The following is a 216,747-nucleotide window of genomic DNA, read 5'->3' on the forward strand; positions in this document are numbered from 1 at the left end:
ATACATACATACATACATACATACATACATGCTTCCACTTTCACAGCAAGCCATAATTTGTTGCTTTGGCCAAATCAAAATGGGTTCATCTTCTCAGCTAGGATTACAAATTATGATTTAATCAAAACAACAGACTATAGCATGCACCAAAACTAGAAGGAACTAGAAGGAGGCAGTGGTTGGGAGAGTACACATATATTTTCATAACAAACTGGGGTGACAGGTGAAATATCCCAGATTTCCTTTGACAAAATGGTAAACTGAAATAATTCGAAATTCTGTTTTACTGGTTACCTGAATGGCCAGGAGGCTAGGGTAGCCAGGAATAGCAGAGACAACCCTTCCTGATGAAGTATGACTGTTACATGTCTGACAAGAATATTTTAGCTCCCATCACATGGAGATTGCCTGAAATTCAAAAAACTAACTCTGAATCAGAAAACCATGCCCATGTGAAGCAACCATGCAACTATGTTAAACAAGTCACTTTAGAAGAGAAGGCAGACCCATACTTGCGTTACACTGGAATCTATTGGAGTGGGACAGATATCTTCTTTTCAACCTTCTCTGGAATTCTTGTTCATAGTTTGGAAAGGCCTTTCAATTTTCAGTACAAATCACTTCCTAACCTGACCTGACTGTTCTAACAGTATTTCATTGTAACTCCCCAAAGTGAATTCTTTGAGGGTGAACTTCAGTGCACACTTAGTAGTGTGGCTTTTGATCACCACTGGTAGAGGTGACATTGGAACACAGTAGATGGCACAATGATTTGGACAAACATAGTAGACAGTGCAATTCTGTGCAGAGTTACTCCAGTCTAAAACTATTCGGTTTAGTAAACTGGTTTATTCTCCTTATTCCTCACAGCTTTTAGCCTTTTTGATTCTACTTCCTCTGGATGATTCTGTAGGGGAAAAGCCACGATCCAAACAAGTGTTTGATTATGTATGTAGAAAGGAGTATGTTCATTGCCTGATCCTCTACTTTTTTCCAAAACAGTTTCTCCAAAAGACAGACATATTCCTACAGTCTTTCTTTTGTACAGTCTTCACATCTTCCAGCACAGGAAATTGCTGAAGAAATAGGAAAAGAGACACAACAGTCCACACACCACAAGGCAAACATAATCAATATGACTTTTACAAGTACACAGAATCCTATCACATCTTAAATCTTTAAATATGAACAGTGCTTTAAAATATTTGTTGGTTTTTGGTTAGTCACGGGATTATAAGATCTTGTTTGTTTGCAACAGCCTAAAATGGATTCCTCTTTGCAATTTGTCTGCAAGGTTTTCTAGTTGTAAAAATTAATTTTCATATCAATTGGTTATCTGGTGCTGATTCACAAATTAGGAGGACAAACCAATATCAGAATTAAGGTCTCGAAGATGAGGAGATTAAACTGAAGGAAAGTAACTGACTGAAACAAAATCTTGGGTTTCCAAGGAGGATGCACTAAAACCATACTACCTAAAAGCACAATGGTATAAAGAGTGAACTTAGTAGCTTTGGGGAAATGAATTTAACAGTGCAGAAGAAAACCCAATAGAGAAGCAAACCAAACAGCAAGGATACAGTGGAGAGATCAAAGTGAAAACTTACTTAGTGATAGATGGATATTTTGCTGAGCGTCTGAATGATTTCCTCATGTCAGAACACACAAAAGGAAAGGAGATAAGAGGCCGGGTAACTATGGTTTGTTTTCCTAAGCTTTGGGGAGTAAATTATTGAAAGCCTTTCCCTTCATGCTACTGCAGATAAGGAGGCAATTAGAACTACTGAAAGCCAGCAAAGTACTAGGAACCAAAAGATTTGAATCACCAAACCATGAGAGCAGGCAAGCAACATGGTGCATCTTGCAACAAATATTTGTGACAATTTATTCATAAAATTTGAGAAAGAGACCAATAGCACTTTGATTTTTACTAATCACAAAATGACAGAGGCATTGAATACATTTCAGGAATAGATAAAATATCAAAATTCATTAGAGTAGACCAGAAATAAGCTGTCAATCAACATGAAAAATGGGGGTGGGTCCTTCTGGGGCATACATAGTAGAACTTTCTGAAAGAGAAAATCATGGAAATGTCAGCCTTATTTTGAGATAACATAAGAACATAAGAACATAAGAACAAGCCAGCTGGATCAGACCAAAGTCCATCTAGTCCAGCTCTCTGCTACTCGCAGTGGCCCACCAGGTGCCTTTAGGAGCTCACATGTAGGATGTGAACGCAATGGCCTTCTGCGGCTGTTGCTCCCGATCACCTGGTCTGTTAAGGCATTTGCAATCTCAGATCAAGGAGGATCAAGATTGGTAGCCATAAATCGACTTCTCCTCCATAAATCTGTCCAAGCCCCTTTTAAAGCTATCCAGGTTAGTGGCCATCACCACCTCCTGTGGCAGCATATTCCAAACACCAACAAGGAGTTCCAGTGTACTTTAGGTATCTCTGTAGAACTGTATTGATCTAAGACTGGCTTCTTCAACCCAGTTGCTATTTAATCACTCATAGAAGTATTAATAATCTCTACTTCTTGTTGCAGAATAATATGTGTTGTAAACCATTGTTCCTTCGGCAGCTTACAAGGACTTGGTCTGTTTGTTTTCTTTAAACAAGGTTTTAATCTTTGATAACTAAACTCCAATGCATTCCCTGCAGGGTTTCACAGAAGAAAGTTAGGAATATTTCTGGCACAATCTTTCTGGCATGTCAGGAGACAGGCCTGACACTATCCAGACTGCAGATATTCATAAATGGAAAGCAGAATAAAATGCATACAGAGATGATTACTTAAGGGCAAGAGCCAAGCCACAGACTATAGGCCAATTTACATATACTTACAGTATAATGTTAAGGGATTAAGCAAGTAAAAAACACTCTAGAAAATATCCTATTGTATTGTTGAGGAACATTGTGAAATGAGTTATAACAGGACGGACTATAGCTCAGGGCTTTGAATGCAGATGGTTTGCGGACAGATGGTTTGTGGTTCAGTCTGTAACATCTCCTGTTAAATAGTTCACAGGGAGCAGCACTCTCTACCTTTCACAAACGTAAGGAGTTTCTTTGTCTTTGTAACACTTGTTTATGCTTCATATCTCACCTTGACTGTTACAGCAATATTGTCAGCAGTATTAGAGAGCCAGCTTAATGGTTAAGGGTGGTGGACATGAACTAGAGAACTGGTTTTAATTTCCCACTTCCCCACATGAGTGGCAGACTCCTACCTGGTGAACTGGATTTGTTTCCCTGACCCTACACATGAAGCCTGGTGGGTGACCTTGGGCTAGTGAGTCACAGTTCTTTGGAACTCTTTTGGCCCCACCTACCTCACAAGGGGGCTTTCCCAACTACAGAGTTGTACTGGTTTCTACCTAGGTTTGCCTCAGTGAATCCCCACTGCCACCGAGCTCAACATTGTTTTGTCTCAGCCCCCCCCCCCCCTCAGAACTGCGACATCCTTGTTGCAGTTATGAACTACACTTTTCTGCCGGAACAAGGTCGATACCGCTTCGAAGTGGGGAAGCATCGAAAAGACAGCTCATCCGTTCAACCAATCACAAGCCGCTTTTGTGGCATGCACAGAATGGGAGAGTCGTGGCGGGCAGAAAAGCGAGAGACAACTGTAAACTGTAAAAACTGTAAAAAAAAAAGAACGCTCCCGTTTCCTGCCGTAACACAAGCGCCAATCACGATTGAGAAGCAAAACAGGCACCAAGATGATCCCGCCCACTTAGCTCGGTTCCAGGGGGCCAACTCAGTTGCTGTGGGGACAGCCTGGAATCGCCCTCCACTGAAGGGAACCGAGTCGACCTTAGCTCCCTTCTGTAGTGGGGAAAGCCCCAAGGTTTCCATTATGGGGAGAGAAAGGGAAAGGAGTTTGTAAGCCACTTTGAGACTCCTTACAGGTGAGAAAGATGGGGTATAAATCCAATCACTTCTTCTTCTATAAAAACCTTTAGAAGCCAAAAATCTTTTTCACTGGACACCCAAATGCCAGCAGCAAAGGATCCTTACCTAAGGAGTCTGAAATCATAGGTGTTTCTATTGAGAAAGCCAACATAGTCTTATATGTTTGAGTATCTTTTTAAAATACACAGTTGTCTTTCTGCACCATTTAGATATACTCATTTAAAAAGTAATATAAAATCTTTTGAACTTAAATTTAGATTTTGAATAAGAACTGATGTTTTAAAAGAGTGAGAACAAGATCAAGCTCTCTTCAACAGAGTTAACAACCTCAAGATGGTGACTCTTTTGGGTTTTCCAGGCTATGTAGCTGTGGTCTTAATGTTTCGCCCGCATCTATGGCTGGCATCTTCAGAGGCATGTCACAGTAAGATATGTTTCTCTCCGTGACACAGAGAGAAACACAACTTACAGAGAGAAACATTTCTCAGCCAAAGATGTTGGCGAAATATAAGGATCAAAAACTACCAGACCACAACCACACAGCCTGGAAAACCCAAAACAGCCAGTTGATTTTGGCCGTGAAAGCCTTGACCGTACGGTCTTAAAGTAGGTCCAGTGGTTCTCATGGAATTACAACTGATCTGCAGGCTACAGATACAGAGGCGTAGCTAGGGAAAATGGAGCTCGGTGCAAAATCTGAATTTTGCTGCCCCCACCCCATGTTCATTTGTGTTTTTTGTATTTTTAGTGTTTTTTCAGTTTTAAGCCTGCAGAGGGTGCAGTTTTTAGGCTAGCAGCATCAAAATTTCAGGGTATCTTTAGAAGACTCTCCTGATGATACCATTCAGGTTTGGTGAAATTTGGTTCAGGGGCCCAAAGTTATGGGCTCTCAAAGGTGTAGCCCCCATCTCCTATTAGCTCCCATTGGAAACAATGGGGGATGGGGGCACCCTCTTTGGGAGTCCATAACTTTGGACCCCCTGAACGAAACTTCACCTAACTTGGGTGGTATCATCAGGAGAGTCCTCTGAAAACTCCCTGAAATTTTGGTGCTGCTAGCCTAAAAACTGTGCCCCCTGCAGGCCAAAAAATAAAAAACACTAAAATACAAAAAACAAACCTGAAATTTTTGCTGCCCCCCCCCCAGGCAGCCCATTGCAACACGCACCCCCTTTCCCCTTGTAGTTATGCCTCTGTACATATATCAATTTCCCTGGAAGAAAGGGAAGCTTTGGAGGGTAGTTTCTGTGGTATCACTAAACACACTCTTTCCGCAAACTGCCCCAAGTCTCCAGGAATTTCCCAAGCTAGAGTAGGCAACCCTACAATTAACCTTTGTTCATTTAATACATATTGCTTTAAGTTGTTATTAACTACTGGTTTTCCCCTTCTGCTTCTCTTGTAGCTTATATATTTTAAGTTCCAGTATTTTTAGTTTTAATTTTGCAAGCTGCGTTAAGCATTTTTTCTGGAGAGATCACCAATAAAATTGCAAATAAATGAAAGCACATATTTTGATCCCTTAGCCCCAGGATACAAAACAAAAGGGATACAAAGGACCACAAAGCATCATCTAAGTGTAAGCAGCATCTCTGCATACCTATTGAGACCTGGGTCATAGATATTCATTTAGATCTTGTCTTTAAATTCATGTTGCTGGTACTCTTGTTTTGATCAGTTCTCCTTCTCTGTTTTCTGACTTCTCACATTCTCTGAGGTCAGGCCAAGTCATCTAGGGGTCATCTAAGCCCAGGGGCAGAAGTGAAGGAGAGACAGGGCTTCCAAACAGCTGCAAGGGGGGAGGGGGAGGTGCAATAGAGTCACAGGTGCAAACTCTCCAGTACCTGATGCCACGTAAAGGCCTATAATCAACTTTTTGCTTGGGGCTTCAAAAGCAGAAAGGCTAGCTCTGCATACTATAAATCAATTGCTGTTGATTTGTCTAAAAGAACAAGAAAAAGAATTGATTCATGTTACTGTTCAAAAGAGAATTTCAGACTTCTCATTCTGTACATCTGCACAGATATAAATAACGTTGCCAAACTCCAGACAGGGCCTTGAGATCTCTCAGAATTATCACTGATCTCCAGATGACAGGTATAAATTCCCCTGTAGAAAATAGCTGCTTTGGAGGTTGGACTTCATGGTATTATATCCTGCTGAGATCCTTCCCCTTCCTTTCCCAAGTCCCACCCTCTCCAGATCTCCAGGAACTTCCCAATCCAGAGATGGCAACCCTAAAGGAAATGGGAAATAAGACTTGGCATACTCAATTGTCAGAGAAGGCCATTTTTCTTCATAGTAGCTGCATTGGTAGCTGTAGCTCATTACATAGTGTAGTGTCTGTGTACAAATATTCTTCTTGGAACAAAAATTATTCCACCCTCTATATGTAGTTGAACACAGAGTAAGCAGGGAAGTTTCGGTTTTGAAATTGCTGCATTGGTTAAGATCAGTTGGTTTTGAAAGCTTTTCTAGTTTTCTTTAGTAAATAAGTCATCCTTTCACTCAGACGAACGGTTAGAACTTACTTTAGTTATTTTGTAAACACAAAGTAACTGTTACATTTTACAAAGTACAGGGAGAACAATATAGGTTGTCTGAATTGAACAGAAATATACACACACACACTCAGTTAACAGACTCAGCTGACAGACATCGAATTTTTATCCATTTACAATTTTGCTAGCATGCACTGTTTGTATGCTAGGATGAAAAAAAAGTATTTTTATATTCAGTTCAGTCTTTATTGTTGTGTATTTACTACTTGTTGTTTTACAGACCTGGTCTTTGGAAAAGGGGGAAATCACCAAAAAGGAATTCAATCAAATAGCCAGCTTTTGTAGGAAGAAAGTACTGAGCTCAGGCTTGCTAGAGAAGTTAAAAATAATAAAAAGGGCTTTTTTGTTATTCATAGAAAGAAAGAAAAAGGAAATGGTAGGATCGATGTGTGGAGATTATGGCAAAATAATAACCAGGGACAGAGAAAAGCAGAACTACTCAACACCTTGTTTGTCTTGGTCTTCTCCCGAAAAGAAAACAGTGCTCAACCAGGGGAAAATGGAGCAGATGATACAGAAAGTGAAATCCAGCACAGAATACCAGTACATAGTAGCGTATAAGTCGACCCAAATATAAGTTGAGGCACCTAATTTTACCACAAAAAAACTGGGAAAACTTATTGACTCGAGTATAAGTCTAGGGTGGGAAATGCAGCAGCTACTGGTAAATTTCAAAAATAAAAATAGATACCAACTCAGAGTGGCCGCCTGCTGGCAGATTTGCCCCACCATCATGATAACTGCCCCAAGGAGGGAAAATCCATTGGTGCAACCTTGCATCACCTCCAGGAGTCACTTCAGCCTCCCCCTCCCCGGATTGGGCTGTTAGACAGTTTGATACATATGTGTCAATATTACTAAGCTAAACATTTCAGGTGTGAAAAAGTGGTGTTCATTAGGTAATATAGTATTACTATGGAATGGTGAGAGAATTTTTGAAAATGTATTAACTGAGAAGAATCCTTTTTCACAGAGTTTACTAGAGATTGCACAACAACCCACTCTTTCTTTTAAAACAGGAGTCCAGTGGCATCTTAAAAACTTACTCTTTTTTTCCAGCAAAAACTCCCTTGGATCAAAAATTCCTATTTCATCACAGAAGCTTATGCTGCAATAAATGTTGTTGGTTTTTAAGGTGCCATAGTGTTACCGCGCTGCTCAGGATAACACTTTCCTTACTCAGAGGTATCCCGCTCTCGGCAGCGCCCAGGAACCCAAGCAAGACCCGACAAGGCTCAGATAAATAAAAGAGATTTATTGAGATGCTGACCTAGGTGTCAGCACCTCCCTTCCGCACAACAGCTCTGCCCCCTAGCAGCTTTGCAACCCCTTAAGTACACTTTCTCCCGTCGGGGGACCGGGAGAACCAAAGACAGCCCACCACCATTCATTAACAAAATTCAAAACAACCAATCATACATTGCAATATGCAGGAACCAATCAGTGTCCGATAGGCATCCCCTTCTCAAGTTTCGCGCCAGAGCAGGGCGAGGCGATGACGTGTTCACTGACGGGGGAAACACAAAGGTTTTCTCCAGGTGTCCAGGGTCAGGAAGCAGAGAGCGATGACATGTGTCCCCTTATCTGCCTGCTGATGAGATTAGGCAGGGCAGGGCACCTCGGCGGAGGCTTCCCTTTGTCCGCGTGCATCAGGAAACTTTACACGTGAATGGGATGGGTCCAGGTGAGGCAGAGATGGCTCTCTGCCTTGGGCCAAGGAGGTTCCATACAATCACAAATGCAGGGAAACTTACAAATCCTACTTCTATCTAATACAAACCAGTTTCTACCTAATAAATACAAAACACAATAACTTTTTTCAATCGGTTTAGTACAGACACAGTCCAGGAGCGGGATTCTCCTGGCTCCGCTATCATTTCCCCCCTTTCTGGGCTTTCACGCCATTGGCATCATGGCGTGAATGCCCAGACAATTTCGCAACCTGTGAGTACCGGAAAAAGGGGCCCTGGCTGCACTGGGTAGTCCAGGGATGCGAGGAGCACGACAGGCTCTTGGCAGACAGCGGGGAGCATTGGGACCTTTAAGAACATATCATACATATACAAACAGAACATCAAAGTACACCCATAAATCAGGAGATCACCCAAGTAAACCCAATCAAAGAAGGAACAACAGAGGTAGTCCAGGCACTTTCTGAAACGTTCCCAAATTAGCAGGCGGGGACGCATGGAGGTATTCCCGGCAACCGGAGAGACCCAAAGGGCTGAGTTGAGACAACACGGAAGGCAGAAACGTTGGGCCTGTGATGGACGTCTTGATGTGAGGACCAGTAACGAGGGCCGTTTGAGCACAGCCGGGTCTCGCGCAAGAGACAGTTGGTGATCAGCAGTTCGGGCATTGAAACCCAAACGCACACACACACGCTCCAGTCCAGGGGAATCCGCTTGCGCTCTGCATAATCCTTGGCATCTCCGAGGCCGCTCGGGGTGCAGGATCACCCCCCTTTGATACTTCTGACGCCGGGGTGGCTGTCAACTGGCATGGCACCGCTCTTCACATCTTGGCAACGAAGTAGGTCAGTGGCATCTTCCGCCAGGCTCCTGCGTCACCAGAGGCGAAGCGGCATCGATCCCAGGTCAGCGATCTCCTTCGAAGACATCCCAGCGCAGCGCGGGCATGAACGCGAACTCGGCTTGTCCAGATCTATTGCCTAGACCGGGTCCCAGTGCACGCCGGGCCACCAAAAGTCCATAATTTTATGAAAAGTGCCTGGACACCTCCCATGTAACTTGCTAAACAACCGTTGCATAGGAAAAACACTTAAGCATTCGGTGAGAAACTTATACGGTATAGGGGTAAGCCGGCAAGTAAGCCGAGAAGGAGGGTGTCAAGAACGGAGGCTGAAACCCTTAGGGCAAGAGAGCAAGCCTAGCGTGAAGCTGAAAGTAGCCGTCAATGATCGTAAGCGTAAACGGAAGCTCCATGGTGTCTGGACCCGCCTACCAAATCCGCCACAAAGGGAGGCTGGAGCTGCCATAGGAATCATGGGTATGCATAGCTAATTACAGGCCTAAAGATGAATTCACAACAGGGTTTCCCGGATCCCAGACCGTTTCCACGCCGAGAGAGGGTGGCATGGGCCGTGAGGTGTCAAGTGGCGATGTAAGTGAACCGGGTTTCCAATTGTGGTTTTTAATGGGTGTCCACTGTGTGGTTCTGTGAATATGCCATCGCAGGAGGGGGGCAAAGGCTCGGAGTTCCCAAGCTAGACATATGCAGTCTTCTTAGGAACCCGTCCTCATTGTCCTGCATGCTGCCCTCAGCGCAGCATATTGCACAGTAGGACTGGTTCTTTTAACTGTAAATATGCTTCGATATGTAAATAGGGCCACCTGTAACATAGTTCTAGAGTGACCCCGCTTACAGAGTCCCTCCCCGCCTTTGGTGAAGTAAAAAGAAGGCAAGACGAAACCACAGAGAGGAAAGGAGTCCCAGTTTATGGCGAGTGGTCTGGAACCACAACGGTCCAACCCAACCTCGGCCAGTGTGGTCCCAGCTTCAGCTTCTTTGTGGATGGTTGCCGTCCATGTGGTGGAAAAGGGCCAATCTGGACAGAGCTTGTAGAACTGGAGGCCAAAACAGAGTGAGCCAGAAGAACAGAGTGGAAGGAGAAACTGGGCGCCCATGTGGCAAATATGCGTCTCCAGTGCTGGTACAGTTTTCCTCAACCACTTAGCCCAGAACAGGAAAATGCACCTAAGCAAAAGAAACAGCATAAATCGTGAACTCCTCCCCCCTTTCACCCTAGTGATACCCTGAAACCAGTCCCTCCTTCCCCTAGACCGACTTTTTTTGGCAGTGGTTTGGGGCCATATTCCTAGTGTAAGCTGCTTGGGGACGAAGCAGAGCTTTGTTGGACTCTGGTGTGAGGCCCAACTGCGCATGGCAAAAGAGGCTCCATTTTCTGGCTAAAACTGAGGAGGGTGTCGGGGTTTGACAAGTCCGAGCACGTGTCAGCCTGAAATAATCGCCTCCCAGCCGGGGACTCCACAGCCACTAATCCCTTGTCTACAGAGATTGGCTGGAGACCTCAGGACTGAAATTCTGGCGTGTGCTCTGAGACTGCGAAAGCGCGTTTCTAAAGGGCCGAAAGAAGAAAAAAAAAGCTGAGAAGCTGGTTGGAAAGCCGGCTGGTTGGATCTGAGACATTGCATCCATTTTAAAAGCGTGGTCTGGATTCTCTCTGACTCTTTGGAGGCAATGTCTCCAGAAACAACACCAAAACCCAGACCCACGCAAATCCAAGACGTTACAAAAAATCCCAAAAGCCAGGGGATCCCAACAAAATTAGGGAGGCCGAAGGGGCCAACGAAGGAGGCACAAAGGAAGAACGAAAAAACCAGGCCACTACCAGCCACCGCATTAACGCCTGTGACCGAGGAGGGCGTAAATCGACCCAAACCATGAGGGCGAAAAAGGAAAACTGCTGCCGGGTCAGAGCAGAGGGACAGGGCTCGAGTGTCATGTCCAGAATATGAGGGACAGCGGGGGTCAGAGGCAACAGGGGCCACGATGTCCCGCTCTAAAAATTCCCCCCATAGCTGCCTGCAGCTCACACGAAGATCGGGGCCCGGGAGCACCGGGCAGAGCAGCAGGAAGGCATGGCGTCCCAGGTGTGGAGTCAGAGAGGGACCAAAAGCAATTGCTTAACAAGCTTGAGGACCGGGCCAGCCCAAGGCAGCGAGAGGGACAGAGTTGTGGTCAAAACGGTGCGGGGGAGATCCCACTATCTATCACACAGCCATGCATCGTTCTACATGCTGCTTAAGCACCAGCAGCCGGAAGCAGCTTATCGCCTTGCAGTAGGATCGAAACGGGGCGCAAGAAGGCGAGGGATACAAACATCATTCCCGAACTCAAAGGGCTTTGAGCCGGAGGAGTCAGGCCGCGAAACTCCCAGCCAAGCTTACCACGTTTGGAGTCGAGGAACGCCATGATCCGTGCAGCGCTAGAAGTAGGCACTTGGACAAACGCGAAAGCAGGGGCACATCGGGCTGGGAGCCGGGTCTGCAGTCCGAGGACTGTGATTCAGTGAATAAGGGGAGCCATCAGGCGGGGGGGGGCGAGCGAGGGCCGAATTCCCCTCAATTCAGGTCCCAAAGTCAACTTGAGCAGTCAAATTAGTGGGAAAATGAAAGGAGTATGCGTTCAATTTCGGTGAGTAGGTCGCGGCCCAAAAGTGGGAGACCGGGCAAATCCTCCCATGTTGAGGAAGGAATGTTCTCACGACCGCCACCCAGGGCCGACGGAGGCGGGGGTCGGAGCGAAGCGGGGAACAAGCTACAGCTTCGCCACACTAGCAACCCATGACACGCACCTCACTCCCCCGTGGAAGTAGGAGCGGAGACTGGTAGAATTCAGAACAGAGCAGGAGGCCCCAGTATCAACCAACATGGGAATAGAGAGGCCCCCCACCAAAACAGGAGGAAAATCGGGTCCCAGGAGGGGATAGGGGGAACGAGGCCATCCAGGGGCGCCACAAGGCTAATGCAGCCCTCCGGCCGAGAAGAGGCCGCAAAGGGGTCTAGCATCAACTCCCGATACAGGCATCGAAGTCTGCGGCCCAGGTCTACCGGGGCGGATGAATCCTCCGCATGGACAAAGGGGAGAAACAGGCTCAGGAAGAATATCTTGCACATGTTCAGAGGCATTGGGAGGAGGGCCAGGCAGCTTATGAGGGGCGCCAAACATCGCAGGGGCTAATTCCATGGACGGCAATGAGGGAACACCCCTCGGGTGGGAGAGAGGTCGCGTTGGAAACCGGGCTGGCCTCCGAGGATTTTGGTGAGGGCTGAAGATGATCCCAACGACCACCTCAGTGGCTCCAGGAGCCGGAACAGGAGGACTTCAGGGACGGGCTGGCGATCACCCCCAGCGCCAGGCCGGGTAAAGATTTTATGCGTGAGGCGGCAAGACTTCTGCTTGAGCCGCCCGCTGCTGATCTTTCGTAGAGGGGAGCGGCTTCGAGGCGTCGCAAGGGAGCGCTTCGTCAACCCGAAAAGGGGGAGAGCCCGGGCAGTTCGATTCGAGCCCAAAGATCCCAGAGCCTGCCTGTTGCTTCCGCCGTCTTCCAGGTTGGGGCACCCACTCCAAAAGCGGTGGGGTTCCCGTTGCCTGACGAAAAAAGGTGCTGACCCGGGCTGTCCTTAGCCCGAGGAGGAGGTTTGGGGGAGCTTGCATCGAGGGTTCGGAATGCAAGGAGATCGAGGCCTGAAAACCGGAGCTGAGGGTTGCCGGTAACTGTTGCCACGCGTGGCTGGGGTTGGCGACCCTCCCGGGATGCCAACTTGCAGCTAGCACACTCTACCGGCGCCATGTTGGCGTATGCAATAATCTGCAACTGATCTCTATCCACAGAGGGCATTGCGTGGAGCCGACTGGCGGGCTTTCACGGGAGGAAGCCCTTGACTAACCCGGAAGCTCCCACACCAAAATCCCGGTTCCCCACCCAGCGGCGTGCCCGTGAAGGCTCCCACTCACCTCCTGCAATGTGAATTCTGAATCTGCTCTAAAGGCCGGGGTTGTTTGGGGCATGTGGGGGAGTCCTGAGGAACATTCCCATAGGATGGCTCGGGAAACCAGGGTCTCGGCCAGTGCTCACAGCTGCTTGTAAAGGCTCCTACTAGCTGGCGGTGGCCGGTTCTCCTTCGCCTTCTCAGCCTTAGCATGATCCTGTACCCATCTCCCTCCCTTCAGCTCAAAATATACGAAGTATTGTGGCCGCTTTTAGGAGATCAGCCCGGATCCTTAAAAGGTGTTATCCGGGATCCGATTCAACTTCTTCCTAATATCCGGGGCACTCCCACCGATAGAACCGCACGCTATTGATTAGGGAAGGCCCGGTAGAGCTGGAGTGCGGTGGGATCCACCCGTGTCCATTTATGGCGACACTTTCGGAACGTAATGCGTTCCATAAAGGCGGGCGGGTGACTCATCGCCTTGTTCTGAGCTAGCTGGTGAAGTTTGGACGAAAGATCATGGCGTGGAGCGCCATTTCCGGAGACCCGAAATCATAGCAAGCGCCGATAATTCCCCAATTTATCCCCGGGTCTGCCTCCTTGTTCACATCCCACCTGGGTCTAACTTCGGGAACACCTCAGCCAATGTGGTGGGAGTGCGCTCCTTCCTGATGGTCGATCTTACATATTGGGTGAAAGCTTTTCGATTCTAGCAGCCTGCATGACCAAAACCCTCTCCTCCCCGGGGTCCAAAGGAGTACGTAACAGCTGTTGAATATCCGCGAAGAAGTGGGCAAAAGTAGGGTCGCGAAATGGATTCTACCAGTTGGGTCAGGGCCAAGGGATCAGCGGTGGTATGGCAGGAGCGACCTCTCGCTTCCAGTTATGGCAAGTCCGAGGAGCAGTAAAGGGAACATGGACATACAAGAGAACGGGGGCTTCGCCGGTCGGGGTCATTCCCCATCTGAGTACGGATGGGAAACATGCCCGGCCGATGCCGGGCCGCACTCTTTGACTCCAACCCCCACTTGAGTAAGGCGGTCGGGAGGGGCGTGCGTCCGAGCCGGGTAGCGGCTGCCATTCTCTGAGCTCGTAGACGGTGTGGACGGGAAAGACGGGGTCCCAACCATCTCGGTGGAGGCGCGGTACCCGACCGGGTGGGGAAGACCCCAGGTTGGAGCCAAACCAGCGGGGATCTCCTGAGGGCAGACTGCATGCTATGAACTTGGGAGGCCACGTTTTCCAGCATCTGAGCTAGGTGTGGCCCGCTGGGGGTCCCGTGGGAGGAGGTCCCGGAAGAGCCTGGATCCCGAATTGGGGATGGGGGGCCAGACTCTCTCCGGGGGGAAGCGGCTGAGCTCACGTGAGCTGTGGGAGCCAGAAGAGGAGGGGCCATCCCCATCTGAGGAGGGGCGGAGGGCACCACTCTCGGAGGCCTCGCTTTATCCAAGCCGCGAGATGTGGGGAAACGACATTGGTCTGCTGTTCAAATGCTGGAGGACTTCCGTTTAAGCCACACCTCGGTGGGCTGGCTGAGGCCATGCTTGCGCTACCGGGAAATCTTAATAGATCATCTGGGGAAGTGGCAGGATATCCATGGAGTGCGGCCCCTAAAACTCACTGGACTCTACGGTGGATGCCTGGTCAAACCACCACTAACATAATCTTGGTTCCCTGCACACAGGCACTTAACTCTTTTGGGAGTTTCTTTGTAAACCCTCCCATAAAGGAGTCCTCTCCAGTGTCTTTTAGCCTGCTTCTTTAACCCAGTACTCCTTAGGACCTGATACACAAGCTTCTGGAGGACTGGCCAGCTCGCTACCCTGACCGTCGCCTACCAAGAGCCGGCGGACAAGCTGTAATTGGTCCATTCACTCCTGCACCATGATTCCAACTTTTTCTTAGACACCGAGGGCTTGCGACTGAAGGCTTATCCCAGTTGTACAGGGCCACGCAAGCCAGCGGGGTGGATTCTGGGAGGAGACTTTAGTTACCATCCTTAGACCCACGATGGCTCCGCATCTTCTAACCAACTCTGCTTGCTGATCTCTGACTTGGGCTTCTGTTCCCCGTGCTTCCCGGACCTAGACACCCGTTCGCCAAATTCCTGAGCTCTAAGGACACGTTGGGTTTTAAACCTGGCCTGGGTTTCTTTCTTCGTCCTTCCCTCGGGATTCAATTCCCTTAACGCCGAGGCCCTCCGTTCCTTCTTTGTGGCTATCCCGGAATTCTCTCCCTCTCTCTCTCTCTCTCTCTCTTTGGGATCTCCCGTCCCTTTTTTTTTTCCTTCACAGGTCCGTCTCACCTGTCCTGCAGAGGGCGTCCACAACCTCCGACCAAACAGGTTCTCCGACCTCCGAACCGCTGCAACCAGCGCCGTTCTCCGGAACTGCACTCCATCAGTCGGGTCGGGTTCCTCGAGAGCAATACCGGTTCTCCCGTAGGGTTCAGGGTAAAATCCCGGACGAAAGCTCCCCAACTGTTACCGCTGCTCAGGATAACACTTTCCTTACTCAGAGGTATCCCGCTCTCGGCAGCGCCCAGGGAACCTGGGCAGAGACCCGACAAGGCTCAGATAAATAAAGAGATTTATTGAGATGCTGACCTAGGTGTCAGCACCTCCCCTTCCGCACAACAGCTCTGCCCCCCTAGCAGCTTTGCAACCCTTAAGTACACTTTCTCCCGTCGGGGGACCGGGAGAACCAAAGACAGCCCACCACCATTCATTAACAAAATTCAAAACAACCAATCATACATTGCAACATGCAGGAACCAATCAGTGTCCGATAGGCATCCCCTTCTCAAGTTTCGCGCCAGAGCAGGGCTTAGGCGATGACGTGTTCACTGACGGGGGAAACACAAAGGTTTTCTCCAGGTGTCCAGGGTCAGGAAGCAGAGAGCGATGACGATGGTGTCCCCTTTATCTGCCTTGCTGATGAGATTAGGCAGGAGCAGGGGCGCCTCGGGGAGGCTTCCCTTTGTCCGCGATGCATCGGTAACTTTACACGTGAATGGGATGGGTCCGGGTGAGGCAGAGATGGCTCTCTGCCTTGGGCCAAGGAGGTTCCATACAATCACAAATGCAGGGGAACTTACAAATCCTACTTCTATCTAATACAAACCAGTTTCTACCTAATAAATACAAAACACAATAACTTTTTCAATCGTTTTAGTACAGACACAGTCCAGGAGCGGGATTCTCTCCTGGCTCCGCTATCAATAGCACACCTGTTCTGTTTTGCTGCTGCATAATTAAATACTTTATTTTGTTGGCTGTTGTAGGTTTTCCAGACTGTTTGGTTGTGGTCTTGCAGTTTTAATAAAAACTGCAAGACCAAGGCCACACAGTCCAGAAAATCCAAAACAGCCATTTGATTCTGGTCATGAAAGCTTTCAATAATACCTTTCTTTATATTTGTGAGAATCAGTTAAAAATTCTATGGGGACAGGGTACTGAATGCACAGTACAGTATATCATAAAATAACAAAGGAAAAGTCCATGCTATCCTAATCAGTGTTGAAAACTGTAATGATTTAAAATGTTGTGTGTGTATGTGTTTAAATGAGAGGTACATTGTAGAAGAAAGAGGGTGAAAGGGGGATGGGAGAGTGAGGTGATTTGTTGGCACTTGGAAGAGCCAGGGGAAAGGGGGGGGGGTTAATGAGAGAGAGAGAGTCAGTCTATTGTAAACTGAGAGTGAGAAGGGACTGAAAAACAGATCTTAACAGCCTAGATAGCAAATTTCTGCCTAGAATCCTTCCTAGGGTTATATAAAGTACAAAACTGCTCAAAGAAATAGGATGAATACACATAAAAGACACTAGGAGACCAGAAATGGAGTCAAATCCTAATATGGTCACAAAGATTTAGAGAGTGAGAGAGTAGATTTATGTGAAGTGAAAGTCACCTCAGCCAGAAGTTATTGCCTCAAATTGTTTTACTCATTGTGGAAATAAGATAAATTACTTCTTGTAACCATTAGGCTAAAGAAATATATAAATAAAAATTTAATCTGTTCAAATTAACCTGGAATCCTACACCAGTAATTTATGAGGGTTTCTTCCTCAGGACTACATAGACCTCCAAAACTGCTTTAGAGTTCGGACACAATACTTCAAAAGAAATTAAAAAGACGGTTGGAATTAAGTTGCTGGTGGCAACAATATACACCTTGGAAAGAAAAGAATAAGTAAACAGCATTTTGCACATATGGTTATTCACAAAACAAGAAGGAAGTGGTCAGCACAAAAATATTTTAAAGTTCTATTTCATGCTTATTAAAAGAGGGATGTAACACACACACACACACATGCAAAAAAGAAACTATAAAATAATTAAATTGTGGGGTTTGGACAGGTGCTCTCTTTTCATAATTAAGATTAAAACCAGTGGCTCATTCCAGCTATGAATAAGGTAAGGGTTTCAGGTAAGCAGAATATAATTTAAGTAAATTAACCAAAAGGAAAAAAAATTATCTAAAATTATCTAATGATGTCTGAATACGTTCAAGGCATGGATTGTTGATAGCAAGGATGGGATTTAGATGAAGAGAGGACCTAGGCTATTACACTTGTGAGGTCCTCCACCCAATCCCCCACCTTCACAACTGGAGGAAAATGGAAGAGGATTTGGGCGTCTTAGTTGATAGTTTCATGGGAATGTCAACTCAATGCATGGCAGCTGTGAAAAAGGCAAACTCTATGCTGGGGATAATTAGGAAAGAAATTGAGAATAAAACTGCAAAGACTGTCATGCCCTTATATAAAGCAGTGGTGCGACCGCACTTGGAGTACTGTGTTCAGTTCTGGTCGCCACATCTCAAAAAGGATATTGAAGAGATAGAAAAAGTGCAGAGAAGGGCAACAAGGATGATTGAGGGACTGGAGCACCTTCCTTATGAGGAGAGGCTGCAGCGTTTGGGACTCTTTAGTTTGGAGAGGAGACGTCTGAGGGGGGATATGATAGAAGTCTATAAAATTATGCATTGAGTAGAAAATGTTGACAGAGAGAAATTTTTCTCTCTTTCTCACAATACTAGAACCAGGGGGCATCCATTGAAAATGCTGGGGGGAAGAATTAGGACTAATAAAAGGAAACACTTCTTCACGCAACGTGTGATTGGTGTTTGGAATATGCTACCACAGGAGGTGGTGATGGCCACTAACCTGGATAGCTTTAAAAGGGGCTTGGACAGATTTATGGAGGAGAAGTCAATTTATGGCTTCCAATCTTGATCCTCTTTGATCTGAGATTGCAAATGCCTTAACAGTCCAGGTGCTTGGGAGCAGCAGCAGCAGCAGGCCATTGCTTTCACATCCTGCAGGTGAGCTCCCAAAGGCACCTGGTGGGCCACTGCGAGTAGCAGAGAGCTGGACTAGATGGACTCTGGTCTGATCCAGCTGGCATGTTCTTATGTTCTTAAGAGTGTTTTAAAGCTGAGTAAAGCTGAGGATAATGATGGATGTTTAAAATTATGCAATTTACAATTCCTCCTCTAAAGGATGGACATAAGATGTCATTGCTAAATACTGTAGTGATTGAAAAAAATGCGTAAAAGTTAAAATTAACACTGAAAAACTTTTGCCATAACTGAACTTTGTAAACGTTTGTGGAATAAGCAGCGATTTTTAGGGAAATGAAGTTTACTGTTATATCTTTAAAAACAAACCAACAAACCTTGAGCTTAAAATTTTATTGCCTGGGAAGTGTTAAAAAGATTATCATGACTAGCTGACGATGACAGTAAGACTTTGACAGTTCCTACTTTATTTTGTAATTGAAGTCAGTTTTAAAATACATATTAAGAAAGAAACTACAAATACACTAAGATGAAAAAGTTTTTTTCTAGCCTTCTTCACAGCAAAATTATTCAAAAATGCATCAAAATTTGACTAAGTTGGTCACTTTCAGTGTACAGAATGCTCGGTGCAGACAATCTCTCTTGAGACATTGTGGCCCTTAATTCATTTTCAGTTCTGAGTTTTGAGTTTTGAAAAAGATCTCTCTCCTGAGCAGTTAGTGACCATTAAGCTAAGAAATAGCTGCAATATTGCTTCCACGTTAGGAAAAACCATTTGATTTTTTTTCCTTGTATATCATTTGTTAAAGGTCTCTATGAGACAGAGAGTGCTCTTCTGTAGGCCTATGGATTTGTCTCACATACAAGTGAAAGTGCAAACGTTTATCAGTAAGCTTCATGTCAACATCTTCTAGGTATGTGTCCATCAACATTCAACATCTTGCTGAATTTTTTGCTTCATTGCTGTCAGATTAGCAAGAAAGGGAAACATATGCACAGTATCACTACATCTAGTAGCTCTTTTTAAACTGACTTCAATTTCATCTAGTATAAGAATAAAGGATTTAATTCTAAACATATCTATTAAAGAAAGTTTGTCTAAACCATCAATACCAGGTGCAATTCCATCATTTCCTTGCCTTTTCCTTCCTCTTTGTCTGCTTGGGACAGTTCTGTAGTTAACATTTGACAAGATGATTTTTGCTTGTTGCTCAAGCTCATCAAAATCTTCTCTAATTTTGTTTAAAAATCCTGAAGTGAACCGTACAAACTTGCACAAGTACTCAATAACAGTTCTGATTTCTGAATGGCTTTGCTGACCCTGTGACAATGACCTAGTGCACTTGACCAAAAATGCAGCATAAACACAAATTCAAGCTCTTCCATTTTCTGCAAAAGATTGCGATCTTGAAGCCTGGTATCACCCTTCCCATTAACATCAGAGTACAAATGATTGAGGGTATCAATGATGGCATTGCAACTTTACAAAACAGCTTCTGTGGCTTTTGTATGTCTCTCCCACCTAATGTCTGACAAATATTCAGGCACTTTTGACTGAGGTTACAAAAATGATTTTAGAACTGCCCATCTCTTCGTTGAGGATTAAAAGAAGGTCTCAGCTATGTACTCCATGACATATTTGGTCTTGCTGTAACTTGTTCAAACTAATACATTTACTGCTCACTGGCCATAATTAGTAAGTTTAGATGCATGGCCATGGACATACCCTGAGGTCTTGGTTCCACAGGTGATTAATGCATATGAAATAAATGTGCGCTAGTCTGTGATTGGCTGTCAAAAATAGCCTCACTGCTTTTTAAAAAACATGAGTTACTAAAGGGAAGGATTAAGAAACAGCCTTCTGGGCAAGACAGCTCAAACTTCTAGGAGCAATCCATCAGGGGTGTGGTGAGACCATGGGGCCCAGGGAAGCTACCCAGTTTTCCATTGGCTAAAACCACCCCTGGCAAACCTGAGAAAGCACCCTTCCATTTGTTCTTAAAGAGGATCTCAAATTACAAGTGAAATCCTTGGAACATTTCAAAAAAGGTTTGTTTTTATTGTATTCTCAAAATTATTCACACTGTGTTGCAAATAATTTGTACATGCACATTTTCACACTACTTTCCCAGAGCTATACCTGGTTCTGCCTGTTCACCCAACCCCATGTAGGATCTGTTCCACCCACCCAACAGAATCAAGGGATAGAAAGTACTTCCCTTCTCTTCTAAGTTCCTTTAATGAAATTAACATGCAGCAAAAAAGGTGTGTGTGTGTGTGGGAGGGGTGTCCATAGAGTGCAGATTGCAAGTGGGTTGCCTTTTACCTTTCCTTTCCCCACTGCAAAAATGGAAGTGAGAGAGACAAAAGGGAGGGAGGGAGGGAGGGAGGGAGGGACTAGCTGAATTGGAATAGGACTCCTTGGGAGCTTAGGCTGCTTACCCTATCTTCTCCTGTCTCCACTGGTAACGGCAGGCCAAGTGCCAGGGGATGAGTGAGTGCATGTCAATAAGTGTTATTTGCAAAACAGTGAAAAGGAAAGATAGAAAGAAATTGTATTGTGCATCTTGGCTCAGCCAAAAGTGTGCAATTTCCAAAGCCATTCATAGCATTCCAACCAGGCATGTATTTTGCCCTGTGTGGTGCAGCAAAAGAGGGACATTTTTTTAGAAGAGTGAGATGGGTGGGCTGGCGTGCTGTGCATGGCCTGGACTCCACACGCTGTGCATAGCCTGCTTTCAACTACAGTGGAAAGACCCTAGAGTGCAAAGACAAAAACAGCAAAGTAGGAATACCTGACAAATTGACAGGTACACGTGAAAGGCATTCTCCCAAGAAGATGCTCACAATTGTAAGCATGGTGTTTGATTTGCTCTTAATTTTTCCATAGTGTAGCACATATCGACTCTTACAAAGGTAAATGTGTCATCATCCTTTAATGTCAGGCTTATGGGAGCAGGATAATTCCTCATCCATAGAGTAAATTATATAGCTGCCATACAGTAAAATCATGTTTTTATGGTTTCATAATTGGCTTTTAATGTTGATAACTGACCAGAATTTTAATTGTGTTATTATGGTTGTAAAGCCCTGAGCCTGAAAGGAGAAAGGCAATCTAGAAGTCCAATACATACAAACATACAAACATACAAACATACATACATACATACCATTTCATGTCTACTTCCAGTTGAGGACATGGACCTAGGCAGGAAAGAAGAATAGTGGAGGTGAATAACTGGCTTTGCAGGTGGTGCTACCAGGAACATGTTGGCTTCTTGGACCATGGCCTGCAGTTTCATGAGGAGGGACTCCTGGCAAAGGATGGGTTACACCTCACAGCTGTAGGGAAGAGCATTTTTGCTAGGAGATTGACAAACCTTATCAGGAGTACTAGAGTACTAGGCTGAAGGCTGAGAGAGAACTGAGCTAATAGTTCAAAAACCCAGCAGCGAGGGGGATAAAACCTTAAGCATCCATGGGTCATGAACCAAAGCCTTTGTTGTCTCTACACTAATGCACAAAGCATGGGTAATAAACAGGATTAACTGGAACTCTTAACACGGCATAATAAATATGATATGAGATGCATCACTGAAACCTGGTGAGATGAGTTTCATCACTGGAATGTAATAATTTGGGGTATAACTTATTCAAGAGCAATAGATCAACTAGGAAAGGCAGGGGAGTAGCACTATATGTCAGGGATGACTACACACGTGAGCAGGTCTATGAAATCCTGGAAACCAGGTTGAGAGCATCTGGGTAAAAATTGAGGATAAAAACAACAGTCATTTCAATGTGGGGATCTATTACAGACCCCCAAGCTAGACTGATGAATTGGATGATGCCTTCCTGGAACAGATGACCAAACTTTCACAAAGAAGAGAAATCGTAGTAATGGGAGATTTTATCCAGATATTTGCTGGGAGTCCAACTCTGCCAAGACTACCAGGTCCAACAATTTCCGCACTTGCCTTGCAGACAATTTCATGGTCCAGAAGGTGGACGAGGCAACAAGGGGATCAGCTATTTTAGATCTGCTCCTAACCAACAATGATCACCTGATTAATGGGGTGGAAGTGGTAGGGTCCTTAGATGGCTGGACCATGTTATCCTGGAGTTCATTATACAACGGAAAGGGGATGCCAAGTCTAGTCGGACACGCACTCTAGACTTTAAGAAAGCTGATTTCAGTAAACTTAAGAAACTACTGGGTATGATCCCACGGTTAAGAATACTAAAAGCTGAAGTTAAATCCTACGAAGACAGATGTGCTGTGGCTGGGTTGCAGGGAGCGACCTGTGGACTTTTGTATGCCTACACTGAATGGCAAGGCATTGCACTTGGCCTCTGACAAAAGGCTGAGAGTCTTTCTGGACCTGGCTTTATTGCTCAAGGCCCAGGTTGCTCAAATGGCCTGGGTTGCATTCCATCATCTGCAGCAGGCATGGCAACTGGCCCCGGACCTCTCTCATACAGATTTAGCCACAGTTATCCATGCAACAGTCACCTCCAGGCTGGACTACTGTAACCTCCAGACTGGACTATTGTAACTCGCTATATGCTGGCCTGCCTTTGACCATGATTAAATTCGTTCAACATGTGGCAGCCAGACTCCTTACGGGGACGTCCAGTTGGGACCAGATTACTCTGGTCCTGTACCATCTTCATTGTCTGCCCATTGAGTTTCGGGTCATGTTCAAGGTGCTGGTTTTGACCTTTAAGGCTATAAATGTAAGATTCTGCACTTAGGAAGAAAAAAATGAAATGCACAGATATAGGATGGGTGACACCTGGCTTGACAACAGTACATGTGAAAGGGATCTGGGAGTCTTAGTAGACCACAAACTGAACATGAGTCAGCAGTGTGATATGGCAGCCAAGAAAGCCAATGCAATTCTGGGATGCATCAATAATATAGTATTGTAGTTCCTGAACATCTGGAGAGCCGCAGGTTCCCTACCCCTGAGCTATACATTTCAGTGAATGAACACACAGCAAAATACAAGTATTTCAAACAGTTGCATGTGAATGCTCTGTGTACTCAGTCTCCTTTCTTAAATGATTCTTAAAGCACCTCAAAGCATAATGATTGTCACCTATTACAGTCATAGCTTTTGCATACCATAGCATTTTCATACCAGTCCTTATGATAGAAAATTTAAAGCAAGCCAAACCTCACGGTGAACACTTTGATCTTGTTAGAGTTCTTTTTATTTTGCTGCCTTCCCAGGCAGTCTGGAGAAAAAGTAAAACTCTGGCATTTGTAAGCAGTTATTACCTGCTGTTTCAAGACACTGCCTTCCTTTCTCCTATTGTTCATTTGAGGTTTTCTTTCTTTCAGATAGATTTCCCTGTCAACTTTCATTTAGCTCTGAAGGGCAAGATTTCTGAAAGGAAGTTAGTTTTCTGCCAACATAACTGTTGGTTGCATAGTATATTCTAAAAATAAACTAAACCTCCAAACAAACAACAATCTGAAAATCTTGGGTTAAAAAAAAATCCTGAACTGCTATTGCTTTTGTTTCAGTGGGTGATAACACATCTTGAAACGGGATTTTTATAATTTGTTAAGTTTTGCTTTTATCCTCACAATCCTAAACCATAATGGCTCTCAGCTAAGAAAACACAGAAGCCAACTAGGAGGATAGAGGAAAGATAAAGAAATAATTGGAAACAGAGGAGCAGATTTCATCTTGCACCTTCTAAACATCCCAATACTGAGCTAGTTTGCCAAACAGATTCTTACAGGGTAATCCTAAACAGAGTTTCATCTTTCTTGATCCACTGAACTCACTGAGTTTCAGAGGGTGTAACTCAGTATAGGATTGCACTGTTAGAGTCTGTACTCTTTAGAGTCAATTGAATTTTCAACATTTTCTAATGAAGCTTAGCTTAATTTTCTGCACAGATATTTTTCTTGGGAGGATGCCACTGAAGATGTGCTGCCTTTCTACTGAGGGGCACATTTGAAAAGGACTTAAATGCCAGATGCATTTAGGGATTAAAGTCTAGGAGTTAAAGTACATCAATGCTTATTTGGTGGAGGGAAAGACAGGTGGTGTATGCGTAGGTTCCCAACCTCACTTAGAGTTGCCAAGGTTGTAAAATTCCTGGAGATTTGAGAGCAGTATCTGGAGAGGGTGAAATCTGGAGATGGGAAGGAGTACATGGGGGGGGGGGGAGGAATTGATGCTGTACAAACTGCCCACAAAAGCTGTAATTTCATCCAGAGCAACTGAACTCTGTAGTGTTCAGTTCTAATTCCAGGAGAATTTCAGTCCCCACCTGGAGGTTGATAACTCAGAATGCAAACATGTAGCTCTTTTTAAAAAAGTCATAATCCCCAGGGAAGGTGAATTTGAAAAGAGGTTGCTTTATCAATTACAAGGTGCAGAAGAGACAAACTAGATATGCTGGAACATATTTATTCAAGTTCCTTTAGTTCATGTGTAAAAATAAGGAAGTGCCTTGCCCTGCAAAGCCCAGGCTAGCGGGATCTCATCAGATCTCAGAAGCTAAACAGGATTGGCCTTGGTCAGTATTTGGATGGGTGACCACCAAAAATACCAGGGTTGTGATGCAGCCGCGGGCAATGGCCAACCACCTCTGAATGTCTCCTGCCACAGCAGTGCATGCCCTGGTTACATGATATAGCTTAGATTACTGCAATGCAGGAAGTGTGAGGCTGCATAGAATGCTGCAGCCAGGAAGTTGACTGGAGTCATGGAGCCATATGACTCCAGTCTTGGCGCATATACATTGGCTACCAATTTGTTTCCAGGTCCAGTTCAAGGTCCTGGTGTTGACCTTAGAGCCTTGGGGCAAGTTGAGACCTGCTTGTCCTGTTGTTTAATTTACTGTTCTAATTTTTTAAAATATAATTTAGTTTTGGTTTTACTTGTTTTTATGCTGTGTTTTTACAATGCTTTGTTTTAACTATCATCTGCATTGGTGGCCCTGACTGGGCAGAAAAGAAGGATAAAGATCTTGCAAATAAAACAAACAAGCAAAACTGACATTGATTTAAAAATTTTGAATTGTGCCCTGGGTAATACAGACAAACTAAGAAAATTGTGTCCCTGATAGGATGTTGGCTCTCAAAGACAGAAAAACAGATTGCGCAGTAGGATAGGATGATACAATCGCATCCCCCAAAGTCCTAAATTAGCAACCCTATAACCAGGGAAGAACGACTTTTTCATGTCAAAACTGGCTTCTAAATAATCCTAGAAACCAGTCAACCTGTGACTGGTCTGAAGGCATGAGACATGATCAAGAAGAAATAGGACTGGAAAACTCCATCTTAATTCTGACGAGCCATGAAGCAATGGCTTTTCAGTGCCATATCTTTCTTTACTTACAGGCATCCTTTATTCAACAGGCTTGGCAGTAATATGTACATGACACATAAGCGTTCATTGACAATGTCAGGCTTGTGAAATTGTGCTGAAGTTACAAAGTTTGTAATGTCTCCACCCTAGACACACTGTTCTATGGTCTTATAAATCACAGCTTGGAGTAGATGGTGGTCAACTTTATAGGAACTATTCAGATTTCATTAAATTCTTGGCCGCAATCTTTAAAACATCCCAAAGGTGCTAGTAAAGAATGAACTTTCTACAATTTAGCTTAAGAAAACCCTCCTTGAGAATTTCTGTAACTTACTGGAGGACCTTACTCTCACTGTGTATCTAAAGAATTTCCAAATTTTACTGTACACAAAATGGTTCACAATACCCTCAAAGAGAAGTCTTGGGCATATTTGTGTGTTTTGGTTAATATTGTTATGTGCATATAAGGAATTGTTAAACTAATTGCGTCTTTGCCAATTTGGCCATAACATGTCACCTATCACTGACCAACTACAGACAAAAATTAAACAAACATTTTGCTGCTGTTAAACTGATTCTCCTACCATTTTTAAGCTTCTGAAGCCAAGAGGTCACTTGGATCATGTATACAAAATTGGTAATTGCATTCCTGACTCTGTTAAATGCCACGATGCTTGCTATTTTCCAAAATAGCTTTGTAAACAATGACAATAGCTGTCCAGACATTTTCAAACACAGCAGGGTACTGGCTGAGGGAATGATGGAAACCCTGAAAAAAATATAAATATTTTGAAATACACTGTAAATCAAATTTGTGCACTGGAATAGGAGTGGATTATCTGGTTAGCCAAAGATGCTTTAACTGAGGGATATTTTCAGTACTTATTTACTAATCAAAGTAGAAGCTTTTTCTATTGTACAGGAAATAACATGATAGTAAATATTCTTTAAATGCTGTAAAATTTATACTGGCTATTAAAGAAAAGAAATAAATGTGTTCCAGATTTGCTATTGAAGGGGAGTTAAAAACAATTTTGAAGAAGAATGTCAGGCATCTCATTTGTCTTTCTAACTTGGCTTTTCCTTGAGAGGTTTTTGTTTGCTTAAACCAAACTTGTACTATTCAAAGCATACTGTCAATCAGCAGCTTACATTTGGCTTCCAACACATTTTTATGCACTTGTTCAACAATATTGTAATAAAAAGACTGGATCCTAAACAACCAAGTTGGTCCAACCAATTGAGAAACCTTGAGCAAACAAGAGAATGCATTCATTTAGACCAACTATTTTTTCCTAGATTTTCAGACAACCCTTTCTGCAAGGAATGTAAGGTAGGCTACATGGTCTCCCCCTACCCCCCAGGTGGTATGTTAGAAAGAGAGAGCATGCCTTGCCTGAGGTGGTTGGGTTATTTTCATGGCAGCAAAGATTTGAAGACCAGCTTCTGTAGTTGTAGTCTAACATGCTAACTGTTATGCTTTATCAGTTTCCTAAACTATCATTTGTGCATGTTTGTTCATCTAGCCATCCATGCGCACATATAGTAAGAATAAGGCTACACTCCTGTACACATTTATGTGGGAATCATGTTTGCCAACCTGCCACTGGAGCCTAGAATTCTTCCAGAATTGAAACTGATCTCCACTGTTACACCTCTGAACAGTCAAAAGGCTTTGAATTCTTTGCCTTCCTGAAAGTCTAGGACTAGATATTTCTATAACAAGACCCCCTCCCTCCATACTTGGTTTCAGGTCTTGGGGTGTTGCCCTTGGTTTTAGCTCAATTGATGCTCTCAATCCTGCTCCATGTGCTTTCTTCTCAGGACTTCTCCTTGGATTATTGTATGGATCCAACCCCCCCACCCCTGCCAAGGAAATGGCACATTTAGAAAGCAGATCTATGTCTTCACATTCTGAACTCCCTCCCATCCCTAAACTCCACCTTTTCCAATTATCGACCCTAAATCTAATTCAGAGCCAGCAACCATACAGAGTAAGCCTAACTGAATGTAATGTTAAAATGGTCTCAGTAAACATACAAATGCCCACACAGTTGTGTAACATGAAACTCAAAAAACAGAGGTTTGGGGAAGGAGGACAGAAAGAGAAAGATGACAGTAACGAGAGTGAAGAAAGGAATTACTGATCTACTTTGTGTGGACTTGCACAAAAGCAGAGGTTTGGATTTGCAGGAAAGGGGCAACTCCAGACAATAATCCAAGGAGAAGTCCTGAGAAGAAAGCACATGGAGCAGGATTGGGAGTAGCAATTGAGCTAAAACCAAGGACAACATCTGAAACCAAGTATGGAGGGAGGGGGTCTTGTTATAGGATCAGAGAAATATCTAGTCCTAGACTTCCAGGAAGGCAAATAATTCAAAGCCTTTCGACTGTTTAGAGGTATGACAGTGATGACGTGTGCCTTTAAGTGTTTGAATTGATGGGCGGAGACCAGTGGCGGGATTCAGCAGGTTTGCACCACTTCGGCAGAACTGGTTGTTAAAATGGTGCTTGTAAACAACCAGTTGTTAAATTATTTGAATCCCACCACCGGAACCGGTTGTTAAATTATTTGAATCCTACCACTGGTGGAGACCCAGGAAAAGCGGTAAACGCAGAGTCTTAGAGAAGTCCAGACTGAGAGCTTCTGTGTAGCTGTTTATAGTTCTTACTAGTTTTATTGTTAGCTGTAAATAAACATGTGTTAAACCCACAAAGACCAACCTGTCGTCCTTCACAACAGTGACCAAGGGAGGTTTCTGACTTGATAGCTGTTCAAATAAGGAAAGGCAGAAAAGAGATAACAACTGGGAAATGACTCCTCACTTGCTGTGGGGCAGTGACATCAAATTAAAAGTGGACCTGGGCCTGCTTTGTTTGGAAGGGATATGGCAAAACAGTGGAGTTTGTATGTGTAAGAGTACCTTGACTGAACCAGTTTCAGAAGATAGATGTGTTGGTTTGCGGTTGAACATCTAGATTCAGCTCCAGCATCTGATGAAGACAGCTTTAACTCTTGAAAGCTTATGATCTGAAAATCTTGTAGGTTTCTACCCTGTTTCCCCGAAAATAAGACCAACCCGGAAATAAGCCCTAGGATGATTTTTGGAGGATGCTTGAAATATAAGCCCCACTCCAAAAATAAGCCCAGTTACAGATCCCCCGACGCAGCTGATCTGGTCTCATGGGATGCACAAAATCATGGAAAAAATAAGACATCCCCTGAAAATAAGCCCTAATGCATCTTCTGGAGCAAAAATTAATATAAGACACTGTCTTATTTTCGGGGAAACACGGTAAGGTGCTACTGGATTCAAAATCTTGATTGAACCAGCATGAGTTAACCAATAGTTTAACAGGTTTTAGAGATGCTACAATTTTTAGTGAAAATGTTTGACATGCCTTGCCTGAAAATCCACAATTCCTGTAATCTAAAGACATCATATGTTCTTCTATCTGTTAATCACCAAGAACGTTGTTGAGCAGCTTTGCATCTGGATCAGTGGAATTTTGTTTCCTTGCAGTGGTGGGGGTTAATTTCTTTGCTTTGCATCTATATAGTAGGCGAGATTGACTTTACCCAGGGTCATGGATGGTCAATTAGATCATTAAATGACATGAGGGGAATATATCTTCCATAAGCCTGAGCAAAAAGGCACATGCTTGAAACAAGATTGATCATACAGATGTACATGAACACCAAATGATTAGCGTTTTTAAAAGTGTTACTTATAATCGCTGGCTGGCCAACTGTTTTTCTCTTTTGTTTCTTCATATTATTGTTTGCCAAGTGATATGCAGTGACAACAGGTCTGTGTAGGGGAGGGGGAAAGGAATGTAGGACTGCCACACTGAGCTCTGTGAGAATGTGCCCGCATGAAACACTGCTGAGTGTACAGTTTGAACTCCTGAAAACTAACCTGACAAACAAGCTCAAACAGCTCACAAACAGAGAACTGTCGATAGACAATTGGCACCTTGTTCACAACTGAAGAACAGATGGTGAACCAAACTCACAGGTGTCTGAACTTTCCTAACAGCCTTCCCTCTGGTTTTTCCATTACATCAGGTGTCATTTTTTCTAGGTTTCTCCCACACCTCACAGGTTCACTGTTGCAATGCTGCACCTTTGATTTAATTGAGTTGGGCAGCCCATTCCTACCTATTTTCCATCAAGTCTCCTATTAATTTGTAAATATAGTTAGAATTTTGGCTTAGACATTCTCAGAATGCATTTGGAGTGGAAGCTTGCAAAATCTTGAGTTTGGCAAAAGAACTGGTTGGTCATTGGCCACATGCGAACAAAATAAAGGCATAAGGATCATAGTAGCACTTGGATCTTATGGTGTATATCTTCTGGTTTGTAACTTTTTTATTATAATGAGAAATGGACAAGACATTTAGTCTGGGACCTGTTGTGTTCACGATTTCTTTTTTCACTAATTGTAAATTGGGAGATCTTTTAGTTGTTTATTTGTGCTTAAAATAAAGTACTATATCATGTTCATCAGATGTTTGTTTTTCTCTAAGAAGTATTTTATTGATCAACTGATTTGACCAAATTATGCCCTGCATTTTTACCATCATAAGGGATGCTAAGTAGCCACTGTATATGCCTCGGTAATAAGTGGCACCTCTTAAACGCATTTCTTGTACTTTAAACTAGGGGTGCTACTTAATCTATGCCTGTAGGCATATTTCTCTTCCAATGGAATACAATATTTTTAGCCAACTTTTGACCTGCTGTAATATTTGCGTGAGAGGCGCAATCTGGACACAATTATTCATGCTTACCTCCAGGTTTGATGATGGATATGAACTCACTGAGCAGTTTTTGAAGACTCTTTAGAAATATCAGTTTGCTTAGAATTTAGCAGTGAAAATATTACTTACCTTTATCAAACTAGGGTCTCTGTTTTAATTCTTATATAGACTATGCCACTGACTTTCTTTACTTTGATTCCAGTAAACCTTTTGACAGAGTCCCACAGGATATTCTGATAAGTAAGCTGGAGCACTACAGATCAGACTTTAGGATAATTAGTTGGGAAGGAAACTGGTTGGAGAACTGCACCCAAAGAGTAGCTGTCAATGGCATTGTATCTGATTGTACAGATGTCCAGTGAGGGTCACATCTATTACCTATAATCTTATGATCATGAGGGGGAAATCTGACTTCCTGCAGATTTCCACATTTGTTATTCAAGCTCCTTCCCTGCCACCTTCTACATCTGCTTCATCTCTGGCTATCTTTCTCTCCCATCTCTGATTTTATCTCTTCTCTGCTGCACTTATCGCTACTTCTTTAGCGATAACTTTGCTGGCACAAATTTTGAAATGGAATTAACTGAATTAAACCTGTACATGTTGAATTTTAACCATTATGCTATTTTAGCAGATATGTCTTGTTTTTATCTATGTAAAATTGAATGAATGCCATTAAAGGTAATTTGAATTTGAGCAAACAACTGGTTTCCCTCAGAAGGGGGGCTCACTATCTGCAAGTGCTGTTAATGGCAAAAAAAAATTCCTTGGTACTTGAATAGGAGCTTCACTGACCCAAATGAATGTTGTACAGTATTAGCATTTGGTGGCTCATGCTGCATGGACTTCCTACAATATGCCCAAATACAGTTATAGCCAGGGATAAGAGCGCGAGACAACAGAGACGCATTACTTGATGTGTTATCTTTACTAAAAAGTAATTACACTTTCCGAAGAGCTTTCAGTGAAGTAAATATTTGTGCTAGCAAAATTCTTGAACAGGGATGTCAGTGAACAGATCGTTACCAGAAGGCTCAATCTTTAAAGCTGCAATTTTATTTTACTAAATTATTTATGTTAAAACAAATCTGTGCCTGGTGTGGAATTGTACTGCATCAAGTGTTACAAGCAGCAAAATGGATGACATGTAAGACAAGTGTTAGGAAACATGGAAATAAATTAGCATATAATTTACAAAAGCAAATAAAATAACAATGTAAAATGGTTCCACATTAATACTGTGTATAAAATAATAAGCAACTAATTACAATAATACAAAGGTTTTTTTCCCCATTCCATATTGTTTAGGTAACCTTTAGTATATCTATATCATTAATAAAGATTTCCCTAAAATGGACTGTTTCTAGGTGTGTAACTTTGGACAGGTGGAGCTGTAGGCATTAATTTGTTTCAGAACTGTAGCCTGACAGTTGAAGGCATTGCTCAATGGAATTACCAGCACCATGTTGTTAGCGTAATACTCTACTGCTGAATTCCTAAGCTTCCCAACTTTATGTAGCCTATACAAATGGTCCTGTTATCATTATTTAGGAATATAATACTTTTCTATTTTAGCTTAGATTGTATAGATGGCTATAGTGTAGCAGCAACAATATCCTGTGCTGTGAAAACCAATGATTTGTCTCTTTTATTCAGAGTTTTATATTTCAGATCTCAAGCAACATGGGGGTCCATTTCTAATCCCAATACATTCTGCATTTTTCATTCATTCCCTTTAGCAATGCAAGTCAACACTGCTCCGGGGAGTTTCTTCAATTCCAAACTCAGTGCTCTTCTGTTCTGAAGAGTAAACATTGGATTCCTTGGTCTTCTAGCACCAATGAAAGAGCAAAATGTGTCTGTGGAAACACTATTTGCAATGTCAACATCCTAAGTGAGGTAAAAGGAGTTTTGTTTGAATAAATCATATCCTTTGTTAGTTGAAAAGACACATTAACTAATAAATATATTCACGTCTCAGAGCAAACCAGAGTCTGATAGATTGTAGTGCCTTGCCTACAAAATGCCCTTGTAATATCTATCCCTTTTATCATATTTATACTTAGTCAAGGTATGCTAGCACCAAGGTAATTCTTTTATTGATTGATGCATAAAGGTTTTTAACTTATTGGCTACACTGCCCATCATACCTACATGTTAACTCCCAAATGTGTATATATTTATTTTAAACCCTTTCATTTCGATGAGAGCTGTATACATCGCAGCTGAGAGCAATTAACGGCTCCAAGTAAACAAATTAGCCAGAAATGAAATGCCACTTCTCACAGGTGTACAGAAGTGAAACATGCTGTCAAGAGGTAGAACATGACAGGAGTTTGATGGTCATGAATAAATGGGCTACGGGAAACCCCACTGATGGATTGTCAAGGTTTTTTCCTGCCTAGTACTACACTCTCTGTTTTTCCTGTTAATTCACATTAGTAAATATTGTTCAACACATTTGGTTTACTGCAATTTGTTAAATATACTGACACATTAGATATCATATACATGTTATAAAAACTGGTCTCATTCTGAGCATTCTTTTTATAAAAAGTGCCATTTGACTTCTAATGTTAATACAAGGTGGTGGTGTTCACATCATCTCAATTGCACTACAACAAAGGAGGCAAGTTGGACACAAAAGCACATTCATCAAGTACCTGCTACAAATTGCAAGTGTTCAAGTAGATTATAATAATATAAACAAGTACCCACTTTCCTTATCTCTTTGTTGTGTCACTGACAGAGCAGGGAATGAGGGAGAAGTATGGCCATAAGAATGAGCTCTCACTGGATTCTGGAATCTATTTTACCCAAGGAGCTCGGCTTCACATTTCAACACTATTGAGAATATTGATACATAAGGTCAATATGAAAAACCATGATGCTTTCACTTGTAAGTTCTCATAACGTAGGTATTCTTTGGTTGCTTATTCTGTAAGAATCTCCAAAGTGGGTATGTTCAGATTCTTCTCTGCCACTGATTTTCAAGTCAATGATCTCCTATCACCGTGGTGGCGAACCTTTGGCACTCCAGATGTTATGGACTACAATTCCCATCAGCCCCTTCCAGCATGGCCAATTGGGCTGATGGGAAGGGGCTGATGGGAATTGTGGTCCATAACATCTGGAGTGCCAAAGGTTTGCCACCACTGCCCTATCATATCAATAAAAGAAAAACTGAAAACCAATGACCATTGTCAGCAGAAGCCTCTGCTCATCAGTTTATTGCTGATAACAGAGCAGCAAAAACTCTTAGATGTTTGCAGAATGAATGCCACTTTGTAACTGAAGTGAAAAAGGGGGAATTAGCCATAAGTATTCAAAATGTTCTGCATGACTAGCGCATGACTCCCTCATTGTATGGATATATTCCCTTTTAGCGGAAATCCTGGTTCAGCTGTAAAATGGCTATAAACTAGTCGTAAACATTTCTTATTGTTGGGTGTGCCCAGGAAACAACGGCTTAATCTCCAATGGTTTCTCGTGGTTCCGTTTAGTTTCGCTTTAGATATGGCTCACAGCAGTATTATTCCTTAGAAAATTAGAGGAAACAAAGAAAATGCATTTCTTTGACTTCTGATTTGTAATTGTTTCTAAAATAATATTCCCAAGCCCACTTCTTTTACTTAAGTTGTGGCACTATGAAGTAAGATAAAATAGTTATTATCAGCTATGACAAACTTTTTAAAAATTTCTTCTTTACTTCTGTAGTTGACCGAACCATAACAGCTACACTTTAAACAAAATTAAATACAAATGGATTCAGTGTCATTGCTAAGTCCATAATAAAAATTATCTTAATGGTCCAAGGAGGTAAAAAGACTATTGGAATTAGTCAAAAGTACACATGTTCCACCATAGGTTACTCTGTATGTACTGTGTGTATTTTTCCAATTTGGCATGCCCTCCTTATTCTGTGTCCAGCACTTTGGATGAACAAATCCCACTTCACAGAAGTTAAAATAATATTGAAATTCTGTCAGCTGTGGCTGACCAGTGGTTACATTTTCCACAGGACATCTGTCTGGTTCCACTGTGCAGCAATCTTTGACGGACACATTTCCACAATGAAATCGCAAGGCACTTTCCATTCTGTGGGTCAATGTCCTTGGCAGGTCTTGCAGCACATCTGTCTGAAGTACGCTCGGCTGCAGAACTTGAACTTCAGCACCAGTGGGCAATACGCCACTTTGTTCACATCTTTGCATTCTATTGGAAGCATACAAAGGCAACATAATTATCTAAATTTAAATATCACTGAGGAAAACAAATATAATTATAAGTTGTGTTCGTAGCTGTCTATCAACATCTCATTCTGCTATTGCTTACTAAATAAGCTATTTTTTCAGCACACTTCCTCAGCTCTTGAGGGAGGCGAAATCTCTCTGAAATTGCTAAGAGAAAGCTCGACTCATACTTATAGTTTCATTGGTTGCTCAACAAAATCTTACTGAAGTGTTACTGTTCAGTATGATGTTTGGAAATTTCTACTAAAGCCTGTATTGTAACTGTGAGTGACTCTGAAAATGATTAGTAAGGCAGGCAAGGCAGGCAGGCAGGCAGGCATTACTACATATTTATATGGTGCAAGTCTACATACATCACATATACATACATACATACATACATACATACACTCATTTGGATGGCCTAGCTCTTCTGTGTAGGTTTCTCATATATATATATATATATATATATATATATATATATATATATATATATATATATATATATATATATATATATATATCTATGTTTTATGCAGAAAGAAAAGATACTTTCATTGCAATGAGTAAGATATGGCATAAATTTAATTCTAAACTGGAACCTATGTTATCCCCCATTGTCCACTGTTCAGTCCTGCATGCAGAATTGCAGCTCTCTTGCTTCCCAATATCTGTGAGCCCTGTGAAGCAAGGTGGGGGAAGAAAATAGCTCAATGCTCAGTCACGCATGCAGGATAACCCCTCCCCCCCACACACCCCTTCCTTCCCAAGGTCTGCAGATCTTGGAAAGCAAGGGGGGGAGGGAGACTGCCTGATCCTACATGATCATCCTCAATTCCTCATGCCAGATTGCTCCCAGCCACCTTGCTTCCCAAGGAGGGGGAAGCAAGGAGGGAGAAGTAGACTAATTAATGATTAGTGCCACTAAAATTATGTATTATGATTATTTATTATCATGAATGCAAAATGTAAAATAAATTATGTATTAAACAGTAACAAAAAATTTAAAAAGAAGAACAGAGAAGAAGAGTTTGGATTAATATCCCACCTTTTTCTCCTGTAAGGAGACTCAAGGTGGCCTACAAGCTCCTTTCTCTTCCTTTCCCCACAACAGGCACCTTGTGAGGTAAGTGGGGCTGAGAGAGCTCAGAGAGAATTGTGACTAGCCCAAGGTCACCCAGCAGGAATGTAGGAGTGCGGAAACACATCTGGTTTAGCAGATAAGCATCTGCCACTCAGGTGGAGGAGTGAGAAATCAAACCCAGTTCTCCAGATTAGAATCCCCCTGCTCTTAACCATGCTTGGGGTATGTGCTGAAGGGCAAAAACACTGCCCTGTTTAGTGCGCACATGGTATTCTTACTTCAACTATTCTGAAATAGTTACCTCCACAGGAAGGTTCATCTGCAGAAAACTACTTCAGAATAGACATAACACTGTCTACCCAGTAACCTGCACAATGCTGTCTCTTCCCACCCCATTCTTCAAGTGCAAATTCTCACCCCAAACTTTAACAATGTCTTCTACAGATGAAAAACATGTCTATCCATAGGAAACATTATTAAAGGAATGTCTGTTCCTATTCCATTTCCACTGCTCAGAATCTGGTCAAAGTATACTAACGAAATTAAACACTCCACAGAAGCGAGGCATTAAAAATAGCACTCTGTTCTCAGCTATCTCAGAAGACAAAGCACATAAAGTATAAAGGAAACTGAACCCTGTATAAAAACAAATGAGACTGCCCTAAGGATATGGTTTCAAGTGACCTTGCAAAACCTGGATTCAGCTGCCATCTGTACTTAAAAAAATAATTCTGTGTTGTCGTATTAAATGCATACTTCTCGGTATCTCACTATGAATAACAAATGTAATGTTACCATTATCGATGGCAACTTGCCAAAAACTGTTCTACAGTGCTTTAATTCTCCACTTATGTCTGTTATAACAAAGAACTAAAGCAGATGTTAAATGTGAGAAGATGTTCTCTCACTTTATTTCATTCACCTTATTTCTGCTCATTAATGAACTAACAGTTATAGATTACCAAAATCAGAATTGGGACTTATTTTATTGGAATGATGCAATAATGCTAGCAGCTGGAAAAATACAGTGTATTCCACTCTTGCTGTGGATGCTTTCAATAAACAGGGAAAAACGGGCTTCATTTGTGTTAACTGTTGTTTTTAAATTAATATCTGTACATTCACAAAGATGAACTTTGCATCTGTGAAGAGCTCCATTCTGGAAACTTCTACAACTAACTTTTAGGGATATTAACTTCTGCCCTCAGAGGCAAAGTCCAGGTTAGTGTAGTGATTAAGAGCAGCAGACTCTAATCCGGACAACTTGGTTTGATTCCCCATTCCTCTGTGACTTGGGCCTGACACAACGCTCTCAGAACTCGCTCAGCCCCACCTACCTCACAAAGTGTCTGCTGAGAGGAGAGGAAGGGAAAGTGATTTGAGCATTTAAGGTACAGAAAAGTGGGGTATAAACCCTCAAACTACTACTACTTTCTTCCAAAACGTTCTTTTTTTAAAAAAAGAACACCTGTTGAGAGAAGTTGGGCAGGTCATGTGTAGATACAGATAACCCCTTGAAGAATAACAGTTACAGGCAAGCAACCTGTTTCTATTTCTTAGTGGACCACTTTCTTAGTGGTCTGATGGGTGAAGGCTACCAATGTGACCTAGCTTGATGGGGTATAGGTGTATCTAGGAGAAGGGAAGGGTGAGCATTACCCTGCTGAAGGATGTGTTTGCTCTGGCTCTAGGGCATGTTTCATAAAGGTAGAAGCCTGGCCTCAGAAGGTGCTTTAAATAAATATAGAAGAAGTATTCCTCTGTTGAATCCCAAAAATGTGACAACAGCTCTCTAAATGTCCTGGGAGGAGGTTTGTAAGCAAGTTCATGGCAGAGCTTGATGGTGGACAACAACCAGTGGCTGAATTTCTGGGAAGAAACTTTTAGTCTTTCTTTAGTAACTGAGTAATACTGAAATATGAAACATCTTCCTTAAAAGGGACTTTTCTTCCATACATAAAAATTTGTTCCGCTCTATGGACATCCAGCAAATGAAGGGTGCTTTCTGAATCTGACACCTGGTTTAGGGAAGTAGGAAAAGAAGACCAGGCCTTGGTTAAGATGAATCCCCAAGGCTTCTGTAGAGATTGCCTTGTTCCTATGGATCTGGACACAAGGAAGAATTGAACACACAGTTCACTTGCCAGCAGACTGCAGGCAAAAAGGCTACTTTCAAGGCAAAGAGTCTCAGGCCCTTTCCGCACGGGCGCTGAGGGGGGGTGCGTTGGCATAGCTTATGCCGGCACACCTCCGCGGGACCGTTCGCATGGACAGTCCCGCTGGAAGCGGCGCCAGCAATGCAGCCTTCACACAGGCTGAACCACTCCCAAATGCTGCTTACTTCTAGTCGCCTTCTGTCACATGGTGGAGGCCATGGGGACACGCCCCTCCTAGCCAGAGCGACAACCCTGGAGAATGAGGCCAGGGGGGCTTGTCTCCTGGCCTGCACAACGCGACAGAAGGCGACCGGAGGTAAGCAGCATTTGAGAGGGCCGGGGGAGAAACGCCGGCCTCCACCCGGTGCTGTTTGCATGGCACCGAATAAAAGCCAGTGTTTGCAAAAACACCGTTTGGGTGTGAACCGAGCTCCGCTGCAACGATTTGGCAGTAGCGGCTGTGCGAACAGTCCCCGCCAAAATGGTGTGTTACTGGCCCGATGCCGCCGCTTTTGGCCCATACAGAAAGGGCCTCAGATCAAAGGTGGCTGAGCATTCCAGTGGTTTTCCAAGGAGCTGTGTGAAGATCAGCTGAAAGTCCTGAACTGATGTTGATGGGACACTGGAAGATGGGGCCAATGATGGCCTTGAGAAATTCTTCATATAGTTAGGTGAAGAGTGAGAATTCCTGGATACTTGAAAACCTGAAATAGCAGTTAGCTATACCTTGAGAGTTGACTGTGCCAAGCCTAGGGAACACAGATGGCTCAGGAAGTACAGGGGGAAGCCCTGTTGTGAACCAAGGTTGTCTTGGCTGGTAGAAATCCACTGCTGTTTTTCCCCCACTCCCTGCTAGACAGCCACATGGCAACTGCTGAGATGACCTTAGAGATGTAGCTCATCAGGCAAGCACAACCCTTCTGGGATACAGAGGCTGCAACGTCAACGAAGTACTTTGCAGAGACCTATGAGTTGCAGACCACCAATACACTGAGCTACTGGGTCATGAAAGAGACAGTCCGACAGGATCTCGCTGCCCAAGCTGTATAGACTTTAAAGGTCAATAGGGTGGGTACGCATAAAAAAAAAAGTTGTTTTCAGGTTTGGATATTTTGGAACCAAAAAATACCAGCATTCTCAATATTCCCAAATTCTAATACCAGTATGGTATTCAGATTCTGGCTTTATTCAGAAATCTGAATATGTTCAACTTCATTATAGCCCATTTGTTTTCTAGAAGAAAGTTCATGGACTGGAATCAGACCTGTTGCAGCAATTCTATTGCAGTGGCTGTTTGGGAACAACAGCCAACAATGTGGTTTGCTTTGTAATACCTTCAGTTGCCAAACTGTTTCGCCCTTAAAAATATGAATCTGATTTAACGTCTTAACAAGCAGTAATTCCCTATTATTATTTCTGTAAGATAGTGGCATCAGCTTACAAAGTAGCCCACTTCAGTGAGATGAAGATGGCACCAATGAACAAATAAGCTGTGACTTGATGGCCAAAAAAACAAACGAACTAGAGACTGCTAGATCAGTGATGGCGAACTCGGAGCCCTCTCTGTGGGCACGCGCACACAGAGTTCATCATTTGGGGGGCGGAAAATCACCCCCACACACACATACACACATCTAGGCTGGCCTGGGCCTCTGAGCACAACATGCGCGCACAGCGGTGAACAGGGAGGACTCGGCTGGTGGGCCTGGTGCCTGTGCTCTGGGTGGCTGTTGCCTGAGGGGGGAGCGGACGCAGAGGAGGCTGGCCCCTGCTCGAGCGGGTGGGGCGGAGGAAGAGGGAGCCAACTGGTTTTTCTAAACTAAAACTTCAGCATTCAGGTTAAATTGCCGTGTTGGCACTTTGCAATAAATAAGTGGGATTTGGGTTGCAATTTGGGCACTCTGTCTCATAAAGGTTTGCCATCACTGTTCTAGATGATAGCCCCAGATTTCCTAGCTGCTGCTTTGCAAGTTTCAACATTGTCTGGAATTTCTCTTTTAAAAACAAGTACAAAATTCTAGGCTCTACATTGATAAAATGAAAAATGTTTTTTTTTGGGGGGGGGGGGGATAAATGTCAATTCGAATCTTTATAGAACCTGAACTTAATTTATTTTTGCTCCATGACATAGCTAAGTGCAATTGGGATTTAAAAAGACGTAAGTGTTTAAATATTGAGGTTTTCTAGTTCTTCGGAATAGTGACATTAGTTTTTTTTTTTAATAGGTTAATAAAATCAAACTGACCTTCTGTGTTGGAAACAGGAGTACTGTCACATTTGCTTTCACACTGTTGCATTGAAGGAGGGCGGACAGTATCTGCACAGTCACTGGATGGTTGCCCAGTATATGAAAGACACTGAACAGTTCTCATCTGCTGTCCAAGCCCACACTGTGCTGAACACTATATCAAAAAAGAGCAAGAAGGAATACACAGTGAGATACACAGTGAGATATGTAAAATTCTCAGCAATAAAAAGAACATCATCATGGAGGAGACAATTGATTCACATACTAGAAAATCCTAGGCTACTTAGAGCAGCTGTGAGGGGGGGAAAACCAGGTTATTTATATATGTGTTTTTCCTTGTGTGATCAAACTATACAGAGTTTCTCTGTTGCAGGGAAAGTAGGCAGGCTGAGTGAATGCACAGGTTCACAGCTGCAGTCCTGACAACATGAAAAGAACAAGCCTTCCTAATGTATGGGGAGGAGTGAAGGGCTTACTTAGGCACAAATTCCTCTGGCAAGGGTGGATTGTATTGTTCATCATGGCAATAGAAGGAGTCTGCCCTATGAATGCATCATGATTTGCTAAAATGGTGCAGAAATCACATTTGTAAGTATATGTTTACTGAGTATAACAATAAGATGGTGGATGCCATGAGATTCAGGTGCCTCGGGATATTAATCACCAATTTTTGAGGCTAGTAGATGAAAGTTCAAACCTTGCCTATGAGACCAGTGCCTGTCCAGTAAAAGGTAAACCCTGCCAGGAAGTGAATCCAGTACAGCTCCAATAAACTGGAAGATGCTGGCAGAATCAGAATGAGACTGTTGTCACAAAGGCCCCAAAAGGGTAGGATGTGCAGAGTTGTGGATAGGCCAAAAAGTAAGACAGTAAATTTGTATGGCAAGGAACCCCACTTGAACCTCAAGTATTTCCTGTAGTCCAGGTGAATGGCAACATGAAACTTTGAATCACATAAACCAATGACTGCAAACCAAGCCCCTGATCTTAGAAGGGGAATAATGTCTGTTAGGGACAACTTCTGAAATGTTTGTACTTTCAAGTGCTTATTGAGTCATCTCAGATCCGTAATGGGCCTCTTTCCTCCTGACTTTCTGTCTCTGAGGAAATACCTGGAAAAAAGACCCACTAGAAACTGAAATAGACATTGTAATTCTATTCTTAATTGCATTTGTTGCTTGCCCAAATCTTAATTCCCTATCTGCTTTAAATGGCATCTGTTGCCAGTCTTATCTTAGCTCTGATCTGAAATTAGCTTTTACTCGCTTTTAATTTAAATGTATTTTAATTGGATCAGATTGGATTTTAATAATTATAACTGTTTAACTGTTTGGACCATTTTAATTGTTTTAATTGTGTACTCATTTATCTAACAGATTTTATGTGTTGTTTATTGCTGTGAGCCCTTGTAGAGAGAGCGGTGTAAAATCGAACTAAATAAATAATCATCTGGAGAAGGCTCAGTGGCAAGATCAGGGTCCTCCTCCAAACAATGTTCCATATCTCGTGAATGTGGAGAATGGCGCTCTTCATCAAGTAGTGAAGCAGATGCCACACAGCCATGCCCTAAAAGATCTCGGAGGGCTCACCTCCTTTCTGTGTCTATCCTGATGATTCCTGTCAGTCACTTCATCCCAAGAGGAAGACCTGAACTGAGAAGCATAACCAACCAGAAAATGACCCATAGCCCACATATTGAGGTAAGGAGGAGAAGTAGGCCAAGGGCCATATCGGGTCCCAGTCAGGATAGCCATCATGAGCCATACAGAACATCACCATGTTACCTGGAGATCCAATGAGACCTCTCTTCTGATGATGCAGAGCACTGAGCAATTCTTTTACTGGAGAGAGGGATCTCTTTTCTGGGACCTTGATTGCCTCAGATGAGGCCCCTGCAGATTTAGCTAGCCCGTTGCCTCATGTCTCCTTAGTTGTGGCAGAGACTACTGATAACTTTCCCGCTCCTGTCCTCTCCACTCCTATGGGACCATTTGGGTGGGAATCTGCCGCCCTTGACTCTGGGAGGGAGGGAGAATGGCTCGGGAGAGTGAAAAATCCTCTCAAAAGCGTGACATTCCTCTCCGTGAACCATAGAAACTAACAATGTTAATGCTGATGTTTGATGGAGATACGAAAATATGCACTCCTGAGGTCAACTGAGATAGGATGGGATCTAGGGTCACCATCCAGAACTTCTTGATCTTGATGTATAAGCTTATGCTCCTGGTATTGAAGATGGAGTGGAATATGGCTAATTAGTTGATGCCATATACCGTAGGTGAACTGAACTGAGTGGTATGTAAAAGTGGCTAGAAACAACTGCTACACGCATTCGATTTCCCTACTACTGATCTGAGAACTTTGACAGAGCAAAACCCCAGGAGTACAGTGTATGATCCATCCCCACCTTTTCTCCATCCCCCGACTCATGTCTGCAGATGGGGGAAAAAACCTCCTAATCCTGACATTTGGAAAGGGAACGGATGAAAATTGCAATGAGATGAAAATTATGTAGATTATCCAGATCCATATTTCCCCATTGTGGGGAGCTCCAGACTATTCGGCAATCCTCACTTCCCAGATCCTATGAGCACTCATTGTAAATTCTGCTGCTTTCAGTGTTCATTTATTATAGGCTTTTCTACTGCAAAGTGAAGTGAAACATTTTCTTTATATGTGACACCGACCATTCTTTCTGCAAGGTCCCCTAAAATGCTTCCAATCCAAGAACCTGTCACATTAGAAAACAATTCTATGTTATCAATAACAAAATCTCATTTGTCTAGTTACACAGCAACCTTTCCTACCTGCCCCCAGTCTCCAGTAACCCAACTTGGAGGAGGACACCTGCCCAAGCTACAGCGCATACGGACTGGTGGTTTATTTTCTTCCTGGCAATGTGCAACTGAAAATGTTTTCAAAAGATCACTGCTTTTGCAGAGAACAATACGATGCTTGAAACCAGGACCACATTTTGGAGTGCACTGAAAAGAAGAGAAATACAAGGTTTGCATAATAAATAGGAAAGGCTAAAACACAAAAAGTTAAACATCGTTTTTCTAGAAAAACATATCAACTGCATCTATTTAAAAGAACTAAAATCTAAGAATTAGATTAAGCCCTTAATCTAAGCCCATTAGGATGATACTGTAGTTACGTTCACAAAAAGATTACGGTTTCAACAAACCAGGTTTTTGCATGTCTAAACAAAGCTTCTGTCTAATTTAGGTTATAATGGTTTCTTTCTGCAGACAACCCCCCTCCCTTGGTTTATTAACACACACACCCCGCCCCACAAAGCTTTCACTGTCATGGCAAACCTTAGATACACAGTATCCACATTTCTAGATGTAATAGTATCTCTCTACCTGACTGTAACTCTAACACTGCCCTCAAACACCATACTTTATTTAGGGAGTATAATTTGAAGAAAAATAAATCAGCAAAATGGTCCTACATAAGAGGTAGTGAAGGAGCAGCATTTTGGGGGTCATTTGGGACTGCAGCAAGAAGAGGAGGCAAAAAAGTTGTGCTGCATGGATGGAAACCCCTTTCATCCATGGAAATGTCCAGTGATGCAAGTCAAAATTTATTTATTTATTTATTTATTGTATTGTTTGGTTTTCTATACCGCCCTATCCCCGAAGGCCTCTGGGCGGTGCACAACAGAAATTAAATCACAATACAACCAGACAACAAAATAGAAGCTCCAGGATAGGGGCAGCCCTGAAGGGGATAGAATCACGGATGAACATCGCCACCCCCGCCCCCCGGCCCTGTGTTCGTGACTGGTGGAGACAAGCGAAACCTGATGACACGACCTCACCCAAGGCGACCTCGCCCTCACGCACCCAGGTTTCGGTGACACAAGCCAGGTCCATCTGCTGGGCCCCAAGAAAATCCCGAAGAATACTGGTCTTATTATTGATGGACCTGGCATTAATCAACACCAGCGACGAAGCAAGGTATTCCTGAACCCTACCACCTCCGTTCCTCGGGATAGGTCAGAGGTCAGAAGGAGTGCGAGCATATCCATATCTCGTCCGCCTTCCATCATATGGCCGCCGCCTACCGCTATATTTACCCCGTCCCATCAACACTGGGATCCCCAGCCCCCCAAACGGTGCCCCAATAGCCCCACTAATTCTCCACAATAAGTGATCCCAAACCTGCCACTAAACTACCACTAACCGACAGAATAAATACTAATTTACATCTACATCTACATACTAATCTAACCTATCTACATCAGGCAGGCTGGGCAAGATCTAATTACACCTAATATCTAGGTGTAATAACTAAGGTGTAATAACTATTGATGTAATAACTAAGTTAACTACCCAATAACCTTAACTCAACAATATTCTATAACATCTAGTAACTGCACTAACACCTAAATTATAAACAAACCAATCGAAGCAGTCAATGCTTCAATAGCAGTCCTCAATGCTCTTCCCAACAAGCTACAGTTGACATGACTGATGTAAAACCAAGGAATATCCAATGTCTGGGAAATGATATAATTAATGGGACCAGAAAGACCAGAAAGGGGGCACCAGTTTGTAATGAGAGGGACTGCTGCCACCAGATCCTCACACCCCTTGATGGAAAATAGCAGCGGTGGAAAATAGCAGCGGATGTATTGTCGAAGGCTTTCACAGCCGGAATCACTTAAAAGGGTGTACTGTGGGTGGTTTCCGGGCCAGTATGGTCCGCAGTTCTAGCAGTATTCTTCTCCTGACGCTTACTGCAACTATTGACCTGGTTGCCTTCTTTGTTACTCACAGACAATGTTTCTCCACCCACCCTGGACACTCCAACAGATATATATACTCCACTTGCTTTCCCAACATCAGATCCTCTGAAGATGCCAGCCACAGATGCAGGCGAAACGTCAGGAGAGAATGCTGCTAGAACACGGCCATACAGCCCGGAAACCACACAGCACCCAATAGCAGCGGAGTTTCCACACAAGCCTTCAATGAGTGCAGTAGTGTGATTTCCATGTAGGTGGCAGATGTGGGGCTCACACCACCCCAGCCAGCCACTCGCGTACAGACCACCAAAACTAGGAGCAACCTCATAGGGCCAGCGACATATGAGCGGACGAACAGGGCAATAGCCAGGGGGCCCCTGCCACCGGTCACGCTGACCAAATCTTGAATACAATGCCTAGAATCCAAGAGTTGCTCCCTGAGATGCGGCCCGCCCGGCCCTCTCACCACCAGCCTGTTAAGTCCAGGGAGAACAAAAATGTCAACAGGCACCTGGGGTCCATCAGCTCCTTGCTGCACAGCTGGTCCTGTAGACGGTTCCTGCTGCCTGCTCCACTGCAAACATCCAACCCTCCAGTCTACTTCCAACGCCCTCCGCAGCTTACATATCGCTGGCACGGCCGCTGTAAACACAGCCGCTGCAGCACCAAGATGGATTCCAGGACTTGCGAGGCTGCAACTTCCCGTGGCAGGGCACCTCGCCACTACCGCGTCCGGCTCGTCCTGGCTACGGAATTCCCAAGTGGGCCGCAGCACGCCCGGAGAGGTCCTAGTCAAAGCTGTTGTCGTCACCACTGGACCGCTCTGGACTCAGGCACTGGCTCACCAGTCTGAGAGGAGCCAGTACGATCAAAGGAGCCAAAACCGAAACCGCCACAGCAAGGGAGGCGAGGAAGGCGAGTAGCAGAAGGTACAGAGAAAGCCAGGCAGCACATACCATCGTCTTGTCTCGTCCTGCTATTGCTAATTTCGTCTGAGAGAATGAACAGCCACCAGAGAAGTGGGTAAAAAGGCTAAGCTAAGAGGAGGTTTAAAATAATAGAAATTTAAAACTAATGTAGCGGAGCCCCGCTGTCAAGCTCCGTCACGGGCGCCATTTAAAAAGAGAACTGCTGCCAATGTTCCAAAGAAAATGCTGCCAATGTTCAGGTATTTCAAAATGCATCACAAACGAGGAGAACTATTTCGATCTGCTGAGCCAGACTGCTGTACAGTTCAAGTTATGGAAATCTACCTTGGTTCTATCATCCAAATCTTTTTACAACAAAATGCTAAGTATAGTAACAAGTGAAGAACTTGGCTTGACCAATTAATGAAAAAATGGTTTTGAAATGTGGTATTGTGCGTGTACTCACTTCTGACCAATCCAAAGCAACCCACTGTGGGGGACAAGATTGGTTGTTACAAGATTCTTTTTCAATAGGTCGATGTGTTAGGCAATGAGTGTTGTCCAGGGTCTCTTCTTCAGAAGGTCCAATTTTCCTGATACATAAGACTGTTCGCATTCTCATTCCACCATCACAGGTCTTGCTGCATTCTGACCAATCTCCTATGAACCATCTGAGGAAGAGGAATAAAAACACGATTTAACAAATTCAATTCATACCGTTAATGAACAAAAACAACTGACAACATAATAAACAAAATCCAAAAGTTCTAAAAGCAGTGGGTCTTAATAAAGATCACTTTCATTTGGCTTCTATTCTATAGCCATCCCCTACGATGTTAGGGACTATGTTTTTTACTGCTCCTGAGTTACAATACTGCTCGCCAACTGACGGTTGGTTTTAGGCTTATGCGGTTGTTGTGGTTTTAAAGATTTTATGACGTTTTTAATTGTTGTATTATATTGTACACCACCCAGCACCCTTCGGGGATGGGCGGTTTAGCAAATCTAAACGACAGACAGATAGCTAGACACCAGACAGGCAGACAGACAAGCTGGATCTGACTTCTCTCTCTCTGCATTTATACCTAGGAACTGGCTATATTTTGCCATGACAGCAACAAACAAACTACCTCCTGTATGAAATACTTACTCGGGTGGGCAAGGCTCAGAGTTGCAGGCTCTTTGATTATCTGGTGACTTACTGTCAGGATCACAGTAGTTGTTCTGTACTACAGAATTGTCGTCCAGTCTTTTGCATACTACTTCTTGTTTTTGGGTACCTTGAAAAGACAGTGGCACAGAATCATTAACAGATCTTCCATTTTTACAATAAATAAACTCCCCATATTTCAAACCTACACAATATGTGAACAATCAAGGGGAATGCAGCCTACCAGCCCTATGTATCAATTCACTCAAGGTTGATAAACCTTTATTGGCTACTTGGACATGCAAAATTATAAGGATGGTACTGAATCATGGTAATTCTACACACACAAATACATATAAACTCTATCCTCAACACCTGCGTGAAATCTTTCATAATTCTACAATATTAATTAAAATGCTGCAACATTTCATTTAGTATCTCTTTCTCATGATTACACCTAGTTGATATACCTGCTTGATAAACAAAAAAATTAACAGAGGTCAAATCTGCATGGCCAAAATATCCTGGGATAAGCAAGAAAAATATCCCTGTGCAGCCAGGAATTCTGCATGGCCTGCCCCACTATACTTACTTTAGCCTGGGATTTTCAAAAATCGCCATTGGAGGTTCTTTTTAAAAATCCTGGAGTGACCCTGCTACTGTGCAAAAACCAATCTGGAGCAGGAATGGTTTATTTTCCTGCCCAGTCACCAGATTTTCCTGCCTGATGTCCATTCAAGCTGCCACTCAAAAGCAACAGCCAATCAGAACAATCACTTGGTCTAATTTCCTTTTAAATCAATTAGCAGGTCTATTTTCTAGTTTGCTCCCTCTGACAGTAAATTTTTATTTTAAACCATTAAAAACACAGATCAATTTCTTCCATTCCCACAGCGCATACACAAAAACACCAACTGGGAGCAGACCAAGTTTATTTTTCCTGCCCAGCAGCCTGATCTCCTTGCCTGACGTCAATTCAAGCTGCCACTCAACATCAACAGTCAATCAGAATGCTGGACACCAGGCATGCTCAGAGGTGCTTTCAGCTGCCACTCAAAAACAACAGCCAATCAGAATGTGGGACACCGGGCATGCTCAGACATGCTTCTGAAGTAAATACAGAAGTCCAGCTCGTGCAGAGAAAACTGGAGCATTTCCTTCCAGTCCTAACTCTGCTCCTGGGAAGAAGCAGGGAGCCATGTGGAAGAAGGAACAGGGTTAAATTAGAGGTGGTATGTAAGACCCGGTTCAAACCCGGTAGAATTGTGCCATGTGAAAACAGCCCAAGTTCACAGGGAAACAAGGGCAATAATCACCAGAACATTCTTAACATAAAACAGATGTTCACAAAGGTTCTCCCTTGTGTTAAAAAAATCCAGAAATGATACAATTTTGATAGCATAATAACTGCAAAACAGAATGAAGGCTGACCTCACTCTCCTGCTCTAGTAAATGTCAGCAGAAGTCATAATAAAATATAAAAGCATAATAAATGCTTTTTCCATCTCCGTCAGGCCCGACGGCTGGTCCCCTTCCTCTCCCAAGCAGACCTGGCCACAGTGATCCATGCAACGGTCACCTCCAGGTTAGACTATTGTAACTCGCTCTATGCGGGCCTCCCCTTGCGTTTGCTTCGGAAATTGAAACTGGTCCAGCACGCAGCGGCACACTTGCTCACAGGGGGCGCCTTTTGCGATCACATTCAGCCTGTGTTGCGCCAGCTGCACTGGCTTCTGGTGGAATTCCGAATCGCCATATTCAAGGTCACAGGTTTTGGACTCTTTAAAGACCTTACGCGACCTGGGACCCTCGTAACTTCGGGACCGACGTACCCCATATGTCCCCAATTTCGCCTCTCCTCGCGTTCAGCAGAGGTGAATTTACTGGTAGTCCCCGGCCCCTCCGAGATCGCTGCTGGCACTCCACGCTGGCTAGGGCCTGCCCTGGCCTCTGCCTTGGTGGGAACACTCTTTCACTCCAGTTGTCCGGACCCTGCGGGATCTCGGTAGGGAGTTCCTCAGGAGGCCTGTCAAGACCGTGAAGTTGTTTCCGCCGGGCCTTTGGAGCAAAACCAGCCGCTGGAGTATAAGCACCTCTGTTCGATAACTATCAAAGGAATTATCCTCCTCATGGAGGAGTCCGACATTACTCTCCCAGGGGAGGTTTTAAAAGGAAAAGATTCCCGAGGTGCCTTTATTATCCAATAATTACCGGGCTATGTTTTAATGAAATTCAGTATGTTTTTATGTCGGAGTTTTATGGGCTGTTGTTGTTTTATTTGTATGGTTGCCCTAATTTATCTGTATTAATTGTTGTACACCGCCCGGAGCCCCTCAGGGACAGGGCGGTATAAAAATTGAAATAATAAATAAATAAATAATATAATATAATATAATATAATAATATAATAAAGTATAAAAGGAACAGCACAAGTTATTGATATGTTGGGGTGTTGTGGGGTTTCCAGGCTGTATGGTTCTCCTGATGTAGCATTTTCTCCTGAAGATACCAGCCACAGATGCAGGTGAAACGTCAGGACAAAATGCTACTGGAACACGGTGAAACAGCCCCAAACCCCCACAACACCCCAGTGATTCCGGCTGTGAAAGCCTTCGACAATATATTGATATGTTCATTTTCATGTTAGGATATTCTGCAACATTTCTAATAAGGAAATGAATAATCATGGCAAATAAAGTCAAATTTCATTGGATTGCTCAGGCCTGTTCAACTCATCCCTAATATCTTTTATTTACTGTTAACAGCTAAAGACATCAGGGTTTGATGAACAGACACAAGAAAAATAACTCATTTGAAATGTTAGCATTGCACAGTCAAGCCACTGAATCATCAAAATAGGTTCTTCTGGATCACTTGGATCATCTCCTATGCTTCCTACCTGTTTATTCTTGGACACATGTCAAAAGATATTCTACATTTTCTAATCCAAAGCAAGCACTAAAGCCATAATTTTCTTTATTCATACACTTTCCAAAAGCCTTCCAGTAGACGGTGTACCTCTCCTCCCTCTGGTGCTTTTCCACCAAAATAATCACGCAACCAGAAGAAGGGGAACTACTCCTTGGCTTGCACACATGCAGTCCCAGTGTGGGAGTATACAGAAGCAATGGCAATGAAAAATTAGATACTTCTATTACTGGCTACTTTTCCATTCCCATCCCATTCAAATTGGGGCAACATGTGAAGCTATGGGTGTCTACAAAGCAGAAAGAAGTTCAAGAAATACTTTCTCCATTCTGTCTTCAAACATCTTAATTTAATGATAAAGTACCCAGTGCTTACATATGTCCTTTTTCCTAAGGAAGAACATTTTAGAAGATGAAAAGTAGTTTATTCCCCAGTGCTGGTAACCTATTTGAAATATATATTATAGTTTTATGAAATGAGTTACTTGAACAATGGAAGGGACCACAGAACCACAGGTGGATTCTGTATGTGAAAGGAGACAATTGTGGGCTCAGCTCTTACACTTAAGCACCCTGTTTAGGGCTGTACTCAGAGACAAACTGCTCCTGAATCCTACATGTGTGAAGAAGCAGGAAATTAAAGGTGCTCAGTGGTGAGAGAAAAGAACTTAGAAGAGCAACTTTTCATTTTGTATTTCAGGATTCAACTCTGATTTCAGACTCCTGAGCCCTAGGAAGGTTTTGGCACGAAGTAAACTGAGAAGAGGGATGGCAGAATAAGCAAGAAAAAATTGCTGATATCAAGAAATGGATGAGAGGAAAAATGGACTTGTTTTTATCATGGTTTCTTGTGGAACAAACCAAAAATCAGAAGCTGGTCATGGAAGTGGGATCTGTAATTACAGAAATTCAGAAGCTTTAACCTTCCCAGGAAAAAGACCATCACTCTAGATTACCTGCACCTTTCTTTTAATTATGCTGGCAGGTAGGGAGGAGTACAGATGGTCAACAGTGAAAGAATGAACTCTGCATATAGTCAGAAGAACCTTATAACTATTTGTTATATCTGCTTAAGAATACCGCACTATTGGTAATCATGTTGCACTGGTCGTTTACATAGTCCTTTTGCTACCCCATCTTTTCCAAGAGAAAAACATTTGCTCAAACATTTTTAAAAGCAGTATTGTATTTTTGGACTGACAAGCTGCACTTGGTTTAATTTAAAAGAGTTATATGCTGGAAAAAAAACTTCAAAATAGAATAGGATAAAAATATTTAAATTTTTCAGTATAACACCAGAGGTGATTTAGTTGCAAATCCATATGTTTTTGAAACTAATTTTTAATGTTTATTAGATAATGCTGTTCTCCATCTCGTATCTAATGGATAACTTTTAGCACTGAATTTCCAGTTACTAACTTGCTGAAAAGAGACAACTACTATCTAATGGATAACTTTTAGCACTGAATTTCCAGTTACTAACTTGCTGAAAAGAGACAACTACCAGAAATAGTTAGTTTCAACTGACCGCTTCTATTTAGCTCAAAATAGGATATATTTAATAAAGCCAGTGAGACGGTTGGCTCTGTTGGAAGAATCTAGAAGCCAAACAAGACAGACAACCCATATGTCATCTGGCTAGCCAAAACATATGTTGATCCAGTTAAAAAATGAACTATTTTATAAAGCCTTGTATTATTGCATTCACTTTATGGTATAATGATGGCAGTTGCTTAAATATATTTCAGACCACTACTGCCTCACTGAAATATTATTGTAAAGTTTCCATTAAATAAAAATGGTAAAATAAATAACAAAATAATACTACAGACAGTGCTTTTAAGCAACTGCTAGTGACCCCCAAACCAGACATATATGTGCACAGCAAAAGTTTGTATACAAACTTCGGAACTTGTAGAATCCTCACAGCTTAAGAGTGTGGTTTTCTTCCCTCAAGTAACTTACAACTCCTGACACCCACAGCAATCTTTTAGGTGTGAACAAATTTATTCTTGAAAACCTATTTTTCTATGGTAACTGGCTTCTCTAGATTGGAGCAATTATATAGAAAAGTCTCTGCATTCTAATCTCCTTTTAACAGCAGCTGAAAAAGCCAACTCTAAAGTGCCAAATTTAAAAAGCTGGGGGGACTTCTCAGGATTCACAATAGGCTTTAATGGAGGCATTTTTTAAAAAAAGGTAGAAGCACCAGTTTTTTAAAGGTAACATTTTAAGCATAGTTACTGGTGACTCCTTACGAAACCCACAAGTTTGGTTAAGATTGGATCAGGGGACCAATTTTATAGGCCTCCATTTTTTCCTCTTTTGGGGACCTATAAAAATGAACCCCTGGCCCAATCTTTATCAAATTCTGGGGATCTTGTAAGGAGAGTCACCAGCAGACAAGGTACAAATTTGGTGCCTCTTAAAAAACTGCAAAAATTCCCCAGACAGTATGAGGGTGCCGAAATTTTTCAGACATCTGAAAAAGCACCCCCCCAACCCTATATCAGCATGGTATTTGACTTTTTTTTAGAAACACCAAAAATTTTGTGTCTAATGTATCCAAATTCAAACAAACTGAATGTGGTTTGGGGTACCCCCCCCCCCTATTTTGAGATGTCAAAAAACATCCATATACATTTGAATTACAGGAATCTAATATTTATCTCAGGGAGGAAAGATGGCATGGTATAGCCCAATCTCATCAGCTAAGTAGAGTCAGTACTTGAAAGGGAAATCTCCAAGGTACATTTTGCAGAGAAAAGCACTGACAAACCACCTCTGCTTCTCACCTGCCTTGAAAGCCCCTTGCTAGCATTATCATGAGTTAAGAACATAAGAAAGAGCCTGCTGGATCGAGGACCCAGAGTCCATTTGTTCAGGGTTTTCCAGATGTTCAGAATTCTATCAAGTTTCGTCACAATTGGCCATGCTGGTAGGGGCTGATGGGAATTGTAGTTCCTGAACATCTGGAGAGCCGCAGGTTCCCTACCCCTGATCTAGTCCATCACTCTTCTATTCTTAGTGGCCCTCCAGGTGCCTTTGGGAGCTCACATGCAGGATGTGAAAGTAATGGCCTTCTGCTGCTGCTTCCGAGCACCTGGTCTACTAAGGCATTTTTCAATCTCAGATCAATGAGGATCAAGATTGGTAGCCATAGATCGACTTCTCCTCCATAAATCTGTCCAAGCCCCTTTTAAAGCTATCCAGGTTAGTGGCCATCACCACCTCCTGTGGCAGCATATTCCAAACATCAATCATGTGTTGCATGAAGAAATGTTTCCTTTTATTAGTCCTAATTCTTCCCCCCAGCATTTTCAATGTATGCCCCCTGGTTCTAGTATTGTGAGAAAGAGAGAAAAATTTCTCTGTCAACATTTTCTACCCCATGAATAATTTTATAGACTTCAATCATATCCTCCCTCAGACATCTCCTCTCCAAACTGAAGTGTCCTAAACACTGCAGCCTCTCCTCATGAGGAAGGTGCTCCAGTCCCTCAATCGTCCTCATTGCCCTTCTCTGCACTTTTTCTATCTGTTCGATATCCTTTTTGAGATGTGGTGACCAGAACTGAACACAGTACTCCAAGTGCAGTCACACCACTGCTTTATACAAGGGCATGACAATCTTTGCAGTTTTATTATCAATTCCTTTCCTAATTATCCCCAGCATAGAGTTGACAGATGATACTTTACACACACACAATATTTTCCTCATGAATCTTACCAGAAACATTTTCCAAGTAAGCTCCTGCAACCACAATACCAAAATGCAGTGTATGATATTTAATAACCTTAATTACATCATAATATTGAAGGGATGGGAGCTAATGAGTACACAGAAAGTCCAAGAATACTTAAAAGGGTTTTTTTAAGTTATATGTAATTCCAGTTAAAATATGTTTCTCATCATCTTAATCTGTCACCATTTTGGGGAACTGTATTACCTCCAGCACAAGTAGCAGAACATTCTGACCAAGGTAGGTGATTCCATGCAAAACCAACTTCATTGTCACCACTGCCAGTGCGAGATATTGGAACATTGAATTTATACCTTATCCCCAGGTTCTGCTCCTGTAGTAAAATCTGCAGTTGAAAATAACTGGTTATACCATTAAAACATTCGGAAACAGCGTAATCAGCTTCAATGAATGGCTGTGTGTGTACTTAAACTTTGCTTCTACAGAACAGTTTTTCTAATGTTACATTGACCGAAATCTTTTACATCTTGCAACTGAAGAAATCTTCTTGCCTAATCACAAATATTTTCATAAAGTTTCCCTGGTGAATTTTTTTTTGGAAGCTGGGTTTGATTTATGGTTTGCACAGGCCCACCTTGCTGTTAATATAAAGCTTTTATATATCTTGCTTTGGTCTATGGACCCCAATAATAAATCTAAGTATTGATGAATTGCTATACAATAGGCGTACCCTAGAGCAGAACTGGGGCCCTTAGCCAAGAAACCTTGAGTTTGATGCCCCCCCCCCATGGGCGACCACCCTCCCCACCATGACCAAACAATGATTTTTTTCCACCAGGTCATTTCAAAGTCACCATCACATTATAGAACATGCCCCAAGTCACAAATCTGAACACAGCAATGGGCCATGCCACACAGCAGAAATATTTTTAAAACGTTTTCAAAATGCTTTCAAAATGTTTTATTACTGCTATGAAAACATTTTATGCTGTTGTATCCAGTCCCAATGTCTCCGGGTGCACCCATGTCTCCGGGTGCACACCTTTCGGTCACGTCCGGGGTGCCTGTCGCTTCCCCATAACAAAATGGCATATGCCCCAGCTGCATGCCACTGATCCTGCCCCCCTGCTGGGAGGTGGAGGCTGGGCTCGGCGGGGGGTGGCCGTGGCACCCACCTGAGCTACCCAATGCAGGTGAGCCCCGCCCACTAGCCTTCATGCAGGCTGGCTTTTGCCCTCTCCAGATCCTGGGAATGGCAGGAGCTAGCCTGCAGAGAGGCAGGGGCGGGGCTTGGTCCAAGCCCCACCCCCACAGCCAAGCCCCGCAGAGGGGGGTGCGAGGGCACCCAGAGGAGGCACCATTTCCCCTCGATACGCTTCTGGAAACTCCAAAGCCTGATTGGTGCACTGATCTATTACAAAGGACATTTTTTGTTTTTTTTAATCTCACTCAGAACAGAGTCTGAACAGCTTGGAAGAGGAGTCAAAGCAAGAGCAAAATCATACTGCACAAAGGATAACACATATGCTTAACAGAAACCAAACTCACAATAACACTCACAACGGACTGACATTTCTAAGTTGTCTCCTCCCCCAATTTTCAACAGTAGCTTGCTAGACAAGAATTCACATTTTTTTTGAAAAGAACAGTTAAATTACTTTACCATGACTATCAGGTTTTCTGATATGGGACCTAAAGCTTCCAAAGTTTCTGGTTCATCTGCTGGCCTCTTGTAATGAAAAGCTGTTCCAGCAACATCAAATTTTCTAGGCCAGTCAATAGTCCAGGCACCATTAATATAATAGTCATCCTCTTCTGATTTTAAAGCTTTAAAAGAGTACAAAATGCTTACATGTGTGAAGCAGCAAATATATACAAGAAGTCAATGAGTCCCTAGTTGATAGCAGCATGTATTCCAGCTTTTACAATAAATTTTTGCGATCTGCAAAGATTATAGATTTCAGAGAGTTTGACCCAACCCTCTATAACGCAAACAAAAGGCATTTCATACAGGAAGGAGGTGATTTCTGACAATTTCACTTTCTTATTGCAGCTCCCTGTTCGATGCCCTATATCACAGGTGTCAAAATCACGGCTCTCCAGATTTTATGGACTACAGTTCCCATCATCCCCTGACAGCATGATGCTGTGGCGAGGGAGTGATAAGAGGCAATCCTATAGTCCTATCTGGAGAAGACGTGGGATTGACACCTGTGCTGCTCATCGGTTCCCAAGAGCCCCTCAACACTGAGGGTGGGGGAAGGCTGAATATGAAAGTGGGATGTAGCAAAGGTCTATTTCCTGAGCAGAACTTTATCTGCAGTTCACTGGATTTAATGCAGTGTGTACAATGGATATAAGTTCATATCAGAACAAAATATAATCCCTCAGGACTTTCCTTATCTGTAGCTCAAAGATGATCAAAAACACTAAAGTGGTTTACTGCAGAGTAGCGGAGGGAATTAGTTTGCTACTGTTCAAAGGTTATGGTCACTATCAAAAGATCAGAGATTAAACAAACTTGAAAATATCTGAATATCAGAGAAGCTCCAATTTAAGCAACCAAAATTTAAATTGAAAAAAATGTTAACATGAAATTGTAACTCAAAAACTGAGTGCCTCAAAATTGTTTGCATTTCTCAATGGCTTTGAATTTGGTAGCCATCAAATGTGAAATTTCAAACTGTCTACCATCGAACACTATGTGCCATTTCATGTTTTTTTAATGTCATTGCATGTCAGATATCAAATACATAAAAAAGTAATACTAGTAATATATCAACAATCAAACACTGTCTAAAAATATGAATACTAATGCATGCCAAACTATCAAATGATAAACAGTATTAAAAAACCATCTCCCTGAAATGTAAAATATCAAATACTGAAATTTTATATCACTAGATTTAACTACTGATATAAAATGTTCAGGGTTTACGCGGCAAATTTTTAACTGTTCAGGGAATGTTCAAAACACAAATCACAAGATTGTAGGAGTTATCAAATACATCAAAAGTTACATCATATACAAATACATCACCTATCAAATACATCAAACTATTCAGAGAACGTTCAAATCTCAAATCCCAAGATTGTAGTAGAGGTTTTGGGTTTTTTTTTTATTTCCGCTTTACTTTCTAACATGGTGACAATTTAAAAAATGAGTGGAAAAGTACTAACTTCATCTTTAAGTGAATGTGCCCACTCAGGCCCATATCTTTGCTGACTGGGAAGTAGATTCCCATCTTCCACAATATGAGCTACTATTAACTTTTAAAAACAATTTTACTTTCCATTGTGCAGGTTTCTAAATTTTGTCCACATTTCTAACTACTACTACTACAAAACCCTAAACCCTGTATAACCTCTTCGCAATTGTTATTATATTTTATTAAACTTTAGCGACAAAATAGTTTGTATGCATAATAAAATACAGAGATAAGCTGCTTGTCAATCCACTTTCACAACAAAAAGCTAACTCACAACACTAGCTTGACTTCTCTCTTATTTCTTACATTTCCTCTTCACCAGCGGATTGCGCTGCCTGTGTTTGATCTCTTTTTTATCTGAAGAGCTACAATTCCCACCAAGGAGTTGCATGGATACATTTACTTCAACTTGCACATCTTTAATTTTGAGCAATCAATAAGAAGAGTTGATATTGTTGTTGCTATTTTGCAACCCTAGTTATTTTTTTTATATTTAACAAAAATAGGGTATTCTCTTACCAATGTAGTTCTTTGACACTGCCACTTCTTTGATATCAATGTGAACGGACCCTTTTGGAATTTGAACTACTTCAATGTAGCCTACAAGTGAAAGGTGAAGCTTATTTTATTATAAATATGCTTATGCTTGTTAATGTTCTAGGAGTGACATACAGAATAGAAAATATCTGAATGATCTGAACAGTGTTTCCCAGTACAAAGAGTTTACATATTGATGATTCTACCATGTTAAATCACAGAATTGAAATGAAGTAAAACCACACCAAATCCAAACTCCCAGTTTAATTTCTGGATCTTGTTCACTGTTTAAGCCATACTTCAGGATCTAACCCCACAATTTTTAAACATTAAACAATAATATTAAGTATAGTAGTAATTCAATCTGTTTTTTCTTTTCTCTATATGTTGACTATACATTGTGGGAAATGATCCCAGGAAGTAGAGAAGACAAACAGTTGAGTGAAAAACAGGCCCTAACTTCATGAAAACTAACTAGCATCGGGAATAGTTTGGACAGGCACTAGTAGAAAAATCCATAATATTCAGCCCAACTGCTGGGTAAAACGTTAGGGCAGAAAATTACATCAGGTAGAAATCACTGCTGCCTTTACATACCCAGACTACATCTCACATGAACAAGATACAGCCTGCAATTTATATTTTAAATTACTTTATAATATATTATGGAAATGTGAGCCATCTTGAGCCTGTTGGGGAAGGGCAGCATACAAGACCAATAAATCAATAAATTTCACACTCACCTCCTCTTGGCAATGTATCATTGAAAAAGCCTTCAACAGATTCACATGTACTCCCATCTCCTCCACACACTCGACACCTGTCTTCTTTAGCATCAGATCCCAAAATGTTATCACATCCAACATGCTAAAAAGTTTTTAAAAAAGGGGGGGTGTTATTCTGTTTCTGTAAAGAACTCTAACAGCAGGTTGAAGGAATGAATTCCAATGATAATTGTAATTTAATCTTAGTTGCTTTCCATGTATTTTCAATTTTATTGTACTAATGAAGAAATAAGCAACATGAATTGATAAAATTGAAACAATTCTCCTCTTGCACAGTATCTTACACCTGAACCTTCCCATGACATATCACTGCATGGCTAATGACAATACACAGCACCCCAGTACAATGTTCTGCTTTGGAACATTGCAGTGACTTAAGATGGAGCAAAATAAAAGCTGTGTCGCTGATGCAGCAAATTTTAAGATCAATTTGTTATTTTTTATTAGGAAAAACCAAACTCCCAACCAAAAAGTGGTTTTATCTCTTTGGCCTCTTCCGCACATGCAAAATAATGCGTTTTCAAACCACTTTCACAACTGTTTACAAGTGGATTTTGCCATTCCGCACAGCTTCAAAGAGCACTGAAAGCAGTTTGAAAGTGCATTATTCTGCATGTGTGGAATGAGCCTATGTGTCCTTATATAACACTAATCTTCATTAAAAGACACACACACAGAGAGAGAATGGATATATTTAGAACACAATTCAGAACCATGTGTACAGAGCGTTGCAAAGACATTATGACTGTCCAATATCTATTAACTCTACTGCAAGTTTTTGTTAAAATAATTCAGGAGGAGTGGCACAAGAAGCTCTAATATGTAAGGATGAATACCACTGACACCTCTTGTGCCAGAGAAAACTGTTGCACAGAAATATTTAATTTACTTTGTTGTAATGCTAAACAATTCATAGATGTATAAAGATATACCTTGCATTCTCCATTGATACAAATATCCAACGAATCTGCGTTGCACTGTGTTCCGTCAATGACTGCAGGAGCACGTTCAGTGTAAAAATTGTAACCTTCTGCTAAGCAGTTTAGAGCACATGGCTTAACTCCACCTAGACACATAAAACATTTTTTAAAAATACAGAGTCAATCCTATTTCAAAACACTCACACACTCATATACTTCACAGCCCAAAGATAATTGTCCCATGACAATATTGCACTCTTCTCTTGGTCCTTTGACCTCTTCACACTTGCTATAGCTTTAGCACCTAACCTCTTTGCTTCGCCCACCTCTCTTGAGGCCATTACGCTTGAATTCTGGTTAATTTGAGCTCTTGTTAATTTGAACAAACTAGGTATTGCTAATGTCCCATGGATCTTTGATTGGAACCAGGTCTCTGCATAGCAATTCTGGCATCGTTCAATGAATTTATATGGACAGACTTACTGCTTATAAAAAAGATACTTTGATTAATTTTTTCTAGGTATATTTGTATTTCATTTATTGTGCTCTAAAATACAACAAAGATTAGCAGTGTAATCTGACCACAGTTTTTTTTTGAGAGGGGTGTTGGCCATCAAGCCATAGGCTGTTTCCACACAGCCTAATAACGAAGTAGCCCCAGGAGCCGGTAAAACACTGTCCCTGGAAACTGTTGCTAACAACGAAGCGCTGCTGCATTGCAGTAGTAGCTGTGCTCATCACCGACCATAGCCGATGCAAAACACTGCTTCCCAGACCCTGCGGCTCAATGAAAGCGGGGTTTCAAAAGCGGTGTCTTCCACCCGCTACCATGTGAACGGCAGCAGGTAGAAGGTGGTGTTTTCCTCCCACCTTCCCCAAACGGCTCTTACCTTCTCCTGGCTTCCATCGCGTTGTGGAGCCCAGGGGGCACGCCTCCTCACCTCCGACTCCAGAGCCATCTCTCTGGCCATGGGGGCGTGTTCCCTGACCTCCACAACATGATGGAATCCAGGAGAAGTAAGAGCCATTTGGGGACAGTGCAGCCTGTGCAAACGCTGTGCCATTGGCTGTGCACTCAGCAGGACCGTCCATGCGAAAGGTCCCGGGGGGGTGCATCAGCATAAACTATGCCGATGTACCCCTGCTCAGCTGGCTGTGCGGAAATGGCCATAGATGACTTTTTTCGATCCTATAGGATTTTCAAGGCAAGAGTCATTTGGAAGTGGTTTGCCATTGCCTGCCTCTGCATTACAACCCTGGTAGTCCTTGGAGATCTTCCATCCAAATTCTAGCCAGAGTCAAAGCTTTGTTGTAATGCTAAATAATTCATACATGTATAAAGATATACCTTGCAGCAAGCTTCCATGGCATGAGTAGGGATTTGAAGCTGGGCTTCCCCTTTCCTAGTTTGACACCTTAACCACTATAATATGCTGGCTCTCTGAGCACAGTTATATCCTTCTAAACTCACTGAAATCAATGCTTTACAAGGGTAAAATTCTGCTTAGGATTGCATTGCAAAGCTCCTTAAGTGAACAAGAGAAAAGCTAACCCTTTAGACCTGATGTGGAATGTCTAAAAAAATACCCACAGCTCACAGTAGTTTTTTCTAGGTCTAAGATCTTTAGCCATATTTGCTCTAAAGTACTACATACATTTCAATCTTCCTTTCCCCAAGCAGAGCACCTTCTATTTTAAGGTTTGTCATTACTCCAACATTTAGTCCAAAAGAACAAGCAAGCAGCATTGTAAAATCTCAATTTTCTGAACAGAAATGTTCCATCAAAAAATAAAAGTTATCAAATTCATAACAATATCATAAATTATGGATTACCTCCTGTATAAGGCTTCCAGTTGTAATATTTTCCTCGGAAAGGCATATTGTCAAAGTCTGCACATTGCTTCTCTCGAAAATCACGGACCCCCAAAGGACATGGCTGATATAAAATAAAATATAATCCTATTACTGAATATTAAGAGGTATTATTTATTTACTATTTACTTGGGCTATATCCTGCCTTTCTCCCCAATGAGATTATATCACCGTCCTCCTTTTGATGAAAGTGCATTATGTAGTTGTTCTATGTTTTTCTGTCTTTTTTCTGTTATTTACAAAAATGAAATCTTTTAAAATCTTTTTAAAAATGTATTGAAAAACTTGGATCAACATATATCTACTAGGAGTTGTGTGTGTTGATTCCAGAATGATGTAAGGTTCAAAAGAAAAGCAAAGAAAATAAATTCACTGTTGAAGCAAAAGGGCATCTAAATGAGATTTTCGTTTATGAAGTGCAAGAACTTTAGGGAGTAATTCTTGTTAAATTACAAAAAGAATAGTGAATGCTGACACAGGAGAAAACCCTACAGAAATCAGTTGGTGTAAGCAACACATTTTTCATGTAAATAATGACAAGCACACAAAACCTGTGGTCTTAAATGGATGTATTAATCAAATTTCCCTCCCTTCAAAGTGTGATAAGTAATAAAAAATAACAATTACTGAAAATGATTGTCTCAGCAACTTCGTGCTCCATGAAACATGAATTAATTATTTTAGAACTAATGGCTACAATTTTTAATCACCTTTAGAAGTGCAACACAATTTAAAATGTTGGATGTCAGAATACTTATATGTTTTCTTCATGATGAATTAATTTTTTTAAAGTGTACATATTTCAAATGAAGTGCAGACTAAGTACTGTTAAGAAGATGAGTATTAAAAGACAAAAAAATTACAGCCCTATCCAAAGGGGAGAGCGAATCCACCTATGGAGATAGCATGGGGCCATGGCAGTGAATTTGCTCTCCCTGGGGCACTTACCCCAGCAGAGGGTCAAATCTGCCAGCAGGAAGCTGTTACGGCCCTACACAGCAGCCAGACGTGGTGCAGAGTGCTTCATCAACACCCCTGTGCCTCTGTTGTCTATGCAATGGGGGCGTTCCAGAGGTGTGGCCAGTCTTTGCCTGCCAGAATGCTGGCACCCAAGTATTGGACTCACACCACCCTTTTGGGTGGCATAAGTCCATTGAGCCCAAGAGATCTTTTCAGCAGAAGGGCTTTGCCTCCCTGGACTGATGAAAAGTCCACTACCCAGACTCTGGATTAAGCTTTTAAAACATTTTAAATAGGGGAAAATAATAACTGACAATATAAGGAAGGGACTTTCCTTAAAAGAGATGGCTTTTGGTTGCCCTCGAGTTTTCTCAAAAATCCATCACAGCCTGCACAGCTTTTCCATGTGAGAAACTCCCTACAAATAGCACACATTTCAATCTTGCAGCATTGGAACTAAATTTCCAGCTTCATATTTGGAAGGTTTCAAATATGTCAGTGGTTCCCTTTACATTTCTGTTAGTACGTAACTAAAACAACAGTATTTGAAAAAGGACATAAACAGCATAAAAACAGCTATAAGATGTTTCAGAAGTTAAAAACAATAGTCTTAAAAGAGCAATATACAGGCCACTGAACAATTTAATTCTAAATACTCACATCAGTATTACAGGATCGGTATCTTTTCCTTTCTCCAAGGCAATATTTTCCTCCACCTGAAGGTCTGGAAAAATGTGTATGAATATTTATATAAGAAAGAAGTAGCAAATAAAAATTCATACAATCATCTGCATTTTAACAACTTGGTTCCAGTACAGACTAATGTGCCATGATTTTAAAATGTTGGGCTTAAGTAAATTTACTAACTAATTGGACAAATACAGGTTTTAACACTAACAAATTATATGATTAGAATCAAATAAAATGAAGATAAAACATTACTTCTACTTACGATTTCATATCTACTAACATTAAACTAAATACAGTGAATCAGAACAATGTAGAAATTATTAAATGAATTTTCATATTCTAAACATTTGTTCAGTATGAAATCTTGCAAAATCACACATTACATTTTATGATGTTACACTTCGCTTCTGCAGTGAGATTCATCATCAGGGTAAGATAAATTAAATATGGAGAACTGAGGTTTAAGAATAACCTGATATTCTCTGATAAGTGAATGTCTGCTTCTAAATTCAATCATAAACAATGAGCAAGTGGGGGTTAGTGCAACATATATGAAAACAGAGAAAGTACACTGAACACAGCTAGCAACAGTACCTGTGTAAGTTAGGAATATTTACGAGGTGAAAAACTTTTAAAAAAATATTTAGGGCAGTGGTTCTCAACCTTCCTAATGCCGCAACCCTTTAATACAGTTCCTCATGTTGTGGTGACCCCAACCCTAACATTTATCCATTTTACAGATGGAGAACACTGATGCACTTAGGCGACCCCTGTGAAAGGGTTGTTCAACCCCCAAAGGAGCCCCGACCCCCAGGTTGAGAACCACTGATTTAGAGCAAGACTCAAAAATTATTTGGTGTCATATAATCTATTTACAAACATATGTACAAAATCTGAAAAGTGCACCAACAGTGCTGCATGATAATCAAATTCTTCCAAGCAACCAGTTCAAGGAACTCAATACACTGAAAAACTCTAGGAACACATCAGTGATTGGATCTTATCCAGACACCCGCTAGGTTTAGTGGGTGCTCTTATTGGTAAAGAGAAAACAATCCTTAATTAGGAATTTTCACTGATACATTCTTAAGAGTTTCTCAGTGTACTGAGTTCCTTGAACAGATTGCTTGAAATAATTTGGTTATTGTTAATAACACTGTTGAGTCACCCTTTTGAGCTTTTATGCAACCTGGCTCGTTAAATGGATTATATGAAGCCCCCCTGAAACAGGTCTTGATCGCTGAAACTTTTTAAAAGGTTTTTCTCCTCGTAAATATTCCTAACTTACACAGCTATTGCTGCTGGCCGTGTTCAGTGCACTTTCTCAATTTTCATCTAAATTCAATCAGACAACTTCAAGTCTGACAAAATAAATCATTTTGCTTGTGGGAATTTCTACTGCAGTTGAGCTAAGGCAGACTCAGAAGACTGTCATTCTGAAGCATACTATGAATCCATTCAGTGGAACAATATACATGTCTACTCTAATAGAAACAACTGAGCCTAACCGAATGTAGTTGATTTGCTTCATTTTATTTTATAATGCATGGAATGGTGATAAAAAGCTAGAAAACTGATTCTGTTACTATGTAATATTTTGTGAAATCTTCATTTAATGAATACACTCTGATAGGCAGTATTGGCCACATACAAAAACATTCTCACATAGTTTAACAAGAGCTTTGAATATTTCTCTTTAGCAGCAAAGACACTCCCTGGCCAGTCATTTTTTTAAACTGAGGGAAATTCAGAAATAGTTTGAGATATTGCAAGGGGCGGGGGGGCTTCCATTCCCAAAATTCACTGGGCTACTACTAATCCTTTGGTACGTCTAAACATTTTACTATGCCACTTGAATAATTCAGAGGACTTCAACTTTATGTTGGAAAAACAAATTATATATTTTACTTTATTATTAAACTTCTACTAAATTATCATTTTATTTTTTATTAAATTATTATTAGGTATTTATTATTAAGCAACCTTGGGAAATACATTTACTTTTAACAAACAACCAACATAGTAGATTTCACAAATGTGTATGGTTAAATTAAATAATCTAAATAAACATTTTACTATGAGGAAAAATCAGACAAGTACATTATACAGCATGATATAAAATCACTGCCTGAATTTCTTGACTGTGTAGATACTTCATACATGCTACTACAGTATAGTTATAATTATTCAAAAACACAGATCTATTAATAGTTTAAAATGCAACTACAGATTAAACCAACATTAATTAGGAGGAGGAGGAGGGAAAGAGCTGGTTTTTATACCCTGCTTTTCTTATACCCTTTTACATCCACTGTTACGACAGGTGCAAGTCTGCATAGGACTGAAACGCAAGTCTGTTAATTTCAATTAAAAGAAAGCATATACCAATCATTTCCTCACTAAAACGAATTACACTTAAAAGTACTTAATTGGGGCTAGATAGTACATATCCACTAATTACCCACTGCTGGCGTTCAGTGACGTAGCGCCAAGGGGGTCGGGCGTCACGTGCGATATACCGGGCACGTGTCCCGGTGGGGGCATGGTGAGGGCGTGGAGGGGCAGATGGGGGCATGGCAGGAGAGCAAGGCATACGCGTGCCCTGGGCACAATTCCCCCTTGCTCCAACCCTGCTGGAATTTTCTGTCCTCGCCCTGCTCTGGTGCAAAAAATTGCACCAGAAGTACTCTCACTTTCCCCAGGGAAAGCAGGAAGCACGCATGGAGCAGGAGGAAGCGCATAGGGACAAGATATCTTGCCCAATATACCTCCTCCGTTGGTGCACTGCAAACAGGAAGCAAGTCAGAACAAGATTTCTTGCCCCAACGCACTTCCTGTCCCACCTCACACCGCAGCACTGGTGGGTAATTGGCTATCCTTTACAGTTAAATGAAAACTGGATTAAAGCCAAAGGGTTTTCTTCTATAAAAGTTAACAGTTTCACAAATTATGTGGATACATTCATGCACATGTTGGTTTTCTTCTTCAGAATAATATATTTGGAATTTGTACTAGAAGCTTCTCTAGATTCAGAAATAGTCCTCTTGTTGAATTAAAGCCTTTTTACAAAAAAATCAGTGTGCATATGTTTAAATGTATACACTGTTATGTATATGATTAAGGCATGGCTTAACAAACATTTTACAGTTCCCTATGGCTGTTAGCACTAGCACTGAGAGGAGGAATGCCCTGACCTGGTAGCTCTAGGCTAGCCTGATTTCACCAAATCTTAGAAGCTAAGCAGGGACAACTGTGGTTAGTATTTGGATGGGAAACCTCCAAGGAATACCAGGGTTGTGACACATAGGCAAGCAATAGCAAACAATCTTTGAATGTTTCTTGCTTTGAATACCCTATGGAATTGCCATAAGTCAGCTGTGACTTGATGGCACAAAATATAAAGCTGGGAATGTTAAAAGATAGGGGGATTGAACTTGGTTATTTATTATCATTATAATCAAAGCCATCGTGGTAAGTAGCATATTGGGCAACAAGTGCTCTCCAGCATTTCTGGTCTTGGGCGAGTCTTTCAGCTTCTTCCCATAAAATAGTCAATGCCTTCAGGTCTTGCTTGAATGTTCTCCTCCAGGTATTTTGGGGGCACCCTCACTGTCGTTTGGCATCAGGAGGTACCCACCTCATTGCCATCTTTGGGATATGACTGTTCTCCATGTGAAGGACGTGGCCAGCCAGTCAAAGTCTTCTGTGTGCAACAATGATATGGAGTTTTGCACATGCTGCTCCTTCAGAGGACCTCTTCGTTAGTGATGTGATCATAATATCAGATTTTCAGGATTTGGCGTAGGCACTTCTGTTGGAAGACGTCATGCCTGTTGTTGATACTTGTTGATGCCTTCCAGATCTTGCTAGCGTAAATGGCTTTAGGGATCACAATGGAGGTGAATAGGTGGAGCTTGGTCTTTAGGGCAATGACTGGTGAGCACCAGATCGTGTTCATTCTCCAAAAAACGGTTACAGTCTTCCCAGTGCAGCACCTGACATCTGCTTCTGCATCTCCAATCTGGGAGAGCACTTTGCCCAAGTAGGTGAACCTCTCCGCTTTCTCTAGTGAACTTGGTTATTAGTAGACATTAAAAGGCGAAAGTGATGGATGAATATAAATACCACAGCACAGACTTTCAACTAGGGAGTGAAGAAACTGAATGCAACACAAAATCAACCTATTGTGCTAGTTCATAAGAAGCATGATTAATTGCCACATGATACTGTTTTTTTTCAAATGGCTCAACATTTTGATTTTATTCTATTACTAAAATGAAAAAAACCACCTTTGATCTGAAAAAGAATAGCTTCGGGAATACTATGGAAATTATTTTTGGTATTGCTAAGAACTATAATCATGGATGATATTTATTGGACATGTCCAATTTGCTTTGCCCTTCAGTTCTACCTGTATGTGGGCAATGAAGGGAGAGGTACTATAAAACAAAGAAATAAGCAGGATGTTGAGGAAGATAGAGGTTTGGATATGGAAGAGTAATAAGCTATCAAGAAGTAGATCTGGAAGACTTACAGGGCACTTAAGAAGTCTGATGGAAAATTATCAGAGCTATTATCGAGTAAGGTCCAAGGTCTACAGGACTCCCTAAGGATTACCATTTGTTCTAACTAAGCTCAAATAATTTGCTAATTCATAATGTAACATTTGAGTCCTCCATTCCACCCAAAAGCACAGATGTATTTTCCACATTGGCTTCCATCCAGATACTGATCAGAGATATAATTCAACCATGCTTTGCTTAATCAAGGAGAGAATGTGCCATTAATCGATCAGTGAGGCTAAAGGGCACATGAGAGTAGCCAAGATCCCACTCAAGTCCCTGCTTTTGTTCATTGTGATCCTTGGTGGTTGGTACCAGAACTTTTTGATTCTCTTCTTCCAAGCATATGAAACACTTGAATCCCTTGGAGATCTGGGCTGTGCTGTACTTTCTATTGCAACTATCCAAAGGAGGAGGAGGGATTATAAGGTACAGTGTGGGGATGCTGAGCTAGGATCAAACTGCATAAGTAAAAACTGACCATGCAAGCAATATGTAAATAAGTCAAGGCTCAGTTTGTAATGATCAACTGTTCACTAGCATATGGCCAAGAAAAACTGTGAAAGAGCTGTAGAAAATACATGTTACTGTTACAGGGGAAAGCCTACTTAGACAAAGTTCAGGGACGTAGGTATAGATTTTTATGGGGGGTCAGGGGTCGGGGCCACACCCCCACCCATCCCTGGGGGTGTGCCCACGCCTCCCCAAGCCCTGCCCAGGATTCAATGCTTATAAAAGCAGCTCTCTGAGGCCAGGAATGGCAGACTCCCCTGCCCCCACCCCGCCCTGCCCCATCCACCCCCACTGGCTGGGCTCCCAGCTGGCAATTGGCAGTCCTTTCTGCCCTCTCCTCCGGGCAGAGGCGTAGCTAAGGAAAATTGAGCCTGGTGCAAAATCTGAGTTTTGCGCCGCCCCCCCCCCCCCATGGGCAGCCGCTGTGATGATGGAATCCACCCCCAAACAGCATCATTTTCAATAATGTTTAAACTAGGGAGCCCAGATTCTCCTTTTAAATCCACCAGTTAAAACAACATTGAAAGTGATGCTGTTTGGGGGTAGATTCTCCCCCACACTGAAACAGCATCACTTTCGATGTTTAAACTGGGGACCTCACATTCTCCCTTTAAATTCATGCCAAAGGGGATGGATTTAAAGGGAGAATCTGGGGAAATTTGGGGGTGCCTGCTATCAGGGGTGCAATTGTTAAGCTAGCAGCAGCAAACTTTCAGGGTATCTTTAGGAGACTCTCCTGATGATACCACCCAAGTTTGATGAAGTTTGGTTCAGGGGGTCCAAAGTTAGGGACCCTCAAATGTGTAACCCCCATCTCGTATTAGCTCTTATTGGAATCAATGGGGGATGGGGCACCCCCTTTGGGAGTCCATAACTTTGGACCCCCTGTACCAAACCTCACCAAACATGGGTGGTATCATCAGGAGACTCCCCTGAAAAATCCCTGAAATTCTGGTGCTGCTAGCCTAAAATCTACGCCCTCTGCAGGCCAAAAACTGAAAAAAAACACTTTAAAAATACAAAAAAACGGGAGGCGGAGCTTCGGACATGTAATGGGGGGTTTAAACCCGGGAACCCCCCCCTTACCTACATCCTTGACACAGTTCTTTGATTACTCTTTAAGATTATTCTGTTTTAATAGGGATTCCATCAAGAATCTACCATTCTTTTTCTTTGACTACCGTAGATCTCAATTCCAAAAATTCCTGTTTCCAAATCCAACTGATTCTTTCTGACTTGGTGCTCCTTCTCCCAATTTTCTTTTTTGTTAGGCTCTGCCTCTTCTTCACCTAGATCAAATGGTTATTACTGCTATTATGGCTTGAGCTTCAACAATATTCACATATGGGCATATGGAAACACATCCTGTGTCAATTACTATGTTATGGATATTCCACAGGTTACAGCAGCATTATTTCCAGTCACTGCAATCCACCAAATTATTGTTACATCCATATCCCACTGACTATTGTCCATGGCCACATTTCTGTACATGGGGGTGCCCTAATTCCGGATGGCTGGAACTGGTTCAGTATATGAAAACATTTGTGCGGATCAGCCTAGATGCTGAAGTGTTTCTTGCTGCTCTTTGGTTCCAGTTTTAAGAAAACAAACAAAAGCAGTAAGGGTGCAGGAAAGAGATGCCCAACTGGATTGGAGAACATTAAATAAGTTGGCAGCAATGTGAAAGCAAGGCATTAAAGACTGCAGGTCAGTTACCAATCCAGGGCGGTCACTGGCTGCAAAAAGGCATACTTTATCCAGAGCTTGCTGATAAGCTCCTGCAATTACATCCCTGATCAGATAAAATACTTTCAGGTTATGACAACGAAATAAATGCGGGGTAGCAATTCTGGCGATAATTTTCACAGTTGGAAACATTGCAGTGCCATCCTAAGCAGAGGCCGTTTCCGCACGGCGGCGGAAACGGCTGGGTCGGCGCATTTCGCGCTGACCCAAAGACACTAAGGGACCGCCCCTCATATTGGACCGCGTCAGCGGAAAAGAAGAGGCGAGGGACAGCCATGCCGTGGAGCACCAGAGCCCGGCCGTCCGTTTCCCTGGGCACTCTGGCACGTCGCCGAGGGGCCTGGGGACATCGCCCCTGGCTGTTCGCGCCTGCTCGAAGCGCAGGCCATGGGGGGTCCCTGCCTCGGCGACGGCGCCGGAGGCCCAGGGGACAAGGTCAAGTGCCGAATGCGCTGGAGGCTGACATGAAGCCGCTGCAGTTTCACTCGGCAGCAGTTTTCTTCACGGGCCAGCGATATTTTTCCCCAAAAGCAATGCTTCCCAGCATTGCCGGAATATGCCGGCTGCGCAGACCAACCAATGAGGCGGCGTATGCTGGCTGCTGGCTGGCGCTGCTACTGGGCTCCCGTCTTTTGAATGGTGGTGGCCTACAGACGGCGTTTTTACTCATCTCCAGGGGTCAGTTTTCTTTATACCCATACCGGGATATGAGCATTGAGTAATGCCTACCTAAGCAATTGACTTCAGATTATACCCATTTAAGCCAATTGACTGTACTTAGGATGGCATTGTTAAGTAATCTATCCATGTGATTTTTCTCCATGGGGTGAAAAATTATAAACCTTTGAATAGCTTCATACTTTTATACATTTGTACAATGAATTCTTTACTATTGGAGCTCCAGAACTAACATGGTATGTCACTGCTAATTGTTGAGTATACTTAAATAGGATGTTTGCGAAGGAGAACATGCCTGCTAAATATTAAATGTAGGTTCTGTGTTTGCAGCATAATACATAGAGTTAAAAATCTCAGGAGTCTATAGCAAGTTGGCTGCTATTTAGCTTCTCTAGTTTCTGGCTGCTATTTAGAAAACAAACACTGGCACAGTAGACAAACATTTTTACAGACAACACATGACACCGCACTTTAAGACATTTCCAAATAAGCCTTTTTTACTGGCTCTGGCTTACTTTAGCTACTTACGCTGGACTGTCACAGTGTCTTATGGATGATGAGACTCCTCCCCCGCAGGTCCTGCTGCATTCTCCCCAAATTGACCAGGGACCCCAACCACCATCTATGCTTTGGGGCCAAGTGCCAAAAGTTACACACTCTCCCTGATAACACCACTGAAAAGATTTCATTAAAAACATAGAATTAGTTTTGAACAGATAGAATTATCAGGACAGAAAAATATACAGGTCAGGCATTGACCAATTATAGGCAACAGCATTCCTTGTATAGATTACAGACATATGTTTCACTTTCTTTTGCCATGTTTAGTCACTGATGAAGTCAAATATTATTTGTTATTTATCTTTAGCTAAGCTCCAAATTATAAATCCCTAATATACAAAAGTTTAGCAGGACAGTAATTTTTATTCCATATACAACTCTGACATTTAAAAAAATGACAAATCCTTGGAAATCTTCTTTTGACATTTAGAATAATGTTATTAGTCTTAGACTAATAGCATGATAGCTCAACATGGATCATTCCCCAGTTAGGAATTTTTGTGAGAGTTAATTTAAAAAAAAACACCTAAAGTATGGCTGATGTTACAATGGAAGTGGAATGTCTTTTGACATTTAGAATAATGTTAAGAGTGTTTAAGGAAAACTCTCACCTATTCTTAGACTAATAGCATGATAGCTCAACATGGATCATTCCCCAGTTAGGAATTTTTGTGAGAGTTAATTTTAAAAAAAACACCTAAAGTATGGCTGATGTTACAATGGAAGTGGAATTTCAAGCAGTATTTCATCTACACTTATCCTGCAGACAAAATAAAAGTAATGCCAAGAAACCAGGAACAGGGTACAAAAAATCTTTACAGTCACGGACTGAAAGAGACAATAGCTGAATTTTAGGCCTTGCATTTTGTAAGCATGTAGGACAACGGGTTAGTACCATAGAAATAACTGTTAAAATATAACTTGAACTGGAATATTTTATTGAAATCAAACCAAGCCATATCCTGTACTCCTGATTTGAGACCATATTTGGCTGTCTTATTTTACTGTAGAAAACCCAGAAGAACAGCACAGAAAATGAAACTTTTGTGGGGTGAATGGGTTTTATTTCAAAATATCTGGGACTATTTGATCATACAACAACTTGTTACAAGAATCTTGGTCTGATCTGCTGCTATATATAGTGGGGCAAATGTTGCTAATACAGTTAAGAAGAGAAGGTGTTTTTGCCCATGTTCTCATATTAGTACCATTTACTTAAAAAAAATGGCCTTTAGCAACAAGGTTATTGGTAGCTATATGAACCAGATCATTTGAATTACTTAAATTTATTTCATCAGTTTATTTATAATCCCAGAAACAATGAGAATTTGGTAACTTTGTGGACAACTAGATTAGCGCTTGGCAGCCTGAGAGTGATTTACTGAAGGAATGTATGATAATGCAGTTGGCTTCAATTGAATCAAGAGTAGATTCTGATAGCAGATATCCTACTAAAAGGTTAAGGAAAGCCATACCTGTGGAATGAAGAAAGATGAATTTTGTGTCATGGCTAACTGTGTATTCTGTGTTCCTCCCACTGACCCAGCAACTTTTTTACATCAGCCCATGACAATGGACTTTGGCTGGTCTCTACGTTGTAGGACTGGGAAGAAATTACACTAGGCTTCCTGATTAATGGAAAGTTTTCGCCTTTCCCAGAACAAATGGTTCCTCTTCTGGTGCAGTATGCCTGGTCATGGCAGTATATCCTCAAATTCTCACTGCCACTGGTTCCTAGGCACTGGGCACAGACAGCAGCTGGCAGTAAGCAAGAATGAGCTCCTTACAAAATGTGTGACGGGGATCGCTTTGAAAGAAATCAGTTTTACATGCTATCTTACTGCAAGCAGTGGCAGCCAGCCACAGTCCCAGATCAGTGATGGATAAGGGGCTCATGCCATCTGCTATGTTTAGGCATTCGTCCATCCAGGTCACTCATCTAGCATCAGCAGGCAGAATTATCAGCAAGACTAGCTTGTCCCTGTTTTAACAATCCCTAATTCATGGAAATTGTAAACCACACAGTTATGGCATTTCAAGTGAGTGTATTCTTATCCTGCCCTCACCCACATACATTGCTTCAGTCTGAAGGTGCAAAATGCTAATATCTTATTCACAAAAGGAAAGAATATATGTTGCTTTTACTTTAATCCATCAACTCTTAGCATTTCTAAGGGTCTGAAAAAGGGACAGAATTTCAGGCAAGAGTTCTCAGTGAACACAAAATACTCTTAATTGGTCCTGTTAAGAAATGTTTATTATCGGTGGCCTATACTACACCAAACAGTAGTTAAAAGTAGAGTTGGTCGATACCAGGCAGATTCGTTCCAATTCGGATTCGGACCAGATTCTGATCAATGGGCTCTTATTGGCCGAATTCCAAACCTTGCAGATTCGGACTGCCCCGAATCTGTGGGAATGTCCAAGTATTTCAGATGAGTTTTTTATTTTTTGTTTTTTCACGTTTTGGCCTGCAGGGGGTGCATTTTAGACATATTGACACCAAACATTCAGGGAATCATCAGGAGACTGTCCTGATGATACCCTCCAAGTTTGGTGCAGTTTGGTTCAAAGGTGCCAAAATTATGGACCCTCAAAAGGGGTGCCCCATCCCCCATTGTTTCCAATGGGAACTAAAGAGATGGGGCATCACTTTTGAGGGTCCATAACATTGCCCCCCCAACCAAACTGCACCAAACTTGGGGAGTTTCATCAGGACAGTCTCCTGATGATACCCTGAAATTTTGATGCCAATACATCTAAAAATACACCCCCTGCAGGTCAAAACGTGAAAAAACCACAAAAATAAATGAGGTTCAGCTGGTGATCCAAATCCATCCGAATCAGCGCAGGTTTGGTCCGAACCCGGATTTGGACTGTCCGAATCTCCAACCCTAGTTAAAAGAGATCAAGCCGCTACTATCTCCTGTATTTACAAAAAATATTTATTTTGGCACATGATGAAATCTCTACTAGAAAGAGGCATGAATGAATGTAAGCAATAACCCTATTTCACAGCAATTTCCTAAAGCCTATTGCCAACAAACTCTTCTGTTGTAAATAATAATTCTTAGTGATCCACTGAGGAACTGCTAAAGCCCCTGATAAAATTCAGTTGACACATTTTTGTACATTAGTAATTACATGTGCACACAGAACCTTAGACATATAGTTTAAATAAGAAAATTAGGCCTGTTTATGGAGTGGTTAGTAGAAACTGACTAAGCTATCACAAACTGGACTCTAAAACACTTGGTATAACAAAAGTTTAAAACTCATATAAAAGTATGGTGTGTGTTTTTTACACTCATCCATACTGAACTTCTTGAATAAGGAATGACCATAGGGATGAGGCAGCTTATAAATTTAATAAATAAATAAATAAATAACTTGTCAGCATTTGTTTATCTCTAGTCCCCTAGTTCCCAAGAAGCATGCAGGTCATGTAGCCATGTTCATTACCAAAGCACCTGCCTGGCTACAACTGTCCCAACGTCCATGAGCAGAGCAGATATCAAGGGAAGCCATACATTTTTGATGGTAGCTACATTTGGAGCCCAGTTGCAGATTTTGCAGCAAGTGTGATTTGCTACCAAAGAAGGGCAGGGACTACAGAGCCTGTTTTGCATTCAGAGAGGCTCAGGTTCAATCCCCTACCCACCTCCAGCACAGAGGCATGATTGGAAAGTATATCCACCGGGAAATGTTTTATCATATTTTCATGATTATATGCCTGGAAGGTTCTGGACCTAATATTCACCTGAGTCCCCGGAGAACAGCTGCCAGTTAGACATAAATATCAATTCTGTGTCCATGGATCAATGATCTCATCCCAAAGGCCATGTGAAAGCAGTTTCATGTGCTCAAGGAGTGAAGTTGCGACAGAGTCACCAGCCCATGCTGGCAGCCAAAGAGATATGTTCTCCATTCCACTTAGGTGTCATTTCTGTTCAACTGCCCATCTAGAATTCCCAAGACCTGGAGGTATATGTCCAACACAGTCCTCTCCAGGGCTCTGGCAATGGCTCCAAAGTGGCACACTGCCTGGCATAGCAAAGCACAGGAAGAGTAACACAGCAGAAGAAAACACCAAGCTGAATTATTGAAACAAGAATACCTAGATGGCTCTGGATTATGAGAAATACCCTCAGAAATAAGATGCAACAGTTTCAAGAAAACATAATTCGGGTTCCCTTTGGCCAATTCGGAAAAAATGGCAACCTCAGGGCATCCAGTCATTACAAATTCACTTATGAGGCACACTGTATTGGTTACAGAGCCATTTCATTTAAACGCTTAGTGCTGTTCTCATGCCCAACCTGTCCATATGGTCACATGCTTATGTGACCATAGTAAGCCTATGGTGCATCTAGAACATGAATAAGGGGGGATGGCAAATGCCTTGTACTTTGCAAAACATTACTTCCATGCGTTAAGTAGCCAGAGAATACAGCAGATAATGCTAAGCACCCTTAAAATTGACTTTTTCCAAATTAAATTTATACAATTTGATGGAATAATTTTATATTCTGTCATAATTTTATGTTCAGTCATAGACAATTTGAGCATTTCGTTCTGGTATTAATAAAAATCTATTTTCCAGTTGAATGCACCTTTCTGAGTCTGACAAAATTTGGAACGATCACATAATAACTTGAATTGTCATTTGAACTCACCCCTTTTTCAATGCTTCCAGTCTGGCAAAGGGTACCTTCAGCTGCTGGAATACTATTGGTAACACAGCGATTACTTTTGCTGAGACACCAAAGCTCTCTACACACTTCCTGGGAAAGAAGGCAAAAGCAAGTTGTTCAGAATAACTGAATAAAATTTAACTAATTGTGCCTTAAAATGCATAGACACATACATATATATTTTTCCTAAAAGTACAAGTAGCATTCTTTAGTATTATAGATCTACAATGAAATATATTTCATATTATTATTATTAAGAATGATTTCACATTTGCTTATTTTAACACCAAGTTGACTTATTTTCTGGTTTGAATAAACATATAGTAAACCAGCTGTCTGGATGATTTACCATAAACCTGATTAACCATATACTCATGTTGAACTCTTTTTAGAAAGGTCGCCAGGGTATGGCAGTGATGTTGTTTGGTGGCAAACTACAGACGATTGGTTTACCATATAAAAACGGATTAGGAGAAGGCCCTGGATCTCAGACATTCTACCAGCAGAGTCTAAACCAGGGGTCTGCAACCTGCGGCTCTCCAGATGTTCATGGTCTACAATTCCCATCAGCCTCTGCCATGGCCATGGTGACAGGGGCTGATGGGAATTGTAGTCCATGAACATCTGGAGAGCCGCAGGTTGCAGACCCCTGGTCTAAACCTATCAACACCCTCTAGAATTGTGAACATGGATATTTTTTCTTGAGTGAGATTACTTGTACGTTTCTAATGTAGATACTTCAGAACAGCAGAAAACTCCCAGTTCCTGGGAAATAGAGATTGCAATGAATTTGCATTCTGTCTGGCCAGGCTGAGGGGGCTATTTTAATACTTTGGAGATGGCAACACCCACTGTCACTTAGTCAGCTTTCTACTAGAAAGGGAGCTAATTCCATTCTCTTGGAGAGAATGGAAGTCACTTTCAGTCTTAGAAGATTAAGAATACTTTCCCTAACTGCTGGCTTCCTCAGTTCACTTAACAAAAATCACCCCTAACCACAACAGGGTAGGATAGTTGTACAGTATTAAAAGCACGAGTTCCCCAGCACTGTGCAAAGAAAGTGAAGCGTCCCACTTTCACAACACATTGCTGGGGAAGGGAAAACATTCTGCAGGGTTTGCACCCTGCCAGAATCATTCTTACCGACCTTCTGCAGCAGACTTCCCCAGGTTGTTCAGAAGTACTGCAAAATCTTGACACACTAACAAAACCAGAAAAAAATAGAACTGCCCCTGAGGAATTCACTTTCCATTGTGGGTCCAACAATATACCTATGAAAAACTACTGTGAAAACCTGTTAGCCTGATCAGCAAACCCAGAGTAACAACTTCTGAACCTCTCATTTGATTATGAAAAGGGAGTATCACATGGTAATACCAGAGGCACCCTGACCAGGATAGCCAGGCTAGGTCAATCTTGTCAGATCTCAGAAGCTAAATAGAGTTGACCCTGGCAAGTATTTGGATGGGAGATCACCAACGAATACTATTGCGTTTCAGAGGAAGACAATGGCAAACCTTGAAAAGCCAACAGGATCAGCTGTGTCAGCTGTGACTTGACAGCACTTTCAATCACTACCAATATCAAAGGCTAATTGCCAATGCAACCACTTTTTTCCTGGCGGTCTTATTATGCCTTTAACAGATTTAAAAGACAGAAACTAACAAGCAAAGCTTTCTCAGAAGTAGAAATTATCTTTGGTTGCATTTCTATACAGTTAGCAAAAGGCATAGCCGCTCTATTACAAAAATGTGGCAACTTTATCTTGGCTCAATTCTTTTATTCCAAGATAAGTAATTATTTCAACTACAGCAAAGTTTACGTCACTAACAGTTGGGAGATTATAGTTCCACAAAGGAAAAAAACATTGACATGTATGTCATTTCAGGTAGTCAGGAAATATGAGTATCTCGATCAAGTATGTTAGGAAAGAAATTTGGGTAATATCTTTGAGACTGAAAAGAGATTATGAAAACAAGTCCTAAATGGTGATATGTATATTTTGCCACAATACTGAAGGTTATGGAACATAGCGCCAAACACCATTTTCTACCAACAGAAAGTCTTTTTGTCAGTATAATGGAACATTCCTGCTTCCTCTGCTGGAAATGTTGCTACTGCAGGACAATGGATCGTAGGATTAGAATGATAGCAAATTGGGGTCTGCAGTGTGGAGGAAATTGACCAGAAATTGCCTTCCACATTTCTGCTAATGGAAAATCACATTGGGATCGAACACATAATGTACTACCAAAAAAACTCTTCATGGTTGCTGGTGTAGATAAACTTTCTGTTTATTTTCTGCATGATATATCTTAAAATTTGAATTCCAAAACAAAATTCAGTATTCTATTATCTAAGGGCCCAGCATGTTTCAGACAATTCACTTTTAAAGTCAGGGTTGATAGGAAGTGTAGTCTGTGAGCATCCAAGAAAGCCAGACCCCCATACCTCCCAGATGCTCATGGACTACACCTTCTATCAGCCTTGTGCGACTGTAACACTTGGTTCTTCAAGTTGCAGGGGCTGCTGGGAATTGTACTGTATTACCATCCAAGAGATGTCGGTTCTCATCCTTCCAAATAATAATGCACTACAATTCCTAGCAGTCAGAGGCGTAGCTGGATCAAACTGCACCCAATGCGCAGTGTGTTTTTTCCACACACCCCTATGCCCCCCACGGCACACACACACACCCCGCCCCCCTTCCCACACTTACCTACGTTCCTTTTCTATTTCTAGTACTTTTTGAGGCTGAAAAAAGCAGCCTCTTCACAGTTCAGGGAAAAAACTGCCTGACGAACTATACTTCCCAGGAGACCTTGTGAGCCCCAAGGTCTCCTGGGAACTGTAGTTCCTCAGGCAGTTTTTAGCCTGAACTGTAAATAGGCCGCTTTTTTCAGCCTCAAAAAGTACTAAAAAAAGAAAAGGAACGTAGGCAAGTGTGGGAATGGGGGCAGGAGGGAATGCCGCCGGGGGCGCCGCGGGGGGAGCGGGGAAAAGGGGAGGGGCTGGGGGCAATTTTCCAACCCCCCAGGCATGTGCCCAGTGCACGAAGCACCCCCCTTCCCCTTGGCGCTCCACCACTGCTAGCAGTCCCTGCAACCTAAAGAACCAAAGCTGCCAGTTCTGGCAGTTTATTTACAAACAGGAGGGGATGCCACTGCCAATGGATTGACAGTATTGCTATCCACAACTTGATTGAACCATGTGCCTTTTCTCTTCAAAAGTAATGCTATTATTATAGGCTACTTTGCCCCAGAAACATCGCTGAACATCTGAAGGGCAAAAGGGGCAGCCGAATTCAGACAGACTTGGCTGGAGAAGCCTCTAGTTTGTTCCATTGTGAGGGGACTGGAAGAGCACTGGGATAGACCCATACTGCTTCCTCCTGTCTGCAGCTAAAAACTAAAGGGATGAACACTCAACACTATTGTTGGCCTTTTGGCTATGTTTTCTCTGTTTTTAAACAACCAAGGCCGATCCACATAGCCCAGCAGACTGATCTGGAAAGATCCTGGCTCCCTGAAGTGCCTGCCACCAACAGTTTTCTAGAGACCATTGTATTGTTTTGCACAATGAGCTTTATTGCTAGTTCACAGCATAATGTTCATCCTACTATTCTTCTACAGAGCTTAGATTGGCTACTTATAATTGATATTATTATTATTATTATTATTATTATTATTATTATTATTATTATTATTATTATTATTATTATTTAGACTTTTATACTGCTCACCCGAACATATTAAAGTTGTACAACTCCTTAATAGTCTTGTTACTTCTGTCTTCTTGATTTTCAACTGTTATCCTACTTTGGCACTTTCTACTCTAACCTTCATCAGGAGTAATTTCAAGTCTTCACTACTTTTCAGCTTGTTCAGATAAGACTTGTTTAGAAAAACTGTTAATTGATGAAAACCCTAATATCTTGAGGCATGTGGCAAATTTCTGTGCCTATGTGATTAAAACTCAGGAAAAATTTGGCCATAACAGCATTTTAAAACAAAAATTTATGAATATGGAAGCAATGTTTTTGAATTTAAATAATCTTACTTTTACATTTTAGTGGTTAATTGTATTTTTGCTGGGTTCTATTCTCCAATCTGGAGTTCCTTTCAAACCAAATACAAATGGTAATATTGTGCTGCCTTGTTGTATGTGTATTGCATTGTACTTTCAAAGGCTGTATTTTTGGATAATCTAAAGAGCAATTTCCAGACACCCCTTACCTTTGCTCCTTTTTCTTTCTCCCCTCAGCTTCCTCCTTCCACATCAAATTATCTGTTCAACTTAAGAGATTAGGCACAACTGTTGAGCCTGGATCAAAACCATTTTCCACTTATGAATCAACATCTCCACCTACTATCTTATTCTCTCCTTGACAACTTTGTGCCATTTCCTGTGTTGTCTTATGTTGGCTCAAGAAGTTTAGTGAGGACAACTTCTGTAACTGGAACTTACTGTGATGATACTGTCAATTGGACTGTTTATTAAGCTAATCATCTGATACAGAGCAACAAACAATAGGTATAATCAAATACACAATTTCACTTTTACACCTCAAGTTATTCATTTTTTTTGCTCCATCAAAATAAACATCTTGAATATTTATTGGATCAGTATTATTTGATAGTCTTATTTCTGTTGTGTCTGAACTACTCCATAGTCTCAAAAAAGAAATAAATATTGTGAAGAGAAGTCTCGTTTCCAAGACTGTATAAAATGAAAGAAATGCAAAGACTACTAAAAAAAAGACACTTGGAAATCTAGTACTTCTAAAAACATTGTCACTTTCAAGGTTAATTTAAATCATAAACCTTAAAGTATGATTCCATTATTAGTTTTTCATAACTCGGAACTAAGAAGCCTAAAATGGCTAATTCTGGTTTTCATTAAATTTGGAGGCTTTTGATCAGCTTTATTGTACTCTATTTAATCCACTGTTTGAAATATATACAAAACTCACATTATTATCATTTCTCAATAAGTTCTCTTTTGGCAGGGGAAGTTGAGGTTCAGTTCTCTTGTTGAATACCCTGAGACATCATTTGGCGGGTGAAAAAAGAGGCTTTATCAGATCATCCTGTAAGAACTATTGGACCCCGCAAGGCTGAAAGCGGCACCATCTTGGGGTCTGACTGACTCACCCATCCAAAGCTAGAGCTAAGTAGCAGTGCCTCCCTCAACACAAAATTGTGGTGTGATGATCCACAAGCAGCTGCAGTTACATAAGGTATATTTCTAAGCCAGTATGTTGCCATATCCCTCAGTTCAGACTTCTGTTGAGGAGCACATTTTTTTGGTTATCGGTGCTTTTCAGTTACTTAATGAGCAGAAACACCTGGAAGGTGTGCTGGAAGGTGGAGGTCTGCTTACTCAACGAAGGATTGTGCTGCAAATGCCATCATCTTTGAGCTCCAGTGCAATGGACAAAGAACAGCAAAAGTGAAAGCAAAGTATAAGACACATGTCTATGTCTTACTGTCTAGTGTCTACCCAAGGTAGATTATACCTGCAATGAAGGAGGCAGGAATTTAGTATAACTGTTAAACTCCTCCTTCAGCAGATTGTTTAAAGTAATGAACTTTTGACAGAACTATTTCACAAAGTGCACCTTGCTTCAGGTATATGCACAATTTTCCATTTGGAACAGACAGTATGTATGTTAGGCTCACATTACAACCATTTTTTCTCACTTTTCATACATCTGAGAGATCTTTAAGTCATCAAATTTAGACTCATATATGGAGCGCCTCCACATCTGACTCCAAAGGTTTTCTTCAATTGGTAACAGATTAAAACTATTTCCAATGTTGCACCTAGCATTTAATCATATGTGTAGTTTAAGTGTTAAATAAATTCAACAGTGATTTCAATTGTTACATTTTACAAATGCATTTAATTTAAAGGGCTTAAAATGACATTTTAAAATTTCCAATATAATTTAATTTCATCTTCATGAGCTTCGACTGTTTCTACACTAATACTAAGATATCAGAACAAATATTCACCCAATTAAGGTTCAAATGTGCAACAGTACTAACATGATTTTTAAATCAATTATTCAAGTTAGGAAACAGATTCCACATTACTGCCTTACTGAATCTGTCAGATATCTGGAACTGCACAAATAATTAGTGGGAAAATGCTGCTTAAGCCAGAGGAGCTTTACTGCTGCAAATTTGTTTAGAATTCCTATGGGGATTTTGCCTTGCAAAATAACAAACGGGCTGTACAGAAAACTCCTACATGCACTTAATTTGCAGGGATACAAAAGAAAAAATTTAGTGACTCAAGACTATTGGTCTACCCAGCTTAGTATTATCAGTTGTGACTGGAAGTGATTCTCCAAGGCCTCCTACAGAGAAGTACTTTCAAGTTCTGCAGAGATCTTTGAACACATGCCAACATGTATTGAACCTAGGATCTTCCATATGCAAAGCATGAGCTGTACCAATGAATTCTGTTTCTTGTCATCAAGTTTATCACAACACTTTCAGCCTGAACCAAAAGGGAATTCTGGTCTAGAATACAATATTATTTATTTATTATTATTATTAATTTTGTTATTTACAGAATTTATAAGACACCCTTCCCCATGTGGGTTCAGGGCATTGTACAACATAAAAATATGGTCTTAATCTAAATATATTTTGTACACTTCAACAGGCTGAGTAAGTGCTGCTGCACACAAGAATCGGCACCTGTTCACCTTCCTTGAACAGATCTTTACTACTGCCAAGAGGATTGAGGTAGAGTGAATTCAGAGGTGACAATACTGAACACTTACAGCCCAATAATCAGTCTGAGGTGCCACCACACCGCCTCCAAGGTCTTCCCAGCGGCATAGGAAGGCAACCCCCCCCCCAAAAAAACCCCTCCCACTGCTGGAAAGCCCTCAATAAAACTTAATGGACTTACACTACCCAAAAGCCCCAGGCCATGGTACAATTGCTTGCAACCCAGGATGGAAGGTAGCTAACGTTAGTTCCATCCCCGAGAACACCCTGGCCTGCCCCCCACCGCACCCCAGCTTCTGATTGGATGCCAGCACAGCTCCATGGCAGCCTAGACTTCTGTCTTTCGCTGCTGCAGAGCTGAGGGGAAGCCAGCCACTGGTACCCTTGCCCCTCTGCCAGCAGGGGTGCCACTTGCACTGGTGGAGGGGTCAAACATCAGTGCAGCCCCCCCACCCCCAAAATGCAATTCTCTCCCCCCCCTCCAATTAGAATTTTGAACCATTAGTCAGTTTTGAAGCTACTGGGTAATATGATGGTATGGGGGAGGTGAAACTTCATTGGCAGCAAAATATTGAATATAGCATCAATTCATTTTGTTGAACAGGAACACTTTATTTAACCTTGTAAGTTAATTAAATATGTTAACAGAAATTCTCATTTGATTATCTCCTTTTGTAAATTAATAACTACATGTAAAAGGGGTGGTGGTGTAAAAATGGTATAAAAATGTAAATATTCCCATGGTGTTTTCCTCATTCCAAACACTTAACGTTAAGGCTGATGTTTACTCTATCATTATACATTCGTTCCCTTTATTGTATCAGTAATAACTGAAACCTGTTGTTAGCAATAATATATCGTTACAATCATATGAAGCTAGAAATAATTAGTCTCAGCAAGCATGATTACGTTAAATCACAAGGAAAGAAAAACAATCAAACTAATATCAAGTGATGTAATGACCTTTGTTCCAGGTGTTGTTACTTTCTAGCTATCCAATGAAAGTAATGTATGAATCCCTCAACTTCAAATAGATCTTAATCTGGCTTTCTTAATTACTTTGGGAAGAAATGCATTAGTTGAGGGAAGCAAACTCTGAAACCTAGTCAAGCAGCTCAAAACCAGTCTCTGCATTTGTGCAAGTAAAAGCTAACAGTTCTCTGAGAAATATGGGAAACTGTAGTAAAACATAAACTGAAGCTGTAGCCTGTCACAAGATCAAGACAAGATAGATGACAACCTGTAACGGTGTATCTTAGGGCTCCATGACTTCAGTTTGGAATTCGGATGCTTGTATTTGCAGTAAATTAAAGAAAGCTGAACCCATCTAGAGAAAAAAAACAGCAAATGAAATTATCCTCCTTTTGCCTATATCCTCAAACGATGGAGCCTTTTCCTATATGTCATGCAGACTTTTACATATAGGCATTTTGAAATTATACATCTAAATTATCCGACACAATAAAAAAAACAACACAGCCGAGTGAAAGCTTAATCGTCTGACATTCAACCTGCTGTGGTGTTTTCAAAATCTATATTCTAATAAAAATGAAAAGTTGCACAAAATTAGGTTTTTTTCATACTCACAAATATTGAGAAAAATAAGATGGGAAACACATTGATGGAACACAACATAATAAATTTAGGATTTAATTGTAGTATAATTTTGAAATATCTTAAAACATTAACATTATCATTCCTTCAGTATGTGCTAATATGAAATATGCTGCACCTCTTGATGAGCATTTGTTAAAACAGAGCATTAACAGATTTATTCATATTCTGATGTTGAATTCAGAACTACCAAATTTTTTTCAGACAAGTGAATAACCACCCTCATTTCATTCATGTAATTAATAATGGCTTCATATAGACGAGGGTGAATGTTAGAGATGTATGAACCTCAGAAGGCTCAACGTTTAGTATTGTTCAGATAAGCACCCAAGTATTACAAATATTAAATGCTCCATTTTCAGAAATGCTCAATATGAAGCGGTGCAGCATGTTATCAATTCATACATGCTGAAGAAATTGTGAGATCTTATTTTAAACTCCAACTATGTATTCAGTTCACATCTTATTTTCCTAAATATTGGGTGCTTATCTGAACCTTACCAAATTTCTGAACTCTCACCTACCAAGTGTGAGACATTACTTTTCCTTTCAGAACAAAACTCAACTAACCACTGCCCAAGCTCCCAACTAGCATTTTCAGCATTGCAGACTACTATTCCTTATACTTGATTCTTACAGGACTCAAAACTGGTGTCAAAATTAACAAAGCTCCTTTCCAGGCTCTCGTGCATAATATATTACATCTGCAGACTCTGCTTGCGCTTTTAAAGAAAGGTATGACAGATACAAATGTGCAAGTGAATAATATGGGCTTGAAAATCAGAAAAAGAACAGAAAGGCTATGAGGCAGCAGAAATAAAACTCAACACATGGCACTCAAGAAATCTCTTAAATTGAAACACAACTCAGTAATTAAACCTGATTGCTATCCAGAAAAGAAACACTTCCAAAATAGCTCAGGGGCGAGGTGGGGGAGAGATTCAGAATCTTGGTATCAGGATGCCACTGTGTATTTCCTATAGCCTTTCATCTTGTTCTGCACTGTGACTAGTGGAAGTATGAGCAAATTAACTCAGCATGCACTGGCTTGGGCAGGAGTGTAGCATCTGACTCAGTTATAGTCTATACCCTGCTTCAACATACATAACTTAGGCTGATTTTGCACTTTCTAAATGCTCTGTGGCTTAGCTGGGGAATGTACCTGCTGTGGGGCTTCTCACCCTGCTTGAAGCTCCCCACTGCTTCCCGGCTCTGTCCTTTGCTCGAGTCAGGGCTGGTGAGGGAAGCCCCAAATGGTTCCCCACAAGCCCGGGGTTTTCCCATAAGCACCGTGAAGAACCATGAGCTCTTCCATAGTCTCTTTCACGCATGCGCGGACAGCCTCCATTTCCTGTGTTCAGATTGGCTGAATCTCGTCCCATTCCCCCACTCACTTTCACTATAGTTTTACATGACTCTGAACACAAATTAGGCACTGAGAATTGGAACCCTTGCCCTGCCCCCTGATCTAAAATCCTTGCGTGTGCGGCGGAATCACCGTCCTCCACCCCCACTGCCCAAGGTTTCTCCCTCCTTTATAAAAACCAAGTTTCTCCCTCTATTTATTTCACTGCAAGGGGGGGAGGGCACAGTTTCTCAGCGTTTCTCCATTGGTGGGGTGGGCCAGAGCAGTGAGGTGGGAAAACTGGGCACATTTCTGCTATGGAGGAGTTTTGTATGGGGGTGGACGCCTCTGGAGCAACAGAGGGCATTTCAAAAGGACCTCAACCTTTGCGGTTCAGGAAATTCGCGGAACAAAGCCATCGCCGCCGGGTGGCTCCGGGACAGAAACATGGTAGTCACGCTGCAGCACCAGGGGCTGTGCAAAATTCCCGAATGCATCGGGGCATTCCCCGTGCCAACAGAGGGGCAATTTTGGCATGCAAAATTGGCCTTAGAGAGCTATAAAAGAGTATATTCAGATCTCAAAATCAATAACAACAACTCTTTGGTCAATTACACACAAGGCATCTGCTGCCCGATGGGAGCAAATATGTGTGTGGGGGGGGGGGGGGAAGGGAGAGGAAAAGAATATCATCAAGATGCCTTTAAGGCTGTTGATGGGTGGAGTTAAAAGAAGAAGGAAAGGACAGGCCAGTTGAGACTTCAGCAAGTAGCTGCAGGGCAGGCACTGGACTTCCTCCTAGCACATAAACAGAGAAACGAGTGGAGAGCCCGCTGTAAACCAACTACACGGAGAAGAGTCCCAAGGTAAGCATTCCCTTAATAATTGGCCTTAGTAATTGGCAGTGACGTAAATATAGTTTTTTATGAGGGGGTTGGGGGCAGGGCCATGCCCCCACCCACCCCTAGGGGCAGGGCCACACCTCCCCAAGCCCCGCCCCCAGCCTCAGTGCTTATAAAAGAAGCTCTCTGAGGCCAGGGATGGCAGACTCCCCTGCCCTGCCCGCCAGCCCCCCCACCGGCTGGGCTCCCAGCCATCAGCAGGCAGTCCCTTCTGCCCTCCCCTTTGGGCAGAGGCATAGCTAGGGAAAATGAAACCCGGTGCAAAATCTGAGTTTTGCGCACCCCACCCACTGGGCAGCCACTGTAATGCTGGAATCCACCCTCAATCAGCATCACTTTCAATTGTGTTTAAACTAGTGAGCCCAGATTCTCCTTTTAAATACACCTTAAAGGGAGAATCTGGGGTCCCCAGTTAAAACAATATTGAAAGTGATGCTGTTTTGGGGAGGATCATCCCCCATCCTGAAACAGCATCACTTTCAATGTTTAAACTGGGGACCTCAGATTCTCCCTTTAAATCCATGCCGAAGGAGGTGGATTTAAAAGGAAAATCTGGGGAAATTTGGGGGTGCCTGCTGTCAGGGGTGCAATTGTTAAGCTAGCAGCACCATTTTTTCAGGGTATCTTTAGGAGTCTCTCCTGATGATACCACCCAGGTTTGGTGAAGTTTGGTTTAGGGGGTCCAACGTTATGGACCCTCAAAGGTATAGCCCCATCTTCTATTAGCTCCCATTGGAAACAATGGGGGCACCTCCTTTGAGAGTCCATAACTTTGGACCCCCTGAACCAAACCTCACCAAACCTGGGTGGTATCATAGGGAGAGTCTCTCAACAAATCCTTGCGATTTTGGTGCTGCTAGCCTAAAAGCTGCACCCCCTGTAGGCCAAAAACTGAAAAAACACTAAAATACAAAAAAATCACAAATGTGGGGCGGAGCTTCGGACATGTAATGGGGGGTTTGAACCCGGGAAACCCCTTATTTACATCCTTGGTAATTACCCTACACAGAAATCAGATGGTAGTAAAGAATAAGACTATGATCACTGGTCAGGCATAGGTAGTAAGCAGCAAAAAATACTAAGCACTTCTCAAGTCCCTGGTTCAGGAGAGAATAGAATGGAACATTAGATACTTAATATAAGCCTGAGCTGAAACTTGCTACACTCAATAACTGCATAGCATGGCAGCAGTGGCGGAGGTATAAGGGGATGGGTGGGTGTGCCGTGCACAGGGCGCGCACCGGTGGGGGAGGAAAATCGCCTCCCAACCCCAAACCCTTCCCCCCTCACCCGCATGCCCCCTCCTGCCCCTTAGTTTATCTATCTACCCCCTTAGTTCCTCTCTCCTGCAGAACTTGCTCCTGGAAAGTGTACTTCCTACCAGGCTGCAGGAGAGAGGAACTAAGGTAAATGGGGGGGCGCAAGGGGGTGTGGGGGTCATGGGGTGTGGGGGCCACAAGGGGGTGGGGCACTGCAAGGGGGCATGGGGCAGTCAATATTTTTTCCCCTTACACCTCTGCACGGCAGTGTGTATGACATATTTCTTTTCAAGAGATAATGTCCTGAACAACAGTTACTATTAGGAAGGCTTTCCATGCTTGTAAGATACACAGATCAGCTGCAATCCGAATCCATTATCTCCAAACCTTGGTAAATAATTGTTCTCTTAGTTACAACCAATATAGAGTTGAAAAATCCTATCAAACTCCACTATGATCTTTATATTTGCTTGAGATTAACATGTAGCTTTCCTCTTATAATAAAGCCTTTACATAATCCTGAAGTATTTACTGCTTTCTAATGAAATGTCTATTCTCATTATACTAAATTGTGTACTCAACACAATACAGTAATTGGTGCCAGCCAATTATACTTGTATTAATATCATAATATGTCTTGGGTTCTAAACTTTAAAGGAATTCCAAGTGGCATTTATTAGTTTTGTCGCAAGCCCAGTTCTTGCCCTTAAGAACGGAAGCTATTTTTACCATTTCAAAGAGAGACAGAAAGTTTCTGTGGGGCAGAAGCCAGGCTGGGTTCCTCATGCATCCTGACCAACAGAAGGGGCAGTAAAAGAAGTCTAAGGCCTATCTGTCTCTGTACTGCTTCTGAAAACCATATGCTTACTACTGAACAACAGGAGAATTGGAAAGAATCTGAAGGGCTGAGAATGGAAGCAGAAATAATCTAAAGAGGACTGGCATTTGGGGACACCTTGGGCTTGGTACCTGCCAACCTCCAGTCTTATTTCCCCAGGTTTGGAGTATGAATGGTGATCAGCATATTAGGAGAATAGGGATTGGAGTGCTGCAAGATGCTAAACTGGATGGATCCTTCCTGTGGGTGGACATGTGATGACTTGGGGAGGAAGACCAGGCAAGTAACTGAGTTGGGAGTGTAGCACTTAGGCAATGTTCACAAAGCGGGATGAAGATATGCAAAGAGTACAGATTAAGCGTCAGTGAAGAGTAGGGGTTAGGCATTGAAACTGTTCAGATTAATTTTGAATCCAGATTTGGGAGGACATCCTTCAATTAGCCTGAATTGGGGGGGATTTTTTTGTTCAAGATTTTTTTTAGAGATCCATTTTCCCACCCCAACCCAGAGGCAGCAGGAGCAGAGGAGGGAAGAAGAGGAAGCTGGTCCTACCAAGCAGCTATTTGAGGGTGTCTCCCTCTATTTAAATTGTAAAGTCCTGACCTTGTTTATGGAAACTCCTAGCATCTGAAATCAGATACCAAGTCTACCACCTTAGAAAAAAAATGCCCTTTAAAAATTTAAAGGAACTGGGGACACCAACTAACAGCTGACTGGGTACAGCGAGCTATGAGGTCAGAGTCATTATTTCCTATAGATGGTAGTGAAGTCAGGTCTACCACCCATTATTTCCCATAGGTCTATCTATTGGAAATAACTGTCCTTTACAGTTGTCCTTTCTACATTGTGGGGATTAGGGGTGCGTTGCCTCCCACGATCTGAAAAACTTGAGACACAAAGACCACCACGAGATGGCACAAAATCACTGCAAGATATCACGTGAAAGACAGCCATGAACACACTTTGAACTGCAGTTCTTTTACTACACATTTAATTTGCGGGGGTGGGGGGGATGTGAAGCAGCTCATTTATTTATTAAACAGTTATTTCATTAAAATTCCCATTTACAGTACTTTCTCATGCTGACTTGTGATATACCAAAACCATGATTGGAAACATCTCAATATGTAAGAGACAACTGTAATTTTAAAGGGGTAGTGACCTTCCCATTCCCACCCAACAGCTCTTTGGTGCACCAGCTTCCTCTTTGTCCCTCTTGGTTCTGGAAGATGAAACCCCAACCACTTCCAACATTCAAGAAGATAAATTTCCATTGCTCCCCAAATTCAGTAATGTCTGTGTTTATTTTAGGTATTTCTGAGACAACCGCAAAGACTTAATTTTGGGCTATTTTTAGCTTGAGTGTATCTGAGTGCACAAACCTACCAAAAGATACAGAACAGCATATTTTGTCTCTTTGGCAGTTCTTTCTTTTTCTTCATACACCTGCCTTTTATATAGGGACACCTGCCTTTTATATAGGGACTTACTCAGAAGCTTATTGGTCCACAATGATTATACTATTTATTCCCCTAGGCAGTGTGGAATAGTCTTCTTCCATTTGGAGCAGCTAGAAGAAGGAGGGAGTTCAGTATATTCAAAAGGTTTTGAAAGGCAGTAGTTAGAACATGGTCTTTATATGCACCAGATTCCATGATAAAGCAAGGCTTATTGGAGATAAGGGAGTATCCCCTTCAACAACTTAATATACTGTAGTTTATTGGGCCCATTTGGGTAATTTGGCTTTTGGCCAAGCAAAGTGTCATAGCTGCTGGAAATGCCATGCAAAAGAAAGTGAAGCTAGCTAAGTGGTCATCCCCCAATAGACCAACCAATGGATACTGTCATGCTCTGATCAAGATGAAGGCCCAAGCCATAGGAAGACTGTGGAAAGAATGGAAGTGATAGAAAAGGCTAAGGAAATCAAGCTGGCCTGTGGAGATGGATCCAAACTATGGGCTTTTCCAGTTTACTAGAGATAGGTCTACGAGGAAAAATTTGTGTTATCCAACAAACTGTCCAAGCTGGGGCAGAGTTCCAGAGATGACCAAGCTGGGAAAGCACAGGACAAATTGCTAACTTAATCAGCATCTTCAGCGGTTGCAGATTCTTCACATATACTACAGTGTCAAGTAGGAAGGCTGGTCTAATTCTATGGCTTTGGGGGCTTTGTTGGTAATAGGAAGAGCAAATAAACACAAATATCTTGAGTTCAAGTTCTACAACTGCCATATATATACAAATAAACCTCAGCCTTATAGGAAATGCATCAAAATTTACTAGAACATATCAAAATATCGAAATGCAAAGTGTCAACACTTGCAACACAGCAATCTTGCAAAAACAATCATATTGGCTGGAGACATAATTCAAAATCTTGCAGTACACTACATCCCCCAGTCTGTAATAAATAAGCTATTTTAATTCCAGGGAATCGTATTGCCCAACTTGAGAGACGGGAGAATGCTGTTGCTGGTCAATCTCAGTGTTTCATGGGGTGCTAAACCCACTTTGTCAGCTTTCTTTGATTGAAGTTGCCCAGATTATTTCTGGAGATTTATCTGCTGTTCTAAGCTCCTGTATCTCCTTCAGACTAAACAGTGCTGTGGTGATTCTGTGGCAATTCTTTGGCTCCCCCCTCCCCCTGGTGCCCTCCTAATATTATGCAGGCTCAGGATAGTCTTTTCAAAATTCTTGGTGGAAGCTATCAGGATTGGTGGAAGAGAGAAAGAGATAGGGAAACAAATGTGAAGGAAAGTTTGGGGGGGGCAGGAAAGGTGAAAGAGAAAGGAGAATAAAAGGAAAAGCCTAATGGGGGATGGAAACACAGCCATAGGTGCTCACAAGTCCTTCTGATCTTCCAGTAACTGCTATTGCAATCACAGAAAACCCTTTCATTTGAATGAGGGCAACCAGTAATAAGCTCTGCCTTACAATGGCCTGCTCCCACTTTTGAGAACACTTCCTGTACTGGGGGAAAGTACTGGAAATATGGGCATCACAGTGGTGAACACTAATGTAGAGAGATTTCCTTTTTATTCTGAGAGGCAGAAGCTAAGATAAACCCAAAGTTTTGGAAATTAATACATAAGCAGGTGGACAAAAGTTGATCCAGATGGCTGTTGTGGGTTTTCCGGCTGTGTGGCTGGTAGTTTTTACTCCTAACATTTTGTCTGCATCTATGGCTGGCATCATCAGAGGCATGTCACAGTAAGATATGTTTCTGTCTGTGTCAGAGAGAAACACATCTTACCGTGACATGCCTCTGAAAATGCCAGCCATAGATGTGGGTGAAATGTTAGAAGCAAAACTATAAGACTGCAGTCACGCAGCCCAGAAAACCCATAACAGCCAGTTGATTCTGGCCGTGAAAGCCTTCAACAATACATTGGTCCAGATGGTAAGCAACCTATACCATTTATATGGGCACAGTTCTTCAAATGCTGCAGTTGTGGGATTGACCATCACTAAGTATCAAGGTATTATTCGCAGGGTGTTTGCTCAGTCCTCAGGGTCCATGTGGCTCCAACACGATGAAATCTTTAGGATTCAGGCAATGTTGGATCATGTCTTACATTGGGATAAAGAATACCAGTAACTATGGACTCAATGTATGGGCCCAGCACAGTCAGTATTGGGGATTTATTCTGATAACAGGCATTTACTTGCATGCCAGGGAGCTGAACATCACCAGGGGTCTACAGAGAAACAGTGTGTTCAACTCCACCTTATCAGCTGGAATGTTTACTGGGAGACATGGTTCATACAAGTCCTGCACACTCAAGCATGGGTGTTGCCTTTTTGGAACACCCCATTCTGGTTCCTTTCTTAACAGAATTAGAGGGAATAAGGCCTGGTGCAGATTATCAAAAAGAGTAAAGCTGAGGCTGGGAAAGGAATCCAGCCCAGTTAATCTGATCCCTTTGCTATGAGTTTTGGCATGCTATTATAAAACAGAAACTGTGAGGTATCTTGCTGAGAAATTCATATTTAGTTTTCATTAAATCCAAATTAAGATAATTAAAATGTTGGTGGGAGGTTTTTCACAACTTGGTTCTCTGTTTACATTTAAGAGTGTTTACAATGAGTTGGTAGCTAGTTACACAAGAGACAGGTATGGTAGGCGGTTGTTGGTTTATTTGAAGTTTTGTTCTAAAAGAAAACCAAAAAAGGCAGAGGAAGGTGGTAGCGCTGCATAGGAGACACAACATCCCACTTTGCCCTGTGCTAGCTCTCAAGAAGTCTTTTGTTGCGAAGGAGGTAATGTCTCCTTTTCCATTCTATTATTTTCATTGCCAGGAAAATATTCTCTTTGCCATTTTAAGAACATAAGAACTAGGCTGCTGGATCAGACCAGAGTCCATCTAGTCCAGCACTCTGCTACTCGCAGTGGCCCACCCAGGTGCCTTTGGGAGCTCACATGCAGGAGGTGAAAGCAATGGCCTTCTGCTGCTGCTGCTGCTGGTGGTGGTCTGCTAAGGCATTTGCAACCTCAGATCAAGAAGGATCAAGATTGGTAGCCATAGATCGACTTCTCCTCCATAAATCTGTCCAAGCCCCTTTTAAAGTTACCTAGGTTAGTGGCCATCACCACCTCCTGTGGCAGCATATTCCAAACACCAATCACACGTTGCATGAAGTCCTAATTCTTCCCCCCAGCATTTTCAATGAATGCCCCCTGGTTCTAGTATTGTGAGAAAGAGAGAAAAATTTCTCTCTGTCAACATTTTCTACCCCATGCATAATTTTATAGACTTCAATCATATCCCCCCTCAGACGTCTCCTCTCCAAACTAAAGAGTCCCAAACGCTGCAGACTCTCCTCATAAGGAAGGTGCTCCAATCCTTTAATCATCCTCGTTGCCCTTCTCTGCACTTTTTCTATCTCTTTGATATCCTTTTTGAAATGTGGCGACAAAACTTTTAAAGGCTATTATGCAGTTTGCACTACTCACCCAGGTGCAGCAAAGTTTAGAACAGGAGCAACCGCCACAGCCGCAGGGCTTGCTTTTTAAACCTAAGGGATTCAGTTGGTAGGTCAATAGTTTATAAAAGTTACACGAGGCGGTAAACCTCAGAATGTTTTATTTGCATTGTGGTTGATCCTGTTTGTTTTATTGCAAGTGCATCAGCGAAGCAAGCTGGGGTAAGGGTGTTTGTTTGTGCTTGCTCTACAATATTTTGGTCCAAAAGAGAGTATGCTGCTTCAGTATAGGAACACAGCTGGGTCTAGGAGAGTTTGCTTGAATAAAACAAAACAATGTATGAAGTGGATCCAATCAGTTGGGACTAGATCTGGCCACAAGGGCAACGATCCACCTCACCTTCAAGTGAGAGCAATGAGTCCCTCTATTGCTATCAGTTTCCTTCCTGTATATCATACAATACTCCACCAACCACAGCACCCATGCCAAACGCTCTCTTGTTCAGAAGCCACTGCACTTCCCCAAAGATTTCTCTTTGCTAAAAGTAAACAACTAATGGATTTATTCAACACTGCTGTGTTCCTGATACCACTAGAATATGAAGTTGACTTAAAGCCTGAATGCCAACATTTGTCTTCTTTATGGAACATAGAAGGTTCAAGTTATGAAGGTTACATATATGAGTGCCTACCAATCATTTAAGCATTTCTATTTCTTCCCACTTGTAATAATGCTAAAGTGATATGAGTTATCTAGTGACTCTCCCTCTATTTCTTCTCCTTGTTTTCCAGGAATAAGTTCATTTCAGCATGAAGCAACAATCTATATATATATATAAAGCTAACAGTGTGTTTGTTCCTCACTGTCTATCTCCGAAAGTACTTGACCAATTGCTTTGAAATTTTCACACAACGTCGCATTCGCGTGCAGCCAGGTTTTCATACTGTTCCCACACCTCCTGTTGTGTTCATGCCACAACTGTGCCAGTTATTGTGTACATGCCACACCTGTGACAGTTGGAACCACAGTTCTGTTCCGCAACAGCGTAATCTGCTGAACGTCAGAGCAACACCCTCTGATACAAGGGAAACAACCATGCCTTCTTTGAAACCCCCTGCTATCTGGCGTGAAAGGGATGGGGCCTGCCATCTGGACATGGCCCACCCACCCTAGCAGAGGAAGGGGGAGGTGAGGGAGGGGCCAGGAGTTTGCTGACCCAAACGCTCTGAAATCTGAACGCACCGTAGCTCATGCCTCCCAGCGTGTTTTCAGCTATTTACCTAGCTCATGTATCACACCTGGGCCAGGTAAACCATGATAACAAGCTACGTTCCGGGAACCTTCCACACAGGCTGGAAACCTCCTCTCCCTGTGAAGCAACAAGGGAGAGAGAGGGGGGGAGGGTACGCTCTCTCAGGTCAGCCAGGGGAAGGAGGGCAGAGAGACTTGCTAGGAGGAGGGTGATGTGGGGCAAGGGCTGCCGCATGCACCAGGCGTCCTGTGGGCGCAGTTGTTTCTTGGCTCCTCGGGCCAATTGGAAGAGTCACCATCTGGGGTGACCAACCCCCAGGTTAGGGTAGGAGGGAAGGATACACTGCCCAAAGGCCCCGGGCGAGGAGGGGAAACGCCACACCACAGTATTATTTATTACTAGCTGTACCTGGCCACACGTTGCTGCGGCTCATTCTGGTGAAATGGAAAAGGAATAGTACCAGCAAATGAATTGCAGATGCCACCACTGCCTCCTCAGAAAAACGCACACACAAATGTGCAGGGTGGTGTAAGCACCTTATTTCACCATGTGATTACACCCTCAGTTCACCAGTTCCCTTCACACTTGGAATGGCTGAAGTGCCTATAAGCATATCTTCCCCATCCCTCTTTTCCTGCACTACATCATCAGCTGAAAACTCACCAGAGGAAGTGTCACATTCGGGTAGGGCCAGGTTTTCATACTGTTTCCACACCTCCTATTATGTACATGTCACAACTGTGAGAGGTGTTGTGTACATGCCACACCTGTGACAGTTGGAACCATGCAAGGGAAGGGAGTGAAAGGGACGGGGTCCGCCATCTGGACATGGCCCACCCACCCTAGCAGAGGAAGGGGAACGTGAAGGAGGGAGGGGGAGGGGTGCCATGCAAGGGAATGGGAGAGAGGGAGGGGAGTGAGGGGCCCCTTGCCCCTCCCCTCCCTTGCAAGCATTGTGCAATGACACATGTTAGAACCATTCGCTTTCTCTTTTCTTTCTTTTCCACTTCACCAGACTGAGCCACAGCAACGCGTGGCCGGGTACCGCTAGTACAGTTTAAAATCCCTGCAGAATAGGTACTCTGGCAATCAATGGGGTGACAGATGTCATAGCCAGACCACCCTCATATCTGAATAGGAACTTTTATCTGAGATGATGAACCGGACTTTGTCAGTGGACTGCCAGTTGCCTATGCACAATTTATACTATATTCCTTAGGCCTCCAATCCCTGACTAAAGATAATGCAAATTATCTTATGTTCTTTTCTGGCCATTTTGTGAAAGTAGCAGTTAGGCAGTATTAGCACTTAGGTCAATTAATATTATTAATGTTTAAATTATTAAAACCACAATTGCATAGGCATTAATTACAATAGCTTCTGAATATTTTTAATTTGGCAGGTACATGAACGCACACAACTAGATATGTACACAATAAAACTGAAAAAAGCACATGATGTGAAACTTAAACAAGGATAACAGGTTGATCTAATTCTTGTTCAGAATATATACACTTTTAAAAAGTGAATATTGGTATGACTACATGCCATGGCATAAAACACAGAAATCCTACATAGAAAATATTTTGGCCACAGTTTCAGAGTGTACATGAGGCTCACATGTATGAAGAATGATCCCACATAATCATATACACATGTGGAATTCATGGAGATTCCCACAAAGATTAATGTGCAGGAATAGTACCATGTATGAACCAGACCCACTTTCAAAAGAACACTCCTAGAAACAAAAGTGGAATCCCAGATAATGTGACCGCTAAGTTATTCAACTGCTCAGCATATGGTAGAAGCACGAGGAGTGCTAGCACTCCAGAAGCAATTAGCTACTCCTGTAGCTTCTATTCAACACAGAGATCTGATACTGGTAGGGATAATGCAGAATAAGAAAATAGATCTGAGGTAGCCAACACTAAGTAAACGTCACATGAAGAAAAGAACTTCTTCTGTAGCTTCGCACTAGGAGTTCAAAGTGAGACCTCTTTTCTCCAGGTGCTGATTCTGTTCAATTCTTTTTCTCACTTTGTCTTTCACTGTAGTATAAAACCACAGCCACATACTCAACATCACAAGGAACTGAAGGTTGGCAGTAGGTGCTTAGCTGCCCTGATCAACTGACAGGAACAACTGTGCCTGGGTAAAACATCTGCTCATTGCCCAAACCACCTACTGAACACTACTGCAAAACATCAATTTCACAATATAAAATATGCAAATTTAAAAAGAGGCCAATGCTCAACAACAGTCTGCACATTATAAGGCTATATTCAGATGTCATGGACAAACTTCAGTGACAAGACCAACACTGAAAACTTTCCGGTTTGGTGGAAACTGCGGTTTGTTTTAACATCAAAATAGTGGGTTATTTCCTGCCTAAGATTCCAAACTATGGTTATATTCTGGTTTGTAGGTTAAGACAGAAACCACAATTTGCTAAAACATATCACAACAAATATTGGTTTCTATAAAACCAGCATGTCTTCAATCTTGGCTCAACCCAGAGGGGGGAGGAAGGAGGGAGGAATATGTAAGGACTCCTTGACACATACAATCCTGAGATTGTTTGTGACCTCTGAATACAGACTAAGTGTCCAGTGTAAATGTAAACACAGCATCCCTCAAATGTGAGTTGTTCACATAATGAAATTAGATGTCTGCAAACCCTCTGGTTTTGAAAGTACTTTAAAAATAGGATGACTATAGGGAAAAGAAAAAAAGAAGAGTATGAAAGCAAGTGGATTGGAGACAATGAAGGGGGGACAGAAGAGAGTGAGGAATGGAAGCTTAAATAGAAATAATAAAGGCCTTTTCTGAGACATCAAGAATGAGAGACCCAACCAGACAGCCAACCACACACAACTTTTAAATCCACAGCTATATGAGCTGCCAAAAGTCATAGTACTGTCCCAAGAATAATATTGCATTTGTCACCCTGGGGATATTAAAAATGAATTCCCTTTGTACTATATCTCTAACAGAAGTGATTAGTGCAAATGATTAGGTAAATTATTTTTTAAAGTTTTTAAAGGCTTGGCCAAGCATTTTAATTTAATTTTTTAAAAATTTAAAGTATATAAAATGATATGTAACTTGGCACCAGAAATCTGCAAATTTACTTTTAATACAGTTTTTATACTCAGCTGATGACTCTGTAGAATTGTAACTGACATTTTAGTCTACAAAACATTCTGTCAATGCTCTGAACTACACGCTATTAGATTGTTTTGAATTCATATTAAAAAATAATAGCAATAATAAATGCTCTTAAATCGGAAGAAAAACACCTGTCAATTCTCCTCTGTGTGACTATCATTATTAACAGTATTAGTAAATACGAAATAAAAATCCTCACAAGATCACTAAAAACAGAGTTTAACATAGAAAGAACTATCACAATATTATCACTTGATAATTTAATATCTTATGAACCTTGTCTACCATGCACTAGCAACATTTTTACATATAACTTCAAGGAATCAGGAACGAGTCCTAACACTTATATTGTATTGTCTGTATAATTTGCTTTACTGAAGTTTTGAACTAGTCTTCTGGTTTAGGGGAGAAATTGCTCAGTTCATTCTTAGGCAAACATTTGCAGACAAAATATATACAAATGACTCAAGCAAAAGATGCAGCATAAGTACTTCTCATCCATCATTTTAACCAGTATCATGGTGCAAATTACTAATAGAAAACCACATCACTATTGTTGCACCTAATTAAACATGTAATGAAAGAATATATACATATTTCTAAGGAGGATACTTAACATAATGATTAAGACTTCTTACCCCATATTTACACTGGCGGGAAGTGGCTCCATATTGGAAACGACACTGTTCATCAGCATCATACACCTGACCTGGGGCCACAGCAGGATAAAGAAAGTCACGCTTGGGAGGCTCATTGTCAAGGCAAGTACCACGGCCTGAACTGTTCAACATAAAGGATCAAAAGAATCAGTAACATTATTATAGTCATCACAGCTGAAATACCAAGTCTGTGTGTGAAACAGGATATTGCAAATCAATGTAATGTAAAATTTGCATGGAAAATGTAGAATAAGAAAGAAATTGAAAGATCATAAACATTTTTCTTTGACTAGAGTAATTTTTTAAAATATAAAACTTTTTACATAAAACACTCTAAGACCATTTGTGCACAGGGCTTCTCCTCGAGGCAAGCCCACCTTCACTTCCGGGAAAATTTTTGATTATGCAGCAGATTTGTGACATTATTCAGGTTTGATTTTCATTTATGCAACTGTCACAATGCTGATGCACTTCTGCTGAATGAAGCGATGGATTTTCCTAATGCAGAGGCAATTCCAACCTTTTCCTTTAATTCGTCAGGAATCTGAACTTGAATGAGTACGCTATGCCTGCCTCGGATTATTTTTTCTCTATGTGCATCAAATTCTGCACCCACTCTCTACCTGTTCTGCTGCCAGCTCTTTCATTTCCCTCCCAGCATTCCTCATTTGGTTGCTGCTACCATTGCATCCATACAAACACACACACAATCCAAAATTACAAATCTTGAGTCTGACCCTTCTGTGGTTATTTGTGTGCTCTTTTCGCTGTTCTCTCCATCTCTATGGGCACCCCCCTGTTTGCAAGGATAGATCCTGGCTTTGCAAAGGGAAGTTGTCTGTCAAGATGGGGAGAACCCCCATTTGCAAAGTTGGATCCTGGTTATGCAAAGGGGGGGAGCCAGGAGAGTCCCTGTGAAGATGGGGAGAGTTCCCCCTATCTCCACAGGCAACCCCTCCCCACAGGCAACCCCTCCCCTCTCTTGCATGCCACCCCTCACTCCCTCCCCTTCTATGCCACCCCTCCCTAACTCCTCTTCCCTTGCATGGCACCCCTCCCCTCCCTCTTCTAGGGTGGGTGGGCCATGTCCAGATGCTGGGGCCCCTCCCTCCCCTCCCTTGCATGCCACCCCTCCCTTACTCCCCTTTCCTTGCATGCCACCCTCCCTCTCCCTTTGCTAGGGGGTTGCAAGGCTGGATCCTGGCTTTGCAAAGGCAGGGCAGGGAGCTAGCCTATGAAGATGGGGAAAGTTTTCTCCATCTCCATAGGCACCCTTCTTTGAAAAGATGGATCCTGGCTTTGCAAGTGGAAGAGCCAGCAGGGTGTTTGTAAGATGAGGAGAGTTCCCCCTATCTACATAGGCATCCCCACCCATTTGCGAGGCTGGATCCCAGCTTTGTAAAGAGGGGGGAAGCCAACCAGGTGCCTGTCAAGATGGGGAGAATTCTCCCCATTTCCAGAGCACCCCCATCTGCAAGGCTGGATCTCCACTTTGTAACGGAGGGAGCCAGCAGTATGCCCGTCCAGATGGGGAGAATGTCAAAGAAGACAAATAGGAACCTAGAAGATTTGAAACCAAAATCACCTTTTCCAAAGAAACAGCTGACATATAAGAAAACTCAGATCTCCATGCACATGTGCCCACAACCAACACAAGAATATTGTTTCAGTGCCGTGCTGATGTGTTGGTTCAACTGCATGCAGTTTTTTAAAATTGCCCCTATGAACAACATCACAGGGAAGGGGGGATGACGGGGCGTGAAAAGTAAACTCTAGAAATAACTAAAGCCCTGCTGCAGATATTGGAAAAAACATGATGGGAGGGGGGGCGATGATAGGGGAGTGAGAAATTGATCTCAGATACCCCAGGAAAAAGCTTCAGAATGAAAGAACACAAATGGGGTGGGGGAATTGTTAGTGCGTAAATGGCCTCAGAATATATCTTACATACACAACACTTGTTATGTGTTTTTTAAACTTTTGTAATTGAAAATATCACTCCTAATGCTAAATAACTAACAAAAAGGCAATAAATAAATCCTAGCTTATCCTTTAATCCTATCTTATAAACATAAAGAAACACCAAAGTTTGTTCTTGGCACACCAAAGTAGTTGTGCAGTTCTTTTAATACCAGCCATTCACTCTAGATACAACTGTGCTTTAGCAGTCTATTAACAGAGCTTGCTGCTGCAGAATCAGTATTTCAACTACTATATTTAATTTTGATCAGGGTTAAAACCATGTGGCTGGTTACCAAAATATCAATTTTCTAGCTGAGGCCCCTTCCGCACACGCAAAATAATGTGTTTTCAAACCACTTTCACAACTGTTTGCAAGTGGATTTTGCTATTCCGCACAGCTTCAAAGAACACTGAAAGCAGTTTGAAAGTGCATTATTCTGCATGTGCGGAATGAGCCCATGAGAAAGCTGCTTCTTCAAGTTTTTGAGTGAGCCAAAGGCTAATTCTAATGCAACACCAAGCCATAATTTACACTATGTGAATGATCTTGGTGCTCACTTGTGCGCTGCCTCCCCATTCACATATGCGCTGCTGAATGAAAATAAAGCTTGTTTTAGCACAAACTATGGTTTGACATTACAGCAAAAACCATGGTTTGTGCTTTTTCTCCAAACCAGAATTACGAAGCATGAAACATGTCTGCAATCCTAGTATGGCAGGGCAAGTTCAAACCTTAGTTTGACAGTTTGGATGTAACATCAAACTACAGTCTGTGTTGAATCAAAAGCCATTGACCCAGCAAGGGGGAGGAAACACTAGAGCACAAGGACCATGGAAAGATTTGGCACTGTGTATGAACTACACCATAGCTGAGTTTGAATCTAATCAGCTATTAATCTAGGCTCAAGTCTCACAAATAGCACTGATTAACTTAAATCCTAGGCTTTCACTTTAACTGGAGTTAGAACTAGGCTTCAACGGTATTCAGAACCACTTGTAAAGCCCTATAGGAGGAAAACAGATGTTAGTCTATAAAGTTTACAAGACAAATAAAATAGGAAAGCATCAGTAGAATGTTTGGACTAACAAATGGATTCATAATTTTTTAAAAAGTTTCTTGCTTAAGATTTTTGTACATTCTAACAGTATTTAACTTTTATATAGTCTCAGTGTGCATAAAACTGGACGTATGCTTTTTTACTGTTGTTCATATAGGGGTGTTAGAATTGTTAAAAGAAATCTTATACAACCATTAATTTTTTTGTCAACATTCCTTCAATTTTTGTACTCTCTGCCCCCTTGAATATTTTCCTCATACTTCACCAAAAGAAAATTATATCGAGTGAATGTTCTACAACAGTTATTGTAGATGTCATGTATTACATGTGGTAGATTTAAAAACAATGCATCATGTCAGCATTGAAATATTATTTTTGCAAACATTTATACAAACTTTCATGAAACACTAACTTCCTGCAGGAAAAAAATAATAACTGAGATAGTGAAAATTAACCACCTGCATATTTGGATAAAATGTTGTCTAACATTTTGAGAATTTTGAGTATTTGAGCATTTAAAGTATACAGACAGTCCCATCTAAAGGGCAGCAGCTGGCATGCTGCACCACCTTCTGAGGACTTCCAGGCAGCACAGGGAGGCAGCTAAACCCAGCCACCAGAATGTCCTCTACATGGCTCAATGGAGTGTCATAACTCCAAGGCCCTGGCTGCCGTGCTCCCTGCTCCAAAGCTCAGGTGGAGGCTAACTAAGGTTGACTCCACCACCAGGAATGCCCCAGCCTGTCCTCCCCACACCGTGCTGGCATCCACTCAGACACCAGCATAACTCTGTAGCAGCGCCCACTTCTGGTTTTTGCTGCTGTGAAGCTGTGGGGTGCCCAGGCGTCGGCGTACTTGCCCCCTCTGCTGGCAGGGATGCCACTTTCACTGGCGATTGGGGCAAATGGACTAGTGTGACCCCAAGCAGCATCCAAGTGGTAATTCAGCACACACACACACACACACACACACACACACACACACACACACACACACACCGAATTGGCCCATGAGGGTCAAACAACACATGATGTGGGAGATAAATGACAAGGATCCCCCCTCAAATTTAAAAAAAAGTTTGAAGTTTTTTTCACCACAAAATGCACCAAATTAAATATCAATTTGCCTCATTTATATATCATCTTTCCTCCCAGTGGAGACTCAGAGCAGCTGATCTCTCCTCCATTTTATCCTCAAAACAACCCTATGAATTGAGAAGGGCTGAGAGTGACTGGCCAAAGGTCAATTAGAGACCTTCCATGATAGAGTAGGGATTTAAACCTGGGTCTCCCAAATCCTAGCCTGACACTCCGACCATCACTTCACACTAGTTCTATGTTATGTATAGTAACATCAGATAGTTACATTATAATAAAAATGTATAGTAATAGAAAAAGATATGGTTCCCCATTGCCCAAAAATGTATTATTCCAATATAGTACGAACAATAACTATCTCAATAAGCACTTGTCATATTTCCTAGTCTATTACTTTCACAGTATTTTAAATTCGTTTTAAGCCATTTTAAAAATAGAGGGACATCTGATTTTTTCCACGTGGTGCTAAATAATTTTTTTACTACTGAGAAGATGGATGACTAAGGCTGATTATGCACAATGTATCTGGTGCACAATGGGGGTGAATGTCCGTCACGGAGAGATTTCTTGTACGGATGTATTCCCTTGAGCTCCACTTTCACTTTCCATTCTCTCCACTGCAAGCAAGACCACTTCTAGTACACAACTTTAAGGCACCAGCACAACCCTCCCAGAGATTCCAGTGCAGCTTCAGTTCCTCTCTTTGGACTGCACAGTAAAAGTACAATATAAATAATTGATAGTATTAGTAATACTGCTAATAATGGAACAAAGCAGATAAGAGAAAAAAGAATGTATTTTCCAACTTTTAAAAATCAATAGCTATGGTCTAGTCAAGGGAGAAAAAATCTGAATAACTAGCAATATATAACCCTCAGAACCAAAACAGTTCCCCCAAATTCAGTCTGCCTACTGATAAAACACACCTCATAGCAGAGAAAGGTGAAAATAATGATCAAAGCCGCTAGGTGACAAACTAATCAACTGAAAACATATTTACCATAAATCTTAAGTTTGATTACAGTCTCATTTCTCCAACATCACTGCAAAAATCATGCTGCAAATATCAGGCAGATTCTGCATGAGCCAAAACAGCGGTGTGAAAATGGTGTGAGAACGGTGTAAACCCTTAAACACTTTTTAAAACCATTTTTCACTGTTTTCACACCACTGTTTTTGGCCCATGCAGAATCTGATTCAGAGTATCTGGCAAAGGCAGCTTTTACTCTCAAAAGCTTTTACCTCAAAAATCATGTTAAGGTGTTACTGGATTAGACTGTAGCTGCAAACCAATTTTCTCCAACCCTAATGCTTATTTTATCTTTCAAAAACATATTTGTGTGTTTACTGTATTTAAAGTATTTATTATCTTTTTTTACAGGACATCAAGTTCATGAAAGCAATGGTTATTTTCTTCCTTTTCCAAACAATTATCACCACTTCCCGTAAGTGGCTACTCAGGATTTTGGGGATTATCCAGACCTAAATTTCATCTGGTATAGGAGTGAAAGCAAGAAGAGGTAATGAGTCAAAACTGTACCCCCCTCTATTAGTGGAAATCTTAGATCCATATCGTGGGTCTCCAAGGACAGTCCATGTAAAATACTTAACACAGGAAACAAACTGCTCTGAAATCAGTCAAAATTATTCAGTGGGCCTTATTACTTGAAAATTTTAGAATTAAGGCCATTGTCACTTAAATTAAAATATGTCACTTAAATTATGTCACTTAAATTAAAATATTAACAAAGCAAATGAGCAAAATAGCAAGTAAATTCTAAATAAAAGCCATCAGGAATTAAGTATCAGTAAAATCTCGGACAAATAAAGTCTTTAGTTGATGACTAAGATTAGTAGGAGAGATGTGTGAAAAATCTGCCTGAGTATTCCATCACCTGATAGACAATATAGATGGTGTTGCACTGGAGGAGATATGACTGGCTCTGCAGTTCTGTGTATTTTATTCATAGTCATAATTTCCAAAACACATATCATAGGAAATTTCTCATACAACACAACAGAGTAGTTCAACACACGTGATACCAAGACATGGGTATAGTGGCGTATCTACCTAGGGAAAAGGGGTATCCCTTGTCCCCCGGCCCCACTCTTCTGGTCACGTGGGGGGCGCAAAATCAGCCCCCACGTGACCAGGAAGTCCTGCTGCCTCGTTTTCGCGTGCCTCAACCCCGTCCATGTGTCACCGACATGGGCAGGGTCAGGGCACTCAAAGACCATGAGTGTCTTCCTGCTGCCTCCAAGTGCCCTCAACCCCACCCATGTCACCATGGACTCCCCCCTCCCTTCCCCCCCTGCTGGCTAGACTCCCAGCTGGCAGCCTGCAGTCTCTTCTGACCTCCCCTCTGGGCAGGCCAGAAAAGACTGCAGTCCTGGCCTCAGAGACCTGCTTTTATAAACACTGAGGCCAGGGGTGGGGCTTGGGGAGCAGGAAGTTGGTGCTTATAAAAGTGCTTATAAAAGCAGGTCTCTGAGGCAGAGACTGCAGTCTGTTCTGGTCTGCCCGGAGGGGAGGTCAGAAGGAACTGCCGTCTGCCGGCTGGGAGTCTAGCCGGCAGGGGGAGTGGGGGGGGGCAGTTGGGCACCCTAGACCTTGCCAATGTCCATGGTGACATGGGTGGGGTCGAAGGCACTGGCAGTGGGGGATGGAGCCTGGGGGGCATCCCAGAGACAATTTGTCTCCAGGCGCCATTTACCCCTGGTACCCCTCTGCATGGGTAATTGGGTCAAGTTCAGGTTTTTTACATAAAAACCACAGATCGTATAAAAACAAGTTGATGAAAGATGCTTTTTACCAAAGACATCACTTGGACATCCATCTGCAAAGCAGGATCTAACATCCTAAACTACAGTGCTTTTTTCAAGAGAAGGGCAATCTCATCCAAAACAAGCTAAATAAAACTCGCTGATAATGTTCTGCCTACCAAAATGAATCTATACTGAACTTCAGTTTATTAGCTCTCATCAGCCTGTTTACTGAATTCATGAAACTATTCAGAATGTTTACTGCCTCACCTGATTTTCATTCGATGGTACCAATGGTACCTCACTTCAAATACCTAGACAACTTCCTCTAGCAGTTTCATGAGGATGTTATATAGTAACCAGAGCCAAGATGGAACCTTGTTCATAAATGCCACAGGCAGAACAAACATTTTGCAGTTCCATAATCTGAAAATGAACCTGTTAGACAGAAACATAATCACTATCCCTCAGTTCCCATTTCAGGCAAGCCCCTCTGTGATCAAATGCTGTCAAGCAATGCTATCACACAATTATTGTGTATGACAAAAAGAAAAAAATCTTGCTTCAACAGAAATGCAGTGCTGCCCCAAAACAAAAACCCAGAAATTACTTATCATACTTCTGAGAAACTCACCCAGTAAACAAACACACATACATACCAGCATCCATACCTCTCTTAATGCAGACTGAACATGTAAAAGAAAGCTGAGTAGGAAAGATCTTCAACAAGGGGATGCAATTTATGCAACGATATCGACAGAACAGCTTTGAAGAACCAATCACCTGACTGAGATTGGACCACTGAAACAAGGCATCCCCCTCCCTTCCCCTCTTCTGTTACCCCAAAGGCTGACTAGTACTGTTAGACCCAGCAGTATTAATCATCCGTTTGGTAGTGAAGCGCCTCATATGCAGTAGTATACACACAACCCACTGCTACATGCAAGGTTCTCTTCTTGCACGATGCACTTTCCTTATCATTATATATTAACCCTAACAGGCATAACAGAGGGTAAAATTTTGCAAGAATCTCTCTTCAGAAACTACTTACTCTAAAAAACTGGTGATATAATCCCTGCTGCAGGCTGACCATGAGAAGGGGTTGGTGTTTGCTGTAATGTGAGCTGCCATAAGTTTTGCTGCTTCATAACCTTTGGTCCCACAAGAATTTCCAATTCCATCATGGTTCATACCAAAACTGTCCAAAAGAATAGGTGGAATGGAGCCCATTATTTTAACAGGGAACAAACAATTGTAACATTATATATCTTACATATAGATTTTAGCACTGAAAAAAAAACAGGAATTAAACCACGGTAAACAATCAACTCAAGTCTAAAAGTTATTAGTGCAAATGTTTAAGCTTAAGGTATATTTGGATACTGTACTGTTATTTATGCTTACATTTAAAAATGAGGTAATACAGCATGAAACATATTAAGAACCTAAGCAATATTCACTACAATGAACTGAGACAACTATTTAAGTGTTAGATATATAATTTCCCTGTGTGAAATTCTCATACTACTTACTACGTTCAAGCACTACATCAGCAAATGAGCATCTTCCTCTAACCATAGACAACAGGTATTCCATGAACACAGCCATCAGTCATGCATAAGCTTTCCTGAGTGAGAGCTCACTTTGTCAGATGCATCTCTAGATTGTCCATTCAATCGATCTCAAGTTATGCCTGGAGTTCAAGCAACAGAGAAGGTGGGCAGGGAAGTAACAAGGGGTTACAAGAAGTTACAAGTTCTACTGGCTTCACTTCAAGTAACTGCTTTGGATGGACACAGCGCAGTTGACAGAGTGAACTCTGACTCATTAAGGTTTTTTTTGAAATACATTTTGTTTGTCTTCGAGGTTCTGCTAGCATCCTGCTTATTTAATTTTTTTATAACAGACTAATATGACTACCCTTCTGGAGCCATTACTCACGAGGCTCTAACCATTTCTGCTTGACTCGTCTGTTCTACTGCCATTAAGAATTAAGATTTGTTATTAAAACCAATGTGCACAATTAAGACATCATACTAAATCCTAGATTGCACTAACCAAACTTGAGAATATAAACCCTGCTCCAAAAGGGACAAGAAGTTGACCACTATTTAAAACTGTTTGCCTGTTTTTGTTTTCTATTGTCTTATGAATCAACAGTTTCACTCTCATGCACATGGCATACAGTTATGGGCTGGAAATGCAGTTCAAATGATGATTCCTGATTCTAGTTAGCTGTCCAACTGACAAACATTGTTTGTCAATTCAGACATCATATCAGACCACACTTAGAGACATAGAAAGATGACTTAAACCTCATCTATCCCAGAATTACCTACTCTGCTTGACAGCAGCTAGATCTCATAGAGTCTACTTCTGAGCCCAGCTACTTCCGATGCTTGGAGTGGCAACTGAATTGAGCACTATGTGACTTTTGATGAGTCCCAACATGCTGTTATTCTGTAAGTAAATTAACCTCAATAAGACTTTGAAAGATGAAACTCTGCTCAGGACTGTACTGATATATAACCCCTCTTGTTGAACACATGTCCCCAAAATGTTTAATTTTGCTCCCTCTTGTTTTCCTGACTGATTTGCCCCTCTCACGTGGATGTTTTTAACATCAACTGATATCCTCCTGGTTGCAATGGAAATGTCCTGGAGTTGATGTGAACTGTACTCTAGAGTTCTACAAAAGTATTGCTGCAATATGGCTCCTGCAAGTTGCTTAATTCTTCTCATATATCCATTCCCTTGAAGCCCTTGCTAATGTTATCTTCATTATACATGAAACATTGAACCTTTTCCTCACATTTGTGACTTAGGAATTGGGCAGCACAGCTCCATCCCATTCTGCTCAGATAATGTAAGAAACGTGGGAAGGACCCATTTGGGGCTCCACTGCACAATGTTGTTTTAAGAGATGTGACACCAACATGGAAAACAGATGGAATCTACCCATCCTAGAATTTCTCATGTATATTTGCAGTGAGAAAAGAAATTACCATGTATTAGTGAGATGATGAGAAAAGTGAAGTCTAGACATAAACGCTTCTCTGAATTGATAGTCTTCCTGACCTAAGAGTACTAATGGCTGCTTCACCACTGACTGCAATACAACTGAATCTTTACACTTATAAAATATTTCCTTAAGAAAATTTGGAGAGTTGCAGTGCAATTCTGTACAGAATTAAACCAGTTCAAACCCACTGACTGCAATGGGTTTAAATTGGAATATAAAAAGAATTATACTGTAAAATTGATCTTAAAAGTAACAGACAACATTCAACAGAAGATAAGCTTCAAATTGCATCTGAATTTCATTCTTCCCTTTGAAGAATGTGAACAAAACTGTGAACAAAAACAATGCTATAAAAAACTAAATAGCAAGGATGAAATAGTCATTAAATGATTGGTTTATTTATTTTTGAAGTGCAAAAATGGAAGAATAAACATAGACCAAAAACAGATTGAGAAGCATGTTATGTAAAATATATATGTTTAAAGGAATCTCTATTACAGAGGCTTTTACTTTAGAAAAGCATACATGAAATATTTTAAATCTGATTACTGGGCTGATCCAATGAAATCACAAATATCTTTTGGCTGGAGGATAGCAATGTTTGGGAGGGAACACGGCATGGTATAGCCCAATCTCATCAGTTTTTGAAAGCTAAGCAATGTCAAGGCTCTACAAAGGAAAGCAATGGCAAATAAAAACTATGCTGCACTAACATGTAACTGTTGTCCTCTGTGCAGTCCTATATTGGGACTGGGCTTGCGCAGGCCAGTCACAGAGATTGAGTAGAAAGCTTTAGCTAAGAAAAGAACTCTCCAACCCCTCCTAACCAGGGCACAGGGGCGAATTTTTCCAAATGGTCAAGTGATTGGGAGGAGGAGGCAGAACTGCCCTCAGTTCTCTTACTGCCACCATTGAAAGAGGTAGTAAGTCTTTCAGCTCCTTCACTTCATATTACCTCAAGATTCTGTGCCGTTTTTCTGAGGTAAAATTTCTTTGTTTTGACTATGTCTTTGAAGGATGAGGCATTGTTCAAAAAGTGTGCCACTTGTGGGGTTAAAATTGCCAAATATTGTCCATTATGCCAAATATTGTCCATTGTCCACTGCCCATTATGTCTGGGAAAAGGCCATATTCCATCCACTTGCTGTTCCTGTGCCCTCCTCACCCCAAACATGTTGGTCGTATGGTCTTCATATTTGAAGGCAGCGCTTTGGGAGAAATTGCTGCTGCCTGAGGCACCTTGAAGGGTGACAACATCAATTTTCCCCAATGTCTTCTGTCCCAGTTGGGACTAAGGCATCCCTCCACAGTGCCTTGACTCTCTGCGCTTCTTCTGAGCTTCCTGCAGGCTACAAAGCGCTCCAAACCTTTGGAGAGGCTGGCTAAAGTGGTGGGCAAGTCTTCTTCAAAATCCTCTTGTCACCAGCATTCCAAATCTCACTCTCCCTCGTCTTTGGAAATGCATGAGCACAGTCCTCAGCGCTGGGACCGCTCAGCACGGTCATCTTTCAATGCCACTTGTGAAGTATCCCGGAGTATCCCTGAGGGATGAGTCTTGGTGCCAGTCTGGCCTGCATTGCCAATCTTCTATGCCGAAGTTTCACCATCAAAGTGATTCCTCGGGGGTGGCTGCGCTGTGTGCTAGTTTAGGATCTCCTTCAACACAGCCCACCTCTACCTGTGTCGATGCCAGGATCATGTTGGCTCAATGCTGGTGCCTTCGACATCAGCAGCTGCTCAGGACACAGGGCCTCTGCCTCATCTGCCTTTCAGCACAACCTGTCAGAGCCAATGTGGGACTGCACAGAAGATCATGGAGTTGAACCTCTGCTTCACACTTCCCTTGAAAGCTGCCTGCTGTAGTCACCATAAGTTAGTTGTGACTTGATGACACTTTATACACACACAAAGCAATGTTCAGGCACTTCAGATGCTATGTAGCAAAAGAACATGAAAGCCAACTGTCCCTTCCCCAATATGCCACCAAATTCCTCTGCTAGGGGTTGGGGACCATTAAGAATAAAATGCATCATAATGGGTGCTATAGTAAGGAGGAGGAATTGAGCAGTAATTTTCCTCTCTTTCTGCTGAGACAGAAATTGCAGCCATGCAGGCATTCTGTTTGCACAAGAAGAATCTGGATAATTTGGACAGGTTCCTCCTCCTGACTGCATTCTTCCTTGCTGCAGTGCATTTATAAAGATTCCACAAACCTTGCCATAAGGTTTCAGGGAGCTTTAGAGAAACACTAGAGACAAAGAAAAATCTGACTCTGCAAGTCGTTCAGATTGGGTGATATTGCTACTTAATATTTTTTATGTGGCAGCTGCCTGATTAATGTTGCTCACATTAACAATGTCATATATGCAGATGACAGCACATTACTCGTAGAAAACAGTGAAGACTTGAAACAACTACTGATGAAGAGCAAAGTTGAAAGTGCCAAAGCAGAACTACAGCTGAATATGAAGACAAAAGCAAAGATTATTAAGGAATTATACAATTTTAAGGCTGATGGTGAAGTAACTGAAATTGTTAAAGATTTTCTATTCCTTGGTGCCCTCATCAATGAAAAGAGAGGCTGCAATCAAGAAACCAGAAGGAGATTGAGACTGGGACGGGCAGCCATAATGGAGCTAGAAATAATCCTTAGGTGCTGGTGACCAAGATCAAGATAATCCATACGATAGCATTCCTCACTACTATGTATGGGTGTGAAAATTGGACAATGAAGAAAGCTGTCAAGAAGAAAATTGATTCATTTGAACTGTGGTGTTAGAGTAGAATTTTACGGATACCGTGGACTGCCCAAAAGACAAAAAAGTGGGTTCTAGATCAAATTAGAATCAAAACCAGAGATTGGAATGACCAAACTGAGGCTATTATAATTTGGTCACATAATGAGCAGATAAGACTCACTGAAAAAGAAAATGCTAGGAAAAGTTGAAGGCAGCAAGAAGAGAAATGGATTGACTCAATCAAGGAAACCACAGCCCTCAGTCTGCAAGACCTGAGCAAGGCTGTTAACATTAGAATGTTCTAGAAGTCATTAATTCATAGAGTTGCCACAAGTCATAATTGACTTGACAGCACTTAACATGTACACACCCATTTTGTGATTAATTGTAATTCTGCATTGTTAGCTGCTCGATTTTGTGATAAAATATATAAAGAAACACACAAATACTAATTGATCCTACTAACCTTAATGAATCTACACAAAACATTTCTCTGACTTCCAAAAGTGATTGCTTATCCAAATGTGTATTCTCTCAAAAGGGGTAGATACCATTTTGGTTGAATTAAGTTACCAGATTCATCAAATGTTCTGGAATATCCTCTGAAATTTCCCAAACTTCTGGTGTCTTTGTTAAAGAAAAGTTGCATCAGTTTTGAAAATGAAAAGTGCTTTTAAAATTAAAACAGATGGTACCCAAAAAAGTACTTTGAATAAGATTGAATTAAGTTCGAGTACAAGTCCAAACAGATGTGGATCCTTCCCCATCTTCCCCTCCCTCGACAGACCCCAGAGACATGTTGGGAATCAGGGAATCCTTACAAAGTGCCACGAAAAGACTGGAAGGATGCAATCAGGATGGAAAAATTACTACACAAGATAAGTAGAATTACAGTCTATCCACGAGAAGAAAAGAAATTAATTAGGTAAGAATTTCCTTTCCCCTCTTGTGCTTAGCAGGTCATTCCATATAGGTATGTTAAAAAGTGATATATTCTGGGGGAGACGCATAAATCCATTTAGAAACTTTTTTTATCTTGCCCTTCCTCCAAGGAATTCAGAGCAGCATATAATGTTCTTCTTTACCAATTTATCCTCACAAAAACTTCTGTAAGATTAAGCTGACAGGCTTCATGAGTCAGTTTGATGGAATCTGTATCCAGATCTCTCAGATTCTAACATTTTGTGCTATGCTTATTGTGATGGATTACAAGGAAAAGTGAAATTTTAAACTGCAGTTTTGTCTAAGAAAAGAATTGCTTACCTTCATAGCGTGGCACAGAAAGGCCTAGGACAATAGGAGTCACCTGATTGTCTGTGGCCTCCTGCACTCTGGGCAAGTGACAGTGTGATGCAGAAGGGGGAGGTTATTTTCCTTGTGAGGACAACCTGAAAGGCTTTGTGTCAGAATCACTCTTGCTGTTAAGAACTGTCTGCCTTAACTAAACTGAACGCCTCTGAGAGGATAGTTCTGTCAAAGTGTGTGACAGGAATTACTGTTAACAATCTGAGTGCTGGGAAAAAAGTAATTATACACTGACCAAGTATACTGATGAGTTAGGTATATAGTGAAGGTCATATAAACTGGGATAGGAATATCTTATAGGTAGAGAAAAGTTCCAGTGTACCAGTGGGTTTGGGTTACAGGTATTTGCTTTATGTTTATCTCAGTGAAGAGTTTATGCTTTATTTTTGAGGGTTTATCTAACTGGAGGGCTGAGCGAGTGTACTGTGGATAAGCATTCTAGCCTATGTTAGGCCCTTGTGTGTAGAAACCATAAGCCAGTGTCATTTAAGATAAAGGAGCTGTACAAACTGAGTAACATATATGAAACCACTATAGTGCTTAAATTTAGAGACCTGTGCCTCTAATGACCATGATCCTAATGCCTAAGAAGTTGAAACAAAGGGAAATCTGAAATCATTTATAGAGCTCTGTTGTCATCATACAGAAGAATTGTGAGGAGTCCTGTGGGAAGAGCAACTGGAGGGAGAATTAGACATTTCTGTAGATTCTGCTTCTTATTTGAGTGGGAACAGACACCATCTCATGTGCGCTGCTGGTAAGCCCAACCAAGAATGCAACTGTGAGATCATGATCCGAAGTGGAAAAACTCTCTGGGCGTTAATCATCACAGGTCAGCAGAGACCTGCACTTGTTTTGGCAGGCTAATTCTGTCCTGTCCTGCCCAGTTCAAAATGTAAGGAAGACGTTATCCACATCACAAAAAAAGTAAGTGTAGTGTTTCTCCCTCAAGAATCAGAAGGGAACACACATCTTGCAACTGTCTTGCAGGCCTCTCTGAGGGGACAGCAAACCAGTATTGGTGGTTCTTGTTCCAGAAGAACTGAAAGTAAATTTTGCTAGTTCTTAGGCTCACTATGGCCATGGTAAGGTATGTACATTCTATTCAGATAATGAGGGGGAAATAGGCAAGGACAAAAAAAAAGCCTTAAACTGAGACTCAGTTTTTGCTGTTCCCCACTTCTCTGACACATATCTGAGAGAGAGAACAGAGACGGGGGTGGAGGGATCACTGCTTTCCACTGCTGGTAAGAGATCACTTTCTTTGACTTTCATTTTTATCAGCACTAACAAAACCCTGCTTTTCCACACCCGTGTTGGAAAATAAACAGGAGCTAAGGAAAGGTCCCTCCTCACTGGTCAACTTTTGCCCTAACTGCTGGTCCCAGGAGGTAGAACCTAATCCTCCATGAAATGTCATTTTAGCCACAAGGAGAGAATGTATATATTTCATTCTAGCATGAATACCAATCTTAACTGCAATAAACATTGTTAGAATTCTTAGGCTTCTTCATCAAGGATGCAGAAAGCAAAGAAACAGTGGGTTGGATAAATCACTGGACAGAGTGGGCAGCTCCTGTTGATTTGTGTCAGGAAAAATGTTTCTGGTTATGACAGAAACATTTGCCTTGTATTCCAATATATCTGCATAAAATACTATAATACATAATGTATGAATGTTTTACAGAACTGGAAATGTACTCCTTAAATGTACTTGAAAAAATGTGTACCTATTATACATTAATGAAACTGAAAACAACTTTCTTATATTTTAATTAATCAAACAGTTATAGCTTCAATCAGTTTCATCTGACCATGGTTTGCATCCGGAGTTCTGCTTCCCCTTCTGATTGGCAAGTCCACTCACAGAAAGCGGGTGGTGGTGGTACTGGAGAATATGTTTCTGGAAGAAATCTTCCATTGCTCTTGCAGGAAAAAAATGTAAAGTTATTTTATTTGGAATGGCCCATTTTGTAATATTTTATGAAAATCTACTGTGAATTCTGATGCTGTTTGATCACTAAAATTTTATTCTGTGTTATTTCACAGTTGCTTTTAGAGTATTCTAACACTATTTTTTTAATTTAAAGTATTCTAAGCACATATGAAAGATGATAAACTCTGAAAAATATATTTGCTCCACTATTCCACCTTAGGGAAAATTACTGCACTTCTTTAATCTCCGGATACAAGAAAAAATGAAGTGAACCATTAAACAAAAATGAGAAAAGTATTGTAATCCAAACAAAATGTTGATATGCATGCCAGGGTTCTCAATAGTTCTCAACAGTATAGCTTCTATAGACGAGAGAAGTTGCTGCCCAGTTTTTAAAGCGACCGCATATACTGTTCTCCTTCAGATAAGAAACTAGCTCAAAACAAAATCGTTATGGTGTGCATACAATTTTAATACTAACAGTAGCCTTCTTACACTTCTGATCTAACCATGGTGTGCAGCAATTTCCACACAAGTCAGATGCCTGAGGTTTGATGCTTTTAGGAGGCAGATTTTTGCTGCTTTCCATCACCACTGTGATGTGTTCATGTACATCCTGAGATTTCCCTTGCTTTTCCATTATCCTTCTTAACCCTAACTTTGCAGCAAAGTTTTGGGAAACATGATAACAAAGTCTGGGTGGCTCCGACGTGAACAAGAAAGTTTGGGTTTTCCTGGTACCGCCAACATGGCAGCTATTTTCCCCACAGTGGCCGTTTCTTCCCCTTGCCACTGAGGTGCTTTTTAAAATTAGAAACAGAGTATTGCTGTACTGATATAATATGTTAAGAGTGTGTGTGACAGGTTCTATGAATTCCCAGCTTTTTTTGGTAGTTTCTAGCCCAGAGGTCCCCAACATTTTTGAGCCCGTGGACTCAAGGAGGCGGGTTCCGTCACAAAAAAGCAGCTGCACCAGATGAAGCCAACCACAAAATACTTGCTGCAGGTGGAGGAGTCAATCGCGAAATGTAAAGGTGAGAAATCATGCATAATTATAATAGCAGCTCTTCAACATTTCAGGCAGAAGCTCCGACAGGATGACTTTTAAAATGAACATATTCTTTGCAATCTAACAGAGGTTCCAATAAAGACCCTTGCTGCCGCATTCTGGACCAACTGCAGTTTCCAGAGCATTCTCAAGGGAAGCCCAGTGTAGAGTGGATTACAGTAATCCAGTCTGGAGGTGACCTTTGCTTGGATCATTGTTGCTAGGTCAGGGCAGGACAGATAGGGAGCCAGTTGCCTAGCTTGGCAAAGATGGTAGAAAGTCAATTTCGTTGTTTGTGCGATTAGGGCCTCCTCAAATAGGGAGGGATCCAAGATCACACCCAGGCTATGGACAAAAGGTGAAGGTGCAAACATCACCTCATCCAATTCCAACAACTCCTCTCCGGCCTTCTCTGACCCTGCCACAGAACTTCCAATTTTAATTGATTTCATTTCAGTCTGCTCTGACACAACCATTTCACGACAGCCCCCAGACATTTGGCCAGATTTTCGGTGATGGTGTCCAGCTGGTCCCCATCAACAGATAAAGTTCCGTAATGGTGCCTCAGACCTAAACTCCAGACCAGCTGCGCAAGGGGTCACATGCAGATATTAAATAACATTGGGGAAATAACTGACCCCTGAGGTACCCCACAATCTCTTTGGATCTCCCACACTGCAACACCACTGTAATCCCTGACCCAATCCTACCCTCCCCTAGAATAGTACTCAGCTCTATCCCACATTTGAAAAATATCAATTACACTATACAAAGAGCAATACATAGTCTCACAAACATACCCACACTATCCCCATCCTGGCCACCAGTACTACTCCCTACAACTCCCTGCACTCCCCCCTCCAGCAACCATACTCGCACTAACCACCAGCCTCCCTACCTCCCCAGTCTTAGTGGGAGTCAAGAAGGAATGCCCACCCAGGTGCCCAGCTGGACCCTTACAGGGGAGTGACCAATTACCAATCAACTCAGGGTGAGCAATAACTATTTGAAGGTACCTCCCCCTTGGGTATCCTCCCAGCAAAACAGCAGGTCACATGACCCAGAGCTCTCAAGGGTCTCCACAATAGGTGATATTGTGCTCAAATATCTTAACTGTCCATCCATGTAGACCTCCAAGGCAACCCACCAGAACCTCCCAAGATGCCCTCAGAGCTCCTCTCAAGTTGGCCTTTAAGGAGGGGAGACGACAACCTGTTAGCAGCACTCCCACCTTAGTCTCCCCCCCACCCCACCCCCCACCGCCAGACAGTTAAAGCAGCCAGGTTTCCTCAGAGTCCTAAGTCTTCCAGTTCCCTGAACTGAACAAGCTGGTCACTGTATTTAAAAAACTGTTCATTTTTTCTACTTTTTTAGCCAGGTAATAATATAAATGTATTACCTTCTCCTTGAAAACTTCATTTGACACCCTTCCTTGTTGTGCTCTGTTCATTTCCTATCACAAACTAAATGTGGTGTCTTCTGCACACACTCTATCCCTTTCTATCAATCTACCATTATGGGGGATGTACTAAGACAAATGACAGGAATGACTACTGGAAACAATGGGAGAGGCCCATTGGATATAATGGGACCCAGAAACATAGATTAATTTGCCAAGACTCCACTAAAATAAATGTCTTCAGCTCTGCAGGTTGGCCCAATCAGGTCTCTTCAGAAGCAAGGCACTGTGTCTATGGGTGTTCACAGCCAGGAGCTGGAACTGGAGACAAGGAGCTAGAACTGGCACACAGGCTTGTACCTAGAGGACTATTTGATCCAGCAAGACAGCTTACCCAAGCCTTGGCTTAAATAGGCTGGAAAGTAATCAGCCAGCTGGCCTACTGGCAGTGTTGAAATCCTGCAGCTGCACTGTGCTTGGACTAGGGTCCTGGGATGGGGTTGTATGCAGCCAATCAAATACTTTGCCTCCTCTGGGCCACCTCGCCCCAGGCCTTCTGCTGCCTCCATTCCTGCAGAGTGAACATTTCCCCTGGCGGGCTATGGGTCTGTGTTGAAGTCCTGTCCAGCAGAGCACTGTTCATGGGCCAGTAGTGAGGCTTCCATTACAGGCTTAGGTGGGATGGCTTCTGGTACTGCTGGACCACTGACAGTAGGTGTCTTTGGCCATATTCGGCTCCCCTTGGTCCTGCTGGTCCTCCTTAGCTGGTGGCCTAGACTTCTTGGACCCAAACAATTTGCATGTACATTTTCATGACTGCATTTTCATGACCTCAATTTGCGTGTACATTTTCGACTCGGGTATTTTGTTAAGCCCACCCTAAGAAGAACTGGGCATGCAAAATCCTACCTGGGCCAGCCCACTTTCTAAAAACATCTTGCAGGTGCCAAGAAAGGTGTCAGTGGGCACAACATTGGAGACCCCTGCTCTAGCCCCTTTCATAAGGGGACAGCAATATCTCTGCAACGAAAGCTGGGAATTCGGAGAACCTGTTATAATTTTAACAATATATTAATATAGCAATGTTTAATTGCTGATTTAAAAAAACTAGAAAAGATATTGTGGTGTGTGGTGGGGGTGGCTGTTGCTGGGAGCCCTGGGCAAGGAAACTATGCAAAAACCTGCCATGTTGATGGTGCACTGTATAGGCACCTGTAGCAGCAACAGGGAACCTACACATCCCTCTCCCCATGTGGAAAATACCAGCATTTACTTTAATGGATTTAAATGCAGACTGTTCCTGAATGGGAATTTAGCACTTCTATAACAGACATATGTGATTATTATATCTGATGGTATACATGAAGTCTGCACACTTTTTCCCAATATGGAAGATCCATTTGAAGATTCATGTGAATAAAAACCCAGTTACATTTGAACGTACTCTAAGGGACAAACAAAATGAGATGTTTGAAGGTCCATGGTCAGATCTCCAGCACATTTTTCCATGGTAAATCATAGATGCCTGGAAATGTCAACTGGGTGAGGGGAGATTTAATTCTTTTCCCTGCTCTATTTTCTTTACCTCAAGCAGCATACTAATATCCTGATCCCAGCTGCAATGACAGCCATTTGAAGTGGTTGAGTCTCAAACAAGACATGACAGTGCCTTATGGCCACTATGAGGATGTGATAGCTGTTTTAAAGTCATTTAAAAATCTGCCCCGGGGGTGCCACTCTTGCTTGGTGCACGTTTTGAAGAGCTGAAACAGCTGTGGGGCAGCACAGACATGGGGGGAGGGCACAAGAGGGTCTCAGACCAAAATGATCAAGATCCCATGGAACTTTTAAAATGACTTTAAAATTGAGGTTGCTTCATCTAGTTTGGCCCAGAGCCTGCTCAGCTAACTGGCAGTCATGGGCATCATGCATGATGAGCTACATGCTCTTCAATAGGATTAGCACACTGATCAAGGGGGAGGATTAACCGTTTACTCATGAAAGGGACTCAATGAAAGAAGGAGGAAATAACTGCTGTAAGCCCTTTCGCAGAATCTTGGGTAGCATGATCCCATTTGAACCCATGATTGAAACTTGGAAGCAAACACTACAGTGGATCAGAAATAACAGCGAGCAGTAATTTTAAGTGTCAGCATTAAAATTTGCATCTTGTTCTAGACTTCATCAATATCTGTTTTGATGCTGGCACAATGTTTTGTGAAGTTATTCTATCTAGCATAATTGCTAGAAACACATTTCACAGATTTATGTTCCACAGCAATAAGTATTTCAGAGTCAAGCTATTAGATTAACAGACAAAAATGAGCCATAAAGGATAATTTTATGAACAGAACAAGTAGCACAGATTTAAAAAGGTAGTCGTGATTAAAGTTATTAAATAATGATTTATAATTATTTCATTACATTTACTCACTTGTGACCAATCTCATGTGCGATGGTAAAAGCTGAACCTAGGCCAATGTCTTCATTAATGCTACAGCTCCTTTCAGGCTCACACATTCCAGCGACAGAGGCCAAGCCTGAACAAAAAAAAGGAGACACAAAGGGTCATGCCAAGGTGTTTCAGTCTTAAAAGCCCAGTTATAAATATCTGGATCCTCTTTAATAACCTCCATGGATAGAAGCAGCAGTTGGCAAAAGGTTAAATTTCTAGTCATTGCAAAATCACTAGGGGAAATTTCACTTTGCCGGCTAGACATTAATATTTTCTGAACTGCAGTCACTGCTGGAAAATGTCTAGACTAGGGGTTAGATTTATAAATTTTACTTCTGGTAACTTGGGACCACCTAGTAACTTGAGCCAGGAGAGGGAATTCCAGCAAGCATTTCTATTTTAACATTCTTGAGGTTGCAGAAAGCAAAATGTATCCACATTATTTTTCTTAACAGATCTGTTTAAGTTTAGTGGGTTCATAAAACATACAGGCAACATTTTTAGCTGCAAAAAAACCAAGTAGTATATTTTTAGGATTTTTTATGAAAACAAAAACTCAATTCACCAATTGCAGGGAAAGACATATTAATTAAATTCACTAAACCATGGAGACTTCTATTTATCACTGATTTCTGAAACTAAATTCTGACTATATAATATGTTCTAAATTTAAATAAACCCAACAGATATTTACAAAATATTACCTATGCCCTTCAATATTACTCATAATGTACAATACTTCAAATCTGTTGCCACTTATGATAGACTGCAGTCTGTAGCTTTAAAAGGTATTCCTCCCTGAGTGGATTGTTATCAGGAAAAAAGATTATGTGCCCTGAAAATATATTGTTATGAAACAAGAAATGAAAAAAAAAGGATATTTACAGCAACATGCTATTGCTCTTGAGAAAAGAAACCCAAATTATTAGTTGACAGGTATGGTTCACAAAAGAACAGATTATACCAGTGCTTCAGGTTTTGAGTTCACCTTATGCCTTCTACTCAGTTTATTTGTCTTAAACCATGACTTAAATAGCAATACATACCTCACTGATATCCATCACCCTGTGATCTCTTCATTCAATAGGCAGTCCTACTAGGGGCCAATTCATTTGTTATGAAGTCCACATGGTAAACCCATGGGTTATCAACAGATATGCACCTAGACTTCGGTGCTTGGAACTCACTTCTCAGACTAACAGGAACTTGATTCAGATAAGGACAGGATACACAGATTGTGTGTGAATCTTCTCCTCCTGTCCAATGTTTTCCTGACCTGAAATTACCTTATTTTACCCACTGGGAAAACTTACACGAAGCCATAAGTACATACAGGTTTCCCCAATGTGGCAAATAATGGCTCCCCAAGATTTAAGATTATGGAAATGGCACCAGGGAAGAGCTGAAGCTCCTTTTCCCCGAGCATTGCAACTCCATATCCAAATCAGGAGTTGGGAACTTAGTTTCCAACATAGAACTCCAGAAATATGTTTGATCAAAGTTCTTGCAACCACCACATCTCTGCTATGTGGATTTTGTCAAATCCAGTAGAATCCAGAGGCTTAGGGATGGGAAATGGAGCCCGGGCCAACACCTGCCCAAGAGCGCCCCCCACGCTGCCCCACTTACCTTAGCCAGCGCAGAGGCCTTCATCGTCACCGGCCTCGTCATCTAGCCCAGTGGCGGGAAGAGCGGTGCCCCTCCACCACCCGCCTCCTGCCCTCTGCCGGCAGGGCCCAGCAGTGGGAGGCAGTTAGCACGGTGGCGGCTGCGGCACCTCAGGAGTGGCAAGGCCTTGTGGTGGCAGGTCAGGCACAGCAGGAGCACAACAGAAGTCAGTGGGCGGGTGGAGCTGTGCACGAGGCGGGAAGGCAGCGTGCCGGGCCTCCAGCTGTCTCCCGCATCTCCCTCATGGACAGCCCGAAACAGGCCAACTCTTGCCGCCTACATGCCCTCGCCCTATGCGCCCAAGCACTTGTGGAAGCGGGCGGGCGGTCGCCAGAGGAGCTCACAGGATCAGGCTTTCTTTTCCCCCCATCTCGCTTCCCAAGGCCCACAGGTCTTGGAAAATGAGTTGTGGAGGGGGAGAAGAGTCTGATTCTGTGTGCTGGACATTTTTATTTTTGACCATCTTTCAATAGCTGGAATTAAGTGGTTATAGATGGGAGTTGAAGATGACAACCTGATGTTGTATTTGTTAATTGGGTATAGATAACATTATTCAATTTGAATTCTCAAAGACATACTTTATCTTCCGCTGAACATTTAATCTATATTGGTATTGCGGAATCTTTGTTCTTAGAACAGACTGGAGCAGAAGTCAAAACAAACTAGAACACCTGATGAACTATGGACAGAGAAGGTAATTAACAGCACAATCCTAAAGGTGGGGCAAACAGTCTTAGGTAACCAACAGATTATTACATTGGCATATTCTGAGATACACCAGCATAAAGGGCCAGTTATGCCTGCACCGGCCCCTAGCATTGCTGCTGCGCACCAGTGGCATGCCAGCACAAATCAGGCACAGTACTCTGCACTTGTGCCATGTGCAGATTGCAGGATGTGGTCAGTGTTAGTCTAATCCCTAATCCCCTTCAGTCCAGGAATGCCCTGACAGAGCAAATTATGTCAAGAAAAAGAGTGGCAGAAGTGGCCCCAGAGCAGCAAAAATCAAGCGCCCCCCTCCCCTCTGTAGTGGCCATACCCAGCTCTAGATGTCAACTAAAAGTGCTACTAGTTAGTTCCCCTATGGCAGGGGTCTGCAACCTGCGGCTCTTTTGTCCTTGTACTGTGGCTCCATGTGGCTTGAGTCCTCCCAGTCTCCTTTGGAGAGTCGCCCTAAGGGTTAATGGGAAAGAGTCCCCGTTCCTAGAGAGGCACAGCCTGAGATGGCTATCCCAAGCCACCTCCGGCTTCCCTGTCCCAGCTGCCTGGTTGGCTGATGCCGGTGATGACGACACGGAGTGGGGGCGGAGCACCGCTGGTGGACCCTCTTGAACAGGTGAGCGGCAAAAGGGTGGGAAATGTGAGGGAGTTGCAGGAGTGCAGCGCAATCCTAACTTCAGTCTGCCCCCCTTGAATGGGGGGTCAGGGGTCGAACCTGTTTGGGTGGCCTCATTTCCCCCTCCCCCGGGTCCTTCTTGGGGGGTAGGACCACATGGGGACCCCAGCAGCATCACCTTGGGTTGCAGACCCCCCCCCCAGCAGCCCCACTGAGCTCCAGGGGTTTCCTGGCGGATGGCAGCCTGGCTGAGTCCAGGTGAGAAAGACGATGTCAGGTTTTAGTTATTACCTGCAGCCCTGCAAGGTTACACTCGTCGGGGCTGTTTGATGGGGAGGCAGGGGTGGGTGGGAATTGTTTGCTTCTGCATTGCCAAGGAGGGCAGGAGCGCATGGGGAAAGCCTTGCACGTGGATCTTGGAAGGTTTACTTCAGAGTTAGCCAGTGGAGGGTAAGCTTGTAGATTGTGGAAGGGAGGAAATCCAGGATCATCCTCAGCCATGGTTGTCCCAGGACATTTGGGGGTAGATTCTCAGAAGCTGTGGCTTTTGGGACCAGGGCGGGGGCCATGTTCAGTGAGGAATATGACTGTCGAGTCCACCCTCCATGGCAGACATTGAGGTCTGTTATTATTTTTTAAGAGTTCAAAATGTTAAAAATGTGTTCTTTACATAAATAAAATATAATTTTCTCTGTAGCACTTCATGGATTTCATAAGCAACACACTATAATTGTTTATACAAAGCATAAAGGTAAAATATATATATATACAGTGTTATTTTCATTTTAAATGTCAAAAAGTATTTGCGGCTCCAAGTGTTTTCTTTTCTATGGAAAACGGGTCCAAATGGCTCTTTGGGTGTTAAAGGTTGCCGACCCCTGCCCTATGGCAACCAAGACCCCTCCCAGCACCCATTACAATCTGCAGCCTTTCAAAAAACCCAGTCAGAATGCTATCTGATAGCTCCTCCGCCAAATGTCCTCGTGCATCCGCTCACACTCAGTGTGGCCATTGATATTCTGCCTCGCCATTGCTTCCTCTGACTATACATCCATTGTCTGCCTCCAACCTGGGACCTTCCAACAACTCTCTACAGAGGTGGAGGAGGCCGCCAAATAGTCATGTCATGTTGGGCAGCAAACCACAGATGGCTTGGAAGGTCATCCTCAGGATAAGGTGTCAACAAACAAGGGAGGCGGTGGTATCCATGGCCACCTAGCAAGGACACACATCAGGATTCAGGAACGCTGCCAGCTGATCTGACTTACTCTTCTCCAACTGTGGCCCAGTAGCCATCACATGCTCTCTCACCTTGTGGCCAACAGGTAGTTGAAAACAGATGCTGCAAACTTCCACATATCATGAATGCTGCTCAGGAACTATGCCATAAGGGTCATGAAGATGCCCTTGTGATCATAGTATGCCTGATTATTCAGACTGCAGAAGCAATGGTGGTTTCAATATACCTGCAGCTCCACCTGGTGGGCAATAAGGGCAACACGGGTGCAGTCCAGTGAGCCCACTACATTGGCGAAGCTGAGACAGCTATGAACCCTGCCTAGATGTGTGCCAGCTCCGTCCATTTGTGGGGAAGCATACAAGCTCCTGTAGGTTGGCCAGCACTGCATCCAGGTAGCTGTGCAGACAGCCAAGAACTAGGACACCTTCAGAACCTCACCCACAACCGCTTGGAAGGATCCAGTGGTGAGGAACCTAAGGGAAAGCAGGACCTTCTGTACAACAGGGAGGGAAGAGGGAGCTTGGCCTCAGAGAGCTAATTTGAGCTCCTCAAACAGGGTTTGGATGGCTGCCCTGTCTAGGTGCAGCCAAGCAAGTGCTATCTGACAGATGGAGGGTGCTGATGTGTGCCCGGTATCAGCAAGCATGGCACCTTCTCTGCCATTGCACTGCCACCCAAACATGGAACGGCAGCAATAGATGGATATGTTGCAAACCACGCTGAGGTAGGGCAGGACATGGGGTAGGAGAGGGCAGGGTGGCCAAGGCCTGCAGATAGAGTCCTTAGTTTAAAAAGGTAAAATGGTTTTGAGACTAAGTTCCAGCTGCCTTTGTGCCCAAATCCCTGACCCTATGGATGGCTCCCCTGTCTGTGTGGCCTCTTCCTGATGCCTCTTATCCATTATGGTAAAGGAGGGAAAGTCCCTGGGGCCAGCTGAGGGCAAGCCCATGCAGTTGGCGGATTCAACATCTCCAGATGGCAGCAGAGTGGGACCAGTAGAAACTAGGAAAGGTGAAGAAGCCAGAGATGAGTCACATAATCTGGAACCTGGAGTCACATCACCTGGAACCTGGAACAACCAATTATGCCCTGGGTGATGGTGGGATTATGGTCCTTTGCCTGGACCCTGGGCATAAGGCTGTAATTTCTTCAGCCCATACCCCCATTCTCTCATCCATGTGGGTGATAATTGAATGGGAATGGTTGGACAGCCACCATGTTTGGCAGGAAGTCTTCTTCATGGTTTAGCAGGGGATAGAAAGGATAGAAAGACTAATACACAGCTGATAGGGCTGATAGGGAAGAAGTTTGCTTTCACAATGGATATAGGGGAAGGACAGGTGAGCAATGAGAGGTGTTGTGGGACCTGTAAAAGGCACTTTTGACCCCCATATGACACCATCGCTGCTGCCCCCCTTCTGCTCTGCCACCAGCAGAAGTGAGGCAGGGGTTGGCACGGGGATGACCCCTTTAACAGCATGGACATCTTGCTGGAAGGTAAAGCTGCCAGTGAGCACACTTGCAACTTCACAAAGTTTTCCACAACAACTTCCACTTGGCTGTTCCATGTGGGTAGACGGTCAGCTTGGAGTGTTTGTGGAGGGGGAATGCTAAAGCCCATGCCAACACTGGCAGTTGCCCAAGGACCTCTGGTGGGACTTTGACCCTTAAGGGTGTGTGTGCCGCTGACAATAAGCCAGCATCCCTGGCCATAGCACTGAACTCCCTTGGGCTCTATGAGTGCTTGGCTTGCCCACCCTCCCATGCCAGGTGACCTCTGATTAGTTCTGTCTGCCATCTGTCATGGCCCCATCCCTCACTACAACACATCCAAGGAATGCCACAGAATGACTGCTAGGGTCATTGACACAGCTGCAGCCACTTAAAGTCAGGAGATCAATTTCCTGCTGGCGGCTGCATGAACGAACCCTTCACAGAGTGGAGTAGTGGTGCTCTAGTTACACCGCAGTCAGCTGCCTCAGCATGAGCACGTTTCAAGATTGCTCTGCCCATCAATCCCCATCCTGGGTTAAATCTAAGGCCAACATGACAATAATATTCTACTAGGTGTCACTGTAATTAAATAATGTATTCTTCTTTAAATTTTAAATTCTATAAAAGTATCCTTGGCACCTCCATAATGGTTGTCATACTGGATGTATTTTAAATGATGGTATAATATTTGTATGTCTATAAAATATATTTATGAAGGTATACCAGGAAAAGCTCAGAAAATATAAACAAAATAACAAAGGTGTTGGGAGTACATACTTGGGTGTTTTTTAGTTTAGAAAAAAAATTGTCTATGGGAAAATATGACAGAAATTTATAAAATTATGCATGGAGAAAGTAAATAAGGACAAAGTTGTCATAACCCAGACCTTGTTAAAACCCAATGAAAACTGATGAGGAGTAGAATAGGGACAGAAGGCTGAGAAGGAGGATAAGGCAGCTTAGTAGGTTTTGGGAGACCCAAGAATGGGATTGTAACTCTCATATTTGCAGTCTATATTATATGCCAGACCAGAGTTGCCCAATCATTCCAGTATGCAGGCACCTTTGGAATTCTGACACTAGCTGCTTGCTGAAATTTCAGTTTTAATTGTAATTTAATTTATGTTTTATTGTTTATAATATGTTTGAATTTGCCCTGAGCCTGTGATGAGATGGGTAGCTTTAGAGATAAGCACCAATACTTTTTATCAGTAAATTTCAGATTAGGGTTTTTAACCCAGAAATTTTCGGCAAAGCCGAATAAAGCTGATGTCCACATTATTCGGCTTTTTTGGCCTCAGTTGCATTCAGCTTTTCGAATACACCTAAATTTTTTTAATTGGTAAATGAAAAATCCCCCCAAAAGCCATCATGGCGGGGGGGGGGGGGTTCCTGTGATTTGGATTTACCAAATCACCAACCTTATGTGGCATTCATGTTAAAATAAATAAATAACACAGCTCCTTCAGTTACACAGTGAAGATCTTTGTGCTATGGTGGAAGCTGCTGCCAAAGTCACATTCTGAATCAAGTCCCACTTGGCCCCACCCACTTTTAAAAAACCAGTTGGGGCACACCAAGAAAGGTTTTGGCAAGTACCATATTGAGGACACCTGTGCTAGACAGATAAGCATTAGAAGAAAACTGGAAGCTACAAAAATTGCTGAAGTCATTCATAAATGCAGTAATACACATAGCTCCTTTCCATGCGGAGAACCATTTTTTTTTAAATCAAAAGATTTGGCCAGCATGAAATTTACCCATAAATGCTTAGAACAAAAACAAGGATGCCTGACAAAAGGGATTTGATTTCAATGTCAGACCTACAATCAAGACTTAACAATTTCTGATACAGATCATTCCTTATTATGTTAGTTGGGGGGGGGGGGGAATTATATATACCCAAAGACCTGTTATCTCAAGCGCCTATTGGATTAGTGCAATCTAATGTTTCATGGGTTGTGCACAGCTGATCCAATAGGAAAACAGAGCAGCAAAATTACAAAATTCTGGCAAAATCATACAGAAAACATTTCTCTGTTAAGTATTCTAGTCTATATATATAAAAAGCTAACAGTGTTTTTGTTAATGGTAGTATAACTCAGTAAGTGCTGGGCCAATTCCTCTGATAATTCCCAGCCACTATAGTCAGCCAGGTGAGAGTGTTTTTAGATGTTCACATACCTGAAATTTCACACCTGGCCCAGGTAAAACGCCTTTTTCCTGGCGTTCCATGGTGAAGGACATACAGCTGCCTGTGCGTAACTGTCACCCTTACAATGTTCATGCAGATTTGAATGTTCGCTCAGATGGCCAGATATGAGCAGTGAAAACAGTACGTAGGCAATAACTCAAGTGGAAGTGAAACACATACACACACATACACATGAGGGAGAGGGAAGGGAGGGAGGGGAGGGGTGGCATGCAAGGGAAGAGAGGGAGGGAGAGGAAAGGGACAGAGGGGGAGGCATGCAAGGGAAGAGAAGTGAGAGAGGGGAGACAGTGAGGGGTGGCATGCAAGGAAGGGGAGGCAGGGGGCTCAGCATCTTGATATGACCTACCCACCCTAGCGGAGGGAAAGGGAAGGGAGGGAGGGGGAGGGGTGGCATGCGAGGGAAGAGAAGTGAGGGAGGGAAGAGAGGCAGGGGCGACATGCAAGGGATGGGAGGGAGGGGCCAGGCACCCTAGATTCCCTGAATACTGCGTCAAGAAAACCAGGCACGCATTACTCAGGAGTAAGCTTGGTACAGCAACCATTACATACTTTGAATGGCTGCGTTGCGCCCCTCAGAGGGTTTCCTCAGAAGCGACACCCACTGCCACCAGCCAAACTTACTCCCAGGTAAAGGATCATGACCAGCCAGCCTAGATGTGTGGGAGGGGTGTCTTTCCATTCCCCTTCCCAGGAATGCGGGCACACACATCACTGACATCGCACAGTATCAGGCTGCGTGTTTGCATGAGCATGTACTGCTGGCCTCTGCAATTGATTTGCTGCTACTGTTCCTTTCCCATTTCACCACAATAAGCCACAGCAACGCGTGGCCGGGCCCCGCTAGTATTGCACTAAACAAAATTTTGAAAGAACTGTCAAGAGGTTTTAAAAGTTTTCAATTATTTTAATTTACTTTATGAATTAAATAGCATCTTACTAGCAACTTTTGGTCCATCCATCCAGAAAAGTACATTAAATATGTAATTATACAAATGTGTTGAAAAATTTAGAGATGACAAGGATAATAGGAAAGCTTTTTCACTGCATAAGGTAATAAGGTAAATTTTTCTGATTACTCCCCTCTTTCCTGAGGGTCTTTTTTTTTTGTAATTGTGAAACCTATCAGAGCCATGTTCATTTATTTATTTTAAAATGTTGATCACTTTCTTGGTTTTTAGAGCTATGATAAAACCCTATTTTTATTGTAACTAATTGCTTTTTGCTAGCAAAACATTGTTTCATATTCTGCTACCATATAAACATGTCATTTGAGAAATCAATTTGAGAAACAAAGTCTAATGAATCAAATACCAAAGTCTGAAACATTCACGCAAACCCCCCCCCCAAGCAAAAACAAACAAACAGTAATTGTTGGTTACATTCTGCAGCCTTACCCAATGTTCCACAAGGCTTGTTTTTATATGTGCAGATATCATATCTGTAAAAAGGGGGAAAATAGATATATTTATATGAAGTTCAAAGTGGCAATACATTTTCTATTTATCAAATTTCTGTAGTTTAACTCTAGTTGTCAGACTGCAATCAGAGGAATTATGTGCAGCCAGCTGGAGTGTCGGTTCAGCTCTCTGGTGTAAACCACAGGCTGCAGTATGCTCACAGCCTCTGGCCTCAGGCCAGTAGAACACCTGCCAGGAAGGGGAAAAAAGGTTAAAGTAGATCTCTGTAATCTCTGGTCTCATAACAGCCTGCCATTCTGTTATGAAGTGACATCAGTAGGTCGGTATCGTATTACCAGCTAAACAAGAAAATAGCAAAATATTCTTATGATCTACTGAACTTTTCCTGCTTAAGAACATTATTTAAGAGGCGGAACAGTTATGTTTAAATCCAAGCATTCTACACTTTGCTTCCTTTAATGACAAAAATATCACACAATCGTCACACTTCCAAAGCTTTCAGCATATTAATATATAAATTTCTTTATGCATTATTGGTTACATTTCAAGTACTTCACAGTACAGTAACCTAACCAGTTCTTTCACCATCTCACATAAAATTTAAACAAAATGACAAAACAAATCAGTGAGAAGGTAGAAAAGAAAGGAGATATAACATTTATATCGAACTATTCAATTTTAGAAATCCAAACAACATTTCTGATGCCACCAATGAAATGCCTGACATTTTTTTCCATTTATACCATGAATGCTTGAAAAATTTCAATGTGAAACAGGTAAGCTGTCTCTCCAGATGTAAGACAAAAATAGGGATAAACCATGGCAGCAAGTACGTTAATCCTCTGCCTGAAGAAGGGAAAAGGATAAGATGGATGATGTGCTCACAGCATAACTTAGGTATAGTAAGCCCTGCTTATCAGAGACTTCTTTTCCATGGTTTCACTGGTGTATTTAATAATATGTGCAGGTAAATGGGTAGGATTCTGTATCGTGGATCCTACCATACGCTCCAACAACTGTCAATGTTGACAACAGAAGAATAAAAGCATAGAAATAAAGATGGTGTCAAAGTTATAACTAAACAAGAGGGGGTCTACAAGACTTGCAGGAGAAATTCCATCTCCCCTTATGGAATGAGCCCCAGTGCAGCTCCTTTCCAATTTTGTCCCTACCTCAGCTGACTCAGGTGTTGGAACAACTCCTGGATACCTACGCCACTGTGTCCCCTGGATGCAAATGCTTCTACAGCCAAGCCCAGAGCATGCCCCACACATGGGCCTGGAACAGCCCTTGGAGGCTGCCACCGCTGCAGCCAGGCTGAAGCAGCTCCAGAACATCATCGCCACCACCTCTCCTGGACAGAGGACCAACAGAGTTTCCACAGGGCCTGCAAAACGGACCTTTTCCTCCAGGCTTTTGACCAGCCGGGATAATCATCAGACCCTCATATCATCTAGACTTCCTGTGGGTGGGGTTGGGGTTGAGAGAATGAAGTCACCATACTTGTGTACAATTGTTGAGCTGGGAATTTTAATCCATTGTTTTATATTGGTTTTATTGTATTATTGATATGAAAATGTTGCATACCACCCTGAGCATCCAGGGAAGGGCGGTTTAAAATGTAATTAAATAATCAACTAATTAATCACATTAATTAATTAATCATATTAATTAAGCACATTAATTTATAACATTAATTAATTACATTAATACCATTATTTAATTAAGCAAGCCTGTTGTCTGTGTTTTCACAGACAATTGTATTGTTTGAGGGGTATTTAACCCTCCTCCCAAGTTTTTTAGTTTCAGATTTTTCTGCAAGCTTGTGGGGTTCTCCAAGTTTGCAGAAACATGTTTAAGGTCAGTTTAAGCCCAATGAATAGACTTTGATATACACAATTTGGTTCACTCTTGGTTATTAGATACTTACAGAAATAAATTAACTAAATTGATGGCAAAATGTTCAAAATCACAGGGCACGTTAGCAAATGCCTTCTTTCATATAAACTCACACAATTTCAAATCACTGAAGGTGCTAAAGGGAGATTAGTTTTGAAAATGCTTTAGATAATGATCTTTTCTGTGCTGGCACCACAATTGCAACTTTATCCTCACTGTTGAAAATCATCATGAAACTTCTTTTTATGTATAGTTCCTGAACTGAAATGTTTATTTTGCTTACAGCTGCGTTGAATACAATTAGCGAACTAGAGGCTCCCTTGCCGTCTTCTGGCCCTTGTTTGGCCCAGTTTTCCCTGAAGCCAGTGTCGACAGGGTTCTGGCTGCTGTTAGACCTACTACCTGTCCTCTGGATCCATGCCCCTCCTGGCTTATTAAAGCTTGCCAGGGGGAGCTACGACCCCACCTGTTGAAGATCATCAATGGCTCCCTTGAGCAAGGAGTCTTTCCGGGTGGGTTGAAGGAGGCAGTGGTCCGTCCACTCTTAAAAAGACCATCGTTAGATCCAGGAGATCTGGCCAATTACCGCCCCGTCTCGAATCTTTCGTTTCTGGGGAAGATAATTGAGAGAGTGATGTTGGAGCAGCTTCAGGGCTTCCTGGAGGACGCACAGGCTTTTGATCCCTTCCAGTCCGGCTTCCGTGCTGGGCATGGGACGGAGACTGTTCTCGTCGCCATCACGGACACGCTCCGCATACAACTTGACCAAGGCGGATCGGCGCTGCTGGTATTATTAGACCTTACCGCAGCGTTTGATATGGTCGACCACGACCTTTTGGGCCACCGCCTGGCCACTTCCGGAGTGCGGGGCACTGTCCTTCAGTGGATTGTCTCGTTCCTCCGGGACCGGAGTCAGCAAGTGTGGTGTGGGGACCAAGCCTCCCAGAGGTGCCCGCTTCATTGCGGTGTACCTCAGGGGGCATTGCTCTCCCCGCTATTGTTTAACATCTATATGCGACCACTTGCTCAGTTGGTGCGGAGCTTTGGGCTGATCTGTCACCAGTATGCTGATGACACTCAGCTCATTCTGTTGATGGAGGGGGGGACAGTCGCTGCCCCTGCAGCTCTGCAGCATTGTTTGGAGGCGGTTGCTGGATGGTTACAACAGAGCAGGTTAAAACTGAATCCATCGAAGACGGAGATCCTTTGGCTGGGCCGCCGGGGGGAGGTGGGGGATTTTCAGCTGCCGGAGTGGGAGGGGGCTACATTGGCACCAGCCCCCTCCATCTGCAGCCTGGGGGTCCACCTGGATTCGTCTCTTTCAATGGAGACCCAGGTGGCCCATATAACCCGGGTTGCGTTTTTTCATCTTCGAGAGGCCCGGCGGTTGGCCCCCTTCCTCTCCCAGGCGGACCTCACCACTGTGATCCATGCAACGGTCACCTCTAGGTTAGACTATTGTAACTCACTCTGCGAGGGCCTTCCCTTACGTCTGATCCGGAAGTTGAAACTGGTGCAATATGCAGAGGCGCGTGTGCTCACAGGTGGTGCCTTTAGAGAACACATTCAACCTGTGTTACGTCGCTTGCATTGGCTTCCGGTTGAGTTCCGAATCATTCATAAGGTGTGGGTACTTACCTTTAAGGCCTTACGCAGTCTGGGACCTTCGTACCTTCCGGACCGTCTCACCCCATATGTCCCTCTGCGGCCTCTGCGTTCAGCAGAGGCCAACTTGCTGGTTGTCCCTAGCCCCTCGATGATGCAGTTGGCCTCTACCCGGGCCAGGGCCTTTACAGCCCTGGCCCCTGCCTGGTGGAACACTTTACCACCAGCTATTTGGGCCCTGCGGGACCTTGGAGAGTTCCGCAGGGCCTGTAAGACCGAATTGTTCCGCCGGGCGTTTGGGGGGGCCGACCGCTGATGTGTGCCCTCCCCCTCCCTCTCCTCCCCTCCTTTTTACGCTCTGGGCCCTTAATTCTTATGGGGCCCTCAGCTTTTTGGGTTTGTTTTCCAGGGTGGGTGAAGTTTTATGAAGTTGTCGGATGCCGCTGTAATTTTATTTAATCTGCTGTTTTAATCGGGGTTTTAATATTATTGCTGTTATTATTCTGTTGTTCACCGCCCAGAGCCCTTCGGGGGAGGGGCGGTATATAAAATTGATTATAAATAAATAAATAAATAAATAAAAACAGCTTTTAAATGGCTTCTGTTATTACAGTGGAATGTCTTTAATTAATCTTAACAGTGACATCCTAAGAAGAGTTATATTCTTCTAAATGTACTGAGGTAGCTCAATATCACAACAGACATTAGAAGATTGTTTCTATTACTTTGATTAATGCTTAACAGTGTCACTAGGCTGCTGCATGTTTTGAGTGTATTGTTTGTTAAGCTGGTTTTTAATTTGACGCCTGCAGATAGCCTTAGATACTGACCATAATAAAAATATATGGATAACTAGTATAACTACAGTGGTAAAGAATGGCATGAGTCAAAATATCCCTAGTCCAAACCTTTCCTTAGTCTCAAACTGACCTACACAGTCTCAGTCCTGCATTTGCAATAGGGAAATAATACTAGCCTTAGAGAATTGTTATAAACATTACTCATGCAACATAAGTGAAGTGCTCTGAACATCTGAAATTTCTTTTGATTCAGGCACTCTAGTTGTAGAAATGAGTCACATGTCTACCCCTGGAGTTAATAGGGAAAAAACTGTATTTGACTTCTATAATTACTCTTTAACAGTACATACCTTCCAAGTTAAAAGAGCATTATGCATATGTAGAGGTTCTAAAGAACATATGCAAGATCTCCCTTTACTGAAATGTAAATCAAAACGTACTGACAATGCACTGAAATGATAGGAAAATCTTTTTTCTGTAGGAGACATGTACATCATTTTTCCTATGGACCTTTAGATAAAGCAAAACACCTCAATTTGTAAACAAACTGGGTTAGTAAAAAAAACAAAACCAGTTGTCCATTTCTGAATTCAAAAATGCTGGATCGAGAGTGAATTGTTTGGGGATTAAATATTATAAGTTCTTTTTTTCCAAAATTTGGTCAAAATAGTGAAAATACATATTTTAGGAATAACAGTTCTTAGTACATTACTACTTAATGTCACTCCAGTATAAACCATTTATTTCCAGTGGGATTAATGGAGTGACTCTGCTTAGAGTTACACTAGATGATTTGTGTGTGCCATAGTATTTTTTTAATCTTACAGAATGTGGCATACCACAACAGCAGTTTGCCTTAAAATAAAGAACATAGCTCACTTGGTTTCAGCCTCAAAAGCCTCAAAACCAAAATAAAAAACTATTTAAACTAGGGAAGAAAAAGAATGATTTACATGTCACGTTTCTCAATAAAAATAGCTTTTCTATTATTAGTTTGCTGTATATTTTTAAAGTTGCCACAAGGAAGCCAAAGGATTGCCTCTGATATTTCATTTTCACCATTTCATTTGGTGGAATTCACAGGAAGATACCACGTTTTCATGGCAGCAATTCAGCAGAACTGTACATGACACACTTTTAACAACCAAAATACTGCTTACAGTTTATAAAGTCATTTTACTCACAATTACAATAAAAGCCTAGTGTCTTCATCACATAGGAGTTATGATGGACCAATGTTAAGAAAAAGACAGCTATGCAAGCATACCTATTCCTCATTACAGCACTAATATCAGCAGTTTGACTGAAGCGCTGCAGAATGTGGAAGAAAGAATTAGCTCAAGCTGCTGCTGCCATCCTTGGCCCCTTCCGGACACACGAGGCGACTCAGGTTCGACTCGTGTCGGCGGAGTCGTACCTCAACTCGAGTCCTCCTGTTCCTCCGCACAGCAGCCGACTGGTGTCTCCGGAGCCGAGCTCAGAGGGCGGGACCACCTCCCCACGCTGCATTCCGATTGGTTGCTGAGTCCCCCGTTCTACGCATGCCCAAAGCTTTTCGCGCCGCCACGAGTCTCCCCTTCTGCGCATGGGCGAAATACTTGGCTGTGATTGGCTACATGGCAGAGTCGAGTGACAGAGATTTTGCACTCCGTCGGCTTCGGCTCGAGTGCAACCTTAGTCCGCCAGTCGACTCAACTCCCCAGTAGAGTCGAGAAATTCAATGGCGAGAGGGAGGTGAGTCGAGTCAGACACGAGTCCGATGCTACGTCTGTGCAGAGGACTCGGGTCGGACTCAAGTCAATCTAAGGTCGACTCCGACCATGCGGAAGGGCCCATTGAGTGCTGGGTCTCGGAACCTCCTCCCATTTCCCCAAGAGGTTGTGAAAAACAGTCTTTGGAGCTTTTGTGTGCCTTTAATTTTTGCTTCACTTTTGGATGGGTGGGTGGGTATTTTACCATTGTCTGGTTCTTTTGAGACCACTTTTACCCCTGCCTTTTTCTGAAAGCCAAATCACCTTTTTCTTTGTGTGTAATGTTCCTGTAGGTTTTCTTCGTCCCACTCACCTCCAGCCCAAATTTTGATAACTAGACTTTCATCATCATCAAACACATTCCCATCACCCTGAAGATGAGTGGTTTCATTCTTTAAAAAGAAACATAATCCTTCTACTGAAAGATAATATAAGCATATACCAAGCAAAGAAACAAGTGGACAAACAAGATTTAGCAGATTCTCTGAATTCCCAGCCTTCTGTATTTTATTTTATTTTTAAGTAACCTCTAGCCCCTTTCCTTGAGGCAATATGTCTTTTTCCTCGCATCTCTCTGAGGGTTAGAGACACATATTTTTTAAAAAATCAAAGCTGGGAATTCGGAGACCCTGCTAAATATATTATTGTTATGTTATTTTGCTACAGCAATATTTTAGTGCTGATTTTTTAAATGCAAAAGCCGTGCTGGGTGGAGCAGTCACTTCCAGCACCAGAAAAAAAATGAGATATGATTTGAATGAGAAATAGCAGTTCATATTTGGTGGTTCATAAACAGATGGGTGGCAGAGTTGGGTCCTTTTCAGGCTTCCCCGTGCAAAAACAGGCAGCCATGGATGGAACTCACTACAATCCTCCCCCAAAGTCAGCTGCAGCAGCTTTGCATGTGTAAATGCCCCAGCCCTTCTTTCTCCTTACCCCTAAGTATGTGCTCATTTTTAATTTTTTTTTAATTCAGCCATAATAATGATATAATCAGGAGCACAAAGTAAAGGGGGAAGGTGCTGTGACATCACCAAAAGTGACAGCACTCCCCTTTAAAATTTTGATCATTTAAGACAAGTGTGGAAGAAAATGAACTCATTCCACAACTGGGAAAATGTAGAGGGCAGACAGATGTGTGGAAAAACCATGCCTAAGCTGATTCCAATCCTTGCAGATTGACTGCCAAGGAAATCAGGAGTAAGTTGAGTGCATGGAAAAGCCCTTAATTCGATCTTCAAACAGAATGACTTACATGTTTTGAAGGAGCAGGGAATATGCAAATATATTCTACTATAGTATTTTAAAATAGTATTAATATTAGCAAAAGAAACTAGCTCTCCAGTATTACTTTTTATGTAAATTCATAGTGCAAATTCCACTACAAACGTGACAATTCCCCCTCCTAAAATTTTTATTTTTAAAGCATTTTTCAACAGACTTTTCATCCAAGTCTATAAAATGCATTCTGTAGAAATAACTACTGAAATGAAAGTTTGCACCACTGGAGCTGTGTGAAAACGGCAGCCTAATCCTTTAATCACTGTTATGCTTTAGCTTAAAATAAACACTAGAAGCAGCTGATATAGCAAACCTGAACTATGTTCATGCCTGCTCAGACTTCTGATCATATAGGTTTGTTTCCATGTGCTATAGCTGGAGTAGGCAGGATTTGTTTCAAATAAGCTTGAAGACGTCTCTGGGAACAGTTTTATTTCATGTCAGAAAAATAGAACAGCAATCAAAAACATTACAAATATTATACAGTTCAAAACTCCTAATGATAGAACCTTATTGAACACAACCAGCCTTTCTAGGTGTATTGAAAAGTGAGGATTTCAATTCAACATATCAGTTAAAAACTCTCAAGTTTCACTATTTAGAACTGTGCCATATAGCCAATATAAGGTTCCCCCAATTCTTCATTTCCCTAATTTTCCATTGTATTTCACAACTTTGTGCATTCTTTTAAACTGCTACAGCAGCATTTGCAGTCAGCTGAAATCAGCAATAGATAAGGTCACCAAGATTTCACATCTGATAATTTAACCATTTTCCTGCCCAAGGCCCAAAGCCTGTTACATTGAACTCATTGTTTAAAAAAGCCAGTCTCAACACTGAAACTAGATAGACAATGTATACCTCTGTGAAAAGATTAGAACAAGTCAGTTGTTAGCAATGATTGCTAGGGTACCTCTTCAAAGTTTTGTAATTTCATAGCAAACCATAGCTCTTACCAGAATCCAAATTTTATCTATAAAGGATTTTACTAACTCAGATAACTATTCTACATTAGGTAAGCAAACTTGTACATAACTGAATTAGCTGCAAAATACATTCTAGTCCACCAAACAACAAATTATTTGCAATACCTGCATGTTTAGCTACTTCTTTTTCATTAGAAGTCATCTAATCATGTTTCTTGTTAACTGCAGAGTATGACTCAAAACCAAACTTTTCAAGATATGTATTTGTTTCTTAGAACTGAGAGCCAAATTAAGCTCTTGGCCAGGATCCAGGCCTCCACAGAGTTCTTTCGCCATCCTTGCTTAACTTTGTTAACATTAATTGACTGTCAACAAGATCCAAGTCAGTATGAAGGCTCAAGAATTGATGGGAACTCAGGAAAATTTAACTGAATGTTTATCCTAGAATGCAAGATGATTATGGTACTTGTCTGGCAGTATGTTCATCCCAATTTCATCTATCTCAGAGAATCTGTAACTCCATATAACTGAAAAGAAATGCTAATGAATATAAAGACTAGAATGGAAGACAAAAGAGGGGATCCAAGGAGAGACGTGAGAACTGTAAAGTAGAAACAATGTCTGATTCCGCACGGGCCAAAAACAGCAGTGTGAAAATGGTGTGAAAACAGTATAAACCCTTTTATACCATTTTACACCATTTTCACACTGCTGTTTTTGGCCCATGCGGAATCAGCCAATGATAATTTTACTGTCGAAGGCTTTCACGGCCGGATTCAACTGGTTCTGGTGGGTTTTCTGGGCTGTGTGGCAGTGGTCTGCCCGGAAAACCCACCAGAACCAATGATAATTTTAGTATGTTTATGTTATGAAATGGCAAGGGAGTCATGACTGCATAGGTTGTATACAAAAAAGTGAAAGTTTGAGGGCTGACACTGAAGGACCCAAAAGAAAAAAATCAACTTAAAATGGTTAATACCTTGATAGACATATTGCAAGTTTCCTAATTTGGCAAAAAAAAAAGCATGCTTGATAGTAGCATTCAGGTCTGTTCCAATTAATTAAACATTTTATTTCAGGAGAAGACTGAGTTTCTATCTAGACACAAGGACTGGAAATGAAAGGAAATGAATGTTGTGAGTTCACCACCAATAGCCAAATATTGATGATGTTCAGAAGACTGTGGGAGGGAGGCAGCATGGAACAGGCCGATCTTGTTAGATTTCAGAAGCTAAGCAGGATCAGTATTTGGAAGTGAGACCACCAAGAAAAACTCTGCAGAGGGAGGCTATGGCAAACCATCTCACTTTCCTTGAAAGCTGCTTGCTGGGGTAGCCATAAGTCAGCTGCAACTTGATGACACTTCACACACAATAAGACTGTGATCTGACTCAATAGAAGGCAGTTAATACTGACTCAGTGGCCTGACTCAGTGTAGGGTAGCTTCACATGCTGCTCTTAAGGAGCCTCTGACCCCTAGGAACAGAATTTGGAGGAAACTCAATTGGCTCCAACAAAAGAAGCAAACTTGAAAGCCCTATTCTGTGGATGGCTGCATAAATACAGTTCATAGTTACTCAGTTTTGTGACAGAATGAATCTCAAACCAGTTCTCTCGGTTCCATATCTACTCACTACATTGCACTGGTTTTCAAGGAGTTCTGTCATCCCTCCAAAATAAGGTGTATTATTTAATAATTATTTATTAAATTTATACCCCACCCATTTCTCCCCAACTGGAGCCCAAAGCAGCTTGCATCATTCTCCTTTTCTCCATTTTACTCTCACAACAGCAGTGATGTAGGTTAGTCTGAGAGTATGTGACTGGCCCAAGGTCTCCCAATAAGGTTCTATGGCACTGTAGGAATTCAAACCTGGGTCTCCCAGATCCTAGCCCAACATTCCAACCACTACACAGTGCTGGTTCTCTCTAGATCATGGTGGTTGCCATATCAGGGATATAGGAACTGAGCGAATGCTTTTAACTGCAGTCTGAAGAAGTCCAAATCCAGATCCTGATACCAGTAGTTCAAGTCAATTAAATGTTTAGTGAGAATTTTCTGAGGAAACCCTAGCTATACAGAGTAGAAGAAGAGTTTGGATTTATACCCCCACCTTTCCCTCCTGAATGGAGACTAAAGGCAACTTTCATCTCCCCACAACAGACACATAGGCTCCTTCCACACATGCAGAATAATGCACTTTCAAACTGCTTTCAATGCTCTTTGAAGCTGTGCGGAATAGCAAAATACACTTGCAAACAGTTGTGAAAGTGGTTTGAAAACACATTATTCTGCATGTGCAGAAAGGGCCTTTGTGAGGTAGATGGTGCTGAGAGAGTTTCAAAGAATTGTGATGGAATTTTCCAAAGCAATCTGATAAAGACTATGTCAAAATACAGCTGGACCTGCCTAGAATAAAATTGCAACAAAGATGGAGAAGTGTCTAAAAATCCTCTTTCTCTCTTACTGGATGGTGGAGGAATTGCCTTGGGAAGGGCATGTGACAACATGGAGTGCCCCGTGGGGCAAATATGTTTTTTCAGTTCCTACACTGGGATAGTTGGGGGGTTTTTTTGTTAGCTAGTTTAGTTTTATTTCTTCAACTGCAATTGCTTTGTTGGTTTTATGTTTTGAACTGCTCTGTGCATTTCTTCTGGAGCCACAACATATAAACATCTGAAATCTATATCTATAAACGCGATATACCACTGACTGACTCATCAAAAGAACTCAAAAACCACCGAACCTACACAGTTGAAATTTGGCACACCAGTTCATTATGTGGTTTAGGTACTCACTAAGAAAGCATTTTTCAAAATATTCATTTTTACTTGAGTTATTACACATTTACTGTTTTAACTGCTCATCTCTGGCCATCTGCACAAACATTCTAAGGGCAAACCAGCCCCTCAGTCCACAGACATGCTGCATGAACATTCTAAGGGTGACAGTTAAACACCACCAGCTTCAACGAACAAGCTGCAAAAAAGCATGCTGAATGTCACCCCGAAGTTAACAGACAGGCTGTGAAAAAGTACTCCTCCACCCACCCTCACATTAACAACACTGTTATAGCCAAATACAATCAAAACAGATTACAAACCACACTATCACCTTGGACTACTAAACATTTGTCGGGTTTTGCATATGGACATCAGATTGATTACTGTGCAGACAAGTTTACTGCTCTCGGCCTCTGATCACCCTGTACTTGGTGTCGTGCTCTGAAGTGGCAGGATGAGTCCCCAGGAATGTGCTGCAGTGGCGGTACAGTCCAACTCTCTGCCCTTCAACCCTACCCTGAACCTCTTCACAGCCTTCTCACTCATCAGCATCCAACGGCAGAACTTTCTGCATCCACTGAAAGCCTACTTGAACGGCTGCTTCCACATGACGTCTTTTGGAGCCCACCAGGTGAAAGAGAGCAATAACACATTGCATTAGAAAAAGACCAACTACAGGAAGCTGCTGCAAAATATGTAAAAACAAACCCATCAGTCCACAGACAGGCTGTGAGAAAATATGTTGCATGTCACCCCAAAGTTCACAAGCTGTAAAGAAGTATGTTGAATGTCACCCCAAAATTCATAGAGAGCCTGTGATGAAGTATGCGTAGCGAAGCACGGGTGCCCTGCTAGTACATAAATAAAACTGGACAAAAACCTAGGCTGGATCCTAAGATCATCAATGGAATATGCAGATAATCATGATCTTTCCTGTGTTCCCCTCCCCGCAGCAAATAATTAAGAAATTAATAAATAGTCAGCAGCTCAACTCCATGGTAAAGTAAAAGATAAGCAGCTATAAAATTGGTATAATAATTACTCATTCCTCACTGTAGGTTGATTTGTTTTCACCAAGAGATTTTTTAAAAAGTCAAGGCCGATGGTGCTAGTAAAGGAAAAAATACATTTTATTACTCAGCTAAAAATTCCCTATGTATTTCACCAACAGATTTCATTTATATAATATGTAACATAATACATAAATACAATACCAAGGTCTCATGCAATTGTAAGGACAAAACAAGCTTTAGCAGTTAATGGTTTTTTATTTGCTGGATATTACAATGTACAAATTGTAATCTGAATTTTTAAAACAATCCTTTTCGTTTACATAATTTCAACCCAATAACTGTTGTATAATTATGTTACATAATTATATACAAGGCCTTGGCCTTATTTTTATCTTCCAGTGACTGGTGTGGCCCTTTCATTTTCCCCTTATTTTTATCAATGTCTCATCCCTATTAGTTTGATTTTCAACAGCCAGTATCTAGAAAAAACTTATGGTTGTTTTTGGGTTGTTCTAAAAAAACATGCAATTTTAAAAATAAAGCAAATCAATTGCCATTTCCGTGTAATGTAAACCATTTGTTTAAATAAATTCACTAAAAGTTTCTTAAAACATGTTAATTATATATTTATTGAAAAGAGGAGATACAGTGTAACAACAAACATAAATACTGCAGCACTTTCTGAAACCATTTCTTCAGTGCAGTTCTTGTGTTTTATTATGGTGAGAAAAAAAACAGGAAAAGCAAATATTTCTACGGCTCCTCACCCCATGGAACAGTTGTGTCGTATTTTAACAACTACCCATTAAATCTCATGAACCATATCCTGCAGTTAATGGCCTGTTAAGATTTTAAAGCTTTACTGGTTCTACTGTAAATTCCTAAGGCAGACTGCAGCAATGACAAGATGTACAATAGCAATGAGAAGTAAAATACATGGTATTGTAGTTTGACTGAACACAATTATTTTTGCATCAGCTAGCTTGAAGAAGCATCCATAAAACAAGTAAATTAATATGTGTGTGGGGGGGGGGGAGAGAACTGCCATGAATAGTGTGAAGATTTGAATGCTATTCTGGTGTGTGTAACATACAATTATTTTTTCAAATTAAAGTTACTGTCCTTCTGAACGAATTAATTAAAGCAAAGGCCATGATGTCTCTGTAACGTAAGCCACAGTCCCACCTCCAATGGTACATGTATGGAGGGCAAAATAGTATGGAAGCCTATCTAGCGTCTTGTTTCAGTAGAATACCTAGAAATAGCATAATTCTAAGGTAGTCACTGAGAGAACAAGAGAATACAGGACAAGCTACTTTCCCTTCCAACCAATCATGTTAAGGTCAGCCCAGGACAATATAATTTTAAATGAGTACTGCAAATTGTGTTTTGTACAATAAACTGCACTTTTGTTAAATTAGATTAATAACTAAGGCAGCCCAGTCCATTTGGGGGGGGGAGTAGTTTTGCAGTGGCCAGGGACACACAGACCCATCATTTCCAAAGAAGTTACTGGTGGTATGCACTTCAAGAAAAGAGGGAAAAGTCCCCAGCGATCCTGAAACTCCCCTATGTTGCACTTCACTATCTCTAGCAGCCCTTCCAGCCAAGGCTGACAGGGAGGCGACAAGTGGAGCCGGGCGGGGGGGGGGCAAAGGTGGGGCAGAAAACTATGGTCTTTCCCCAGGTGCCATTTTCTGCCGGTACGCCTCTGATTGCAGGGGGTTGAACTTGATGGCCCTCGAGGTCTCTTCCAACTCTATGATTCTATGGTTCTATGATTCTAAATTGCTTCTGGCTCAATGTCCTCCAAAACGTCCTATCATTACATCAAGAGTATGATGGATAAATGGAATATACACAGGTTATGTACCTGAGTACCAGTGGCTGACAAGAACAGGGCACGGGTTTTTTCTTTTCAGGAGCATATAATATGCCATTGTGAGAAAGAGGACACTGAACTGGATGGGCAATTGGCTTGAACGAGCAGGGTTCTTATGCTTTTATGAATCAGGAATAACACAGTATATCTCAATAATCTGAATGATGGAACACTAGCAAAGACATGGCTTCAGAACCCAAGCTCTGTAGGATCTTACCTTCCATCTTGTAATGCTTCCTAACAACTACCCTAACGGACCGACTCTTTTCAAACTTTTTCTGTAACAGAAGCAAACATTTTCTGCAACAGAACTAAGAGAAATGTTTTCATGCACATTGTTTACCTCAAGTATTAAGAAGCTACTAAGCCCTTCAGATACTTCTCACATGTTTTATCAGCAATAACCTTACACTAACTGCCCTTTTGACCTATACTAAAATACGACATGAAAGACATGAAACAATGAATATAACTAGTGACTTCAGCAATATGTAAGTCTATAATATGGCTACATTTGGAATAATCAAATCCTACTCACGCACAGAAGCACACTCTTTTACACTAAGGACATTAATACATGGGTAAAGCTAAAGTAATTGGAGCTCTGGCCTTTGTACTCGCTCAGAAACAGCCTTACCAGGGGTCCACAAGACAGTGCATACACAATAGAATGCAGTTTATATCTTGGAGTGGTGGCACTGAAGAGGAACACACTTTTCCATGCATGCATGCAAGCAAACAACATGAATTACATGCAGACCAAGAACGGTTTTGTTAATTTGTCACATGGGAAAGGCAATGGGGAGGGGCTTAGAAAAAGAAATGTGCCCAAAGTAGAGGAGGTGACATAAGAAATATTTATAAATTATGTGCATAGTATAGAAAAATTATTCTTTTTCATATATACTACTACAACCCAGGACCACTCAGTTAAGCAAATTGGTGCCAAATCCAATTTCCTTATCCATTCAAATTAAGTTACTATCCTTCTTTGTGTAACAGGATCTCAAATGAAAAATGCTTGTAAAAATTTTTTTTAAAGTACAGAATTGAAAATAAATTTGAAACTCAAAAAGGACTATAGTTTACATTCCACACTGGAGCAAGTATTAGTACACAGTTGTTTGTCCAGTTCACAGGCTAGCAATCTTATCTCTTTCAAAAATCATACTATTACCAATACCATGAAAAATATTACAATATTTTACCAACTATTTTGAATTCAGAACAATGCTCATCACCCACTGAAACAAAATTCCATGGACATAACTGTATGTCCATTACCGATTAATATTATTATTATAAAGTATGCTCAGTTTTTCCAGTATCAAATATCACTTGGAAATTATTTCATATTGACTTTCCTTCAGATTTCAACATAGCAAAAAAATCTGTCATTTAGATGAGTAATTAATTTCTCACAAATGAACGTATAGATTGCTTTCTAACAATCAAAGTGCCAGTTTAGATCCTACTTACAATTTAACTTTAATTCTGTATATATTATGTCCAAACAAACGTAGGCTTTTATTAACATTTACTGGGTCTGGGAAATAGTAACATTAAATCTTTAAAGTTAAACAAACAAAAAAGATCATATTTATATATAAAGGAGCAATTGCTGCCTGCAAGTATTCTGATCCTCCAAGTGCTCTCTTGGCACAATGCCTTCTAGGAAGGATAGTCTGAGGTAGGGAAGTACTTTAAGGACAGCAGTTTCTTGTATATTCCTTTGTTTAATAATGTTTTGACATGAGTTTAAGCAGGATCGCCTTATCTAATCTAATATAAAACAGATCTTTGACATTTATCTCTGGACCAACACTCCTACCAATTAACAGACTATAGAACCATTTTGTTTTTAAATGGTGAACAATTTGAAATGCACATTTGAAGATTATTTTATTTTCAAATGTGGATAATTAACCTTCCCAAGGGCTTTCTAAGTGGTTTTTAAGTTTGCAGTATATTGTCAAGCTAAGTGACATCAGCTCCAGGAATAAGAGGAGCTGACTTTCTGCTTTGGCTAACTTTATAGTTAGCCTGCCATAATCACATCTAGATCCTGGAATCCAGGGATTCCCAGCATGCTTTAGTGATCTTAGCACAAAAAACTGCTCATGCTGCTCACATGACTGGTGAGCCTCAGTTCTGAAATACTGCAAAATCTATGGGGAATACATTCATCCATCTGTTGAGAGCCAGCAATGTATAGTGATTAGCAGAGGCGTTCCTCCCATTGGGCAAAGTGGGCAGTTGCCCAGGGCGCCCCCTTGAGGTGGGCGACAAAATTGCCGGTTCGTTTGTGGGGGATTTTGTATTTTCAGTATTTTTTTTGTTTTTTTCTCTTTTTAAATCCACCCCCTTCCTGCCAATGCTTGTTTTCTTTATTTCTTTTAGTCTCTCAATGCCTAATAAAGGTTATTATTATTAAATCTACCCCCTTCGGCATGGATTTAAAGGGAGAATCTGAGGTCCCCAGTTTAAACATTGAAAGTGATGCTGTTTTAGGGTGGGGAAGAATCCACCCCAAAATAGAATCCCTTTCAATGTTGTTTAAACTGGGAACCCCAGATTCTCCCGTTAAGGTGGATTTAAAAGGAGAATCTGGGCTCCCTAGTTTAAACACCATTGAAAATAATGCTGTTTGGGGGTGGATTCCAGCAACACTTGTTTAAACTAGGGAGCCCAGATTCTCCTTTTAAATCCAACTTAAAGGGAGAATCTGGGGTCCCCAGTTTAAAAAACATTGAAAGTGATGCTGTTTTCCCCAATTGGATACAACACCATAAAATGTTTTCATAGCAGTAATAAAACATTTTGAAAGCATTTTGAAAATGTTTTCAAAAAAATATTTCTGTTGTGGCATGGCCTATTGCTGAGTTCAGATTTGTGAGTTGGGGCATGTTCTATATAATGTGATGGTGACTTTGAAATGACCTGGTGGAAAAAAATAATTGTTTGGTCACGGTGGGAGAGGGTGGCCGCCCATGGGGGGGCATCAAACTCAGGTCTTGCCCAGGGCTCCAGTTTGCCTAAGTACACCACTGGTGGTTAGTGTTTGCATAGGATCTGCAAGACCTTGGTTTAGATCCCCATGCTGGCTTGCAAGTTGCTGGGTGACCGTGGGCCAGTCATACATTCTCATTCTAGCCTCCCTCACAGGGTTACTGAGAAGATAAAATGAAAGAGAAAAATTTTATAAGTCACTTTGGCTCCCCAAAGCATGGTATAAAGGAAATTAATATAGTAATACTAACGCTATTATTTTTGCAGGGTAAATTTGTACTATAGAAGCAATGAACATCCTTAAGTTCAAGGTCCAGAGTCTGCTCCATCCTTCACAGCACTTTTTATGGTACATGGGATCAAGTTCAGAAAGTGTTCTGAAACAAGGGCTGGTGAGCACCATCATGGGCCCCAGACAAAGGTTCCTCCCTAATGACCCTCATCTAAACAAAATATCAGCAAAAAAAACTTGGCTTGCTGTTATCCATGAATCTATATTAATAAAAAGTTAGCTGACTGGTATCTATCCATTTGCAGCAGGCATGATTCATCAAAAAATAAAGATAGGAGACTTAAGTTTGGCCACCAGCTTCAGGAACACTTTCTAAACTTGAACAGAATGATTATGGGAGATCCACAGTCAAAAATGAAAGACATCAGAATATCTTGGCTGAGGTTATGTTCAGATAATCCGCTGCGCTATTAGCAGTTGAAGCAAAGGGTCTCTGTGGCAGAAATAACTCACCAGAAAATAATTAGTCTCAAAATTAGTCACCAATCCAGAGCGATTATGGGAGCCGCAGGGCCAAAAATTAAAGGAACTGTAACATCTTGAATTAGGATTTTCACTATAGGCATCATAGGCAACCTCACAAATGGAAGACTTCTCTGTTTGGCATCCATTTACCGTGATATGTTTGCACTCTGCTTAGGTAATTTGCATGAATGTTTTCCATGTCTCTGATGTGCGGAACCTTGATAGATGGTGGGTGTACTTCTGCCTTCTGATAGATGGTAGGTGTACTTTTCAGTACTTTGAAAAGTTTCTTGGCCTTTTGAAACTGTGGAAAGGCTTCTGTTTCCCCCCACCCCACCCCGCCTGTTCACATGGGCCTCAGCTAGGACTGGGACTAGGACTGAGCGACCTCGTACTTCCTCCTTGAATGCCAGAAGCTTTCAGATCTCAATTCCAGTCATTGTTCCTGAATGTTCCTCAATTCCAGTCATTGTTCCTGAATGATCCATCTCCCTCGTGCTGACTTCCCCTGAAAATGTGCTTCCCAGCCCCGCTTGCTGGCATCTGTAGTCTCCAAAGTCAGTGGGGATGGGACGAAACTCACCCCTTGTCAGGTGTTTTACATCCATCCACCACTTCAGTGATTGTCAAAGTGTTAGAGAAATTAGGCTGAATTTGTGTTCCTTGTTGCCTGTTTCTGATATGGCGGAAGCATCCGTTGTAAAGATCGAGAGTGGAATCATGCCTATGGCATTGTCTCAATGGTGGAGACTGATAATCCCAGGAACTATGAGAATGTCATGATGACTGCTGTTTGTTTCCTGTACAGATCTGCAGCTGCTTCCTAGACTTTGATCGGTTTGTCTACTGTTAGAAAGGTCTTCCCCTGGTCCCTGTCTATCCCCCATTCCAAAATGGGTGATGTTCGTGGTTGGAACAAGTTGGCTTTTCTCTTGATTGATGAGGAAACCATCATTGGTAAGTAGATCTATAGTTGTCTGTGTATCCCTTAGTAGAGTTTCCCTTAGTAGAGATAAGCAGCTCTTATCAGTAGGTCATCTAAATAAGGATAGAAATGAATCCCTTTTCTCCTCGCACAGTTACTAGGGCAGTGATGGCAAATCTTTTTAAGACCGAGTGCCCAAATTGCAACCCAAACCCCACTTATTTATCGCAAAGTGCCAACCCAGCAATTTAACCTGAATGCTGAGGTTTTAGTTTAGAAAAAACCGGTTGGCTCCCTCTTCCTCTGCCCCACTGGCTTGAGCAGGGGCCAGCCTGCTCTAGCCTCCAGCAAGTCCTGCGTGCACCACTCTGTGCCTCTCTAGCATCTCTGCCTCCTCTGTGCCCCCCCCTCGGGCAGCAGCCACCCAGAGCACAGGCACCAGGCCCACCAGCCAAGTCCTCCCTGCTCACCGCGGTGCACGCACGTCATGCTCAGTGACCCAGGCCGGCCTAGATGTGTGTGTGGGGGGGGGAATGATTTTCCGCCCCCAACATGACGAACTCTCTGTGTGTGTGCCCACAGAGAGGGCTCCGAGTGCCACCTCTGGCACCCGTGCCATAGGTTCGCCATCACTGTACTAGGGTGACCAAGATCTTGGTAAAAACCCTGGGGGTGGAAGAAAGCCCAAACAGCAGTGCTTTGTACTGTTGATGTTGGTCCAGACAGAAGTACAGATACTTTCTGAATGCTGGATGCATGGGGATGTGGAGGTAAGCTGCTTCATTCTTTTTACTCCTTTTGGTATTGTCTCCATCTTTTGATAGGATTGCCCCCGAATGGAGAGCCACTACCAGGGCATCTATTAATGGCACCTTCAGATCATGCATGGCCTCCTTGGACAATGTAAAAAATCACTTGGCTACTGCCCCTAGAGAATTACTGCTGCCAGGAGTAGATCATTCCTGCTTGACTATCCTGAGCTCTCAGGAAAAGGATACTCTAACAGAGGTTTGGAAGGACTTTTGAAACCACTGGCATCAAGTTTTGCTGCAGATGCAATATTTTCTATGTTCTCTGACTGGTAGTTCAGTGCTGAGACACTTTTTGTAACAGCCTCTGAAAGTGTTCTGGCTGGAACAGTCTGGTTGAAGTATCAGGCTGTTCTGATTTTCCCCCAACTATTCCCTTTCTTTTCTCTCCGATTGAGAAGACAGGTGTTTTCTGGTACCTAGATTCCCCTATGTGCTTGTCCTTTTCACTGTGGCTTTTCTTTGGCTCACCCCCCCCCCTTCCCAAGCTTCTTCTGTTTCACGTGTAGGGGGAGGATGAGAGGCTTGATTCTTCCTCCTCTGAAGCTGAACTTCCCCATCATGATTGTTCTGTTGCACTTATTGTGTATGCGTGGCATCTCTTCACCTTCTGACTGTAAGGAGAACTCTGAAAATGGGCAGGAGGTGGGATAACTGCAAATAACCCACTCCATCCCACTGCTTCTCCCATTGGTACTGTGTGCCAGAAAGGATGCTGGGCTCCCACAGGAACTGCAGTACCATTCTGGGTCCCTTGTACTGCAAACAGGGCAATGGGTTGTTGCCAGAGAAGACCCATTGTAGTTTCATTGTTTAATGTCTTAGAGGTTGAAAGGCATGGGAAGAAAAAAATGCAGGTGCCATGTTGGAGAAGGCTGGGCTTTTTGGCTCCCCCCTCCCCCCGCCATGTGCCCGCCCCACACACACACATAGGTATTTGTGGGAAGAAAATGGCCCCAAATTTGATTAAACTGGCCCAAAACCGCCTCTTAGGTTGGCGGAGAGGGGGTCTGATAGGCCAGGTTGCTCACCGCCTTGCACCTCCACCGTTTTGTCTGCCACTGCAAAGGACTTGCATACAAGGTGCGTTCTTACTATGTTAGAGTCCTCTGGTTTTTACAGTGATTCTGGACAGGCTACTGATGGGGCAAGGGTTAACTCCATGGTTCCAGAGAGCCCAGCCCAAGCCAGATTTTGAAAGCTTACTGATGGTCCTGCATGAAGTGCTCAGTCGGCAGGGACATTTCTTTCCAATTTTTAGTCTTTCTTGTTTTTTCAGGCCCTAGAACTTTTTCCCTGTTGCCTTCCATGGTTTTCCAAAGTACATTGTAATTTGATTAGTTTTACTCAAGTTGTCAAGGAGCAAACAGAGAGTGCTCATGAATGTAGCAGCAGGGTTATCCAAACTGGAGAGGACAACCCACAGTTGCCTAAAAGAGCTAGCAAAAAATTGCATAACCCTGCCTGTAGGAACTGGGGGTGTGGCCTAATCAGTCTAGATGACTGGAGCCCCACTGAAGTAGAATATTTAGTCTGGGGAAGAGGAAGCTGAGGGGGAAACATGATTGCTCTATAAATATTTCAAGAGCTGTAAGAGGAGGGCAGGGAGCTGTTCTTGTTGTCCTCTCTTGTCTCCTCACTCCTCAGGAGTTGGTCCACGAGACAGCCTTGCCTTCACCATATACCTCTGGGACCTTATCGTGCCAAGTAAATAGTAGCTGGACTGTAAATTGCCCAGTGCTGATTCTGCTGTTAAGGAAAAGAGAAGGAAAGGATTTATCTTGCTGCAACACATTAACTACTACTTTGCAAGATCTGGCTGGGCAGACAAAACTGTGTAGCTAGGTACAATAAGAGAAAGAGGGAAAGGAGAGACTGCTGGTCACAACAACCTTGTTAGCAGACTGCAGCCTGGCAACTACCATAACAACCATAATCAGAGCTGACATGTCTTGCATAGCTCCAGTGCTGCCTTGATTGATGGGCTTAGCGTGATCTGTTAGGCAAGCGTTTGCTGGAGCCTTGCAAAAAGGTAAGGCTGAAAGCTGATGGAGTAACAGCTTTTTGCTGTGCTCCAATTTCCCAGCACTCCTAGTGGCTACAGTGAAGAACTGCATTTAAAGTAAAATGAAATGAATTCAGCTGAAGCCCTCCAGCTGACTTAGGACCAGAGAATGTTATCCACCCTGTCCCCATCTCCCCCCACCCCCCACTTAGGATCAGAGAATGTTATCCATACACACAGAGCCTATGTTGTAGCTGTAGGGACAATATGTTGTAGGGACAATATGCTTTAATGGAAAATATTTCTGCAACTTGTTAAGCAACTTGAGGGCTCATTGTTATTTTAAAGAACATTGCCAAAATACAGAATGAAGGGCTGAAAGTAGTCTACGGGTATCTAAATCAATGCTATAATGGTTTGCAACTCTATGCCCAATATGTCTAACACTAAAATTGGAAGACACTGGAGAAAGAGAAGAAACTGGAGACAACTTCTGAGCTTCTATATGTTTTAAACCTGTGGTCTTTCTATTCCAACAGTCATTTCATGCTGCCTTTTTCAGCTACGGGGTTGCTATTTAAATCAAAGCTTGGCTACAAGTATGAGCCTTTCTGGCGAGCTTAGCCAGCAGACTTAGCAGCAGAATCAGCACTGGGCAATTTACAGCTACAATTTATTTGGCATGATAAGGTCCCAGAGGTATATGGTGAAGGCAAGGACCCAGGGGCGTAATGTCCATTGGGCAAGGTGGACAGCTGCCCAGGGCATCACCTTGTGGGGGGCACCAAAAATGCAGGGTTCGTTTTGGGGTATTGTTAGTGGTTTTCTGTTTTTGGCCTGCAGGGGGTGCAGTTTTTAGACTAGCAGCACCAAAATTTCAGCGTATCATCAGGAGACTGTCCTTATGCTACCCCCCAAGTTTGATGCAGTTTGGTTCAGGGAGTCCAAAGTTTCCAATAGGAGCTAATAGGAGATGGGGGCTACACCTTTGAGGATCCATAACTTTGGCCTCCCTGAACCAAACTGCACCAAACCTGGGGAGTATCATTAGGGCAGTCTCCTGATGAGATCCTGAAAGTTTTGAGACTATGCCTTCAGAAATGCCCCCCCCCCCCCCGGCGCAGCCTGCAACCCCCATTGACAGCAATTCAGAACAAAGATTCTTGGGCAAATTTCTGGGATGTTCCTGCAGGGGGTCGCATTTTTGGACGTATTGGTACCAAAATTTCAGGGTATCATCTGGAGACTGTCCTGATGGCACCCCTCAATTTTGGTGCAGTTGGTTCAGGGGGCCAAAGTTACGGACCCTCAAAGGGGGTGCCCCATCCCCCATTCTTTCCAATGGGAGCTAAGGAGATGGGGGCCACCCTTTTGAGGGTCCATAACTTTGTCCCTACTAAACCAAACTGCACCAAACTTGGGGGGGTAGCATAAGGACAGTCTCCTGATGATACGCTGAAATTTTGGTGGCGATATGTCTAAAAATGCATCCCCTGCAGGCACCAATGATCTGATGCAAAAATAATTTTTGGCCGTGGTGGGGTGGCCACCCATGGTGGGGGCATCCAACTCAGGTTTTGCCCAGGGCTCTGGTTTGCCTCATTACGTCCCTGCAAGGACCAACCCCTGGTCTTGTGGACCAACCCCTGAGGAGTGAGGAAATCTCAGGGGAAGAGCTAAGCCAGGAGAGTTCATCTGAGCCAGAGCCCCAACAAGGGGTGAATTCAGGGCAGCCAGAGTCCTTGAAGGTAGTCTTCAACAGCACACTAGCCAAAGTTAGAGCAAGGTTCAGAGTATGGAGTGCCTGCAAAAGCAGGCCATTTCCCAGACTCCATGCCAGCTGAGATGCCTCAGGCAATTAGTTCACCTGAACCAGCTGACCAACACCAATAGCGATGAACAATGGTACTGCAAGCAAAAAGGCACTCAGGCGCTGGTTCAAAGGAGGTGCCTACTTCAGTCCACACAGGATGAGGGTTAGTCTTCTGTGAGGACCTGTTACAGGACTGTTTGTGAGACACATTGACCTGGATGCAACTGGGCGATTTAATTGCTTCCTTGCTCCCACTCACCATGCTGAACCCTCTGACGTCTGGACCAAACCTGTTGTACTCTGAACTCATGTGGACTCTTGGCTTGTTGTTCCGGTAACCCGGGTCTGACCTAGGAACTCTTGACTCGGCTTCATGGTTAGTGAACACTGCTGCTGACTTCAAGCTCTTTGATGTTTGATGGACTGCCTCTCACCGGGCAAGACTGCACACTGTAACCTGACACCCCTGGCCTGCAGCCTAATCCAGCACAGACTGAGACTTCCTAGGGGAAGCCAAGACCATTAGGCTCCATTTTTCTAGTTGCTGCAGTGGAAGTACATCTATGATTGTTTTGGGAGAGGAAACTGAAAAGGAACTTGATTGGTTTCTGCCCAGTCACTTCATAAGACCATACACTTCTGGGTGAGGGTCATGGGTGTCTGTCTGACTGGAACACATGGAGAACGCAAGGCAAACAAATGCCAGATGGTGTTGAGTCCACTGATCTCCACTTCCCTTCTTTCCACAGCAGAGGTACCCCACTATCACTCCAGGAAAGGAGAATGAAGAGGGGTCTGCTTCTCTTCTGGCTCTTTTTGTGAACTGTTTAACCTTCAGAATTATGAGTTTGATTAATTACACCATTACTAGTAGCTTTGATATTATCAAAAGGCTTCTATTTTCCATGAGTGGCCTGGCAAATGTTGATATTTTGGAAAACTAATTATTCAAAAATTGATTGCTATTACTATGCTATTTAAGTATTATTGCCTTTTATTTCTGAGGCTGTCAAGGTTTGCCCAACAGAGGATTACTGATGTAGTGCATGCCCTAGTAACATCTGAGGCTGTCGCAGCCAGAACATTAACTGAGGCAGGCTGTAGAGACCAGATCACTTCATCTACAGTGGCTCCCAGTTTTCTACCAGACAGCATTCCATTTATTTCTATTACACTAATTTTCTCAACACTTCCAGGACTCAGAGAACAAGCCTAAGCAGATCTACTAAGATGTATAACTTTGTTTAATAGGCTTCTTCCTTATATCTCCACAAAGGAAAGGGCTAGAGACTTTTTAAAAAATGAAAGCTGAAAATTCAGAGATCATGATATGCCTATTGTTACAACAGTATATTGATATGGTGATATTCTAGTGCCTTTTTTCTAACAAATATAAAAGTGCCTCCCAGTAATGGGGGAAGAAATGGCTGCACAAGGACAGGGGCAGGGAAAATAGCTGCCATTACAGCTGGAAAATACTAATCTTCCTACCCACACAGCACCATCCCAACCAGATGTGTACCTGCCAGAGGAACATATGATGTCACATGTCCCTTGGCACATGCCATCTAGTCATGTGGCGGGGCGCCAGGCACTGGCTGGGTCCTTGTGCCCAACCTCTCCTGTGGCGCAGTGCTTGGCGGCTCCCTCCATGCTTGGGCCGCACTTGCTGTTTTCGGGCCTGGTGGGTCTCAACCCGGCGAGCGTGGCACCAGCACAGAGGGAGTCAACAGGCCCCGGCCGGGTCCTTGCACCTGGCCTCCCCTGTGGCATGGTGCCCAGTAGGCCCGAAGTCAGCGAGCGCAGCCTCAGCATGGAAGGAGCCGCTAGGCGCTGCACCGCAAGAGAGGCTGGGCGCAAGGACCTGGCCAGCGCCCAGCACCACCTGGCAGGCAGGCTGGTGAGGCCGGCCCATGGGCCTTCTGCCTGCCCCCCCCCATGCTTGGCCTGCAGGCTGGCGCCTCTCTGCTAGCAAGAGGGCGAGCGAGCGGGCAAAATGCGATGGCGGCTGCCCCCAGAGTGGGCTCGTGCTCTGTAGCCAGTGAGGCAGGTGCCGTAAGTGGGGCCGGGCAGGGGGGTGGAAAAACCAGGTTTTGCCCCAGGTGCCATGGGGGGGCGGGGGGGGGCGGAAAACTTTGGTCTTGCCCCGGGTGCCATTTTCTGCTGGTATGCCTCTGATCCCAGCTTTACTACAATCTTTCCCAAAACTTTAAAGTAAAGCAGATTTGTGAAAGACTAGAGAAAAACAAGATAAGTTGGTCATGCATAATACACCACAATTCTGTAGGGAAGCAGCAATGGGGGAAAAACATTTTCCAAAGCAGTGGACGTGGGGCAGATCACCTGTTTGGAAGACACCTCAATTTCTACATAAATATCTAAAATATAAACATTTATAACATGCTTTCCTTCAAATTAGTATAAATTGCATTTGCCAAGCCACATGTAAAAAAATTTCCCACAATGAACTGTTATTACAGCCCTGAATTTCTCCCATCAATTGTTTCTTTATTCAACATCATCATGTAGTAACTAATCACATGAACAGATTCCTCATGCCAGTTCATCCTTCTCTAGTTCTCCATCTTCCGTTGTGGAGCCTCAGCAGTCTTAAAAATTCTCACTGGATCTCTCTTTAAATTTTCGGAAGACTTTTCCACTGGGAACTTCTTTGGAAAAGGGTATGTCTCATTGTCATAATGACATCAAGAAGAATTTCCTAAATCAACATTGAAGGGTTGTTCTGGACTCTGATCAAGTCTGATTGAAACACAAGCATGCTTTTAAGCTTTAGTTTTCCAATATCAGATCATCTTCTGATCTGATATTGATACTAACAATATTTTTTAGTCCATTTTGGGTACACAAGTAAGAATATTACTAGGGAATCTTGCATACATTTTATCTTTTTATTAAAACAATTATCTAAATTGTAATGTTAACTTAAAAGAACACCACCCATTCATTTTAGACAAATCATTAAAGGAGAGCAATTAATTGAGCCCATTAATTATTTCTTACCAAAAGTAAGCAGGTTACAGGTAAGGAACGTCTTCTTTGAATTCAGTTTCAATCAATTCAGTTTCCCAAGTTTTTCAAGTCATCTTCCAGCAATAGCTAGATAAGGCTCACATTCTTGGATAACAGACACCTTGTGAGGTAGGTGGGGCTGAGAGAGTTCTGAGAGAACTGCGACTAGCCCAAGGACTCCCAGAAGGCTTCTTGTGGAGTAGCGGGGAAAACAAACATGGTTCACCAAATTAGAATTTGCCACTCATGTGGAGGAGTGGGGAATCAAACCCAGTTCCCCAGATTAGACTCTGCCACTCTTAACCACCACACCATGCTGGCTGAAACAGAAAGGTAGAACAGAAGAGCTCTTTGGAGCTCTTCACTTTCCACTTTTGTTCTCACCATCCTGAACAATTTGGTGTCATCTACACAGCTGGTCACTTTGCTACACATCCATGATTCCGGATCATTTATGAATGAATTAGAGTACTAATCCCAATAACGATCCTAGCAGAACATCGCTGCTTATTTCACTCCATTGCAAGCATTATCCATTTACTCCTGTCTGTTTCTGGTTGTTGAAACAATTTCTAATCTATATCATCCCATGACTGCTTTTCAGTGGCCTTTGGCAAGAAACATGGTCAAGAGCTTTCTCAAATTCCAACTATATCATATCTGTTACCTGTCTAGAAAAATTCCAAAACTGGTAAGACAGACTTTTCCTTTAGAAGCTACACTGATTATTTCCCATTGGGGTCTCAGGTGCTTAACAATTCTATTTTTAATAACAGTTTCCATTTACCTGGAAAAGATGTTAGGTTCACTGGCTTAAAATGTCCTAGATCACTTTGAATTTGACACTACATTTGTTACTATATGGAAGCACGACTGATTTGTGCTAGCTCAGGGTCTATTCTATAATTTATTTTAAAACTTTAGGAAACAGTCAAACTGTATGATAACTGATATTTATTTTTATTTTCGTCTTTTCTATATATTTTAAAATCCACAGTTCAAAAAGCATTATGTACACAGAAAACCACATTTATTCATTTCAAGAATATATGATGACTACATCTAACAAAATTAAAACTGAAAACCATGCAAACATTGGACTTTTGCCACTATTGAATGGAAAGTAGTAGTTTAAACCTACTACACAATGTTTTCTTATAATGTCAAAAGTAAGCAATATTTTTACCCTACGCATTACTAAAAATGCAAACACTTCCATTTTAGAGGTTTTTTGTGAAAGCAAATAAATGAGAAACAGAAAAGAGAAGAAATGAGAGAATTTCAACAAATCATACCTAGTAATAAGGACCGCATTATCATGGTGGGCAATTCCATTTTCTGGAATGGTGTTTCCATCACTTTGGTGAGAGAGAATGGATTTCTGCCACTTACAGAAGCTATCAAGGGACTTGTCTGCATGGTGATTTATCTCCAAGTTTGGCTGCAATACAACATGCATACCAGAAATGTTCCAAACAAATTACTAGGGTCAGCAGTTAAGACTTCTGAAGTCTAAATCTGATCTATAAATAGAGGCAGTGATTTCTAGGAATAATTTCTTCTTGCCAAATTTTTATATCTGATCAATCTGCACTACAGCTTATGTGCAAATGTTTCATCAATTTCACATCAAAACGAATATGATTTTGTCAAAAGTAAAAATTATAGAATAGTTTCAAGCATTACCTTTTCCTCTGTACACACAGATATCTCTGTGTAGGGGAAAAGCACAGCAGCCCTTAAAGTTTCAAAATACAGAAACAACTTTCTAGAATTTAAGTCTCCCAAATATGTAATTTTCACCAAATGCAAGTGAAATGTTGAACATTTTAAATGAATATCTATGCTCCTCTAATTTTAAATCATAGGTTTCTGCAGATTAATTTTAATGTTAATTACTATTTTTCTAAACAATATTGAGGTGCATTTTGTGATAAATTAATGGGGCTTATAGCAACTCATTCTTACCTGGTCTTCTGTGAGAACAATTAATCGAGTCACTATAATATTCACAACGTTTCCTAGGCTGGAATCCCGATAAAGTTTGGCAACCTGACCTCCAGAAAATAAGAAAAGACACAAAGTCAGACAAAAACATATGAAAATACAAAAACTTGAAAATAATGTTATCAAGCAGTAAGTTATCATTCAGTGCAGAATATTAGTTACACCAGGTAAAGATCTTCCTGGTTTAAAGTCAGGTTAAAAAAAGGAAGAAACGTTTTTTCCCAGCCATCACCAATCTAAATATCACAGCCATTCCCATTCTGAAAGCTTGTAGGTAAATCCTTCTAAATATGGTGTGAAAGTGGGACAAATATATACCATCCCGTAAGGCACCTAATGGAACAAGTCATGTCATCCACTGCCAGACATTATGAGTAGTTGCACAACTACCATAGGGGGGTGCCCCGCCCCGGGCACGTGCCATTGGCATCACATGGGGTGGAAAATCGTCCCCCAAACCCCTCCCCCTTGCCCCACCCATCCCCCAGGCCCAGCAGAAGCCGGGAGCAGCCTGGCAGAGCCAGCCAAGCTGCTTTTTCAGCCGACTGCTCTTTGCAGCCGACTGAACAAAGGTAAGTGGGGGGCGGGGCGGCAGGGCCCACACATCCCTCCCCCTTCCCCTCCAGGCCCTGCAGAAGTCTGGAGCAGCCTGGCAGGTCCAGCCAGGCTGCTTTTTCAGCCAGCTACTCTTTGCAGCCTGCTGAACTAAGGTAACTGGGGGCAGGGGGGGCAGGGACCCACAGGGGGTGGGGCCAGGGCATCATTTTCCCCTGGGCACCATTTGCCCTCCCTACACCACTGATTATGAGTATGTTGTTTTCCCAAAACATAATATCAGTTAAAGTTAAGAGAAGTATTTTACTTTTTTTTCACAAGAATTAATGAAAGACATTTACTGATACAAGGACTAAACATGTCAAATGCCTCTGGTGTCATCAGTCATTAACAACCACGTCAACTTCTGCAGATCCCTACTCTGGGTTCCATTTCCTGGGACCAGTTTTCACTGCAGTGATAATCCTATGTCTGGACTGTATCATTTGAAATTTCAGGGAAGGCTCACATTTCAGTGTTCTTCTATACAATTTTTTTAAAAAACTGTGAATAGAAAACTAGCATCGTTTCCCAGACATCCAGTTTTCCATGTCCAGGAACTTCCTGTATGGAGAATGTGAACTTCCACGGGCAGTCTCAAGTGTTATTGCCCAGTAATATATTTACCAACTCATTGAGAACTAGGCCTCAGGAACACAAAAGTTATTGCTGAGAGACTAGGATGGTATGTTGGAAAAGCAAAGGATGGCATGTCAGTATGTAGAGAAACTGCAGAATATACTGCTGACAGGGATTAATTATCAAGAACGTACCTTTCCAGTCTACACCAGCATGGTTGCTTATTAACTTCCACACTACTAGCTATTACCAATGAAACCCTATGTGGTGTGACACAGATGTATATAAAGGACCACTTGGCCATATGAACCTACTAACAAGGATCTTCGAAAATGCTATTCCGTGTGCTCCCATTATCTGGAGTGAACACTTTCTTTTTAATGGCACCTTGGTTACTGACTATAATTCCTCTACTAACTATAATTCCAGATTTTAATGTGATTTTTTCCTTTCCCTTATGCGCTCCTTAGTACCTACTTTAATAGAGATGTGAAAGTCTAGGGAGCACTAAAAAAACTGAATTTTTTTACTCACTCAAAAAATACAGCATGATAAAGTCTGAAGACTTTCTTTTTTTCTATTTTCAAATGGAAAATTTGGGGAACCTGAAGAGCACTGAGCTCCTACAACACAGTTATTTTTCTTCAGGAATTAATGAAATGTGCTATTATAGCATAGATGCAGCAGTTTGAAGCTTTCTCTAACTGCCTGCACAAAGCTAACTGTTAAAAAATTAATACGTCAAATGATTCAGTTTAATATGTAAAACAAATTATGAATTATATTTGATATTGTTAAAGCAAAGCAGGTTTTAATTTGATAGAAAAAGTAACACTGCATAATTTTCAGTTCTTCCCAAAATTTCTGTTTATCCAAGGGAGTGGTGGAATTAGATCCCTGCAACCATCGTAACTTCAACATTTATGGAAATTTTATGTCTCTGTTTTGGCACTCATTTTTGAATGCCAGGTTATTATACTGTAATTTAACTACTACTCTTATAATGTTTTAACTGACTTAAATGAATTGTTTAGTTTGAGGTATAAGAATTATCTTCCTCCAAAACTAACCACATAATCTGATCTTTCTGCCTTCTTCATCTCTTAGCAGCTTCATAATCACCAGAAAGGTGATGCCAAGGGTCTATAGCCCTCATATAGAAAAGGCTACCTTGGATCAGGGTATCTCCAAGAGTGAGAACTGGGAAAAATCAACCCCATTCCCATTTTCACCTGTGACTCCAAGAAAGAAGGCAGATAAAATCAGATAATATAATTTATAGGATCCAATACTTTTAAGTTGAGAGATGGAATATAAAACTTTTACATAAATAATATATGAATTCCTTAATCTAAGTTAAAAAGAGAAATAAAATCCTATCCTCCACTGTCGCTCAAGCCGAAAGTTGCAGATACACTGGCATACACATATGCTCCTTCCAGTCTACAACAACCTACAATTCCCTTTGCTAAGCCATTTCACCGCTGTACCTATGGTAGATTCAAAGCACAGCTTAAACAGCCCTTATGAATTAGAAGGAGCAGAATCTCCTCAAAAAGTTCTTTGTATTGTTCATCTGCATAGCTTAGGGTTCTTCCTTATCCTTTGCACGGCAGAGCTATCACTCATTGCTATCCTACCATGGAATGTGTGCAGCTACTTTCCATTACTGATAAAAGGAGTATTCCCTTGTGACAGCATTACAAACCCTATGTCCACAATTCTGCAGCATCATAACAAAGCAAAGGTCTAGGGCTCTAGGCAAACTTCACACAAGAGTTGAAAAAACGTTTTAAAATCTTGCAGTTTTCATTTCACGATGCAATCACTATTGGACTACACATAGAACTGAATTAATTAGCTATACTACAGTCTACTAGAAAAGTAATTTTTCAATACACTGAAAGATCACTGAAAGGTATTAAGCCTCTATGTAGAACCTGAATAAGAAAGTATAAACATACAGTTCTAACACTTGCATCTGCTTGTTAAGTTGTTGCCTCTTATTTTCTCTGATGAAGTGACAGCGTTTATCTTAAATGATGTATGTACTAGTTTAACTTCCAAAATTATTTCTGTGATTATAACAAACACCCTTTCTTGCCTTAGTAGACTCATATGTGTTCTGCTATCCTTTCTCAACAAAACTGTTTTATTAAATTAAATATTGTTTTATTTATTAAATGAGAAGCCACTTGTTTTATTGATTAAATGAAACAATCGGCTGGAATTTTCTTGTAAACTAATATCATAATTGTAAACCCATATCAGCCATTTCAAGGAAAAAGTTGGCTGGAAGCAATGTTTTTAGTATAATGTCTGTTCAGAATTTACCATAAAAATTGCAAAAGACTACTAATGAGGACCTTGCTTCTCAGTGACAACCAGTGGATATCATTACCAGGGACAGTACCTCGAATTTGGCATAAACTTTATTAACCACACCTGGAAAATATTTTAGATTAAAAGTAGCTGCAGATAAATTTTTAAGTTTTAAATCTAGCATAATTAGTGCCTACAAGGTAAAGTGAGCTATATTAACATATATATGGATCAAACTTACAATATTCATGACACTCAGAATGTAATGTTCAATATCTTTGCGACCATGGTATCCCACCATCATTTTGTCTGCTACTACCAGCGTCTCCACAAAACGTTCAGTGCTTATTGATCTCTTCTGCCGCTGAGGACTACTTAATGAGTGATTAATTGGACGTAAAGTTGGAAAACCAAAGGTATTGTTCATCCGCAATAGTTTATTGCTTCCTGTGAGGTCTTCTAGGAATCAAATAATTAGTGACATTGCTAAGTTAACATCTTCAAGTACATCTGTTCTATGTTTATATTATCTTTCAGATTGTTAAATGAATGAGCATTTGTTGTACTGCAAGGAGAAATTAAACATCATCTTTTCTTAAACAATATATGCCTTGGATTTTCATCGGAAAACACCCAACAACCTTATTTTACACAAAAAGACTAGCAGTGCAATAGTAAGCAGAGTTACATTCTTCTGTGGTCTTAGGGTGGGTTCAGCAGACTTAGAAGGGCATAACTCAGCTTAGCATCATACAGTGCACGTGGGGCAAAGTTCTCTCATAAGCAATTTTTTATTCACAGCAACAATGGTATGAATCCACACATTGACTTCAGTCACTTTGTTTCATTTTGTGCATGGTTAAACACTTGTATGACAATTCATGTTTTGAAGCCTCACATTTGTAGATATATCTACAGGTTGGATTTAAAAAAAATGAACATACCTCTATCTATTGGATGCACACATGTACCTTATAGGTGATAAAAAAAATAAGACAGTGTGGAGAAAAGGCTACATAAAACGACCCATTGGATACTCACCGTGAAGGGGTCTTCTCCTTGGTGGTTGCAGGCCATCTGGTTGGGTTGTTCACTGCTCTGTGGCGAGTAGGCAGGAAAAGGCTCTTTGGTGACTTCCTGTCAGGTGTCCGTGGTGGTGCCGCCCCAGTATCTGACTAGCCGAGAGTAACAGTACACGGCAAACGTAACAAAAGAACAATATACAACACCACGGCCCAACATACCACGAAGGAAACGAATAATCCTGTTTAAAAGGGGACCAAAGAGCCCAACAAAGAACAGGCTGAACTGTAAACGATAAAAAACTGTAAAGCTGGATATTTAGAACACATTATCGGTCAGCAAAAAAACGGGTGGGCCCAGATGGCCTGCAACCACCAAGGAGAAGACCCCTTCACGGTGAGTATCCAATGGAGTGCGTTCTCCCTGAAGTGGTAGCAGGCCATCTGGTTGGGAACTTCCCAAGCAGTGCCCTGAGAAAAGGGGGGGGGTTCGGTTACTCCCCGATAATGTGCTCTAGAATGGGCTTCCCAAAGGAAGCCTGCATGGCATCAATGGATGCCATTCTATAATGTTTAATGAATGAAGAGGGTAGAACCCAAGTGGCTGCCCTACAAATCTGCTCAAGGGGAATGCGTTTAAGGAGAGCCGCATTGGCGGCCGTGCTCCTGGTGGAATGGGCTGTAACTCCGGTTGGCATGGGGAATCCCCTGGCCTTATGGGCCTCAAGGATGCAGGCCTTAATAGTAGAGAGCTGATAGAGCGCAGCCGCCATAGGATTAAGCCATTATCTGGGGGGCGGGCTGATGTTAACAAGCAGAGCCTCCGATTTGCGGAGTTTGTTTAGTACGTATCAGAAAGGTCTTGAGAGAATGCCTCACATCCAGGTGTGTGGGATTCGGACAAAAAATGTTTGTCAGAACCACCTCCTGCTGCAAATGGAATTTAGATGCCACTTTAGGTCTAAAGCAGGGATCAAGCTTTAACACTAGTTTGTCTGGGGAAAAAGCATAAATTTGGATTAGTTGACATGGCTCTAATCTCTAATACCCTTCTAGCGGAGGTTATGGCTACCAGGAACAAAAGCTTCATCCCTAAGCCATTTTAAATGTATGTAGTAATGAACAAAGTTCAAAGGAGGGGTTTGGTAGGTACGTCCCTAGCACCCAGCATGGAAGACGCCAGATAAGAAGTGATGCTGTACTGGCCGGTTGGGACCTGAGAAACCCCTTTGAGAATTTAAAGGTGTCTGGGTGCCTGGTGATAGAGCATCCCGCCAAATTCGTCCCTGGTAGAACCGTTGCAATGGCAGCTACCTGGCGTAACAGAGGCGGGACTTCTCAACCCTGACTCAAACCCATTCTGCAGGAATTTAATATGTATGGCAGGAAGCTAACTCAGGGGACCCTTCTTTTCTCTGGCACCACACTTTGCTTTATAAGCCTTCCAGGAGGAGTCATAAATTCTGATTGGACTTTTCTTCTAGCAGCTAAAATAGCCTAGCTATGACCCTTTTAGAGACTCAACCCCGTTTTTTTTTCTTAACAGTCTCAGCTCAAGCGCCCGAGGCTGGCTAGTCTAGGCAGGCCAGCCCTGGGCCGGGATGTAGTAGGGGCCTGGGAGAGCAGGAGTCTGGCACGGTTGTGTGGTACAGAACCAGCGGTGGTGTGACAGATAACTGTTTGAGTACTGAGTTACCAGGACTATACTCCTGGAGCCAGTTCGGAGCCCCCAGTATGATTTCCCTCCGTTCGACGACTTGCGTGGTGGAGTAGTCTATGAAAAAAAACTTGGATCGAGGGGAGGAAAAAACATAGAAGGAACACCTGCAGCCAGGGAGCTGAGAGCGCATCGGTCCGTATGCATGTAACCAATGAATGAGTGAGTATCTACCAGTGAAGAATATCGCTGATCTGAGCATTGAAGAGTGATGATGCAAGAGATGCGTCGATCATTCGCCATCCGGATTGGTTCCCTGGATGGTCTGGAAAAGCTGCTGGGTTCAGCTTCCCACTTGGAGCTGGAGAGCGTGGTCGGCTGAGCCAGTCGAAGCTTCCGTGAGTTTAGTGAGAGCCTCCGAAGATGTTATTAATCGCAGGGATGCAAGATTCTGTTTCGCCCATGAGGATCACTGCATGATGCTTCTCTGTGTAAAGAGACAGGCGACCTGGAGCCTCCCCTGATGATTGACATGGCACTTCGCTGAGAGGATGTTGTTGGCGTGAAGCCCTCACGATGCTTCTGCAGAATAAGTTGCTTGAATGATTCCAGGGCCCATCCATATTGCTCTATTGACCTACTAGAATGTTGATCGGAAGCTGCGCCTGCGCTTCGGATCAGGAGCCCTGAAGCCAGGTGGTGGTAGCTCAGTTTGGCACCTAGCTGGACAGACTGGCATCCCTACAAGGATATGGATCTCTGTTCGCGAAGAGAGCGAAACTTACAACCATGTAGGAGGATTGTGGTGGATGGTCCACCATTTTAGACTGAGGCAATGGACTGCTGGGGGGAGGCTCAATGATCGATCTGTGTCTTCAGAATAGATTTGCTTTGCATAAAAGACCATAGAAAAGGGGCTTGTAAGAGGCCTGGCGTGGACTTTTACCAGTACAAAAGGGTACAAATGGGCCCGATGTCTATCGAAAAGTACCCCTAAGTGTTCCATCTATTTGGGAAGGGGCCAAAGGAACTCTTGCTCACGTGATGACAAATCCGAGTAAAGATCCAGTTGGACCGCTTTCCACGTCTCTGACAGCCTGTATTTCCGATCAAAGATCTGATGAGAAGGTCATTTGAGATATCTGAATAGATATGCATCCCTTGACTGCGGAGCAAGAAATGGAGTGCAATCAAGACTTTCGTGAAAACTCAAGGAGAATACTGCCAATCGAAGCCGGCAGAGCTATGTACTGAAAATGGAGTCTGCCTCATCAGCCGGACCGAGGAAGCTGATGATGGAAGCCATGTGTATGGGTACATGGGAGGTATGCCTCCCGTCAGAACCAAGGAGGTGATCATGTCCCCTCTCACTGATGGTGCAACTGTGGATCTGATGGTTTCCATCACGCGGAAACCTGAATTTGCGCCAGATGGCGATTGACAATGCCTTAGCTGAAGATAAGCCCTGGCAAGCGTCCCCATTCTTTTTAGGAACAATTGTATGAAAGGTGGGAGCACCTCCCATCCCCTTACATTTGCGATGTTTTGGTACCCGGTTCTATAGCTCTGATGGTAATTAGATGTTTGACAGCCAGCACTTTAGTCTGGGCCCGAAGCTTCGTCTTCCCTTATAATCCGGGGCTACGAAGAGGAAAGGAACGGCGCCGACTAAGGAACCCCTAGGCGTGAGTCCGCGCCTTGTTGTTATTGTGTATCAAAAGCGTTGGTCGAAATGGGTTGCTTGCTCTAGTTGGAGCTGCGAAAATGCGATGTATGTCTTACAGAAGGGAGCTGACTGAGGCTGCCAGCCTAGCCTGTTTATATTCCCGTGATTGGTGGAAGGGGGGCCCACTTGAAAATGGTTTTGAGGGCAGGAATTTTGCAGAGAAACCTGGCGCCTGTCTCTGGTGGACCGTGGCATAGCTTATGTATGGTCACTTGAGTGCTCCCACCAGGGTCTTATTTAACTCTGACCCAAATAGGGTCCCCTCCCCTCCAAAATCAAAACTAGCCACACGCTGTCTTCAGAATAGGGTGTCCAGCCTGCCAGGGCTTAAGCCAGAGCAATCTACGTGAGACTGATGCCGAAGACCATGGGTCTAGAGGAGACTAGGAGTGCATCTAGAGGTGGCATCAGCTGGAAAGGAGGTAGGCCATGAGCTACCCTCTCCAGTGCCTTAGCCAGCACTGCGGGTGGAATAATGATGCTCAGAAGGCGTTGGAGCCAAAAGAAAAGAAAGGAAGGCTGTGGGGGGCCGGTGTCTGCCGGAACCAGGAATTTTTTTTTTCTGCCACAATGGTGGCACCATCATGAACTCTCGCGGAGACCATGTTCCGCCTATCACGATCCATGGGTCTTTAACCTCACCTTCTCCGTCTCAGGAAAAAGACCCCCACTGGATGCAGTGAGGAGATGGGACCGAAATCCAACTAGAGGGGTTCTAATCATTCTCAAAAAATTAGTCGAGACTAGAGTAAGAGCTCCTTGTAGACCCATCTCTTTTTTCTGGAACTGTGGGCAAAGAAGACTCTGGGGCCAGGGGAAAAAATGGGTAGCCTGATCCCTCCTAAGGAACAGCTGTAGGAGATCCCTTTAGTGCAGCCCTTAGTGGGCTTGGACGTGGCAGGCTCATTGGCATCGCCCGCCTCCTCCAGAGACCACCTCAGTTCCCAAAGCTGACATTGTTTTGGCTAAAAAGTGGATTAATTGTTCCACCTTAAAACTAATCACTGTGGCCGAAATACTGGTCTGCCTGAACTGGTGGTGAGGCTCTCTCCCCTCAGAAAGGCGTCACTGAGTCCAGGTCTACCACCCCTTCACTCAAGGCCACTTGCATCATAATCAAGCAATCTGACTCTCCTGCGGGACCTGGAAGGGGAGCTGGCGTCTGCTTGTCTGAGGGAGGCACGAGCATTTAAATGTCTACTAGCCGACTGGTCCTGGGGCCCTGGTAGTAAGGAGACCAGTTGCTCTTGAGGAGAAGGGTGCTCCAGTCCAGAAGGCAGAGATACTCCCAAAGGCCAGCCTCCCCCATCCATGGAGTACCCGCGCTGACTGACCTGCAGCAAAGAGGTTCCCTCCAAGGCAGCTCCTAACAAGAGCAAGGGGTGGGGAAAAGGCTCGTGAAGCAGCAGACATCCAAAGCCCCTGGCGGAGGCAGGGCGATGCCCTGGGCGCTGCCTGAAGCAGTGCGCCATGACGATCCGTCTCCTGTCCACGTTAGCGGTGCGATCCCGGCCAGCTTCCCCGTCAGCTTATGAAGAAGGCCCTCGAAGATCTGTAGCGTCTTCCAGCGATGCGAGAGCCTGGGAGGCGCGGGCGAACCCGCCGCCCAGCCCCACGGCTGTTGCGCCAGCTCCTGAAGAGTCCCCTCACTATCATGGCGGCTGTGTATGGGAGACTATTTGGGTCAGAGAAGTCTCTCCTCACTATCAGCCCAGCTGACTGTATTGTGGGAAGACTAATGAGGTCAGAGATGATCTGGACCTAGTGGTTTCTACCGCGATCGGTAGAAGGGCTCCCTTGGTGGAGAAAATGGCGCCGACGCCATAGCTCTTCCTTCCTCAAGCCAAGAAAAAGGCGGGAACACAAGGGAAGGAGAGAGCTCAGTCAGCACGCAGACAGAAGGAGTGGAAAAATGATCAAACGTACACTGCACACAAGGGAATCACAAAAAACAACAACACAAGGAAGAAAAGGTAGCTTTGTGAAATCCAGCCTAGGAGCCTGTGGATAGTGCTGCCTACTCTGACCGAGGCAGGAAGATACTGGGGCGGCATCACCACGGACACCTGACAGGAAGTCACCAAAGAGCCTTTTCCTGCCTACTCGCCGCAGAGCAGTGAACAACCCAACCAGATGGCCTGCTACCACCAGGGAGAACAGGAATCTGATCCCATGATTTTAGTCTGAATAAAGAGCTGAACGTATATGCTCTGCAGTACATGAATGGAGTTAATTTAAATCAGTGCATAATTTATAGCTTCCTCAAATTTGCATTCTTAATGCTAATATGACAGTAAGCAGCAAGAATGAGCATGCATCAAGAGAAATTGTACATTCACAATGAAGTTTTTATTAGTTTGTTGTAACAAGGCATTGTCCTCACTTTGAGCACATTGGTATCTCTGTCTTTTTAAACAATAAAAAATTGGTGCTTACATTTTTCAATAAATAAAAAAGCAATAAACAAAATGATTTGAATCTTGTATGATAAATACTCTACTGAGGAATTTCTTATTCAGCTTGCAATATGTTTGAACTCCTATTATTTAATGAAAATGCACATTGGAAAAAAGTTAGCAGAATTCTATGCTATACTTGTAGAGGCAGCACAGTGTAGGTCAGATAAGTCCTACAAACACATATATCCTAGTGCCAGCAGAATGGGACACCTTATCACTTTGTTCTGGTTTTGAGAGCCAGCCTCATTCCCTATACTGCAGCAGCAGCACTACAGCACTATTTCAGCAGGGAATTAATACTCACAAGAGTAGTTCCATCTCCTATATTTGATATTTATTTACTTTTAAAGCTTACATCCCATTAAAACTCTCAACCAAACAGAGGCCCTTTCTGCACAGGCCATAAACGGCGCCCTGGGGACGGCAAAAACGCCGTCCCCAGGGAGCCCGTCCTTGGCTTGGCGGCGCTGCCAAAGCGCTAGCAAGCTGACCTGGCTCCCTCCCCCCCCCTCCTCCAGAGCGATGTCAGGCAGCCTCCAAGAAACCTCCCACTCCTGGAGGGAGGTTTTGGGTACAACAACCCATTCCAGGCGTGGCGGTGCTGACGGCACCACCCGAGAATGCGCTGTTTTCCCCGATCTCTCCTCCCACTCACCCTGCGTCACCCCTCCGTCGCCCTGCACCCAGCCTCCTAAGACCCTCTCCCTCGCTGTCCCTCCGATTTACAGGTCAGAGGGCAGACTGGGCGATAGTGAGGTCTCAGCAGGAGAACGGAGGCTGTGGCTAAATGAGTGGGAGAGGGACGGGAAGAGGCGGCTCCATGCGGAGCCGCCTCTCCTGCGCCAGCCTCTGCGGGGGCCACTCACACGCTTCTGTGTGAACGGCCCCCACCCCTGCACCGGTAGAATTCCTGCCGGTGCAGGGGCGTCCGCATGGCCCGTGCAGAAAGGGCCAGAGTTTTAGAAATCGTGATCACAAAACATAATTAAAACAATCAATAATGATCATCAAAACTAAATAATATCAGCAATAATCTATACTACAAAATGTGAGTATAGGGCGGGATATACATTCACTAAAATAAATAAATTTTAGGAGACATGTGGACAGTTAAATAGATTTGCCTTCTTTAAAGTGTCACAGAAGGCAAGAGACACAAATAGTTGGTGCATTACTCAAGATAACCTCTCAGTCTTTGCTTTTAATTTTTTATCCAAACACAACAACTATTTTAAGGTTCCATGGTACAATTTTTAAAAATTATTTCAACAAACTTGCTGTAATAAATCCAAGATATTTTTTCCATGGAATGAAAATACAAATTGTCTCACTAGTATATTATTTTGAACCAACAAAGATATTATTGGAGTTCTGACATTTACCTGAAACACCACAATGGTTATGATCATAGAAGAGTTGGTGATACATGGCAGACTTTTTGTAAATAACATGAGGATGTCCACTAACATAACTAAAATTATTGGAATTTTCAGTTATATTTTTTAGTGGCTCAATAAAATACTCTTCATCTTCTGTAGCAATAACACCATGCTTTAAAGAAAGAAAAAAGACAAAAGTTACTCAAAGTTTAAATATATAAATGTATTCAAATTTAAATAAGAAATATTTACCTTGTAGGAAAGTTAAGATTTAAAAATAGTTCTTACTGATTGCAGTAAGGTGAAAAAGCATTCAGACATCACAAATTAGCTTCCTTATGATAAAAACATCCCAGAAAGTGGTGGTTGTGGGTTTTCCAGGCTGTGTGGCCATGGTCTGGTAGATCTTGTTCCTAACGTTTCGCCTGCATCTGTGGCTGGCATCTTCAGAGGTGTATCACAGAGAGAAGTCTGTTATAACAGACTTATAACAGACTACTCTCTGTGATACACTTCTGAAGATGCCAGGGGAAGGGAAACACCCTCTTGGGTTGGGGTGTAGATCTACATGTGTTTAGATCTACGTTTGGGTTTATCTGTTTCTAAAGCAGTCTTTAGAACCACTATAAAATGGTAAAATTGTTTAGTGTAAAATTAGAAAATCCCACAAAACAAGTGGTCAGAGTAGGATTGCTGCTCTGTCAGTGGGAGGGTTGGGGACAGCATCGTGATAGAAAAGTTAAGAAGAAAAACAAGGCTTCATCTACTAACAAGAAATTAGAAGATGGTTAGTAGACAATGGTAATTCTAGGAATCTAGATTTTCTGGAGATTCCTAGCACTACCCTTGTCCCTTCCAGGATGCTTATGGTTAGAACTTCCTGTAAATACACAAGGCCTTCTTTTTCTTTTTAATTTTCTTCCCCAGGATGACCATGCCCCCCCCCCCAGATGACCCTAGTTTCTGTCCACTGATCAGGTGACAATACCAGGCAAGAGCCAAAATTACTTGGAGGTCTTCTACCATAAGCAGGCAAAAGGGAACCTTACGTCAGAGGGATGCTATAGTGCTAATAAAGCATCTAGGATACTGCAATTGTGTCTAAGACTACTTCCATTAAGGCGCACAAAAAACCGACAACTCTGCTGTAGCGGTAGCAGCAAGCTGCATATCAACATGTCAGAATGGCATCCATTTGTGCTATCCCTGCCCTATCCCTTTCCCTGTTGCATCAGCGTTCAACTGTTGAAATGACAATGATGACATTGATCCTCCTGCACCCTTTTCCTCATTTTCTTCTTCCCAGCTGAGCCAACAATGTAAAGGTATATCTTGGCTCAACTGGGGAAATCAGAAAGCATCTTGAAGGGTTGAAAAGAGGGTGCAGATATGTGGAAAGTTGCTCCACTGCTTCCCTGTACTGACTGCAGGCAGAACATCCGCATAGATGCACATGGCCTGCAGCCACCCACTGTTTCCCTGATGAACTCGATTAAACAAAGTGTTTTTTTTTAATCCATCTCATTGGGGGAAAAGGTCAGGAGCCACACACTGTGTCAACATTCCCTGATACAGTGGGGACATCTCTCTGCCCACACAGGGAATCCCTTTGTGAAAGCAGCTTGAGGTAGATATTTTGAAAGCCAACAGTCCAAATAAAGAAAAAAAATGGAAACTTTTTAGGAGTAGGTGACTCAATGATCGCACACCTACATTAAAAAAAAAACTCTTGGGGCCATGCAAAGTTTGACATATAGAACTCTCTGGTGATAGCGCATGTTGGTGACCTGGAACCAACAATGCTAATGACATCACTCTGATAAAATGAAATGCAAGCACGCTTCTTAGAGATCACGGGAGATGAACCAAATATTCTACTCCAAAAAGATGAACACCTGGGATTCCTAAAAGAAGCATCCAGAATTTATGAACACCAATTTATGAGTTTGGCAGTGAAATAGAGTAAGATATAGTAACTGCTGTTAAGATCTTGATTCCAGTCCCGTCAAATCAGTGTCTTGATTGCCTCTTTCCACCCTTAGAGGAAAGAGAAGTTATTCTAGAACTGTGGTCAGCAACCTTTACTATTAAAAGAGCCATTTTCCCCCTCCCTTAAGAAAAAAACTGTCTGCAGCCACAAAACATATTTGAGTCTTATTATGAAGGTAATACAGCCTATTAAGTTTAAATTAGCCTATCAACATTAGTGTTAGGTCTAATTGAGCATTAATTAATGTTTGACAGGTGGCTATACTCTGCAATACACTTATTATGATTATTTGGTACTTTGCATTTCAATTACAAAACTACCGCGTTATGTTGCATTTCTGACTGGCCTGTGAGCCATAATAATGACAGTCTGACCAGTAATACAGTCAAGATAGTGTTGCAAATACTTCTTTATACAGCACATAATAAAGAAATCCATCAGCACAAAACACATTGATTATCATCAACACATAAAAAGGGAGTTAGACAAACTCATGGAGAGGTACTCTATTAGCCATGTCAGCTAAACAGAGCCTCCAGGTTCACAGGCAATTCCTCTGAGCATCAACTACTGGAGAAATGCTGCAAGGGAAGGCAAATGTAAGATTCCTTTACGTAGATGGACCTTGATCCGATGTAGTAAAGCTTTTCTCACATATGGCCAATCCCATTTGCCTACATGCATTGAAAAGGGCAAGGGGGAAAGAAATAACAGCCATCCCAAAGGATAAATACCCCCCCTCTAGCCCCAGTCCCTTTTATACCTCAAGTCCAGCCTTTATCCTACAGTTGCTGCCTCAACTATCAATCCACACAATATCCTGGAGCCAACCACCCTCCTGCCTGGCAGATGCCTCTGCTTAATCCTGTTCTCCACAGCAGTTTCGGTCGCTGAGCTCTCCTTTCTCACCAGCTAGCCACTTCTTCTGTCTTTTTGGCCCTCTTTCCCTTGGGCCAGATAGCCTTGTTTACTTTTCTGGCAAAGCTGCACACATTCTAGACAGCCTGGTTTTGTGGGGATTGCACTGGACCCACCCAGAAAGGATGGTCCAGGGGCTGTGGGCAACAGGAGTAGGGGAGGAACATGGCACCCTTCTGGCACATGGCATTTCTGACACATGACAGCAGGAAGAAGCAGAATGAAAGTGTGTTGATGGCCAACAGAACTGGCTCAAGTGGCAACCCCCCCCCCCCAAACCAAGAGAAGCATGGGAGCAGAGCGACCACCAGCTGTCATGGCTGCAGCCCACAGTGCTCCTAATGACATTGCCAAACAGCTGGTCAGTGGCTACAGCTCTTGGGTTTGGGGCTCCTGCCCAGCCCCACAGCCTCTGTAGGCTGTCAGTCACTGGCCTCCATGTCAGGCCATGCCTACTGTGCTGATTTGCCTGGCCAGTGGCCTGCTTGGGTAGAGAACCACTGTAGCGTGGCAAAAGAGCAGCAAGCAGTTCCAGAGCCACAGGCTGCAGACCACCTGTCAGGGTCTGTTCCCCACCCCCCCCCGTGTCTGACAGTGAGGATGATGGCCTGTTATGCCAGTCTTTTGACTCCAACGGAGGTGAGACACCTGAAGCCAGACCCGGCAGCAGTGACTCATTGGAGGATGAGGAACCAGCTGCGGCCACACCAGCCTCTGACGGCCTTTCAGAACCAGGGCCAGCTCAGCAAGCACCCCCAGAACAGTCCCAGAGCTCACCTCCAGCCCCCACAGCTTGCAGTCCTCCTAGTTCCCCTACCCCACTAGAGCAGCACCGGCAACGGCTGCGGCGGGACCTGACAGAGCGACGGCGATCAGCCAAACTGGCTGCTTGCAAAATGTGAGTGCTCACAGACTTGGCTCTCTAAGCAAGATGTGAGTGCTCACAGCAGAGTGCTCCCTGAAGCATGGCAATTATTCCCACATGGATAAAAAGGGCTGGTTGCTGCTTCTTGCCTTTGCAGGCAACAATAGCTGCCCTGCTCTGAACCTTGTGTTAGACCTGACTTTTGGATTACAACTCTGCTTGTGGACTTACTTTGTATGAACTATACTAACCTTGTTTTGCTGAACTTGTGGGCTTACTTTTGTGCACTGTACTGACCTTGTGTTGCTGAACTTGTGGACTTACTTTGTGTGGACTTTGTTGAGCTGTTCTTGAGGACTTAGTTTGTGTGGACCTGGCTGCACCAACGGAGCGGTGAGCTTCTGTAAGTTTCTTTGCCCAACTTGTATCAAGTAAAGCTGTGAGTTTCTTTGCCTATCAAGTAAAGCTGTGAATGTTCACTACACCGTGCCTTGTGCTTCCTTTGTGGCCAGCTCGTGACACCCCCATTCTAGAGGGTTAAAACAGCACAACAGAGGAAGTTTAACTGTACTGAATGATTAACAAGACCCACTGATATGTAACAATGTTATGCCTAAAGGAGTCTGGTTGAAGTAGATATCTGGAGACAATTAAAAAACATTTCTGAGTAGTAAAAGCAAAGTCAAAAAATAGGCTTTGAAACTTATTCACTGCAGTTGGAGACTGAAACATACTTGGGATCTGATTTAGCGAATGAGCAGCATACTATTTATTACTACTGCTGCAGCTGCCAATGTGATGCAAAACAAGGTCGAGCATGGTGGCTATGGCTCAGTGATAGAGCATCTAATCTGCATGGAAAAGGCCCCAGGTCCAATTTCCACTCTCTTCAATTAAAAGGATCACGTCATAGGTAATATGAAAAAATCTCCCTTGAGAAGCTGGACAACTACTGCCATTCAGATTAACTTTGACAGATGAATAGTCTGCTCAGTGTCAGACAGTTTCAAATGTTCATGAAAGAAGTGACTATAAGAAAAGAACCAGAAAGTCCCAGGGACTGCTCTCTTGTTATCCTCTTGTCTTGAGAACTCATTAATTAGTTTTAATTTTAATAATTAGTTTTAGTTTTAATAATTAATAATATAATAATTTTCAGTCTCCATGTGAAATTTGGGGTTATTGATGGTAGCTGAAAAGACTTAAATAATTTGTATATGGAGCATTTTGAACAGTCTAAGGTGTATAACAGAAGACTTAATCTAATATTTCCATCCAATTAATCTACACTTTAAAAGTGTAATGAATTTAAGACAATCTGATCTCTAAGAACAAATCTAATTGTGCTACTGGTAAATAAATCCTTTGACACAGGAGAAAACAACTCACTTTAACTAGTTTGAGCAGTCTCTTATTCGATTTTACAATCTTTTGTCAGTTCACAGGATCTCACCATAAGGATGTTTATTTGATTATGATAAAGTAAAAAATCCTTATTCAGAATCAGTAATGTAGTTGGGACAAATTTGACTGCAATTGAAATTCCAATATAATTTATTCAGAAATAAACTCTCTCTTTTTTTCAAACCAATTTGTAAGAATTGCTGCTTTAGCCCTGTCAGGCCTCATGTCTCTGACAGATTCAAATGTTGCCAAATTTTCTATCTTCCATGCCACTAGATTCAGTTTACCAGGATTATGTTACTATTCTAAATATATGTTTCCAGGACTATAGCATAATCAATCATCTTTGCCATTGAAGCAAAACTGCTCCACTAGGCAAACAGATGGATTTGCCAAGTTGTACATTAGCATGAATGATGACAAACTCATGACAGATGCCTAGCTGTAAGAAGGTACTTGCCCTTAGCACCTTGAGTAATAGGTACAATGACATTTTCCATGTTCTGCTTGTATTATCTATTCCAACATCGGCACTGACAAAGTTACTATATCCAGCACAAGAAAGGCAAATGGACAATTACTCTTCATTTACATTCCAATTGCTCAAACCACTGATTTTTTACAAGCACAAGTTTCAGTCCTTAAAGTGAAAGTAATACTTCTTGGTCCGTCTATGCTAGGGCAAGATTTTGAGTTTAAAAATTGACACTTATTATAACAGTCACAGCTAGAAAACAGCTCTTTTCTTTCAAGGATGGTTGTGAGGATTACGTATGCCAATCACAGGCCCCCAAATTCTCTTTCTAGGGATATCTGTCTGACAGCTTTGAGGGAAAATATTTCCAGTTTCTACAGCAGCTTCCTCGTTTCGTTGTGTCAGGTCACCTTGATAGCATCTCCCCTCCCACAGCCATTAAATACTGATCTTCTCTTCACATGGGTAATTCTCCCAATATCCTATGTAAGGTAAAATCACTCAAACTTATCATTCCTTTTTGGTTGCTGATTGAAAGTACAGCACAAGGAGCACGAAGGGGAGAAAAGTAAATGAATCCCTAAGCTTAGTAAGCAGCCTGCCTGGACCCTCACAGAATGTCAGTTAATAACTGAATGTCACTTAATAACTGACTCATCTCCATGTACACCTCACCAATACTGGGATGCCTAACATTCTGTGAGCATGAAAGAAGCAGCCTGCCATGCTGGCAGGGGCTGATGGGAATTGTAGTCCTTGAACATCTGAAGAGCTGCAGGTTGCAGACCTCTGCACCAGCAGAATATGTCTGTCCTTTCCTTAGCGTATGTCAAAAGCTAGCAACCCTACTATGAATATTCAAGAAGTAATTGAGCAAAGATAGAACATCAACAACAAACTATGTTTTTATCTTAACAACATCCCAAAGAGCAGACACACACTCTGATAATACCCATTTAAAAATGCATCCAACCAGAATTTATCCTGTGCCTATAATTTAACAAGTTCATCTAACCAGAACTTTATCCTGTGCCTATAATTAAACAAACACCAAAGGCCAAAATAAGTTTGTGTTTGCAGTCTGGAGAACAGAAAAAGAATCACTAAAATCAAGCTTACTGTTGCTCTCAACCCAATGACATCTGAAGAAATATCCATTATTAATTACAACCTATTGAATTTCACTAGGTGAATTACATCATAACAATAATAATGTTAATTAATCCTCTCTTGTCTCATAAATACATTAGAGAGGCAAGTAAGTATATTCTGCCAAATACAGTGATCAGAAGGAGCAACAAGAGCAACCAAGGCTCCAGTATTATATATACTATGGAAAACCACTCAGTTTAAAATCAAAATATAGCTGGCAAAAACTGTGGAGATCTGAGCTCTAGCAAGCTGATTAAAATCAGAAATAAAATGACATTCAGTGCTTTAAACATAGGCATGCTAAATGGCTGCTACATGAAAGCTGTCTGAAAGGGTGCTTCTCTGTGGTGGCTGGAGAGAACAATCTAAGCTGTTTTGGATCCCCACTGGAGAGAAATATGGGGTATAAATGAAGTAAATATCATAAACAGCCATTTTTGTACCATTAGTTTTCATATAATTCTCCACAGCAGCCCCCCCAAAAAAAACCACCCTCACAGGAAAGATTTACAGGATGCAGAGCAGGGGCTGATAAGCTTGATTAGCTGTTGAATCTGAATGCCTCACTGTGTGAAACAGCTGTTTCAGGATGCAGTTTCAGTGTTTGCATATGGTGGTCATTTGGAGCAAAGCAAGTCTTATGACATGAATCAAAAAAACAAAAGTGGTTTGTTGGTGTTACAATGGACCCAAATCCTTTGAAAGCTGAGGCCACAGGAGAAAACTGATAGCCAAGTGTAAGCTAGTGGTATACATTTACTAAAAGACTGAATTTATAGTCAGTGCTTTCTCCAACCACAGCAAATTACATCCTTAAAGTGAACAAGCATGCTATCGAGGACAAAAATCCTTTCCTCTCCAGTATATTATATAGCACACCACTTAGACTATGAAATATCCAGAAAAGAAATACATCTTAATTAACATTCTTAACATAATTACCATTTAAAATCCTCTTGAAACTTTTATCTGCAGAAAAAAATAACTCTGGATATGTCTGTTGCATGTACCGGTATCTATCATTTATTAAAGATGAAGTGTATCTTTGGTACCTAGCAGTAAAAATCACAAACCAGTGTGTTCATTAACTAATCTCTCAAACACATATTCCATTCTTATTTCATGGAGCTCAGGGCAGCATTCATGGGATTATCTCACTTCATTTTCAAACTGTCCTGAAAGGTACTTTATATTGAGTGATTTGCTCAAAGTTACTCATTAAGTTTTATTGAAGGATTTCACAACTGGAATCAACTGGCAGTTGTGGGTTTTCCAGGCTGTATGGCCTGTATGGTCTGGTAGACTTAACTCCATTTTACCATGCAGAGCCTCTGAAGATGACAGCCACAGATGTGGGCAAAATGTTATGAGATACAATTACCACACCTTGGCCACACAGCACAGAAAACCCACAATAGTCAGTTACTCACTAAGCTTTGTGACTGAGCTAGGATTTAAAACTATGACTCCCCTTATCCAAATCCAAAATGACTATTCATTACACTACATTGGCTCTATCACTTGTTAAGAATCACAAACTAGTTCTGTGAGCCCAACTAAGCTATTGGTTTTAACAGCAGCCTCTCCCTCACACCATGCTATGTGAAACACTGGTTTTGAGATGGAAGGGGAATTCAGATCAGTTTTTGAAAAAGTATGGGAATAAGTTCTTCAAAGAAAAAAATTAACTGTCCACTGAGCTAACACAAGCCCAGTATGTCAGCTCTTTTTAGCTTATAAAGTCAAGAAAATAATCTTTCTTCTCCTTCTTCCTGTCAGATTGATCCACAGAAAATAACTAGGGCTCATTCCGCACGTGGAGAATAATGCACATTCAAATTGCTTTACAGTGCTCTTTGAAGCTGTGCGGAATAGCAAAATCCACTTACAAACAGTTGTGAAAGTGGTTTGAAAATGCATTATTTTGCGTGTGCGGAAGAGGCCTAGGTTTCTGGGTCACAGATTCTCAGTTTTTCATAGGCCTATGTAAAGCTCTGCAAGGGATAGGAAGGGAATATTGATCCTTTTAAGTATGCTGCTCTGAAGACTGTTGTGAATGACGATAAGCGACAGAAAACTCAGCAACTGGAACAAAGATCAGTTTAAAAAGGGACCTTCCAAAATTAACAAATTCAGGTCAATATTTCTACTACTGAAAAATTAACACAGTTTTCAGAAGATCAGTGCAAATTCTATTTGGTGCCTCGGCATGGAATAAAATCAACCTCCGAGTACCACGCATAACACACTTTAACATTTACTACAGTGAAGAGCAGCATGTTGGTTTCCAAACATGATGTTTGTTCTCTTTTATAATTGTATAACTGACTACTATATAGTCTATTTTGAGGTCTGAATTTATTTTACAACTATATAAGCCTTTTTCCATATCAGACTTACTGCTAAAATATCCCAGAGTCCCATCAACAAGCGTGTTCACCGCCCAGAGCCCTCAGGGGATGGGGCGGTATATAAATATGATAATAAATAAATAAATAAAACAAGCGGAAGCAAAAAAATACTGCTTTCGCTTGGACTTCGGTGGTGGTGGAAAATGTCATCAAACTGTAGTTGACTTATGGCGACACCCTAGGGTTTTCAAGACAACAGATGTTCATAAATGGTCTGTCATTGCCTGCCTCTGATAGCAACCCTAGAATTCACTGATGGTCTCTCTGTGTTTAGCAACTGTAGAATTCCATGATGGTCTGCCATTCAACTTTGCTAGCAGAGTTGATATTAAACCAAGAGATCTGTTTTCCCACACATTCTTTGCATTTGTAGGCCAAAGGATTTTGTCCTTAGCAACACCAAGAAATGTATTGCTATCAAGGAATTAACACTTAAGTGTGTCACAAGAGATTACCCCACTCCATCCACTAGTGAAACATGTTTTGATCCCTACAGTTTTTCCGCTATCTCTACATATAGCTACTACTCACATTCTAAATTAATGAACATAATGAATACATATTTACACAGTAGTTTCTGCAGCTGATTTCTAACCCATGACATTCTTAGCCAAGTATCATACTTTTATTTTAGTTTCTTGGGTTTAGTTTAGTTTCTTATCCCAGTTTCTTGCTTTCCAGGCTCCAGATGATGTTCTTTCAGCATAGTTAACACTCTATACTTGCCACCCATTTGATGCAGGAATTATAGATGTCCTTCCTTGACGATGGGTCAGTATTATATTCCCAAAGTACTCAAACAGAAGTGGATTTTTGTTGGCGGAAAATAGCACATCCACTTCAACTGTGATTGCCATGTGGAATGTAATATAACAAACAGGGACCTATTACCTATTGTAACAGCATCCCATGTCATGGGGCAGAAAGCAGCACATGCAGTGGCAGAAAGGAGCTCCCCATTATCAATAAGTATATACTAGGAGGGGCAAGATGCAGGCATGTGCCTCTTGCAGTGTTTGGTAAAAGCTACCCTACTTCACTGATTGCTGCTGACCCGTAACATGAAACAAAACTCCCCACCCACATAAGTTTGCAACTCTCAAAGGACGAACTTCTTTATAATGCTCTACAAATAGCATTGTACTCCCTCATGGCATGAGCTCATCACATCTTTTTAAACAGCTTTCAAAAACAGAAGCAAAGCCACTACTTTCTGAGTATCTTTTATTGTATTCTGTGCATTATTCTCCGGTGCTGGGGGTGTACATCTCCCTCTTGCTGCTGCTGCTGTTTTTTTAATAGAGTGGAATTACACACTTCCCCAAAGAGTACACTTAAACTTCAGTTCCACTTTTCAATTCAATTCAACCTTTAATGGCATACACAGTTCCACTTTTCAATAATGCACAGACTAGAAATTGCACAGTTGTCTTTAGGTATTTGTGGGGGGAACTGTACAAAGACTTCACTATTCATTGAACTATTATCTGGCCAGACCCTTAGAAGAACCCAAAGAATGAGGGGAACTGTGCTAACTAAAGCTTGGCTAGGTTGGTTAGGACACATTGACTCATTCCTGATAAAGCCAACATGCATATTTTTCATTGAAATAAACAGGACAAATTAGTCAGAACTGAAATCTCAATACCTTCAATGGGATATCCTATTCATGTTTATTTTAAAGTACATCCCACAAATGTCTGTGGGATTTACACTCAAGAAAGTGTGATTAATTTTTTCAAGCTCAGTATCAAAAACTTATTTGAGAGGGACAAGGATATGATTAGAAATCAAATAAGTAAGAATTATAGCACAGCTGCACCAGTCTAGATACAGGCTACTTATTTCTGTAAATGTTAAGAATCAAGAATATCAGCATGTCAAAACACATCTGCACTTACCAGACCATTGCAGTTGCTTAGTGCTACTTTAGTTGTACTATGATGGTCATGTAAATATCCCATGTAATGACAGTTGTCTAAAAAGTCATGCTTCCACTGAGGTCCGTCTTTCCCCCAGTATTCTACTGTGAAGTGTTTGGAGACCAGATCTGTGTTGAGAGTCAGGTTTAAATAAAAGTGCTTGCCATAGGCAGAAAGTTTAAAAAATAATTTAGATACTGCCAGTTCTTGGTCATAATGTTCAGTGCTCCTCTTCTTTCTCCGGGAGGGCTTAGCATTTTTCACAGTAAAGCTGAGGAAGGCTCCATTATGATCAACCCTTACTGGGATTGTTAGTTGGTAGTGTTCAAGGTAAGACAGGAATTCCTCTTTGAAACCACAAGGTAAATCAGTCCAAGATATGGGCATAAAAAAAAGAAGAAAATATAACAGGACAGAAGGAGTAGTACATTATCCACATTTTACTAAATCGAGCAATGTTAATCTACCTCAAATAGAAATTCTGCTCACGTATTCTAAATTTGATATTTATTTTGCCAGTTCTACTCTACCATGTGCACATTTCAGCCTGACAATGACAAGACATGAGCAATAGCATATTCACCTGCCAAAAAACAACTAATTTGCATAAAAGTAATCACGTCACAAACACTTGAATGTATAATCCAACACAAACTGATTTCAAGATGTGTAAACAAATGAAACCCTATGCTGGATTCCAGACCAGTGACTTGTTCCAATGGTCTGCTAAGGACAAACAAGCTTCAATCTATATAAACGTTTACCTTGCCAAAGAAAAGGCTATCATATTAGCTTCAATGAACGGCATTCATCTACAGGAGTATACCTGCTGTTCCCATTGAAATTAATGGGAGACGTGAACCTGCACACAAAAGTGTATGTATTGCAGTGCAGAGGGATCACAGATGAGTGTGTTAATGTACAATTATTGAAAATACACACATAGCAAGCAAGACATTTTTGGAGCATATGAATGATTCAAGTCACTCAAATGATGATTTTAATGGGGGGATTTTATTTTTTAGTAAATAATAAAGAATCAAAATATTCTGTTTGCTAATAAAATAAGCATATATTTTTAATTGTACTGCCTCGCAGAATAAACAAAAAATATACTTCATGAGTAAACTGTGAACTCTTACAATGAATAGTAACATCAGTTTAAAAAACTAAGGAATCAAAGTAAGCATTAATGACATTTGCTTAAAAAGTAGGATCCCTACCTTGAGAACTATATGAAAGCCTGTTGTCCCCGTGAAATTCTGACAAAACCATGTTTAAGCACAAAATCCAGGTCAACGTCTTCCACAAAATTTCCATAATTTAAAAGAAGTGGGGCTACCTATGCGCTGCACCTTTAGCTCCACTCCAAAATTGCACCATAACCAATATTTAATTTTTATTTCTTCAGGATTAGCTACTGGTGATTCCACTTCTTGACAGATATTTTGCAACAATCTGCTCTCTTTTCTATGTCTGCAGACATTTTCAGTCCATTTTTTTCCAAAAATTCCTTCACATGTCAATGAATTAAACTGAATAGCAACTGAATGTTGTCCATCTCTTTACCTGAAAAGCACAGAGAACATTGAAAGTCAGATCAGTAGAATGCTAGTCGTCCAGAAAATTTACTTGGTGCAATTTTATGCCACCTTTCCTCCAAGGAGCACATGGCCCCACACATGATTCTTGCCTCCTCCATCTTGCCTCCCCCTGATTCATCTTAGCCTCACAAAATAATGATGTAAGATTGGTGAGGCTGAGAGAAAGTGAGTGAGTTGCGATTGAGATTATCAAGAAGATAGGGTAGAGTTTACACATGTGGCACTTTAACACTTTTGTTTTGCATTGGTTGTCCAAGTATCATCCCAGTCACAGCCCTTAACTGTCCACTCTATGGTAGTGAGAAGACATCTCCTTACCAAAGAGTCTAAGAACTTTGCCAGATAGTTAATAGTCACAAATCTATGTCCTACATGAAGAGAACAGTACAGTTTTGGAAATGATCGAATCCTATCTTAAATTCCTCAAAGCTTCTGGAATGTCTGATGTCTAGTAAGGCTAATATAAAAGATGCCCACTCCATCACTGATTCCTTATAGAATGTTCTCCTCCCAGCAAGACCATACCCTTGTCTACTTGCCTGCCCACCCCAAAATAAGTATGAAGAAAGATTTCATGTTGCCAGGCCAGGATAGTCCCAGTGACAGATAGAAAAGGGATCCACATGTACCCTGTGTCAAGAGCTGGACCAGAAGAGATGAGCAGCCCCAGCCCAGTGCTGTGGCTGCAGACCCCCAAAGAGGTTTGCCAGTGGTGTGGGGAGGCTCAAAAAGTGAAAAGGCCTCCCCACTACCAAAAAGCCTCTATGGAACACAATAGACTTATGCCGCCCAAAAGGGGTCTGAATTTCTAGTCGCTGGCGTAACACTGCAAAATGGCCGGAAGGGAGCCGACTAAAGTCAACTCCTGTGCAAAAAAAAGAGAAACTGTGATAGAAATTAGTGAATAGACAGACATATGTGCACAGTCAACAAAAAGAGAAGAATTTCTAATAGTGAAGGATAAGAAGCTGGACTACATCCACAGTTAGAGACAAAGCAAAACCATTATCCAACATGATGCCAATATAACAGGATGAAGGATGTTTTTTCTCCAATACATGGAATTTATCAGTTGAAAGAAAAGATGTTTAAACTTTCCCTGTGTCATTTTCCCCCTGAAACATCACCATTTCCAATCTGCTGCCCTAGATGCGGGGGTATATATGCAAATTTTCTCCAATTGGGTAAAAATAGCAATTTTTGAGGGAGAAATTGCACAGGGGCCCTTTTTCTAGAAATCATAGCACCAGTAGTTGCAATCTGCAAAAGAAAATAATGATAAATAAAATGCTTGGAAATTTGGAAGCTAAATGCCAACTAGGGCACAATAGAGGTTAAATTGAAGTCTTCCAAGCTTCTTCTGGTATTTTCTTTTTCAAACAATACAAATATCTGACATCAAGATTTTGTTTTTTTGTAATCAATAGATTTGATTGTAATAACCTGCAAGAATGTTCAGAAGAAAACATTCTTGCATTCACTCACTTGCATGCTTAAGTGAGTTTAAAGAAGACAGCCTTAAAACCATGTGAATTAAACTTGTGGAAGCATCTCTAGGGTTTCTGGTTAGTTTCCACTTCACAAAGTTTCTGCACTGCAGTTGCTACCACTACAAGCTGTATCAGACAGGACAAGTAGATAAGCATTTTAAGGTCTATATGTTTAAGCATAAACATAAGCATTTTATTGTCATTGTGCACGCACAATGAAATTTACAAGAAGCAGCAGAGATACAGGCAACATCCTTAACAGGCTTGTGGGGTGCAAGCTATCCTATTATATGAAAGGCTAGATTTGGTGGCAACAACTCACTTCCAGCCAATCACCACACAACCACGGCTTCAGGGCAGGGTTTACACCGAACAGAGTAAAAAACACAAACAAAACAACAGAATGAGGTGGTTACTCACTCTCTCATGCCCTGGCCCTTTTCCCCCACTGCTGAATAATTACAGTCACTGTATCATCTGCAGCTGTCTCAGGAGCAGCAGGTGTTGGCTACTCCCCAAGGGAGGCTCGTGACTGCTGGTGGCCGCAACTGCGCCATTAATTGCTACATGTTGATACAGGTGTCCAGGAAGAGGAGCAGGCATCCAGGGAATAGGAGGAGAACGAGGAAGAAGCTGGTGACACAGGGCTGAGGGGGGAGGAAAAGTAGGAGGGTTTGCCCCCCTTGGTGGGCACCACTAACCCCTGCATGCCAATTCATGCATCCAAGAAGGAGGAGGAGGACAAGGTCGGAGCTGGTGATACAGGGCCAAGGGGGGAAGAAAGGCAGGAGGTGTTGGCCCGCTCGGAGGCCACATGAATCCACCAACAGTTTTCTAGACCCCATTGTGTTTGTTCGCAAAACAGGCTTTACTGCTTGTTCATTTATATGTATGTTTGTATACATACATATAAATATGTGTATATAAAATACATATATTAAAATATTTATATTCCACATTTCTGAAAGATTCAAGGCAACCAACAAATTTTATATATGCAAAATACACAACAAAAGTGTTTAAAACAGCATCAACATTAAATATCACTCACCAACAATAAATTAATTTCAATTAAAATCTCAACAATGACTTCAACCGACTTCAGCAAAACTAAAATCATTGAGAGAGACCTTACACTTCTTAAAGATGGGCAATATAGGTACCTCCCCGCAAGCCTACACCAGAAGACCATTCTAAAGAACCGGTGCTGGAACAGAAGATCTAGAATGAATGGAGGAGAAACAAACAACCGTCATGTGTCCACTGACTAGAGGAGGGCAGTTCAAGCAGCAAAAAAATGTATCCATTCAGTTAAACAGAGTGAGGACTCAAGATACATATGTAAAATGCTTAGGGACTCTATGTGTGACCTTAGCTGCCAATCAATAGTAGGCTTAGTGGCAAAAATAAACAAGCATTTTGGGGAAGAAGGCTCTAGCCCACAAAAGCTTATGCTAACATACAAATAAAAACTTGCTGAAGTGCAACAAACTCCTGTTTATTCTGGGGCAATAGAGTAATATGGCTTTCCTTCTGGAATTTCAGTTAGTAAGATGGAAGCAGTACATCGAGGAAAAGTTAGAGGATCAGTGTTCTCATGGGCTTGACCTTGGAAAACTATGCAGGTCCAAACCTGGTGCTGATGGAAAGTGCTGTCAAGTTGCAATTAACCTATGGTGGTCTGCAGGGTTTTCAAGGCAAGAGATGTTCAGAGGTGGTTTACCATTGCCTGCCTCTGCATACCAGCCCTGGCCTTTCCTTGGTAGACTACAATTCAGGTACTAACCAGGGCTGACTCTGCTTAGCTTCTGAGATCAGGCTAGCCTGGGCCACCCAGGTCAAAATAGTTCAAGCCTAACATTTATTTATTTACAATATAAAGGCATAACTCTAATGAGGGTGTGCAAGTGAGACCCATCATATTTAATGATACACCTCACGGAGTAGCTCACATATGCTGGGGGCAGGAAAGGAACAGTTAAGAAAAGTGATGTACTGCTGCAAATATACAGTTGCCATATTAACAGTAATTCCACTCTCCTAGGCAGTAACAATGCTTTCCAAAGCAATCCTGCATCAGGCTCAACTTTAGTCAATCACATTCTACCCCTAACTTTTGTTAAATGGTTAACAGTGGATATTTTGAATGCCTGTTTAAATATATGCAAACACCAGTTTCCACAGCGAACAACTGGGCTTGATGTGCTGACAGTTAAAGAGAAATCCTGAACAGATAAAAACTTTTCTGGCAGCCAGAGTACGCACTTTCTAATCTCCCAGCATGTATTTATTGCTGTTTTTCAAAACCATATCTTGCATACTTTATTTAGGCAAATTCCTGTTGGTTGTTAGTAGCAGAAAATTGAGTTCAATGTTTAAAATTATACATTTCATAAAAACCCATACAGCCACAAATGTTATCAAAAATACTGCACATGAAGACTGGAGTATTTGCAATGACAAGTACATATTTAAACATTTTTAGGAGACAGCCACATAATAAATTGTTGGCCCCTGCATAGTATAGCAACTGTAATTTTGTTTTGTTTCTTTCAAAATGTTCGTCTCAAATATTTTGTGCTAATATACAACAGCTGCCTAAGACCTGAGAATCTGCATCTACTTATAGTCAAAACAAGGCAATGAAAATTTTAAAACAATACAAGTCAAATCATCCCAAAACACCAGTTCTATAAAGGAAGACGATTATTTCAAATTGAGCACACAAAAGTAATAATGCAGTGGAAACACAAAAAAAGGCAGGTGAGTGAATGATATTTATGGTGGATGAGGTCCCCCCCCCCTTTTTTTTGGCAAATTTTGTTTCCTTCACCTAAGTACCAGAACCAGGGAGAATAAAATTATAAAAACTCAAGACCACTTCATGATATGTTGCACAGTTAGCATATTGGACATGTGCAGTGCAATCCTATATAGAATTACACCCATTTCTCCGAAAATAAGACATCCCCTGAGAATAAGATGTAGTAGAGGTTTTGCTGAAGTGCTAAATATAAAACATCCCCTGAAAATAAGACGTAGCAAAGTTTTTGTTTGGAAGTATGCCCGTCGAACATTCCCTGAAAATAAGACATTCCCTGAAAATAAGACATAGCACATATTTGGGAGCAAAAATTAATGTAAGACACTGTCTTATTTTCGGAGAAACACAGTAAGTAAGAGTACCCAGTACTGCAGGCCTAAAATATATAAACAATCCCAGGCAAATTTATTTGGATGCAAATCTCACTGAACTCGATGGGACTTGCTTCCCACAGTAATAAGATAACAATGAACAATTTACCAATCTTACATATGAGATTGAGAGAATGGCTGGGTCAGTTTAAGGGGGGAAAGCTGGCTGAAGAAAACTACTGCAATTCCATATTATCTGTCCAGACAATTCAGGACAGCACAACAGGCAACCATCAGGATTACAAATATATAGATGGCCTGAAACGTGATGTGCAAGAGATCATAATGGCCCTATTATTCATTATAAAATGAAGACTATGCAAAATCACATTTGCAGAAAACAAAACAATTAGACGGGAGATCAGAATGAAGATTTCCTTTCTGAAGTCTGTACCTCAGGGTAACAAACCAGGAAGCCCTGAGAAGGAATTTATCAGGGAAGGGCAATACAAAAATCTATCAGTCATGATTTACTACAAGAAATTGGCACCTAGGACACCAACAGCTGAACAAAACTCCTGAATGATCAATAGGGAAGTACAACGGTTCTTGGCTATTACCAGCAGCAGAATCCACAAAAAGTGTAATATGTACCAAGGAGATGACTGCACCCAACCAAGATTTCTGCCTAGAAAGCACCTTAGAGCATTTGGGGCTGCCAAGACAGCTGAGTGCTAGAAGTGGCCAAGCTGATGAACATGCAGAAAAGTATTTGAAACTTTTATTTTTCCTTCACTTGAATTGATGCCCAGAGTGGGATTGTTTACTTTAATAATGGTGAATTTTACGTCAGCAATAGTGTCCCAGGAGATGTGTGTGTATGCATACAAAGTAAGCACATATTTCACACAGCTGACAATTGAATTTTATATACTGTTATATACTGTTATACCGATAGACAGCACAGGCGTGCTATCATGTGAGCTATCACGGCATCCATCGGGAACCACCAATGTAGTTAACTGGTTTAAATAAGATTCTGTTTTGATCGCCAGCATCACACTTAAATCAGACGTTCTTAAGCTAATGTAGAAACCATAACAGTAATTGAGTCCAAAGTGGATGATATCATACTTCCTGACACACTCTAACTCAGCAAATTTCATGCTGAAGTATCCCTTGGAAGTTAAAAAAAAAAGCTAATAGTGGTGATTTCTAGGGGCACCAACACAGCGACCTATGTGTGCAATAAATTGGGGATCACTAGATTAATAATGGTGTTCCTTGCAGAATCAAAAATAATATTCTCCAAAGATAACATCTCCCAAAGGAAAGCTCTAATATAACTATCTGGTTAGCTTAACACATGTCTATGGAACAATTTTTATAAGCACCCGTGCCAGTTTATTAAAATACCTATGAATGGTTGTTTTATGCTTGGGGGTGGACAGTATTTTGTTTCTGAGTGCTTAACATTTTTCATACCCTTCTGCATAAAATGTAGAAACGGGAACCATGTAAGTACCTGAGCTCTTTTGAGGAAAGGCAAGATAAAAAATGCACTAGATAGATTTTGTGTTCAGATCCCATGAACCGTCACTCATAACTATGAGTTCTCCAGATCAACAACACAAACCCTACAACTCTTTAGCTCATCAGCAAGACTAAACAAGTGAGGAGTACAAAATTAAAGTGTCCACATATGGGCTGAGAATTGCCCTCCATCAACACAGGAAGTACGTGGCAGAAGTAGTGAAAGACTACAATTATGTGTGATTATGTCATGGTCTGCAATTAAACACACTCTCAGGAGAGTAGGAATTAGATACTATTACATAATGCATACACACAAGCATGTTGACTCAGGGTTCTATAAGCAGTCTTAACTCTTAGCATTTCCCAACAATCCTATAAACAAAATGGGAAACATTCAGAAGTTGAAGACTGTGTGTCCTTCTCTGTAAGATCAGATGAAAGACAAATGTGCTTGCTGTTCTCCCACTATGACACCGTTGACTGTTGCCACATACCTTCAGTTACACAACCTCTACTACATCACTGCTGCTACCCCTCACTTGTTCAGAGGTGTATTTGCAAGTACAGTGTATTCAAAATAGTGCTGCACTATCATATTCAGGTTTTGATGTATTTCACGTGAGTAGTCATATTAGGGGGAAAGGTTCATACCTTTTACTTTCCAATAATTAATGCATTTTCTCTCAATTGTTGCTCTGGGTTCTTTTATTAATGTTCTGTCAGTGGTCTTTTAACTGCACAATCCCAATCAATCAAGCATACTGAAGTGAACATGATGACACACCAGCAACATGTAGCCAGATTTGACTATGTGGCAGTTCATTAAGGGGAAATAAAGTCTTCCCACTGAATAGAGTGCCAACAGGTTACCAGGCCAACGTACTGTTGGACTGTGTAATACTGGGGGCTTTACTACTGTAATTCAACAAAAATTATGTAGTCATGCATGGCTAGAAGAGGCAAAATAATTATTATGTCACCATCATCTACATTCTGCCTAACTAGAAAACTACAGAGGACTGAATCAGTGGAAGAGACCATTTATCTAATTTTTGCAGCAATATGGATATGTTACTTTTCTTCCTCTTCTCTCCAGCCCACTTCCTCCCCCCCATGGCCATTTCTGCTCTTGAAACGACATGGGGGGGGGGAGGTGAGAAGAGGCATATCAGGGGGATAATGGCACCCAGAAACAACACCTGCTTTGGGAGCCCCTCTTCCCAGCAGAGGCCTGGGAGGGAAGGAGGCAGCTCGTACGGGAGCCACAAAGACATTGCCAGCTCCTGGCAGTAGCAGGCTTAGGGACACCTCGGATGGGCCCAGGTGCTCGCCAGCCAGCCGGGAAGCCAGCCAGCCACCCATCCCCACCCTGCATTTGCTGCTGCCAGCACCCGGCGGCTCTCTCCATAAAGGTAGCAGCAACTGTGGCCGCCAGCAGGCCCCCAGTAGGTCCTAAGCTGATGAGCATGGCCAGGGCACAGAAAGAGTCGCTGGGCACCAGCCAGGTCCTTGCGGCCGCTTCTTCTGTAGTGTCGGGGCCACGCTCGCCAGCTTCGGGTCCGCTGTGTACCTGCTGGTGACTGTGGCTGCTGTTGCCTTACAGAGATAGCCACTGGGCACCGGCAGCAGCAACTGTGGGGGGGGTCGTTGGCTGACTCCCCGACTCAACAAGCACAGCCCCAGCATAGAGAGAGCCACCGGGCACCGTACCACAGGAGAAGCTGGGCTCAGGGTGCCTGGCAGCTCTCACCATGCCGGGGCTGCACTCGCTGGCTTCAGCCCTGCCTCCCTGCAACACACTGGCATAATGCCCATTGGGCAAGGTGGGCAGCTGCCCAGGGCATCACCTTGTGGGGGGCATCAAAATGCCGGGTTCGTTTTGGGGTACTTTTAGTGGTTTTGCATTTTTTGGCCTGCAGGGGGTGCAGTTTTTAGGCTAGCAGCACCAAAGTTTCAGCGTATCATCAGGAGACTGATCTTATGCTACCCCCCAAGTTTGGTGAGGTTTGGTTCAGGGAGTCCAAAGTTATGGACTCCCAAAGGGGAATAACCTATCCCCGATTCTTTTCCAATGGGAGCTAATAGGAGATGGGGGCTACAGTTTTGAGGGTCCATAACTTTGGCCCCCCTGAACCAAACTGCACCAAACTTGGGGGGTATCATTAGGGCAGTCTCCTGATGAGACCCTGAAAGTTTTGAGACTGTGCCTTCAGAAATGTGCCCCCCACAGCCTGCAACCCCCATTGACAGCAATGCAGAAAACTCAATGCAGAACAAAGATTCTTGGGCAAATTTCTAGGATGTTCCTGCAGGGGATGCATTTTTTTGATGTATCGGCACCAAAATTTCAGGGTATCATCTGGAGATGATGGCACCCCCCAAGTTTGGTGCAGTTTGGTTTAGGGAGTCCAAAGTTATGGACCCTCAAAACTGTAGCCCCCATCTCCTATTAGCTCCCATTGGAAGCTAATGGGAGATAAGGACACCCCCTTTGGGAGGAGATCCATAACTTTGGACTCATTGAATTAAACACCTCTAGCTATGAAAATTAACGCATAAGGACAGTCTCCTGATGATATGCTGAAATATTGGTGCTGATATGTCTAAAAAGGCACCCCCTGCAGGCACCAATGTCCTGGTGCAAAAAAAATTTGGTCGTGGTGGAGTGGCCACCCATGGGGGGGGGGGCATCCAACTCAGGTTTTGCCCAGGGCTACAGTTTGCCCAGGGCTGCCTCATTACACCCCTGCTGCAACAGGAAGAGGATGAAGACCAGGCAGGCAGGGAGGTAGCCAAGGGCACCATTCAGGCCCACAGAAGCCTCCCCCCCCCTCATACTCCATCGGCGGTGGCTGGCCACTTCCCTACCTGCCTGGTCTTTGGCTTCTTCCTGTTGCAGGGCCGGGCCGAGGGGAGGGGCTTCTGTCGGTCTGCGTGGCACCCCTCAGCCCGGCCCAGTAACAGGAAGAGGCCGAAGACCAGGGAGGCAGACGAGGGGCACCAGGCAGGCCTGCAGAAGCCCCCCCTTAAACTCTATCAACCTCCCTACCTGCCTGGTCTTCAGAGTCTTCCTGTTGCAAGGTCAAGAAGCACCTGGCAGGCTCGCAGAAACCTTCAGTCTGTGGGGGGCGATGCCCCTGGGGGTGAGGAGAGATAAGAATGCCTCAGCCTGTTGATCCTGATTGGGTCCTTGCACCATTTTTAAATCCCTTTATAATGGCAACAGCATCCACATTTCAGACCCATGGATGCTGTCAGATGTAGCTTGGCCCTGAGTATACCTAAATTAACGAACAAGTGTCAACAGCTATCAAATTTTGGACTTTTACATGCCACCAAACATTGTATTTGGAATCAAATACAAATTTTACTTCACATAGCTTCCACATTTTAGGTTGTTCTTTTTTGACTGAAAGCCTTGTTAGAGAAATGTCTGGGTAAAATACAAACAAACAAAAAAGGCAGAAGTTATAAAGACCATGAGCAAGATTTTCTAGAAATAAGACTTCATCTTAGTTCATCTGCTATTTGCCCCAACTAGGCTTACGTTCTACAATTCTAGAGTATTCTAAAAGAACCCAACTTTTATGTATACTCAAAACCAGAATTGTTCAAATTAAATCTATAATTAATATTGCACAAAATTTGTATTTAACTTGGCACAGAACATACGTATTACCTATATGAAAATAAGTTGCTGAAGATACTATGCCTTCTTAAGCTCTAGAACTGATATGACTGCTCTGCTTCTGCTAAGTACTAACAGTCCAATCCACCCCCCAATGAAAAAGAAAGGGCTTGGATTTAATTAAATTCAGCCCCCCTCATGTCAGTCTACATAGGCAAAAAAACTATTTCATTTTAACTGGCTTTCAGATCAAGATGAAAGCAATGATTGAATGACTTCAGCATCTGAAAGCTTAGGTTAGATTTTTAACCCTGCAAGTTTTACAACTAATAACACTTGATCCTGTAGCACTTAGTCCCATTCACAATTCAGTTTGCCCAACTTAGCGGCAGAGACTGCAATGTGTGGTACTGTTAAAAGCATCCAAACAGAAATTCATTAAAGACAAGCCACGGTCCAGTGTGCTTTATGTGCTAGCTTATGACAATCCTATGAATTACCCCCAAAACGTCTGATCATCAATAGCCTTGCTCAGGTTTTGCAAACTGACGGCTATTCCTGTCTTTACTAAGTCAATCCATCTGTGCCTAAAACCTCTGTAAATCAGTGAGACTTAAATTAGTCAAGACTAGTCTTGATCCCATAGATTTCAGCATGGCTTAAGAGATGCAACTGCTTTTCTCTGGACCGGGGCCATGGTTTTTAGATTCAAAATACAGTGCAAATGGCATTTCAGGTGACTGTGCATACAATGAAAATCTATTAAAGTTCTTTGTATGCACACATGTTCTTATTCTGCAAGATATTAGAATAGTCACCTGGGAAGTATGGAAATTCTAGCAAGTCACAGGATATTATTTTGCAAGCAGGTGGCACAATTTTGACTAAATGAAAGTTGCAGGTGTTTAGTTGGGTTTATCAGTGTTTTCTTTCATAGATTTTAATACCAGAAGGAACCACTGTATTGCTTCACAGTCTGGCTCTCTTCATCAAACGAGTCCCAGGATTATATCCAGTTATCAGCAGGCCTAATTTATTTTTTATTGAACAAGTGTTTTGGCATGTATAATATGTTTTTATGTGCAGGCCCAAGTGTAAAATGTATGTATTGGATAACTGCTTATGAAGTTTCTTCTACAGAAAGGCAACTTCTACAGGAAGTTTCTTCTACAGAAAGGTAACTATAAAACATGAATATTTCATTTTTCAAATTATATATGCTCATTTTGCATCTGGACCCCACCGTCCTCCTTCAAAAAGCCTTCCTCCAACTTAAATGGTTCTTCTTCCAACAGAAGAACCACTTAATTTAAACGAAGGCTCTTTAAATCGGAGGAAGGCTTCAAACTTGAGCCAAAAGGAAAGGTGGAACATAAATATTTTAATAAACAAACAAACTTCAGTCAGTGGAACAATAGGGGAGGGGTACGATTCCCCAAAAGATCTGCCTCCAGTGAAGTCTCCATTTGAGTATAAAAACAAGCTGAACTATACAAAGCCTTTTGCAGATATTTTGCAACTCCTCCTGAATGCTTTCATATATTTTTTTACAAATTACCCCCCCAAAAAAATGTTCTTTAATGAGAGCACCACTTGGAATTCCTTTAGATATTCTTATGAAAGCATAGACCTATATGCAAACCAAACCCCAAGCTTGTTTGTGAACTAAGCCCAAAGCAACTGAAGCACTTCATACAGTTAAAATACAATATATTCTTTCTATATTTCTATGACATTTAAAACACAATTCTGTCCCTCAGTGACTGATGGCACAAGCAGTATTTGAGGACAGCTACTACATTCTGTGTGAAATTACCAGGAGTGTGGACAGCTCCATCTGCCTGTCTCTAAAAAGCGAAGGGGACGTCTTCTTGATACATCTCCTAGGCAGCACAGGCTAATGATTTAAGGGGCTGTGACTCTGCAAATTGGGTTAAAGGGCACCAGCAATGGTTCAGCCCATGCCCTTTCCAAAGGTCTATTACAGTGCTCAGCAACACTCAAAGCTAGGACTTCCCCCTGGGCTGAAGCAGCCATGTTCGTAGGCACAACCAATCCCTAGAGCTGAAGCCAGGAGACAGAGTTTCCAGTGCACCTGGTGGACCTGATGTTATGGTCCAAAAGAGTTGTGAAGTATCACACCAGGTCAGGATCTCAGCACTATACCATTTTTAGGCTATCTGCAAATATATGCTGTGAGGGGGGGGGGGGGACGGTATCGAAGGCCAGTAGTTCTCGGGGACTCATTTTTTAACACACATGTAAATCCAATCGTCATGTGCCTAATGGAAAAAGCCTCCCTGGAATAGTAAAACATAGGTGAAGAAAGCAGGCGATAAACGATGCACAGGGGAGTTCTGTAGAGGTGCAGGTGATTGGTTTAGCAGCCTTTTCCTGACTAGCACAAACCTGCCTTTCTTCTCCCTCAATATGCTACAATTAAAATGCTATAAATATATTAGCAGCGGCGAGGACATGATATAGTTACACTGACATTCACCTCAGTTTCCTTCTGCAGAGGATAGCTATTTTAGAGAGCTTACAAATGACTGAGGCCATGTAGAGGGGTTGTGGTGCTTCTTGTTCTTTCTGAAGTTCAGGGAAACTTTGGCAGGCTGCAGAAGATGTTCCAGTGCTTAATTTCTTTCTCTTTTTTTAATTCAAAAACGGATGCCGGAGCCAAGCCATCCTGTGAATCATAGAATCTGGCCTTGGAAGCTCCACTTTTTAATCAACAGTCCTAAATGCAGGTGGGGATGTCGGTTGAGGCAGCTCAACAGTGAGCAAAAGACACTCTACACATGGGCAGAAACACTCTTCTTAGTGATTACGCTGCGGGCCTCTGCCCTAGTATGGACAGCAGAGTGCTGTCCCCAAATTAAATCATTTTCCTTTCAAGAGCCCCAACTCACCTCTGGGAGCTACTTCAGTAATGCCAACAGGTAGCAGCTTCTGCCCAGGCGTTCCCTCTGTCTCTCCAGCCCCACTCCCCGGAGCCCTGGCAACGGGGTAACGCCCCGTGGCTCAGCCACCACCACTGGCCTTGGGACTCTCTCCAAAGGCAGCAAGACAAGGTGGCTGATGGCTTTCCGGCGGCCGCTCTTTTTCAATGAGCCTCATTCTCCAATGCAATCATCCATCTCCTTGCGCAAAGTTTGCTCAGACATTACTAGCCCTTGCGGTAGCACCTGTGGCTCGCTAATAGCCTGGCGCTAAGCCGCAGTAAAACTCCTGCAAACACATCCGCTGCTGGGGACGGGGATGGAAATGGGGATGGATGGGGGTGGGGAGAGTAACAGGCTGGGCGTTATCTCTGGAACCAAAGGGGTGAGGGTCGAGGCTGGCTGTGCAGCTGCTCAAGAACTGCCTTGCTTGATGAATGCCAAGCATCAAGACCCATTTCCTCTCCTGATGGGTCATGTCTGCAGTTCAGGAGCAGCCTTCAGGTTAAGATACACATGGCTGTCTGGCAGCTACGCCTTTGGGTAAGAGGCAAATATATTCTTTGGCGTGCGCTCCCAGTTGCATATTGACAGAGGAGAGAATGACCCATTTCCCCACCCCACCCCGCACCCCTGCCCGCTGTTCGCTCTGGCTCCTGGCTGCTCACATGCAAGTCACAGAACCTGGCAAAGAGCTTGGCCAGAAAGAGCTTGAATGGGCAGTGATCGCTGGGGCTAGGAGAGGTTGCTAAGGCAGTTGCACAGGCAGAGGCCAACGAGGGGGTGTGCGTGCAAATCAATCCGAAATCAAATCGCAGGTACTGGCTTTAAGCCCCCCACCCCTCCCCTCCCCCCCACACACACTCCACACCGGATAAAGGTTGTCTGAGTATTCCTCACCTCTCCCACAAGCTCCCCTCGTTAAAAAAGACTGAGGTCTTGTGTAGATGGCTTGTTAATTTCAGACAAAAAAATAGCAGGGCAAACACAAAAGGGGGGGGGGGATCCCAGCCCAAACTTATCCTGGTGAGGCACAGTTCCAGCACCAAATTCAATGGGGACCGCTTCCAAGTTGTGTGTGCGTAGGGCTGCAGCCTTTACAAGAAACAAAACACGGATGAAACAGCTGCTACCGTTCGCTTTTGTGTGCTAACACAACTCGCCAGATCAGTTGCCACCTAGGTGGTGCAGGCGGGGAGGGGGGAGGGCAGGAACGCTGAAGTTATCTGTAAAGTTTTGCACCGCCCTCTCCCCCTCCCTCCCGCCCCGGTTAACTTTCTAAAGGATCAGCTGTCATTTTTATTGCTAAAAGTCCAGACTAGGGGTTTTTTTTTTTTAAGAAGTTAAACCAACTCCCCTTGAGCGCACAAACCAACTTCTGAGCACAAAAGAACGTTTTACATTTACCCCTTGGAGAGAACTCCAAAGAACAAAAGCCCCCCCCCCCCCCCCCCCCCCCCCCCCCCGCAAACCCGCCGCTGGAGGGGAAGAGCCTGGAGCTGTTCTGGTGGAGCTGATCCTCAAGTTAACATTCAGCAGTCCATTTCCAGACAGCAGCGCTAAATCTATTTGGATAAAACGCGTGTGACCCAGACACTTGGCATGCGGCCCAAACGCGTTGCAAAGGCAGTCCAAATAAAAACAAGAGTCTGAGACTGACTCTCTCGCTCTCTCTTTCCCCCCTCCTTGTACAACAATGAAAGAAATTAGCAAAGACAAGAGACTGGACACACACATGAGCAGAGGGGACAATTCCAGCTACTATTCTACCCTCCATCCGCACATCTTTGCCCCCCCCCTTCCCCAAAATCCCTTTGAACGCCATCCAGACACACACCGCTTCAATAAGCTCCAAGAGGGCTATGAGTCTCGCAAATCCCCCAGCGTCTGGGAGTAAATCAAAGCTACTCTCCACCATCTCTCCCATTAGCCTCTTAACAGCTTAATGCCTCTCTCCTTTAGCCGAGCATCCAAGCTCTAACGATCACATCAATGTTACTCTTGAGTCCACTGCACGCACACACACACAAATATGCACTTGTCTCTCCATTTATACAGGCACCGACTTGACATCATCAAATGAGGGGCTCTTAATGTTAGAAGCAAAAAAAGTTTCACATTCTTTCGCCAACCACTGAAAAGTTTTGCCCTCGAGACCACACTTAATAAAGAAAGCATCTTTGCCATAGAAAATCCTCGCACCCCCCAGTCTTTCGCACCCCCGCCGCTTAATCCCCAAAGCTCGGAGGTTTCTCTGTGTAATTCAAAAGCCATTTCGCCTAGTGCAGTATAAACCACCCCCAACTCCCCATCTGAACGCCCCATTAAGCGGGAGACAAGAAAATCATAAGGCAAAGAGTCCGTGAAGTCTTTCCTTACCGTTTGCATCTTCAATTTCTCTGATATAAAAGTGAGTTTCAAACAATAGGAATTGCACTTGGAGAGTTCCCGTATTCCTCTCCGATTTCCCCCGCCTGGCAAGCCACGCCAGAGCTATATGCTACAGCAGAAACGAAATCCTCTAGGCTTTCTAAAAAGGGAGAGCTTGGAAAACGGACCGACTTGGCAGAAAAAGGGATGCCATCAATTCATCCAGGCTACCTTTCACCCTGCATATTTTGTCTTTTACAACCGGGGGGGGGGGGGGGGGAGACAGAAAGAGAGAGAGAGAAAGAAAAGGGGAAGAAAGGAAATAGAGAGAGGAGGAAAAGGTCTTGATTTGGGGTTGGGGGTTCTCTTCTTGGCCACCCCTTTCAATGCAAGGCTATCATGTGAATACCATCAGAAGGAGAGGAGGAAGGAAGGAGGGGGAGAGAGAGCAGGAAGGACTGGGGAGAAAGTTTTCTTGAAGTAGCTCAAGATCTCTTCTCGCTACCGGCCTCCAGCCAACTTTGGAGCTGCTGCAGCAGCGGACTATTTTGGCCTGGGAGGTTGTGCACACTGACGTCAGTCTGCAAATGTGCCTCTGGCGCCCCGGACTCTGCTGCGCATGTCGGGACCATCACGTGGAGGGGGAGGGGGACGCGGAGGTACAATCAGGGTAACAATCGAGGGGGTGAAAGAAAGTCCTCTGGGGTGGCCAGACGATGCGACTTCTTGCCTCGCTTCACTTTTGGAGGGGTGTGTGTAAATGCATAGGAGAGACCTCACGTCTCGCCCTCCCCTTACCTCGTGCACTTACTCTGTCTGCAACCCGACGCGCTCCTTCAGCTGCTCTGCCGAGATGCGTGAACGGAGAGTGGGCTTCCGACGAGCGGATGTTGCTGGGCAAAACCTCCGCTGCTTGGGGACGTAAAGAACCGCTGGAAACGCGCCACTTTGGGGTTCAGACGGCTGGCATCCGTTGAAGCTAGGAAGGGAGAAGGGAGGAAAAGAAGAGCGCAGAAGTCCCCCCCCCCCCCGCTCTGGGGTCTATTCCTGCTAATCCTACTTCGGTGCAAATTTAGTCGTACCTGCGGGTTTTATTATTATTATTATTTATTACAGTCAAAGACCAGAACAAAAACGTATACAGTAATTAAAATGTTCACATTTTAAAAGTTGCATGGATATTAAAATAGCAAATATGGTTAATTGAGTTAATACAGAGGGACAAAAGACCTATAAAACCTGGGGACCCTGTCTAAGGCTCATGATCTAACAGTAGAAGGGAAATATACGATCCCTTGGATCTACCAGGGCGTTTAGGGAGTAAGGAAATATCTAAGAATGACATAAAAGGGAAACCTGCGGATTTTAAGCAAATAGTTCCAAAGGTCGGGACCCTGCGGGAAAAAACATAAAAGACGAGACAGGGAGATGCCCCCAGTCCTGTGTCCTTTGCCCTTTAATGCGGTGGCCACGAAGATTTGTAACGGAACGTGGGAACTAGTAGTAAGCTTGCGGGGGTGGGGGGTGGGGTGCTGCTATGCTGCCTCTTAGGTTTCAGTCACACAACCCCCATTCCGTGGAATTTGTTTGCATGATAAAGATCTTTCATCAGAAGATCTGAGAGCAAAACAGCTTTGCTCCCTCCTCCCCTCTTTTCTTCCTGCACACTGAACTGACCTTTTGCTCTTGTGTGTGTGTGTGTGTGTGTGTGTGTGTTAGTGAGAGAAGGAGAAAGGCGTCTCTCCAGGTATATTATTTCCAGATGGAGATAAGAAACGGGTTAGTTTCTGAAATAGTAGCCGGTTAGGGTTGCCAGGACTCTGGTGACCACCTAAAGGGGTTGGGGTGGCCAAAACCTAATTGGGAAATTCTGGCGATTTGGTTGCGGAGCCTGGGGAGGACAGAGACATCAATAGGTACAGTGCCAGAGAGTCCACCCTCCAAAGCATCTGTTTTCTCACTGTAGTCTGGAAATGAGCTGTAATTCTGGGAATCCCCATCTCCTACCTGGAGGTTGGCATTCCTATAGCTGGCACAATTGCTAGGCTGCAGAAGTTTCTCACAGTTTCAGTGAATATTATTAATTGCCTCATGACAAGCGTTTTGTGAAGGCTGAGTATTGACCGAAGTTCAGTTACAGACACACACATCCCAGTATGGAACAGTTTTACCCGTTCCACCCTGCTCTTTTTCCCAGTCACTTTACAACCATCCACTTTAGCTTTATTCATGATGGCACAAATCCAAGCAGCACCCAGAGGCCGGAGGGAAAACCAGAGATCAATAGTGTCCTCAAGGCATGGAGAGCCAAACCCAGCCACAGTCTTTATGTGGGAAAGAAAACAGGTGCTACGGAAGGATTTAGAGGCATGAAAGCCTCCCCACACCCGCCCACATGAACAACTGACAGCTCAATTTTTGATTGGTGAAAAAAAAGGGGGGGGGGCGAAAACTACTTCCTAAAGCTCCACCACTCTAAGGTTTCAGATTTCTGTTAACATTACATCCCATAACCCATTATTAGTTGTTGTTGCTTTCCAACCAACGCCGGAGGTAGTAGGTGTAAACCTTGTGGTGTATCCATGACCACTTGGCCAGAATAAACATTCAGAATAGAAAGATCCAAGAGAGCAACTATGCCAATTCAGAATGGATCATTAAGGAGGCCATCAGAGGAGAGCGTCTCCATCATGTCTCAGTTAAGTTCTGGCTTCATACCCGCTGAACTGTCTTGTTGGCACGCTTCACCTGGGAGAAACTCATTAGATTTGGACAGATCTAGCAGAACAGAGATCCTTACGCAGAAATGCTTCCAACAGTTCCAAGGTTAACTTTCACAACCTAGCATGTATTTAGGAAAGAAATGTTAGGGGATCTTGTGATGGTACGTATCTATTATGTAAAACATAACCTACCCAAAGATTTAGAAGCAGCAACAGTCAGGAACGGAGCTGCGCTGTGAAAATGTGTCCCTAAGCAGAGAGGAATCTTTCAATTTACAGATACTCAGCCAGCCTGCCTTCCTGGCTGGAATTGCTTATGCAAAGAGCGCCATCCTGCGGAAAGCTGTAGTAAATTGGAACGAACACAAGAATGAGCAAGATTAATTTATCTTGTCTGGACTATTGCTTCACTTGTGTATACCTCGAGTACAATTGTGTATATACTGTCTTTTTCTGTGTGTGGTTTTTTTTTGTTATAACTAGTGTTCTCAGCCGATTTATTAAAAAGTTACAAGACTGACTAAAATGTCAGAAATTAGTTGGCAAGGTTTCAAGGCCCTCCTCTGCTTCTCTTGGGACTGAATGTTAAACACACTGATAAAAGTATAAGTAAATGTGGAGGAGGAGAGATAAAAAGATGTCTTGGACAAAATGGAAAGGCCCCTTCCATGATTATTGATTTCAAATCAAACAGAGCATTCAAAATGTTGAACAGTTTTAACTTCAGTTAATCCATTTCAAGGTACATTAATATACCAATTTGACCATGTTAGTGGACTCGGACATAATGTCAACTCTCCTTCTGAAAATATGAAACCCAGCAGCTATTCAGATCTATCTGGAAATAATTGGGATGAATGGGTCTTTTGTAAGTTAGAGGGCAGATGTACAGGGGAAAAAATCCAGTGACCATTTATATTAGTAAAGATTGAGATTACCTTTAGGTGGGATGTCGGGTATAGGGTTGTGTTACCAGACTGAGCCGTTGAGGGCCTGTTTTAGTGCAACAGGGCCTCTACACAATCTGCCAACCCTTGGGGTTCCTAGCAATACTGTGCCAAAATGAGGAGCCCGTTCTCTGCATTGGCTAGTGTACCCACAAGGACATAGTAAAAGCTTGTCTGACTTGCTCTCGCCCACACCTGCATTGCAAAATATCTGCCTCACACTCTTTCTAAATATATTTCAAGAGAACACTATGCCCCTGCATTGGAAAGTGTTCCCATCTCCAGCCCTAGACTATCCACCCTGTGTAGACAAAGGACTTGTTAATGGATTTGCCCCAAGTGTTCCCGCCAGTATTGTATTAACCCAATACTTCTTCCTCTGACTAATCTCTCTCTAATGACCACTTTATTTACCTTGCCATTGTTTTATAGTTATGATTGACTCAGCACTCAGCCCACCTGCAAACACTCCCATCTTAGCCCATCAGGCTAAGCACTCAAACCATTAGACTAATGACTATTTAAAGTTGATGTCTGCCTCTTGTCTTTCCCCAGAAAGGCAGGATTCCCCTTTGTTCTGGGCAATTAAGGGTCATTCTGCATAACCCTGAGGGGCCCTTTTTTTCCTATAAAAAGCCACCTCTCCCAGTGGCCCTTGTTCACTGGAAACTTCTGGAAACTTCTCTGTCTGTTGATACTGTCCCCAATGCGTTGATCTTTCTTCTACCAGAGCTAAGCATGAGTCGCTCAGCTCTGTTCATCAGACCTTTCCACTCCAAGATCAAGTGACTATAACCCTGACTCCCCTAATTCCCATCATCTATTCCAAACCTATCCTATCAACACTGCTTATATCCTAGGACCATGTGTGTTCTGCTGCTTTGATTATTGCATGCTTGAATACCCCTATTATCCCTAAATAAAACTGGTAAACATTATTTGCTCAGCTACAGATTTTTTTTTCAAAAACTGACCAATAAAGAACCTGAGCATGCTGGACCTTTTACTAAGCCAAGAGTCTGCTCTCGCTAACACCCCCCCCCCCAAGGGACAGACTCCCACCATTTTGGGTAGCAGTTACCAACTCTGGATTGAGCCATTCCTGGATATTTGGAGGTAGAGGCTGGGAAGGACTGTATTTGGGGAAGAGACCTCAGTAGGGATATGCCGTAGAGACCACCCTTCTAAGCTGCCATTTTCTCTAGGAATAATGGTATTTGTAGTCTGGAGATAAGTTTGGCAAGCACAGGTATCTTAGTCTGTAGTTTTTTTGTGCATGTGCAAACTTATTAAGGTTGTCTATTAAGTCATAGAACAGTGGTTCTCAACCTGGGGGTCGAACGACCCTTTCACAGGGGTCACCTAAGACTCTGCATCAGTGTTCTCCATCTGTAAAATGGATAAATGTAAGGGTTGGGGGTCACCACAACACGAGGAACTGTATTAAAGGGTCGCGGCATTAGGAAGGTTGAGAACCACTGTCATAGAAGTATTCTTTTGAATTTGGAAAGACAAGGGCGGGATGCTTGACTTTGTCACATCCACAGTTTTTGCCCTTTGCTCCTCCCCTTCATCTCTTCTCCCTACAGGATACAAAATGAGTGTGCTGAATGTATTATTCGTCACCATTCTGTGCCTAATGCCATTGAGAAAGGCATCTCAGATAAGAAAAGCCAATATATATAACTTAGTTTCATGTTCTATTAAAATCACAGAAGCCCTGCCATAAATGATGTTATCTTTGAAGAAACTGTTAGTTTATTTTCTTCTTCGCTTCTTCCCAAACATGGTGCATTAAAAAAAATTAAAAAAACAAAGCACACTGATAAAAAAATCAACTATCCCAATTAAATAAACAGTCTTCTTAGCCCTAGACTTTTATTGCGACCACAGATTCTCCTGGAAAGTATCCAGACAATGGCTTTGGTGGATCTCTAATTAGGGAAAGGAAATTCCGCAACTGCAGGGTAGTCACACAGGGCACCTCTCGATGTATTTAGATTTGGCTCATAGATGGCACAATCAAAGAGGTGATCTTAGTTATCTTAAAAGTTGTGGTGGTACAAAGGAGAGAAATGTTTAGCAACAAGTAGAAAAGCTGTGTGACTGAAAGACTCCAGCTGTGCTTTTGTATGCCAAAACTTGACCATGTAAGGAATTAGTTATCTGCTCCAGAAGCAAAGAGTGGTTCTGGAAGGAACAACCAGTGTGCTCCAAATCAGGATTCATGTCAAATGTCAACAACAACAAATGTCAGCACTGTGATCAAAGAAGGAGAAGAAATGCAAGAGGGGTGTAGAAATAGCCTTGGAAGCAATCTCTGACAGTGACTCATGACAGCCTGTAGTCAGGAAATGGATGGTGCAGTTTTATACAGAGATATTCTAATCAATTGATTAGACTGAAGTAATTCACATAGGTTTCCTCTGAAGGTTTCCTGGGCAAATAATAACATTGATTTAATTGAGAAATAAGCACTGACTAAGCAAAACTCAGATTTCCCTAGTATACAGGCAAAAATGTTACTACCACTGTACTGACCCCCTTGCCTCCAAAATGTTAAATTCCCAAGTACTCAAGGCAGAAAACCAATGAATATCTGTACTATAAAAAGGCACAGGAATAATGGGGAAAATGAGTATAACACAGCAAAAAATTATGGCTTATTGGTAGATCATCTGCTTTTCATGCAGTAGATCCCACGTTGCATCACTTGTTAAAAGTATCTACTGGCATATTTTGTGGAGGGCCTCAGGAGACCCTGGAGAGCCACAGCCAGTCATAGTATTCAATATCAGTCTCGATAGAACAGTGTTCTGAGTCAGTACAAACCAGCTACATATGTATGTGTGTATATATAACTAGCTTCAAGTCAATCTTCTTCCAAGAAAGAGTGATCATATCCTCAGAAAGTTAAATGGATAAAAACTGTTTGGGCATCTCAAACTATAAACTAGATTTAGCTACTGCTCTTAAAATTATTAAGTGTGTCAATAAGTTATTGCAATCAACTTTTTTTCACAGCTTAATGAAAATTTAATGAGATTTGCAGAGATTTTGCTAAAATGTCTGCATTATATAAAGTTGCTGGAAGACAGCATGTTTTTCAAGGTGTTAAATGATTGGAAGGGGGCTGGCAATCTATTTTTAAATAGCTCAACTAAACCATCCTGCTTCTCAATTTATTATAAAAGATTCTAGCAGTGTGGTCCTAAGTAGTCATTCCATTCAATGGATTTTAGAAAGACTTGACTCTGTTTAGGATTGCACTGTAGGTTGGCTATGGCTGCAGACTCTTTCCTTGCTGAAAAATACTCATTTTCCCCATGAAATAAACCTTCATTTATCACAGGTCGCCCTCCAGGCATTGGTGTAATGAAACAGGGCCAGGAGCAAAGTGTAGTCAAACAGTTGGTCAAACCAAAGAGACAGAGAGAAAGTCGAAGCCAGAGGGTTTTCCTAGAGAGTATTCAAACAATCCAAGGTCACAGCCAGTCCAGGGTCAGGCAAAGCAGGCAAGTCTGCATTGCAAGGGAGCATGAGCACATGCTACTTCCTCAGAGGCAGTGAACTCTCAGCTTTTGCTGAGAGCTGGCTGCTGCAGGGGTGATCAGGATAATCAGCTGAGCTGAGTGCTGGCAGCTGTCATCTGATTATCCTTAGATTTTTCCTGAGTGCTGGCAGCTGTCATCCGATTATCCTCAGATTATTCTTAGATCTATTTTGCATTTCTTCTTGCACACACCTGTACCTCCTTCCTAATGCCAGGGGGAAGTCTGGTGGAGTGGGAACATCTGCTGGCTCTGAGAGTCCAGAGCAGGGCCAGAGCGACGGGGAATAGTGCCTGGGGCTCACGTGCACCCTGCGCCCCTGCCACGTTCCTGCCCACCCCCACCATGCCCCAGCATGACCCTGCCATGCACTGGCGTGCACCCGGTGCATCGTACACCCCCCTATCCCCTTGAGGCTACGCCACTGGTCCAGAGTCAGGAGGGGTGAGAGGCATCAGATCACCAAGATCTAAGCTGTTTGTCTCGTCTAATCTGTCACTGTCAATTTCATCTCTGTCAAGAGCAAGAGGGTCACAGCAGCTGGCAACAATGGCTCATCAGAGGTATGAGTCAGCAGCAGCAGTGTCAGGGATCAGGGGAAGTCATGACTATAAGAGAAATATATCACTTGGGGGCAAAAATTGTGTCAGTCAGACTGTATTTATTTAGAGCATTTCTATGCTGCCTTTCCACCCAAATAAGGCCTCCAGGACAGTGAATTCCAAGGCATGAATACATTTAAAACATTAAAACTGCATTTAAAATGTATGTGTAAAATATTTAACAATACAATTAAAATGTATAAACACAACCAGGGAGGAGGGCCAGTAAAGGTTTACCAGTGGTATGCCAAACAAAACAAAAAAAAGTCTTCACCTGCTGGCAGAAGACAGATTAATGCCCCTGGCAGGGAGTTCCAAACTTTCAATGCCACAAGCAGGTTGACAGGTGATAACAACTGTTTTATTTCAAGATCACATGAAACTAGTCATTGGGGATTTGGCCAACGCATACTGACAGCAAGCATGCAGAATAGCAGAGAGCGCTAGAGTTGGTTCAAAAAGTTCAGCGTCAAGGTCAAGGGTAGTCTCTATGGTTGCTAGCTTCCAAGTGAGTCCTAGAATTCTCCTGCAAATACCACCAATCTCCAGTCTAAGGTCAGTTCCTCTGGAGGAAATGGCACCTTCAGAGAGTGGACTGTGTGGCATCACACTCCTGCTGAGCTCCCTTCCCTTCTTAAGCTGCACCCTAAATATCCAGAAATTTCCCAACCCAGACATGTCAACTCTGGTAGCCTCTGTTGCATTGTCAGGATTTGAAAGCCTGCTCCTGCTGCTCCACACAGGTTCCACTGTGCTATGCAAGCAAAAGGGGTGAAAATATGCAGCAGCTCACCTAAGATGTTATCTGTGAGAATCCAGATACGAACACTCCCTTATCTCAGGTCTGTTCTTAACCACTGTTGTAGGCCTGAATTCTGAATTGGGCCTACGTGACAGAATGTTTTCATCACAGATCTGACACCACATTCATAATCTTACATCAGCTCAAAAATCCACAATGTATTGGAATCTACCAAATTTTCTATGGCATGAGAAAGAGAAGAAGGAAGGCCCCCCTTCCGACCCTATCCCCAAAAACTTTTCTAAGGATCATAGGACCTGCAAGGACAAAAGTCTGGTGGTACAGTTAGGAGGGAAATCAGACAGGATCATCCTTTCACTCTTGTTCCAGCAAAACTGGGTGGGATCCAACCTAATGCTTCTCAGTCTGGTTGTGAGACATCAAGAATTATCCATATTTACTGGAAAAGAAAATGACCCTGACTATGGCTCATTCCGCACATGCAGAATAATGCACTTTCAAACTGCTTTCAGTGCTCTTTGAAGCTGTGCGGAATAGCAAAATCCACTTGCAAACAGTTGTGAAAGTGGTTTGAAAACGCATTATTTTGCCTGTGCGGAAGGGGCCATATAAGATGATTCCACTAAAAAAAACCAACAGTTATACACAAAAGGTTTTTTGTTACTGTACTTAACTGTAATTTTTATGCAAATTTAATATCTGCCTCTGGCTTGCTTGATGGCACATGTGGAGGATAAAAACCTAGCCTTCCTTTCTGGTAAACGGGATAAGTAACCAAATGATGTACACCTTTGGGTGAACTAGTTGACTATAAAACTGAACAGAAGTGGCTAATGTATACACTGTCATCAGATAAAGCAAGAACCAGGGAGTTTCATTTTCACCACAATTGTAGAAATATGGACTTTTAAAATTTAATTTAATTTTTACCTTTAAAAAATTACAAACACAGGAGCTGGGCATTTGGAGGGATGTGACACACAGATGTAGAGGGACCAGGGAGCATTGAAGCTACAGAATCGATTTAACGTTCTCTCCCTTGTCAGTGAAGATAAGGAACAGGTACATGAGCAACAGTTGGAACTTGGAGACTGTGCAAGTGACAGAAGGCTCAGCCCATGGAATGGCCCCTGCAAAACCCCAGAGGAGACATTGGTTGTGATGCATTGTCCCTTTATTTTGAAGAGATTTAAAAATCCCCAATGTGTCAATGTAGCCCCATTCTATCGATTTAAGTATCCGGAGATTAAGCCACACTTGATACTAGATATAATATATGACTTATAATGTATGATATATGGTGTTGCATTGTACGGATGGGGGGAACTCTTGTCACAAATGGCACATAACCAGAAAGAGGTATAGAAAGCCACTCCCTGGATTCGTTCTTGGGACTGAAAAATATTCCTTGATTGTCACTTAACAAAACGTAAACCTAGGTAGGAGCAAAGAATACAAAACTTGTACAGTTAGGTAATAAGCAGAATTTGTAAGGGGGCAAAAGAACTCTTGTAATAAGAAAGAGATGAGGAAAGTCTGGAGAGGACTTTAAGAGAAGGCTGAGTGGCTCAGTTCCTTGCATATATTATACTGGCCAAGTGGTTGGGGGCAATGCCTTATTATTAAAATTAGAGGTTCTGGGTCTCAAGCCTGTGTGGCAGTCATGTGATGTGTCCTACAAACCTCAATATTTAATTTGAAAGGTATGATGAGAAGGAATGAAGATGGATAAACTGTGGTCATTTTGTGGTTTTTGCTGTTGAAGAAATTCACTCTGCATATGTTCTCTTAACCTCACATATTCCAGGACTCAGCTCTGGTACTGAAAACCAGTTTCATTGTTTATCCGTAGAGAGCTTTAAAATAACCCCAGGAAGGCAATAATTTTCTTTGCATACTGTGGTTCTTTAAAGGCAAGAAATACGGATATGCATTTGAGGTTCTTGCTTATGAACCAGGGACCCAAGTGAATAAAAGAATATAGGCCATGTCGGTGGCCAGTGAGAAGATGAGGTTGGATGAAAATATTTCAAACAGGAGACAGAAAAAGCGGTATTTCTGCTGATTTGGATACCAATGGAACATGAAAGACACACAAGAGAAATTTTGGAATTTGTAGACCATGAAACCTCAAAAGATGGGCTAGGAGCTGAGTTTTACATGTTGTCCAGAACATCATTCACTTGTTAAGCTTCCAGGCTGATATTCTAGATATCGGGTTAAAGCAATGCATCCAAAGGACTTCAACCTGAACTGCCCTGAAACTATAGTCCTAGCTCAAATTGCAAATATGTTATGAGCAATTAGGCTTCTTGAAGGGAAAAAATAATCCCCCACAAACTGCTACACAAGGCTAAACAATTTACTATTGTACTACATTTTCAATACCAAAAATGCCAGTTGTCATCTTTTAAAGCTAACATCCACCACCTGCCAGGAAACCTAAACCTCTGTCTTTTTCAACACTCAAGTCTTCAATGAAACTAGCAGTTCTCAGTTCCTATGGAATGGAGCTATCCTAGAACAGTGAAGCTCTAGAGAGTATCTCAGGTTACAAATGCGTGGATAGCTGAAGACAGGTCATCATCCAACAGGATGGAATGCAATCTCCTGTTCAGATGTTAAAAGATTATATTTTTAGCAGCTGTTGCTTATTTGAGAATCCAGTGTTCATGAATGGAACATAACTATCCTTCGGCTTCAAGTCCAGTATGGGAATGGGGTAATTCAATGGAGAGATGGAGAATCCCACTAACATGATTTTAGATTTAATTGCTTATAATAACTGTTTATTCTCAGTACCACCCTTCGTATTAACTTAAATCTAATTCAACCCAGTCAGTTATCCAAGCAGGTTCTTATAGAATTGTACCACTTTAATTTTTAAGTGGAGAGTGGTTTTGTTTGGAAATGTTCCACATGTGAAAATAATGCATCGCATCTGTATATATTATTACAACCATCCTTCCTTCTTTGGGCACTTTCGCACATGCAGAATAATTAACTTTCAATCCACTTTCACAATTGGAAGTGGATTTTGCTATTTCACACAGTAAAATCCAGCTGCAAAGTGCCTTGAACGTGGATTGAAAGTGCATTGTTCTGCATGTGCGAAAGTGTCCTTCAGGTGGTAAGTTTTGAACTGGACTCTAGTTTCCATGTATTTATGATGGGTTGCTTGCAGTAACTTGAAATGTGAAAAGAGACGTGGTGCAGGCTTGTTAGAAAATGTAATATCTTCAACAAATTTATACTCAAATTAGCTTTTAGGTAGCATGGTCAAACTTTCAGATGAAAACAGTGGTGGGATCCAAAAATTTTAGTAACACTTTCCCATGGTGGTGGGATTCAAACTGTGGCGTAGCACCAATGCGGCTGGGCGGGGCATGACGGGGGCATGGCCGGGCATTCTGGGGGCGGGGCATTCCTGGGCGGTGCTGTGGCAAGGACGCAGCCGCTGCGCCGGTCCTTGGGCGGGAAACTAATGCACGCAGGCACAGGCTGCCACGTACGCGGGTGCACCTCCTGCTAGACTGCTTCAAGTTCTGTGCGCTACTGCTGAGAGGAGGGGTGTAACTAAGGCAAAAATCACATGGCAAAATCACCAATTAGTAACCCCCTCTCGGCACACACAAATAATTAGTAACCTACTCTCGGGAACCTGTGAGAACCTGCTGGATCCCACCTCTGGATGAAAACCAGTATGGCTGATGCAGCAGTAGGATTAATCTGTTTCTTCTAAGATTAAAATTATAGGGCAGTAGATTTTAAAAGTTTGCTGAAATTGGCACCTTTTCTCTTCACTATTCCTTTTCCTATTTTTCACTTTTTCTACCTCCCCATATATTCAATAGCACCATTTCTTCCTTTACATGCTAGGTGCCAAGGGAATCAAAATCCATTGATACTTTTCAGTTCTGAACTGAATGTTCTGGATATAACTGCTGTTTCTAAGGAAGGCTTGAAGCTGATCAGCACAGTGGTTGCGATATCCAGATCAAAACCCAGCTTCCTCACTGCACACGTTGTTTACACATCAAGAGGAAAAATGACTAATCTTAAACAAAACAGAGGCTAGTCTTAAAATATAAAATTGTGGGTTTTTATAATGCCAGTGCCTCCTTTAATTTGATTTGACAGCAAAAGAAATCTTAAAGAGGCACTGACGTTTCCAAAAAAGATGAAAAGCCATTCTTTGCTGTAAGAACACTGAAATTAGATCTTTTACCTCAAAAGACGGCTAAAAATTGTTATTGGGCTATATTTAGCCAGAAATATTTGAAAACTCCAACCTCTTAAATGCCTCTCAAGTTATTTTGGTTTAAGATTAATGTGAAAATATGCATCTGTTTTAAAAGCAGCCATTCAGAGAATCATTAGTGTACCTGACCCAAACCCTTGGTATTTACATAAGACTCTACAGTACAATATTAATGTTGATTTTGCAGTTTTCAGACGCAGATTTCAACAACTTCTTTTATGCTGGTAACAAGAGTGACTGCCATTAGGAACTGTGTGTTTCTTTTACACGTAAAGTAGCTGTGTAGAGTTCTCTTTTTACTATATGGATGGAAGATGCAAACACAACCTCTTCCCCTCAACGTTTGCATTTGATATAAGTGTCAAATACTTTCTCCAAGGCCACAGAAAATGAAGGTAGCAAGGAGTTTCCACTTTCCTACCAAATATGGAATTCTCCAGACTAGAAGGCAGATGGAATACATGTTTAAAAATGACATGGAGTCATGTGGCACTTTATAAATATATTTATTATGTCACAACTTTTCATAGGCCAGAGTCCACTTCACCAAGTGCATGAACAGTCTCCTCTAGATTAGACTACTGCAACTTGTTCTATGCAGGGCTACCCTTTGGCCTGCTCTGGAAACTTCAGCTGGGACTGAATGGAGCAGCGCAGTCCTTCCTGGGACCCCGTGGCAGGCACACTTTCAACCTGTGCTCAGACAGCTGCATTGGCTCTGGGATCTTAATTTTTTTTGAAGTGGAACCCACTTCTAAACTTACTACACTTTTGGAAAATAGTTCTGAACTACTTTCCCCTACCCCAATATTTTAAAAAGTCAATTCAGTTAATACTCAGCAAGATTACATTTTATCTTTTAAGCTTGCTATCTATTAAAATATTGTGTTACAGCGCAACAAGCTATACTGCACAGCCATTACACACATTATGTACAGGCAACCCCAAATTTGCGATTGAGCCTCCCAGATCCTCCTCCAAGATTGGCCTAGTGAGCTACCTGCAAGACAATCATGACCAGTGGTGGGATTCAGTTGGTTCGCATCACTTCAGCAGAACCGGTTGTTAAAATGGTGCTTGTAAACAACCAGTTGTTAAATTATTTGAATCCCACCACCGGAATCGGTTGTTAAATTATTTGAATCCCACAACTGATCATGACCCACTGTTAGGTCCTCCTGACTCACTGACTGAAAGACAATGGCTTAGTGAATTGACAGTTGCTTTCTGTGGCGAGCCAGCAGCTTTCAGGATCTGTTGAGCCCAAATTCTACTGTAGTGACAGATTTGCTGCCAAATTTCAGTTTGGCAGCTTCATGCTGAATTTTACCCTTGAAACGTTCTTGTTTGTGATATGGAAAACTTTAATTCTGCTACAGCACACATCCCTGCTGATATCTCAGTTTTAATATCAGACTTGTATTCAGTTCTTCTGTAGAGATTGTTTTATATAAATAGCAGAATAGTAGATGATGGCGTATATCTCATTAACAGATGGGAAAGTGAGTCCTTAACCAGAGGCGTAGCTCCAAGGGGCCCCCCGCGATGCAGTGGGAGCGTGCCCCTGTGGGGGGGTGTCGGGGGCGTTCTAGCGGGTGGTAGAGTCTCCTTCTTTGGCAGGTGGTAGTCTCCTTCTTTGGAGGTTTTTAAATACAAGCTGGATGGTCACCTGTGGGAGTGCTTTGATAGTGTGTTCTTGCAGTGCAGGGGGTTGGACAGGATGGCCCTTGGGGTCTCTTCCATCTATATGATCCTATGACTGCTCCACGAGGCAAGGAATCTGGGGCATTTGTCTTAGAAAAGCAGTGACTGAGTAATGACATGATAGAGGTTTACAAAATTATGCATTGTGTAGAGAAAGTGGATAAATTTTTCTCTTCTCTGTTTCTCAGGACAACCATATGAAAGTTCACAAGATGCAAGGTTGGGGGTGGGGGTGGGGAAGCCAGTACTATGTCATACAATGGGTTCCTGTGGTAATATCTGGTGATGACTTACCTGGATCTAAAAGGGAACTGGATAGATTTATAGAGGAGGGGGAACGTTGTGTCTCAGAGATAAAGCATTTGCTTGGCATGTTGAAAGTCCCAGGTTCAATCCGTAGTGTCTCCAGTTTAAGTGGATGAGGGAATAAGGGGATGAGAAAGGCCCTCAAGAGCTACTGCCAGTCTGAGTAGACAGCATTGACCTTGATGTTCATCTGTACATCTGCAGATGGGTCAACAGCTAGAAGCCACTGTACCTGAAAAGGGTCTCTGAATTCAGAGGCTGGAGAACAATCAGCAAGCGAGGTTTGTGGACCTCGTTTTTGGCCTTCCCTGTGGCATCTGACTGGCCAGTGTTGGAAATGGGATAATGGACTGGATGGACCATTGATCTGATCCAGCTGCCTACTCTAGTGTTCTTATGTTTCAAATTAAAATCGGATCAGTGGTGATATATTGGGGGGTTTTTTTCCTCTTTCCCTTTGATAGTCAGCAGATAGCTGTTCCCACAATTGAGGCATACGATTACAAGTGGATGAAAGGAATCTGTTTTTTAAGAATACCTGCTGACTGGGTACACTAACGACACACTATAGAGTGACATACACACTTAAGTTTTATAAAAGCTATTTGAGAGTTCAGCACTTTGAACTGGGAACAAAACAATAAGATTACATAGGTAAGAAGAGCCCTGATCATTTTTAATAATGTGGTTTTTCTGAACTGGAGTATTTTTTGTGGCCTAGAATTTTGGCATGGATGTGCAAGACAATCATTTCACCAAATGGCTAACGGCTTGACTCCTTGCCAACAAGCCAGAATTCCCCTGCGCTTCCTTAGCTAAATAAAAGCATATTATAACATTGGAGAAACATGAGAAACTGATTGGAGAGGAAATGATTTATTATAAATAGCAAAGGTTTCGAGTTGCCACTCGTATTTATCAAGAATCCTGAAGCAGTCATCTGGATTAATTTGCATTTAAAGTATGTCTGCGAAGAACAGCTTCCAGCAACTCATTTAAATGAGTCCTAAATTACAATAGAAATACCACCGAAATTACATTTTTCTTGGCTTACTGTAATCCTAAAGCTCATTTGGAAGCACCTGCAAACTGTGCAGGCTGCCAAGAAGAGAAGGCAGGATTCAATTTCATTTGACATAATAAATTTTGTAAAATACAGAATTTTAAACTTTTGCAGAACAAAGAACTTTTTGTAACTATGGCTGATTATAATTATGGGTAGTTCCGCACTGCTGAGGTGCCTTGGAATGTTCATTGTTTAACCTGGAAACAATTTGAACTAAGACAGAATGTTAAAGTTGCCCAAGATTATAGAAAGAAGTGGGGCGGGGTGGGGGGGATGATGCAGTGGCTGAAACAATGGATTTCTCTATTGGGAGTCAGTACACAAGCAGAACAACTTTGGTGCAATCAATTACAGAAAATTAAATTGCCAGAAAGGACCAGAGTAAAAATGAATGGAGGGACCACTCTACTTTTAAAATAAACGTTCTATGTAGAGAAAAATGCAGATTTGGTACACATATATTTGACTCAGCTGTTAAAGAATCCTCTTTCCCCCTCTGAGTCTCATGCTCATAAGTGGATCCAATGCTGTTTTCAATCACACCTCTTCCACATATGCAGAATAATGCACTTTCAATCCACTTTCACAATTGTTTGCTAGTGGATTTTGCTATTTTGCACAGTAAAATTCAGCTGCTAAGTGCATTGAAAGTGGATTGAAAGTGCATTGTTCTGCATCTGCGGGCCTAAAGAGTGAGTGTTTCCCAGAATACCACTAATATATAACCTGACCTGGATGGTGAAGCCTAGCCTGATTTCTTCACATCTCAGAAGCTAAGCACGGCTAGCCTTGGTTAGTGCTTGGATGTGACACCACCAGGGAAGTCCAGTCTTGTTTTGTAATGGCAGTCAATGGCAAACCACCTCTATTAAGTCTCTTGCCTTGCAAATCCTATGAGGGCACCATAAGTTGACTGTGACTTGATAACGCTTTCCACAATCACTACCAATAACATGTATTGGTAATATAGCCTAGGTACCCTAACTGCCATCTGGGGGGCTCAAAGCCACCATCTATAGTGTAATCCTAAATAAAGTTGCACTCTTCAATGAATTTAAAAGGATGTAATTCTAATTGCGGATTGCAATGTTAGCCTTATAGAATTTTTGTAAAGTACCCTAGTTTTATAGATACTGGCAATTTCTAAGCTACCCCATAGTGTCTTGGAAAGCCTCAACATCAAGTCAGGATGTAAATTTGTCCTCCAAATTGGTATTGCTCTGAAATAGACAGAGGCTGAATGTGTAACACGTTTAGAAGGAGAAAAGCGCTGAAACATCTTGTTTAAATAACTTCAGTCTGGTAAGAACCCCCCCCCCCCCCCCAACACACACACACACAATGGCTAGAGGTTCCTGAAAGTACAGCCAGGTGTTTAAGCATTGTCTGCTAGAAAGAAAAATAACTTTGTGCCACGGAAAGGAGTTATTCTTTTAGCTGTGTTGCAATCTTCTCTTTTCTAGGGCTTCTCCAAGTCTTCCATGAAATGCACAAAATCATTGTTTATACACAAGACTCACTGAAATAAAGAATTATGCAAGCAGCAGCCAAGGAACTCTGTCATATCAACCAGGGGAGCTTAAACTTCCTTAAAATAAAAAACTCAGCAGGATTCTATGATGTAGCCAAGAATTTGGAACTCCACTATGTGTAAGCAAATAAAAAGTAGTAGCTTCCTCACCACTTAGTGAACTGCCCCCCAGACTAGTTTGGACACCCAAGCTGGCCTTAGCCACTCAGAACTTACTCAGTTCCCCTGGTTTAGCCAGCCTTAAATCCTCTGTCCTCACTGCAGATTCCCCCCAGGAGACAATTACTAGGTTTGAAGACCTACTTAAACAAATTGTGGATGGTCTTTTGACGTTCACTGTGGGGAAACCCAGCAAAAACAGAAAGAGAACATCTTCATTTGACAGAGAGTGCCTGGAGCACAATAGTCAATTTTGCTCCTTATATCGGAACTTTAGGGCTTCTGGAGACTGGGATCTCCTTGTCCTACTAATAAATTGAAGGAACAACTTTCGCCAGTTAATTAGGAAGGACCAAATGGAACATGTCAACACTCAATGGGAACATCTCCACTCTGCAGCAACTTCCAACAACTCCAAGCTACTCTGGGCTGTCCTAAATAATTTTAATCGAAGCAAGCCTCCTACCTCTACCCATATTACCCCTGATATTTGGCATGACTATTTTAGCAAACTTTTAAATGATGATATTTTAAGCAATGGATCGCCTTCACTTATCCCTTTAGATTTGCCTAGTTGGCCTCCTGTCTCAACTCAAGTAGTTGAGCTGTTAGAGGACCTCAAAGGAAGGAAAGCCTCTGGCCCTGATTGTATAATCCCAGAGATTCTGAAATTTCATACTGATTGGTGGGCCCCTATCCTGGCCACTCTTTTTACCCGAGTAAACAGCTCAGGTATGCTCCCCAAGTCTTGGCTGTAGGTGACAGTGTTTCCCATTCATAAAAAGGGGAAGTCATTCCGAGCCTGGCAAGTCTTAAATTACTACTAAACTTTTTGTGATAATTAAGATACCCCCAATTATGTCTCACTCAAGGCTAGAGACTCATGTATCTGAAGAACCTCAGAGAAGGTTAAACGAGAGAAGGAAACGAAATGAAAGGTAATGTAAGGAAGTCTGGGATATGAGATGGAGAGTTATACTGAACACCTGGACAATGTCTGGATGGAAATTTATTTTAAACTGGTATTGTGTTTTATTTAAATGTTAGAAGCTGCCCTGAGTCCTTGAGAAGAGCAGCATATAAAACCAATAAATGAAATTAATGAAATGTAAAGGGGACTAACAGAAGCCAGACAACCAGGAATCTGTAGGGGTTTTTTTGTGAGAGACAAAGGGCGAGTCCCTGTCAGAAGCCAGGGGCTGTGTCAGAACAATGAGCGATATGAATTGGGGATGTGCACCTTTTTTGGGTATTTTTAGGATTTGGGTTTATTGGACCCAAATGTTTTTTGGAAAATCTGAAAAAAAGCTCAATCATTTCAAACCATTGGACATCTTTTCCAGGCAGAAGGAATCCAGTGCAGGCAGGCTGTAATCCAAGAGATGCAGCAGTTAAAGCACCAAGAACTCAGAGGGAAGAGCAGCGGCTGAAGCCAAACTTTGGTCTGAATTCTCTCAAACTTCTGTCTGGAATGGGGTCTGCTAGAACCAGATCTCCTTGTTATGTTCTTTGGCTATGCCCAGAAAAATCTGCAAAAAATCTAGACAAAAACAACCCTCCTGCGATTGGCCAAAGAGAAGTGTTGTCTCTAACCTGAAATCCTATTGGCCACTCTAACTTTCTGTCCATACTTTCCTCCCTCCCTCTATAGAGGTTGTTGCAATCCACATTAGGATTACAGCAGCCTAGCAAAAATGCAAATCAAAATGCATTGCAGCCATTGGCCAAATAGGAAAGCTCCAGCAAGTGCTCCGATTTGTCCCTTCAAGAGGCCTTTCCCCTTTCCTCCTGTTGCCCTGAAAATCAGCCAAAGGGGAGGAACAGGACAAAACCAGAGTGCTGTTTCCAGAGCAACCCTGCAAAGGGTAGAGCTTTTTCTGCTAGTCTAGAAAAAGCTCAGCAAAACACCATACAGGTGAAGTTTTAAGGTGTTTTTGAAATGTAAAGACCAATCTCTATCATCACAAATGGTCTTTACATTTTTTTGTCCCTGTGCCCTTACATGGACCGTGGAAAGCTAAAGAATCCGGATTGCCCTTTTTTCTGTTCAGCATATCCAAATGCAGACTCTTAGTATGTGTATGAGACCAGAAGTATTTGGTTACATTACATCTCATATACCTAGTTTCCTATCAAATTAAATCAGATTAAATTGTCTTATTTGCTAGTTTGAGAATTCAATAAACGTATTACCTTGGCTAATATTTTTCTGGGACAAAAGCTAACTGTTGACAGATTGTCCAGATATTAACTAAAACATATTACTTGCTTACAAATGTGTTCAGACTCCGACAATAAGTTTTTGCTTTTATAAATAACTCAGGAAGGAGCCCAGATTGTTCCATCTGCTATGTTAGATGTTGGCTTGAAACACCGCTTTAAGTATTCTGTAATATTTGTCCATTCATTTTGTGGCAAGGTCTAAGATGATCTCAGCTAATCAAGATATTTGTTTTTAAAATGAACTTACAGAGATGTCCCACTTTACATTTTACCTAATTTTAGGTCTTTTCCATGTCTCTGCAGTAAGAGATTGGACAGCTGGTGGAGAACTGCTTGTTGGGTTGTTTCGGAAGCTAGCATCGTTTGCTGTCATTTGCAGCAGAGAATGTATGTTTCATGGCATAATTGGTGACCCTACATAAATAATTTGGTTTTTTTTATAACTGACTCTGCAAGTGTTTAGTCTGAACATTAAGGCTAAAATGCTTACAAATTTTGCCACTTGCATATCCCATGCACATCATCCCATGGTGCCGACTGGGGTTCCATTCTTTGCACAGTTCAGATGCACTGCCTAGGAGTCCTTTGTACCAGACACGAGAGAAAAAGAGTTTGGATTTGTACCCCACTGACAAACTCTTTTCCTTCTCCTTACAACTGATACCTTGTGAGGTAGGTGGCGCTAAGAGAGTTCTGGGAGAACTGTGACAAGCCCAAAGTCACCCAGCAGGCTTCATGTTTAGGAGTGGGGAAACAAATCCAGTTTACCAGATAACAGTTCACCACTCATGTGGAGGAGTGGGGATCAAACCTGGTTATCCAGATTAGAGTCTACCACTCTTAACCACTATGCTGGACCTTTACAAAAACAGCAAGTTGTGCTCTTGCACTTTGCAAGCAACACTGAGCATC

At 42.3% G+C, this 216,747-nt stretch overlaps 1 protein-coding gene across 4 annotated transcripts; it reads right to left on the reverse strand.

Annotated features, from left to right (window-relative positions):
• Window positions 1–33,517: 33,517 nt before the first annotated feature.
• ADAMTS6 (ADAM metallopeptidase with thrombospondin type 1 motif 6) lies at window positions 33,518–196,557 on the reverse strand. Of its 4 annotated transcripts, none has more exons than XM_048503479.1 (25): window positions 196,009–196,557; window positions 180,518–180,863; window positions 179,274–179,641; window positions 168,161–168,329; window positions 160,156–160,370; window positions 156,381–156,464; window positions 155,708–155,853; window positions 128,100–128,143; window positions 118,732–118,837; window positions 105,901–106,047; window positions 97,949–98,090; window positions 75,242–75,349; window positions 70,533–70,678; window positions 62,473–62,536; window positions 60,814–60,916; window positions 58,992–59,125; window positions 58,018–58,141; window positions 57,257–57,337; window positions 55,192–55,355; window positions 53,775–53,913; window positions 46,898–47,027; window positions 46,214–46,418; window positions 42,891–43,067; window positions 40,081–40,237; window positions 33,518–34,578 (listed from the first exon to the last, which is right to left on the reverse strand). In XM_048503479.1, exons 2-25 carry the CDS (start codon window positions 180,612–180,614, stop codon window positions 34,469–34,471), a joined length of 3,360 nt encoding a protein of 1,119 aa, XP_048359436.1. In that variant the 5' UTR covers window positions 180,615–180,863; window positions 196,009–196,557; the 3' UTR covers window positions 33,518–34,468. The 4 variants fall into 4 exon arrangements, with proteins under 4 accessions (XP_048359436.1, XP_048359434.1, XP_048359435.1 ...); XM_048503477.1 differs by having other exon boundaries at window positions 160,156–160,373; XM_048503478.1 differs by lacking the exon at window positions 196,009–196,557 and adding an exon at window positions 182,809–182,954 and having other exon boundaries at window positions 160,156–160,373.
• Between the last annotated feature and the right edge of the window lie 20,190 nt (window positions 196,558–216,747).

The sequence above is a fragment of the Sphaerodactylus townsendi genome, linkage group LG07 (genome assembly GCF_021028975.2).
Source record: "Sphaerodactylus townsendi isolate TG3544 linkage group LG07, MPM_Stown_v2.3, whole genome shotgun sequence".
In the NCBI taxonomy this organism is placed as follows: domain Eukaryota; kingdom Metazoa; phylum Chordata; class Lepidosauria; order Squamata; family Sphaerodactylidae; genus Sphaerodactylus; species Sphaerodactylus townsendi.

Coding starts and splice junctions, on each gene's coding strand:
- ADAMTS6 (XM_048503477.1), bottom strand. CDS start 180,614: ATGGAAATTTTGTGGAAGACGTTGACCTGGATTTTGTGCTTAAACATG. Junction 53,914..55,191: donor CAGAAAACCTGATAGTCATG/GTAAAGTAATTT, acceptor TTTCAACTGCAG/ATTTTACTACAGGAGCAGAA. Junction 47,028..53,774: donor TTCTGCTACTTGTGCTGGAG/GTAATACAGTTC, acceptor TGTCTTTTCAAG/GTACCCAAAAACAAGAAGTA.